Here is a 218,446-nt window from a genome sequence, read left to right on the forward strand (position 1 = left end):
AATTTCCTCAACTGCCCAGTTATGGCCTGGGCAGAGCAATACTTTTTCATCCAGCGTCCAACCCAGGATCAAGTATTTCACTTGCTTCCTTTAATCTCAGACATTTTCAAGGAACATAGGCCAGATGTTTTATAAAATGTTGGCTTGTCTGATGTTTCTTCGTGATTAGACTTGGATACCCTTGGCTAAAACAACCACTTAATTGCCTCATCCTTTTTAATGAACAGAGTCAGAACTGCTGAATGATGAGGGAGGCGTCTAGAAACTAAACACAGATGCGAGTCTAACCCGGGTGTCGAAGCGGGTCCCTCCCTTTTTGTCCGGCAGGGCAGTCCTCGCTAGTCTTGGCGGGGTGGGCAGGGAGGTTGAGGAGGATTTGGAATAACCCTCTTAGTCTCTTAGGCTTGGAATACTGCCTGCCATGGCTGCTGGTGACGAGGGGGCACTGCCACGACGCTCTCACAATGCGGAGCAGAATGGGGAAGCAGGCAGGGGGCACTCAGCTCCATTGCAGCCTGTGGCATCAGGAGGCAAAAGCTTTGTTGGTCAAGTTCCTGGACTTTCCAGACTGGCTGACCTCCTGCAGGGCTGGGTGGGTCTCAGAGCACAGCAGCAGGAGGGCAGGAGGCATGACCTCTGCCACGAAGCAGAGGACCTGCCAAGCTTCGCTAATAGCTCAGAGGGTAAAGAATCTGCCTGCAATGCAGGAGACGTGGGTTCAATCTCAAGGTTGGGAAGATTCCCTGGAGAAGGAATTCGCAACCCACTCCAGTATACTTGCCTGGGAAATCCCATGGACAGAGGAGCCTGGCGGGCTACAGTCTATGGGATGACAAAGTATCAGACAAGACTGAGCAGCTAAGCATGCGCAGAGGACCCTGCCAGACTGCTACTGCCAGCAGCCCCGTCTCCTGACCTCCCGTGGTCTCTCTTCCTCACGTTCTTTCTTCAGCAGCTCCCTTCAGGCCCCACACACCCTCCTTGGGGAATGCCACCCTTTGTCTACCTTCCAGGGAAAGTCTCAGAGCCCAGGTTTGGCCAGAGGTTAATGGAGACGCTCCTCTGCTCAAGTGTGTCAGTTCAAAAGCAGGGAGAAATGGGTCCTAAAGACTTAACTCCAGCATCTCCACCAGCAGGAACTATGGTCTCATCTGTGAGCAAGCACACTTCTCCAAAGCAACTATTACTTTTTAAAAGTAATCGAGTCTGGGGGCTGCACTGTCTTTGTTGCTGCGCACAGGCTCTCTCCAGTTGCAGTGAGTGGGGCTACTCTCTGTTGAGTTGCGTGGGCTTCTCACTGTGGTGGCTTCTGCTGTTGTGGAGCCCGGGCTCTAGGTGCACGGGCTTCAGTAGTCGTGGCACACAGGCATAGTTGCCCGGAGGCATGTGGGATCTTCCAGGACCAGGGATAAAACCCATGTTCCCTGCACTGGCAGGCGTATTCTTAATCACTGGGCCGCCAGGGAAGTCCAAAACTGACTATTAGTATTATTCTTGTAGTAACCAACACTGTCTTGTTTCACATGAGGAGAGCTTGCTCTTGGCCTCTGTTTCTTGGCAAGACTGTGCTAAGGTGCCTCTAATCCACCCTGTTCTGGGCTGATGTCACTAAAGCCACTGCTCGAACTGAAATGGGCTCTGCTATTCCCATCTCAACCTGGCAGGGCTGAGTTCATGGCACTTCTTTCTCATCCCCAGCTCTCTTCCTTAGGAGATGCCATGTGGATCCTGCCACAGTTACATCATCATCATAAGAAATGGTGACTCTGACTCACCTAAAATGTTAAATTATGCCAAGAAGCTCTGCTTACGAAAGGAGAGAAACAATCATTTAAGAATGCACAGCACCGAAATTGTAAAAATTAAAAATGTTTCTACAAGGACCTACTTTACAGCACAGGGAACTATATATAATACCTTTAATACCTTGGGCTTCCCAGGTGGCTTAGATGGTAAAGAATCCACCTGCCACGCACGAGACGCAGCTTCGATTCCTGGGTTGGGAAGATCCCCTGGAGAAGGAAATAGCAACCTACCCTAGTATTCTTGCCTGGGAAATCCCATGGACAGAGAAGTCTGGTGGTCTTACAGTTCATGGGGTGGCAAAAGAGTCAGACATGACTTAGCGACTAAACAATAACAATAACCTGTAATGAAAGAGAATTGAAAAAGTATGTATTTATAACTCAATCACTTTGCTATATACCTGAAACTAACACCACACAGCAAATCAACTACACTTCAAAAATTTTTTTTTTGTTTAAAACATGTAAAAATAAAAATGTTTCAGTGCTAAATAACATAGTGGAATGTGTAATTTGTGGAGCACTTCATGATCTGACAATATGGGATAAATGAAGTGCTTTTTTTAAGATTTTTTTTTAATGTGGACCATTTAAAGTCTTTATTGAATTTGTTACAACATTGCTTTTATGTTTTTGTTTTCCGGCCATGAGGCATGTGGGATCTTAGTGTCCCAACCAGGGATCAAACCTGCAACCCCTGCACTGGAAGGCTGATTCTTAACCACTGGACCACCAGGGAAATCCCTAAAAGAGTGATTATTAAAATACAACCGCATCAGGATTTCCATGTCAAGGAGAGAACTGAGAAGTGACCTCTCTTTTTCTTGAAAGCATCTTACCATGCATAGTCTGTATTACTAGCTGGCCTTCAGTTCCTTTGTTTCTTTTGCATTTCTCTCCATTCCAATTGAATTACCCAGAAAAATATAAATGTGTGCTGGTTTATTTTCTTCTATCTAAATACCACGTTACAACTCAGTACATCTTCCCTTCTCCCAGCCACATGGTTTAATCTGATTTAGGGATGAAGAGAAAATTGATAATGAGCCATAAAATCTGGGTGAGGCTGTGTTCTAGACACCCTCGGTAATAAAAATCCCTTCAATTCTCAATTTTAAAGTGATGCTGCCTAGTCTTTATACAGGGCTTTTTATTGATTTTTGCTCCTGGCAGAAACATGTGGGTTCTTGCTTCTGGAAGGAAGACAAGTCACGTGACTGTGGCCTTTGTCTTTTGGCATCACATGGAGAAAAAGGCAGATTTTGCTTTGAGTTAGGAAATGAGAAAAAGCTGTACACAGAGGTAGAAAGAAACCGGAGGCCTGTTGATTGGCTCTTTCTCTCTCTGAAATCAAAACCTGCTGTAGAAATTTTTAAAAACGTGGTAGAACTGTTGAAACTCTGGAACTACCGGTGAGACAGTTCAGTGTGATCGAAACATTCCTACTCAAGCCCAGATTGGGTGGAGCTAACAGTAGGTAGCAGTAATTGATGACAATTACATAAATCTATGCATGTATTTCTTTACATCTCACTGAGACTGTTCAATTTTCATTATTTTGATAATGGTATTTATTTATGCTTTTTGAATGAGCATCATAAAGGTGCCCAGAGAACTTAGGAGAAGCATGGATGAATGGAGTCAAGTTAGAAGCTTTTAACAGAGAATTAGAAAACAAAGAAGAACTAAACAGAGATGAAGAATCCAACAACTGAAATAAGATAAATACACTAGATGGAATCAATAGGGGATTAGGTGATACAGAAGAATAGATCAACACACTGTAAGTCAGAGTAGTGGAAATCACTGAAGCTGAACAGAAGAAAGAAAAAAGAATCAAAAGAAATGATGAACTTCTCTGGTGGCCCAGTGGTTAAGAATCCGTCTGCCAATGCAGGGAACACGGGTTTGATCCCTGATACAGGAAGATCCCACGTGCCCTCAAGGCAGCTAAACTCACGTGCCACAACTACTGAGCTCCTGTGCTCTAGAGCCTGTGCACCGCTACGAGGAGGAGCCCCCACTCTCCACAGCTAGAGAAAGCCCATGTGCAGCAACAAAGACCCAGCGCACCCCAAAGTAAATTAATTTTTAAAAAGGAAATGAGGACAGTTTAAGAGACTTCTGCTGCTGCTGCTGCTGCTGCTAAGTCGCTTCAGTCGTGTCCAACTCTGTGCGACCCCATAGACGGCAGCCCACCAGGCTCCGCCGTCCCTGGGATTCTCCAGGCAAGAACACTGGAGTGGGTTGCCATTTCCTTCTCCAATGCATGAAAGTGAAAAGTGAAAGTGAAGTCTCTCAGTCGTGTCCGACCCTCCTCGACCCCATGGACTACAGCCTTCCAGGCTCCTCCATCCGTGGGATTTTCCAGGCAAGAGTACTGGAGTGGGGTGCCATTGCCTTCTCTGAAGAGACTTCTGAGGCAATACCAATCATACTAACATTTGTATTATAAGAGTCCCAGAGGGAGAAGGGAGAAAAGGGCAGGAAACATATTTCATCTTCAGACTTCTACAACTAGATTTATCTTGATGACCATTTTGAAGTGCACAGAAATATCAAATCACTATTTTGTACAACAGGAACGAACATAATGTTGCAGATCAATTATATTTCAAAAATTCATAGAAAAAGAGATAAGATTTGTGGTCACCAGAGGTGGGAAGTAGAAGGAGAATTGATGAAGGCAGTCAAAAGGTACAAACTTTCAGTTACAAGATAAGTAAATACTAGGGAGGTAATGAACAACATGATTAATATCATTAACACCGCTGTACGTTATATATGGAAGTTAGATTAAATCCTAAGAGTTCTCATCACAAGGAAAACCTTTGTTTCTAGTTCTTTAATTTTATGTTGATATGAGATGATGGATGTTCACTCAACATTGGGATAATCATTTCATGATGGATATAAGTCAAATCATTATGCATATATATACACATTACATGTGTACAGAGCTATGTGTCAATTACAGTAAATCACAGTAAAACTGGAATTAAAAGAGATTGTGAGACTTCCCTGGGAGTCCAGTGGGTAAAACTCCAATGCAAGGGGCACAGGTTCGACCCCTGATTGAGGAACTAAGATCCTACATGCTGTGTCGTCCAGCCAAATAAAAAAAAAAAAAAGAGAGAGAGAGACTGAATGCAATCTATAACTACCTTTTAAAAGTATTTAAAGTGCTGTTCTCTTGGGGTGTAGAGTTTTAGAAATAATGGTGATGGCCTAATAAGCAACAGATCAAATCAGACCCTACCCCGTGGTTTTTCTCCAGCTTTTATGGAAATCTCATTATGCCTGGAAAAGGGAACATATACACTCCTTGCTGTAAAAGATGCTAATAAAGACCTCAGCCACAAAACAATCAGATACACTGCACTTTCTTTTCCAGTGGGGAGAAATATTTACATTTTCTCCATAATCTTCTGTTTTCTTCTATCACTGGTTTATAACAAAGAGAAGATTTTGCCAATTTGAGCCTAGAAATTGCTCCAATTTCTATATAGAAATGAAAATAGTGTCTGCTTGGTAAATTAGAACCTGGTTCACTATACATATTCATGGGTGTCTTAGTCTGCTGGGGCTGCTGTAACAAAATACCACAGACTTTGTGGCTACAACAACAGCCATTTATTCTCTTCAATTCTGGAGGCTAGAAGTTCAAGGTGTCAGCAAGGTTGCTTGGAGACCTCTCTTTGTTCCATAGAAGACTGCCTTGTCACTGCAGCCTCACACCATTTTTCCTTTGTCTGCACTCTCCTACTATCTCCCCATGAGTTTGTTTCCTCTTCTTTTTTTTTTGATTTTATAAAATTGATTTCTTCAAAAATGAAACGTAAATGGCAGCCACAAAAGCCATGAAAAGCGCAGTCACTTGAACTTTTAATAAACTTTGGGTGAATTCCTTTTCATGAAAATGAAGAATGTGGACTCCCTTAAATTAAAAGGGAAATGACTCCATTCCAATGCTTCTATTCAGTTGTTCTCCCTGTATCTGGCATAATCTGAGCATTCACCTTCAGAAGCTAATATTCTAAACTGGCTGTGTTAAGGTGGTTGTTCAAAGGATTTCTTAAATATATATATTTATAGAACAAAATACAATTATTGGAGAACAATTGCTCTACAATATTGACATGTGGCAGAGCCCAACATAATATTGTTGAGTTTCCTCTTTTGTCATGGACACCAGTCAGACTGGATTAGAGACTACCCATCAGCCTCATTTTAACGCAACTATCTCTTTAAAAACACGGTCACATTCTGAGATAGTGGTAGGGGGAGGTTAGAGTTTCAACATGTGAACTTGAAGAGGACACAGTTCAGCCCACGACAATGGACCAGTCTTCCCAGAACCCAGGGAGGACTGGTGCATCCTTGACAAGATCTGAGACTGGCTGCCTCTGTGCCCTGAACATGTGCTCTTCACCAGCTCTTCTCCACTCATGCACAGCACAGTTGAGTCCTGCCCCAAGGCCACAGAGGCAGAGCCCAGAACAAAGGCCACCTCCAAAGCTGACTTAGCCCCTTTGTAACCACTGCCAATAAGAGCCCCTGTAATCATCACTAGCCAGGTTCTTGAACCCAAATTGGGCAAAAATTCCCCCTCTTGGTAATCAGCCTATAGCACCCCAACCAATCACCTAATGCCAACCTTCCAGCAGGATTTTTCTTCATCTTGAGGCTACACATTTGGCTACTAACCCATGAAAACTGTCAAATCTCCCTGGTCTGTTGGGAGGTTGGAGTGCCCACATTATCTCTGTTCTTTGTTTTTGATAAAGTCACTCCCTTCTGAAATGCTTTGTGTCTGGAAATTCTTACCAACACGTGCTTGGACTGCATCAACAAATACTGCCTACCTACTAAGTCTGAAGGGTTCCAATGCCTAAGAGTTGATCCCTCCTTAAGGAAGCTTGTAATCATGTGAAGATGTCGGGGTGACCTCTATAAACCAAACCAAACCTAAAGAGAGGTCCAAAGAGTTATGGGACTTCAGTGGGGATAGAAGCTTGTGCTTGGTGTCCTCGTCCATTTGGACTGCTATAATAATACCACACGCTGAGTGGCTTATAAACAACAGAAATTTACTTCTCATAACTCTAGAGACTGTGGAGTCCAAATCAAGGCGGTGGCAGATTCAGTGTCTGGTGAGAACCCACTTCCTGGTTCATAGCCGGGGCCTTCTCCCCGTGCCCTCACATGGCAGAAGGGAAAAGCGAGCTCCCTGAGGCCTCTTTTACGAGGACACTAATCCTATTCACAAGGGCTCCACCCTCAAATGTAAATGGGTGCAGTCACTACGGAAAACAGTAATGAAGCATCCTTAAAAAAACTGAAAACAGAGTTGCCATATGATTCAGCAGTCCCATTCCTGGGCATATCCCTGGACAAAACTATAAATCAAAAAGATACATGCGCCCCTATGTTCATAGCACCACTATTCACAGTAGCCAAGACACGGAAGCTACTGCAATGTCCATCAGAGGATGAATGGATAAAGAAGATGTGGCACATATACACAATGGAATACTACTCAGTCATTTAAAAAATGAAGTAATGCTATTTGTAGCAACACGGATGAACGCAGAAATTATCGTACTAAGCAAAGTAAGATACTGGGAAAGAATGAGGACAAGATGAGAAGGGGGTGACAGGGTGAGATGGCTGGATGACACCATTGACTCAATGAATATGAGTTTGAGAAAACACAGGGAGAGAGTGAAGGACGAGGAAGCCTGGCGCGCTGCAGTTCATGGGGTCACAGAGAGTCAGACACAACTTAGCAACTGAATAACAACAACAAAAGTCAGGAAGAGAAAGACAAATAATACCATATGATATCACTTATTTGTGGAATCTAAAATATCATACAAATGAATTTATCTGCAAAACAGAACAGACTGACAGATACAGAGAACAGACTGTGGTTCCAATGGGGAGGCAGAGGGATGGACTGGGAGTTTGGGATTAGCAGATGCAAACTGTTACACATAGGATGGATAAACTACAAAGTCCTATTGTATAGCACAGGGAATTATATTCAATATCCTGTGATAAACCATAATGGAAAAGAATATGAAAAAGATATATATAACTGAGTCACACTGCTGTATAGCAGAAATTAGTATGAATACAACAGTGTAAATCAACTATACTTGAGTAATTAATAAAAAGAACATGGGATCCCCTCTTACCAAGTCCCCTCTCAAAGGCCCCACTTCCTAATACCACCACATCGTGGGTCACTGGAAGAGACCCTGCTGATGGGAAAGATTGAGGGCAGGAGGAGAAGGGGACAATAGAGGATAGGATGGTTGGATGGCATCACCGACTCAATGGACGTAAGTTTGAGCAAACTCTGGGAGATAGTGAAGAACAGGGAAGCCTGGCATGCTGTAGTCCACGGGTCACAAACAGTTGGACACGACTGAGTGACTGAACAATACCACCACCACGCATTTCAATGCCCAGCGAGCTTCACTGACTCCACACTCCGGAGTAATTGTTTCCTCCTCTCCCCAGTAGAGAACTGTAGGCTGGTCACTGGGAAGTTTCTAGACTGGGAAACGTCAAGCCTGGATATATCATACTGATATCATACTGAAAACACATCAAGTGCACAGCAGGATGCTGGTGCCCAGTTGCCAGCCCTCGTTTCCCTTCAGCTCCCAGAAAATTGACTGCTCTCATAGGAGAAGGCTGAAGATGATCAAACAACATGAAAAAAAAATATTAAAGACAAATATTGGAGGTTCACTTGTAAAATAGTCCATCCAGATCACCCTACAGTAAAACCCTGAGTTGACCCATTCTTTCAAATAGCTTTTTCAGTTCTCCACTCCTAAATATGAGAGACAATGAAGACTTTAGAGAACAGAACAATCTCTCACATAAGAGAATAAGAACAAAACAAACAGAATATAAGCAGCTCAGAGGCAATAGAGACAGTTAGAAGGAGAAGAGAATATTTCTTAGAAGCCATCATTAATATCTTTAGGGAGACATGTAAAGATATTACATAGATGAGAAAAGAAAGTTCTATGATAAAAAATGTATCACAGAGTAAGAAACTCCTAGAAAAATAAAAAATTTGCTAGCAGAAAAAATTTTAAAGTTAAAAAGGATATTTGCAAGATAAATTCAAGGAAATATCCCCAAAAGTAGGACAAAAAATGAGAAGATGGAACCTGGGAATTAAAAGCTAGGAAAATTAGAGAACTTGTCCAGAAAGTACAATAACTGAATAAGAAGAGTTTTGAAAGAGAAAAGGAGGGAGGGCACCTGGGAGGGAAGGAAATAGTGAAGGGAATAATTCAAGAAACTTTCCCAAAAATGTAGAACCTGAGATTTCAGACTGAAAGGTCTCATTTTGTGCCTGGAACAATGGGTACAAACTGGCCCACATCAACATTCATATTTGTAAAATTTCAAAGTACTGGGGACAGAGAAAGTTTCAAACATTTCTCAAGAGGAAAGAAAGAAGGTCATAGGTAAGGATCAGGGATAAGAATGGCTTTGAATGTCATAATATTGGAAACTAACAATGGTAGAATGTTTTAAACACTTGGAGGAGAAAATATCTCAACTTGGATATAAAATGGGAATTTTATGCCCAAACTATTAGTCAAGGGTGAAGGTAAAAGTAAAAGATATTTTCAGCCATGCAAAGTCTCCATAGAGGTGTTCTGCCATAAATGTGCACCACCAAACAAGGAAGAGAAAAGCAGGATAGTAAGAAAGCAGAAGTTCCAACCTAAGAATGAATTAAGGAGAAGCTCCAGGACTACAGTGAAGGAAAATCTCTGGATAATATCCATGAACTAGGTGTAGAGATGCTTCCCAGGTGGCTCAGCGGTAAAGAATCCACCTGCCAATGCAGGAGACACAGGTTTGATCCCTGGGTCTGGAGGATCCCCTAGAGAAAGAAGTGGAAACCCACTCAAGTATTCTTCCCTGGGAAATCCAATGGACAGAGGAGCCTGGCGGGCTACAGTCCATGGAGTCAGACATGACTTAGTGACTAAACAGAAGCAGCAAGTGTAGAGAGCAACTGGCCCCCATGAAGGCAATCAAAAAGTTTGGGGGATATCTACAGGAATATGAATTGGTAGGATATCTTATGTATTTGACTATATCTAGAAGAGATATTATTGTGGATCACAATAAACTGTGGAAAATTCTGAAAGAGATGGGAATACCAGAACACCTGATCTGCCTCTTGAGAAATCTGTATGCAGGTCAGGAAGCAACAGTTAGAACTGGACATGGAACAACAGACTGGTTCCAAATAGGAAAAGGAGTCAAGGCTGTATGTTGTCACCCTGCTTATTTAACTTACATGCAGAGTACATCATGAGAAACGCTGGACTGGAAGAAGCACAAGCTGGAATCAAGATTGCCCGGAGAAATATCAATAACCTCAGATATGCAGATGACACCACCCTTATGGCAGAAAGTGAAGAGGAACTAAAGAGCCTCTTGATGAAAGTGAAAGAGGAGAGTGAAAAAGTTGGCTTAAAGCTCAACATTCAGAAAACGAAGATCATGGCATCTGGTCCCATCACTTCATGGGAAATAGATGGGGAAACAGTGTCAGAGTTTATTTTTTTGGGCTCCAAAATCACTGCAGATGGTGACTGCAGCCATGAAATTAAAAGATGCTTACTCCTTGAAGGAAAGTTATGACCAACCTAGATAGCATATTCAAAAGCAGAGACAGTACTTTGCCAACAAAGGTCCGTCTAGTCAGGGCTATGGTTTTTCCTGTGGTCATGTATGGATGTGAGAGTTGGACTGTGAAGAAGGCTGAGTGCCAAAGAATTGATGCTTTTGAACTGTGGTGTTGGAGAAGACTCTTGAGAGTCCCTTGGACTTCAAGGAGATCCAACCAGTTCATTCTGAAGGAGATCAGCCCTGGGATTTCTTTGGAAGGAATGATGCTAAAGCTGAAACTCCAGTACTGTGGCCACCTCATGCGAAGAGTTGACTCATTGGAAAAGACTCTGATGCTGGGAGGGATTGGGGGCAGGAGGAAAAGGGGACGACAGAGAATGAGATGGCTGGATGGCATCACTGACTCGATGGATGTGAGTCTGAGTGAACTCCGGGAGTTGGTGATGGACAGGGAGGCCTGGCGTGCTGCGATTCATGGGGTCGCAAAGAGTCGGACATGACTGAGTGACTGAACTGAACTGAACTGAACTGAGAAGAGATGAATGCAAATGATGTGGGGGAGCCTGGAGATTAGAGAAGAATTCATGATAGATAAATAGAAAACTACAGAATCAGAAAAATAAGATAATTATTCACTCTGGGAAAAATCAAATGTTGTAGAAGAAAATTAAGCAATAATGTATATGGCATGACTTGGCTGTGAACAGAACTGATTTACATAATCAAATTAAACTGAAAATGATATTTAAAAAAAAGCATGAGATGGCTCTGTTAGGACAGCAGGGAAAGAAATATTATTTGATGTGGGAAGTAAAGAAAGAATTCTTCTCTCCATAGTGGGAACAGATAATGCATAAAACAAACAAAAATCAAGAAACAGCAGTATAACTGTGTTATTCAGAAAAGTGGAAAGAAGTATAACAAATAACTGCAAAAGTTGAAATGGGTGCCTATGGGAATTAGGATTTGGGTTTGAGCATTTAGGGATCTGTTGATTTCATAATAAAGCTATAGAACTATTTGATTATTTTAAAAAACTATATAAAATGCTTGCATAAAAAATAAAATGCATGCATACGTTTGATAAATGTAAAACCTAAATTAAAGAAAACCTCCATTTTTCATGAGCTATGATATGTATCCAGTGCTTCAGGAAGGGGGACAAAAAGAAATATATTCTGTCACTTCATGTTCTGTCTGATTCCTTCACTCTTTCCCTTCCTCTCCCCTTTCTCTCCCTCCCCTTCCTTTTTTCCACTTATGTGACTCATTTTCCTCTCTTTTGCCTCCCTCATTCTTTCTCAATTTCTCTTCAACTTTCCCCACTTTTTTCTCCTTTTCTCTCTTTCTGGCATAATATGCAGCCAAAATATCTTTATTATTATTACTTATTATATTTATTGAAGATAATGTTTCCTGTTCTTAGTTCTTAATATGAAAAGCATGCATGGAATGTTCTTTCCTTCCCCCAGCCAAAACAATCTAGGCAGAAAAATGAGTGTAAGTTACTTTTTAACAAGGCAGAGCAATTTTTCATGTAAAGGTGCTCATCGACTTGGGGGAGACGTCGGAGGTCACTGGCTCCAGCCAGTTGCCTGGTGTAGGAGACCCCTCTGTGGTACTTCCATTAAGCACAGGTTACCCAGGCTCTGATTAAACAATGTGAAGTTTCCATCACAAGCCAGAACACTGAGATCCAAACAGCTGTTACGAATAAGAGCCTCTATAAAAACCTAAACTCATGCAGCAGCACTGTGGTGCACGTGTGTGAAGTCACTCAGTCGTGTCTGGCTTTTTGTGACCCTATGGACAGGCTCCTCTGTCCATGGGATTCTTCCGGCAGGAATACTGGAGTGGGTTGTCATTTCCTTCTCCAGTGGATCCTCCCGATCCAGGGATTGAACCTGTGTCTCTTTCATCTCCTGCATTGGCAGGGGGGTTCTTCATCATAGTGCCATCTGGGAAACCCAGAGCTTCTATATGTTGAATAGAAATCTGCCTCCCCCCTTGGATTATTTAAACAAAACAAAACAAACACTACTCCCCATGACAGCTCTTCATGTATCTGCCAGCAGAAAACACATCCCCTTGAGTGGTTTCTGCTCTGGGCTTAATACTTCTCTTTCCTGTTGGTTTCTAGACCCTTCTCCATCGTAGTCATCCCTGTGGGCACCCTCTGAGTTGCAACCTACTCTTTCAATAAGAGGTATCTTAGAACTGAGCATACTTCACCAGGTGTGAGCTCACTGATGGAGACTGCAGGTGCTGCCACCTCCCCTTTTCGGCTCACCATACTTCCGCTGATGCAACCTAAGTTTTCAAGTAGCTGAATATCTGTTTCTTTCAACCCCTGCTGACTTAACCTCGAAGTCATTTAAAAGCTTATGTTTTTTTCTTATGTGTTCCTGAGAGGCTTGCTATCCCATATCCTGTATGTAAACAGATGAGTTTCCCCAGCACTGCTATCTGTTTTACATTTATCCCACTAAGTCTCTTCTTCTGAGTTTTGGCCCCAATTCCCCACCCCCCGCTTTTGAGAATTTCCTTATGATTCACTTGAATGAACATGTTTGGCTCCCAATTACAAATTGCTCACATTAAAATTACTTCATCACTCAATTCCCAAACAAAATTTACATCATCTCAGCTCCAAGACAGATTCTCTTCAAGTCCCTCACTATGCGACCCATGCTGGGTCCCCCGGGTTATTGACAAGGCGGTCCAGGCAAGCCCTACTCTTGGGTCTCTGGTCTATGCACATGATGGGGAGAGGCACCCATGGCCTTCAGTGCCTAAAACCCTGGACCAGTGTCAGAAAACTTGAGCTGTCTCCTGTAATCCATCATCCCCACACCTTCTGGGAAATGAAAATGAGCCGCACACAAGGGGACGAAGCAGATGGTTGGGAGGATTCCATACTGGATGCTGAGCAGGGAACTCCATGAGGCGGAGGCCCTTGCTCCCACTGTCTCGGGACTCCGCGCCAGCTGTCAGCAGCTGGACACCAGAGAGAGAACCACATCATGATGAATACTCCATCTGTCAGGAGCTATCAACCCTGAAAAATGACAATGGCTAACATTTGTGAACTGCTTTGAGTTTTCAACATTCTTCTCCCTTGTAGTAACCCTTGCAGACAGGAAGGCCAGGGAGTCATAACCCAGTCTGACAGATGAGGAAACTGTAAGATTTGAAGAGGCTGGGAGATTTGTCCACACCCACAGCACTTGGGAGGTGGAGGCAAGGTCGAGTGTCCTGCCTTGGGGTCCAGTGTTTTTGGCAACTTTAAGCTGACTGTCAGGTCATCAATTAGTAAGTGCTGAGCTACCACCAGCCCTGAGGCTGATGCTGGCTTAGATGCTGGAGGGATGACACACACGAGTATAACACATGAACTCTGACCTTTGTGAGCTCAAAAAACCCTACAGTACTTTGTTCAGGGACCTGAGGGGGTGGGGCAACCCCTGAGTACAAAAGCCAATGAGAGAAGAGCAAGGCGGAGGATACTTCCGGTGAGGGGCAGGGCTTGGGCTGGTTGGAAAGTCTGGGGCACAAGCGTGAGGGAGATGGGTGTGGGTGGGGAGGGGTGAGAAGGGACTGGCGTCAGTGGGGATCAAGGTGAAGAAAACAGGATGGAGAGAGTGGCAGTCACTAGCGTTGATCAAGTGAAGGAGGAAACAGAAAAGGCTTTATCTTGAAAGCAGGACTCCATCTTGGGCCGGACTGTGGACTTTGAGCTATATGCTCAGTATCTATGGAAACGACATACCAACTGGAAAACCAGCACCGCCACCCCCCCCACCCCAACCAAGGAAGAGCCCCAGGGCTCTCCATCGCCTAAAAGAATGCCCTAATTATCTGTGTCACCGAATAGAATCATACATTCTATTATGCTTATTGGGCTATGACCACAGGACTATTGATAATTGTCCACTGTTAACTACCTAGGCTTAAGGCATATGAATCACGGGTTAACTTCGATTGTCAGGGAATTTGGGGAGGTGGGTTTGTGCATGTACACTTAGGGTATACAAGGTTTTCACAAAAACTGGTCAGGGTCCTTTCCTAAGAGGAGACTCTGCCTTGGGCCTGCCAGAGTAATAAACTGCACTCCACTATCTGCATTGTCCTTCTGAGTGAGTTTGTTTCCTTGAACGCGTGGCTACGGCTACAACATATGGATATATACCTATGTCTGTGCATATATTCTTTTTCAGACTCTTTTCCATTATAGGTTATTACAAGACACTGAATATAGTTCCCTATGCTATACAGTAGGTCTTTATTGGTTACCTATTTTATATATAGTAGTGTGTATCTGTTAATCCCAAACACCTAATTCATTTTTAAAATTAAATTAACTGTGCTACAGTACCCTGGACGAGGGCATGGCATCCCACTCCAGTATTCTTCCCTGGAGAATCCCCACGGACAGAGGAGCCTGGCAAGCCCCATGGGTTGCAAAGAGTCAGACATGACTGAGTGACTGTGCACAGCACACACACAACACGGGGCTTCCCTGGTGGCTCAGATGTAAAGATTCGCCTGCAGTGCAAGAGATCTGGGTTCAGTCACTGGGTCAGGAAGATCCCCTGGAGAAAGGAATGGCAACCCACTCCACTATTCTTTCCTGGAGAATTCCATGGACAGAGGAGCCTGGCAGGCCCCAGTCCATGGGGTCACCAAGAGTTGGACATGACTGAGCGACTAAAACTTTCACACATAACATAAAATACACCATCTTGACTTTTTAATTATTAGTATACATAGTAGTTAGGGAAATCCACAGTATTGTGTGACCCATCTACAGGACTGTTTTATTTTGCAAAACTGAAACTCCCATCAAAAATAACCCTTTACTCCCTTCCCTAGTCCCTGGGAGCCAGCATCTATACCTTCTGTCTCCATGAATGTGACAATCTAGATATGTTATTATTTCATTTGTGGCTTGGTCTACAAATACATATGCTTTATAATTTTTACCTTTAGTCTTCATTTCTTTTTAACCTGGTTCAGGTGAAATATAAATACAAAAAAAAAACCCCACAAACTTGTCCATGGTTCCCAAACCAGTGTTTATTTTGCTCTGTCATTGTAGGCTTTGTAGGAATGTCCTGATGAAAAATACATACTCTCTCAAAACCCAGAATTTACATTTACTCTTTTAAAAAGAAAACATTGTTTAATTATACAGTGAATTGAATCAATTTAGGTCTTGTTCAGCAGAGTTTTTTAAAAAAGTAGTTATTGTACACACAGGAAATGATGTAGGAATTTGGCTTGTGTGGTTTTCTACAAGTTTGTTTGATCAATAACATAAATGCTTTCTGGCTTGTCGTCTTACTGTTTATCTCAAAGTACCCATCTGATCTTAACTGAAATCCAGCAACCACCTCCAGCCACAGGCCTCACTGCCCCTGCCCATAGGAGCTAAGTGTTGGGGGAGGAAGGATATACCCAAGGAAGGGGGCTTCTGAATCAGCCCAGGCCTCTGGGAGAGCCTGTGTCTGATCAGCTTTACGTCACTCTTTTGTCGTTATTCAGTTGCTCAGTCACGTTCGACCCTTTGTGACCCCATGAACTGCAGCATGCCAGCTTTCCCTGTTCTTCACTCTCTCCCGGAGTTTGCTCAAACTCATGTCTATTGAGCTGGTGATGCCATCCAACCATCTTATCCTCTATTGTCCCCTTCTCCTGCCTTCAATCTTTCCCAGTGTGAGGGTCTTTTCCAACGAATCAGCTCTTTTCATCAAAGAGGTGGCCAAGGTATTGGACCTTCAGCATCAGTCCTTCCAATGAATATTCAGGGTTGATTTCCTTTAGGATTGACTGGTTTGATCTCCTTCCTGCCCAAGGGACTCTCCAGAGTCTTCTCCAGCACCACAGTTTGAAACATCAGTTCTTCGTGCTCAGCCTTCTTTTTGGTCTACCTTTCACATCTGCACATGACTACTGGAAAAACCATAGCTTTGACTAGACCTTTATTGGCAAAGTGATCTCTCTGCTTTTTAATATGCTAAGTTTGATGTAGCTTTCCTTCCAAGGAACAAGCACCTTTTAATTTCATGGTGGCAGTCACCATTTGCAGTAATTTTTGGCACTCAAGAAAATAAGATCTGTCACTGTTCCCACTTTTTCCCTATTTGCCATGCAGTGATAGGACCAGATGCCATGATCTCAGTTTTTTAAATGCTGAGTTTTAAACCAGCTTTTTCACTCTTCTCTTTCACTCTCACCAAGAAGCTCTTTAATTCCTCTTCACTTTCTGCCATTGGACTGGTATCATGTATGACTTTTATTTCTTCCTGCACAATTTTCTGTATCCACCCCCCCCAAAAAAGTACATATACTTTGTTAATCAGAAAAATCCAATAATCATCTTTAAAAGATGACTCTGACACTGTAAGGCTGAACTCGGACAAAGTTGTAGATTCATATTATCGAGTCTAGACCTTAATCGGAGAATTCCTATGTGCATGTCCTTCGGCAAAGCGCTAAACTCTTGGTCCCAGTATTGTCACCTGACATAAAGATAATAACCCCTTTTCACAGGGCAGTTTTGAGGACCAGATGGGATGGGACAGTGGCTGTGAGCCCACCAGTTTCATGAGATATTCCTCAGAATCCCTTGAAATAGGGTTCTCTGCTCAAACCAAAAGTGTCCTCTTACTGCAGGACTTATCAGAGCCTTTAAGGTGGTACTGAGCATGGTACCTTCCCAAGTGGGCGGGGGGTAAAGTATTAAGGTTTCTCCCTTTCTAAGTGCACACAGAAAACAAGGCTAGTGCTCCACAGCCGATGCTGAAGGAAATTCTGAGCTAAGGTAGTGAAAAGGCTTTGTTTACAATTTAAATAAAAACAAATGTCAGAAAACTATAAGGCTTATTCCTCTGAGTGTCAAAGAGTAGAAGATGGCTCATGCTACTGGGGTGTGGGGAGGAGACATTCAGTCCTGTCTGTCCCCTTCCTGGGGCGGGGGGAGACCGTGTCCCACCTGCTCCACTTGCCATTGCCACACCAGCCTGCAGCAGAGCCTGATAAATATTTGAGAGCTGGACGCCTAAAGCATGGGTTTCACGTCCTTGTGTTGTAGCCACATGACCAGCGGACCCAAGGCAGAGTCTCCTCTTAGGCAAGGACCCCGACCAATTTTTGTGAAAACCGTATATACCCTAAGTGCATAAACCCACCTCCCCAAATTCCCTGACAATCAAAGTTAACCCGTGGTTCATATGCCTTAAGCCTGGGTAGTTAACAGTGGACAATTATCAATAGTCCTGTGGTCATAGCCCAATAAGCATAATAGAATGTATGATTCTATTCGGTGACACAGATAGTTAGGGTATTGAGGGCCTAGAGGAGCTACTCCACGTTCAAGGTCGGGAGGGGCAGTGGTGAGGAGATACCCCTAGTCCAAGGTAAGGAGCAGCGGCTGTGCTTTGCTGGAGCAGCCGTGAAGAGATACCCCACGTCTAAGGTAAGAGAAACCCAAGTAAGACGGTAGGTGTTGCAAGAGGGCATCAGAGGGAAGACACACTGAAACCATAATCACAGAAAACTAGTCAATCTAATCACACTAGGACCACAGCCTTGTCTAACTCAATGAAACTAAGCCATGCCCTGTGGGGCCACCCAAGACAGGCAGGTCATGGTGGAGAGGTCTGACAGAATGTGGTCCACTGGAGAAGGGAATGGCAAACCACTTCAGTATTCTTGCCTTGAGAACCCCATGAACAGTATGAAAAGGCAAAATGATAGGATACTGAAAGAGGAACTCCCCAGGTCAGTAGGTGCCCAATATGCTATGGCATCACTGACTCGATGGACGTGAGTCTGAGTGAACTCTGGGAGTTGGTGATGGACAGGGAGGCCTGGCGTGCTGCGATTCATGGGGTCGCAAAGAGTCGGACACGACTGAGCGACTGAACTGAACTGAACTTTAGGTGATGGAGAGCCCTGGGGCTCTTCCTTGGGTGGGTGGGGGCTGGTTTTCCAGTTGATATGTCGTTTCCATAGATACTGGGCATATAGCTCAAACTCCACAGTCCGGCCCAAGATGGAGTCCTGCTTTCAAGATAGAGCCTGTTCTGTTTCCTCCTTTAGATATATATATAACTAGATTACTGTGCTGTACACTGAAACTAGCGCAACACTAGAGTAAATCAACTATACTTCAATTAAAAAAAATAAGTAGTAAATTACAGTGAAGATATATGAAAAAAAAAAAACAAACCCATAAATATATGACACGGGACCTTTAAGCTCCCTGGAGAAAGAGGATGATATGAGAAGAGCAGTGGCCTGGGTTTAACTGCTGTGCTCAGACTCACCCAAGTCGTTCCTCCTGCATTCTCTGTGCTCAGCCACACAGGCCTCGTCTGCCCCTCCAGCGTGTCCACTTTGTCTCCATACTGGGGTCTGTGAATCTACTTGTCTCTTGTGCCTAGAACACACTTTCAACCCCAGATCTTTACACAGTTACCAAGTCCAAGCTCGCTCTACTCGCTGCACGATAGCATCCGTGACGGAGGTAAGGCTACTGTCCAAGAAGACGGCAGGCTGATATTTCAAAATAATCTTCTTACCAGAGTTTGGATGCCAGTTTCTTTTATGGATCCGAGATGGAGTGGGGGTAGTGAGGAAACAAAGTAAAAAGGCCATCAATCTTGCCAACAATCTCCTAGAATGGCAAGCTTAGGGCAGGAGGGTGTGTTAATTTCTCCCTTCCTGCCATCCACAAATGGATAGGGTTCTGAACAAAGACACTTTAACAGTCAGGCAGAGGGGCAGGATTCTCTGAGGGAGCCCACTATGTGTGATTACAACAAGAAAAGCAATGGAAAGCAAGTCAAACAGTTCCAACATAGAGTCAGAATTGACTTCTCCCTGCAACAACAATGCTCGTCTGTGCAGCCGTCGCTGTTTTGTCAGGCGCTGGTGTAGGCATTTGGTTGCATGAGTGTGCTGCCTTCACAGGGCTGGTGTTCCACAGAACATAACAATACAGTAATAATCATCAGCAAGCATAAATTAAGTCTATGGGGTAATGAGAAAAAAAAAAAAAAGGCCAAGGGTATGGAGAATCTCCAGGCAGGTCCTGGAGAGTGATTTTAAACAGGAACCTTCGGGTCAGCTCTGCTGAGAGCGTGACATTTGAGAAAAGACTGGAAGGAGGCAAGAGTTCATCATGGAAACATGTGAGTGAACCACTGCACACAGATACAACAGTCAACACAAATCCATCAAGCAGAGACCTGCTGGTGTAAATGGAGGTACACAGACAGCTGGGAATTCAGGCCTAGAGCCCAGGTTAAAAAAAACAAATTCAGACTAAGTAAGTATGGTTACAGGAGCTCAGCTTCACTGGTCATCAGGGAAATGCAAATTAAAACCACAGTTTGGGACTTCACTGATGGTGCAGGGGCTAAGACTCCAAGCTCCCAATGCAGGGGGCCTGGGTTCGATCCCTGGTCTTATTTTAGAGCCTGCATGCAATTAAGAAATCTGCATGCCACAATGAAGATCCTGCAAGTTAAAACTCAGACCTAGCACAGTCTAAATAAATAATTAAAAAACAAAACACAGTATGTTTGCATAGGTGCCTGCTCAGTTGTGTCCGACTCTTTGCAGCCCCATGGACTATAGCCCACCAGGCTTCTCTGTCCACAGGGGTTCTCCAGGCAAGAATACCAGAGTGGGTTGCCATTTCCTTCTCCAGGGGATCTTCCCAACCCAGGGATTGAACCCACGTGTCTTGCATTGGCAGGCAGATTCTTTACCAACTGAGCCACCAGGGAATCCCAAAACACAGTACGATGCCTCCACAAAAGACAGATGTCACTAACACAGGCACGGATGTGAACCGTCTAAAACCCTCATGCTTTGCTGGAGGATGGCAAACTGGTACAACCACTTTGCAAAGTTCTGGGGAACATCTACTGAAGCTGAACACGGGCCAGCCGATGACCCAGCAACGCCTTCCCAAGGCATATACCCAAGAGAAATACACCCATGTGTTCACCAGGAGACATGCATGTGAATGGGCATGGTGGCACTCTTTAGTCAAAACCTGGAACTTACTCAAATGGCCATCCACAGTAGAAAGGATATTCACACAGTGGAGGCCCTACAGTGGTGAGAATGCATGAACTCCTGCTAAATACCAGCAAAGGGAACAATCTGAAACATACTATTGAAACTAGACATATGGTGAATGACTCCATGTATATGAAGTTCAAGAACCGGCAGGATCATCTATAGTGATGGAATACGGGATGGTAGTGACCGGTGTTCGGGGGATTAGGGACCAGGAGGGCCAGAGAGGAACTTCTGAGGGAGTGTCTGTTCTGCTTTTGACTCAGGTGTTGGCTCCTATTCAGTTTGTGAAGAATGTACAAACTGGATTATGTTTCGTCCATTTTTCCTTAGGTACGTTAAACTTTTAAGTTTTTTTTTTTTTTGGTTGGGAGAAAAAAAGAATCTCTTGGGCAGGGGTGGGGGGAAACAAAGTCAGGCCGGAGGGTGAAGGTTTGAGATTCATCTAGCCTGAAGACATGAGGAATCCCTTGAGGGTTGCCAGGCTGTGATTCTTGGCTCTCAGACCTTCTCTCCCCCTGGACTGAGATCCTGAAGGAAGGGGCTAGGTCTAACTCATGTTTGTAAAAACATTCAGGATATGCTGCAAGAAGGTTACACAACAGATGTCTGTTGAATGAATAACTGAGTGGATGGAAGGAATCTCTGCAGACAAAGAGGCTCCAGAGTAGAAGACTGCTGTGGATGTTGCATCTGAGAGCCCAGCACTATGACCTTCAGTTTCCGCATTGCTGGGTTTCTCCATATGAAAACAGGATGGTAACGCCCCACCTCCACCCTAGAGAGTTGCTGGGACAATCAAATGAAATCATTCAAAAAAGTGGGAAGCACTTGAGCACCTTGATGGACCTCACTGGCCTCCGCATCCATAGATGCAGCTACTTCAGTTTATCCCACTCTCCAGGGAAATCAGTTTCATAATACTGTCTGGGTGGGGAGATCCCTATTATAAATGCCTTCTTGGGGCTTCCCTTGTGGTCCAGTGGCTAAAACTATGAGCTGCCCATGTAGGGTGCCTGGGGGTTCGATCCCTGGTCAGGGAACTAGATCCTGAATGCAGCAACTAAGAGATCCCACAGGTCGCAATGAAGATCGAAGATCTTGCATGCTGCAACCAAGACTTGGTGCAGCCAAAAAAAAAAAAAGAGCAACCAGAACTCTCATCTTCTGCTAAAAAAAATAAATAAAGGCCTTCTGTGATTGAATGGAAGCAAGCTGTGTTGTGGACCATGCTGATTTCAGCTGACAAGAAGTTATCTGAGCTAAGAGCTGCCTATGAAGGACTCTCACCCACTAGAAATCTTGGCTCACAGGTCATTCCTATACTTAACGATTGAAAGCTCTTTGCTGTTTGGGTGGCTTTATTCATAACAAAGATTAGAAACAACCCAAAAGCCCATCAAAAGGAGAATGGATAAACAAATCATGCTCTGTGCATAACATGGAAAGTTACTCAGCCAAAAAGAAGAAACAAAGAATGAACTACTGCTCCAGGCAACAATAAAGACTACTCTTATCACTGGAAGAAGTGAAATAAATCAGAAACAAACAAGGGAAAGGCACCTCCTCTTGCCTGAAGCTGAGTTTAAAAGGCTAAACTTCATTCTCCCTGCAATTTTATAGCTTAATGGTTCTATATCCATTTGTGGGTCTCACTTGCAGAGAACTCCATGTCTGTGTCATCAATTGCCAATGGTAAAGGAAGGCTCAGCCAAGAGCCTGGGCTGCACTGGCGTCCCCATTCTTCCCTTTCCCTATGGCCAGGGCACAGCAGTGTAGGAGTGTTAAGAAAAATGCTTTGTATCCTCCTACACGCTGGGCTGGAAGAAACACAGGCAATCAAGATTGCCAGGAGAAATATCAATAACCTCAGATACGCAGATGACACCACCCTTATGGCAGAAAGTGAAGAGGAACTCAAAAGCCTCTTGATGAAAGTGAAAGAGGAGAGTGAAAAAGTTGGCTTAAAGCTCAACATTCAGAAAACGAAGATCATGGCATCTGGTCCCATCACTTCATGGGAAATAGATGGGGAAACAGTGGAAACAGTGTCAGAATTTATTTTTCTGGGCTCCAAAATCACTGCAGATGGTGACTGCAGCCATGAAATTAAAAGACGCTTACTCCTTGGAAGGAAAGTTATGACCAACCTAGATAGCATATTCAAAAGCAGAGACATTACTTTGCCAACAAAGGTCCATTTAGTCAAGGCTATGGTTTTTCCAGTGGTCATGTATGGATGTGAGAGTTGGACTGTGAAGAAAGCTGAGCGCCGAAGAATTGATGCTTTTGAACTGTGGTGTTGGAGAAGACTTCTGAGAGTCCCTTGGACTGCAAGGAGATCCAACCAGTTCATCCTAAAGGAGATCAGTCCTGGGTGTTCATTGGAAATCACTGATGCTAAAGCTGAAACTCCAGTACTTTGGCCACCTCATGCGAAGAGTTGACTCATTGGAAAAGACCCTGATGCTGGGAGGGACTGGGGGCAGAAGCAGAAGGGGACGACAGAGGATGAGATGGCTGGATGGCATCACCGATTCGATGGACATGAGTTTGAGTGAACTCTGGGAGTTGGTGATGGACAGGGAGGCCTGGTGTACTTCGATTCATGGGGTCACAAAGAATCAGACACAACTGAATGACTGAACTGAACACTGTTGGTAGGATTGTTAAATTGGTGCAACCACTATGGAGAACAGTAAGGTCCTTAAAACACTAAAAATAGAGTTACCATATCATCCAGCAATCCTACTTCTGGGCATATGTCCAGTAAAAAACAAAAACTCTAATTCAAAAAGATACATTCTCCCCAGTATTCATAGCAGCAGTATTTATAATAGCCAAGACACTGAAATGTCTATCAACAGATGAATGGATAAAGACGACACAGTGTTATATGTGTGTGTGTATGTGTGTGTGTGTGTATATATATATACATATACACACATATGCGTGTGATGGAATATTACTCAGTCATAAAAAAGAATGAAATAATGCCATTTGCAGCAACATAGATGAGCCTAGAGATTATTATTGGAGAAGGCAATGGCACCCCACTCCAATACTCTTGCCTGGAAAGTCCCATGAATGGAGGAGCCTGGTGGGCTGCAGTCCATGGGGTCGCTAAGAGTCGGACACGACTGAGCGACTTCACTTTCACTTTTCACTTTCACGCATTGGAGAAGGAAATGGCAACCCACTCCAGTGTTCTTGCCTAGAGAATCCCAGGGACGGGGGAGCCTGGTGGGCTACCGTCTATGAGGTCACATGGAGTCGGACACGACTGAAGCGACTTAGCAGCAGCAGCAGCAGAGATTATTATACTAAGTGAAGTCAGAAAGAGAAAGACAAATACCATATGATGTCATTTACGTGTGGAATATAAAATATGATACAAATGGACTTATTTTTGAAGTAGAAATAGATTCACAGGCAGAGAAAACAAATTTATGGTTGTCAAAGGGAAAGGGAGTAGGGAAGGGATAAATCGGGAATTTGGGACTAGCAAATACATACTATATATATAAAATAGATAAACAACAAGGATCTATTGTATAGCACAGGGAACTATATTCAGTATCTTATAATGTATAATGGAAATGATTCTAAAAGAATATATATATGTATAAATGAATCATTTTGCTGTACACCTGAAACAGTGTAAATAAACTATACTTCAGTAAAAATAAAAAATGCTTTATTTCACATAAAGTAGGACATCACCAGGGTCTCACCAATCACTGCATTTATTGCTAATACATACATTCTCTGCAATAAGATGCTCGGAGATGACACTTTAAGCACATTTCCTGCTATTTTAAAATGATGTTCCTAGGAACACTGGTGACTTGATTGGTGACTGAAACACTCTTTTTCATCAGAGGCAGTTAGGGGAGTGGTTGGGGGCACAGACTCTACAGTCACACTGCCTGGAGTAGAATCAAGCTCTGGCACTTGCAGGCTGCTTGACTTTGGACAAATCACCTATTTCCTCTGTCTCTATAAAATGGGAATAATAGCAGTGCCTGGGCTTCCCTGGTGTCTTACTGGTAAAGAATCTGCCTGCAATGCAAGTGATGCTGGTTTGATCCCTGCAGAGGGGAAGATTCCCTGGAGAAGGAAATGGCAACCCACTGGAAATGGCAATCCAGTATTCTTGCCTGGAAAATTCCATGGAGAGAGGAACCTGGTGGGCTACATCCATGGGATTGCAAGCATCGGACATGACTCAGTGGCTAAACCACCAGCAACAGCAGTGCCTACCTGACAGGGTTGTCATCAAGGTTAAATGAGTTAATATGTGAAAAGCACTTGGAATTGCCTGGCACAGGGAACATATGATGAAATGTTTTTCTCTCACTTCTTTCCCTTTCGCCTCCTCCTCTTTCTCCCCATCCTCTCCCCTCCTCCCTCTTCCTTATCCTCCAATTATAATTATCATCACCATTACGATATAATTACTGCTTTTTCCAGTAAAACAGAGCCTCGGAGCCCTACACTGTAGCTCCCTCCCGGGGTCACTAACAGTGACTAAGACTTCTGTGACTCAGCTGTGGTTTGGTGGCTGCGTGGGATGGGGGGTAGAGCTGAGCCCTGGCAGACTGTTCTCAGGTACGAGGTCAGACCCTCCAGTGCTAAGGCTGAATTTGTAACCAATAAACGGGCATATGTTCATGAATGTGACCTTCAGCGCTCTGTCTCTGGGGTGGGAGGGCATACATACAAACTGACCATGGACCATGGTTCAGATTGTTTTTAGAATTTCTCTGATGCTTCTCCCATCACCATCTCAACCTGAATGAAGGTAATCACCCCTTCAACATTTTGGTGAGAGCGCCTGTTTTTACACATTAAACATAGCTATGCTGAGGTCTACAGGTGTGTGGTCAGACGCTCAGTTGTGTCCCACTCTTTGTGACTCCATGGACTGTAGCCTGCCAGGCTCCTCTGTCCATGGGATTCTCCAGGCAAGAATACTAGAGTGGGTTGCCATTTCCTCCCGCAGGGGACCTTCCCAACCCAGGGACCAAGCCTGTGTCTCTTATGTCTCCTAGGTTCTTTACCGCTAGTGTCACAGTTATTTGTGTCCAAGCCTGCCTCTCAGCCTGGGTTGCCACCCCCTAAGGACAGCAGCCTCCTCTCACTCACCCCTGTAGCCTCACCCTTGTACAATGTCAGTGCTCCAGAAATCCTGGCTTCCTTGATGAATTGCATTGAACCTGACTTTGGGAAGTTCCTTCAGCACCCTCAGAGTCCTCTTCTGAATCTCCCTGGTGTGGGCAGTCTGTGTCCTTTACGGGTAGATATGGCTCTAAGAAAACACAGAAAGCAGTAATTCTACCCCAAGTTTGGTGAATGAACAGAGCAATGCCAATCCTGTCATATAAATAAATTTACAAGGCTGGGTTCCTTGCGCAGCTCTTAAGCCAGGTCTAGCTGCCATTTCGTTAGAAGCTTTCCAAAAAGTATCTCGAGCAGAGCCTTCAGAACAGAAGGGCGGAGTCCCAAGATCAAGACTCCTTTGGACGCAGCAGGCATTCCTGTGTGAAGCTGTAATGCTGAGATTGGCCACTAGAGGGAGGATGCGTTCTAGGCCCCAGGGGAGCCTCGCAGTTGCTCCAAGAACTTTATAAAGCCTTGCGGCCAGTGCAGCTGCAGTTCACGGCTCAGTCAGTACTAGCGGAGCCGCTGGTGCCTCCACAGAACATCTCGAGCGCTGCCCGAGGCTGAACGAGGCCAGACACCAAGACAGGGACTCCCACTTGGTCACAAGGTTGAGTCTTGCCTCCTGATCTGATCCTCCTGGAGAAGTGACCCCCGAGACCCTGGGCACCGTGCAGTCTCTATGACTCCGTCTGGATTCGGCTGGCTGTGGGGACAAGCTCTGAGGGGCTGCCTGGGTCTCGGGGTGGGGACAGTGGCCAGCTCTCCAGCCACCATGGCAAATGCCAGGAACTGAGGGGACAGGTTCTGCAGCTTCACTGGGGGCACTCAGGTGAGTCTGGGCACTGACTGTCCTAGCACCTGGGCATGGCTTCTTAAAGGCAGCCGGAGGACACAGGGCACAGGTTTGGGCATCGCGTGGAGGTGCAGGTCCTGGGAGGGGAGGTTGTAACTGTCAGCCTGGGGGATCTGCCAGGTTTTCATCCATCTGTCTGGGCTGGTGAGTGTGGGTATTTGGGAGCCAGAGAAAGTGATCGCTTTAGTGGCAACTCTACCTGAGTTGTGTCAGAGCTCCAGAGCCTCTTCAGGGAGCAGATGGTACAGGTGACAGTCTCTCCACATGTGTGGTGAATGTGTGTGCATGTGTGTGCCTGTGGGTGTGCCCAGCGGTGGAACATAGGAAGGCAGAGCTTATTTATAAACCATCTGCACCTCTCTAGTTCTGAGTGATGCTTCAGATGAACTGAGTACAGTTAGAGGAGGAAAGGGCTCAAAACCTCCTTAGCAATTCTCTCTCCAGAGAGGACCTTGTTCACAGTGGTCCCTATCTGATTTTGAGGAGTTACGAGCCCTGTAGTGTTAAATGCTGGAATCCAGCAAGGATGGGGCCACCCCTCTGCAGGAAGAATTGAGTCCTGCTGCTGCCTGGAGGGGGGCTTTGAGAATTAAGGTGCGGCTCTCAGGTCTTGTCTGCATTCACCATTGCTTTCGCAAAGGGGTCCAAATGGCATTGTTTCTGGGACTACTAGGTGGGAGGGAGGTCAAGGGAACCCGTGGACCCCTGTACCAGGCTGTGTGGCAGGATCAGAAGATGCTGGGGGGCTGTGGGTGGTCACCAGGCTCCACCACCATCTTCCTACCTGCCCCATCCATACAGCCCTCCCACATGCCCTGTTCCACATGAGACTCACAGAGACCGGGTGGTTGGGAGGTGTGTCCTCCCTATCGCAAAGGCAGAGGCTGGATGTGTTAGCTGACGGACCAAGCTCCCCGGGGATAAGATGTGGCGCCAGCTTGGGACCCATGCCCTCTGAGCCCCCACTCCCCACAGGTTACTTTGGTGTCTACTCCCTGCCCAGGTTTCCATGGCACTGGCCCCCTCCCTTCCAGCTCTCTTAGCTCCAGGGTCCCCACCTGGCCCTCTTCCCTGCATCACCGTGGGACTGAAAGGTGGCCACCGAAAGGGACCGACACATGCATCCTGGCCAGAGAAGCCTCGTGCGGAGCCAGTGCCCTGGGTGGGGTTAAATGCTGGAACTCCTCCTCTCTGACAGTCTTCGGTTCCTGCTCCTCTGGGCTTCACTTGGCTTATCTTTAGAATGGGAACAACGGACCAGTGCCACCTGCCCCCTTGCAGTGCCCCTGGGAGGTGGGGAGCTCCTGATGGCGTACGATCTGTACAGTGTGGGACGAACACACACACATGCTCCAGGGGTGGGGGGTGGAGGCATTGCTCTATCATCACCACACTTGGCAGTCAGTTGCTCAGACTTGGCCCAAAGGCTATACAACCAATGACTGGAAGGTCTAAATTCCTGCCCCCCATTCCCCAAGAAAGAAAAACAGCCCCAAATAAAACCTGGGGCAGACAGAAAGCTCTTAGGTTTCATTCTCCAGTAACAAACATTAGCAGAGTCGGCTGAGCACTTCTCATCTCAGTGCGCACTCACATCTGGCCCCTCTCCCTCTCCCCCGCCCCCAGGCTGCAGCTCCACCAGCTGAGGGGTGTGGAGAGGGGGCTGGGAGGGGCCGCCCGACAGACACATTCCAGATAAGGGGCCCCGCCTTCCAGCTCTGGTCCAGGAGCTGATGGGCAGATAGAGAAGGCGGAAAGGCAGATGGGGAAACTGGAGCAACCCCAGCTCTGCACCTCCTCCCCTGGCACTCGGTGCCCCCACAGGCTCTGGGTGGCAGCTGCTGTTGCCTTTGGCAGAAAGAGGGTTCCCCCTCCCAGAGGAGACACTGGCCTCCTGCTTCGTCGCTCCCCAGGACTGAGGCCAGAGGGTGGGGTGCCGCACAGAGCGCTCGTGAAATGAAGGCGTGTCCTCTATAGCTTAGCAGCAGTGGAGCCGCCTGGGGCCCCACCTCGAGGCCCTCCCTGGGTGGAGGACTTGGACGGATGGCCGGCATTAGAGACTCGAAAACTGGACATAATTGCAGCCCAGGAGAAGCTGGGTGCAGGGCTCCAGGAACCCCAGGGGGCAGAGAGGAGAGATGCTGGCAGGGCTGTGGGCCCCCCTCCACCCCTTCCTCCCAGAGGCTGGAGGAAAGGCCCGCAGGGTCTAGGAACACCCTGAGTGGGCCTGTGCATACAGGCATATGTGTGTACACGTGTGCAAGGCATGTGGCTTCTCATCACTGGAGGTCAAAAGCAGACACCCCATCGTCCCTCCAGGGCCAGTGGAAAGACAGGTGGATGGCCACTGTAGGCTCTGCCCTCTTAGCCCTCCTCCTATGACCCCGAGGTCATAGGTCCCTGAAAAGAAAGGTCAGGTCACGAAAATAGGGGATTTGTGTTTGCTGCGTCTGGCAGAGGGATCCAGCCAGCCTCTTCCTTCACTGTCCCCGTTTACTGGAATGGGGGTTGCCTCTTCCCTTCAGTCAGTGGCTGGTGTCCCCTTCCGGCCACCTGCCAGGCCCTACCCCCTCTCCCAGCTGGCTCTCTGGTCCGCAGGGTCGAGTTGGCTCCATGCTGGGCCAAGGACCCCCCCATCGTCCCAGGGCATTTATCTTCCAAAGAATTCACTGTTTAAAAGTGGATTTTTTTTTTTTGCTTCAATATCCACATAGCTATGGGCTTTCCTGGTGGCTCAGTGGTAAAGAATCTGCCTGCAGTGCAGGAGACCTGGGTTTGATCCCTGGGTTGGGAAGATCCCCTGGAGAAGGGCATGGCTGCCTGCTCTGGTATTCTTGCCTGGAGAATTCCATGGACAGGTAAACCTAGTGGGCTACAGTCCATGGGGCTGCAAACAGCTGGACCCAACTTGGTGACTAAACAACAACGACCTACAGAAAGAGCACCAGAACCGAAAGTCGACGCAAACGAATGACTGGAAATGAGCTGAAAGCAGAGGCATTTGTGAAATCACTGAGCGTCTATGCAGGAAAAGGATATCCAGTATTCTATGTAAATAAACACTTTGTGATCCAGCCCCACAAATGAATTCTTCTGATTATACAAAGAACGCAAACATATCGTAGAAAACTCCCAAAATACAGAGAACAAAACTAAACGCAAATCCCCACAAGCCCCACCAGATTCCTGCAACACATCTCCCCCGGAGAAACCCAGAGCATCTCCGCATATAATCTCCCGTCGTGCACTCTGGAATGTATAGATATTGCAAAATGGGATCGTGTGGTGCTTGCTTGTGTAAACGGGGCTGGGTCATTTCAAATAGCGTGGCACTTCCCCGTGTCGAGGGGGCATTCCTGGAGTTCCACGGGGTCGACTCAAAGCCCCAGCCACCCAGGAGACCACCCGGACACCAGAGCCCTCTCCTGGTCTAGGGCTGCCCAGGCCTTGGTGTCTAGGGGACCCCACCTGCTCCCCAGGCTCCCACGGGGGCCAAACCTGCCTGTGGCCCTCTGAATCCAGCTCCTTTGACCATGCCATCCCAGCCAAGTTTGGGAACAGTTCTGGCTTTAGCTGTGTTGGTTGGTGGTCTCTGTACTCTGTTTCATGCCTAGCTTCCCCCCATTTCCAACACAGAGCAGAAACCCCAGTCTCCCTGCCATGCCCAGGACTCCAGAAGCTTGGAGAGGATTCTGTTTGGGTCAGGAGGTTTGGCTCCTCCTGGCCCCACTTGGCACGGCTCTCGGTGCCATGGATCCCACCAGCTCAGGGATCCAGCCCCACCAGAGCTATGAGAGGGAGAGGATAGATCCCATGGTCTAGATGCCTGGTCAGAAAGGTCAGGACTGTGACCGCTCCAAGCCAAGGAAGTTGAGGAGGGGATTCGGATCCTGGTGGCTGATGCCTGCCGATGAGGAAGGGTCCCTGTGTTCAGGCTCAGGGTCATCACGGTGATGCCTTGCTCTACAGATTCATTTCCATCTCCAACTACAGCTTATTCTCTCTCCCCTATATCTGCCCTCTCCTCTCCTGCTGCAGGACGTGATGGAGAACAAAGCCATGTACCTGCACGCCACCGTGAGCGACCGTGACTCCAGCTCCATCTTTGAGGAGCCCTTTGATGGCAGGAGCTTGTCCAAGCTGAACCTGTGTGAAGATGGTGAGTGCCGTGGGCTCGGTCTTGGCTGTGAGGTCAGCCCTGCCCGCCCCCACCCTCCCACCCCACCCCACACCGCCGCCTAATACTGCATAGGTCGAACTTCATGCTCGGAAAGGTCTTTCCTCATTCATGTGTCTCAACACACCTATGTGACCACAAAATGAGACCCATTTCACAGATGAGCTAGTGGACTCTGAGAAAAGCATTAGGCGTCACACAGCTCGGGCTTCCCTGGTGGCCCAGTGTTAAAGAACCCTCCTACCAATGTAGGAGACCCGAGTTTGATCCCTGGGCCAGGAAGATCCCCTGGAGAAGGGATTGGCAACTCACTCCAGTATTCTTGCCTGGAGAGTCCCCATGGTCAGAGGAGCCTGGTGGGCTACAGTCCCCAGGGTCACAAAGAGTCTGACGTGACTGAGCAACTAAATGACAACAATCACGCAGCCCATCGGTCACAGAGCAGCCCCAGCACTGAGTCTCCTCACTCCTAGCCCAGTCCTTTTGCCTCTCTGCCATCCTCTCCTCTTCAGTGAGGCTGGGGTCATGCAAAAGGCAACTGAACCAAGAAGCTCAGACCCTTTCAGGTGACAGATCTTAAATTCGCTTCCCAGGGCTTTTGCAAGGAGGGCTGCATCTCTCCAGGGTGCTCATCCTCCCCCGAGACTAAGGCCCAGGTCCTGGTGCAGAAAGGGACCCCCTCTCAGTGCACTGCGCTGCATCTCTGGGGGCTAAAACCCTGGAGCAAATGGATGCAGTCTCCTCCTGAGGAGCTCAGAGCATCTTGCCAACAGCTGACTCCTCTGCATCCAACACAGAGCTCCACACTGCTGCTGCTACTGCTGCTAAGTCGCTTCAGTCGTGTCCGACCCTGTGCAACCCCATAGACAGCAGCCAACCAGGCTTCCCCGTCCCTGGGATTCTCCAGGCAAGAACACTGGAGTGGGCTGCCATTTCCTTCTCCAATGCATGAAAGTGAAAAGTGAAAGTGAAGTTGCTCCACACTGAATAGGTGCTTAATAAATGCTTGTTGCCTGCATGAACACACTCCTCTTTGCAGTTAGTATAGGAGAAGAGAGCTTCATCCTCACTTCAAAGATGAACTGAAGGAAACTCACGTGAGAGTTTTGTGAAGCTTTGTGATCAATAAGATGGAGATTGGCTATCTTAGTTAGGCTTCTCCAGGGAAACAGAACCAGTATGATGTCTACACTTATGAAGAGACCGATTATGAGGAATTGACTCACCTGGCTATGGAGGATGGGAAGTCCCATGATCTTCCCTCTGTAGGCTAGAGACCCAGGAAAGCCAGTGGTGTAGTTTAGTCTGAGTCAGAAGGCCTGAAATCAGAGAAACCAATGGTGTCAGTCACAATCTGAGGGCCAGAGAGGATGAGATGCTATGTCCCAGCTCCAGCAAGCAGACGGAAAGTAAAAAGCAAATCCTGCCATCTTTTGTTGTATTCAGACCCTCCCACCCACACTGGGGAGAACAGTCTGTTCTGATTCCACCAATTCAAAAGCTAATCTCATCCAGAAACACCCTCAGAGACACCCAGAATGTTTAATCTGGGTACCCCACAGCCAACCAAGTTGACATAAAATCAACCATTCCAGATGCCTTCATTCAAACTTTCTCTCAAGCACTATGTTTCACTGTGCTCCACTCTGCCAGCTGCCTTTGTCTTGAAATTCCTCAAAATTAGAAATGACTCCTCATTCAGCCCCATCTTTCCTCCCACCAGGTGCTGAGAGCAGGGAGGGAAGATGGGTGGCTCAGGCAGGACTGGGGATTGTCTCAGCAGGGAGAGGGGAGAGGAGATCTGGGCTCCTTTCCAGGTGGTGCTAGTGGTAAAGAATCCATTTGCCAATGCAGGAGACATAAGACACTCCGGTTTGATCCCTTGGTCGGGAAGATCCCCTGGAGGAGGGCATGGCAACCCACCCCTGTATTCTTGCCTGGAGAATCCCAAGGACAGAGGAGCCTGGTGGGCTACAGTCCATGGGGTCTCAAAGAGTTGGGCACAACTGAAGTGACTTAGCACGCACACACCTGCCCTAGTAAACTTCCCACCATCAGAACTGTTTCTCTGGATTCCAGTTAACAGACACATTTTGAGGACCCACAATGTGTCAAGCTATGGGTTAGATGCCAGAGATGCTCCAGAGAGAAATTAAACCATTCTTGCCTTCCAAGGGCTTCTGATCCCAGTGGAAGCGACTGGCAGGGAGACAGTTACCCACCATGTAAAGGAGGTAAAAATATGTAAAGGAGGTAAAGTCAAGAAGGATGAACACCTTCTGGTAAAGGCCTTAAAGACTGAATATCATTTTATAAGAGAAGAGGTAGATGGGAAAAATATTACCAGCTGAGCTGCACTGAGATGGGCCAGTGTTTCTCTCAAGTTAATGACTCCTGGGAAGAGATGAAGGACCCTGGGGTGTTGATTCACTAGTCAGTGCTCAGCTGTTCCCCATCATCACATCCACAAAGGTCAAGGTGGCTTTTATATCCTTCAACTGCCCTCTCTCCCCACCAGCCCATCAATAGGCCTGGTTTGGCAAGAAAGAACTGGGGTACAGCTCAGAGGGGTAATTGTAGGACCGTGAGGGCCAGTATTGGGCACCAGTGGGGAAAGTCATGGCAAGGAGACCCTGGGGTGGGAAGAGGCCTGGGGGGCTGCTGTTGGGTCATCATTTCTCCTTCTCTTGACCTCTTTGTACCCCCCCTTTACCGAACCTGGGATTTAAAAGGCCATTTGGGGCTTCCTTGATACCTCAGATGGTGAAGAATCTGCCTGCATTGTGGGAGACCCAGGTTCAATTGCTGGACTGGGAAGATCCCCTGGAGAAGGAAATGGCAACCGGCTCCAGTTGCCTGGAATATTCCACAGAGGAGCCTGGCGGGCTACAGTCCATGGGGTTGCAAAGAGTTGGACACGACTGAGTGACTGAGCACATGGATGAACAAAGACAGGGATCCTTGGAATCTAAAGGAGGCAGAACAAATCAGTTCTAAACCTGATTTGCACATTGTCTGGCTCTCCTGCACACTCATTCCTTACCAGACATGGGGTGGGGGCGTGAGGACTGGAGTACTGAGATGAAACAGCCACCTAAAAGCTCCTGGGTTTCTTGGATTTCCCGTTCCCTGTCATTTCTAAGAGGAAAATGGTGAGCTCTGACTTGGGGAAATTCAAGCCAGATTTGTTCTTTTTCCCCAGAACTTGGCTTCTTTGTCCCTCATCTCTGGAGAGGGAGGAAGGGGTGGGGCTGACAGGGGCAGAGAGAGGTGGACAGAGGTGAGGACCAGCCCGCCCCCCCAGGCTTTGAGTAAATGAAAGCAGAGTTGCTGGGACTCCAAGTCCCTCCCTGTATTTTCCCCCTGAAAACAGGGAGGTGGGAAGAGAGGCAGTGCCTCCACTGGGCCCCAGGCATCTTAGGATCAGCGGAAGCAAAGCTGAAAAACTGCAGCCTAGATATTGAGGTAGTGTGTGTGTCTCTGCGACCCCATGGACTGTAGCCCGCCAGGGTCTCCTGGCCATGGGGATGTTCCAGGCAAGAATACTGGAGTGGGTTGCCATGTCCTCCTCCAGGAGATCTTCCCAACCCAGGGATTGAACCCCCGTCTTCTGTGTAGGACTCGGGCTTTAACGCAGGAGGGACTTTAAAGTGTTAGGCTGTACATGCCTTATTTTCAGGCACTGGAAACCCCTCCCCCCTCTCCTCCTTTACCTTTTTGTCCATCTGTCTTTTCCTCCTACCCTGCCTCCACCCCTTTCCTTCTGTTCACAGGCCAGGTGAGAAGGAAGCTGAGGGGCTATTCAGGCTGCAGCTCCCCATCCCCGCCATGACCCTCTCTGGCGTGGTGCCTCCCACATCCTTCCAGGCTCTCTCCCTTTCACCCTCAGCTCCAGGGTGACACCTTTGGGACCTCTCCATCCTCTACACCCCTTGGCCGGGCCCCCTCTTAGGACCCCACCTGCCTCCTCCCTGTGTCTGAGCCCCACTGTGGACAGGAACGCGCCCAGGGCAGGGGCCTCATCACCTCTGGGTCTCCAGTGGGGAACCTCACCTGTGTGGTTGGAATTCATGGGCAGGCTCACGGCAGAACGTGACCTCCAAGGTCTTCCAGCCAAACCCTCTCTGACCTTGGTGCCCACTGACGCCTCCCACGGAGGAGAAACCCAAAGAGAGGCTGTCTGGGCCTCGACCCCTCCTCCCCCAGCTCCCTCTGTGCCTGCCCCCTCCTCGCTTACCTCCATGGTCCAGCCTTTCTCTTCCCGCCTGAACCCCTGAAGCCTCTCCTGTCTGGCGCCAGTAGGCGGAGGGCTGGGCGTGGGTGATGTTTGGCAGGGCCTGGCTCCTCCACGGCCCTCTCCAAGGGCCAATGAGAGGTGTTAGTGTCAGAAAAATATTGCAGTCATGCTCACCCCGCGGCCTCGGGCCCTCCACCACGCTCCGAGCATCATCCACCGGCTGCAAATGGGCGGCCCGCGGAGGTAATGAGTTACACATGCGACGCCTGCAGCCAGGCCGCTTGCTGAATGTAGGGTCCGAACTCCCTGTTCCTGCGTCCCTGCCCCATAAAATTACATTATTCTCCTCGGGGAACCCCCACGTCTACTTTCTCAGCCATCAACCCTCCTCAGTTCATACGGCGTAGCTGAGGGCTGGCAGGCAGCCGCCCAAGGGTGGGAGTGGATTTCCAGGGAGGCCCCCAGCTATCTTGGTCCCGCCCCCTCCACAGGTTGGAGAATCCGGCACCCAGGCCGGAGAGCAGAGATGTTAACTCGTGCGGTGCCGCGGTGCGCTCAGCTCCGTGCGCGCTGACTCCCGCTGTGCTCACTGGGGCTGGTGGGCAGGTGCGATCCTTGGTGTCTCTGGCCCCTTTCTTTCCACAAGAGGGAGGGACAGCCAGGGAAGGTGCCAAGAGCCTGGAGAGTGAACTTCGCCCAGCCTAGGATCTGTGCAGTGTGTCTTCCGTTGCCCCTCCACGTCCACCCCCTGCCACTCAGCTATCTGCCTTGTGGGGAGCCACCGCAGCATGGAAGATGGGAGATTGGTGTGTTTATTTCCCAGATCCTGTCCTATGGGGTCACCTTGGGCTGCTGTGTCCTTCCGCCTGAGTTCACAGCTCCTTGTAACCACACTCTCCACGTGGCTTTCTGCTTCCAGGCTCCAGAAAGTGCAGCCCTGGTGGGTTCTGAGAGCCCAGGACATAAGCCTGAGGACACCACTCTGGCTCTTGTGGGCGTCTCACACCCTTGGCTACACCTTTGCACATATTCCCTTTTTAAAATCCTGTGACATTCTCTGAATTGAGCGGGCTGTCTGCCTCACTGGGGTCCTGACACCCTCATCCTCAGTGTTCCCATCTGCAAAATGGGAATAATGTTACTCAGCTCTTGGGACCTTGGAGGAATCAGGTTATATAACCTGAATGAAGCACTTCGGACCTAGTACACCCTCAGTACACAGATACTTCACCTCCTTGCCCTTTGGGGAGTCCCCTGAACACCTTGGGGAAGTGGAGAAGGATGGGGGAGACAGAGAGGTCAGGAGCAGCGGCTGTCACCCAGGGTCTCCCAGGAAGCACCCATGCCACTTCTCAGAGACCCCCGGCCCAAACAGTGTTTTAAGGTTGTCTCCTCCCTTTTCTTAAAGAAAGCAGCGTTTGGGTAGTGGGCTTCCCCATGAAGCCTAGATACTCAAGGAAACCGAGCAATTTCTTTCAGTCCTATTCTCCAAATAGTAGAATCTGTAAGGAATATTCTGGGTCCCCAGGGCAGCTGGTTCTGTGGCAAGTCCGTGTCTGTCCACTCCCCACCTCCGTCAAAGTCACTAGGTCCCTGAGGTTGCCTACCAGAAGAGTTAGGGGTGTGTTTCATGGTCGCTGGTGGAAGCTGGCTTTGCTTCAGACCCACGGCCTTGCTCGCCCTGGGTACCTGGGGGCACGTATAACATCTCTAACATCCATAGTAGTCTGCCTCATCCATTACAGGATGGCCTTGCAGGGCGGCAAGAAGCACTGGCCCTGGAGTCCCAGGGACTGGGCTCCATGTCAGGCTCTGACACTTGCAGCCTGTGTAATCCTGATCAGGGGCTTCCCATGTATCTCAGGAGTAAAGAATTCACCTCCCAAGGCGGGAGATGCAGGAGACGTGTGTTCGATCCCTAGGACAGGAAGATCCCCTGGAGGAGGACATGGCAACTCACTGTAGTATTCTTGCCTGGAGAATTCCATAGACAGGAGCCTGGTGGGCTACAGTCCATGGGGTCGCAAAGAGTTGGACACGACTGAGCACGCAGCATGCAACCCTGTTTGAGTTCTTAGCTCCCTCTCCTCTGTACAATGGAATAATAATGGCTCAAGACTCAGGGTTCTTGCCAAGCGACATGAGTTATTCCACATTTAGTCCTTGCAGTGCCTGGTGTATGCTGAGTGCTCCTAACCATTAGATCTTAGGTCGAGTGTTGTCGCAGCCTTTCTGTCTGCCTGGGTCCACCCTGGGGCCCACCCAAGGCGCTCCAGTTCCTCCTCATGCTCTATTTTCAGTCTTCAGGACAGAGAGCTTCCTCTCTTCCTCTTTCTAGGTTTATCTGGGGTTGATTCCTGGTGTCAGATAACAAGCAGTGTGATGGATGCCTCCTGGCTTTTCTCCATGTCTTTCCCGGACCATCGACCTGGCCTTCCTGGCCCCTGTCAGCCTGTCCATCCACAGTCATGCTGAACTGTGGGTACGTTCCCTCTGGCTGGCACTGCATGCCTTGGACTCATCCAAATGTCCCAGCACCCAGCGCTGTGTGTTGCCCATAGAAGGTATCTTTACTTGCTGAATGGCCATCCACATCCTTGTTCACCAAGCGCAGAAGCACCAGAATAAAGGAGGGCTGAGAGAGTTGAGTTTAAGACATAAGGAACTGGGACTTAAATCATCCAGAGAGGACAGGGTTTTATAGTGCTGCTGATGCAAACAGAAGTGAAAGATCTTGGGTCCTGCCTTCAAGGGGCTCAAAGTCCCCAGAAGAATTCGCCTGCCAAGACGGGAAACGCATTGACTGCTGAAAGACCCTGCCTTACAGTGTGATTCATTCTCTAATGGCAGTGCAGTTAGAGAGGAGAATTTCACAGTCTACCTGGGGGAGAGAGGAAGTTCTCCTGTGACATAGGAGTATGGAGGTGTGGACAGGAGCAGTTTTGGAAAGGCAGTGGGGTTCATGGTTAGTAGGTCCTGGTGAGATCAGGGAAGCCTGAGGGGATGGAGAGCACCGGGAAGACGGGAGGGGCAGCTCTCACTTGGGATGTGTGAAGTCGGGATTAAGAAAGGGCCTCGCTTATTGGTAGAGCCAATCAGCGTCTAGTGTGAGCCACATGAGCGATTCTAAATTTTCTAGTAGCCACACAAAAAGATACATCTGAAAAAAATTTAAATACAGGAACATATTTAATTTAATCCAATATATTCAAAATAGTTGGTTGGGCTTCTCAGGTGGTGTTAGTGGTAAAGAACCTGCCTGCCAATGCAGGACATGTAAGAGACATGGGTTCAATCCCTGGGTTGGGAAGATGTCCCGGAGGAAGGCATGGCAACCCACTCCAGTATTCTTGCCTGAAGAATCCCATGGACAGAGGAGCCTAGTGGGTTAGGTCCATAGGACTGCAAAGAGTCAGACATGACTGAAACAACTTAGCACGCAGCACACATTCAAAATATTATCATTTTGATTTGTAATCAGTGTAAAAGTGATGGAGATATTTGTATCTTCTTACTCAGGCTGAGCCTTCAAAATCCAGTGTGCATTTTTGCATTCCGAGCCTGTCTTATCTTTGGCCACATTTCAAGTGGGTCAGAAAAGATGTGACATCAGAAGAGAAAGAGTCAGAAGTGGAGGTTGAGAGACAGCAACAGTGATTGCAGAGAGGGGTAGGGGAGCAGTGTGCTTTAGCAATGAGGAAAAAGTGTACAGTCGTGTGATGTGGAAGCTGGGGCTTTTAGGAAGAAGAGAGAGAAGGTTCTGGAAGTAACAATGAGGAGCAAAGAAAAACACCCCCTGCACCTTTAGGTTGGTTGCATGAGCATAGGAAACAGAAATCTACACTTAAGAGAAGCAGGTTTCAGTTGAAACAAGGAAAAAAAAAAAAAAATCTTCCAAGCAGAGGTTGGGGGAATCAGGAATTTTTCAGATGACTGGCTGTGAGGTCTGGGGCCACAGTGGGAAGTTTTCAGCAGACTGGGAGGGAGATGTTAAGGAGGATAAACAGGGCTGCCTGGGGACTACAGTGGGTGATGGGGAGCCCTGGGGCTTCATGGAGCTGGTAGAAGCCAGGACCAAGGCTGGGATGCTGGTCTTGTGGCAGAGCTGCTGGCAAAGCTGAATGTTGGTGATGGGGGTCTTGGCAGGAGTGCAGAGTCCTAGAACTCCAGCACCCCCTCCCTGGTGTGTGGGCCGAGGGAGGGAGGGGTCTTGTCCTGGAGCACCAGGAGCCCTGGAGATCATTTTGGCCTTTGTGGAGGCAGGGAGATCGGGGGAGGCCAGGGCAGGTGATGGGAGGATGGCAGGGGTCCAGTAGAAGTGATGATGCAGTGTGATATGTGCAAACTACCCCAGTGCAATGGCTCCCCCTGATGGAGCTCGTGGCACAGGCAGGCACTGTGCCTGGGGCTTCAATACACCGTCTGCATTAAACCTCAGGTTGTATTATTAGTCCCAGTTTGTCAATGAAAAGATGACGTCTTAGATGAAGTTAATTGCCCTAAGTCACCCAGCTAGTCAGAGGCAGAGCCTGGATTCCAGTCCACAGCTGCCTGATCCTTAAAATCCTGCCCCTCAGCACAGCTCACCTGGTTCACTGCAGTTCCAGGACTCAGAGACCCTGTGCATTTAAGAACCAGGCTGCTTGTGGTGAAGGGCTCTGAGCGGATTCTTGGGAGTTTCAGAGGTGGAGCTGTCCTGGGTTATGACATAGCTAGGGCAGGGCCGTGGGAATAAATGGCTGTGATGCAGGAGACAGATGGGATGAATTATTCTAAAAGGTGCCGCTGGCAAGAAATAGATATAAACCCAAATAGGTTTGGACAAGAGCATAAGGACGGAGTCTTAAGTGGCTTTGGCGGGAAGCCTGGGACAGTAACCTCTATGGATATTAGGTCAGAAAAATGCCCCTCCCTCCCTCTTCACTACACCATCTCCTGGGGCTTCTGGAGTCCAACCTGCCCATGCAGAGTTCAGCAGGAGGATTGGGAAGACATAAATCCAGCCATGATGAGGGGGCCCAAAGAGGTAGGGTTGGCAGGGACCCTGCCCTGCAGACACATATGCTGGCTAACCTAAGATCCAGCCACAGAGCTGGTGGGGACCTGTGATGGTCCCAGCCTTCTGCATGGCGTCCTGAAGCCCACCTGCTCCCTGATGCCTTCCCACTTCCAGTTATCTGGCTTGAGGTTGAGTTCAAGTCAGGATAACCAAGATGTTCACAGCGGGCAGAAGAAACCCTGTCTTTAGGAAATCTTGTTAAAAGAGTCTATCACACAGAGTGAAATAAGTCAGAAAGACAAATATCGTATATTAACCCATATATGTGAAATCCAGAAAAATGGTAAAGTTGAATTTATTTGCAGGGCAGGAATAGAGACACAGACGTAGAGAATGGACTTATGGACCCAACAGGGGAAGGAGAGGGTGGGAGAAATTGAGATAGTAGCATTGACATTAATATATACACTTGGAATTCTCCAGGCAAGAATGCTGGAGTGGGTTGCCATTCCCTTCTCCAGGGGATCTTCCCGACCCAGGAATCAAACCTAGGTCTCCCATCTGCAGGCAAATTTTTTACTGTCTGAGCCACCAGGGAAGCCCCTAATACGTATGCTATCATGTGTAAAATAGATAGCTAGTGGGAACCTGCTGTATAGCACAGGGAGCTCAGCTCGATGCTCTATGATGTCCTAGAGCAGTGGGATGGGGGTGGGTGGGAGGGAGACTCAACAGGGAGGGGATATATGTATATATACATATAACTGATGCACTTTGTTGTACAGCAGAAACAAACCCAACATTGTAAAGCAATTGTATTCCAATTAAAAATAAGAGAGAGAGGCAGCTCCAGGGACGGAGCTGGCTCTAATCTCGGAGATGCAACAGTGAGTGGTAGCGTGAAGCAAGATATTAATTTCTCTTCCTGGGAATTGAACCTGGGTAGCCTGGATGGAAACCAGGAATTCTAGCCATCAGATTAGCAAGGACTAGAGGCTAGAAGCTGTTTTTCCTGGATCTTTGCCACCAGTGAAAAATGCATTTATCCTGGAGGCAGAAACTGTAACCTGCCTGCCTGCTAAGTTGCTCAGTCGTGTCTGACTCTTTACCACCCTGTGGACTGTGGCCCACCAGGCTCCTCTGTCCATGGGATTCTCCAGGCAAGAATATTGGAGTAGGTTGCCAGCCTCCTCCAGGGAATCTTCCCCACCCAGGAATCGAACCCACCTCTCTTACATCGCCTGCATTGGCAGGCAGGTTCTTTACCACTGGCACCACCTGAGAAGCTCTAGAAACTGTAAATGCAGGTATGAAGTTTATTATTAGAGACATAGCACACCAGCAAGTGGGAGAGAACATAGGACAATGGCTTGTTTAGTTAAGAGGCAGAAGCAAGGCAGAGATGCACTCGGAGAGAGAAAGGGTGTGGGGGTCCCCCTGGTGAGAAGGAGCCCAGTAAGGAGGCAGTTAAGTCATTTATACAGGGCAATTCTTCCGGGTCTTTGTCTTCCTTCAGGCCGATTATCTGGCTTCTTTTTCCACACCTGACCTAGCCTAGGACACTCCCTGGGTGCACACATACCCCTCGGGCAAGATGCATCTCGAAGTGAAGGCTTCTAAGAGGAGTCATTATGACCTGGTGTTATCCCTTGACTTTTGACCCACAAGGAGCCTTTCTGCACAAGTATAATGTCTCCCTTCTTCCAAAAGAGGAGGGAGCAAAAAATCCTTTAATCCTTTACTCACTCAGGGTTTTGCCCCTCTTTGTCCCTGCCACAACTATTACTTTGACTTTTGCCATGACTGTCACCTCAACGTGTTTACAAGAGACAAAGCCTGGCTATCTACCCTGTTTCTGTTGTTACTTCCATTTCGGAGGGCAAACAGGAGGCTGATTGTAAATGCCTTAACTGGAGCCCACCCATCTCAAGAAATGCTGACAGTTGTTAAGTATCCAGCCTGAAGATCACTTCTTCCTTCCCCATGAAATGCAAACAGGAGGCCAGTTGTAAATGTCTAACCTGGAGCCCATCTATTTCCTACATCAGCTCGGGTCTCCTCTCCTGGCACTCAGTGCAGGTTAGTTTCCATCATCCGTGGTCACCTTGGGGAGCACAGGGAATCCAACCAGTGGAGGAGGGAGTTGGAAGATAGACAGTGCCAGGGACAGGGGGCAGAGGGCAGCAGTCAGGTCGTGAGGTGCAGACTGAAGAGAATACTGAGCGTAAGGGGAGACAGGGCAAGCTTCCTGTCTGCAGCTTGCAGGAACCCTTTGGTTTCCACTTGCCCTGCTCTCCTCATATGTTGATTCATTCAGCACTCTTCACTTTTTTTATTTTTCAAACTTCTATTTTGCATTGGGGTATAGCGGGTGGCTCAGTGATGAAGCATCTGCCTGACAATGCAGAAGATGCACGTTCAATCCCTGGGTCTGGAAGATCCCTTGGAGGAGACCATGGCAACCCACTCCAGTATTCTTGCCTGGAAAATTCCATGGATGGAGGAGCCTGGTGGGCTACAGACCATAGGATTGCAGAGTCAGACATAACTAAATGATTGAGCATGAAATAGTCAGTTTTTAACAAACAACGTTGTGACAGTTTCAAATGAACGAGGAAGAACATATCCATTCTCCCCGAAACTCCCCTCCCATCCAGGCTGCCACATCAGGCTGAGCAGAGTTCCCTGGAGCACTGTTCACCGTGAACAGCATCTCTGAAAATGATCTTATAGTTTGTCTACAAGTAACAGTGAGCTTGATCTTGTCCCTTTGCCAGATAAGTTCTATCTTGGCATCTTAGTTCTCTGGCCCTTTTCTGACCTCAGTGTACTCTGCCAGATGTACGAATTCACTCCTTCCTTCTGGAGCTGGAAGGATGAAGTCCTTCCTGATGTCCAAACCTGGATGAAAGATGATGTCCCAACCCTAAGGGCGGCTATTAAAATGTAAATGTGACATCTGAAGTATTCTAAGCATTTCCAGGACATCCAAGGGGAGCTGCCTTTTGTGTGTAGGTTTATGGGGCTGGGGATGGGGGCCTCTGAAGGATGCTGACAGACTAAAGGTGAAAAGGACACTGTCACGCCAGGGGGTGGAAGAAAAACCAGCCTTCCAGGAACCTCAGCTTATAGGGTATGTCCTTTCCCTGCCCTCTGTGAATGGCCTTCCTGCTAAAGGCATTTTGTTTTGTGATCAGGAATATAAAAATGGTTGTTCTGGTTAAGTTTTCAAAGCCCAAAGTTATTTCTGGATAGTTTAGACCCTAGGGGGCTTCCTTGGTGTTTCAGATGGTAAAGAATCTGCCTGCAATGCAGGAGACCTAGGTTCAATCCCTGGTTTGGGAAGATCCCCCGGAGAAGGGAATGGCAACCCATTCCAGTATTCTTACCTGGAGAATTCCATGGACAGAGGAGCCTGGCAGGCTACAGTCCATGGGGTCGCAGAAGAGTTGGACACAACTGAGTGACTGAACAACAACAATTAAAAATACAGTGAAAAATAAAAGAAACAGCACAATACCTGGATACAAAGATGAATTGTGTGCAGAGAGGAAGCTGTTTCTTATCCCAAGGCCCCAAGATGTCAAAGTATCAAACACAGAAACTAGAAGACACATTTTTAATTTAATTTTGTTTGTTTTTAAGTTGGATGTGTTGGGTCTTAGTTGTGGCACATGCCCCTTGGCATGTGAACTGTTAGTTCCCCTACCAGGGATCGAACCCACATCCCTGCATTGGAAGGTGAAGTCTTAAGCACTCGACCACCAGGGAAGTCCCTGAATACATGGTTATTGCAAAAGCCTAAACAATGGCTTGGAGGGCCCAGTGTATCTGTGTTCGTTTACTAGACTCTCTTATCTATGCACAGCCAACAAATGTTGATTGAGTATCTACTACATGCCAGGACCTGGGGGATCCAGAGATGAATCAGGGATCTCACAGACCCTGCCGTCTCGGAGCTGACTTAGGACAAATCTGTGTTTTCATTCATTGATTGATGAGTGTGATTCTGTTCCCATTATTGGCTATCTGATCATTGGCCATCTGCCAGTGAAGCTCTATACATGACAACCATTGGTTCCAGCCCTTACCAGGGGGCAAAGGTTCAGTGGGTCTGAGGACAGTCATCTTTGCTCAGACCCAATAAACTTCCTTCAGTGGCCCAGTCTCTACTGCTTCCTGTGCGGAGGCCAGAGCGGGGATGCTTCGAGCCTGGAGGCCTCAGAGATGGTTCCAGTTCAGTTCCATACAGGTGATATGGGCTGTGGCCTTAGGCTTCCTGTCTTTAAAACCAGATCCCCAAGCACCTACATGTCCATCGACAGAGGGATGGATAAAGAAGCTGTGGAACATGTATATAATGGAATATTCAATTCAGTTCAGTTCAGTTCAGTCGCTCAGTCGTGTCCGACTCTTTGCGACCCCATGAATCGCAGCACGCCAGGCCTCCCTGTCTATCACCAACTCCCGGAGTTCACTCAGACTCAAGTCCATTGAGTGAGTGATGCCATCCACCCATCTCATCCTCTGTTGTCCCCTTCTCCTCCTGCCCCCAATCCCTCCCAGTATCAGGGTCTTTTCCAATGAGTCAGCTCTCGCATGAGGTGGCCAAAGTACTGGAGTTTCAGCTTTAGCATCAGTGATTCCAATGAACATCCAAGACTGATCTCCTTTAGATTGGACTGGTTGGATCTCCTTGTGGTCCAAGGGACTCTCAAGGGTCTTCTCCAAGACCACAGTTCAAAAGCATCAATTCTTCAGCCCTCAGCTTTCTTCACAGTCCAACTCTCACATCCATACATGACCACTGGAAAAACCATAGCCTTGACTAGATGGACCTTTGTTGGCAAAGTAATGTCTCTGCTTTTGAATATGCTATCTAGGTTGGTCATAACTTTCCTTCCAAGGAGTAATCGTCTTTTGATTTCATGGCTGCAGTCACCATCTGCAGTGATTTTGGAGCCCCCCAAAATAGTCTGACACTGTTTCCACTGTTTCCCCATCTATTTCCCATGAAGTGATGGGACCAGATGCCATGATCTTAGTTTTCTGAATATTACTCAGCCATAAAACATTATACGTCTGAGTCAATTCTAGTGAGAGGGATGAACCTATATCTTGTTATACAGAGTCAAGTCAGAAACAGAAAAACAAGCATCGTATATTAACAAGCATCGTATATTAACACATCGTATGTATGGAACGCAGAAAAATGGTACAGATGAACCTATTTGCAGGGAAGGAACGGAAGCGCAGAGGCAGATAACAGACTTGTGGACACAGTGGGGAAGAGGAGGGTGGGATGAACAGAGAGAGTGGCATTAAAATGAATGCATTACCATATGTAAAACAGATAGCTAGTGTGGGAAGTTGCTACCTAACAGAGGGAGCTCAACTCAGTGCTCTGTGATGACCTGGGGGTGGGAAGGAGGTTCAAGGGGGAGGGGACATATGTATACATAGAGCTGAAACTAACACAACATAGTAAAGAAGTTGTCTTCCAATTAAAATGAAACAGAACACCCCCCTCCCCACCCCACCAGATACTTATATGGCCCTTCCAACTCAACTTTCCAACTCAACTGGTGGCAAGAGTTGGGGCAGTGAGACGGGTCGGGGTGGGATATTTAAGGTAACCATTCCTGCCCCGAGGACTCACCGATTCTTCAGACCAAGGCAGACCAGGGCAGGGGCTGGATGTTGCTCCAGCAGCCAGGAAAGAGTAATGATTTAAGTGTGGAAATAGCTGAGCCCTGGCCTCCACGTTGCAAATACATCATCAGATGATTTATTTCCTCTGATGAGATGCCAGGAGAGGAATTGGGAATCTTTTTCAGAGGGATTCCAGGGTCACTCCACTGGAGGAGCGTTTCTGGCCCCACTTTAGACCGAACCCTGAGCCCACTGTTGTTATATATATATACACATATAAGTTTATTTATTTATTTTCGGCTGTGCTGAGCCTTCTGGGGCTACTCATTGCAGTGGCTTCTCTTGTTGCAGAGCAGGGACTCCAGGTGCTTGGGCTTCAGTAGTTACAGCTCCCAGGCTCTACAGCACAGGCTCAGCGGCTGTGGTGCACAGGCTTGGTTGCTCTGTGGCTTGTGGGATCTTCCTGGATTGTGGATTGAACCCATGTCTCTGCATTGGCTGGTGGATTCTTTACCACTGAGCCACCAGGGAGCCCCAACCCTCACCTTCACTCCCTTTGTTGTTTTGGGTCTCTCTGCATTGACACAGCCTTCCTTCCAATCCACGTACTGCCCATGTTGGATAAGAGTACAGGCATCTCCCCTGAGCCCCAGGACCTCATTCTTTTCCTAGCCCCTCCCCTCCTCCTGGGTTGCGGTGACCAGCCAGCTTACCTTGACTGCCCTCTGTCCCCTCCCACCTGGCTTTCTCTCCCAGTCCCTCAGCCCTGGTTGCAAAATTATATGCACATCAGCCAGTCTCTTCCCACTGCTGCAAAATAAGCACACAAGCCCCTGATTGTTCTCAAAAATTTTCATGCAGAGTAACTTGAGAAACAGATAGGGCCGGAGAAAAATAACAAATATTGCAAGGAAGTTACAAAATACCTCTACGAGTACTTGAAGAAACTGTCCTAGGTCATCATAACATCTAAATTGAATTAGCTCCACCCTCCCTCCCTCTCCCTTTCTTAGAAATGGGATCCCATCTGATCACACGGAATACTGTATTTTCCTTTGTCTCTCGCCCTCACAGGGCTGTCTGCCTCGAAGACTCAGGTGTGAGGGCCAGTGGGCCAGTTGGTGCTGGGTGCTCACCCGGACCCCACTGGTGGTGTGGGACCCTCCCGGACTCAGGTCCGATGAAACTGCTCTGTCAGGTCCTCGCCTCACACTCTCCTTTATTGAGGGAAAGTAAACAGAGGTCCCCGTGAAAGCCAGAAAGCCGTGGCGGTTTCAAAGACAGAGGTCATTTGGGGCTCTCTATTACAATGAACAATGTGGGTGATGAGTAACCAAGTGAGTATGATGAAATCAGCCTTGGGTGGGTTTAACAAGATCCTTTGATGAAATGAGTGCCAAGGTCCCTCCCAGCCATAAAAACCTTATCTCCACCTGCTGTGTAGGAGCTGTGGGACCACAGAGAACAAAAAAGAAACAGGCTGTTTGTTGTGTGTTCCTGTGCTCTGCTGCTTTAGTCGGGTCTGACTCTGCGCCCCATGGACTGCAGCCCTCCAGGCTCCTCTGTCCGTGGGATTCTCCAGGCAAGAATGCTGGAGTGGGTTGCTGTGCCCTCCTCCAGGGGATCTTCCTGACCCAGGGATTGAACCTGTATCTCCTGCATTGTAGGCAGGTTCTTTACCCACTGAGCCACCTGTCTGTTGTTGCTGAAACTCAAGTAGGTGTCAGTTGAATCATTTCATTCTGTTTTATTTTATTTTTTTAATATTATTTAGACTCAGATTCTTTGGGAAGAAGTTAATACCCACTTTTTTTCTGTTTTTTTTTTTTTTTAATTTAAATATATATTAAAAAATTTACAGTGTTATGTTGGTTTCTGCCATACAGTAATGCAAATAATACCCACTTTTGGTCAAATGCAATTTGTGAGTATTTTTTCAAATGGGAGGCAAATAAATTCAAAATAACTCCCCAAATGCCTTGAAATTATAGTTAAGAAATTGAAAAATCAAGGACTTCCCTTGTGATCCAGTGGTTAAGACTTTGCCTTCCAATGCAGGGGGCATGCATTCAATCCATGATTGGGGGAACTAAGATCCCATATGCCCCATGACCAAAAAGCCAAAACATAAAACACAAAAAATATTGTTAACAAATTCAGTCAAGACTTAAAAAAATGGTCCACAGCAAACAAAATCTTACAAGAAAAAAAAAAAAAAGATACTGAACAATCAGTTTTGCAAAGAAAGGCTAAATTGATGCAGGGGCTGCCTCAGCGTGCTTTCTCAGGCTCTCCCAGCCAGTATGAACAGAGGCAGGCTTTGAACCAGCCTGCTCAGAGCCCCATACCCATGTTTGTATGCCTGAGAGTGTCAGGAACCCTCACCTGCCTAATACAATACATCCTCCAGGAAACAAAGGCCCTGTGGTTCCGGGGCTCCCATTGACATCGGGAGACCATCTCCAGACTCTTCCTCAGCTCAACTGTTTGGGGCTGAGTACTTTTCAGATAAATTTTCCTTTTCTGTTCTTTAACCTTTGCTCCTAATCACCTCCCTGCCCTAAGCAGACAGTATTTTAACAAAAGCTCTTTAGGGTGTCCTCTTGTTCCCATGATTAAAAGGAATGCTTTACAATTTTAACCTCAGGGAATAATAAATAGTTTTAGGCAACCCCCTTTTGTGTGTATCCTGTTAAAGAGAAATCAAAGTTTTAAAATGAAGCTCTGATAATAGTGAGACTTCATTGATATTCCAAAAATATGTCTTCATGTTGTTTTGATAATGACAAATGCCTTACTTCAGAACTGGGTACCTGTTGCCATAGATATGGGATTTCATCATTGAATTGGAATTAAGACATCCAGGGGAACAGCTCAGGCTTCTAGATATCTAAGAAGAGCCATGCCTGATGATGCTACTCAGGCAGGATTAAGTGTCAATTCAGTTCCAATGAATTTCTCCCACAATTCACCTCTATAAGCACTAAGTAGCAATTCCAAATCATGGGTGAATAAGGAAAGCCAAGATTTTATTTTTGGGGACCAAAATTTTGCTCAAAAAATATGTTTTGCAGCCAACAGAAATGTGTCAACTATTTGCATACAGTAACTTTGAGAACCAGTCTTTGCACCAAAAATAAATGGATTACACATGTCTTTGTTCTTGCAAAGAAACTTATTGCGATGGTTCTGCTGTGTGCTGATTGATGGATAGGGAGATGAGTGAGTCTCAGGACACCTTTGGAAGACAAAAATGGAAATCAACAATTGTGAATAATGAGATTAGTACCAAAGGTAAGGGCAAGGTTCTGATATGGTTATTTCAGTGGCACTTAACTTCAACATTCTACCTTCTGGATTATTATCTTGAACATACAAAAAAGTTTTGTTTTGCTTCTCAATAAGAGAAGTCTTCTGTGAAGTACATCAAAATTCTTCCCCCCACAACTTTCATTGAACTGTGATTTAATTACTTTTACTAACATCAGTGACTCTCAGAATATGACTATATGCAAGACAGCAGTATTCAAAGTGATCTATGGGTGTGAATTTGCTGTTTTAATAATTAGATATGTCCACTGAGTCGGTGATGCCATCCAACCATCTCATCCTCTGTCATCCCCTTCTCTTGCCCTCAATCTTTCCCAGGTTCAGAGTCTTTTCAAATGAGTCAGCTCTTCACATCAGGTGGCCAAAGTACTGGAGTTTCAGCTTCAACATTAGTCCTTCCAATGAACACCCAGGACTGATCTCCTTTAGGATGGACTTCTTGGATCTCCTTGCAGTCCAAGGGACTCTCAAGACTCTTCTCCAACACCACAGTTCAAAAGCATCAATTCTTCGGCACTCAGCTTTCTTTATAGTCCAACTCTCACATCCATACATGACCACTGGAAAAACCATGGCCTTGGCTAGATGGACCTTTGTTGGCAAAGTAATGTCTCTGCTTTTGAATATGCTGTCTAGGTTGGTTATAACTTTCCTTCCAAGGAGTAAGTGTCTTTTAATTTCATGGCTGCAATCACCATCTGCAGTGATTTTGGAGCCCAGAAAAATAAAGTCAGCCACTGTTTCCACTGTTTCCTCATCTATTTGCTATGAAGTGATGGGACCAGATGCCATGATCTTAGTTTTCTGAACGTTGAGCTTTAAGCCAACTTTTTCACTCTCTTCTTTCACTTTCGTCAAGAGGCTCTTTAGTTCTTCTTCACTTTCTGCCATAAGGGTGGTGTCACCTGCATATCTGAGGTTATTGATATTTCTCCATTAGTAATAGTGTAATAGGAAGACACTAATTTTTCCACTTATGAAGATGATAGAAAACTCCCTTCTTACATAAATTTCAGTTTAAAAAAAGTGGAATGAGGGCTTCCCTGGTGGTCCAGTAGTTAAGAATCCATCTTGCGATGCAAAGGTCACTGGTTCGACCCCTAATCGGAAAGATCCCACATGCCCAGGGCAGCTAAGCCCAGGAGTCACAGCTACTGAAGCCAGGGCATCTAGAGCCTGTGCTCCAAAACAAGAAAAGCCACTGCAGTGAGAATCCCACACACCACAACAGAGTCGCTCCCATCTGCTGCAACTAGAGAAAGCCCCCATGCAGCAACAGAGACTCACAACAGCCAATAAATAAATTTTTTAAAATGGGGCTTCCCTGGTGACTCACATGGTAAACAATCTGCCTGTAATTCGGGAGACCCAAGTTTGATCCCTGCATTGGGAAGATCCCCTGAAGAAGGGAATGGCAACTCACTCCAGTGTTCTTTCGTAGAGAATCCCCATGGACAGAGGAGCCTGGAGAGCTACAGTGCATGGGGTCTCAAAGAGTCAGACACGACTGAGTGACTAACACACACACACACAATAGAGAAAGAAAATAATAGCCCAGGAATACTCAGCTCTGGCAAAATGGTGCAGGCTTCATGTGGATGTGGTGTGTAGAGTCTGAGAAACCATCCACTGACTGCTTCCAGCCAGCCATCAGGAAGCATGACTCCCCACTGAGATAAACAACTCTCCCAGCCTGGCATGCAGAACCCATTCTGCACATCACTTGGTACTTATTTTTGAGTTGTTGTTTGCTGTTTTGAAGCCACAGTCTTCTCTAAGGCTCTTGAGCCTCCTTCTCTTGGCTCTTTGATCTCCTGAGATGACACCCTCCTTTCTGAAGGCCATCGAGAGGTGAAAAACTTTTCCCTTGATTCTCCTAGACCTTGGAAGAGCTTTTGCTTTGTTTTGGAGGTGCCCTTCTCTCTCTAGATCTGGTTTTGTGTGTGACCAAACAACTATGTTTAATAACTAACAGCTTTGTCTGGTACGTTCCTCAGAACTGTTCTCATATGGAGGAAGAAAGTTTTCAGTTTTCTTCTTAAAGTCAAATGCTCAGTCACTCAGTCATGTCCAACTCTTTGTGACCCCATGGACCATAGCCCACAAGGCTCCACTGTCCATGGGATTCTCCAGGCAAGAATACTGGAGTGGGTTGTCATTTCCTGCTCCCGGGGATCTTCTGACCCAGGCATCGAACCCTCTTCTCCTGTGTCATCTGCCTTGGCTGGTAGATTCTTTGCCACTGAGCCACCTGGGAAGCCCCTATTCTTAAAGATGCTTACTCCTTGGAAGGAAAGTTATGACCAACCTAGATAGCATATCAAAAGCAGAGACATTACTTTGCCAACAAAGGTCCGTCTAGTCAGGGCTATGGTTTTTCCTGTGGTCATGTATGGATGTGAGAGTTGGACTGTGAAGAAGGCTGAGCACCAAAGAATTGATGCTTTTGAACTGTGGTGTTGGAGAAGAGTCTTGAGAGTCCCTTGGACTGCAAGGAGATCCAACCAGTCCATTCTGAAGATCAGCCCTGAGATTTCTTTGGAAGGAATGATGCTAAAGCTGAAACTCCAGTACTTTGGCTACCTGACTCATTGGAAAAGACTCTGATGCTGGGAGGGATTGGGGGCAGGAGGAGAAGGGGACGACAGAGGATGAGATGGCTGGATGGCATCACCGACTCGATGGACATGAGTCTGGGTGAACTCCAGGAGCTGGTGATGGACAGGGAGGCCTGTCATGCTACGATTCATGGGGTCGCAAAAAGTCGGACAGGACTGATCAACTGATCTGATCTGATCTGATAAACCTACATCTTAAAGTCATAGTTTTCAAATTTACAAATAAGATGATCAAGCTAGAGAAAAAGAGAAAATTTCAGCCATCTATGAAGGCCTGGGCTTCAAAGCCTTGAGTTACTGCTCCTCCAGCAGACCCTGGGATGAGCTGCTGACACAAAGAATCATTGCCTCTGCAGTACCACACTTGGCTTGTGCCTTATCACCCCACTATACTACTTTATTCCACCTCTGCAATAGTTATCTGTTTATACATCTTCTTCCCCTCAGATGTGAGCATCTGAAAGGCAGTGATTGTATCTTCATCTCTCATTCAGCACATTTTCTGAATGCCTGCTATATGCCTGTGCTGGTTTAGGAACTGAAAAGTTGGACATAAATGATGCTGACAAAAATCCTTCCCTCAAGCAGCTGCTGTCTTTGTGTTTCCCACTGTCTATCATAGTGTATTAGTTATCTACTGCTGCAGAACAAATTACCCCAAACCTTAGCAGCTTAAAGCAATAAAAATTTCTTGTCTCACTCTGTTTCTGAGAAAGCCATGGGGGTGAAAGGACATCTAAGATTTTTTTTTTTCAGATCCAAAATGTTGCTCAGAAATATGTGTATATACATATTTATAATCCCATATATTTAATTTATATATGTATAATCCTATCTGGCAGAAGTCTGGGAGCAACTTAGCTGGGTTGCCCTGGCTCTGGGTTTCTCATGAGACTGCTGTCGAGATCTCAGCCAGAGTGTAGTCATCTGATGTCTTGATTTGGCTGGAGAAACTGCTTCCAGACTCACTCACGTGGCTGTTGGCTGAAGGCCTCAGTTCCTTAGTATGTAGCCTCTCCATAGTGTATTCATGACATAGAGGCTGGCTTCCCCCCAAATGAATATTCCAAGAGAGATAAAGAGCAAGCAAGGAGGGAACAGCAGTGTCTTTTGTCTCATCTCAGGAGTGACATGCTATCACTTATGCCATATTCTATTGGTCACACAAACCAATCCTGGTGGAGTGCAGAAAGAGACTATGCAAGGGGGTGGCATCCTCTGGAAGCCATCCAAAGATGGCTTCCACAGCAGGACAGTGGATGCTTAATAAAAGTCTGTTAGAGTTTTTACTGTTCATGGGTTTTCTCGAGGCAAGAATACTGGAGTGGTTTGCCATTCCCTCCTCCAGTGAACCACGTTTTGTCAGATGCAAAGAGATGACTCATTGGAAAAGACCCTGATGCTGAGAAAGATTGAGGGCAGGAGGAAAAGGGAGCAATGGAGGATGACATGGTTGGATGGCATCACTGACTCAGTGGACATGAATTTGAGCAGACTAGCTTGGTTGGTAAAGAATCCACCTGCAATGCAGGAGACCCTGGTTTGATTCCTGGGCCGGGAAGATCTACTGGAGAAGGGATAGGCTACCTACTCCAGCATTCTTGGGCTTCCCCTGTGGCTCAGCTGGTAAAGAATCTGCCTGCACTGTGGGAGACCTGGGTTCAATCCCTGAGTTGGGAAGATCCCCTGGAGAAGGGAAAGGCTACCCACTCCAGTATTCTGGCCTGGAGAATTCGATGGACTATACTCCATGGGGTCACAAAGAGTCAGACACAACTGAGCAATGTTCATTTTTCTTTTTCTGGGAGATAGTGAAGGACAGGGAAGCCTGGCATGCTGCAGTCCATGGCATCGCAGAGTTGGACACGACTTAGCGACTGAACAACAACAGAGATTTTATCTCAACAATCCATAAGTCAAAACCTTTACTTTTTTTTAGTAGACTAATTTTTAGAGCAGTTTTAGGTTTACAGTAAAATTAAGTGGAAACTACAGAGAGTTCCCACATGCCCCCTGCCCCACACATGCACAGCCCCCCTTACAATCAACATCCCCACTAGGGAGGTACACCTGTCACAACTGATGAGCCTGCATTGACATCATTATCATCCAAAGTCCATGGCTTACATTAGGGTTCCCTCTTGCTGCTCTGCGTTCTGTGGGTTTAGACAAATGTGCAATGTTTTAGACAAATGTGCAATGATCTGCATCCATCATTATAGTATCACACAGAATGGTTTTACTGTCCTAGAAGTCCTCTGTGCTCTACCTATCCATCCCTCCTCACTCCCAACCTTTGGCGTCCACTGATCTTATTATTGTCCTCATAGTTTTGCCTTTTCCAGAATGCCATACAGTTGGAATGATACAGTAAGTAGCCTTTTCAGATTGGCATCTTTTACTTACTAATATGGGCTTTCCAGATGGTGCTAGCAGCAAAGAACCAGTCTGCCAGTGTAGGAGACATAAGAGATGTGGGGGTTGATCCCTGGGTCAGAAAGATCCCTTGGAGGAGGGCATGGCAACCCACTCTAGTATTCTTGCCTGGAGAATTGCATGGACAGAGGAGCCTGGCAGGTTACAGTCCATGTGGTTGCAAAGAGTTGGACACGACTGAAATGACCTTGCACACATGCACACATTTACTAATAGGCACGTAAGTTTCCTCCATATCTTTTCATAGCTTGATGGCTCATTTCTTTTACTTTTTTAAAAAGTCAAATAAATGAATATATTACTGACTGCATGGTTTCGGAGCGTTTTCAATTTTCCAGTAAACTTAATACTTTGAATGGTTTACTCAGTTAACATGCTGCTGCCATACTACATTAAAAATTAATAAATGTGTTTTGGGCAGATTTAGTAACTCGTCTTTACCCTATATTGTCTCCTGTCTTTCCCTTATAATCATATTCACTAGCCATCTTGCCAGAATCATTCAGTGGAGTTCTGCTTGTCTAACCATTGGTGGACAATCTCCATCTGAAACCCTTGTTCTGTTTAGAACAGATTTTGTATAATGTACAGAGTAATAGTTTGCTAAAAGGACTGAGCTCTCAGAGGAAGTTCTGTGTCATGTGTGTGTTTGTGGATAAAGGGACCTGTCACCAGTGGCACTTATTAGACAGAAGCCTCAGGTAGAGGAGAAGGGAGCTACTCATTTTTTTTTTTCTTAATTAAAAACAGTTTTTTGACCAGGCTATGCACCATGCAGGATCTTAATTCCCTGACTAGACATCAAACCTGTGCCCCCTGCAGTGGAAGTGTGGAGTCTTAACCACTGGACCAACAGGGAATTCTCTCCTCTTTTTTTTGATGGGAAAAAATTAGAACTGTATCATTGCAGTTTGACCCACTCTTACAATGAGCTAGAAACAAACATGCAACAACAAAACAAGATGCAAGTCTTCTTGGCTGTGTGATTTTTTCTCCCCTTATTTTGCCAACACTGAAAGTCAGCACAGACTTGACAATCAAGGGATGATGTTCTTATTAGTGGGAGTAAAAGAAAAGAAGCTTTGCCCTCGTAACTCATTGGTTTAGGAAAATGTTTTCATCCCTAGAGGAAGGAAGAGGTCCTGATTATTTTGTTTTCCTTCTCAAGCTGAAAAATTTCAAACTGAATGGCAATTAGCACTAACCCATCCCTTTATAAATCATGAAGTAGCCTCACTAGTCAATCCATGACTCTGTATTGTTGCCCTTAATCCTTTACTGTATTAATGCTCAACTTACTCAATAGACTTCCTCAAGCTCAGGCAGGAGAAGGCAATGGCACCCTACTCCAGTACTCTTACCTGGAAAATCCCATGGATGGAGGAGCCTGGTAGGCTGCAGTCCATGGGGTCGCACAGAGTCGGACACGACTGAAGCAACTTAGCAGCAAGCTCAGGCAAGGTATAATGTAGTGTTGTGCCTTAGTAAAAAAAGTTATGTGCAAAAAAAATTATATCAACATCTTTTTGAGAGAATAGATTCTTTTTATAATGAACATATAATTGTCCAGTGAAACTGGAACGGTTAACAGAATTTGGTTAAACTTAATTAAACCTTCAAGAGAAATAGGAAGGGGTCAAACAAAGCCAACGAATGGAGAAGCCCAAGATGAATTTGGGATAAACATAAAGATAATGGCGTTTCAGCCTGGGTATCTTCTGGTCCCTCCTGATAGCTAGGCTGGCATCCTTATCATCGTCTCAAGAGGAAGCAGGGCTTAGAGCAGGAGAGCTGATACTAATATTTAGGGACTTCCCTGGTGGTTCAGTGGTTAAGACTGTGCCTTCCAATGCAAGGGCTATGGGTTCGATCCCTGGTCACGGAGCTAAGATCCCACATGCTTTGGGACCAAGAAACCAAAACATAAACAACAGAAGCAATATTGCAACAAGTTCAATAAAGGCTTTAAATTTTTTTTAAAAAAATAGTTGTGCAATACATGATGCTATGCCTATGTTCCTGAGGGAAATAAACTCAGGTTTCTGAGGGAAATAAACTTTTCTCTACTGAGTTGCAACTGGCCAGCCAGCTGTTCTCATGAGAAACAAACAAAAACAACAAAATGCTACAAGAAGCTGGCATATTTAGGAGCAAAACAGGTTATAGATAATACTGTGGGGGAAGAGATAGAAGGTTCTGGAAAAGAAGATTTAGCGTACATTAGAAAAATGTATTTTGCGCAAGACTTAGTGGAAAATCAGGTTAACTCTTCAAAATTTGCTAACACTTGAGGGTTGACGAGAATGGTAATTGAATTTGTATTTCTCGACAACTTGTTCCAAGTTGTACCCGATGTTTTATGGAAGTATTGTGTAAGAGTTCTACTTAGCTGTTTTAGCAACAGTATTTTCAATAAAATAGAATAAATGTGTGGGAAAATTTTCTTCACTGAACAATACCTCTGGTGAGCTATGGCAATGCTACCTGATAGGTAGTAAGGAGCCCCCGAAGCACCTCCCTGGTGAACCCCAAGGTACCAAGGATCACAAACATCTCAGCATCTTTTTTTTTTAATTAAATAAAAATTGGATATCTTTTGGCTGTGCCTCATAGCATGTGGGATCCTAGTTCCCTGATCAAGGATTGAATCTGTGTCCCCTGCCTTGGAAGCATGGAGTCTTTACCACTGGACTGCTAGCAAGTCCTATCACAGCATCTCTACAAATGTTTTTTGAATACCAATTATTTCAACATCTGTTGTCAGCCTTTTTGGGCTCCCACATCTGCCTCCCTGTGCAATGAACAGTTCTCCAGTTGGCAATACTCTCCCTTGCAGGGGGTGGGGATTGAACATAATATGGGCATGTTATGAAAAAAAAAAAAAAAAGCCCTCCATCATTTCTTATCTGCCATGCTGGGAGTCAGGGCAGGATGGCATCTCTTCCTCTCCACTGTCAGTCAACCGAGGAGGTGGAGATGGGTGAGCTTGCTGGCCTCTGTAGCAGTCGTCTTAAGGAGGGTTGAAGAAGAATTCTCGTGGAAAGATGACCTGGAATCAGGACCTGGCATCCTCACCCCAGGGTCTATCCCTTACATTTGACAACCTTTATTAACTGAAGGGGTTGAATTAGACAATCCATGGGGTCCATTGTGCTCAGACACTCAGTCGTGACCGACTCTTTGAAGCTCCATGGACTGTGGCCAGCCAGACTCCTCTGTCCATGGGATATTTCAGGCAAGAATACCAGAATGGGGTGCCATTTCCTCCCCCAGGGGATCTTCCCGACCCAAGGATCAAACCTGCGTCTTTTGCATCTCCTGACTTAGCAGGTGTCTTCTTTACCACTAGTGCCACCTGGGAAGCCCCAAGGTCCATTAGAACTCTGGTATTTTGCTGTTCCATTTTGACCAGAACCTGGTGAGCCTTGAATAGTTTCACAGGAAGAAGTTCTGTACTATGTTTTCCTGTAAATCTAAACCCAAGGTTGTAAACTGGTGGTCAGCCCTGACGTATAAATGTGTTTTGTTTACACTCCCTAGTGGTTTTTCCTTTCCTTTGTCTTTTTTCCCCCCTAATTAGTTGTCAACACATAAAAAAGGGAGATTTCTCTAAATAATCTCTGGCTTGTCTTAAAATTTTTGGACCTGTCAACACCTGGCCCTCGTTCTGACATAGCAACTGCTTCCAGATGGGGCATGCACTGCTGGGTTCCCCAGGCCCACCTGGCCCACCTCCCTTCCCTGGAGTTTGCAACCTCTTTTTAAAATGCTCTCCATCTTCTCCTGATCACGGGGGACAATAACGTTTGTAAAGGGCAGCCTATCCTAGCTTTCTCTGCTACTTGCACTGGCTCCAGGAGGGTGGGTTTGTATGGCCATGTGAGCTGTTGGGATGCCTTCTGGCTCGTTCATGAGCAGAGGTTGGGAGGAGAGAGAGAAGCTGAAAAGCTTATCACAGTTCTGAGATGCTCCCTACCATTCCACCTGCATTACAGATGTGCAGAAGGTGTGTGTGGTGACGGGAGGTGGGGGTGGGGAGTGCTGCCACATGAACATCCACATGCATCAGGGAGCGATGAGACAAAAAGAGCAAAGCGGCTTTGGGAATTCTCAAATGTCTTTTCCCCTCTTCTTCCTACCCTTCTTGTTAGGTCCATGCCACAAAGGACGAGCAGGTGGCTGCTGTACCCAGCTGGGCTCCCTGTCAGCCCTGAAGCATGCAGTCCTCGGGCTCTACCTGCTGGTCTTTCTGATTCTCGTGGGCATCTTCATCTTAGCAGGTAAGAGCATCCTTTGCCACCCTGGCCTTTAAGGAAGTGAGCAAGAGGTGAGAGCGGATGGGAAATGGGGAGTGGGAGCCTCTGCTGTTCATTCCCACAGTCAGGAGTCCAAACACTGCCCTTGTTACCATGGAAACCACAAAGGAATAAGCTGGCTGGTCTTTCTGACCAGGCAAGATCCCGAGCAGCATTGCTTATGTCATGTTGGGTGAGTTGGATGTGAGGGTGAGAAATCTCCAAGTCCCAGAGCAGAGACCTAGCCACTCTTAAGAGGCTTCTGCCTTGTCCTGACTCATCGTGTTGACATTGTGCATTACCCTGGGCCTCCCCGGAGCTCTGTGCTGTGGTTTGTACTGAGTAGGCTGGTTCCCCTGTCCTGGGATATGATGGAAATAGTTACAAGACACTTCATTGCTGAGGTTAATCAGGGTTGTGGTCAACTTGCTGCCCCTCTGTGATTCCTGGGGGTGGGATGAATTTGCCCCAGGTCAGCCGGGCTCTTCTCCCCAGTTTCTGCTTATAGAATAGGCTGGTGATGGTCTGGATTTTGGTCCACCTTCTCTAACCAGGAAGAAGCAGAGCTCATGGACTCAGGAAGGGATCAGGTGGAGGATCTCATACTTTGAGCATCCCAGCTCACACACAGGTCATCCCACTGTGATGGAGATGATGGGACACAGGCACGGAGGCCATGGTGGTCTCTCCTGACTCCCACCCAGAGGGAGGGATGCTCAATTCCCACCTATCTCTATGGAGATATGAAAGGCTTGACAAAGTGAGGCCAAGGCATCAGCTCATTTCGGCATCATTCATCCTACGTGAGTGCCTACTTTGTGTCAGACTCCATGCTAGGATCGGAGACACTGATAAATAAGACCCAGGGGCTCCCCTCCAGGAGGTCCCAGTCTAGGGGACAAGGCAGGAGCACAGAGGCAGAGTCCTGTCTCAGGGCAGAATGCAACAGGGACTATGATGGTGCCTGTGACATTGACACACAAGTGCTATGGTGATCCAGTGGATATGCAGACAGAGGAAGTGAGGGTGTTGCATGGAGATCCTGGTGGCGAGTGTGTGGGGGGTTAGTCAAAGAAAGTCTTCTGACAACGCAGAGCTGACTTGGAGTGCCGGGTGGAGTCCTTGACTTAATTCTTAATTCCTGCCCTTACCTCTGGGGCAGGAAAAGGGAGATTAAACCCTTGCAGATGACCCCTCAGGAGCGACCCCTGGTCTTGTGTCACCTTCTGTCAATGAGTCTAATCACTTGGACCCTGTGCTGGGATATTCAGTGCTGCCTTTGCCCTCAGATTTCCACACTTGGAGCAGAGGGTATCACTAGGGGTGGTATCTGTCTCATCAACCATCAACTTTGACCTGGGGGGAGCAGCCAAGACCAACAATGAAAGAAACTTATGATTCATCCCAGGGACCAAGAGATGATGTCCAGCCAAAGGGTTTTCTTTTTTTTTTTGCACATGTTCTTGGGCTGCTCAGTGAGAGATTGGGATCTGGGTTTTGTGGGCTTGGCAGCCATGACCATAACAAATTTCCAGAATTTTTGGAAAGTGTTTCAGCGCAGCAGGAAAGCTGAGCTATGGTGTTACAGCTACTCGGCTGAGTGAGAATTTTTAGGTGATGGAAGAGGGTCTAGAGGTGAGAGCCAGGCTGGTGGGGACCCTGGGGCAGGTCCCTGGAAGGCCTAGGAGGCCTGGAAGGGCATCACCTCTTGGGCAGCAAAGGGTTGCTGGGGAATGAAGTTTCCCTTCTGGTGTCTGACAGGCTGCCAGGTGGGAAAGGGTGGGCATAGTTCTGTGTGGTCTCAGAGGGTAGAACTAAGTGAATGGGTGGATTTCGTAACGAGACAAATTCCCATTCAAAACAGAGGAGGGTTTCTAACCAGACAGGCTACCCAGCTCAACACGAGAGTTGTTTTTTTTTTTTTTCTCCTGTCTTGAAGTTGAATGGGATTTACGATGACCATTCTGGAAGTTTCGGAAAGGAAAGTGGTGCATGGCTTCCTAATCTCATGGAAAGTTTGCCTTGCTTCCTTAGTTATTCCGTGTGAAAACCTGGGGAGGATTTTGATCATCATAATTACCTTTGAACCCGAAGTTCATGAATACCAGATTGCCTGTGGGGGATGAAGATTTAGGGGGTGGATTGGAACCAATCTGATGAAGCAGAGTGTTGGGCTTTATCTCTTGGCTCTGTAGCCTGGCCACTGTCACCTCCCCAGGTTCTTGTCTGGAGAATCATGTGGGCCTCTGGATGGGTTTCCCAGGTGACTCAGTGGTAAAGAATTTGCCTGCCAAGCAGGAGACTCACGTTTAATGCCTGGGTGGGGAAGATCCCCTGGAGAAGGAAATGGCAACCTCTTGCCTGGGAAAGTCCATGGACAGTCCATGGGGTCGAAAAAGAGTTGGATACAACAACTAAACAATGACAACAGCCAATAAAGGACTACCGACCCCAGCTACCTGTCCCTTGGAGAGGGGACTTAGGAATGTGATGGATAAGCCTGTGGTTCTTCAAAGGGGCTCTGCCTGAGCTTAGGTAGGAAGTTTCTTCCGATTGCCCTGATTGGAGACCTCCAGGGATGCTCCGTTTAAATCCCAAGGTGATGGGAGATTTATGGTTCAGAGTAAACCAGAGCTAGCCTGGCCTTCTGGTAGATGTCCTGCTGGGGCTGCTCCCTCTTTTGGGACAGAACATGTTCTCCAGTGCCCTGCAGAGGTCACCTGGCACAGGATGGGCCATGGACTGAATTGTGTCCCTTCCAAAATGTATGTATGAAGCTCTAACCCCCAGTGTGATGGTATTTGGACAGTCGGGCTCTAGGGAGCTAATTAAATTATGAGGATGGGGCTCTCATGATGAGATTGGTGACCATATAGGAAAAGAGGAGAGAAACACAGAAAGAGAAAGACAGAGATCTCTGCTAAGTGGGGACAGGAGACAGGGCCCTGTGAAGCCAGTAACAGAGCCCTCATCAACAACCAAATCTGCCTGTGCTTTTTTTTTTTTTGGCTGCCCTGGGTCTTTGTTGCTGAATGAGGTCTTTCCGTAGTTGCTGCGTGTGGGCTTCTCCTTGCATTGCAGAGCATGGGCTTCTCCTTGCATTGCAGAGCGTGGACTTCTCCTTGCATTGCAGAGCGTGGGCTTCTCCATGCATTGCAGAGCGTGGGCTTCTCCATGCATTGCAGAGCATGGGCTTCTCCTTGCATTGCAGAGCGTGGGCTTCTCTTTGCGTTGCAGAGCATGGACTTTAAGGACACACAGGCTCAGCAGCTGCAGACTGTGGGCTCTAGACCATGGGCTCAGTGGTTGTAGTGTACGAGCTTAGCTGCTCTGTAGCATGGAATCTTCCCAGACCAGGTAAAACTGGTGTCCCCTGCATTGGCAGTGAAATTCTTAACCACTGGGCCACCAAGGAAATCCTGCCTACACTTTGATCTTGGACTTCCCGGGCTCTACAACTGTGACAAATGAATGTCTGCTGTTTAAACCACTGGCTTGTTATTTTGTTATGGCAACCCTAGCTAACTAAGACAAGAGGAGTTCTGTTTGAACCAGTCTTAGGCTTCAAAACCTCCTCATTGACACAAAGCTTATACATCTGACAACTGGATGATAAAATCATCCACTGCAGTAAGTGCCATGTCTGAATACCTGGTGGATAATATCTCATTGTAGAACAAATGCTTGTTCTTACTTCAATATTACAAAATTAAAACCTCGTTACATAAATTATTACTCTTTTTTTAAAGGTTTTTCCAATGTGGACCATTTTCAAAGTCTTCACTGAATTTGTTACAATATTATTCTGTTTCATGCTTTGATTTTTTGGCCATGAGGCATGTGGGATCTTAGTTGCCCTACCAGGGATCGAACCTGCACCCCTTGCATTGGAAGGCAAAGTCTTAATCACTGGACTGCCTGGGAAGTCCCTATAAAGTAGTACTCTTATTAAACTTCTCATGGGCTTCTCTCAATTTCTTGGTTTATCCAAGTATTAAAAATTAAAGGCAAATACTGTACCAGTGTTTATGCAACATCTCAGCATCCCCTCTCAGAAGGTTAATCCAGCCATTACCCCAAATTTGTTCTCAATTGAGCTTTCTACCCAATCTACCTAACTATCCGTCCCCCCACCAGCATCCTCTTGGGAGCTTTCCTCTGATTCTCCCACGTCATCACTAGGTTCTATACCCATGGGATTCCATCATTTCCCAAGGAACCAGCCATTCTTCCCAAATTCCTCTAAGTCTTTCTATGTCTTCAACTATGTGTATGTCTTCAACTCATTTTATTACCTGGACTGCTGGTTCCCCTATTATGTTTCCATTCTGTTCTGGGTTCATGTTTTAGACAGTACAGACTGTCAGGCTTTAGGTTCATGAACGAGAGAATTGAGATTAGATGGTCATGTGGTCAGAAAGTCCTCCATTTAGCACTTTAGGGAAGATGTCCCCTGTGATGGAGTTCAAGGGTTAGAGGAGGTTCACCCTTATCCATGACTGTTGTGAGACAGCACTGTGATGATAAACGGTGGTCATCAGGACCTATGTCTTCTTCTCCTTGTCTGTCACAGCTCCACTGAGAAATCTGAATTCCCATCACGGCAATGATACAGCAGAAAGGGGAACATCTGGGGATCTAGTCTGGTGGAAAGAGGGAGCGTTACAGCAATGCAGACTGCAGAGCTGTACCAGCAAGAGCTCCTGGTGAAATATGGGCTCCTCTCATGCCTTAACTTAATCCTTCCTTAACAGCAGCAGTCAGTTATTGCCATCAACAGCCTCAGGAAGTGCTTAACTTGCACGTGAGTGCTTAGTGAGTGCAGAGTAAGCCCTGGTGTCTTAGTCTGTTCAGGCTGCCATGACAAACTACCACAGACCAGATGGTTTAAAACGCAAGCATTATGGCGGGCTGTGGGGGATAGGCAGGGAAGGAGAAGGCGAGAAGAAGTATGAGAGAGTGGCACTGAAACATACGCATTCCCATGTGTAAAACTATTAGGTTGGTGCAAAAGTAATTTCGGTTTTGCATTGTTGAACTTTGCCACTTGATATTGGAACACATTCTTAAATAAATGTGGTTCTGTTATTCAAAAAAGAAGAAGAAAACAAATTAAACCCAAAGTAAGGAGTAAAATTAAAAAAAAAAAAAAAAACATTAATTTCTCACTGTCCTGGAGGCTAGGTAGTTTGAGTTCAACGTGCTGGCGCATTCTGTCTGATGAGGGCTCACTTCTGGTTAAAAGATGGCTGTCTTCTTGCTGTGTCCTCATGTGGAGGAAAGAGCAAGGAATTTCTCCGGGGTCTCTTTTATAAAGGCACTAATCCCATCCAGAGGACCCCACCCTCATGACTTAATTATCTCCCCAAGGCCCCACCTCCTTGATGGTAATACCTTCACTTTGGGGGTTAGGATTTCAACATATGAATTTGGGAGGAACACAAACATTTGTCTATAGCTGGGGAATAAAAGATACAATTTTTGCTCTGGGAGGGTTTAAAAACACAACACACATATGCATTAAAACAGTATGATGTAGTAGCTCACGCTCCATGCCAAATTCTGCAAAGGAGAGCCTGGTTCTGGAGAGCTAGAGGGTTGGGGCAGTGTCAGCTTGAGAGAGCTGAACACCAGCTGACCCAAATGTTGTTTAAACTGAGCACTCCTTTTCTTTTTAACTTTTTATATTGGAGTATAGCCAATTAACAGGGCTTCCTTGGTGGCCCAGGGTAAAGAATCTGCCTGTCAATGCTGGAGACATGGGTTTGATCCCTGGGTTGGGAAGATCCCCTGCAGAAGGCAATGGCAACCCACTCAAGTATCCTTGCCTGGGAAATCCCGTGGGCAGAGGAACCTAGCAGGCTACAGTCCTTAGTGACTAAACAACAATAATAGCCAACTAACAATGTTGTGATAGTTTCAGGTGGACAGCAAAGGGACTCAGCCATACATACACATGTATCCTTTCTCCCTTGAACTCCTCTCCCATCCATGCTGCCACATAACATTGAGCAGAGTTCCCTTTGCTATAACAGTATAGGACCTTGCTGGTTATCCATTTTAATACAGCAATGTGTACATGTACACCCCAAACTCCCTAACTATCCCTTCCTTACACCCTTCCCACCCAACCACTGCAACCATAAGTTCCTTCTCAAAGTCTGTGTGTTTCTGTTTTATAAATAAGCTCATTTGTATCATTTCTCTTTAGATTGTACATATAAAGGCATCATATTTCTTCTTCTTTATCTGACTTACTTCAATCAGTATGACAGTCTCTAGGTTCATCCATGCTACTGTAAATGGCATTATTTCATTCTTTTTTTAAAAAATGTTTCATTTATTTATTTGACTGTGCTGGGTCTTTGTTGCTGCACAGACTTTTTCTCTAGTGATGGAGATTAGTGACTACTCTCTAACTGTGGTGCCCAGGCTTCTCAATACAGTGGCTTCTCTTGTTGCAGAGCAGGAGGGGCTCTAGGGCATGAGGGCTTCAGTAGTTGTGGCTCACGGGCTCTAGAACACAGGGTTAATAGTTGTGATGTTGGCATGTGGAATCTTCCTGGACCAGGGATCTAACCCATATCCCCTGCATTGGCAGGTGGATTTTTTACCACTGAGCCACCTGGGAATCCCTATTTCATTCTTTTTTTAATGGCTGAGTGATATTCCATTGTATATTTGTGCCATGTCTTCTCTATAGATTCCTCTGTCAATGGAAATTTAGGCAACTTGTCCATGACTTGGCTGCAATGAACATTGGGTTGCATCTCTTTTTAGATCACTTTGTTTCAAGCAAGTCTGTCCCTGAGTTTGCAATCAGAGAACAGTGTGCTCAGAGCCCATATCCCTTTATACCACAGATGACTGATACCATCATGCATCTTGGAATTTAAAGCGCGATGCCCTCAACCTTCCCTGGGACACTGGCAGAAATAGCATGCACAGTGCCATCCTGTGCATCCTGTGAGGCTGCCCTTCAGGACCGTGTTTGTTCTGTCACGTAATGTCCATGAAGAGGGCCTGTAGAGAGAGGTTTCCTGTCTTAGTCTCAGAAGGAGAAGTACTTATCCTGAGGAATGAGTTTGTTTTCATCCAAAGGAGGCTGTGGATCTTAAAGTAATTAAAATCACTTTCAGGGAGGTAGTTAATGCAAACTGAGAGCTGCTATCATCCCCTCGTAGGATGTGTGAATTTGTAGGCAATTAAAATGGGAACCTGGAGACCTTCATGGTCCACCCACAGCAAGTGTATTGACTTCCTGCAAAGTGTTTTTTCTGCTGGTCTCATTTTTGCCTTCATTTAGCGTCTCCAACTTTTTCTTCCTTTACATTGTTCTCATCTCCTGTTATTTAAGAGTATTTCATGTATCCTCATAAACTGCCTTAATCCTTTTTTGGAACAAAGTAGGGTGTTAGGCCCAGTTTGGTCTTTTAAAGATAATTCTGGGGACTTCCCTGGTGGTCCAGTGGTTAATACTCTATATTTCCAACGCAGAGGGTTCAGGTCTGATCCCTGGTTGGGGAGCTAAGATCTCACATGTGGCGAGGTGCTGCCAAAAGGAAAAAGCAATGATCTTACCTACTATATTCAGTGCTGCAAGTGCGTGTTGTCTTAAATATGTGAATGAGCGAATGAATGACAGAGACAAGGCAACTTGGAGGGGATCTTATTTGTGCAAAAAAAGATGGTTTTTCTGTTTTAGCCAAGTATCTAAAGGACATGGTAAATATGGAGTTACTGTCCAAGACCATGGCTCATGGAAGACGTAGATATATAGGTATGTTATATTCAGATACACACTTCATGGTATCTACTGTATTGGCATCACAGCCTTCAGGGAGAATATTAGGATAGACAGGGTCATGCAGTACTTTATTCTGGTTAATGCCATGGACTCTGAAGCCAGCATGTCTGGGTTTGAATCTCCCATTCTCTGTTATCAGCTATGTTGCCCAAGGGACCTGAACTTTTTCTACCTGACTTTCTTCATTTGAAAATTAGAGAAATAATTATACCTGCCTCATTGGGTTGTTCAGTTCAGTCGCTCAGTCGTGTCTAACGCTTTGCGACCCCATGGAGTGCAGCATGCCAGGCTTCCCTGTCTATCACCAACTCCCAGAGCTTGCTCAAACTTGTGTCCATCGAATCAGTGATGCCATCCAACCATCTCACCCTCTATCGTCCCCTTCTTCTCCTGCCCTCAATCTCTCCCAGCATCAGGGTCTTTTCCAATGACTCAGTTCTTCACATCAGGTGGCCAGAGTACTGGAGTTTCAAACTCAGCATCAGCCCTTCCAGTGAATATTCAGGACTGACTTCCTTTAGGTTGGACTGGTTGGATCTCCTTGCAGTCCAAGGGACTCTCAAGAGCCTTCTCCAACACCACAGTTGAGAAGCATCAGTTCTTCAGCGCTCAGCTTTCTTTATAGTCCAGCTCTCACATCCATACATGACTACTGGAAAAACCATAGCTAGATAGTTTTGACTAGATGGACCTTTGTTGGCAAAATAATGTCTCTGCTTTTTAATATGCTGTTTAGGTTGGTCATAGCTTTTCTTCCAAGGAGCAAGCGTCTTTTAATTTCATGGCTGCAGTCACCATCTGCCATGATTTTGGAGCCCCAAAAATAAAGTCTATCACTGTTTCCATTGTTTCCGCCTCTGTTTGCCATGAAGTGATGGGACCAGTTGCCATGATCTTAGTTTTTTGAATGTTGATTTTTAAGCCAACTTTTTCACTCTCCTCTTTCACTTTCATCAAGAGGCTCTGTAGTTCTTTCTTGCTTTCTGCCATGAGGGTGGTGTCATCTGCATATCTGAGGTTATTGATATTTCTCCTGGCAATCTTGATTCCAGCTTGGGCTTCATCCAGTTTGGCATTTCGCATGATGTACTCTGCATATAAGTTAAATAAGCAGGGTGACAATATACAGCTTTGATGTACTCCTTTTCCTATTTGGAACCAGTCTGTTGTTCCATGTCCAGTTCTAACTGTTGTTTCTTGACCTGCATACAGTTTTCTCAGGAGGCAAGTAAGGTGGTCTGGTATTCCCATCTCTTGAAGAATTTTCCACAGTTTGTTGTGATCAGACAGTCAAAGGCTTTGGTGTAGTCAATAAAGCAGAAATAGATGTTTTTCTTAAACTCTCTTGTTTTTCTGTGATTCAACAGATGTAGCAATTTAATCTCTGATTCCTCTGCCTTTTCTAAATCCAACTTGAACATCTGGAAGTTCATAGTTCATGTACTGTTGAAGCCTGGCTTGGAGAATTTTGAGCATTACTTTGCTAGCGTGTGAGATGAGTGCAGTTGTGTGGTAGTTTGAACATTCTTTGGCGTTGCCTTTCTTTGGGATTGGAATGGGTTGTTAGAGTTAAATAAGCTAATATATATCTAAAGCATTTAGAAAAGTGCCTGGCACACATTAAACATGATAAAAGTAGGGGGAAGGGTGTGGGATGAATTGGGAGATTGGGACTCATACATATACACTATTGATACTATGCGTGAAATCAATAACTAGTGAGAACCGACTGTATAGCTCAAGGAACTCTACTCAGTGCTTTGTGGTGACCTAACTGGGAAGGAAATCCAAAAAGAGGGGATATATGTATACGTATAGCTGATCCACTTTGCTGTGCAATAGAAACTAACACAACATTGCAAAGCAACTATACTCCAATAAAAAGAAAAACGCAATAAAAGTAGTAGCTATTATAATTGTTATTATAGTAATACTACCCTTGGTGGCTCAGATGGTAAAGAATCTGCCTGCAATGCAGGAGACACAGGAGATGCAGATTCGATACCTGGGTCAGGAAGATCCCCTGGAGAAGGGAATAGTAACTTCCCTTCTCTACTCCAGTATTCTTGCCTGGAGAATCCCATGGACAGAGGAGCCTGGTGGGTTAGTCTATGGGGTGGCAAAGAGTCAGGGATGACTGAGCGACTAATACACAAACAAAACACAGTATTACCGCTGCTGCTGCTGCTGCTGCTAAGTCGCTTCAGAGTCCGACTCTGTGTGACTCTGTGCGACCCCATAGACGGCAGCCCACCAGGCTCCCCCGTCCCTCAGATTCTCCAGGCAAGAACACTGGAGTGGGTTGCCATTTCCTTCTCCACTATCAGTATTATTACTCTTGCCTTTTCTTGCAGTCAGTTAAGCTTGATAATATAAACTGAGAGTCAGAAAAACTTGGGTTTAGCCCCATTTCCTCCACTAACACCCTGTAATCGTGGAAAAAATCACTTTGCCATCTGAACCTTTGTACACTCATTTACAAAATAAGCAGGTTGGACTAGATCAATATTTCTCAAACTTTGACCATTACCTGCATTAACAAATACATTTCACATGACAAGTAGTTCACACAGATATTCATAACTGAAATAATCTTAAATGTGTGATGAATACCGATGATTTTTTATTCTATTCTGTTCACTTAGCAAAAAATGGTCACAATCCATATGTTTCTTTTCTGATCCACAAATGGGGTACAAACCTAAATCTGAAAAACAGTTGGCTAAAGGAGAGTTCTGCTGGTCTATGTGTCTTTCAAACATTCTATGACAAGAGTTATATTCTTTTCGGTATAAGGGCTTCCCTGATGCCTCAAAGTAAAGAATCCACCTGTAAGGCAAGAGATGCAGGAGATGTGGGTTCGATCCCCAGGTCAGTGAGATAGCCTGGAAGAGGATATGGCAGCCCACTCCAGTATTCTTGCCTGGGAAATCCCATGGACAGAGGAACCTGGCAGGTTACAGCCCATGGGGTCGCAAAGAGTCGGACGCGACTGAGCACTTCAGTATATGGATTTTGAGAGAAAATTTCTGAGTTCAAGTCCAGACTGTGTCTCTGAATGTATCTATAATCTTAAGGCAAATCATTTAACCTCTCAAATCCTCAGTTTCCTCTTCTATCAAATAGGATAACAATGGTACCTCCCCGCTAGGACTGTTGTGAAGATGAAATTAATTCATGCATGAAAACTCTTAGTGCCTGGCACATAGAAAGTGATCAATAAACATTAGATATGATTTTGGTTTTACTATCATCATCATCATCATTATTGGAATAAGCAGAGAGATTTTGCTGTCAGAATAGCAAAGGATTAGAAACCTCTTCATTTTGCCTGTTCACCCAGTGCCTTTGTGTATAAACAGAGGGAACTAGGCATGCCCAGTGCCGTGGGAGGCGATGTGCTCAGAGCCCACACAGTTTCAATAAACTCACTGGGGTAGGAAGCCTGGAGACCCTGAGGGACCCTGGACTTGCAAAGGCAACGATGGGGTCAGGATGCTGAGAAACAGAACAGTGTCTCCAGCAGTGCGGGTGAGCCAGCTCTGCAGTGCCACTTGGGAGCTGAGCCTTGGAAGGGGTCTCAGGGGGATGCCGTGAACACCCTCCCTCCCAGGGCAGGAACCTCCCCCCTGACTTCCAGACAGAGGAGGCAGTGTGCTCTTCAGAACAGCCATGGACAAAGCCACCACAGCTCCTGCTCTTATGGACAGGAGCCACAGTCCTAGTCACCCTCGACTGTCCCATACTCGCTGTTTCTCATTTCTCTGGCAGGAACAATTCACAATGAGGCTCTTCCCTCACCCTCATGATTATTCTTCCGTGAGTTGAAAACACCAGGCTCAGCAAGCCTCATTCCTTCAACAGTCATTCATGATACCTGGTTTGCAGACCTCTGTGAGATTCCCCGGTCTTGCACATTATAAGTTACAGCTTGTGTGCCTGCTGCTCCCCTTCTAGGCCTTCCCAGGTGGTGCTAGTGGTAAAGAACCTGCCTGCCAATGCAGGAGACATAAGAGACATGGATTTGATCCCTGGCTTGGGAAGATCCCCTGGAGAAGGGAATGGCAACTCACTTCAGTATTTTTGCCTGGAGAATCCCATGGACAGAGGAGCCTGGTGGGCTACAGTCCATGGGGTTGCAAAGAGTCGGACATGACTGAAGTGACTTAACATCATCTTGAGCATCCCCTTCTAGTACAAAAGAAAGCTCCTTCACGATAAGGCACTGTGCCTTGATTGTCTTTGCATTCCCAGGGCCTAGTGTAATACCCTGCACACAGAGTAGGTGCTCATTTAATGTGTGGCCTAAACTGAACACCTCAATATAATGGCCATCCTTCCAACATGTGTGCATGCCCAGTTGTTCAGTCGTGTCTGACTCTTTGAGACCCCATGGACTGTAGCCTGCCAGGCTCCTCTGTCCATGGGATTTTGGATTCTTATTTCCTTCTCCAGGGATTGAACCCGTGTCTCTTGTGTCTCCTGCACTGGCAGGTGGATTCTTTACCACTAATGCCACCCGGGAATACCACAGGTTTTAGTGATAAACAGAATTAGACACAGGACTGCTGGTGTGGTCTGGCCAGGACAGGGTGTGCTGGGCTGTGATCAATTTTGGTTTTGTTTTGGCCGTACCACATGGCATGTGGGATCTTAGTTCCTTGACCAGGGATCGAACCTGTGCCCCTTGTGGAAGCTCGGATTCCTAACCCCTGGACTGCCAGGGAATTCCCAGATCACCTTTGATCTGGACCCTCTGTGTATGCTGATGTAGCCTAAATTTGCATGAACCTTCCTGGCAGTGACTCACTGTAACACATGACACCACCTCCAAGTGATGGAGTGCTGGGCAGTCATGAATAATCAGGTCCTCTGCCCACCCACCCCAAGCCCAGATTTCTCTAAAAATAAACACTGCCTCCTGAGGGCTCCTCCATCCCACATCAGTTCAACTGGCTTTTGGTGGCTTTGTTGTTGCCTTTATTTAAATGCAGATCTTGTTAGTGATCCCAGTTCAATGTCATCACGCTGCTTTCTGCCAAGTGTTGGAGCCTGTTGGATGAGTTTGAATCCGGAGTCAGACTTCTGTCACTGAGCTTTGCCTTGCAGCAGTGTGTCATCAGTCATTTCTGGGCCAGCATCCCAAGCTGCTCCCCTCCCTGCAGCCTGCCGCCACGTGGATGGCTCCCAGGAAGACAGGACCCAAGGCATGCCAGCCCAGGCGCATGAGCTGCTGTCCCGTGAGGTGAGGCAGGGAACACTTCACAGACCCCCACCGACCTTCAGCCTTAAACCTAAACCTTCCCCTCCTGAGAGACCACCTTTCTCCTGCATCACACCTTGGGCTTCCCACCTTCTCAAGACGTCAGGGCTCCCCTGGAAGTACTCCAGCCTCACCTTAGCTCCAGGGCAGAAGGGTAAAAAGGGGGAAGAGATTTGACATCCTACAGCTCCACACAAGATTCCACTGGATGGGGGAACTTTATGTCTCTCTGACTCTGATGGAGGCTAACCATCCCTGAGATGAGAAAAGTGGGCCCCTGGGAAGGTCACCTACAAATCTGACAATATGCTCTCTCGATCTTTAGTCAAATTGTTATAATAATTGGATGGGACAGGGAAGAGGACCTGTCTCAGCTACATCCCCTAGAATCCTTCTTTTAGATGAAGTGCCAAATCTAGCCACTGCCTGTTTTTGTCAATAAAGTTTTATTTGCACACAGTTACACCCATTAATTTGTGTCTTGTCTACAGATGCTTTTGTGCTACCAGGACAGAGTTGAATGGTTATTTCAGAGACCAGGGGTTTCCCCGATGGCTCAGCAGGAGACACAGGTTCAATATGTGGGTTGGAAAGATCCCCTGGAGAAGGAAATGACAACCCACTCCAGTCTTCTTGTCTGGGAAATCCCATGGACAGAGGAGCCTGGTGGGCTACGGTCCAGGGGGTCACAACAGTCAGACACGACTGAGCACAGCAACAACAGAGACTAGATTGCCTGCAGAGCTAAAGATAATTACTCCCTGGCCCTTTACAAAAGTTTGCCAACCCCTCGCGGGGCTTGTCCTGACCACTAGCAAACCTTTCATCGTTCGCTTCTGGGTTGTGCTTCATGGTTTTCAAAGAATTTTCGCATATGAAATGTCATCTAATCCTTCAAACAATTGAAGGACTCCAGAAAACAGTTCTCAGTATCTGGATGAGGAACCAAGCTCAGGGCAGTTGCCTGTGGACCCCCACCAGGCAGCAGGAACCTGGACCAGGACAGCAGACATGGGTGAATCTGGGACTGCTCTCACCCCAGATGCCAGCTTGTGGCACCACCTACTGCTCAGCATCCAAGTGCACAGGGGCTAGAGGTGGACTGCCATGGTACCGATCTTGGCTTTGCCATGTACTGTGTGACCTTGGGCAGGTTATTCAAGCTTCCTGAGTCTTAGTGTCCTCCCCTATAGAGTGGCAGTGGTACCACTCTCACTTAACAGTGCTGTGGTGAGGCTTATGTTAATCCATCCATATATTCTGCTTACACTAGCCTATGGCATGTAGTTATGAGTAAATATCATCAGTTCTGTTAAATGATTGTGATCAAGAATAATGCCCATCAACTGGGGAATTCCCTGGTGATCCAGTGTTTAAGACTTGCTCAGTCATTGCCCAGGGCCCAGGTTTAATCCCTAGTCTGGGAACTAAGTTCCCACAGCCACAGGGTATGGCCAAAAACCAACCAACCAACCAAAAAAAAAAAAACAAAAAAACCCTTCCCATCAACTGTACCACAATCCAGCCCTCATTTCACATGGTTCTGGAAAAGACTCCTAAGAGTCCCTTAAGACATCAAGGAGATCAAACCAGTCAATCCTAAAGGAAATCACCCCTGAATATTCATTGGATGGACTGAAACTCCAGTATTTTGGTCATCTGATGAGAACAGCTGACTCAATGGAAGAGTCCTTGATGCTGGGAAAGATTGAAGGCAGAAGGAGAAGAGGGCGTCAGAGGATGAGATGACTGGATGACATCACTGGTGCAATGGACATGAACTTGGGCAAACTTCAGGAGATAGTGAAGGACAGAGAGGCCTGGCGTGCTGCAGTCCATGGGGTCCCAAAGAGTCGGACATGACTGGGCGACTGAACAACAGTAATACAGAAAGTGTTGAGAGAGACTTGTGAATTGTTTTGATTTCTCTCCCAGAAGCCAGTATTGGAGGAAACTTTAGAGGCACTGTAACACAGCAGCCAGGTCTTGCTAAGAAAAGAGCTTTCTTATTTAAGCAAATAAGCCTGCTTGAGTAAGGCTATTGCTTCCTTCTGCAGCTTTTAACCCCCTCTTCATGGCTCAGTATTTGTACCTGTGAAGTCTACCTTTCCGTCTGCTTTCTGGTTCTATCTTCTGCTGTGCGTGCCCTGAGCTATCACGTAGATCTCATCACTAATTGATGACTAGGAGAGTGGTCTGGAATTGAAGCTGAGCAACTAGCTCTTGTTCTCTGCACTTTTGGAGAAAAGTTATAAACTCTGGGAATTTTTTGCAATGATTCTAGGCATTATGCCTCATCTGCCCCTGCCCAGGGGCTTGGAGCCCTCTGGCATCAAATCCAAAACAACAAATGCTTCTTCAGTGCCAACAGCGTGCCTGAGCACTGTGTTAGACACAGCAAGATGTCAAGAGGAATGAGGAGAGGCCCTGGCCATAAAGATCGTACCAACTGGAAGAGCAGATGTGCACAGATAAACTGTAAAACACAGCATAGAGCAAAGAGCAAAAGTTTTGGAACCAGGCAAACCTGAGTTCAAATATCAGTTGATCATTTTTGAGTTGTGATCTGGGAAAATTATTTAAACCTCATTTTAAAAAAACATTACATTGGGGATAATAATGATCACTTGACTGCAGGCATGGAATTAAAAGACACTTGCTCCTTGGAAGAAAAGCTATGACCAACCTAAACAGCCTATTAAAAAGCAGAGACATTACTGCCAACAAAGGTCCATATAGTCAAAGCCATGGTTTTTCCAGTAGTCATGTATGGATGTATATGGATGTGAAAGTTGGAACTTAAAGAAGGCTGAACACAGAAGAATTGATGCTTTTGAACTGTGGTGTTGGAGAAGACTCTTAAGAGTCTCTAGGACTGCAAGGAGATCAAACCAGTATATCCTAAAGGTAATCAGCCCTGAATATTCATTGGAAGGACTGATGCTGAAGCTGAAATTCCAATACTTTGGCCACCTGATGTGAAGAACTGACTCATTGGAAAAGACCCTGATGCTGGGAAAGATTGAAGGCAGGAGGAGAAGGGGATGACAGAGGATGAGACGGCTGGAGGGCATCACTGACTCAATGAGTTTGAGCAAGCTCCAGGAGATGGTGAAGGACAAGGAAGCCTGGTGCACTGCAGTCCATGGGGTTGCAAAGAGTCCTTTGAGACTGAGCGACTAAATAACAACCAGTGTTATGAGGAATCAGTGAAATAACACATAAAGTGTCTTGCACGATTGATCCTGGTTTAGGGGCTCCCTTCTATTGTCTCTAAGAAATCCCTCAGAGCTGGGAAACTGAGTTTTTTGGCTCCAGCTGTCCTTCCAGCTGAGCAGCCCAGCATGGTCTGATGGCTGGCAGGCATCTCTGTGCTCCTTTGTGAGATCTTTTTGAGAGCAAACCAAAGGATGCAAGGAATTGGGGCAGTGTGTGTGCTCAGTCACTCAGCCGTGTATGACTCTCTGAGACTCCATGGACTGTTGCCCACCAGGCTCCTCTGTCCATGGGATTTCCTAGGCAAGAATACTGGAGTGGGTTGCCGTTTCTTCCTCCAAGCGATCTTCCCAACCCAAGGATCGAACCCCCATCTCCTGCACTGGCGGGAGGGTTCTTGCCCACTGAACCACCTGGGAAGCCTGTAATTAGGGCAGAGGGTGGGGTATGGCCCCTTTGTGTGTTCTCGGCTCGCCCTGCTTGGGTGGTCTCATTCCGCAGTCTCCCCTCCTCGGGAAATCCCTTAAGAGAGGCAGGTTGGGCTCTGCTCCAGCTTAGGGCACATGGGTAGCCTCTCCCAGTGATCCCTCACCACACTCCTCTCTGATGAGAGCATCACTCAGGGCTCAGCTGTCATTCTGGGGGCTACCTGGAGGCAGCTCTCCTTTTTCAAGATCTCCTCTCTATGTGGGGTCTTTGGAATCTCCACCCCGACTTAGCACCTGCATGAACATGGAGGAGGGCAGCGAAGGTGTCTGAAGTGACTTCTAGGAGGCGATGGTGCCAGTGCCGAGGGCGGAGAAGTCGGGAATCCTTCAGAGTCCTGGCCATGCTGAGTCACCCTGGGAGGGATTCCTTCTACAAAGTGCTTTGTTTCTCTTTTTTGCTGTTGTCAATGACAACAGGGTCTGGCCAGTTGTCCTTGGACTAACAGACTAATGTTTCAGCATATTATCTGCCAGGGTTTTGGAAAAAACACATCTTCCTGGGAGGAGTGGGGGGGTGGGAAAGGCGTCTCTGGTTTTACCAATTAACACCTGTCTCCTGCCCATTAGCCGCCCTGGAGCCTGAATAAACAAGCAGATTGCCTCGGGGAAATCAATGCCCTTTCAGGATCTATAAAAAGCAGTGAGTGCCCTTTGGCTCCGAAATCTACTGCTTGACTCAGTGCAATGATTTCAAAGGAAAACAGCAGGTGTCCAGAAGTCCTAGTATGTTATTCAGCATCACTCAAAACAGGAGAAACCTTGAATGTCCAACCTAAAGGGATTGTTTCGCTAAACGACTGTAAATCAACATAAAGGAATAGTACACAGCCATTCCAAATGATAACTATGAAGCAACACAGAGAAGTGTTTATGAAATCGTGTGTCAAGGGAGAAAAGACTGCCCAGTTGCGTGTGTAGGCTGCAGTGCGATTGGGCAAGTAGATGTGTGCATGAAAGGAGAAAGGGTGGAAGGGAACTTGGAAGAACGAAAACAACTGTGGTAGAGCGAGGCTTATTGGTACACATTCTTCTTTCCCAATTTCCTCTAATGTTGTTGGTGATTTAATAAAACCACCCTTTAAAAAAGCCACAGGAATCCTGTAACCCGGGGAACACAACACCCAGCTCCCAGCGTAGTTTTGACAGCCCTGGATTCATCAACACGCTCTTTTATTGTTGTTTAGTTGCTAAGTTGTATCTGATCTTTTGCGACCCCATGGACTGTAGCCCACCAGTCTCCTCTGTCCATGAGATTTCCCAGGCAAAAACACTGGAGTGGGTTGCCATTTCCTTCTCCAGGGGATCTTCCTGGACCAGGGATCTGGAGTCTCGTGCATTGGCAGGCACACTCTTTACTGCTGAGCCACCTGGGATGATTAGGACAGAAGAAAATTGTCTGCACAGGCCAGAGAGAGAAGCTGTGGCTCTGGGTGGGTTAGTTTGCATCGGGTTGGGCTCTTACTATCACCTCTAAGGACTGGCTAGCCCAGGGAAGGGCAGTCTCTTCCCAGCCAGGAAGAGATGTCAGAACATTGAAATATACAGAAAATTAAACACATAGACAAGACACAGCCTCCCATGGGGAAGAGGAAGGACCTGGCTTCCTTGGTCTCAGCTCACATGCACCAGTGCAGTGTCCCCAGGGATGGGGGGCACCACTAGTGGGGGGCACTCACGTTCTAGGCTGGGCTCTGTCTTCAGTCTCTCCTGGGCAAGTCAGCAGCCCCCCTTGGAGGACAGGTCTCCACACCATGGTCCAGCCTTTGGCTCTTGGTCTTAACACTACCACTAGCTGTATGGCCAGGGGTGGGAGGCCTTGCCCTGGGGAGCCTGGAAACCTGATCCTTTGGTTCATCAGTGATTATCAGCTGTTGGCTACCTAAACACCTATTCTACTCTTGAGGCTCTTTAGAGGTTATATCAGGGTCTCCAGGTTGATCATGTCTGGACTAGACCTTTGACATATTACCAGCTCGGAAAAGTTCCCCCCATGACTGTACCCGCTTTGTATCCACTTACCCCATCTTTCCCCTCACTCTTGTATTAAGGCTGCTGGTTTCTGTCACTCACCACTAAACCATGACCTGTTAGGGCCACATGTGAATACCTTTGAATCAAGCACACTAGATTTTGAAGTTACACAGACTTGGACTCTAGTCCCAATCTGCTCTTTTTCACTCTGTCACTTCTGGCAAATTACTTAACTTTGAGCTGCAGTTTGCTTCTTAGTGAGTGGTGATCCTAATGCCATCCTCCGAGCAATGTGGTGACCCTTGGATTGAGGCAGTGTATTGAAGCACCCACCATTTCTCTTGGGAGGAGTCCCAGTACACCATACATTATGGTAATTCTTGGCATGGCCCACATTATAAGCTATTTAGGCCATACTAACCTATTTTTTTTTTCTCTTAGACCTGAGTGCTCAAATAGGTATTTTGTAAGAGATCTAAAGTGTAGAGTGAAAAAGTTGGCTTCAGCTCAACTTTCAGAAAACTAAGATCATGACATCTGGTCCCATCACTTCATGGGAAATAGATGGGGAAACAGTGGAAACAGTGTCAGACTTCATTTTTTTGGGCTCCAAAATCACTGCAGATGGTGACTGCAGCCATGAAACTAAAAGATGCTTACTCCTTGGAAGGAAAGTTATGACCAACCTAGATAGCATATTCAAAAGCAGAGACATTACTTTGCCAACAACGGTTCGTCTAGTCAAGGCTATGGTTTTTCCAGTGGTCATATATGGATGTGAGAGTTGGACTGTGAAGAAGGCTGAGTGCCAAAGAATTGATGCTTTTGAACTGTGGTGTTGGAGAAGACTCTTGAGAGTCCCTTGGACTGCAAGGAGATCCAACCAGTCCATTCTGAAGGAGATCAGCCCTGGGATTTCTTTGGAGGGAACGATGCTGAAGCTGAAACTCCAGTACTTTGGCCACCTCATGCGAGGAGGTAACTCATTGGAAAAGACTCTGATGCTGGGACGGATTGGGGGCAGGAGGAGAAGGGGATGATAGAGGATGAGATGGCTGGATGGCATTACTGACTTGATGGACATGAGTCTGAGTGAACTCCGGGAATTGGTGATGGACAGGGAGGCCTGGCGTGCTGCGATTCATGTGGTCGCAGAGTTGGACACGACTGAGCGACTGAACTGAAGAGATCTAAGTGGGGTTGATTGAGTGGGTGTATCCAGGGTATCTCTTATATTCCAGGGAAAGAGTCGGCATCAGTGTTTTGGGCATTGCTGAGATGGATGAAGTTATCACCACTTTGAGACCCAGGCTCCTGGCTTGGAGCCCCTGCCCTGCCCCCATACTTTAGAGAGCACCCCCCCCATCCCTCTGCTGACCACATCCCTTCCCACAAGGCGAGGAATCCTGGGGACCAAGAGAACGTGACCGCCTGGAGCCCTTGACTTGTCCCCCCTGGTTTCTGCACCAGGGACCTGGCACTGAGAAATTTCCTGCCCTGAAGGCCCAGATCTCTTCCAGGACTTTTGGACCATTTGCTGAGGGCACATCACATTGCTGGCCAGAGAGTGGCAAAGCCTGAGCTGTTTGCAGGTGTTGAGGGGATGGGAGGGTGGAATCAGGATGTTGGGGTGTCCCCAGGCATGGGCGTGAGGCAACACTGTGGTACAGGACCTCTTGGGGGTGGGAGGGTGAGCGTCCCCTCACTAGACGGGGGCCTGAACCAGGTTCCGGGAAGGCGTACATGTTCTCTGGCTTTTGTCAAAGCCCAGGCGTGGGTCAGTTAATGGCTACGAACGTGCTGGTGTCACTGCCTCAGACCCCAAGGCTGCATCCACTTGGCAGTGGCCGTGTGCTAAGCCCAGCCACTTCCTGGGGGCTCTGGACCTCCGCTGGCCGCAGGGACTCTGCCCAGAGACAGTGGGAGCGGGATGCGGGGGGCGGGTAATGCTCTCAGCCCAGGCCTCGCAGGGAGGAAGGGTGCTCAGAGAGCCACATGTACTCCCTGGGCCTTCCAGGTCTCTGCTGGGGACCCTGTTGATGCCCTCAGACTTGCGCAGGAGCAGCCTGCTGGCCCAGCTCTTGTTCTTTCAATGGCAGCTCTGCTCCCGTTAGCTGGGGCAGTGTCCACCCCGCCACCGCCCCCCGTCCCTCTGCAGGAGCCGTGCCTGTGCCCACGAGCCGTCTTCACCAGGCCGCCTGCCGTGGAGGGTGCAGACCCAAAGCACTGCCAGGCTTCAGGCAGGGTGGCTCCCCTCTGGCTCCAGTCCCTGCGAGCGTAATAATTGGTTTATCCCACGACGAGCTCTTTAATGGGCTGTGGTCAACGCGGAAGGGGGTGGATGATTTATCGGTTACGCTGCCCTCTTCTCGCCTTCTTTGCTCTCTGAGCTTTCACGTGGCAACTACGGCCTGATGCCCAGCTACCCAGTTTGTGGTGCCCGAAGCCCCCGCCTCCCCACACGGCAGCTGCCACCCTCACCACCACAGCCGCCACCACGTCACCATCACGCTCTATTTTACATCTGCCATTTCACTTGGTGAGGTGAAAATTGTCCCCATTTACAGATGAGAAAACCGAGGCTCATGAGACTGCTGGTTCCCACAGGTGGCTAAGTGTCCATTAAGTGTATTATTTATTTATGTATTTATTTTTTACTGTGATGCGCAGTGGGGGGGGGGGGGGGGGCGGGGAGGCCTTAGTTCCCTGACCAGGGATCGAACCCACGTTCCCTGCATTGGAAGGCGGAGTCTTAACCACTGGACCACTGGGGAAGTACCTTCATTAAGTTTAATTGGCACCTGTGGTAGGAGTCAGAGCTGGGCTCAGCCCGGGGTTTTCCAACTAAGAGCTCGTTCTACATGCCCGTGCGGTTTCCACCTGGCCCCCAGTGAGGGAAGGAAGCTCAGCTTGGAAGCAGAGTTCCGTCCACAGCTCAGGTCTCCCTGAATTCAACATTGCATCTCCATGGCTCACAGCCTCTGGGTAAGAAGTAGATAGAGAAACTGAGGCATCTGGTTTGAAGGGCAAGGAGGATGGTTTTCCACGAAGAAGGCTATTTCCAAGTCAATCCACAGTTCCATCCATTTGAAACTTGTTCCCATAGCCTGGCCATGCAGGGTTGTTTTTTTTTTTTTTTTTAATAACATCTGCTTTTCTAGCACACATTATACAAACAGATCCACAGAACGGGTTGTAACGTATCATAAATGACAGTAAAAAGCATGAACTCTCGAGGATGAATTTTAAAATTTTCTTGATAACACAGGGGGTGATGGAGACATTCTCGTTCCTTTCTGCAGCCCACTGCTTTTGATTTAACTAGGCGTTTGGACTGGAATAGTTGTTTTCCGCTCCCCCCCCTCTCAATCTTGGAAAATGTCTCACAGCTGTAGCCGCCTGCTCTCAGCTGTTTGTTTTTCTTCCTTGGAGAGGGACTTGGGAAGGTTACCCACCAAACCCCAGGGGAAAAGGCAGTTTGAAGGCGCACCAACCCCGAACACGTGGGGCCTAGGCTGCACTCTGTCTCCCAATGAGCAAAAAAGCTGTCGAGGGGTCCTGACCGCCCGCAGAGTGGGGCTGGCTGCAGGCCCCTCCTCCTTTACATTTAACGGCAGAGAAGGTGGGGGAAGGGGAGAAGGTTCCAGCCCACGGGCCCCAGGCCAGGCCCTGAAACTTCAGTTGTAAAAGCTGAGCTGGGGCTGCATCAGTGGCTCCCAGTCGGCCCATTTATCATCTGGCCTTGGGTGGGACTGACCAGAGCCTGAGTAATGTTTGCCTGGGGCGCGTGTGTGGACCAGCGGGACACGCCCCTCAACCCCACCCTCACCCCAGGGGACGGGTCCCCAGACCCATCTGAGGCTTCTTCCATCTTCCTGCCCCCATCCCACCCCAGCTCCTCTCTTTAATTCCCCTTAAGCATTTTTTAAAAATTGTGGTACAATAGACCTAAAGTAAAACTTAGCATCTCAACCATTTTAAAGTGTACGGTTCAGTGGCATTAAGTACATCCACATTGTTGTACAACCATCTCTACCATCCATCTCCAGATTTCTTCTCAAACTGAAACTCTGTAGCCTTGAAACATCAACTATCCATTTCCCCTAGCCCCTGCCCCTGGCTCCCACCCTTCTGCTTTCTGCCTCAACAGATTTCTCTATTCTAGGGACCTCATATATGTGAGATCTACAGTATTTGTCCTGTTGTGACTGGCTGATTTCACTTAGCACAGTTAATAGCCTCAAGTTTCATCCATTTTATAGCATGTGATAGGACTGCCTTCCTTTTTAAAAGGCTGAGTAATATTCCTTTGTGTGTGTCTACATATTTTGATGCTGGGAAAGATTGAAGGCAGTAGAAGGGAGCAACAGAGGATGAGATGGTTGGGTGGCATCACTGATTCAATGGATGTGAGTTTGAGCAAGCTCCAGGAGATAGGGGAGGGCAGGAAAGCCTGGTGTGTTGCAGTCCATAGGGTTGCATAGAGTCAGACACGACTTAGCAACTGAACAACAAATATTGCTTTGTGTGTGTCTGTATATACCTTGCTTTCTGTTTATCCATTCACCTATCAGTGGATAGTTGCTGCTGCTGCTAAGTCTTTTCAGTCGCGTCCAACTCTGTGCGACCCCATAGACGGCAGCCCAACATGCTCTCCTGTCCCTGGGATTTTCCAGGCAAGAACACTGGAGTGGGTTGCCATTTCCTTCTCCAATGCATGAAAGTGAAAAGTGAAAGTGAAGTCGCTCAGTCGTGTCCGACTCTTAGTGACGCCATGGACTGCAGCCTACCAGGCTCCTCCATCCGTGGGATTTTCCAGGCAAGAATACTGGAGTGGGGTGGATACTTGAGTTACTTCCAACTTTTGGCTGCTGTAAGTAAAGAGTATGGGTGTGCAAATAACCATTCAAATTTGTTTTCAGTTCTGTTGGGGGTATCCCCCAAAGTAGAAATGGCTTACCCTTTGGGTTTTTGTACTTGAAATTTCCACAAGACAGTCTGACCACCTGAGACCTCTGTTTGCTGGGAGAGACAGCAGAGGTTGAAGGAAATCTGAGAAGAAAACCAAAAGCCATGGAGATAATAAACTTTCATTCTCCTACATCTCTCAGCACAATGATGTCACTGAAATAGAAATGGGACAGGGTTGTTATTAGAAATGCAGACTGCCAGGGCTCAGTGTATGTAAGTCTCTCAGTCATGTCTGCCTCTTTGTGACCCCACAAACTGTAGCCCACCAGGCTCCTCTGTCCATGGGATTCTCCAGGCAAGAATACAGGATGGGTTGCCATGCCCTCCTCCAAGGGATCTTGAACGCAGGTCTCCTGCGAAGCAGGCGGATTCTTTACTATCTGAGCCACCAGGGAAGCCAGGGTTCATCCCATCCCTAAATCGGAATATCTCCAGGCTATCATCTCAGAGTGACGTGTGCGTCTGATTTGCAGCAAGTCTTAGAGCCATTGGCTGTGGACATTCCACTTACCCGGCTGAAGATGGTTAAAAGGACCTCGTGAGATCCTCTGTGGTCCTGAGCACACTTGGAGTGTGGATAACTGCCAGTCTGCCACACCGGGTGTACTGATTGCCAGATCCTTAGCCATAGCAGCCTGAACCCTCCCTGGTTGGGTTGTCTGCAACAGTCAGTTCAGGCTGCCATAACAAAATACCGCAGATCGGGTAGGTTAAACAAGAAAAATTTATCGTCTCATGGCTCTGGAGACTGGAAGTCCAGGGTTAAGGTGATGGCAGGGTTGGTTTCTCTTGAGTCCTCTCTCGGCTTGTAGACCGCTCCCCTCTTGCTGCCTTTTGAAAATTTTTAATTAAATTTTTTAAATTAGTGAATTAATCTTGACTGCCTTCACTTCTGCGTGGACTTTTCTCTAGTTGCTGTGAGCAGGGTGTGGGCGGGGCGCTTTATCCTCTAGTTGCCGTTTGAACGCTTCTCATTGTGGTGGCTTCTCTTGGTGCAGAGCACAGGCTCTAAGGTGTGTGGGCTTCAGTAGCTGGGGCTCCCAGGCTCTGGAGCACAGGCTCAATAGCTGTGGAGCTTAATTACTGAGCTTAGTTGTTCCTCACTATGTGTGATCCTCCCGGACCAGGAATCAAACCTGCATCTCCTGCATTGTCAGGCAGATTTTTTTTCCCACTGAACCGCCAGGGAAACCCGCTGCCTTTTGACCAGGTCTTTTGCCCCTGGTATCTTTCTTCTTAGGAGGACACAAGTCAAATTGGATCCAGGTTCCACCCTCATGGCCTCATTTGAGCTTACCCCTTTACAAACCTTACCTCCAAATACAGTTAACATTCTAAGGTACTGGGAGTTAGGACTTCAACACATGAATTTGGGGGGCACAGATTGGGCCTATAGCACAATCCTTCCCTCCTTTATTCAATAGATGATTATTTTATTTTATCTCTTTTTTTTTTTAAGGGAAACACATGAAGTATTTATTAGGAGGGAAAAATAGTACAATACATGTTATTAGACACATGGGCAGACTCAGAAAGAGAGAGTGGTATCCTTGTGGTGGTTTGAGTCACTTTTATGGGTCATTTCTTCCGGGTTTCCTCTGGCTGATCGCTTTAAGTTGTCTGGTTCAGAGTCCGTATTTGGTACCTCAGTATCCTCCCATGTGTGTGTGCTCATCAACAGATGATTATTTTAAAAAATTTTACTTTGCTCAAACATAACAATACCATCAGAAAATAGGATAAAAATGACTCATAATTCTACCACAAAAAAATCAATTATTTTTAAGCATCCCAGTTTTGATCCTTAGATATGTGTGTGTAGATGCTTAATTTTAAAGCAGGTGCATTCCCCACATTGTTGCATGATAGACCTCACAACTGTCATTTTTAGGTCATCATCAAAGTCCACCTAGTGGATATACAACTAGGTAATTATTTCCTAAATGGATCAGTCACAACTTTCCCCAGTTTTTCACTCCTACAAATAAGAATACGATGAATTTCTTTGTGCTATTCCATTTCTCTTCTTTTGGACTCTTCCTCAGGGTAAATTCCCAAGTGTGAGATTATTGGACAAAGGATGTGAACATTTTTGTGGCTCTTGATACATTTTGCCAAATTGTTTTCCAAAAGTATTTGACACTGTCATCAGCAGCGTATAAACACACAAGATTTCACCCGATTCTCGCCAGCATGATGTAGCACTGTCCCACTATTTTTAGAGAATTTTCATTTTATTTAACATTTCTTTGATAATGAATCATCTCATAAAGTGTTTTTATACATTTGATTATTAACTGTATCATCTCTTAAGAAACTGCCTCTTTAAGGCTTTTTCCAGCTTACCTATGTGACTAAATAAGTATCTACTACATGCTCATGGGGGACTAAGGCAGTTTAAGGCTTAGTTCTTAACTTCCAGAAGCCTAAAATCAGAAATCACACTTATTTAATCATTGCTGATTTCTTTGTACTCAGTCCACTGCTTTGCACATTTTGTGTGTTCAATAAAAATTTTGTTGCATGTAGTTTAATCCCAGATAATATGTTTATTTTTTTGCAGTTCAGAGATCTGTATTCCATTCAAAGAAATGCAGGCTCTGAATCCAAAAGGAGTCTGAATCCCAGAGAGATAGCCTGGACCTGATAATCTTACATGCATAAGCGTGGGGTCCTGTGCTCCAGCATAGGGAAGGTGTGCTTGACAGTAATTTTAAAGATTCAGGGTTTGAGGTTGGCAGAATGAATAACTGTGCGATACAGCTGCTCATCAAAAGCTATTGCAATCAAGGCCATATTAATAGAGGTGCAATGTGTAGAATAAGGGAGGTGACAGTCCCATCTAGACAGCTCCTCAGTGTTTGCCCTTTTTTTTTTCTCTTTTCAGTTTTTTATTTTGAAAATCATTTTAAACCTACATTGTATTATGAGTGTCTATGTACCCTTCATCGGAGAAGGCAATGGCACCCGACTCCAGCACTCTTGCCTGGAAAATCCCATGGATGGAGGAGCCTGGTGGGCCACAGTCCATGGGGTCGCTAAGAGTCGGACAAGACTCAGCGACTTAACTTTCACTTCTCACTTTCATGCATTGGAGAAGGAAATGGCAACCCACTCCAGTGTTCTTGCCTGGAGAATCCCAGGGACGGGGGAGCCTGGTGGGCTGCTGTCTGTGGGGTCGCACAGAGTCGGACACGACTGAAGCACTTAGCAGCAGCAGCAGCATGTACCCTTCATCTTGGTCCATCAATTGTTAACATTTTGCTGCTTTTCATTCTCTCCCCCATCCTCTCTCATTGTTATTACTATTTTTTTTAATTGTAGAACCATTTGAAAGTTGTAAACTTCACCCCTAAATACTTCTGTATGAATTTCCAAGAACAAGGAAGTTTCCTTATATCACCACTTAGAGTTTTTACATTTAGAAATTTAGTATAGGAACAGTACAATCATAAATATATAGTCCATAATTAACTTTCTTCAATTGTTCCAGTAGCTGAAGCTCCAACACTTTGGTCACTTGACGTGAAGGGCCGACTCATTGGAAAAGACCCTGATGCTGGGAAAGATTGAGAGCAGGAGGAGAAGGGGGCAACAGAGAATGAGATGGTTGGATGGCATCACTGAATTAATGGACATGAGTTTGAGCAAACTCTGGGAGATGGTGAAGAACAGGGAAGCCTGGCATGCTGCAGTCTATGGGGTCTCAGAGAGTTGGACACCACTTAGCGACTGAACAACATCCTTTATAGCAATTTTTAAACCTACTACAGGATCCAAGCTTCTGCTGAAACTCAGCATCTTTTCACCAGGTGCTGAATTACAAACTCAGAGAGAAAGTTTTGGGTGAAGTAGAGAAGAGTAGCTTTTCTTGCTTTGCCAGGCAAAGGGGGCCATAGTGTGCTAATGCCCTCAAGACAGTGTGACCCACCCAGGGGCGGGCAGGGAGGAGGTTTATAAGTGCTCAAGGAGCAGAGCGTGATCAGCTCATAGACAGTTCTCGGACTGGTTGGCATCAAGGTGAAGTTTCAGGCATCATCCACCCTCTGGTTTCAACTAGTCTAGGGTCCATGCTCCTGTGGTCAGCAGTTTTCATCTGGAGGGGGCGGTCTGCTTCCCGTAAAAACAGCTCAGGAATGTGTGTCAGACCTTTATATCTTTCAGGGAGCTGGGTGTTTGGTGACTCTGTTATGTGGCAGATTTATAGTCTAGATTATTACTAGTTCCTTGCCCCGACAGCTATTCTTTGTTTAAACATCTTCCCTTTTCCAATCATTAACTCTCGAATCAGCATTTTACTTCAGAAGATGAGGACGCAGGGGCTTGTACAGTTTCAAATCCAGGACTACTCATTCAGTTACCATGTTCCTTTAGACTTTCTTTTCTCTAAAATAACTCCTAGCCGTTGATTGTTTTTCATGACAAGGATATTTTTGAAGAACACTGGTCTGTTGCTTAGCATAATATCTCTGTTTGAGTTTGTTTCTTTCTCTGTGATTAGATATCAGTTAAACATTCATGGCAGGACCATTTCATAAACCTTCCTCAGTGAATCCCACTGGGGGAGTATTATGTCATTTTATTCCTTTATTGATGATGTTAACTTCGATCACTTGGTTGAGGGCTTCATTTACTGTAAAGGTACCTTTTATTTCTTTTCTAATTCAAAGTCATGGAGACTCTTTGGTACTGTCTAGATATACTGTAGATATACCACAGTCTCTCACTTAATAATTTCATCATCCATTGATAATTCTTGCCTGAATCAGTTATCACAAATCTGGTCATAAAATGGTGTTTTCCCAGCCCACCCCAGTGGAGGTAGCCCACACTAGAGTGGAGGTAGACCCTAGAGTGCTGAGACTGGCTTCAGTTATGTGCATCTTTCCTCAGTTATGAATTGGGATGTCAATAGCTCAATGTTCGCCATAGCAAGAATATTTATTAATACACCTCAGAAGTTGGCAAGCGCTACAAAGTGGGATTTTTGCTTTTCCCTCGGAGAACTGGTTGTTAAACATTTACTGCAGGATGCAGATAAGCTGAGACACATTCAAAGGAGAATGGTTTTGGTGGTGAGGGACTTTGAAACCTTAAGGAAAGGGAATCTGTAAAACTATTATATTAATTTAAAACAATAATAAAAGGAGGGACTTCCCTGGTCTTCCAATGTAGGGGGTATGGGTTCCATCCCTGGTCAGGGAACTAAGATCCCACATGGCATGTGGCCAAAAAAACCAACAGAAGCTATACTGTAACAAATTCAATCAAGACTAAAAATTGTCCACATCAAAAAAAAAAAAAAAATCTTAAAAACAAAAGGAAAGGGAATCTGTCTTCAAATATTAAAATGATGACCTTGTGGGGAATCTTTGTTATTGAGGAGAGAACCCATTAACACCCCAGACACTGTGCATTCCCACCACTCACTCACCTTCCCGAGCAGAGCTGAGGGGCGTGGCACCAGAGGGCGGAGGTGGGTGGGGGAGGGGAAGCTTCTCACTCTGATCTTGGAGAAAACAGTGTGGGTGCAGGTCTGCGAGGTGCAGAGGACGCAGAGCTCATGGCTCTCCTATCCTTGGTGGATAGGGTAAAAAGTGGGTACAGAAAAGTGGGTACAGAGTTCCTTCTAAGGATGAGGGATAAAGCAGGCTTGGGTGTCAAAGAACATGAAGACAGTTTTGAATAGCAGCTAAGGGGACTTCTTCCAGCCTACCAACCCACACAAGCAGATCGATGCCAGGTATATTCCAACAGCACAAGGATGGGCCAAGTCAGCACAGTTCTTCTTTTCTGAGGTCCAAGAGGTTAAAGCAAGGGAAGGAGGGTGATGCAGCTGCCCGGGGTTTGTCACTGATGAGTACAAAGTAGGAGAACTCCCTAGAGGCCCCAGGCATTTGAAAGTAGTTCTGACTCCCGGTGCAGCCAGGAATCAGGCATCGCCGGAGGAGGTCGAGTTACCAGGATCAATCTGCCTATTGACAGTGGCAGGTCCCCTCTTGATGGGAAGCTGACAAGCTTGGTGGTGCTGGTGGTAGGAGACAGGGGAGTCAGTGTCCGATTTCTCTGGAAAGCATCCAGTGATTACCAGGTCCCAAGGGAAGCAGTAGGGAAGGGTCATCACCCTTTTCATCCCACAGGGCCCCAGTGGGTAAAGAACCGTGGGTTCAGAGTGCCAGTGAGTCACCAACAGGAGGAAGATGAGGGATAAAAGATGTGTGGGACTGGATGTTACTGGCTGATGGTGGAGAAAACATTTCTTTTCACTTCCCTCAGTTCTTTATTTAATGTAAATGAGGCTTCCATGCTGGTGAAAAGTATAAGATCAGGTAAGGCACATAACAATGTTTTGTAAATGTCAAGCTCTATACAACTCTTCAAAGTACCATTATGACTGTTAATGTCAACTAATTTGATAATCAGGAAGAGAAGGCACCTAGAGTAAAGGGTTACCTGAATACCAATAGTGTGAATTTGAATAGGACTTCTCCATAGATCTGGGGTTTTCTTTCCACATGTTTGATTTCCTCAAATGAGGAAAACATCTACATAAAACACATACCAGAGTGCCTGGCCAGTAGTAAGTGCTCAATTAGAGTTTACCCTTATCTTCAATCTCACAACCACCTTCTGAGATAGATGTTGTTAATTCTATTTTTAGAGGAAACACTCAGAACAATGACTTCTCTTGTCTAAGAACAGAAAGTGAAATCGTGGACAGGATTCAAACCCAGGCCTTTGCACTCTTAAGTTTGATATTCCTTCCAATGACTTCTCTTGTCTAAGAACAGCAAGTGAAATTGTGGACAGGATTCAAACCCAGGCCTTTGCACTCTTAAGTTTGATATTCCTTCCTTTCTAATCTATGTGTGAGGATCCATCCAATTTTCAGAGTCTATGAAATCCTCAATCTAATTCCTTTATATAATCTGCACTTCATACTAAGATGTCAGTTTTTGAAGAACTGTATACATGAGGTGCATGCAGTGTTCTTTTTAAAATTATAATATGTTAAAAGTCATCATTAAAATTGTTCGCTTTTGTAGAAAAGACTCTGAACCCACATAATCCCACATCCTGATTGGTGATTGTCACTGGCACAATTTTCATATGACTCTTTCACAATACTAAATATTTTTGCAATACTAAAGATATCCAATCTCATCATGCAGGATACTCTGGGGACCAATTAATATTTCAAAATAATTCATACTCGTGGAGTAAGTGTTTTTAATTGGAAAAAATCTGCCTCTTTGGGTAAAATGCTTTTCCATTATTATCAGTGGTGATTCACATGGATGGATGGGTGGGTGGGTGGATGGGTGTTTGACCAAAAAAAGATGCACAACATGTGAGAGCTATGAGTTGTTTTATTTGGGGGCAAAATGAGGACTGCAGCCTGGGGAACAGCAACTCAGATAGCTCTGAGGGACTGCTCCAAAGAAGCAGTGGGGGAAGGTCAGTATATAAGATTTTGATGAAGGGAGAGTTTAAAATAATCAAGTCCTTACTTTCGAAAAGGTTTTCTGCGAGTCACGAGGAGCTGATATCACCATGAGGGATTTAGTGCTTTTCTAGATATGAGGTGATGCAAGGATTGGGATCATGAAACCAATTCCTAAAAATATCTATCTGAAGACCTGTGCCACCAGCTTCCTTAGAGCACAGAGTGCTTCACTCTCCACCCTGAATTCCCTTCAGGGCATGTTGAAGGTTGGCAGCTGCAGCAGCAAAGGGTTCAATCTCTGCAGGGGCAGATGGCAAATGCCCTTGGCAACCACCAGTTTATAGTTGACAGGTGGATGGATGGATGGGTGGGTTGATAACTTATTCTGGTTTCCTGGACAGTGGTGTGGTACCGTATCAATAGAAAGAGATAGGAACTGGGTCTTATGATATGTGAGCCCTAGCCCTGATTCTGCCACCAACTATTAGATGACCTGGGATATTTTCATATCACCTTTATCAGCCTTCGTTTCCTCTTCTGAAATTGAGAAGTACATGATTCTTAAGGTCACTTTTAGCTCAAAGCATCCATGATCTAACTGTACCAGGGGTCTGAATTCTAAAGAACAAAGATACGAGATATCTGACACGTTGGCTGCAAATGTCATGCTCTGAAAAAGGAAACCCAATAAGTGCTGAGATTCCTGGCAAGTCTGGCCCAGATTCCTCACGTGCTTCTTTGTGAGAATAACTTCCAACCTCCTTAAAATACTCTGACAGGCTCAAGAAGCAAAGAAAGATGGATCTGAGGAAACCTGCCAATGGGAAGAGTTCACATCACTCCAACCAAAAGCCGTGTGGAAACCCTAGGGGACTGATCCTGAGCTGTTTGAAAACAAGCACTGATGGAACAGATTGTCCAGAAAGATAGAAACACAGAAACATCCTCGCTGCCTTCACTGATTTTAGATGATAGCCTCATGTGACTGTTGCTGGGGAGGCAGGCTGGAGAGATGGAGGGGAGCATCAGGAGGGCTCCACTGGAGTCTGGGGATGATCCATGCATGGGATACAGAAGAAAGTCATATAGTCTTTTGCATTATTATCAGTGATAATTCACATGGATGGGTGGGTGGATGGATGGATGGATGGGTGGGTGGGCTGACAGATGGATGGATAGGTGGATGGATGGATGGTGGATGGGTGGTTGGATGGATGGATGGGTGGATGGATGGATGGATGGGTGGATGGGTGGGTGGGTTGATGGATGGGTGGGTGGATGGATGGATGGGTGAATGGGTTAAATCTGGATTTGCCATTCACTAGTAGTGTTTTTTTGAACAAGCCACTCAATCTCTCTAAGCTTCATCTGCAGAACTGGGCATATAAACATGTCATGTATTCTTTTCTGAAATGGCCAGGTGGATGTGGCCCTGAGAGGAGACAGGTTCAGGCCGAGTTTCTTGTACTCACAGATACCAGAGACAGGAGGCATGCAGGCCACACAGAACCTTATGGGGAAGGGGGGTCAGAAGGCAGAAAACAGGAGTGAGGGGAACAGTCAGGCCCCAGCCTTTATTGGGGTTTCTTTGAGAAAGACAAGGCAGTTCTAGCTAGTTTGAATAATTTTGGTGGACTGTGGGCTATAGACGTGTTCTCTAGTTGCCTTGGGACCCAGCCTTGGGAAGATTGAGGCAGAGAAATGTTTTTTGGGGGCAGAGAAAAGAAGTGTGGCTCCAGATTGGATAGAAAAGGGATGCTCCCAGCAGGGCCCTTTGCATCTCTGAAAATTGGCCAGCTTCAGGAGGAGCAGTCTCTCCCCAGCCAGAAAAGTTTCTTAAGATGTCAGAATATCCTAATATACAGAAAATAATTATATATACAGGCATACCTCAGAGATCATGTGGGTCTGGGTCCAGACCACCACAATAAAGTGAATATTTCAATAAAGTGCATCACAGGAATTGTTTGTTTTCCCGTGTGTATAAAAGTTATGTTTACACTATCCTGTAGTGTATTAAGTATGCAATGGCATTGTGTCTAAAAAAAACAATGTACGTACCTTAATTTAAAAATACTTCATTGCTAAAAAATGCTAGGACCTCCTTGGTGGTCCTGTGGTTAGGATTCTGTGCACTTCCACTGCAAGGGGAGTGAGTTCAATCCCTGGTCAGGAAACTTAGATCTCACAATATGCATGGTGTGGGCAAAATAATAAAATAAAAAAATGCTAACCATCATCTAAGCCTTCAGAGAGTCATAATCTTTTTGCTGGCAGGACAGGGGAAGGAGGGAGGAGAATTGAAATATGGCAAGAATCACCAAAAAGTGATGCAGAGACACAAAATGAGCAAATGTTGGGAAAATGACACTTGCTTGATGAAGGGTTACCACAAACCTTGAGTTTGTACCAAGCACAGTATCTGCAAAGTGCAGTAAAGCAAGGTGTGATAAAACAAGGCATATACACGCACATACAATGCAGGACACATCTCATCTGAGAAGCTAGATATTTGAATGGTGATCTCAAAGGATCTCAAAAGTTAAAATACATGTCAACACCCAAATTAAAAGATTGAAAATATTAATTTATTTTTGGCTGTGCTGGGTCTTCGTTGCAGTGCGGGCTTTCTTTAGTTGCAGCGAGCAGGGGCTACTCTCTACTTGCAATCCATGGCTTTCTTATTGCGGTGGCTTCTATCGTTGCAGACCACGGGCTCTAGGCACGAGGGCTCAGCAGTTGCAGCTTCCGGGTTCTAGAGCTCAGACTTGGAAGTTGTGGCCCATGGGCTTAGTTACTCCTCAGTATATGGGGTCTTCCTGGACAAGGGTTCGAACCCATTTCCTCTGCATGGGCAGGTGGATTCTTATCCACTGGACCACTTGGGAAGCCCAGGTTTTTATTTCTTTATAGCTATGTTCCACTAATAAGTCTTTGAGGGCCACTTTCTAGAAATAACTGCAATAAAGAGGCTTGGAAATCAACACCCGCTTTTACTGTCCACCCCAACTTCTTTCCAGTTAATCTCTAGTAAAGGGCCTCACTTATATGGGTTAAATTGCATCCCCTCAACATTCAAGTGTTGAAGTCCTAACCCCCAGTACCCCAGACTATGATTGTATTTGGAGACAGGCCTTTTAAAGAGGTGATTAGAGTCAGATGAGGTCACCAGGTTGGGCCCTAAATCAATATGATTAGTGTCTTTATAAGGAAAGGAGATTAGGACACAGACATGCACAGAGGGAAGGCCACGAAAGACACAGGAGGAATGAAGCTACAAGCCAAAGAGAAAGGCCTCCAGCAGAAATCAGACCTGCTGACACCTTGATCTTGGACTTACAGCCTCCAGAACTATGAGACAACTAGTTTTTAATTTCTGTGGTTTAAGCCATGCAGTCTGTGCTATTTTGTTATGGTAGCCCCAGCAAAGTAATATACCACTTATTTGTTTTTTAAAAAATACATTTTAAAAAGAAGGCAAATATAAGGACAGATAAAGGGAGTGTTAGGAAGTTTGGAATGGACAGGTACACACTGCTATATTTAAAATAGAACCAACAAAGACCTACTGTACAGCACAGAGAGCCCTGCTCAAAGTTATGTAGCAGCCTGGATGGGAGGGAAATCTGGGGGAGAATGGATACGTGTATATGTATGGCTGAGTCCCTTTGCTGGACACCTAAAACTGTCACAACATTGTTAATTGGCTATATTCCAATATAAAATAAAAAGCTTTTTAAAAGACCCATAAAAGGAAGAAAGGAAACAATAATAACAAAAAGCATACCCATATATAGAATGGTTTTTAGATCTGCTTTTCTCAGGATGGGGCTTCCCGTGTGGCGCTAGTGGTAAAGAACCCGCATGCCAGTGCAAGAGACGCAGGAGATGTGGGTCCGATCTCTGGGTGGGGAAGATCCCCCTGAAGAAAGGAATGACTACCCACTCCAGTATTCTTGCCTGGAGAATTCCATGGACAGAGGAGCCTGGCAGAGTACAGTCCATGCGGTCGCATAGAGTCGGACACGACTGAGTGACTGAGGACACACGCGTGCACCCCATCAAAATGCTGCATTTCCTGACATTGCTCGTAATGATTTCAGATACTCTGGCCTCTGAAGTGAGGGTCCTGGGAACAGCCTCCTCAAGAAGAGCCTTTTTCATCATAATTTGTCTTGGATCCCATTTCCACGGTCATCAAGACTGAATTATGAGAGACTCCGTTGGCTTGGACCACCAAAGGGAATGCCTGTGCCAGGAGCACAGAGCACCCAGCACACCTCTGGGGAAAGTAACCAACATATCGGTGGAGTTTTTCTTCCTCTGAGGTTGTGCCAGGCCATCCTAATGTGGATATCCATGGCTGTCTGCTGGCCGGCAGTCAGCCTCTTCTCCGTGCATCCTCCAGTTCAGAGTCTGTGCTCCTCCATGGGCCAGAGACAGGTCTATGCATAAAGGCTGGGCATCTGGGTTGCACTGTTTCAGAGATGCCATCTGCATCCTTCATGCTTGTTTCTTGGATCCTGCCTGAAGGACCTAAAACTGGCCACTGGGCTTACTTACTTAGGGAGCCCTCTAGTCCCAGAACTGACAAAGGCCTCTGCACACAGGCATTCAGGACAGCACACCCATGTGGGTAAAGCATGTGGCCCTGGGAGCCACTGGTTGATGAGTCTTCTGGTGAACAGAGCATCAGAAAGCTCAGGCCACCTGGGCAAAGACGGAGCTTCTGGTGGTTTCCTTCTCAAAGGGCCTCCTGCTACTCTGCGCTGTGGCTGCAAACTCCTGGCTCTCTTCTGTGTGAGTGCAGGGGATGGTGGGCTGCAGACAAATAAGCCAGTCTCCAGCCTGTAGATGATGATCCAGGACATCCTGCTGAGTGAGCTCGGAGCGGGGACATGTGATATTGGGTAGGCCAGAAAGTTTTCCAGGTTTTTCCAAAACAGCTTACTGAAAAATCTGAATCAGATTTTCGGCCAATCCAGTACTTAAAAAAAAAAGTTAATAAGCTCACCCCAAATGTACCAGGGTGGCTCAGATGGTAAAGAATCTGCCTGCAATGCAGGAGACTTAAGTTCGATCCTTGGGTTGGGAAGGTCCCCTGGAGAAGGGGCCTCTGGGCTACCCAGTCCCATATTCTTCCCTGGAGAATCCCATGGACAGAGGAGCCTGGCGGGCTGCAGTCCATGGGGTCACAAAGAGTCAGGCATGACTGAGCAACTAACACTAACACTTTCAAACTTACCAATCTGCTGCTTTCCTCTTTGGGTCCTTATACATGTCCTCTAATACCTCACCTGCCCCGTCTGCTTCATTTCCCCTGCCTCTGCCCTTCATTTGCAAAACACACATTCAAAAATAAAATAATCCAAAATTTCCAGAGAGTGAGAGCAGGGCAGTAAGCCCCAAGCATGGGGCCCTTTTGCATGTGGGGCCTTGTCACACACCACAAGGCTGGCCCTGGTTTTCTCCTACCTCTTGGAAACTGGGGAGCCCTAGTGAAAATGTGCATCACTTTAAGTGCTAAAGATCTACCGATAACCTTTTATGCAATTTGGAATGAGCATTATGGTCCAGTTTTAAATGAATTTTCTATTAAAGTCACATGTATCTAGATCTCAGGAAATCCAGCCGGGTGTTACGGACCTCCTGAAAGAAAGCCTCCTTTCTTGTCTCTTTCTTGGTGCTTAAATTGAGGTGCCTGACTTGCAGTTTCATTTCAGCCCCATCCTTTCCCAACTCTTCCCTCAATGTGTGCGTGCTCAGTTGTGTCCGACTATTTGCGACCCCAGGGACCCACCAGGCTCCTCTGTCCATGGGATTCTCTAGGCAAGAATACTGGAGTGGGTTACCATTTCCTTCTCCCGGGGATTTTCCCGACCCAGGGATCGAACCTTCATCTCCTTTGTCTCCTGCATTGGCAGGCAGATTCTTTTACCATTGAGACAATGTGACGCTCTGTGAATTCTGACACCCACCTTCCTCACATCAGCATCATGAGCCTAAATGAGGACAAGGCCAGGATGGCTGCATGGGACAGTGGAACAGCCAGGCAGGTCCAGCTCCTACTCACAGATGGTCACTGCGTCGCTTGAGTTTCAATTTTTGATCTGTGATATGGTGATACCATCTGCCTGTAGGCTTGGAAGGACCACACAGTTCTATGGCCCCTGACTGCATTCTAGAATCTGCTCCCTTCCTCCACCGGCCTTCTCCATCAGACTAGGATGCCAGTTCTCCATGCCCCGCACCCCCTGACACCCAAACCACTAACAAGTCCCTCTCACTTCTAAGGCTGATGCAGGACTTCTGCTCAGGTGGCCTGGAAAAAAGGGGGAGAGATACTTTCTGTTGTTTGTTTTGTGTAAGGGTGGGGCCAGCAGGGCCTTCATAAACCAAGCATCTTGAGCTTCCTTTCACTCTTTCCTACCTTCTCAAGCTCCTTCATCTGAACACAGGCAGAATTCCTACTTCACAAGTGTGCTGGGAAGATGAAACGAAGTCACTCCTAACAAGAGACTAAAGCTGTGTTTGGCATATTTTTGTTCAATCGCTAAGTTGTATCCAACTCTTTGTGACCCCACAGTCTACAGCACTGTCCTTCACCATCTTCTGGAATTTGCTCAAACTCATGTCCGTTGAGTCGGTGATGCCATCCAACAATCTCTTCCTCTGTTGCCCCCTTCTCCTCTTGCCCTCCGTCTTTCCCAGCATCAGGGTCTTTTCCAAGGAGTCGGCTCTTTGCATCAGGTGGCCAAAGTATTAGAGCTTCAGCTTCAGCGTGTGGTAGGTGCTTAAGAAATGTCATCTCCTAGCCTGCTCCCCCAAGTAGACTTTGGAGTTCAGTATGGGGCTGACCACCCCTGCAGCAGGTATGGAGGACAGAAGACTGGATAATGGGACAGATGACCCCAATCCATCCTTATTTATGCTCAGGCATCTCTGGCCTTCTCTGAGCCTCTTTTTTACCCTTTGAGGATATTAGGAATACTTGCAGCACTGCCTACCTCCCAAGATGAATTATATTTTAAATTAAGGGAGATAATGAGTGTGAAACTTTGTACAAAGATAAAGGGTTATTAACACAAGTGCTCAAGGCTTAGGTCGCCAAACCTCAAACAGAACACTTTGCTTTTCTTCCTCCAGCTCACAGGCACCTCCCCTGCTCTGCTGGCACGGTGGGTGTGTCTGATGTGTTTGGGGAACACAGCCTCTCTGGTCAGTCTGGAGCATCTTGACTTCACCAGCATATGATCATTTTTTAATGAACATAAAAGATGATTATGAAACAGGGAGCCAGCTCAGGGCTGGGGTCTGGGTGGGAAGACTGCAGGAAATGTGTTTGTGTGACTCACCTAGCCCAGGGTGTGGCCTGACAGATATTCATCCATCAATCAAATATTATTACAAAGTGTACATGAACACATTCATTAGGATTCAGCAATTAGTACTGAATCAGAATCTGAATTAGAATCCATGATTCCTGCCAAGCAGCCTAACTCCCACCTGGGTTTATGATGGGGAACTCACTACCTTTAAAGCTTATTCCCTATTTGTGCGTCTCTGTTAAAAAGTGTATTCTAGGGACTTCCCTGGTGGTGAAGACTCCATGTTTGCACTGCAGGAGGTGTAGTTTAGATCCGTAGCTGGGAAAAAATAAGATCCTGCATGCCACGTGATGTGGCCAAAAATAAATAAATAAATAAGTAATAAAATAAATGAAAAGTTTATTCTGTGCTTTCCACCCTTTCAGTTCAGTTCAGTCGCTCAGTCGTGTCTCACTCTTTGTGACCCCACGGACTGCAACATGCCAGGCCTCCCTGTCCATCACCAACTCCCGGAGTTTACACGTCCATTGAGTCGGTGATGCCATCCAACCATCTCATCCTCTGTTGTCCCCTTCTCCTCTTTCCCTCAGTCTTTTCCAGCATCAGGGTCTTTTCCAATGAATCAGTTCTTTGAATCAGGTGGCCAAAGTATTGGAATTTCAGCTTCAGCATCAGTCCTTCCAATGAATATTCAGGATTGATGGTGTCACAATGGGAGCTCTGAACCCCAATGACCTGAATCTAAAGTCAGTCTCCTCTGTCTACCAACTATGTGACCTTGTGAGTTACTCGACCTCTGTGTGCCTCAGTTTCCTCATTTGGAATATGAAGATCATAACAACACTTATAGGCTTATTATGGAATTAAATGCATTAATATGGGAAGTACTTAGAACATGTCTGGCACAGAGTGAGGACTTGGGAAATGCCAGTAATTATTGTTACTCTACAATTTATCTTCCCCTTTGTGAAAGTATGAAAGCTAAAGAATAGTTAGAGCAATTAAAAGTAAATACAGCAGGCAGAGAGATAAATGAACTGTTTGCATAAACATGAATTAAGAGAGTCACACTCAAGGAAGAATTGTTCCCTGTTGAGGACAGCAAACATCTGGAAGGGATTAAGTGGGGGTAAGAGGGGGTGGGGTAGTGTGAGCTGAGAACACACTGTGACTGCTGGAAGGAGAGAATTCATTTCTGGGGTGGGTAAGTGATCCCAAAAGAGGGAGGCTGCTCTGGGCTTCTACAGCACGACTGGATGCCCAAAGAGTATTTACTCTTTCAAATAATTTCGTTCTGATTAGACTGAGTACCTAAAATACCCATATCATTCATTTGAGCTAATTCATTAAATTAAAAAACCCAGAAATCAAATTGTAAAGATAGGTAGGTAATGCATTGCCTTGAGAAAGTCACTTCTAAAATGCAAATATACTAACATAAAATAACAGGCTACCATTTTGTATCTGGAGAAGGCAATGGCAACCGACTCCAGTACTCTTGCCTGGGAAATCCTATGGGCGGAGGAGCCTGGTGGGCTGCAGTCCATGGGGTCTGGAAGAGTTGGACACGACTGACCGACTTCACTTTCACTTTTCACTTTCATGCACTGGAGACGGCAATGGCAACCCACTCCAGTGTTCTTGCCTGGAGAATCCCAGGGACGGGGGAGCCTGGTGGGCTGCCGTCTATGGGGTCGCACAGAGTCGGACACGACTGAAGCGACTTAGAAGTCACTTCATGGGATTTTCCAGGCAAGAGTACTGGAGTGGGGTGCCATTGCCTTCTCCGATCTGTGACATTAACCATATGAAAATTGTAATACTCAGTGCATTGAGGTTTTATTGAAACTGGCACATTTAAAAATCTATAATGTACATGTGTGTGCTAAGTCACTTCAGTCATGTCCGACTCTTTGTGACCCCATGGACTGTAGCCTACGAGGCTCCTCTGTCCGTAAGATTTTCCAGGCAAGAACACTGGAGTGGGTTGCCATTTCCTCCTCCAGGCGATCTTCCCAACCCAGGGATCGAACCTGAGTCTCTTATGTCTCCGGTATTGGCAGCTGGGTTCTTTACCACTAGCACCACCTGGAAAGCCTATAATGTAATTACAAATAGGTATAACTTATGGGAAGTGATTTGGCTAGAATTTTTTTCTTTTCTTTTTGTGATTTGGTTGGAATTTTTAAGAGTTATAAAAATGTCTATAACTGTGGCTCTACTAATCCAGCTTCTAGGAATTTATTGGCAGGAAAAAATTCAAGAGAAGGAGGGACCTTTCTGCACTTGTTTTCGATGATTGAGAGTGGGTAAACTACCAGGCATCTCCCTGATGGGCTCTTAGGCAGCCATCAGAAGGATAATTATAAAGGACAGATGGGGAAAGTGTGAAATAATCATTCACAAATTTAAAAAGCACAGGAATTGAATTGTAAAGACTGGGTATGCATTTGGATGGAACTAGAAGAAAATGGAAAGGAAACCAGTGTTCTTTGTTGGAGGTTGTGAGATGGTGGAAGAATTTTTTCTTTCTTTCCTTTCAGTTTATGTTAAAATTGGTTGTGCAATGAAAAATGATCAAAGACTCAGATGGACTCTCTAGGAAGGGGTAGCTGATTGTCAGCCTTCACCATATGGGCAAGTTTCAGTCCAGTTTTCTGAGAGAGACAGGGTCTCAGATCTGAAAGCTGGGGGCTGATGGGCAAGGCGGGTGGCCTCCCAGGGCACAGGGACCACCTGCAGAGGGAGGGAGGGAGGTGCTGGTGGGAGCTGGCGGAGAGTGGCTTTAAGGGAAACTGCCTCCTTCACGGGGTTGCCTCTGACAGGCCTGAGCTAATGAGCATTAAAATCAAGTACTTGCACTGTTCCTCTTAGTCATTCGCAATCCCAACGTTAAAACCAGAATCGACAAACCTAGTGTTTACTCCTTCTGATGAGCTGCGGTGTTTCTGAATCTCAGAGCATCCAGAGCACAGACTGACACTAGAATATCAGGCTTTCTGGTTTCCAACCGCCCTGTCTCAAATACTTGTCAATCAGTCTGGTCGAATATCAGACAAACACAATCAGGCCCTGGCCTGCGATGACTTCTTAGGCAGACAGTTCCTGTGGTTGCTTGGGTTGTGATTGCATCATGGATTCATTTCCCCAGAACCTTTACTTCTATTGACAACTCTTTTTAAAAAAGATTTCTTTATTTGGCTGCGTAAGGCGTTATTTGCAGCAGGCGGAATATTTCATTGTGGCGCACGGGCTTTCTAGTTGTGGCTCGGGCTTAGTTGCTCTTCAGCATGTGGGATCTCAGTTCCCTGACCAGGGGTCGAACTCATGTCACTTGAATTGAAAAGTGGATTCTTAACCACTGGACCTTTCCAGGGAAATCCCTTGACGACTCTTTGACTAACTTTTCAGAGTAGTGAGGCATGAAGGGAACCGCTGGACCAGGAGTCAGGAAGCATGCCGTTAGGCAGATCATAAATATGCTCATGGTTTCAGTCTCTTTATCTGTAAAATGGGGAAACTTTTTACCAAAGACTGCCTAGACTCAAAATCAATGATGCAAGTCTGAAAAACTCAGTTTGGGCCATAGTAGAGAGTCTTCTGCCCAGAATGAAGTTGAAGACCCCTCTTCCAAACTTCGCCCAGTCTTTATACACCGTGGAAAGAAACAAATTTAGATCAAGCCCCACCCTGTAAGGGGATGTTGACACCCTGTTATGTGCAGAAGAGGTTAGCCAGGCGGTATGGACACTCAGAAGCTAGTCAGGAGACAGCTGATGAAGGAACTGCTGACTTTAACCAGAAGCATTGTTACATAGCCAGGATGTGATCACTGTCTTTGAGATTCTGAAGAGCTGTCTTGTGGGAAAAGTAAAATTCACTTGCTTTCTGTGACCTCAGAGGGCAAAATCAGTGGTTAGAGAGTACAGGGAGGCAAATTTCAAGTCTGAACAGAATACAGAACATTCCAGCACTTAGAACTAACTGAAAGTGGAGAGAATGGCTTTGAGCAGAGGTTGGGCATATGCTTTTCTTGGAGATTAAAGTGCTGAGTGAACACTTTAATTTTGTTGACTATTGTCATTTTTTTGTTTCTGGGTGTGCCATGTGGGATGCAGGATCTTAGTTCCCAGACCAGGGGTCGAACCCTGCCCCCTGCAGTGGTAGCACTGGATTGCCAGGGAAGTCTCAAGGGAGAATTTGAAGTGGGGCTCAAATGCTCCTCTAATGCTGTGAGCCTCTGAATGTAATCTGAGATGACTTACATCCTCCAGGGCAGCCACCATAAATGCTGTGCACTGGCAGAAGCATCAGCTCCAGCACCCACAAAACCACCTTCCTCAGTCCCAGCTTGAGGTTCAGGAAAGAGCTAGTGTATATGGATCCCCTCATCACTTGAACAAGCTGTGTACCAGATTCCCCAGCTCTCTCCATCCCAAGATTTCCAAGGCAGAATTCCCTCTGTGCCTCCTTCGCCTCCACCTCCTACTCTGCCCCACCCCCACTACTAGTTTCCATCTTTCTGGTGTGTAGATCAGAGAGGGAGACAAAGGTGTGGACAGTGCACAGCAAACAGACCAGCATTCCTAGACATCCCAGGATGTACCAGGGTTTGCTGTGTCCCTAAGTGCTCCATGAGCATGCAGGAGACACCCGATGCTAGATGATAATGACTCAGAGGCACGCCCCTCCCCTTCATATTGTGAACTAGCTGCTTATAATCAAGAAAAGGAAACCTCTTTTTCAAGAGAAAAGGGTGGAAGACCATTGAGGTGGTTGTCTGAGGAGGGAAATGCACATGTGCTAATTCACTCAGTTGTGTCTGACTCTTTGCAACCTCATGGACTGTAGCCTGCCCGGCTCCTCTGTTCATGGGCCCAGGCAAGAATACTGAGTGGGTTGCCATGCCCTCCTCCAGGGGATATTCTCCACCCAGGGATCAAACCTGAGTCTCTTATGTCTCCTGCACTGGCATACGGGTTCTTTACCACTAGCGCCATCTGGGAAGCCCCAGAGAAGGGAAGGTATGGTAAAAAGCATCTCCTCTAGCCTAAAGGGAATGGGATCCCGAACTGGGGAGTGGGAATTACCAGCGCTGCCCAGAGCCTGGCTGAGTCTGCTGCTGGCATGGTCCCTTTAGGCAGTTCCAGAGCAGACTTGGAGGGCAGCATCTGGGTTCCAGAGCAAGCAAGCCCTCTGGGTTGGAATCCTGTCTCCATGTCTTACTTGCTGTGCTGTCTGAGGCAAAAGTAACAGCTTTAGCCGTAAAGAGGGGTAAAAAAGGGTCCTTTGCTGCTCTTTAGTTGCTCAGTCGTGTCCGACTCTTTGCAACCCCATGGACTGTGTAGCCTGCCAGTCTCCTCTGTCCATGAGATTTCCCAGGCAAGAATACTGGAACGAATTGCCATTTCCTTCTCCAGGGGATAAGGGTACCTCCCTTCTAAAGTGGAGAGGATGACACACAATATTGGAGGGTAAGCCTCGTGGAACTGCTGATGCCTGATCCTTTCCAAAATACAAAAAAAAAAAAAAAAGAGAGAGACCGGTTCCTACGGATCAACCTCATCCATAGATAAGTCTGTGCGTGAATGCGTGCGTGCATGCATAAAGGCTAAGTCGATTCAGTCCTGTTGGACTCTTTGTGATCCCATGGACTGTAGCCCGCCAGGTTCCTCTGTCCATGGAATTCTCCAGGCTAGAATACTGTAGTGGGTCGCCAGGCCCTTCTCCTGGGGATCTTCCCAACTCAGGGATGGAACCTGCATCTTTTATGTCTCCTGAATTGGCAGGCGGGTTCTTTACCTTTCGCCACCTGGGAAGCCCATAGATGAGTCCAGGGGTTCCCAAACTCAACCGCATCTTATAACTACCCTGGGCTCTTTTTTAAATTCCAAAGCCCGGGTCACCTCCCAGACCCATCCGATCACAATTTCTACAGGTGGGATCCCTGGCCAGGTGATTCTCACGGGCAGACGTGTTTGGGGACCACACTGGCTGAACACCGTTTAGGGGATGTGTTAAGGCGCTCAGCCTTAGCCACTTCTCCTTTTCTTTCCTCTCGTTGAGCGTCTCCTGCCGGGGCGGGGGTTGGCGGAGGATCTCCGCAGCCGTCTCATCTCTCCACCTCCTCCTTCTCCTCCATCTCCGCAGTGTCCAGGCCCCGGAGCTCCCCGGACGACCTGAAGGCGCTGACTCGGAACGTGAACCGGCTGAACGAGAGCTTCCGGGACTTGCAGCTGCGGCTGCTGCAGGCCCCGCTGCAAGGGGAGCTGAGCGAGCAGGTGTGGAAGGCGCACGACGCGCTGCAGAACCAGTCGGACTCGCTGCTGGCGCTGGCGGGCGCGGTGCAGCGCCTGGAGGGGGCGCTGTGGGGGCTACAGGCCCAGGCGGCGCAGAGCGAGCAGGCGGTGGTCTTGCTGCGGGAGCGCGCGGCCCAGCAGAGCGACGCGGCGCAGCTGGAGCTCTACCAGCTGCAGGTGGACAGCAACCGCAGCCAGCTGCTGCTGCGGCGCCACGCCGGCCTGCTGGACGGGCTGGCGCGCCGGGTGGGCGCCCTGAGCGACGAGCTGGCGGACGTGGGCGGCGCGCTGCGCGGCCTCAACCTCAGCCTATCCTACGACGTGGCCCTGCAGGGCACGCGGCTGCGAGACCTGCGCGTGCTGGTGAGCAACGCCAGCGAGGACGCGCGCCGCTTGCGCCTGGCGCACCGGGGCTTGGAGCTGCAGCTCAAGCAGGAGCTGGCCGTGCTCAACGGTGTCACCGAGGACCTACGCCTCAAGGATTGGGAGCACTCCATCGCGCTGCGCAACATTACCCTGGCCAAAGGTATTCCCCTTTCCGCCACGCACCGGGCCCTCGGGGACTGCGAGGGCCCTTACCGCTCAGCACTTCTTCCCACATGATGCACACGACTCCCCTAGGCCTGGGAGTCCCACTCCCTCCCCAAGCCCACACCTCCTTTATTAAGTCTCGCCCTCAAAGACCCTGGAGTGTCCCATCCAAACGGATTATGTGCATTTCCAGGCCTGCACAGGATAAAGGTCCTCCCTGCCACCCCGCTCCTCCCCCAAGACAGCACACACTCTGTTCACACCCCGAGCCATGAGAATGGCCAAGGGTGGCTCCCGGGGCCCTGGGTGGTCAGAGCCTTGGATGTACCAGCCAGAGCCTCCAAGAGTTTGGGGTTGGGGAGGAAAGCAGGGCTCAAACTGGGGGTAGGGGTGCTCCCCCAGTGTCCTGGTGCTTCCATTGTGTTGGGTTGCATCCCCGACATCTACAAGGCCTGCACTTGGCCAGCTTCAAGACCAAAGAGAGAGCCTGGAGTCAGCAACAGGAACATGGATGGTTCACCGGAAAGGGGAGCTGACAAGTCTGAAGCAAGGTTCTGCAGCGACTCCCCACTGTGTGTGGCAGACATCTGGCAGGTCCTGGCCGTGGTCTTTGCTCCTGGGGGAAGGGGAGATTGCCAGTTATAGGGGGATTTGATGTGGGGTGGGCTCATTGGTTACCAGGGAAACCAGCATAGGGGCATGCCCCTCACCTCCCCTTTGATAAACTGTCACTAGCTAGGGCCCAAGGCAAGTATGTAGGAAGGTCAATGATGTGAGTAGGTGTGGGTGAAGCAGGCATTGGTCAGGTGGGGGATGGACAGAGAGCAAGAGAACAGCCATCTTGGGTGGCCTGACCATACACAGGTGGAGCTACAAAAAGTGGGAGAATTCCAAATTTGAACCTGCTCTTCCAGGCTGTTATAAAGCCATAGTTCATCCAGGTAGAAGAACATATTTTATTTTCTTTAACAGTGTGTTAGCTTCAGTTTTCACTCTTACATATAATGGCAAAAATGTGCAGGCCTCCATTTGGCCTATTGCTCCAGGTCCACCAACATCAGCATCTTTACAGCCAACCTCCCTCTCTTGCAAACCTGACTGACTGCACCCCTACTCACCTCTCCCCAATTCCTTCCCACTGGTGTCCACCCTGCACATCATTGTCAGAGGCACAGTTAGTGAAATGTACTTTCCCTGCACGACCCGCTGCTCAGAACCTGCCATGACTGCCCCGGAGTCTGTCAGGTGCACCAAAAGTCCTTAGGCTGACAGTGGACAATGATAATACCACTTTGAACACCAGCTCTGTTGGGTACCAGGCCAAGTGTAACTCATAGAATGTCTTTTAAAAACAATCATGAGATTCAGGAAACTGCTCACAGTGGCAATCTGGGAGGTGATGGGCCAGGATTCGAACCCCAGCTTTTCTGATTGCAGAGACGATGTGCTGTCCATTGCATCCCTGTCCCCAGCCTATCTTTCCTACCTTCTCCTCCACCTGGTCCCCTGTACCAGGGTTCACTCTGCAGGGGCCAGTCGAGCAATGTCAATGCATAAAGTGACTTTGGTGTCAGGGGAATAGTAAGGGTTATGACAGGTCTGGCCCGTTTTGGCCTCGACATAGACAAGGTCTTCCCATTTTTTCCAGAGAAACCAGAAACATGGAATGTTCTAGAAATTTTTTAATTGTTTAACTCCGTGGGCCAAATACTACATATCTGTGGTTCCTGTATGGTCCGCAGACAGCCAGCTTGCACCCTCTGCCCTGTGTGAAGCATCCAGTCCAGTGGGACATGTCTTGTCCCTGCCCTGGAGACACACCCCTCCTTGCCCACTCCCTTGGCTTTCATCCAGCCATTCCTCCCACTGCAAAGCCCTCTTCTTCTTCCTCCTCATCCAGACCCCACTGCTCCTTCCCATCTCACTCAGACCCACCTCCTCCAGGACCCCACTGGCCTCTCTAGTTCACTGAAGTCTCCCTCCTCTGAGATTCTGTATTTATCAGAGCAGAAAGTAGTCATGATGAAGACTTCTACTTATAATACTTTCCAAGTCCGGTTTATAATAATAAAACATCATTTGGTTTTAAAGTGGGTCCCCATCACCAGCTGTGAGCTTCTTTGAAGGCAGGGTTCACTGGAGAGCCAATAGGATTTCTGCAGAGAAGCAGCTGAGGCTCCAGGAGGAAGTACCTGGCTTACTCCAGGCCACACAATTAGAAATGATCCAACCTAGGGCTTTTGTTTTCAACAGCTTTAGTAAGGTATAATTTGCATGGCTTTCCTAGTGGCTCGCTCAGATGGTAGAGAATCTGCCTGCAATGCAGGAGACCTGGGTTTGATCCCTAGGTTGGGAAGATCCCCTGGAGAAGGAAATGGCAACCCACTTCAGTATTCTTGTCTGGAGAATCCCATGGAGAGCCCATGTCATCAGATGACTGGTTTTCTTTCTTGGGTGACTTTGGGTTTCACGTTTCAGAAATCAAAGAACAGGAGGCAGTGTGTCTTCTTCCAAATCCACACACCTGGGGTCTCAGCTTCTTGTTTCCTTGACCTCCCCAGTCTGCATGCTAAGTTGTTTTCAGTTGTATCCAACTCTTTGCGACCCCATGGACTGTAGCCTGCCAGGCTCCTATGTCCATGGGATTTTCCAGGCAAGAATACTGGAGTGGGTTACCGTGTCCTCCTCCAGGGATCTTCCCGACCTAGGGATCGAACCCACGTTGGGTTATGCCTCCTGCATTGGCAGGCAGGTTCTTTACCACTAGCACCACGTGGGAAGCACCACCCCAATCTGGTCAGTACTTAGTAATAGCAGCGACGCTGAATCATAACCTACAGTGAACCTACAGGTGAACAGACATTTTGTCAACTTTAATTTTCTACATGGACATTAACGATTGCTAATCCTCACATCCTACAAAAATGGTGTTACTGAACCCATTTTATCTTTTTTTTTTTTTTGGCCATGCCACGTGGCATGTGAGATCTTAGTTCCCCAAACAGGGATTGAACCTGAGCCCCCTGCAGTGGAAGCACAGAGTCCTAACCACTAGACTCCCAGGGAAGTCCCTGAACCCATTTTATAGTTGAGAAACTGATGAATTTCCCAATGTTTATTACAATTGGCAAGTAACAAAGTGACAAAGCCAAGGTTCAAAGTGGGTCTTTCTGGCTCAAAAAAAGCATGTTTTTGTCACTAAGTATGGTACTTTCCAGGGCGGAGAGAGACTGGCTAGGAGCCATGAAGACAGAAGAGAGAGTGGTCCCTCAGGTCTATCCCTATATTGGGAGGTAGTCACTCCTGTTGGGCTTTCCCGCGGCTCAGATGGTAAAGATTCTGCCTCCGATGCAGGAGACCCAGGTTCTATCCCTGGGTCAGGAAGATCCCCTGAAGAAGGGAATGGCAATCCACTCTAGTATTCTTGCCTGGAGAATCCCATGGACAGAGAAGCCTGGCAGGCTACAGTCCATGGGGTTCCAAAGAGTCGGGCACAACTGAGCGAGTAACACTTTCAAGGGAACACTTTTCCACCAGGCACTCCCCCTCCCTTCCTCTTCCGGTCCACAGATGATGTCCCCGTGCTTCTTGCTGGTGCAGCCTCCTTGGCCTTATCGAGCATTTCACATTCTTAGTTTCTGAGTCCACTCTCCTTTTGGCTCAAGCTAAAACAGCTCCAGATCACCCATTCGCCATGGTTCTTCCAGTGGAATCCTCCAAGCGGTCTTTCTTTGGTTCTGAAACTAAGTTCCACCCTTGCTTCCTTTATACCGAAATTTCCTCTGAGTTCTGCCCAGGACTGCCTTGTAGTCTTCAAGCTTCACATCTTTTTAAAATTCGTATTTATTTATTTACTTTGGGCTGTGCTGGGTCTTCGTTGCTGCACCGGGCTTTGTCCAGTTGTGGTGCATGGACTTACTGTGGTGACTTCTCTAGTTTCGGAGCACGGGCTCTAGAGCACGGCTCAGTAGTTGCAGCATGAGGGCTTAGTTGCCCCGTGGCATGTGGAATCTCCCTGGACCAGGGATCAAACCCCCTGAATTGGTAGGAGGATTCTTTACTGCTGAGCCACAGGGGACATCCCAAGCTCTGCATTCTTGATGGGCTGCTGGCTCTTCAGAGATGAGCACCATTCGGCCCCTGCCTCTCCCAGGACCTCCACTGTGCTGTGTCTCCCTGTCCCTCCTCCCTCTCTCATGGTTGCTGGGGAAGTTGCTGGGGACCCAAATGGTGTGATTAAAGAGAGTTCCCTTTGGCATAGCGGAATATAATTACCATGTAACTGCAACAACACAAAACTCTACCCTGGCTTTTGGATAAGGGATTTTTAGCAGATAAGCTTTGCTGAATTTGTATATTGTGGTCTGAGTGGCTTTTGTTGACTAGTTTTGTTCAGTTCCACTCAGTCTTTCAACACACACACCGCACACCCTCCCACTCTTCCTTTTCCTGGCTCAGAATCCACAAATGCTCCACTGTGTATATTTTTATATATATGAACTTGTTTATGTTATTCTTGAGCATGACCCCAAATGGTTGCATTCTCTCACTTTGTTCCACAGTTTTCTACGGGTTTTGCCTCTGGCTTGTCTTTTGTGTACATTCACCGTGGTGCTCTCTGTTTCCTGCTTTGCGTTCTCAGCACTGATCAGGTCTGTTGAAATCTCTCTGCGGTGCTGAAAGAAGCAGAGAACCTAGATGATCAGGCAGGCGAGGTGTTCCAGGAGAAGGAAAGCTAACCAGAGAGGGGAGGCTCCCAGGAGGGGTAGTGTGTGAGCAGGGGCCTGACGGCAAGACTCTGCAGCCACGTGTTCAGCTGCAGTAGGCTCTGTTCGCTACATGGATGTTCGTAGACTCCCAGAAGGTTAGAGTGACAGATGGGCTCTGAAATCAACTAGCCCATCCCTCGTTTTGTAGTTAAGGCCCTGGAAGCTCAGAGCAGAGAAATGACCTGCTGACATCAAATCCCCAGCCAGTGGCCCTGCTGGGCTAGAAAATTCATCTCTCAATTCATGAAAGCAAGTTGGCAAAGCATACTTATCTGTGGGCTGCTTTTTCAAGGAAAAAAATAGACCATCTAGTAGAGAGTCCCATTCAACAAATATTCATATGTAGGGACTGTGTCTCCACCTCCCCTCACAGCGAGTGGCAGGGGGCTCTATTGTTTCACCTTCCACATCCAACTCTGCTGGGAGGGGAATGGAGTGTGCAGATAATATTTGAATGAGCTTTCTTTTTTTTTTTAAGAATTTATTTATTTTTGGCTACCCTGAGTCTTCTGTAGGCTCTTCGTTGCTGTGTGCAGTCTTTCTCTAGTCGCAGTGGGTGAGTTTCTCATGTGGCTTCTCTTGTTTGGAGCACAGGTTCTAGGGTGCAGGGGCTTCAGTAGTTGTGACACACGGGCTTAGCTGCCCTGTGACATGTGGGATCTTTGTTCCCAGACCAGGGATTGAATGCATGTCCCCTGCGTTGGCAGGCGGATTCTTAACCACTGGACCACCAGGGAAGTCCCGTGAATGAGCTTTAAGCTTCTCCTCGTTCACACTGTCACTGTCTCATCGTCTCTGTTTCATTGGAACAGGTCAGAGCATAGGTGAGGTGAGGTCCTGCTGGGACAGGAGGGGAATGCATGCTGCGGAAGTCATTGGTTGCACCCAGCCTTGCCCACTGACCCTTTGCCTGAGGCTCTGGGGAAAGCTGGCTTTGCAGGCTGGCCACAGCCTGGTGCATATACTTGGGGCCCCAGAGAGGGTGCACGAAATGAGGCTCGAGAGCTCACGACAGTGTAAATGTCAGTGTAAACGTCAGTGACGAGAATCCGGAGCCCCAGTGACATCAGGGAAGTGGAAGCAGAGCCATTACTTTCGGGACCCCACCTCCAGCAGCCGGCCTAGGATTAGCATACTTCTGCTGGAGTGTTTACATTACAGTCTCGGGTCACTGTTTCGCTGGCTTCAGGCCTGCCGCATCAGCTATCAGTGAACATTTGTTCTTGGCAGGTCATTGTCTAGATTCCAGCACCCACGGGTCCCCCACTGCATCTCTCATTCCAGGATCCGGGAAGGGAGAATGAATTGTCTTTCCCTTCCCGCTGGCTGATCCTCAGAAGAATCCTGGTGTTTCTGCCCAGTGTGCGTGCGTGCTCAGTCGCTCAGTTGTGTCCGACTCTTCGTGACCCCGTGAACTGTCACCTGCCAGTCTTCTCTGTCCATGGGGTTGTCCAGGCAAGAATACTGGAGTGGGTAGCCGTATCCTCCTCCATGGGATCTTCCCGACCCAGGGATCGAACCCAGGTCTCCCACCTTGCAGGCGGATTCTTTACCATCTGTGCCACCAGGGGAAGGCCTTCTCCCCAGTCCCCAGATCCTTTGTTCTGAGCTGGAGATGCTTCCAGCTGAAGCGGCTCAGGGCAGTCGGGTGAGTGCAGAATTGCGCTGGGGGGTGGGCTAGACCGGTGGACAGGCAGGGACCTAGGCATGGGACTGCTCTGCTCCCACTTCCCCTGTCCTCTGTGGCAGGAGCTGGGAGAAGAATGTTGACACCAGGCCAGAAGCACAGTGAGGGACTCTGGTCTGTTCCTATGATTGAGGAGAAGTGGATTCTGCTCCTCCTGTCCCAGCTTACCTCTTTTCCGACCTGCTCCAGTGATAGAAAAGATGAGATGGCGTAGATGGTGAGAATCTTAAAACTCATCCGAATGTTACTCAAAGAAAATGAAAAAATGCATTTGCAGGAACATGAATGGGCCTAGAGATGATCATACTAAGTAAATCAGACAGAGAAAGACAAATATCATATGATGTCACTTACATGTGGAATCTGAAGTATGATACGGATCAACATGTCTATGAAACAGAAACAGACTCAGAGATACAGAGGACAGACTTGTGGTTGCCCGGGGGAGGGGGAGGCAGGGAGGGATGGATTGGGAGTTTGGGATTAGCAGATGAGAAGTATTAGGTATAGAATGGATAAACAGCATGGGCCTACTCTGTAGCACAGGAACTATATTCAGTATCCTGTGGTAAACTGTAATGGAAAGTATGAAATATATCAGTTCAGGTCAGTCACTAAGTTGTGTCCGACTGTTTGTGACCCCATGAACTGCAGCACGCCAGGCTTCCCTGTCCTTCACTATCTTCCAGAGCTTGCTCAAATTTATGTCCATTGAGTCAGTGATGCCATCCAACCATCTCTCCCTCTGTCGTCCCCATCTCCTCCTGCCTTCAGTCTTTCCCAGCATCAGGGTCTTTTCCAATGAGTCAGTTCTTCGCATCAGGTGGCCAAAGTGTTGGAGTTTCAACTTCAGCATCTGTCCTTTGAATGAACTCCATTCATCTGTCCAGTGAATATTCAGGACTGATTTCCTTTAGGATGGACTGGTTTGATCTCCTTGCGGTCCAAGGGACTCTCAAGAGTCTTCTCCAACACCACAGTTCAAAAGCATTGATTCTCTGATGCTCAGCTTTCTTTACAGTCCAACTCTCACACCCGTATATGACTACTGAAAACCTAACTCAGGATCTGACTACTCAGGACCTGACTTGATGTCATGTTCTCCGGAAGCCAGGCTGACAGTCTGGAGCTTGCTTGGACTCCTCCCTTTCCTCTGCCCCAACCCCCTTCACGGCTCTCATCCAGGTGATTCCCGAGGCTTGTCTCTCCCTCCTTCCTCACTGCCTCCCTCATCGGGGTCCTCCCGGCCTCCCTTCCTGGCTCCAGCTTCTCTCTCTTACCCACTGTTGCTGTCTGATTGATCCTGTCAGTGTTCAGCCTTCTTTATAGTCCAACTCTCACATCCATACATGACCACTGGAAAAACCATAGTTTTGACTAGACAGACTTTGTCGGCATATTGTAAATATAAAAATATTATAGATATATAACTGAGTCACTTTGCTAAATAGAAGAAACTAGCACAGCATTATAAATCAACTATACTACAATAAAATTAAAAACAATCCTCATGCAGGGACCACTGGGATGGCTTACACCATATAGCAGCTTCCATGACTCCCCAGAAGTCATTCCTTGAATCTCACTCATGTGCTGGATGCTATGTGGGGCCCAGGGCCATGGAGAGCGGGGCTCTAGCCCCACAGGTAGGCCTCTTCTCCTTGGGGACCACAGTCTGAGAGGAGTGACAGTGACAGGCACGTGGATACAGAGTGGCCTGTCCAGTCTTGGATGCTTCCCTGGGGAATCTGTGCACAGTGATGCTCGTGGCTCCTCCCAGCTCTGAGATGTGGGGGTTCCGCCCTGGTGCCCTCTGAGATCAGAGGGGTGAGTGTGAAGGTGAGCTTCAGAGCTGAGAGCGATGGGCCTCTGAGAAGGGAAAGGACTTGGCTAGTATTTGGGGACACCATGAGGAGAAAGCTTTGGCTGAGGTGGAGGAGAGTTTGTATCGAGAAGCATCAGACTGTGAGTTTGCAGAAGGGGTCAGGTTGGGAATGATTTGCAGGAGTCTCCAACAGAGAGGGCTGCTCGTCGTAGTGTGAGGGGCTTCCGAGGGCTCTGAGTTCACCTGATTTTGATGGGATCAATTGGACAGCAACAGTGGGTCATTGAGAGAAGCTGGAGCCAGAAAGGGCTCCACCCCTATGAAGGAGACAGGAAGGAAGGAGAGAGAGACAAGCCTCGGGAATCACCTGGATGAGAGCCGTGAAGGGGGTGGGGCAGAGGAAAGGGAGGAGTCCAAGCAAGCTCCAGATTGTCAGCCTGGCTTCCTGAGAACATGACATCAAGTCAGGTCCTGAGTAGTCAGATCCTGAGTTAGGTTTTCAGTAGTCATGTACGGGTGTGAGAGTTGGACTGTAAAGAAGGCTGAGCATCGAAGAATTGATGCTTTTGAACTGTGGTGTTGGAGAAGACTCTTGAGAGTCCCTTGGACAGCAGGGAGATCAAACCAGTCCACCCTAAAGGAGATCAGTCCTGGGTGTTCATTGGAAGGACTGATGCTGAAACTGAAACTCCAATACTTTGGTCACCTAATGCAAAGAGCTGACTCATTGGAGGAGACCTTGATGCTGAGAAAGATTGAGGGCAGGAGGAGAAGGAAGTAACGGGATGAGACGGTGGGATGGCATCACTGACTCAGTAGACATGAACTTGGGCACACTCTGGGAGCTGGTTAGGGACAGGGAGGCCTGGTGTGCTGCAGTCCATGGGGTCGCAAAGAATCAGGCATGACTTAGCGACTGAACAGGAACAAATAGATCTCAAGAATGCATCACCAGCAGTCAGCGCTGATTTGAAGAAGTGCTTGGTCCTCAGAGCTCCAGACAGCCTGGCCCCTTGAGACCCAGACTGGCCACATTCCAGGCTCCTCTGAGTCAGCCTGGCTAGTACCACCCGAGGACACGACTAAGCCCTGGAAATCAGCACCTGCCTTTACTAGCCACCCTTGCTTCTTCCCAGTTAATCTCTAGTAAAGGTCTTCACTAACCACTTGCTGTTGTTGTTTAGTCTCTCAGTCATGTCTGGCTCGTCACGACTTCATGGAGTATAGCCCACCAGGCTCCTCTGTCCATGAGATTCCCCAAGCAAGAATACTGGAGTGGATTGCCATTTCCTTCTCCAGGGGATCTTCCCAACCCAGACATTGGCAGGCAGATTCTCTACCACTGAGCCTCCAGGGAAGCCCACACTAAGCACTTAGTTGTATCTTAAAAACTCTATCCAGGTGTAGGATATTTTTAGAATCTGGCTCTTATTGAACTGGCAGGGGGGTTTCAGATGGGGCTATTCTAATAGCCATCCTCAGTAATCTCAGCATAGTTCTGATGAAGCATTTTGAAGAGTAGGGTACAAGTGGTCAGGACATTCTTGCCACTCACAGGTTCTCAAGCCCGTTTATATCCACCATGTCACTGAGTTCCCTTACTCCTCACTGCAAATACCTGAGGAAGGAATTTCTACTTAGATTTTACAGACCCAGAATTTGAACCCAAGATCTCCATCCTCAAATCCCACCTTCCGAGTGATGTCTGTCTCCTTGATGCCTCTCCATCAGAGTTAGTCCAAGAGATAGCATCCTGTTTTTGCCAGAACTGCTGCTGGGAAGGTCCATGTGTTGGGTCACACCCACCTTGGAGTGAATAGAAGAAATGGAGGACGTGGTCTCTAGCATCAGTGACCTGGTTGAGCCCAGGGTGCTGAGTTTCCTAGGGCAGGAAGGAGGGCAGGAAGGAGCAGGGAAGAGTGAGAAGGGGTGGAGTGGTCTGGGGGCAGGAGAGGGTGACAGCCCTGTGACTGTGATGACAGAGATTCAGGAACTGCTGTCAGCAACCTTTGCTGCAGCCTTGACCTGGCCGGGGGATTGCTGGCGTGGGCATTATAAAGCTCACTTGCTTCTTCCCGCTCTCTTTCTCTGCAGTATAATCTTAGGCATGTTCCCGACAGGTGTGGTGTCTCGGTCCTATTGTCTGGAAGCTGAGGTCCCCATGGCCAGTCTTACTTTGTTTTTCTTCCTATAAAAGAGGAGTGAAAGTGGATCAGTCGTGTCCGCCTCTTAGCGACCCCTTGGACTGTACAGTCCATAGGTTTCTCCAGGCCAGAATACTGGAGTAGATAGTAGTAGTAGCCGCTCCCTTCTCCAGGGGATCTTCCTAACCCAGGGATCGAACCCAGGTCTCCCACATTGCAGGCGGATTCTTTACCGGCCAAGCCACCAGGGAAGCCCTGGTGAAGAGAGGAAGATGATTACAAACCGCGGTCCTCCTCACATGATCCATGCCTTGTTTAATGATTTGTGCACTTTTCAATTGTTGATTCCTTTTTTCCTCTGTTCTCAATGCATTGGATTCTTAAACCGCTGTCAACTTTGGTTAGGGTCTGAGGACAGTGCCAACTTTGGGAATGTATCAGTACATCTTGATCTTGGCCGCCTGGCTGTTTTGTGTGTCTTAACACCCTCTGATCTCATATACTCGTTCATTCGGCAAGTATTTATTGAGCAAGCATGACTGCTAGGGGGCGAGTATACATGTTTCGGTTTCCTAGGGCTGCATGGCAGAGCAGCACAACTTGGGTGGCTTTTTGTTGTTTACTCAGTTATGTCCAACTCTTTGCGACCCCATGGACTGTAGCCCACCAGGCTCCTCTGTCCATGGGATTTCCCAGGCAAGAATACTGGAGTGGGTTGCCATTTCCTCCTCCAGGGGATCTTCTTGATCCAGGGATTGAACCCAAGTCTCCTGCATTGGCAGGAGGGTTCTTTACCACTGAGCCACCAGGGAAGCCCCTGGGTGACTTGAAACAACAGAAATCGATTCTCTCACTGTTCCGCAGGCTGGAAGTCTGAGATCCAGGTGTGCACAGGACCATCCTCCCTCTAAAAGCTCTGGGGGAGGATCTTTCTTGGCCTCTTTCTCTACTTCTGATGTTGCTGGCTATCCGTGGTGTTCCTTGGCCTGTAGATGCATCATTCCAACCTCAGCCTCCATGGTCACCTGGCCTTCTGCCCGTTTGTCTGTCTGTCAGGACACCAGAAATTGGGTTAGGATCCACCCTACTCCAATCTGACCTCATTTTAATTAATTACAGCAGCCAAGACTCTCTTTTCAAAGAAAGTTGTATTCTGAGGTCCCGGGTGGACCTGAAATTGGCAGGGACAGTTTGACCCAGCGCAGTACAGCTGGGGCATTTTCCTTGGTCCTCTTTTTTGTCTCACTGAGCAGCCAGAATGGAGAGTTTAGAATCTGGGTCTTCACAGCCAGTACAGGGATGCCAAGGGTGTGGTCCTGTCTCAGGGAGCTGGCCATTTTCTTGGGAAAAAGAGAACATGTACACTTGTGACTACAGGACATGGCAGTGTGGGATAAGCATCAGATTGTATCAAGGACATGTGTTCAAACAGGCCCTGCCCACATGTGGCAGGAATGATGGATCAGAGAAGGCTTGGCCACGAGAGTGGCAATGAGCAGCCTTGGTGGGGCAGGTAGTGATAGGAGATTGATGGGGAGGGCCCCCTGGCTCACCAGCCTGGGAATAGCAGGCTGCAGGGCATGAAGGGACAGGTCTCTTCTGGGAATGATGTGACGTCTCGCATGATGAGCGAGGCTGGGTTGATGGGGCCAGACAGCCCTGAGCTGATCCACGGCTCCCTCACTCATTAGCTGGCTATGTGGTCATCTGAACCCAGAATGTGTGGACTGAGTCGGATCACACAGGCTAGAATCCCTGCCATGCTGGAGCCTCACCGTGGAAGGAGGCCCCACCAGGGAGCATTTAGAAACCCCTTCTTCCATCCAGGTGCTCAAGCTAGAAATCTGAACCTGATCCTGGCTGCCTCCTCTGCTTTCACCAAGGTCTGTCTCTTCTACTTCTTAACAGCCACTGACATCCCTCCTCATGGCTACTTCCCTAATTCAGGGCTCCCCTACCTCTCAGCTGGGTGCAACCTCCTCCTTAGCCTCCCTGCCTTTATTTCCCCCTGTTCCCATCCCTTTTCCAACACCACAGCCCGAGCACTCTTCCTTGTGTGCAGATCTGACCACACTTGTATTTCAGGTCCCTCCTGTGGCTTCTGGTGCCCTCGGGGTCAAGTTCAACACTTGCACCAGGCCTCAGAGACCCTCTACTTTCTCATCCTTCTTACCCCATCATGTGTCCCCCTGGCTTCCAATCCTACCAACTCTCACAGATCTTTAAGCTCTTATGGGGATTGTTCTCTCTGCCTGAAACTTTCCCCTTTCACTGTGTCTTAGATAGTTAAGGCTGTTATAACAATACCATGGGTTTCCCTGGTGGTTCAGTGATAAAGAATCCAGCTGCCAATTCAGGAGACTTGGGTTTGATCCCTGAGTCGGGAAGATCCCCTGGAGAAGGAAACGGCAACCCACTCCAGTATTCTTGCCTGGGAAATCCCATGGAGACCAGGATTGGGTTCAGATGCAAGCCTTCATCCTGGCAATGGCTGCCTTCTTGCCACATCCTCCTATAGCAGAGAAAGCATGCTTGCCAGTACAAGTGTGAGGAAGGGAGGGAGAGAGACTGCTCTCAGAGGTCTCTTCTTATAAGGGCACTAATCCCATTATGGGGGCCCCACCCCCACCCTCATGACTTCATCTAACCTTAATCACCTCCCAAAAGGCCCCAACTCCAAATACCATCACATAGGAGGGTAGGGCTTCAACACATACCTTTGATGTTGGGATGAGGGAGCCACAGACATTCAGTCCATAACACACTCCCACTCCTCCCTTGACTTAGCCACTTCTGTTCCTCCTTGCAATTTCACTGTGGATGTTACTTCTTCCAGGAAGGTTTCCCCGATTTCTGCCTCCCCCACCCACAACACACACACATACAAAGGTGGACTAAGTAGAGCCCCATGTGCCTCCAAAGCATATTTTTGACACTTCCTTTCTGTAGGAGTGAGGGGTTTTTTTCTTTTTAATATTTATTTGGCTGCATCGGGTCTTAGTTGCAGCACACGGAATCTTTCACTGTGGCCTGTGGGCTCCGTAGTTGTGGCCTGAGGGCTTAGCTGCTCTGCATCATGTGGAACCTTAGTTCCCTGACCAGGAATCAAACCCGTGTGGCTGCATCACAAGACAGATTCTTAACAGCTGACCCACCAGGGAAGCTCCGCAGAGGGGGTTTTTGTTTCCTCGGCAGGCGACCTGCTCCAGAAAGCCGTCCTCTAACCTGAGTGCCATTTGTCACCCTTTCAGGACCACCGGGCCCCAAAGGTGATCCGGGGGATGCAGGGAAAGAAGGCGAGCCTGGAATCCCTGGACTACCTGGACTTCGAGGTAATGGAGGCCCCGGGAGGGACCTGGACATACCAGGAAGGGAAGGGGCTCTCCCATCCATCCCTGACTTTCTGTTTTATTGTTGATGTCGGTGATGGGGCTCTCAGGACAGTCCCCAATTGACTCAGCTTCAGACGCCCTGTTCTGTTAAAAGACTAAGAGGTTGTTGGTGTAACGTGGTGTGTTTTAGTCTCTCAGTCGTGTCCGGCTCTTTGTGACCATGTGGACTGTAGCTGTCAAGCTCCTCTGTCCATGGGATTTCCCAGGTAAGAATACTGAAGTGGGTTGCCATGCCCTCCTCCAGGAGCTCTTCCCCATCCAGGGATCAAACCCAGGCTTCCATGTAGCAAGCGGATTCTTTACCATCTGAGTCACCAGGAAAGCCCTGCTGTTAATATAAGTCAGTTAGAAAAATATATAAGTTCTTTCTGATTTGGAAAGCTTAAAACATTTTTTAAGTAGTGTAACACTAAGATGGAGCAAATCCTTTTCCATAGAAAGTACCAGGATCTGAAGGACAAGAGTGCATAGGAGTCTTACAGCTCCCTGAACCCCAGGTCAGGGCCCCTGAGACCAGGATCATCGGAAGGAATCAAGGGCGTCCTCTGATCCAGAGCAACCCTTCAAGTATGCCACACCCCCTCGGCATTTCCTGGGTCCCCAGCACTTGACCCCTTGCTTCTGCGGAAACCACCCCAGTCAGTAGACACCCGTCCTCTCCTGCCCTCTGCTACCTGCCCTAGTGACAGCCTGGAAGGTCCAGTAGCTGACAGGGAGGGTACTTTGGGACCTTCTGGAAAGAATGTGTTCTCCTTAGATGCCTTGTCTCAGGAGTTCCTGTTCCATTGCCTTATCAAACTTTGCGTCCCAGCCTGTCAATTCTGGAGCCTCTGCTGTGAACAGCATTTTTCTAGGAGAGTGTAGAGTCTTCTTGGGGCTTCCCAGGGGGCAGGAGACGAAGGAGACATGAGTTTGATTTCCTGGATTGGGAAGATCCCCAGGGGGAGGGCACAGCAACCCTCTCTGGTATTCTTGCCTGGAGAATCCCATGGACAAGAGAAGCCTGGAAGGCTATGGTCCATAGGTCGAAAAGAGTCAAACATAACTGAAATGACTGAGCATGCACACACTTAGAGTCTTCTAAGTCAGCAGTCCCCAACCTTCTCGGCACCAGGGACCGATTTCATGGGAGACAGTTTTTCCTTGAACGGTGAGGTGGGGAGATAGTTTCAGGATGAGTCAAGTGCTTTAAATTTACTGTGCACTTTTTTTCTATTATTATTACTTCAGCTCCACCTCAGATCATCAGGCATTAGATCCTGGAAGTTGGGGACCCCTATTCTAAGTGATGTAAGAAAAGAGGAGGCTTATCAGGGGAAAGGTATCTGCTTATTTATGTCAGGAATCACACCTCCAAACCCTCTCCTTCCTAAATCTCTAAGGAGGCTGCAAACAGGGGAGGAGGCAGAGGCTGGTGGAGGCGGAGCTCACAGCCTGGCCTTCACTCCTGGCCTCCGCCTCTCAGCGCAGCTCCCTAAACTCAGAAGTTAAGGATCCCCAAGGGCTTCCAGAGCAGTCTTTTTCTTCCTCAGTCAGTGATGGGATGGGGGACCCCTGGGCATATCGTGCATGAGATTCAGAATTCCATGACAGCAGGGCTGTTGGCCTACAGGAATGTTATGTTAGGGGGCGGAGGGGAAAGGAATCAAGCCCTTTTCTGAGGTCTTTCCACCCTCTTGGGACCCTGGTCATTTGGTGTTTGCTGTAGAGAAATCATAAGTGAAAGGCAGATTTCTTCATGTCTTGGAAAAAGGTCAAAGAAAACGAACTAACATTCAAAGCAGGAAAGAACAATTAATTAGTTAATCAGAGTGCCCTGCTTTGCAGAGATAACTTTGGGCTTAGGTCAGGCCTCCAGGGGTGGAGGCCTCACTGGGTAAAAGCAATTGTTGACTTCTGGTCTCTATGGTGACCTGCAGCTGGTGTCACGGGCCTTGGGGCCAGGAGCCCTGGGGCCTGATAGATCAACAGCCTGTCTCACCCCAATTATTGAGCTTTTGGACTTCCTCCCTCCTTGTCAGCCTGCCATCCCCTTCTCTACACTTCCCTGTGTTTGTTGCAGGGAAGGGACCTTTCTATTTTTTTTTTCTATGGAATAAGGAGTGATTTCCTCTTCTTCCTACCCTAAGTACCAATAAGCCCTTTTCATCCAGCATGAGATGAAGCCAACCCATTAGGGCTAAGATCCTGTCTCCAACAGTGTCTGCTGTGTGACCTTAGGCAGGTTGCCTCACCTCTCTGGGCCTCAGTTTTCTCATTGGTAATACAGGTGGAATAACACCTCAGATTATGGGCAGAATTAAATAAGATACTTAATAAAAAGCATTCAGGAAAGTGCCTGGCACATTCAAAAGGCTCAAGATTTTTTTGCAAATCTAAATCTCCAGCATAGGTAAAGCTAAAGAGAGCTCGCCCAAATGAGTTTGGCACCTCCGACATTGCTCACAATAGACTCGGACCTTTCTTGGGGAGGGATCCAGACTCATTGGGTTAAAGGTGCTGACGGGGAGAGTTTGTGTTGGCCTTTTGAGGTCTGTTTTTGCAGCATCTTTAACTGAAAAAAATCAAGAAGCAGAGGCAACAGGAAGATGCATGGTTGAGCCAGACAGTGGTCACTGAGGGCCCTTCCAGTTCTGAGTCTGAGGCCCCAAAACTTTCTTGTCTCCCCTAGGTCTGCCAGGGGAGAGAGGGACCCCAGGACTGCCCGGCCCCAAGGGTGATGAAGGGAAGCTGGGAGCTACTGGGCCAATGGGCATGCGTGGCTTCAAAGGTAACACTGCATCTCAGAGCATGCTTGCTTACCACCCGCCCCTGAACACCAACTTGGGCACTGGACTATGGACTGGGCTCAAATTCTGGTTCTGCCACTGACCCGCTGAGTGACCTTGAGCAAGTCACTGAATCTCCTTAAGCATCTGCTTCTTTTCTTCCTTTTGGCCATGCCACGTGACATGCGAGATCTTACTTCCTGGATGAGGGATGGAACCCATGCCCCCTGCAGTGGAAGCATGGAGTCCTAACCACTGAACCACCAGGGAATTCCCATTAATCATCAGTTTCTGCATCCCCAAACTAGAAATCCTCATGATGCCATATTTCACAGGGCTCTCATGAGGGTTACATGGAATGCATATGAGTGAAAACGCAGTAAATTCTAAAGCACTATAGAAATGCAAGGGCGTGTTCCTGTGCTTGCAGTTCAGTGACGTAATGAGAGGAAACCGGGCCAGGAGAACAGAGACTGCAAACCCAGGCTAGCCCCTGCCCCCAGGACGGCCAGATTCCTTACAGTTTGTCATATTCTTTTGGTCCCCCAAATAGTTAAAACTTTAAACAGTTCTCAGATTTCCACTGTCAATAGTGTTTCTTCTGACTTGTTTTCCTTCATGTTAATAGTCACCTTGTTCATTTTCAGGGGAGCCCATCTTTGCATGTTCATTTCGAGTCTCCAAACCTCCTAGCACCATTGCAGAAGAAGAAATCTGACACTCTTTCCCTGGCCTTTGCCTCCTCCCTTGTTCTCACCCCACATCAAGGATGACCTGTTGATCTTGGATCACTGGGAATTTTTTATTTTACTTTCTGCCTGGTGATTAAACAGACTGAGGTTTTCCTTCCTCTTATATCCACATTTTTAAAAATTGATTTTTAAAACACATTACAAAAGCAGCGCATGCTTACTAAAAACAATTCAACAATACAGAAATGCATAAAGTCTAAAGTACACAGTGAGTGCCCTCCTTCGTGGTCTCTTAGGTGCTTACTCTTCAGAGTAACTACTGCAAACACTTTGGAGCACATCCTGCCAGACTTTTTTCCAAAAGCACATTCATATTTACATATATGGTTGCCTTTGTTGTTGTTGTTGTTGTTTTTTTTCCAAAACTTGGATCACACAAGGCATCTTCCCCTGGAACTTGCTGGCTTCCTTTTTTTCATGAGAGAATTTGCCATAAGCTTTTGATTTGTAGTTGTCTTTCTGGAGGCACTTGGATGGAATCCCCTGGTCTTTTTAATGTCCCCTTGAGTGGTGTCAGGACCTTTCAACTTCTTTGTAGAGTGAGATGTTAGCTGAGAAAAGAGCTTTGTTCTTTTAACTATATCCTAGGAAGGAAATGCCACAATTCCCTGGAAACTCCCTCGTGTTGTATAATCTCCCTCACCAAAAAATCTGCCCGATGTAGAACCTATGTTTCTCCTTGTAACTGAAGACCCTCCCTGCTTCCTTTTCTTCCTGCATGCTTATTAGAGCAACCTTGGATTTAAGCTTCTAAAATTTTGGCTATTTAGTAGGAATATCTTTTCTTTGTCTGCTCCCTATGGGATACCATGCACTCCTTTAAGTCCGTGCTGCGATGGTCCTCTGTGTTTTAATTAAGAGGGAAGGAAATGTCTCGGCTTGGTGCCCACCCACCCTGCTCCCAAGGAGGACTGGACAGACAGCATAACTGACTCAAGCTCTTACCCTTCCTGCCATACATGCCCTGCAGGTCTGCGGGCTCCTGCCTCAGCATTTCTCTGGTTTGGGGTTAATGTCTCCTGCAGATAAGACTTTGTTCACCATGCGGATTTATTTCCATTTCTAATGTGGGTTTTCCTCCTCTGTTCTAGGTGATCGAGGCCCAAAAGGGGAGAAAGGAGAGAAAGGAGACAGAACAGTGGATGCCAGTAAGGAAATTCTGTTGGGGTCACTGGATTCTGGGTCAGCACGGGTGTGGCTGTTGCCCCAAGCAGCCCCACAAGTTTTGGGGTCTGGAACATGGAGCCATTGGCCCTGACTCCAGTGTCAAAGAAGCTACCTACCTGCTCTAGGGCTCAGTTAGTCCAGCAAGAGAGAATTATACCCCAGGGGCACAGGCTATGTTTCCAGTGGTTGTATAAGGGTCTGGAGGCAGACTGCCCAGGCTTCTTTCTGGTTGCCTCACTACGTAATGTGTGCCTCAGTTTTCTCATCTATAGAATGGGAATTAAAAGTGTTCTTACATCATAGAGTCATTGTGAGAATTAAATGAGTCAATCCATGTAACTGGTGGTTAGGACACATGGTTAGGACTCAGTATTAATTATTAGTATCCTATGTAATACACCAATTCAGACAGACTTTCTCAAATCATCAGAGATGCTTGCTAAAATTCAGTTACTGACTTCATTAAAGAGCTTGACCTACCTGGGTGGTTATATGGGGAAAGGTGTTGAGGCTAAGCAGAAACCTGTTTGTTTTTTCCCTCTGCCACTAACTGAGCAGTGATGCTGGAGATTTCATTTGGCAGACCACTGAGTCCAGAAATGGATGTCTGTCCAACCAGGGTCCTTCCTACAGTGTTTACGAGGGAAGTCAGCTTATCTAGTTCTAACACTCTTTTCCAGGGCTTATTTCCATTATGAAGGGCTCCATGTAGAAACTTGGAGAGACTGCCAGAGAATAGCGAGCCTCCAAGCCAAGTTTCAACGAATAGAGTTTTCTAGCCAAGTTAAAAAAATGGTACCAGCACATAGTATTCTGGGGGCTCTGAAATCTACCATCTGGGTAAAGGCTCAAGCTGTTTACCCTCTTCTAAGGCATATGGGCTCTGGTGTGGGCTCTCCAGGAATCCAGGGCCTGGGGAAATGGACAGACACCACTGTAGATGCACACTTCGGACCCAGTGTGAGGGTTTCCTGAAGGCTGATCCTTGGTTTCAGTGGATCCTTAAAGTGACACTTCCATCCAAGCTATGCAGGGCCAAGAGACCTTGCTCTTGAACAGTACCTTCTCCAAAGTCCCTGAACCTTTATCTTGCCTCCTACTTCCTCTGCCCTTTCCTTTCCTAGGACAGTGGTTAAGGATCCAATAGGAGAAATGTACGTGATAGCTTTTTGTCTCTCTAAAGCGATGGGTGTACCTGAGGACAGGTATGCCCATATCTACAGGGACTCCATACGCTCATCTTCCATTGCTGTGTCGTGCCAAGTTGCTTCAGTCATGTCTGAATCTTTGCAACCCCGTGGACCATAGCCCACCAGGGTCCTCTGTCCATTGGATTCTCCAGGCAAGAATACTGGACTGGGCTGCTGTGTCCTTCTCCACACCTTACCTTGGATGCTGTAATCCACAGCAAACTATATACTTTCTAACATTATCTAGAGTCCCTTTCACGGAGAAGGCAATGGCACCCCACTCCAGTACTGTTGCTTGGAAAATCCCATGGATGGAGGAGCCTGGTAGGCTGTAGTCCATGGGGTCGCTAAGAGTCAGATACGACTGAGCGACTTCACTTTCACTTTTCACTTTCATGCATTGGAGAAGGAAATGGCAACCCGCTCCAGTGTTCTTGCCTGGAGAATCTCAGGGATGGGGGAGCCTGATGGGCTGCCGTCTATGGGGTCGCGCAGAGTTGGACACGACTGAAGTGACTTAGCAGCAGCAGCAGAGTCCCTTTCAAGGACAGCCAAGGGCTTGACTGGGAATGTCTCAGCTAGAAGAGATATGCTGGACCATGCAGGAGCCAAAAAAAAAAAAAAAATGAAGGCAAAGGAAGGGAATCTGGATGTGATCTAGGATGTCAGTGATATATCTGAGTCACATTTCTTTGAGAGCTGGGCAAACTACTTTGTCTCTTGAACACTGCCTTGTACAGCTCTTTGCTGACTGTTGACTTTTGGTAAACAGTGCCAAAGCAGCTGAGAAGGACCCTGACATTCCCCTGTGAAATGGAGAAGTCCTGATGGGGTGGTGGGAAAGGAGGGACAGTGGAAAGATGACCTCTGAGAGGGATAGCAGAGACACCGCCCACCCAGTGCGTACCCACGGGTGCTTGTCAGACTCTTTAGCAGCTTCTCCAGCTGACTCAAGAGCAGGGCGTGGGCTGCGCTGGGCAAGCCTGGAAGAGCTGTGCGCTGTCAGTCACCATGCAGCCCATGGGGATGTTTTCATCTGTTTGCCTTGCCTCGGTGGGCCCAGCTGGGTGGGCTTTGCAGTGGGATTGGGCCCTGAAGCTGGGGGCACAATGTATAGGGGAATGGGTGTGGGAGAGAGCTGAATCGCAGAGGTTGGGGGCTCCCCCAGGCATGGGCAGGGAGCCTGGGGGAAGGGCATCTAATCCACGTGGCCCTGGAGCCTCTCTTCTGCACCCAGAGGCTGGCCAGCCCCTTCTCAGGCACTGCTGGTGTTCGTTTTTGCCCTGAAGGGGCTGTACCCTCCCTGGAGCCCAGAGCTCAGATAGCTGCCCCCGACAGGACCCCAAAATGTCTCCATTGGTGATGGAGCAGGAAAGTGGGGTGGCTTTGCAGGTTCAACCCCATCGACAGGGGACTGTACACACAGCATGCAAGGCATGAAAGACACACATAAGCATTGCAGACCCACCAGGCTGAACGGCCTTGTCTACTTCCCATTCTCAGAGGCCTGGAGTGGGGAGTAGAGGCTCTCAGGGCAAGGAGCAGCAGCTGGACAGAACACCCAGGCCTCGGCCTTCCCTGATTCTGGAATGAGAGGAAGGCCTCTGGTCTTTTTTTTGGCCACACTGGGTCTTCGTTGCTGCACATGGACTTTTTCTAGTTGCTGCAAGTGAGGGCTACTCTCTAGTGTGGTGCTCAGGCTTCTCTTGTTGCAGAGCATGGGCTCTAGAGCGCATGGGCTTCTGTCATTGTGGCTCCCGGGTTGCAGAGCACAGGCTCAATAGTTGTGCACAAGCTTGGTTGCTCCTTAGCACGTGGGATCTTCCTGGATCAGGGGTGGAACCTGAATCTCCTGCATTGGCATGCGGATTCTTTCCCACTGAGCCAGCAGGGAAGCGTCCCCGCCTCTGCACCTTTTTTTGGTGCGCCTCAAAGCTTGTGGGATCTTAGGTCCCTGACACAAGGATTGAACTCACGCCCTTGGCAGTGAAAGTATGGAGTCCTAACCACTGGACCGCCAGGGAATTCCCAGGCCCCTGGTCTTGAAGACGAGGAGTGGGCTCCTTAAACAACTTCGAGATGCCCCCACCTGGAGATAGAGGTGACAGGGCCTGAGGCTGAAGGAGGGCGATTGAAGCTCTTCGGGGCTGAGACCTGGGTCTTCCCACGGCCTCCACCCACCAGCCTGCCTCTGCTGATGCCAAACCCACACTGTAGTCAGACTCCTGGTTATGTTTCCACAGACCTCTGGTCCCAGAGGCATTCACTGGATCGCTGGGACTGAGGTTCTGAGGAGGGGCCAGGAGATCATCTTACAGAAAAGTGAGGAAAGTCTGATCCACGCTGAGTGCCTACTTCTGGAGGGGGGTTCTTAGTCATTCCTCCAGCCCAGGGCAGCCCCGCCATGAGTTCCCAGGGGTGAAAGAAAAAGTTCTCAGCCCAGGGCTCCACCTTCCTTAAAAAAGGATGTGGTAGAGGAGGAACCCTCCTCGAGGAACCCAGCTTGCCCCTGAGGCCTGGAACCTTTACCAAACACCTCCTATCCTGGTGGCACAGTGGTAAAGAATCTGCCTGCAATGTAGGATCCCCAGGTTCAATCCCTGGGAAGGGAAGATCCCCTGGAGTAGGAAATGGCTCCAGTATTCTTGCCTGGGAAATCCCATGGACAGAGGAGCCTGGTGGGCCTCAGTCCATGGGATCCCAATAATCCAAGATGACTTAGCAACGAAACCTCCACCACCACCTCCCACCTTTAACAGCAAAAAGCTAAAACTCCAGCAGGTGGGGGTGTTACTACATTAAAAGGATTGATGAGAAAAAACATAGACCCCTCCTCAGGTCAGAATCAGAATTTGAAGGTTTTCCTTTGAAGAAGGCATTATAGCAAAGACTTCTCAGGACCCATTTTTTAAGTCAATATTAAATTATTTTTCAGAACAAGATCTTGTAATTATTGATCCTTGTTTTGGCCTGGAGTCATAGGGTTTTAGAGTCTTAGGATTTTAGAGTCATAGGGGTTAGATGGTGTTTCAAACCATCTTCTCTTCCACTCCAGACAGCTGGACAGAATTCCCACAGTCTCCCAGCTAGGTCATGGCCAAAGTGAGGCTAAATAGAATGCAGAGCTTCTGATTTCTGCTTGATGAGAGGTAAAGGTGTTTTGTTGTTGTTGTTTGTTTGTTTGAGGCAAGGCTGGTACCATGTTTGGCTTTTGAGAGTTTGGCCAAGAACAAAAAAGTTAGATTTGCACATCTTAAGACAGGAAGACATTTGTTTTACCCTCATCGATGGTCCATTTGCAAGAAAAATAAATAGTACTTTTGCAGCCAGGGAGTAAGTAAAGGATCTGTGTTGTTTAAGCCCCACAGTGTGGATTTCAAGCAGGATGTAAATTCAGATTGTTTAAAAATGTTTCCTCAATTAGGATTCACATGGGGAAAAGCATGCAGGAGGGGCCAGGGTGAATTCCAAGCCAGAGCTTAGCTATAGCTATCAGTAGCATCTCAGAAAAACTGAAAAATGGTTAACAGCTTGTGTGTGTTTTCAGTATGTAAGGAAGTAGGTTTCTGTGTGTTTGGCAGGGTGGGGAGCCAGTGGACACCCTGCTAAGTCACTTCAGTCGTGTCCAACTCTGTGCGACCCCATAGACGGCAGCCCACCAGGCTCCACTGTCCCTGGGATTCTCCAGGCAAGAACACTGGAGTGGGTTGCCATTTCCTTCTCCAATAGTGGACACCCTAGCATGCAGTATATAAGCTCAAAATAAGTTATTAGGATGGTGGTTTCTAGACAGTTCTTTTCCATCGCTGCTGAGATGTCTCTGTCTCTACTTTAACCAATTCTCAATGTTTTGTTTTGTTTTGTTTTGTTTTCTGGCTATGCCTCACGGTATGTGGAATCTTAGTTCCCCGGCCAGGGTTTGAACCCATGCCTCTTGCCGTGGAAACTCAGAGTCTTAACCACTGGACCGCCAGAGAATTCCCTCTATCTCTCTTTTAGGACCTGTGTGTGTGTGTGTGTGTGTGTGTGCATGCGTGCTCAGTCGCTTCAGTTGGATCTGACTCTTTAAGATGCTATGGACTGTAGCCCTCCAGGCTCCTCCATCCATGGGATCCTCCAGGCAAGAATACTGCAGTGCGTTGCCATGCCTTCCTCCAGGGGATCTTTCTGACCCAAGTCTCTTTTGTCTTCTGCCTTGCAAGTGGGTTCTTTACCACTATCACCACCTGGAAAGTCCCTCTTTCAGAATATAGGATGCAAAGACCATCCACTGGAGTCTATGAATTGCCTTCCATCTATCCCTGTCTCTGGAGATGCCAGGGAACCTGTCTGGGATAGTGTAGCGCCAGAAGCTAGCAGTCTTTCAGACCTGAGGGACTGAATTTGTTGCAATAATGCTTCTTTCAGACCAGACTTTTTATGTACACTTATATCTATTAGTCCAACTGTGTGCACATTTTATTCCTGGTGCAACTTTACTACCTCAGCAACAGCATGATTTGAAAGTAAACCACACTTCCAAGTTAAAGTAGGCACTCACTCAGGACTGCTAACCAACTAGCCCACATTTCACTTAACTCTCCAGTCCTATCCAGGAGGCATAAATCATGTGCCTGTTAGAGAGATAAGAAAGCTGAGGAAGAGGATAAGGAGCCCGCCCCGACCCAGCGGCATTCATCCGGGGCAGAGTCAAGACCCAGGACGGGTCTGGAGTCCACTAGCAGCCCATCTTGGATTCTGTTTGATTCTCGGATTCATTCTCTCTGGCCTTTGACCTGGGGGTCAGCATGGGGTCCTTGTGGGCCTCTCTCCTTAGTGGGTTTAATATGAAATTGCTAATTTCTTTCTTACCAATGCTCATTGTTTAAAATTTATTTTTATAATTGAAGTTTAGTTGATATAAAATGTCATATGTTATAGATGTATAATATAGTGATTCATAATGTTTAAACATTATACTCCATTTATAGTTATCACAAAATATTGGCTCTGTTCCCAAGCTGTACAAAGCATCCCTATGTCATACCTAATAGTTTGTACCTCTTTATCCCCTCCCCTTGTCTCGCCCCTCCCCTCTTCCCTCTCCCCACTGGCAACCACTTGTTTGTTCTCTGTGTCATTGAGACTGCTTCTCTTTTGTTATACTCACCAGTTGTATTTTTTACTTATTTTTTTAGTTTTTTAAAAAAGTTCTCGATGTGGCTCGTTTTTAAAGTCTTTACTGAATTTGTTGCAATAATGCTTCTGTTTTATGTTTTGGTGTTTTGGCTCCAAGGCATGTGGGTCTTAGCTTCCAACCAGGGATCAAATCTGCACCCGCTGCATTGGAAGGTGAAGTCTTAACCACTGGACAGCCAGGGAGATCCCTAGTTGTACTTTTTTAGAGTCTCAGTTACTTTTAAGAGACTTTTCCCCATCTCAGAGTTTGTTCTTTATTTCACCAAGCCCTCACTGTCTCACCTGCTTGGGGGCTTCTGGGATCGGCCACACTAAAGTCTTCATGCCTGGGATGGGGGCTCTGCCTCTGACAGCAACACTTCCCCCCTCACGGGCTTTTCCTGTTCTTCCTAACTGATTGTGTTCAGTTTCTGCCTTTGTTCATCCTTTCTCTTTATCCTCACATAGTGTCCCTGACAGAGGCAAACACCACAGAATGGTGGAAATGGAAAAGTGTTTTTTAAATGTTTCTTCCCTTCCCTTTATTTTTGGTGATTGAGAACACACGGAGATACAAAACTCACTCAGAAAAATTGTCTCGCGGCAAAGCAATGGTTTTTCCAGTAGTCATGTTCAGATGTGAGAGCTGGATCATAAAGAAGGCTGAGTGTCGAAGACCGGATACTTTCAAACTGTGGTGCTGGAAAAGACTGTTCAAGGGAACAGTCAGTCTCTTGAACAGCAAGTCTTGAGAGTCCCTTGAACAGCAAGGAGATCAAACCAGTCAATCCTAAAAGAAATCAACCCTGAATATTCATTGGAAGGACTGATGCTGAAGTTGAAGCTCCAATACTTTAGCCACCTGATGCGGAAAGCTGACTCACTGGAAAAGATCCTGATGCTGGGAAAGATTGAGGGCAGAAGGAGAAGGGGAGACAGAGGATGAAATGGTTGGACATGAGTTTGAGCAAATTTTGGGAGATGGTGAAGGACAGGGAAGAGTGGGGTGCTGCAGTCCCCGGGGTCACAAAGAGTTGGACATGACTGAGCAACTGAACAAGAAATACCGCTTCGGGTGCTGGCTGGAGCAGAGTAGGAGACACTTGAGAGAGAAATGAGCACAAGGACGGAAGATAAGGAGTGCTGGGAACCTGGTAAGAACTGAGCAGACACAGGCGAGGCCTGTCCTGAGGGTCAGTAACCCAGCCAGCACAGCACAGAGCCAGCTTGGAAGGGAGTCAAGAGGGCAAGGGATTCGTCTCACTTCTGTCACAGAGAAAAGGTAGACGTGTGGAAGGAAAGAAACGCTTAGGGAAGAGAATGTCGGTTATTCACTTACTTAGCGAACATTTGCTGGGCCTTCGCTGGAGACCGGGCCCTGGCTGAGGGCCCCATGAGGAAGGCCTGTCCTCACCTTGAGGAGCTCAGAGGCCGGCAGTTGAGAGGGACACGCAACATTCCTCAGAGAGCATGGTGGGGCCTGTAGGAGACGAACGTACAAAGGGGGTCACTGGATGATGTGTCTCTGATCCAAGTCTTGAAGACCAAGTTGGTGTCCATCTGGGGCCTGGAGAAGGTGAAAGAATTCCAGGTAGAGAACCTCACGTAAAACAGCAGAGCACTGTCTGATTAACCCAAAACGTTCGGTGCAGCAACCTTGGCAGGAATCGAAAACTGAGGCCAGGAAGGCGTCTGGGGATCCGTGGACAGGAGGTCAGGCTTGGTCTCTGGGCAGCCAGGATGAGCGGCAAGCAGCGTGTGAAGTGGCAGCAGTGGGAGGTGAACAGCCAGGTGGAGGCCCAGCTAGAGGCAGGACCCAGGCCGGGACATGAGCCCCAGCCGTCCACAGTGGCCCTCGGCACCTCAGCCGGAGCTGGCGCCCGGCAGGCTGGCTGTGCCCCCGACGAAAGGTCCACTTTGGGCCCAGGCTTCCCTGCTGCCTCTGCTCTGCTCTCACTGAGCTACTTCCCTTAGAGAAAATCCTGTTTTTCAGAATCCCCGATTTCCTGAGAAGGAGAGGGGACAGGCGGGCTGCAGAGCAGCAATCCTGAGATCTGAGCGCCCTTCTGACCCAGCCATGTGGCCTTGAGGTCACCCTCTGAACCTCTCCAACCGCAAGTTCCTCTTTTCTCCTCTGCTCTGTGCACGATCTGGCCCTGTCGGCATTCCGCTTTGCCAAGAGCCTGTATTAAGCTTTCCGAAAACAAATCCAGTGACTTTTCCTGAAAGCTTCCAGCGACCCCTTCCAGGAGAACTTCAGATTGCTCCATGCAGAAAGCCGGTCAGTTCCGATGAATCTGAGCCGCCCTTGGTTTGATGGCTTTGAATAGATCCAAGAAGCCTAGGAAAAACACGAAGCTGGGCTCCTTTAAGAAGCCAGGGGGTGAAGTGGGGGAGTGTGGTGGGAATAGGGGGGCTGCCTGAGAGCCTCTGATGTTCCCAGCCGAGAAAACAGAGGGAAGAGCTGAAGCTTGGGCCCTGGGGCAACGCAGCCCCCTTGGAGAATCTGAGATCTCACAGAGAATCAGGATGCTGGGAGGTCACTAACAGGCCCACTAGGATTTGTGTTCTGGGTTTCCCAGGTGGCGCAGTGGTAAGGAATCCATTTGCCAGTGGAGGAGATACCTGGGTCACGGAGATCCCCTGCAGAAGGAAATGACAACTCTCTCCAGTGTTCTTGCCTGGAGAATCCCATGGACAGAGGAGCCTGTCAGCTATGGTCCATGGGGTCACACAACAGTTGGAGATGACGTAGCCGCTGAGCACACAGTATCTGTGTTTATTGCATGAACCATATTCAGCTGACACCCATCCTCCTGGGGGCCTGGAGGACCACAGCATCCCCCTGTCCTTGGCAAACAGCTGGTGGTTTCTGGGATCTGCCCTGAAGAAAACTTTTAGTAATACAAACCTCAGACCGAAGGTGAGTGAGGCATTTTCTACAAAAACAGTGCCTTGGAACCACTGAAGAATTGAAGTTTTAGTCTTTGATGTGGGTTTTGTTTGAAGAAAGCTTTAAGTTGAGACATACATTAAAACCAGGAATGGTTAACGTGTTTATTGAGAAAGCAACTCAACCAAGTCAGGAATTGTTCGTAATCCCCGTGACCCTGTACTCAGTCATTTTAGGTTGGGTGGTAAAGATGCTGGAGGCAATAGCTTAAGCCAGGGAGGTCCCACCACTGTTGTCTTTTTGATGTAACTGGATCGGAGTTAGCTGCCACTGCGTTCGTTTCAAGGCTGCACTTCCCCTCGTGTCCTTTGACCATGGAAAACTGCCTCAGGGATGTACTTGGAACCAATTGTTCAGATGGGCTTATTTCCCCTGGTGCTGAATTTCAGCCGCTCTTCCAAAGAGTGCTGCTGTGGAATTCTGAGGGAACAAAGAGGTAGGCAGAGCCTGTGGACACATCCCAGGAGGTCCTGTGGATGCTGTGGTCGGGGAAGGATGGCTGGTTGATTCACTGACTTAGAGGCTGGGCGAGTCCCTTGCCCCAGTGCCTCTGTTCCCACCAGGATCCTGGGGGCTTATATGGCGAAGCGAAGGGAAGCGAAGCGAAGTCGCTCAGTTGTGTCCGACTCTTTGCGACCCCATGAATCACAGCATGCCAGGCCTCCCTGTCCATCACCAACTCCCGGAATTCATTCAAACTCACGTCCATCGAGTCGGTGATGCCATCCAGCCATCTCATCCTCTGTCATCCCCTTTTCTTCCTGCCCCCAATCCCTCCCAGCATCAGAGTCTTTTCCAATGAGTCAACTCTTCGCATGAGGTGGCCACAGTACTGGAGTTTCAGCTTTAGCATCATTCCTTCCAAAGAAATCCCAGGGCTGATCTCCTTCAGAATGGACTGGTTGGATCTCCTTGCAGTCCAAGGGACTCTAAAGAGTCTTCTCCAACACCACAGTTCAAAAGCATCAATTCTTCAGCGCTCAGCTTTCTTTATAGTCCAACTCTCACATCCATACATGACCACTGGAAAAACCATAGCCTTGACTAGACAGACCTTTGTTGCCAAAGTACTGTCTCTGCTTTTGAATATGCTATCTAGGTTGGTCATAACTTTCCTTCCAAGGAGTAAGCGTCTTTTAATTTCATGGCTGCAGTCACCATCTGCAGTGATTTTGGAGCCCAGAAAAATAAAGTCTGACACTGTTTCCACTGTTTCCCCATCTATTTCCCATGAAGTGATGGGACCAGATGCCATGATCTTCGTTTTCTGAATGTTGAGCTTTAAGCCAACTTTTTCACTCTCCTCTTTCACTTTCATCAAGAGGCTTTTGAGTTCCTCTTCACTTTCTGCCATAAGGGTGGTGTCATCTGCATATCTGAGGTTCTTGATATTTCTCCCGGCAATCTTGATTCCAGCTTGTGCTTCTTCCAGCCCAGCATTTCTCATATGTTAGAAGAACTCTTTACGGTGTATGCCATTGTCCCATTTAACAGATAGGGAAACTGTTCTGAGAGGTTAAATTACTTGCCTAAGGTAGAGCTAGAAAGTGGTGGACCCAGTGCACAGGCAGGATTCAATGATTTAGAGGGACTTCCCTGGTGGTCTAGTGGTTAAGACTCGATGCTCCCAATGCAGGGGGCATGAGTTTGATCCCTGGTCAAAGAACTAAGATTCTGCATGGTGCAGCGAAAACCAAACAAAACAAAAAAGAAAAAAGAGAGCAAGAGAGAAATGAAGATTTTGGGGACTTCCTAGGTGGCCTAGTGGTCAAGACCGTGAGCTTCCAATGCAGGAGGAACGTGGGTTTGTTCCTGATTGGGGAACTGAGATCCCACTTGCTGCACACCCAAAAATAAAAGAAAACTAAAAACAAAGAGCAAGGATTTAGAATACACAGATGGGGAAGCAAGCATTCCAGCCAAGCGTCTCAGACCTTGAACTTGAAAGAGAGCAGAATGGAGAGAGGAAACAGGGAAGGGTGGGGACAGTATGAACGAAGCCAGAGGGTGTGGAAGAGCCTTTTTAGGAAAGGCCAACAGTCTTTTTTCTTTTCTTTTTTTTTTTTTTTAAATTAGACTATTTATTTTGTATTTGGGTATAGCCAGTTAACAGACAGTGTTGTGATGGTTTCTGATGAACAGCAAAAGGATTCGGCTGATACATACACATGTATCATGTATATGTGTACATGTATCTGTTCTCCCCCCAAGGGCTTCCCTGGTGGCTCAGAGGTAAACAATCTGCCTGCAGTGCAGGAGCTGCAGGAGACCTGGGTTCAATCCCTGAGTCAGGAAGTTCCCCTGGAAAAGGGAATGGCAACCCACTTCAGTGTTCTTGCCTGGAGAATCCCATGAATGGAGGAGCCTGGCTACAGTCCATGGGGTCGCAGAGTCGGACTTGATGGAAATGACTTAGCATGAGCACATTCTCCGTCAGACTCCTCTCCCATCCAGGCTGGAAAGGCCAGTAGCATTGGTCATGAACCCTGCAGGTAAGGCAATGGTACGTGAAGGGTTTAGAGGAATGCCGTGTGAACATCAGCACCTCCTCACTGTTACCTATGTAACAGAGTAGGGTTTTGGGATCATGGCCTTTCTCCTGGCTCTACAGCTTTTCTTGCTAGTTCTAAAGGCCTGTTGACCCTCTCTGACCCCTCACTGCCCTTTGAGAAGCCCAGGAACAAATGCAAAGCAAAGGACTCCGCTCTCTGCCCAAGCCGCCCAGTAAATTCCGACAAATCCAGTTCCCAGCAGAGCTTCTGTTAGCAACATCCTCCCGCAGTGATGGGAGTGAACCCCTGCTTCAGGACTGGGCAGGGAAAGCACTTCATTTATTATTTGATCAGACACATTTTTATTGAATACCTGCTAGGAGCCAGCCAGCCATGACTAACATTGTTGTTCTTGTTCAGGCGTGCAGCCGAATCTGAGTCTTTGCGACCCCATGGACTATAGCCCGCCAGGCTCCCCTGTCCATGGGATTTCCCAGACAAGAATACTGGAGTGGGTTGCTATTTCCTTCTTCGGGGGATCTTCTCGACTCAGGGATTGAACCTGCATCTCCTGCATTGTAGGTGGATTCTTTGACTGCTGAGCCACTGCTGAAGCCCCACAGGGCATTAGAGAAACAAAATCAGCCAAGACAAACTCCTGGTTTCTAAAGATATGCAGTAGAGTTGAGGGGGCCAATGGGTGAGTCAACAGTTAAGAAAAAATAATCCAGCATAAAAAGGACAGTGATAATTGGGAGGTACTTCTGCTATTCTTTCTGCCCAGTAAGTAAACCCCTCCCTCAATCAAAGACACAGTACAGTGACCTGTGGGACTGCTGGACTGGAGACCACGTGTGGTCACTTTATCACATGACCTTGAGGAAGTCACTTTCCTTCAGAGTCTCAGTTTCCTCATCTGTATAATGGGTATCATACCCACCACCCTGGAGGAGGACTGCTAAGATCAAATGAGACCTAAGAAAAATGCTTTGAGGAGGCATAAAGCACCATATTTAGAGTCAGTTAGGGTTCAATTCCTGGGTCCGGAAGATCCCCTGACCTTCCTGGGCATGGCATGGGCCTGGCAACTCACTCCAGTATTCTTGCCTGGAGAATCCCCATGGACAGAGGAGCCTGGCCAGCTACGGTCTATAGGGTCGCACAGTTGGACACGACTGAAGCAACTTAGCATGCACGCCCACACCATTAGGAAATAGCATTTTATAAAGTGCACCCACAGGCCAGACCACAGTTTAAAAGCAATGCCCTCCAGCAGAGCCTGGCTGGAAATTCCTTAGGCTTGTGGAATGACTCCTGTCCTTCGCATACGGACCACATTTACCGTGGATGTCAGGGGAAAGGGCAGTGCCCTGTCTGGACAGCACAGAGCCCTCATGCTGCAGGCCAGCTGGGGGGCACGGAGAGTTCTTTCTTCACAGGGAAGAAAAGTTCAGCCTCCTTAAAGGGCAGCCGGTCTCGATTATCCCTGGGGCTCCGCTCTGCAGCTGCAGAGCATCAGAGCCTATTTTCCCAGCCCCACGTGTTTATTTCTGTTCCCCACAACCTCCTGTCTTTTGACTTGTTTTGCTTTGGCAGGGTCTGGAAGGCAAGATAAACACACCTAAAGGAGCTGTGAGATTTCAAGATTATGCCGGGTTTCCCCTCCTCTTGTCTCTTGAGAAGCAAAGTTCCCTGGACTTTTGGGCCCTTCTGATGCATATCCCAGCAGGGTCTGGGGTACTTAGAGATTGGTTCTGTTCCAGGAGCCCCTCATCCATTCATTCATCCAGTCACTCACTCACTCAGTACCATTTGTTGATGGCAGCATGTCAGGTTTCTGCCTGCAAGTGAGGCTACGAGTGGGAACCACAAGAATGTTGAATGCCTGTCTTCTCCAGAGCTGACTATGGTGGGGGCATGGGAGCTGGCTGAGCGAACGGTGCTAGGCGATTTCTCATGTGTGGGGGCCATGGGTCAGGGAGGCCCTCCTGGAGGAGGTGGCATTGATGTGCCTTACAGCAGGGGCCCCCAGCCTCCAGGATCTAATGCCTGATGACCTGAGGCGGAGCCGATGTAATAATAATGGAAATAAAGCACACAATAAATGCACTTGAATCATCCTGAGACCATCCCCTCCCTCCTCCCAGTCTGTGGAAAAATTGTCATCCACGAAACGGGTCCCTGGTGCAAGTGCATGGCAACCCTCTCCAGTATTCTTGCCTGGAGAATCCCCATGGACAGAAGAGCCTGGTGGGCTGTAATCCACTGGGTCGCAAAGAGTCAGACATGACTGAAGCGACATAGCACGCACGCCTGCACCATTAGGAAATAGCATTTTATAAGGCGCACCCACAGACCAGCCTACAGTTTAGAAGTGATGCCCTGCAGCAGAGCCTGGCTGGAAAAAGGTTAGGGACCACTGCACAAGACCCAGCTACTGTGAAGTTGTGTAGCCCAGGCTTTATCCTAGATCTGTCCCCTACAGCAGTGCTTTTAGCCCTGGCTGGACATTTACAACACCTACCATCTGTTCAGAAATTTCCCTTCCCCACTTTCCCACTGGTTGATCTTTTTTTAAAAAAACTTTTTATTTTATACAGAGGTATAGCTGATTAGCAATGTTATGATAGTTTCAGGTGGACAGCAAAGGGACTCAGCCAACCATATACATGTATCCATTCTCCCCCAAACTCCCCTCCCATCCAGGCTGCCACATGACATTGAGCAGAGTTCCCTGTGCTAGACAGCAGGTCCTTGATGGTTATCCATTTTAAATAGAGCACCTCCTGGTTGATTTTGAAGCACTCAGGTGATTCTTAGAGACATCCTATGGCCAGGAACTGCTGATGTCCCAGGCTCTTTCTCTTACTCCTAAAGACACGCTTTCCTGCAGCTCTAGAGGACTGCTGGGAGACAGATGAAAGGCACTTTTCGTGTGGAGAGGGAAATACTTGTCTTCAGTGTTCAGCCGGCTCTGTGGTTTGAAAATGAAGGGCCTTTGCTCTCCTCCCCGGCTCTACTTCGGAGCAGCTATGTGACCCTAGGCAAGTTATTTGACTCTTCTGGGCCCATTTCTCCTCTGTTCAGTGAAGGTCATAATGACTAACTCATGGAGCCGTTGAGAAGAGTAAATGAGCAAAGCCGTGGTTAAAGCACTCTGCCCCAGGCCTGACATGCCGCCCCAGGCCTGACATGCGACCCCATGCAGGCACTAGGTGTCCATGAGTTCCCTTCGTCATCCATCCTTGACTTGAAATCTCTCCCTGGCAGAATCCACCTTTGTTGTCGCTGAGTTTGGGGTGGTTCTAAGCCAGGTGCAGACAAGCCCCATAGGCATTGGGTAGTTCTAAAGGGTACCCTAGCTCTCAAAACCAGTTCCAAGATGATAGCTACTAGTTGTTAAACTGTCCTCCCAGGCCCACGGAGAGGCAGAATAATGCAGCCACTCCCTCGGCTGTGCTCCCACCAGACGCTAGAGAAAGATAGTCGGCATCTTGCCCCCTCAATTATAACCCTGAAACCCAAAGTAAATAGAGTAAAGTAAGGTAGGGAATAATTGGATGAAAAAAACCCTGGAGCCATCCAGAGATGCCAGCACCCCGTGAGTGAAACCAGATGCAGGTTTTAAAATCCTGGAATGGATTCCCCAGAGATACTGTCAAGTTCCCTTCCATTCCCAGAGGCAGAATGAGCAGCTGTCAGGCCTGATACAGAGTGGAGAGGAATGCTGTATATGCAGTGGGAGAGGGGGGCGGGTTCAAGGCCAACATTGACATTCAATGCCAAGGCCAGGGCACCTGGGGTAGACCCAGCCTGCTTTGTCTAGGACCTTGCTTTTCCTACCTATATGTCTACAAGGCAAAGAGAGCAAGGATTTGTTTTGAAAACAGAATCCCTACATACTAGATTTGTGCTGGGAGCCCCCGAGTGGCCTCAGCCCTGGCTCACATTCCTAGACCTTTCCGGAGCAGTCTTGCCTAACGAATCACATCCAGCTTGCATTAGTGAGTAGAAACTTGCTGACAGCAGGAGCCAGTCTTCTGCCTACGCCCCTGTCCCCCTCCCCTCCCAGGCTAAGAAGCCAGGAACTGAGCCCTGGGGAGAGCAGAGGAAGTTAGGAGGAGATTAATCCAATTGGAGGGCTGAGCCTGCCCCACCTCCCCCCCACTCCCCAAGCAGCAGGCTTGCTTTGCAACAAGAGTCTCAAGAGTATATCTTGGGGACTTCCCCAGCAGTACAGTGGTTAAGACTCCATGCTCTCAATGCAGGGGGCACAGGTTCGATTTCTGGTTAGGGACTAAGATTTTCCATGCTTCACTGCATGGCTTTTTTTTTTTTTTTTAAAAAGGGATACATCCCTGATGGGGCCACTGGTACCCAAGCCATCTCCATAAGTCATGAAGATGTCTCAGAGCTGACCACAGGTTGCTGGGCAAAGTGCAGGCTGGTGGGTGGGGCTCACAGTGATGGGTGTCCATGACGGGCCAAGTCCTTGACATGCGTACTTGCTCCCAACCATCACCATTTCCCCCAATGTAAGGAGAGGTAAGTAGAGAGCGGTCCCATCGCGTCTTTAGTGGAGCCAGAATTGAAACCCTGTTTCTAAGTCCAGAATCAGCCTCATGCCACTCTCCCCTGCTGCCTCCCCACAGGGATCACCATGCTTCCCTCCATCTGAGTTCCCCACCCAACTCAACACCCAAGAGGCGAGTAGCTAACCAGCCCTTCGATGGGTGCATGGGATCACAGGTGCTGTCTATGGGCATTTTTGGTAATAAGGACCAGAGACTCACTGGGTCACTTCAAGTAATGCGGGTATATGGTAAGGACACCCAGGAAGACTTCAGAAGACTAGGGTTTGTAAGACTGTAGGCTTGCAGAGCTTGGAACAAGGTCTTTAGAATCCAAGACAATTCTGGTGGCCTCAGGACCAGGGTTCATGTCTTCACTCTAGTGTCTCATGTCCAACATGGCTTATTCATTCCACCTTCCTTGCTTCTTTATGCTTCTGCTCAGCTCTCTGTTACCCCTTCTAGGTTTCTGCATTATTTGTGGTGATTTGTTGTTGTTGGTCAGTTGCTAAATCTTGTCTGACTCTTTTCGACCCCATGGACTGCAGTGTGCCAGGCTCCCCTGTCCTTCACTGTCTCCTGGAGTTTACTCAAATTCAGGTCATTGAGTCAGTGATGCCGTTCAACCATCTCATCCTCTGCCACCCACTTCTCCTCCTGACCTCAGTCTTTCCCACCATCAGGTTTTTTTCCAATGAGTTGGCTCTTTGCATCAGGTGGCCAAAGTATTGGAGCTTCAGCTTCAGCACCAGTCCTTCCAATGAATATTTAGAGTGGATTTCCTTTAGGATTGACCGATTTGATCTCCTTGTGATGGTTAGAAAAGCCCAAAGACACTGTGGCGATTACCTAGAAGAAGCTGCATGTGTCAAACAGTGGTGACATCTGTAACCCACAACTAAGTGTAAAGAAGTTGTTGCTAGAGGTATCGCCAGAAAATGCAAAGGCTTCTTCATCCATATATCATATTTTGTTCTTCTTCATAGTCTGGCCTCATCTGTGCCTGAGGGGCCACCCTGTTTAACTGAGGGGCTAAGAGCATACTTGAGGTCTTGCTGCAGGAGGGTAGATGAGAGCCTCATTGTCAATCCCAGGAGTGGCCTGGGTAGTGGGCAGGGTCAGCAGAGCAGGTCAGAGAATGAGGAGGTGGGTTCCATGGTCTGGTCCTGCAGCTAGGCAGAAAGCTCCCAGCAGGGCTTAGAACTATTGAAGCGCTGGAAAACTTGCTGGTGAAATGATTGAACCCTTTGATCTGGGAGAGAGCAAGGAGCCTACCCAGCCAGAAAGGGCCAGTCTCCTGCTCTGGGTTTCCTATTTCAGCTTCCTCTCCTGTGGTTACCCAGCCAGACAAAAAGTGATGCTGTTGTTTGAGGTTGTGATGGAAGGGACTCTTCTCTGTCTGCTGCCTTGTATAAAAAGGCAGATCCTGGACTTTTCTGGTGATGTAGTGGATAGGAATCTACCTGCCAGTGCAGGGGGCACAGGTTCAATCCCTGGTCTGGGAAGATTTCACATACTGAGGAGCAACTAAGCCCATGCACCAGAGCTACTGAAGCCTGTGCACCTAGAGCCTGTGCTCTGCAACAAGAGAAGCCGCTGCAATGAGAGACCTGGACACCACAGTGAAGAGCAGTCCCCACTCACCACAGTTAGAGAAAGCCTATGCAGAGCAACAAAGACTCAGAAAAAAGCAGAGGAGAATCTGTGACCCCAAATCTGGAGCTGTAGGGGAAACAGAGCAGTGGAGTGTCCCTGCTATGAGTGGTAACCAGGAAAAACTCTGCCCAGGACTTAGTGGCCAAGGGCTTGGGACAGGCTGTCAAGTTAGCAACTCCCCATTCATCCTCCAGGTGTTCAATGAGGAGCGGTGCTCGGTGTTTCTCTTGAGCTCAGGTCTCCCAGAGCAGAGGTGGAGTGTGGGCAGAACTCTTCCTGCAGATAGCAGGGTGGGGAACCCAGTGGTGGTCCCTACTCTCCACCTGCAAACCGTGGGCACATGTCCAGGTAGATTCCAGTCTGCAGAGTAGAGTGAACAAGAGAACAGATGTCATATCCTCTTCACTCAGGGGGTTCCCTTTGTGAATCAAACTCAGATATCCACATGGGAACTGCTTGGGCACGGTGGGTTCTTCAGGGTTGCGTGCCAACATTTTGCTCAGGAAGGACTTCCTGGGGCTTCACTGCGGTGGAAGGTGAAGAAGGAAGTGGAGACCTGTTGGTCAAGGGCAGCTGTTAAGGGAAGTAACATGAAGTTGTGAAAGCGTGAGGACCTTTGTCCCCACCTGAGCCATCCCCTCTGTCTACTGGGTTAGGAGTGTCTGAGTTTTATTTTTTTAAGATTTTCTTTTTATGAGGACCATTTTTAATGTCTTTAGTGAACTTGTTACAATACTGCTTCTGTTTTATGTTTTGGTTTTTTGGCCCTGAGCCATGTGGGATCTTCCCTCCCCAACCAGGGATCAAACCCAAACCCCCTACCTTGAAAGGCCAAGTCTTAACCACTGGACCGCCAGGGAAGTCCCAGTGCCTGGGTTCTGAACAATCTGAACCACTGCCTTCCACCTCCCTCTACTGTCCTGTACAGAGAGAGGCATCTCCTTGACCCCAAACAGCCAGGCACACTCCATGGGGACCACTCTGGGTGGATGTCTAAGGAATTAACTCGCTGGACTTACAGGAAGTATAACGGGGCATGTGGGGTGGGGGGCATTGGGCACAGGCTGACGCAGCCTCCTGGACACCGCCTCTCATTCTGTGGGGCTGACACAGCTGTGGGGTGAGCGCATTTCCCAGTGGTGGTGGTTTGCTTGGTGGGAAAGCGTTGCTCTAGGGCAGAAACTGCTGGGAAAAGGCAGAGTTTACACCCTCTGCCCACAGAAACCCAAACCTCTTAGCAAGTCGTGACGTTCGTCTCAGGCTGGAGAGGAAGTCAGCGTTGGCTTCACTGGGGGGTTCCCCAGGCGGATTCCCGGAGGTGGCATGACAGCTCGGCCTGGGTACGGCCGGCCTCTGGCCGCCCCTGTAGCTCTTAGGGCAAAGCAGGCCAGGCTTACTGTTCGTGGGACTGCCCCTTTAGACTGTCTGAGTCCCTCATTGGGGCAGTTAGCATCATAATCAGATCAAATCTCAGCTTATGGTTTTCCTCAGGGTGGTAGCCACAGGGATGTGCTCCTGTTAGGGGGAAGAAAGGATTAAAAAATTATAGCTTAGAGACCTCCCTGGCAGTCCTGTTCTTAAGATTTCACCTTCCAATGCAGGGGGTGTGGATTTGATTCCTGGTTGGGAAGCTAAGCTCCCATATACCTCAAGTCCAAAGAACCAGAACAGAAAATGGAAGCAATATTGTAACAAATTCAATAAAGACTTAAAAAATGGTCCACATCAAAAAAAAAAAAAAAATCATAGCTTAGTGCTATGTTCCATAAGATGGCGCTAGATCAAAATTTGCCTCATTGATTTTTTGGGGACCTGCAGTGTCTGCTGACCCCGTGGGCAAGGGACTGCGTTCAGCCTCCATTGTAGGGAGAAGTCCTGGATCTGGGGGACCTGGGAACAAGTGACAAGGGACAGGCTTCAGTGCTTGATGAATCAACTCGTGTCTGGTGTCTGGGTGTGTGTGGGTTGGGGGACACACACATCCCTGAGACTGATGGGGGCTGTGACCTTGCTTGGCGTGTGGGGAGCATGGGGCAGAAACAGTCTTGAACTTGATGTTCTGAGCCCCATAATTATGGTTACCGTATGCTTCCAATGTTTTGAAGTTGTCCTGTTTCCAAATATTCTTTTGCCACTTCCATATACATTGAAGCCTCCTGGGAACTCTAACATTTCAGCATCCAAGTGACACTTTCCAGATTTCCTTCAGCACTCACTATAATCACATGTCAGACCACATCCTTATTTTCTCATGTAGAATGTATGGTCATCGAACCAACAGCTTGAGTTCTGGGTCCAGAGCCCTGGGGTCGTCCTACCGAAAGAAGAAGTCAGTGTGGGGAGTGAGTAGAAGAGACGAAGGTGTAATAAGGAGGGTGTTGGAAACATTGGTAGCCATGATGCTGACTCTCCATTCAGGCTCCCAACAAAGTCACTGTCTGTGTCCACTAGACAGGACCTGCCCTCCGGGGTACATGCTATCTGAGTGTATTCATTTGTGCCTGCTTTCACTGGGCCCAGCCTGGGCACGTCTAAGTACCAGGCCCTGTATCAGGCTATGTGACCTGGCCTCAGAATTCTCCCAGTGTCCTAAAGAGTCAACAGGCAACTGTTACACGAAGTGATAAGATATGTCCGCAGCAGGGGTCTTGGATGGGAATGGGTGACCACAGGAGGCTTTTTTTGGGAGATGTGACATCCAAGCTTGAGATTTAAAGGACGTGAAAATGTTAGGCCAGAGTACAGAGCAGCTTTTTTCCTAAGATACAGGGGTCCGTGTTCTCCCTCAGCTCTTTCAGATCCCCACTCAAGGTCTTCCTTGTCTCCCCATCTGAAATGGCACCCCCTCAAGCTCCATTCCCTTCCTTGTCTTCTTGTCTATGATGGCACCTTCTACTCATCCCCTTCTCTGTCTCCAAGATGGTGCCTCCATGCTCCATTCTCTTCCTTGTCTCCCCATCCAAGATGGTGCCACCTGACCCTCCATTCCCTTCCCTGTCTCCCCGTCTAAGACGGTGGCCCCCACCCTCCACTCCTTTCCTTGTGTCCCCAGCCACACTGGCGCCCTCCATGCTCCATTCCCTTCCTGTGTTTCTGTTCTTGTCTCTGCACCATCACTACGTGGCCATAGTTATATTTGAATTTGTTTCCCAGCTCTGTGACTAGTCTCCTCCGCTACAATATAGTCCATGAGGGCAGAGACTTTGTTCACGGATCTATCCATCGCTCCTACAACAGGACCAGGCTCCTAACACATGGTCAGTCACTTATTTGGCAAGATGAAGAAGTGAGTACAGTGAGCGAGGCTGGCCAGAGCGGAGGATAAGGGGGCATCTCTGAACGTCAGCTGGGCTGCCTGTACCACACCACACTTCTTCCTGTTATTTGGACCTTGAACTCGGTCTCGCCTGCTCTGGGATGCACAGCCTCCTCCTGCCACTCTCCCTTTACTGATGACCCCACACGGAGACTGCCGTTGGCAGCCTCCTGGCCTGGCGTGGCCCACGGCCCACAGTGACAGGGTGCTGACAGAGGCGAGGCAGGTCTGGGAGAAATCAAGACTGACATTTCAGCCTCAGCCAACACGCCAGGGCCAGACGCCCAGCCCGGGCCAGGCTGTGTTTGCGACTGCTGGCTCCAGGTTGGCTTGTCATGACGGCTCCCGGGTGGTGTCTCTGTTTCAGACCTGGCCTCTGAGTCCCGCTGTGCTCATTGTTTTCCATCTGGAGGAGTCTCTGCTCTCTTGCTCATTCTCAGCCTCTTCTGATAACCTGGCTGGAGCTTATAAACTCATGTGCAAAGAATAGTCAGGGATGACGGATGCATGAGTGCTCAGTTGCTCAGTCATGTCCGACTCTTGGTGACCTGTATGAACTATAGCCCACCAGGCTCCTCTGTCCATGGGACTTTCCAGGCAAGAATACTGGAGTGGTTTGCCATTCCCTTCTCCAGAGGATCTTCCTGACCCAGGGATCGAACCCGCATCTCTTTCATCTCTTGCACTGGCAGGAGATTCTTTACCAGCTGAGCCACCAGGAGACACCCCAGCAGTCCTCCTTATTGGTATTTACCCAAATGAATTGAAAACTTATGTCTATACAGAAACCCGAACATGAATGTTTGTAGCAGCCTTATTCATAATTCCTTCCAAGATGCCCTTCATTGGGTGAATGATAGTTAAACCATAGTACATCCAGACAATGGAACATTATTTGGTGCTAGAAAGAAATGAGCTATCCAGCCATGGAAAAAGGAGCCTTAAATGCACATTACTACATGAAAGAAGCCAATCTGAAAAGGCTACATACTGTATGATCCCAACTGTATGGCATTATAGGAAAGGCAAAGCTATGGAGACAGGAAAAAGATCAGTGTTTGCCAGGGGCTAAGGGGTGGGGGTTGGGATGAAGGGATGGAGCACAGAGGAGTTTTTAGGTAGTGAAACCATTCTGTAGGATACTATGTTGGTAAATACAGATGACACCACCATTATGACAGAAAGTGAAGAGGAACTAAAAAGCCTCTTGATGAAAGTGAAAGAGGAGAGTGAAAAAGTTGGCTTAAAGCTCAACATTCAGAAAACGAAGATCATGGCCTCCGGTCCCATCACTTCATGGGAAATAGATGGGGAAACAGTGGAAACAGTGTCAGACTTTATTTTTTTGGGCTCCAAAATCACTGCAGATGGTGACTGCAGCCATGAAATTAAAAGACGCTTACTCCTTGGAAGGAAAGTTATGACCAACCTAGATAGCATATTCAAAAGCAGAGACATTACTTTGCCAACGAAGGTTCGTCTAGTCAAGGCTATGGTTTTTCCTGTGGTCATGTATGGATGTGAGAGTTGGACTGTGAAGAAGGCTGAGTGCCAAAGAATTGATGCTTTTGAGCTGTGGTGTTGGAGAAGAGTCTTGAGAGTCCCTTGGACTGCAAGGAGATCCAACCAGTCCATTCTGAAGGAGATCAGCCCTGGGATTTCTTTGGAAGGAGTGATGCTAAAGCTGAAACTCCAGTACTGTGGCCACCTCATGTGAAGAGTTGACTCATTGGAAAAGACTCTGATGCTGCGAGGGATTGGGGGCAGGAGGAGAAGGGGATGACAGAGGATGAGATGGCTGGATGGCATCACTGACTCGATGGACGTGAGTCTGGGTGAACTCCAGGAGTTGGTGATAGACAGGGAGGCCTGGTGTGCTGCATTTCATGGGGTCGCAGAGTCGGACACGACTGAGTGACTGAACTGAACTGATGTTGGTGAATACATATTATACATTTGTCCAGACCATAGAATGGACAATACCAAGAGTGAACCCTGGTGTAAACTCTTCACTCTGGGTGGTTACGACATGTCTCTGTGTGTTCATAGATTATAAAAAATGTACCATTCTGGAGGCAGGTGTTGATAGTTGGGGAGGAAGCTATCCATGTTGGAGGTGGGGGGTGTCTCTACCCTCTTTCTTTTTTAAGTTTTTCCTTTTTTCATTTCATAGGATATCTAGCATCACCAAATGTAAAGGGAAAAGCCAGTTCTCACATTTTTATTTAGTGCTATAATTACTAAATTTGGATTTCACCTTGATCTTGAATAAAGTGATTAAATAATGATCAGCAATTAGCAAGAATTTATGCAATCCATGCAGAAATTTGTATTAGATTTCTATTGTAGCTGTAAAAAAAAAAAAATTATAGAATGCTTCATGAATTCACATGTCATCCTTGCTAGTCTTCCCTGTATCGTTCCAGTTTCAGCGCATGCACTGCCAAAGCCAGCACTGCTCCTGCTTTTCAGTTTTGCTATGAACCTAAAACTACTCTGAAAAAAAAAAAGTATTAAAAAAGGTGGAGAGAAGGGCAGGGGTGACACCATGGTTTCTGCTGGCTGCCTGCTTGGCCTTCACTGGAGCCCCAGCGTCCTCCCCACGCCGGGTGGTGATGAGGAGCCGGGGAGGGTTCCTGGGGGGCACTGCTGTGTCCAGGCTCGGGGGAGTGACCATGACCCTGCGTTGCTCCTGGCAGGTGGCGTGGAGGCGGTGATGGTGCGGCTGGTGAACGGCTCGGGCCTGCACCAGGGCCGCGTGGAGGTGTACCACGAGCGGCGCTGGGGCACCGTGTGCGACGACGGCTGGGACAAGAAGGACGGGGACGTGGTGTGCCGCATGCTGGGTTTCCCCGGCGCGGAGGACGTGCACCGAACCGCTCAGTTCGGACAAGGTAGGGCGCCCACCAGAGGAGGACGTGGGGCAAGGGACCCGAGTCCTAGGCCTGCCCTCCCATCCGGGGTTCCCTCGACGGCAGTCCTGCCGAGTGCCACCCGGCCTCCACCTGGGTCCTTCCCACCCTGGGGGGCCCGCAGCCTCCAGCCATCCGTCTCCAGACAGTTCTGACCGTTAGAACATTCCTTCCTTCCCTCGAATTGGACCCCCTTTCTCTTTTTGTCTCCTGCTGGCCTCCACTGTTGTGGACTGAGTGTCTGTGTCCCCCTACCCCATTCCTCCCCAGCCAAATCCATATGGGCTTCCCTGGTGGCTCAGTGGTGGAGAATCCGCCAGCAATGCAGGAGACACAGGTTCCATCCCTGGGTCAGAAAGATCCCCTGGAGAAGGAAATGGCAGCCCACTCCAGTATTCTTGTCTGGAGAATCCCATGGACAGAGGAGCCTGGTGGGCTCTAGTCCATGGGGCTGCAAAGAGTCAGACACGACTGCGTGACTGAACAACAACCTATTCATATGTCGAAATCCTGACCCCCAATGTGATGGTATTAGGAGGTGGGGCCTTTGAGGGGGTGTCCAGGTCACAAGTGGAGCTCTCATAATGGAACCTTAGTAAAGAAACCTAAGGGTGCTCTGCCCGCTTCCGTGAGGACACACAGGAGCCTCCTAGTCTGAAGGGGGCTCTGCCTAGAACCTCAGAATCCGAGCACACAGGCACTCTGACCTTGGACTCGCATCCCCCGGATCTGTGAGAAATAAACATCTCTTGTTTACAAGCCGCCCAGTCTGGGCCCATGAAGACAATCGCGCTCACTGAAGCGCTCTTGTGAAATCTGTTGTGACAGCTGGTGGAGAGCAGCCGATTGACCCCAGCACCCTGGCCTCTGGACTGAAAGGCCCAGTGCGCAGGGAGTTCAAAGGGTCCAGCTCCACAGACGACAGCCCACCGGGGGCGAGTGCTTCCCCCCACCTGAAGCTGTGCCCTGGGTCTCAGCCTGTTTTCTGCAAGGAAAGCTGCCATCTTTGTTTGCAGGCGAAACAGAAGTGGGCAATCAGTCCTCACTTTCCCATTTTCGGCTCTGATGAGGACTTCTCCCTAATATGTGGAAGCAAGACGTTTTAGGGGGAAAAGTCATACATTCTTTTAGAAAAGCCGCACTAGGCCACTTGACTGTCATAGGAAGGGTTAGCCTAAAACTCTTCCATCCTCCCTTGATTTAAAAAAAAATGTTTTCTTTAATTATGAAAGTCTGATAACACTTTTACAGAAGACTTGGAAAATACAGAACCAGGTTATATATAGTTCTACTTTATTTTTTAAAGTAGATAAATTAAGATGTTTAGTTGGAGTTTCAATATCAACCTCTCAAAAATGAATAGAACAAATATTCAGAGAAGTAGAAGGATATGATAGATCTGAAAAGCACTGTGAAACCAATTCAACATAATTAACATTTATACAATTTTCACACAAAAGTAAGATACAAATTCGAGTTCCCATAGAATAAAAACTAGGAGACACTGGAACATATCTGGTTTCCCTTATTGCTCAGACGGTAAGGAATCTGCCTGCAATGCAGGAGATCCTTCCTTGATGTTTGTATCCTACGGCATGAGGGGAAGCCCTACAATTGTCACTCAAGCCTTTTTAAAATTAATTTTTACCAGAGTGTAGTGGCTTTACAATGTTGTATCGATTTCTGCTGCTGCTGCTGCTAAGTCGCTTCAGTCATGTCCAACGCTATGCAGTCCCATAGACGGCAGCCCACTAGGCTCCCCCGTCCCTGGGATTCTCCAGGCAAGAACACTGGAGTGGGTTGCCATTTCCTTCTCCAATGCATGAAAGTGAAAAGTGAAAGTGAAGTTGCTCAGTCGTGTTCAACTCTTCGCGACTCCATGGACTGTAGCCTACCAGGCTCCTCCATCCATGGGATTTCCTAGGCAAGAGTACTGGAGTGGGGTGCCATTGCTTTTTCCAATACATATACATATATCCCCTCTTTTTTGGATTTCCTTCCCATTTAGGTCACCACAGAGCATTGAGTAGAGTTCCCTATGCTATGCAGTAGGTTCTCATTAATTATCTATTTTATGTATAGTATCAATAGTCATATATATGTCACTCATGCTAAGTCACTTCAGTCTTGTCCAACTTTTTGAGACCTACAGACTGTAGCCCACCAGTCCAGGACAATCCTCTGTTCATGAGATTCTCCAGGTAGGAACACTAGAGCAGATTGCCATGCTCTCCTCCAGGGGATTTTCCTGATCCAGGGATCGAACCTGCAAGTCTTACATCTCCTGCATTGTCAGGCAGGTTCTTTACCACTGGTGCCACATGGGAAGCCCTTATATATGTCAGTCATAATCTCCCAATTCCTCCTACCCACTCCTCTTTCCTTCTTGGTATTCATACGTTTGTTCATTACATCTGTATCTTTATTTCTGCTTTCAATAGGATCATCTATACAATTCTTCTAGATTCCACATATATAAAAATATTGTATATTAATGCCACTGGAGTCTTTAAATCAGGCGGTGGAAATCCAGACTCGATTCTATATTTGCATCAGATTTGCACCATTAAATATGAATATGAAGTGGCTCAGTTGTGTCTGACTCTTTGCAACCCCATTGACTGTAGCCTGCCAGGCTCCTCTGTCCATGGGATTTTCCAGGCAAGAATACTGGAGTGGGTTGCCATTTCCTTCTCCAGGGGATCTTCCCGACCCAGGGTTTGAACCTGGGTCTGCCGTGCTGCAGGCAGACTCTTTACTGTCTGAGCCACCAGGGAAGCCCTAAAGGTGAACTGTGGCCCGACCTCCCCATCATTGTCCAGTAACTTAGGTCATGTGATATTTGAGACCTGGGCAGGTAGGCAGGCCAGGTGTTACTCACAGGTCCACAGAGGGAAATGGGGCCTCCTGTCCCAGCTGCACTTCCTTCTTCCCAGAGCAGCTTCTGGCTCCTTCCATGGGCAGGCACTAGGCTCAGCGCAGGGATGTGGAGTTGTCTCTGACAACATAGTCTCTGACCTCAGCATGTTCAGTTTAGGGGGAGGCGTATATGTTCACAGATTCTAAACAGCATGCAAAGGGCTCGCCTGCCCTGCCAACTGTGGGGCGGGGCGGGGCGGGGGATGCCCACCTCTCCTGGCAGAGGGCAGGTTGCGCCTCAGGTCCAGATGCCCCTCTGACCACAGATTCCCTTCAGAGAGGTGCCCAGACTCCTGACCCCAGTCGGCTCACCCTCAGCCTCACGGAGTCCCCCAGGCTCCCAGCCTCAGCCCCACCTTCCATAGTCTCTGTTTCTCTTACAGATGTGCTTTCTGTCCTTCCAGGCAGGACTGCAGACCTGTCCCTCCCCTTCCCCTCACCCACTCCCCTGTCCCTCCTCTGTTGAGTCCCTGGGTCCTACAGATTCTACCCGTGTCGACCTCTTGGGCCCTTGACTCCGTCCCCTCCTCTTTGTTCTCACCGTTCTTGCCTTAGGCACTCAGGCTGGGTAGAGCAGTGGCTCGGAGCTCAGGCTGTAGGTCAGAGCCTAGCTAGCATCCCATATCTGCCACTTACTGGTTGGTGTCCTGGAGCAGACTTCCTCACCTCCCCAGGCTTCAGCCCTCCCACTTTTGCAGGAGGATGGCAAATGAAAAATGAGATCGTGTATGGCAAGCAATAGCACAGCGCAGGCCCAGGTGCAGTCATTGGCTGCTTGTTGGGAGGAGGTGGGGCACCCTCCTGGAGCTCTTTCCCGGACGCCCTGCTCCCCACCTCCTCTTCCAGGCCTTCCTCTTCCTGCCTACCAGGGCTCTCTCTAAAACGGTCTCCTGCTTGTCACTCCCCTGCCCAACGCCCAGTGGGTGTTTACTGCTCTCAGGATCAAGTCTGGTTTCTCAGCTTAGTGCAGCAAGGTCTGTCCTAAAGTGCCTCACTCCTCAGCGGAGCATCCTTCAGCCACATGCACCCAGATGTGAGCTCTGAGCTCATACAGCTGTTTTCGATCTCTGTGTCCTATCGCCTGCTCTTCCTCAGGTTTGCAATACCTTTCCCTCCTCTTCACCTAGTTAATTCCTTTTCAGTTTATTTGCTGTTGTTCAGTCGCAAAGTCGTGTCTGACTCTTTGCAACCCCAAGGACAGCATTCCAGGCTTCCTTGTCCTTCACTATCTCCTGGAGTTTGCTCAAATACATGTCCAATGAGCCGATGATGCCATTCAACCATCTCATCCTCTGTCATCCCCTTCTCCTCCTGCCTTCAAGCTTGCCCAGTCAGAGTCTTTTCCAGTGAGTGATAGGTACTGCATAAAGTGGCTCCAATACTTTGGCCACCTGATGGGAAGAACTGACTCATTAGAAAGACCCTGATGCTGGGAAAGATTGAAGGCAGGAGGAGAAGGGGACGACAGGATGAGATGGTTGAATGGCATCACTGATTCGATGGACATGAGTTTGAGCAAACTCCGGGAGTTGGTGATGGACAGGGAAGCCTGGCTTGCTGCAGTCCATGGGGTCGCAAAGAGTCGGACACAACTGAGCAACTAAACTGAACTGAAAGTGGGAGGGAGGAAGGAGGAACCGGAGGAGAGTGCGAGGAGAGAAGGAAGGAAGAAACTTTTGTGCCTGCAGAATCTGCATCCTCCCCGAGCCATACAAGAAACTGCCGAGCCTGGCATGCTCTTGGTGGTTTGGCACCATAAAACTTTTCCTGGCCAGGGCTCAATAATTAAATGATCAGTGTCCCTGGGAAAAAAAACAAGGAAAGACCCAAGTGAGAAAGACTTGGAGATGATTTTTTTTTTTTAAATTTTAAATTGGTCCAAGAGCTGTTGGAGAGGGAGGGAGTGCAGTTGGAGAAGATGGAAGTGATGGCTGGATCAGGGTCCAGAAAGAGATGGAGGGCGTGAGACCAGGGCAGCACCCAGGGAACTGGTCCTGGACCCACTGAGAAAATCGGTGAAACATGCAGACAGACAAAGGAGGTGAGGATGGGTACAAATGCAGGTGGATTTGTAGGTGGGGGTGGATGGATGGATTGAGAATGTCCATTCTAATTATATTATTATTAGCATTTTTGCTCTTTTTTTTCTTAAGATCAAATTTAAACACAGGGAGGTAGCTTAGTGCAAGGGTCAGCAAATATTAAAGGGCCAGCCAGAAGTAAATATTTTAGGCTTTGTGGGCTAGATGGTCCGTCTCACAACTATTCATCTCTGCAGTCGTAGCACCAAGGTAACTACAGACGAAAGTAACTGCAGTCTACGAGGTAGATGTTCCAATAAAACTTTATTTACAAATGCAAGAAGTGGGCTGAATTTGGTTTGCCACCTCTTAGTGATCCATAAAGTGCACTGTATATGTGCTTCTGTAAGGAACAGGGACTAGACTGGCTGGACATCAGAGGTCACTATCTCCTCCTCCCTTAATAGTTGTGAGACAGGTCTGCTAACCTTTCTGGGGCCTCAGTTTTTCTTTCTCTTAAATATCTATTTGATAGCTGTCCTGCCTGCCTCTGTGTGGGGCTCTGATGGCAGCCCTTAGGGGTCAGTGTAACTCATTCCTTCTATTAATATTACTCTAAATAAACATGAAGCAGCTCAAATGTTAGTTCCATGAAGCAGAGATTTTTTGTTTTTTCTTGTTTTGTTTTTGTACTATTTTTAAAGGTGACTTTCCCTTTACACTTAAAACAGAATATTGGCTATAGTCCCCGTGTTGTACTATACATCTTTGTAGCCTATCTGACCCCCAGTTGTTTGTACCTCCCAGTTCCCCATCCACGTGTTGCCCCTTCCCCTTCACTACACTACTACTACGAAGTCGCTTCAGTGGTGTCCGACTCTGTGCGACCCCATGGACTGCAGCCTACCAGGCTCCTCCATCCATGGGATTCTTCAGGCAAGAACACTGGAGTGGGTTGCCCCTTCCCCTTCACTGGTACCCACTCATTTGTTTTCTGTACATATGCATTTTGTGGTATAGTCGTTAGTTTGTGGTGTTATCTTAGATTCCTCCTATACATGATATCATAAAGTATTTGACTTTTCTGACTTATTTTGCTTAGAGTAATGCCCTCCAAGTTCATTCATGTTGCTGCAAATAGCAAAGTTTTGTTCTTTCTGTGGCTGAGTAGTATCCCATTGTATATCTAATATATACCGCATCTTCTTGATCCACTCCTCTGTTGATGAACACTTCGGTTGCTCTCCTATCTTGGCAACTGTATAATTACAGTGCTGCTGTGAACATTGGGGTGCATGTATCTTCTTGGATTAGTTTTTGTTTCTTGTGGATATGTACCTGGAAATGAGATTGCTAAATCATATGGTAATTCTGTTTTTCGTTTTTTGAGAAACCTCCATTCTATTCTCCACCAATTTATATTCTTAGCAGCAGTGGGTTTTTTTAAAAAATCACTTTCTGTTCACTCATGTAGCCCAAACACCCAGAATAGCACTGAGCGTGGAGTAGATGCTTAAATATTTCTTGAATGAATGAATGATGAGAATAAAATAAAATCTCTGCTTAGTCATCCCAACCATCCCCTCACATTCCAACAGCCCCTAAGGCTCCAAGTGTCAGAAGACCTGGCCTCTGGTCCCAGTTTTGCCTCCATAAGATAAAACCTCATCGTATAGCTTCAGTTTTCTGACTCTAAAGTGGGGGAACAGAGAACCCCCTTCCTGCTTCCTAATGGGGCTTGTTATGGAGTTCACAGAGAGAACCAGCATGGAGGAGCAGACCTAATCTAGAGCAGGGCTCTCAGACTCGAAGGCATGCTGACTGGTGGAGATGCTGTTAAGATACAGTGTGTTAGTCGCTTCAATTGCGTCCGACTCTTTGTGACTGTAGCCCACCAGGCTCTTCTGTCCATGGGATTCTCCAGGCAAGAATACTAGAGTGGGTTTGCGTGCCCTCCTCCAGGGGATCTTCCCAATGCAGGAATCAAACCCAGGTTCAGGTTCCACTGGGCGCAAGACTCTGCCATTGCTGATGAGCTCCTGGGTGATACTGACCTCCTGGTGCTCAGGCCACACAATGAGTGTCAGGTGTTAGCTCTCATGGATGTCAACTGACACAATGATTGGTACCTGGATTCATGAGAGTTCTAGCCTCTCTGACACGCGGGGAGCAGAGATGATCTGCGAGTTCATTGGCCCCTTTAGTGATGTCCCAATAACTGCAGATATGAGCATTGCTGATTTAACAACCCTGTCCTCATTTTCGGAGAAGGCAATGGCACCCCACCCCAGTACTCTTGCTAGGAAAATCTCATGGACAGAGGAGCCTGGTGGGCTGCAGTCCATGGGGTCGCGAAGAGTCAGACACAACTGAGTGACTTCACTTTCACTTTTCACTTTCATGCATTGGAGAAGGAAATGGCAACCCACTCCAGTGTTCTTGCCTGGAGAATCCCAGGGACAGAGGAGCCTGGTGGGCTGCCGTCTCTGGGGTCGCACAGAGTTGGACACGACTGAAGCGACTTAGCAGCAGCAGCAGCAGTCCTCATTTTATTAGCTCTTCCATGACTGAACATTAGCTAGAACTCCCTAGCCAAACCCCAACTAGAGTTTGGAGTTCCGTGATCCTGTGTACGCATTAGGACTGGTAACCTTGGGCCTGTTTTGTATTTGTCAGTCTCCTTCATTTGCTGCTTTATTTGTTTTGGGTGTGACTAATCCCACGGAGCTCTTGGGTCTGCAACCTTTTCCTGGGTAATTTGTAAACTGATGTGTTTTCCAGGAGACATTTAATCTGAGAATTTTTGCTCAGCCTCAAAGGGCTTATTGTGTAAGAGGCACACTGTATCCGGCCAGGGAAGAGGCTGTGATGAACAAATAACATTAACAAGGACAGCAGAAAGAGATCTCTCCTCCCAGCTCTGTCCCCTAGTTCACTGCTCGGCAATCCCTTGAGCAGATACCGAATATCTCAGCATAACAAAAATATGTCCAAACCACTAAGTCCTTGCAATCAATTTGTTGTTGTTCAGTCGCTCAGTCATGCCCGACTCTTTGTCACCCCATGGACTGCAGCATGCCAGGCTTCCCTGTCCTTCACCATCTCCTGGAGCTTGCTCAAACTCATGTCCATGGAGTCAGTGATGCTATCTAACCATCTCATCCTCAGCCGCCCGCTTCTCCTCCTGTTGTCAATCTTCCCCTGCATCAGAGTCTTTTCCAAAGAGTTGGCTCTTTGTATCGGTGGCCAAAATATTGGAGCTTCTTACTGGGCAGCAAAATGGTTTAGTTGTTCCCTGGATGCTCTTTCCCGTGCAGTCCAAGGGTGAGTGACAGGTTTTAAGGATTTTCATACTCAAAGAGTCGGACATGATTTAACAACTAAACAACAACAACACTCGACAATTCCTCTAAAAGGAGAGGTTGTCTAGCTGCCGAGTGACGGGACAAGGAGGCATGGTGCTAGGATCAGATGCTAGGATCCCTGAACTGCCTTTCATGTAGGGTTTTGGTGCATTTCAAAGCCCTTTAAAATATAGGAACTATTACTTCATTTGGGCTTCCTTTGTGGTTCAGCAGTGAAGAATCTGCCTGTGAAGGCAAGAGACTCGGGTTCAATCCCTCGGTCAGGAAGATCCCCTGGAGAAGGAAATGGCAACCTACTCCAGTATTCTTGCCTGGGCAATCCCATGAATAGAGGAGCCTGGTGGGCTACAGTCCATGAGGTTGCAAAGAGTTGGATACTACATAGCGACTAAACGACAATTACCTCGTTTAACCTGCCCAGATTGACATGGTAATATTGGAACGCAGTTTCTGACCTTCAACCCCATGATTTTTGGTACCAGCTCTTGAACGTAACAAGTAAGTTTACCCAGTAGGTTCTCAGTTTACTTAGCTTCAGCACCAAAAGTCTCACGTCCTGGGAATCCCCTCCCACTTTTACAACTGAAATGGTCCTCCTGGATGGGCTGAGACTTGAGATTTGTCCTACTTGTTGTAAAGCCCTATTTCTGCTGTACCAGAGAAGGCGATGGCACGCCACTCCAGTACTCTTCCTGGAAAATCCCATGGACGGAGGAGCCTGGTAGGCTGCAGTCCATGGGGTCACTAAGGGTCGGACACGACTGAGCGACTTCCCTTTCACTTTTCACTTTCATGCATTGGAGAAGGAAATGGCAACCCACTCCAGTGTTGTTGCCTGGAGAATCCCAGGGACAGGGGAGCCTGGTGGGCTGCCGTCTATGGGGTGGCACAGAGTCGGACACGACCGAAGTGACTTAGCAGCAGCAGTAGCAGTGCTTCTCAAACTTCAATGCAGGACCACTTGGTTCAAATGTAGATTCTGGTTCAGTAGGTCCTGGGCAGGGCATGAGGCTGTGTATTTTTAACAAACTCTGATGCTACTGATCTAGGATCACACTTTGAGTAGTGAAGCTCTAACCTAATGACTCCATGGGCGATGGGAGCCCTGAAGCTCAGGCAGCATTCCAGAGGGCTCCCGAGTGAGCTCCCACCATTAAAGATGTGGCTTGGCCATCAGCCCAGAGAACCCACCAGAACATGGTTGATGGCCCTACCAGTTCATCAGTGGGGGCTCCAGGTGACTTCTCCCCTCCCCGCTGACCTCTCTGACCCCAGACAAGCCCTCTCCACTCCCTTGAAGCCTCACCCAGCTGACCTATTCCCTTGACGTTCATTGAAGACCTCAGTGCCAGGTCTGTGTGTCTTGAGACTCGGGTATAATCCTGGGAAAACCAACTAAAGGCTCCCTGTATGGGCACCTTCAGACCATCAGGTTGGTCCTCCTAAGAGCTGAGTGAACAGGGCAGGGTGAACAGGTGGGCAAAACTCAGCTGGATTGTCTTAGGGACCTTGTATTTTGGGAACTGGCCTAGTTTGTTACTGAACTGTAACCTAGCTTATGCTTACTGATGCTTCCGCCTGTCATAACATATATGTCTGGTGATATTGTTAATTTCTGAGATCTGCTGTCATTCCAAGGACCACTGTTTGACACTCATTGTGTGAGACTATCAGCTTTAAATTTCAAAATACTGGAGGTGATGTTGACACTGAGATATTTGGTTATGGGGTGCTGGATCTGTCTGAGTTAGATCTTTCTGACATTGTCCCTCTGATTATGTCTTGTCTGAATATTCAGCAGCAAAGGCTGCAAGATACATCTCAACAGAGGGGACTTCCCTTGTGGTCTAGTGGCTAAGACTCTGTGCTTCCACTGCAGGGGGCACAGGTTTGACCCCTGGTCAGGGAACTAAGAGCCCACAGGTTATGTGGCATGGCCAAAATCTCAAAAGCTATTAAGCATCTTGTATAAAGTGTGGGCCTGAGAGGCAGCAAGACTTGGGCTTGAGTTCAGACTCTGCCACTTACAAGCTGAGCAACCTTGCACCAATTGCTTTCTGAACCTTAGTTTTTCCATCTAGAAAAAGGGTTATTCATGCCCATCTCACAGCACCACGGTGAGAATGGACGAAGATCATATGTTTAAGAAGCCCGACACATAGGAGCTGCTCAGTGAATACCAGCATGGTTATTGTTTAGTCGATAATTTGTGTCTGACTCTTTGTGACCCCATGGATTGTAGCCGACCAGACTCCTCTATCCATGGGATTCTTCAGGCAAGACTACTGGGGTGGGTTGCTATTTCCTCCTCTAGGGAATCTTCCTGACCCAGGGATTGAACCCACGACTCGTACATCTCCTGCATTGGCAGGTGGGTTCTTTATCACTGAGCCACCAGGGAAACCCATCCTCACTGTCCATTATTTTTATTCTGCTTTCAAGAAACTGAGCCTAGAGAAGACGTGTTGGTCTTGGTGGAGTGGAGAAGGCAGGGGGAACCACTCAGTTAGAGAATTGACAGCAGATCTCGGGACAGACAGCGTGCTCCCGTCTGTCCTGCACTCCTGCATCTTTGCTAAGACATCGTGTCCACTTGTCTCCACAGGCACAGGGAGAATTTGGATGGACGATGTCGCCTGCAAGGGCACCGAGGAGAGCATCTTCCGCTGCAGCTTCTCCAAGTGGGGGGTGACAAACTGCGGGCACGCTGAGGATGCTGGCGTGACGTGCAAGAGACACTAACAGTGGGCACAGCCCGAGGTCCGGGCCCAGCTGCTGAGCCTCCTTCCTGCATTCCTGGGGTGGGGGCAATGCTCGGGGATCCCCTGGCCACGCCTCTGCCCTCCATGCCCAGCCCAGCACCCCCAGACCTCTGTAATTCCCATCCCAGGACCACGGTGACCTGTCACCCTCCTCCTCTTGGACATCTATTCCAAAGCACAACTCTGGGATCCACTGCCTGTCTCTCCCTTCCACCACGGTTCCTGCATGGAGCCCTGGTCGACTGGATCGCCTTTTTCCAGAGTCTTCTAAACACCGTGCCCTCAAGGCTACCTGTCCATGTTCTCTGTGGTCTGTGAGTTACAGATGGATCCTGGCGACCAATGCAGCAGTGAAGATGGGTAGGAGGCATCCCAGGTCGATTACTCTGCAGATCATTCCCAAACCTCAGGCCAAGAGTTTTGACCAGCAAGAGACGATACTGAGTGATTCACCTTCCCCTCTTTCCTCTGCCTCTGCACAGCGTTTGTTAGTTTGGGAAAGTGACATAGAGGAGGGGCGGCTCTAGGAGTGAGAGGGAGATGCCAGCCTTCTGCAGGAACCAGTCTGGATTCCAAGAAGGCAAGTGAAAGGAACATTTACTGAGTGACTGCCATGTGTGCTACATAATATCTTGGGTGCTCAATTCATGTATCACTTTGCAGCACTCCTGCAAGTCATGCTGGCTTGGGTACCACTTGACCTCCAGGTAGCACTCGACTGACCCATTCACCTAGCCTATCAGTCAGATGGAGAATGAGACCATTGTTTCGACCTGAACTTTCATTATGTCTTTGCTTAGACTCAAGCAAGAAGCTGGGGTGCAGCACAAGTTGACTAAAAGATTACATACTCCAAATCCCATAGGGTATAAGTTCAAGGTTGGATGTGACTGGCTTCCAAGGCAGCCATCCACATAGGAGGATGGATTTAGAGGGTGACATGGGAGCTATCTGGGCTAAACCAAGGCCAACCCTCAGTCATCTGGCAATCAGGATTAAAGCCACGTTGCCTGTGTCTCAGAGCTATCTGGAGGCGATGATACAGAACCTTCCAGGCCTCTTTGGGTGTCATCCTGTGGTCAAGAAAGCACATGTCCTGATGGAGCCTATAAGACTGGAAGGAAATGCGGATTCCCTACTACATCTAGGGGAAGAAGAGGCTGTGGGCCTCTGGGAGCCCTCAGTCTGCACCCCTTTCCTAGTGATGGGGAGATCAGAGTCTGCTTTTGACATGAGGAGCAGGTCATGCTGGGCATTTCTGTGTTCTAGGCCTGGGGAGCTTCATGGTAGCAAGTGAGCATAGGCCCAGAGACCTTGGGGGAGTCACAAACTCAGACACGCCTCAGATCACAGTCACCTGTCCTACGTGGTGGGCATCGCCTGCCTGGGGAACGCGAGGGCTGGGACCCTCTGGGGATGAGACCAGCAAAGCTCCTGGCTGACAACTAAACCAGTACATGCTATTGGTTGTTCTTTGCTTATAATATGCTTATTATCTGCTATGTTTACATAACATGCATGTACTCATGCATCTTTTCCCAGAGCCAATACATGTATGCATATATGAACACGGCACTCTTTACTACATAGCTCAGTACATCGCAAAGTTTGCATTTTAAAAAAAGAAAATACTCAAGGTGGAAGAATGTCACATTAAGTGAAATAAATCCCTAAGTTTGTTCTGACAAAGAATCCAGTTATCCCAATGAAGACCCATGTAACTTTCTTACCTAGTCTTTTCATTCGGGAAAACATAAGTCTTGCTTTACATCAATGAAAAACCATGGTGATATGTGTTTGAACTTTAAAAGCAATGTCTACTAGTTTACATTCCTACTTAAAGGGACGTGGAAATAGCCATGATCCTGTATTTCAGGGACTAAGGGAAATTAGGCCAGGCCTAAAATACATTAGACCTTTTGTAAGAATTTCAATAAAGCTGAAAATATGATGCTAACAAGTTTCCCTCACATTTTTTCTCATGAAAACCCAGTGAGCATGGGAAGGAGGCGGGCAAAAATTGGATAGGTCTGATCATTTTTCAGCAGGAATTGGTAGAATGGACAGCTTATGAGAAGCTGCCTTAATACTTCCAGAGGACGATAAACATAGTCTAGACCAAGAACTTGATGGCATATGAAGTCTTAAGTTACCTATTAGGTAACCTAAGGAAAGGGTCTCAAGCAAAAGAATGATAATCAAGACCCAGGTTATAAGAGAATTGCTTTTGTATTCCTAAAGGAAAGTCCACCTGTCAATTTCTCACTTCTCCAGAGCTGTTGGCACAGACAGTAAAGAACCTCCCTGTAATGCAGGAGATCCAAGTTCGATCCCTGGGACAGGAAGATCCCCTGGAGTAGGAACTGGCAACCCACTCCAGTATTCTTGCCTGGAGAATTCCATGGACAGAGGAGCCGAGTGGGGTCACAGAGAGTCAAACACAACTGAATTCTTACTTGGGGATGTGCTTTCATCCAGAGTTCCATTAACACAGAAGACCACCCAAGGTCTGAACCCCCCAGTGAGAAGCAGGAGCCCCCAGGCCCAGGACCCGGGCAGTGTGTGGGGTGACCTGGGTCATTGGGTAGTCCCGGTCACATGCTCATAGCTGCACCTCCAGGAGAACCTCATGGCCCCAGGCTGGCCGTGGGCCCTAATAATTTGCCAAAGGAGATCAAAAAGTAGACTTTCTGGAAACACACCAGAGGCATGGTTTCCTCCTCTAAAAAGCCAGGTGATACCCACCCCCAAAGAACTGTGGCTCCCACTCTATGTTCAGGCTACGTGGAGAAGGGAACTTCTCCCCTCGAATGTCTACAAGGCCCCAGGTTTCCCTGGTCTCAAATACCCGAGAACCCATGGTGCCTGCATGGGTTGTAGTCAAGCCGACAGCTGTGGTGGGTTTGAGTCACAAAAGAAGTTACGGCACTCTCCACCACAGTCACCTGGGGGCTTCTTCAGCCTCATTGTTTCCTGACGGTTATTCTGACATTTCTATGAGATGTCAGCTGTGTGAAGCACCTGTCTTTCTCTTCTTGGAACAGCTCTCCCTTCAGCCCTCCACGGAACACCTTTCCCATCCCTTCTTTTCTCTGCTCCTCCACCTTTCGATTCTGGGAGCTGAGTTGAGTTCTGACTGAGGGGAGCTTTGTCACTGAATCCTCTTCACCAGCTCATCCCCCAGTGAGAACAGGCTAAGGAGCTTTCCAGGAGGACTCTTAGTCCCCTAGGGTAGTGGTCTCCAATCTTTTCAGCACCAGGGATCAGTTTTGTGGAAGGGATCAATTTTTCCACAGACTGGGTGGTTGGGGGGAGGAGGTTTCAGGAGGATTCTAGTGCATGACCTTTATTGCGCACTTTATTTGTATTATTATTATCTTGTGATATATAATGAAATATATACAGCTCACCATCATGCAGAATCAGTGGGAGCCCTGAGCTTGTTTGCCTGCAACTGGATGATCTCATCTGGGGGTGAGGCAGTGGCAGCCGCTCCCTATTGCTAACACCACCACCTCAGCGCCACCTCAGATTGTCAAGCATTCGATTCTCACAAGGAACATGCAACCCATATCCCCCCCTTGCATAGTTCACAGTACACTTTGAGCGCCTATGAGAATCTGACGCCTCTGCTGAGCTAATAGGAGGTGGAGCTCAGGCGGTAACCGGAGCAATGGGGACCCGCTGTAAAAACAGATGAAGCTTCACTCGCTCACCCACCGCTCACCTCCAGCTGTGCGGCCTGGTTCCTGGCAGCCACCCGCCAGTATCCGTCCATGGCCTGGGGGACTGGGGACCCCTGCCCTACATGGGGACCTCCCACCCTAGCTGGAGGGAACTTGAACAATTCCCAGCTCACTATGAGCTCTGCTCTCAGTGCTTTCCTCAGAAATTGTTCTACCCAGCCTCCCAGGGTTCACACAGATTCAGCAGACAACATGAGGGAACCCTGTGCACTTTTCTGGAACTTTCTTTACGTGGCTCCCTAGTCTCAGATGCTGTGCCCAGCAAATTCCAGCCACCTTGGCCTTCTCAACCTCCAATTTCTGTCTCCTCACCTCATCAAGTTTCAGCAGAGAGCCTAGGCCAGTGCAGGCTGACCTCATGGGCTGTCTTTTTCTCAAGGAGCACAGACTTGTGCTGCTGTTGCTGCTGCTAAGTTGCTTCAGTCGTATCCGACTCTGTGCGACCCCATAGACGGCAGCCCACCAGGCTCCCCCGTCCCTGGGATTCTCCAGGCAAGAACACTGGAGTGGGTTGCCATTTCCTTCTCCAATGCATGAAAGTGAAAAGTGAAAGTGAAATCGCTCAGTCGTGTCCGACTCTTAGCAACTCCATGGACTGCAGCCTACCAGGCTCCTCCATCCATGGGATTTTCCGGGCAACAGTACTGGAGTAGGGTGCCTGAGGTCTAAAGTCTAAAGATACTTTGTCAAGTATTTTGACTCCCTAAGTCGTGTCTGGCTCTTTTCAATCTCATGAACTGTAGCCGGGCAGGCTCCTCTGTCCATATGATTTCTCAGGCTAGAATACTGGAGTGAGTTTCCATTTCCTTCTCCAGGAGATCTTCCCAACCCAGGAATTGAACCCAGGTCTCCTGCAGTGCAGGCAGATTCTTTACCACCAGTGCCACCTGGATCCAAGTCTTATTTTCACAACTTATTAGATGAACTTCCAGCTTCAGGACCATCACCTATAACTCAGAGTATCCTACATGCCTTATGTCACAAATATTTTTCGAGAATATATTAAAAGGGTTTAAAAAATCTAAAGGGTTATGCAAATTGTTTTTGTTCAGTCGCTAAGTTGTGTCTGACTCTTTGCAGCCCCGTGGACTGTAGTACTGCAGGCTTCCCTGTCCTCCACTATCTCCCAGAGTTTGCTCAAATTCATGTTCATTGAGATGCTATCCAACCATCTCATCCTCTGTCTCCTCCTTCTCCTTTTGCCTTCAGTCTTCCCCAGCATCAGAGTCTTCTCCAATGAGTTGGCTCTTTGCATTAGGTGGAAAGTTTTGGAGCTTCATCTTCAGCCTCAATCATTCCAATGAATACTCAGGGTTCATTTCCTTTAGGATTGACTGGTTTGATCTCCTTGAAGTCCAAGGGACTAATATTTATATAATAACATGGAAGACTTTGACCTTTGGTTTACTGGAAAGATGGTCATTATAATTTAAAATTTTAAGAATTGATCGAGACAAGACGAATACCTTAATAAATAAATTCTGGGACCAAAATAAGTGTAGTTCATTATAGTACCATATTGTCAGGGTATCCGCCACAGATTTATCTGCATTGTCAAGGAAACACAGAATTTGGGTTTTTTAAAAATTCACTCTATGGGAGTCTGCTCATGAGACAGAAGGGCCTCTAGGTCCAATTCTTTTCTGGAAGGGCAGACAATGAAGTGTCTGTGATGTGAACAGCTTCAAAATACATTTTGCAGCCCATTTCTCCAGCTTTACTGAGTAACAGGCCAGAGTGTACAGGAACTTGAAGGGCAGAACAGACAGGAGAAATGGGAATAAAAACTTTCTGTAGTTCCCGCCACTCTAGAAAGCCCACTGTTAGCTCTCTGGTGACATCTGCAGGCCAACAAGAGAATGACACGTTTGAAAGCCTTCCAGGAAGAATACACCCTCTAGGGTCAAATCGGAGAAGGCAATGGCACCCCACTCCAGTACTCTTGCCGGGAAAATCTCATGGACGGAGGAGCCTGGTGGGCTGCAGTCCATGAGGTCGCTAAGAGTCGGACATGACTGAGCGACTTCACTTTCACTTTTCACTTTCCTGCATTGGAGAAGGAAATGGCAACCCACTCCAGTGTTCTTGCCTGGAGAATCCCAGGGACAGAGGAGCCTGGTAGGAGGCTGTCCATGTGGTCACACAGAGTCGGTCATGACTGAAGCGACTTAGCAGCAGCAGCAGCGGGGTCAAATCAACCAGATTATTCTAAAGCCGACTCTAACGTGCATAGGAATCACCTGGGGATTTGGTTTAAACTCAGATTCTCATTTAGTAGGTCTGGTTTGGACCCAAGATTCTGAAGGTCTATTTCCTGGGTGATGCCCAAGGCTGCCTGACCACCTCACCTGTCAGGCAGCATTGAATGTCAGAGTTGGGAAAGGTATCAAAAGTCATCTGTTCAACCTCCTAATTTGACAGGTGAGGAGGCATGAGAGCAAGGGGAGAAGGCAGGCACCCCCACAAATATAAGTAATGTAGGATGTTTCATTTCTCTCAGTCTGCCTTCCATGTCTATAATAATAAACTACATGAGCTCAGAAAGGTTTTCCAGCTCTTATGCTTAGTGATGACATTACTTGCTCAAGGCCACAGGTCTAGTCTTTGCCTCTTCTGACGAGCTCAAGAGATCAGGTTGGATGGCAGAGGCCCCTGAAGGTTAATCCAATTACCAAGTGCCTTGGGCATAAAGATGGCTGTTTTGTATAATTGAATGATTTTTTTTTTTCTTTCCTGTTTCTCCTTGACTTCCTTGTGCTCCTGGCTGGGAAAGTAACTAGTTCTAGATGAAGTAGAAGATGTTCCTGGTTTCCAAATGAAAGTGATATTTTCCAGATGGTAAGAGACCAGTCCAGATTGCAGAAGGGGAGTCCAGGGTCAGAAATCACAGAAATTCTACTGTCATCTCTAGCTGCAGTTACAAAGAAAGGGCACCTCCCAAAACAGTCGCTTCGGCACATCGCCCACCAGGTTACAGCAGGGCTACCTCACCCTGAGCCTCCTGTTCCCCAGTGCACCCACCTCTCCAGATTCTGTGGACCCCCTTCCCTCCCCCACCCAATGTCACAGTTGCTCCCTGTAGCTGTGCTGTGGGGAAAAACAAACAGGACTGTAGATTTTTAATTCAAGGACATTTGGAGACAAATCCAGCTAACTCTGAACGACATTAGGTGTCCTTGGTCCAAGTTTTGGAGTGAATTACCTTAAAAAAAAACAAACAGCTGATGCTGCATTTTACAATTCAAGGCCTTGGAGTGAATTACCCCCAAACCACGATTAATTGGCAGAATATGAAAATAAGCGCTGACTCATGGAATTCATTAACATTACCATTTAAAGTAATAGTTCAGCTATATGAAATTAGAAATGCAAGAAGTGGACACTTGTGTGTATGATCTGGCATGGAGTAGTGGAAAATTCCCTGAGTTGGGAAACAGAAGATAGGGGATTTATTTCTGAATCTGCCACTTACTAGATGTATGTCCTTGGGCGAGCTATGTAGCCTCTTTGGGACCCAAATTCTTACATTTGTAAGATGAAAGGACTGTGTTAGATGGTCTCTGAGTTCCCTTCCAGCTCTGATTTTTTTCGACCTCAAAACCTGTATGCTTGTTTGCTTGCTAAGTCGCTTCAGTTGTGTCCGACTCTTTGCAACACTATGGCTTTGCAACCCTAGCCCGCCAGGCTCCTCTGTCCATGGGATTCTCCAGGCAAGAATACTTGAATGAGTTGCCATGCCCTCCTCCAGGGCATCTTCCTGACCCAGAGATTGAACCCACATCTCTTACATCTCCTGCACTGCAGTCGGATTCTTTACTACTGAGCCACAGAGGAAGCCCCCAAGCCTGTAAAGGTTTTAGAAATTCTACGAAGAAGAATGCTAGTAAGGGCTCTCTTACACCTTAATGTCACACACACAACTGTCTCTCCTGCTCAGGAACTGTATACAGTCATCCCTCGGTATCCATAGGGAATTAGTTCTAGGATCTCCCATGGAGACCAAAATCCAAGAATGCTCAAGTAGGTTATATTAAATGGCGTAGTATTTGTATGTAACCTACACACATCCTCCCAGATATTATAAATCATCTCTAGGTTACCTATAACACCTAATCCAATGTAAATGCTATGTAAATACAGTTGACCCTTGAACATCTTGGGGGTTAGGGATGCCAACCCTCCTTGAACTAAAAAATTAGAAGTGAACTTGACAGTGAGCCCTCCATATTTGAAGTTCCACTTCTGGAAATTTAACCAACCTTGGGTTGTGTAGTACTGTAGTATATATTGAAAAAAATTGGTGTGTAAGTGGATCTGCACGGTTCAAAGCCGTGTTGTTCAAGGGTCAACAGTAGTCGCTGGTTTGGGCAGATTCAAGTTTTGCCTTTTGAAATGTTCTGGATTTGGGGGGAATATTTTTCACACATGGTTGATTGAACTGCAGACTCCAGAAATTCAAAGGCCCACAGATGCAGGTCAACTGTACACAGCTAGTTGTTTGTCATCTAGGACCTTGATCATATTCAGTTGTGTTTCCTTACCGTGTAGTAGGACCTCATAAATGTTGAGTAAAATGTTTAATGAAAGGAGTCAAGTCTTAAGTTAGAACTTTAAAATCCTGGCAAGGCTTAAGAACATAATTTTCTTGGTCATACTTCCAGTTACTGTCCCACGTGACTCCTCTTTAAAGCCAAATGTTACGAGATGACAGCTGACTCCATTTCCTCTCTTCCTCCTGACACCTACCCCTTGAGGGACACTGAAAGAGTTCAAAGCTCACCAATGATTTCTGTGTTCGAGTGACATTGTGAAATGTGCTCACTTGGTCTTGGCACTGGTTCCTGGGACAGAGTTCCTAAAACCCTTGTAATTTCCCTGTGATGAGGATAAGAGGGGAGCTTAGAGACGAACTGGGAGAAGGCAATGGCAACCCACTCCAGTACTCTTGCCTGGACAATCCCATGGACAGAGGACCCTGGTAGGCTGCAGTCCATGGGGTCGCTAAGAGTCGGACACGACTGAGCGACTTCACTTTCACTTTTCACTTTTGTGCATTGGAGAAGGAAATGGCAACCTACTCCAGTGTTCTTGCCTGGAGAATCCCAGGGACAAGGGAGTCTGGTGGGCTGCCGTCTATGGGGTCGCACAGAGTCAGATACTACTGAAGCGACTTAGCAGCAGCAGCAGCAGGAGAGACGAACTGAGAGAGTAGCACTGACATACATATGCTATTATGTGTAAAACGGGGAGCTAGTGGGATGCTGCTGTATAGCACCGGGAGCCCAGTTTGGTGCTCTGCAATGATCTGAAGGGGTGGGATGCGGGGGTGGGAGGAAGGTTCAAGAGGGAGGGGATATATGTATACCTATAGCTGATTCACTTTGTTGTACATCAGAAACTATTACAATATTGAAAAGCAATTATACTCCAATTTAAAAAAAAAGGATAATTTGCTTGAATAACCATGCTTCCTTAAGCCAGCCAGTTATTTGTGGCCAATCAGTGCTGACCATCATCTTGGATGATCATCATCAATAAAAATAAACCCTTACATGTGCATAGTATAAGCTAAATGAAGGCAGCTTTACGTGTTATCTGATTTGGCTTTTGTCATTGCTCTGTGAGGTGGTTACGGCTGTTACAATTATGAGTGTGTAGTTGGAGCCATAGAGGCACAGCCAGTTTAGGTACATTGCCTGAAGTCACATCGCTGGTGCTAGCATCTGAATTTTTGTGCCTCCTTCCCAGATTCGTATGTTGAATCCATAATGCATAATTAACTTAGTGGTATGAAAAGGCAATAGATGTGTCTGGCAAATAGAATCTAAGGTAAGAGGCAATTGTAGTGATCCGGGAGAGAGAACAGGGTTGTGGAGAAAGGAAATAGCTTTAGACATGGACAATGAGGGCCCTCCCTGGTGTCCAGTGGCTAAAACTCTGCGTTCCCAATGCAGGGGGTCTGGGTTGGATCCCTGGTTAGGGAACTAGATCCCACATATTGCAATTAAAGATCCCACATGCTGCAAAAAGACCCAGAGCAACAAAATAATTTTTTTTTTTTTTACAAATAGAAAAGGATGGTGAGGACCAAATTCTAGATATATTAAGAAGAATTGATAGGAGTTGACTGGCTCGAGGTAGAAGGTGCAGAAGAGGTTTCTGAAAGCATCAACAGAAAAACATCAGAGAAGGAGCAATTCTTTCAATATGGAGGGAGTGGATGGAGGTGGGAGGAACACACAGATTCAGTTTGAGTCGAAAATATGAGCTAAAAATGGGGTATATAGGTTTCCCACAAACACTTGTAATACAATTCGCCCACTTAAAGTGTACAATTCAATGGTTCTTATTCTCTTCACAACATTGTGAAGCCATCACCACAATCAATTTTGTAATATGTTCATTGGTCCCAAAAGAAAGCCCATACATTTTAGCAGTCACCCATCTTTCTTCTATTTCACCAGACTTAGGCTACCGCTAACCTACTTTCTCTATAAATCTGTCTATTCTAGACATTTTGTAAAAATGGAATCATGTAATGTGTGGTCTCTTGTGACTGGCTTCTTTCACTTAGCATAATGTTTTCAAGGTTTATCCACGTTGTGGCATGTGCGTTTCATTTCTTTTAAATTGCTGAATAATATGCCATTGTGTGCATAGACCACTGAGCTACGTATGCTCAGTCATGTCCGGATTCTTTGCAACACCATGGACTGTAGCCTGCCAGGCTCCTCTGTCCGTGGGATTCTTCAGGCAAGAATACTGGAGTGGGTTGCCATTTCCTCCTCTAGGGGATCTTCCCAACCCAGGGATCAAACCTGAGTCTCTTGTGTCTCTTGCATTGGCAGCTGGATTCTTTACCACTGCACCACTTGGAAGACTACAAGTGATACCTACTCATCAACTGATGAGTGTCTGTTGTTTCTACATTTTGATTCTTAGAAATAACGCTGCTATGAATATTTGCACAAGAGCTTTTGGGTGGGCGTAAGTTTTCATTTCTCTTGGGTTTATGTGCGGGAGTGGAATTGCTGGGCCATAAGATAACTCTATGATTAAACTTTTGAGGATGTGCCAAACTGTTTTCCAACGCAGGATTTCTACCAGCCGTGTATGAGATTTCCAGTTTCTCAATCTCCTTACCAATGTGTCGCTGGGGCTGATGAAAACTTCTGGTGGCCTACCTCTCCCAGGAAGATACCATATCCCTTTAGTAAGAGTTGGAAGGAGAAGGAGCCCTGTGTCCTTGACTTCACCTTCCTAGAATAGAGTTTCTGTCGCACTGATCTGGAAGTGGGGAGGAAATGGATGAGTCATGGTTCAAATGCTACAGACCCTCACTGTTCTTACCAAATTTTACTATGTTTTCTTAAATAAGTATTTCTTTATGTTCTGTATACCCTAAGGACAATTTCCAGAGACTTTAAATGTTAGGATTTAAAGAATAATTTTCACTAGTTATGCTTGTTTTGCTGGAGGCTGCAGAGCATTTTTCACTGTCATCCTGGAAGAGGAAACCTAAATGTGTGTAATTTAGAGCTGCCTAAGACTGTGGTAATTTACATGCAACATGGAAAACTGTTACACAGGGAACATGTGCTCTATGAAATTGACTTTGAGAAACACTGATGTAGGCTAATCAAGCTCTGCAATAAATGGGAAATTAGATGAATTTGAAAGGGATAATATTTAATTATTAATGGAAAATATATTGACCGCACCCCGTTCAACAGTGGGATATTTTTATTTTTAACAATTTAATTATTTGTTGTATTTGGTTGCGCTGGGTCTTTGTTGCTGTGCAGGCTTCTCTCTAGCTATGGCGAGCAGGGGCTACTCTTTGTTGCAACGTTCAGGCTTCTCGTTGCAGTGGTTTCTCTTGTTGTGGAGCATGAGCTCTAGGGTGCATGGGCTCAGTAGTCGCAGTTCCCTGACTCCAGAGCACAGGCTCAATAGTTGTGGGGCACAGGCTTATTGCTCCAAGGCATATGGGATCTTCCCAGACCAGGGATCAAACCCCTGTCTCCCGAATTGGCAAGCAAATTCTTTACTGCTAAGCCACCAGGGAAGCCCCAGAATATTTTGATTTTTACTCTCAAAAGGAAAATCATATTTATCTCCTTCCATAAATTATGTATAGCCAAAACACTCCAGTACCTAATACCCTTACAGGCAAAGACATTCTAGAAGTTTCAGTAAACCACCAGATCCTATGCCTCTGAGTTTCACGGATCAGTTAATTTCCAAAAAATATCGGGAGGCTGTTTTTAATATTTGCCACATAAGGACATCTTTGAAAAACCATTTACACAAACCATTAACATTTCAGATCTGAGAGGGCATTTGAACATCCATAAAAAGAAGAATGTCATAATCAAGATTATGAAGGAAAATCTTTTAAATAGAATGCATTTAGCCTTCTAAAATGTCATTTATTCCCCCTTTTTAGTCTTTTAATGGTGGTCCTGTGGAGACATTGTTCCAGACTGATTAGAAATTTGGCATTTTGGAACCACCAAAATTTGTAAGCTGAACAAAGAAAAATGGCAAATTTAATGGGCTCCCTTCTTTTTGCAAGGCAGTGCTACCCCAATCCTACATTTGGACCTAGACTTAATTCCTATCCATATGGAAAAATCAAAATAAACTGAGTGAATAGTGTTTTTTTACCAAAATATTTAATAAACAGTTTTCTAAATACATAGCTATTAGATATTTACATCTTTTCTATTCAAGTACTTGTCAAAGAAACTTGGAAAAGGAGAAGAATTAAAAGACAATAGTATGTATTAACATATGTAAAATAGATAGCCAGTGGGAATTTTCTGTAGACTCAGGGAACTCAAAGGGGCTCTGAAACAACCTAGAGGGGTGGGAAGGGCAGGGAGTTGGGAGGGAGGTTCAAGAGGGAGGGGACATTAGTATACCTATGGCTGACTCATGTTGAGGTTTGGCAGAAGCCAACACAATACTGTAAAGCAATTTTCCTTTAATTAGAAATAAATACATTAAAAAAAGATAACAGTATGTACATTGACATCAGCCATAATTGGAGATTAAGTGTTCTGGATACTGTAATTATTGAATGGGGAAGTAAGAGGGGGTATGAGATGTCAGATTTACACAATTTTCAGAAATAGAGCTATTTTGTAAAACAAGGAACACTTACGTTCATTATTGTAAGGGTTAAATCCCAGGGTGCTTTTCTGTTAGCATAATATATCTCTGAAACATTCTCCTGCCCTTGAAGCACAGTACAGCTGCTCTGGGCTCGATCCAATTTAGGCTAATATCTCTGTAATTTTTTATACGGCTAATAAAGTCTTTGGAACCTTCTTACTGTGATTAAACACTAACTAAGGCCTTGCCAAAGACACTTAGCAAAGAACTGGCATTGTAGGTTTCCAGTAACAGAATGACCACGGGCAGTCAAAGCAATGATCAGAATCAAATCCTCTGGAAATTATGTCACATTTGAAAATAAGCAGTTGGCATTCATTTCTGGCACCGTGGATTTTGTGGTCGATGCATCCCCTGCGCAGTGTGTGCTGGAGGTGAACAGAATATGTCACTGGTGCCTCCTTTTCCATTTTGAATTCCATATTGCTTCCCCAGAGAATCACGAGAATTATTTCTCTCTCCTTTTTTCCTTTTCATAAGAGGTATCAGGTAATCCACTCATCCCACAAATTATTTGGAAGATGAGGAAAAGCTCGGGCAAAGCAAAATAACTTCCAAACCAAATAATGTGTCTTTTTGTCTCTTCTTCAGAGTATGAAATGTTTTGAAATAAATAACAATTCTGGAAAAAAATCTCCTCCCTGGACTTTAGGGTTGGGGAACAGAGCTTAGCTTCCTTTAGACCCAAGGAACTCTGGCTTGATGACATCCTATGCTTTATAGATCAGAATGGTCCTTTCCTAAAGCTTTCTTTCTGTCTGAGCAGACCTACCTGCCTTAAAAGTCAGTACATTCAGGGTTTGCTTAGCTAAAGGGTTTCTGTTGTAGATTACTGTTGACCAGTTGCCTCATCCGGGAATCTGGATTCTAGATTAAGCTTTGGTGACTGGTCCATAGGAAGGTTCATAAGCAAGAAGGGGTTCTAACGTGAGAGAATCAGAAAATCTGGATCACAGATGTGTGTTGAAATGCAGGTTCAGGATCTAAAACTGAGATGATGCGGTGGTTGTCAGGGAATATACAAGGCAAAGTCGGGGAAAGAAGAGAAATCAAAAGTGTCTAGGAAAAACTCATCCAATGTGTCCTGGACTGACCCATCTTGTCACAAAGCAAGCCCAAGAGAGGACACTGTTCTTCCACAAATGTTTCCTAAGGAGTAATGATGGTTAGACCTGAACCAGGGATACAAAGATCAGGGAGAGACTTTCAGAACTGAAAAATGAGAAAGTAGGCACATGTACTTTCTTTCACTTCCTCCTCTAGGTCAGAATACCAGAGTGGGTAGCTGTTTCATTCTCCAGGGGATCTTCCCAACCCAGGGATCGAACTCAAGTCTCCCATATTGCAGGCAGATGCTTTACCAGTGGAGCCACCAGGGAAGCCCAAGAATACTGGAGTGGGTAGCCTATCCCTTCTACAGTGGATCTTCTTGACCCAGGAATCGAACTGGGGTCTCCTGCATTGCAGGTGGATTCTTTACCAGCTGGGCTACCAGGAAAGCTGGGGGGAGAAGGCTATGGAATTTCCCGAAAGTTTAGGACCTGGTGGCATTCACAACTTTTGAGAGGGAGGGGAGTTGTGAAGGTGTGGCTAACATTGGAAAATTGGTTGCAAGTCTGTTTAAGGAACAATTAGACCTAGAAACAGTGACCAAACCAAAAGAAACGTTCATCCCTAGCACCCAGATTGTGGTATTGAAATATCCTTCTTTAAAAAGAAAAACTTAGGGTCTTTTTTGAAGAAATGGCTGATACCAAGTCGGTGGCAAGAAATGTACAAGATGAATCTAAAACATTTTGTCATATTAATTGAAAACGAAACTGGGAAAAACCATTAAGGTCATGTAAACAGGAATCAGGAGTCGAAAAGACTGTTGTTTGTTGTTGTTTAGATGCTAAGTTGTATCTGACTGTTGTGCAACCCCATGGATTGCTGCCCACCAGGCCTCTGTTCATGGGATTTCCCAGGCAAGAATACTGGAATGGGTTGCCATTTCCTTTCCCAGGGGATCTTCCCAATCCAGGGATCAAACCCGAGTTTCCTGCATTGACAGGCGGATTCTTTACCACTGAGCCACCAGGAATATATTTAACAAAAAACATGAAAACCATAAGGCATTGCTGGGAAGACCTAAAATAATGGAGAGGTATACTTTGTTTATAACATGAAGACTCAATATTACTAAGAAGTCAAATTGCTCTATGGATTCAACACAATAGAATTAAATACCAACACTTTTTTTTGTTTATACTGCTAAGATAATTCTGAAATTTATGTGAAAAATCAAAGCACCTAGTATAGTCAAAACAATATTGAAAACAAAAAATACAGTTGGAAGATTTCTACTACTTGATTCAGAGACTCGCTATAGTATGCTAATCAAGCCAATATGATTTTGTCATAAGGACAAGCAAACAGATCAAAAGAACATATTAGAAAGTTCAAAAATATAACCATATATATACTGTCAATTGATATTCAACAAAATCACGAAGGGAAAAATCTTTTCAATGAACAGTGCAGGAAGAACTGGAGACGTATATGGTGGGGGTTCGGGTGGGATGGGGGATGAACTTTGACCCCATCTCCTGCAATACCCAAAAGTTGAAATGACTATAAACCCAAATTAAAAGCTAAAATTGCACTGTGGTGACCTAGAGGGCTGCAACTGGAGGGGAGTGGGGGTAGGGTGAGAGGCAAGCTCAAGAGAGAGGGGATATATGTGTACTTAGAGCTGATTCATGTTGCTGTGCGGCAGAAACCAACACGACACTGTAAAGCAATTATTCTCCAACTAAAATTTTAAAAAAGCTTTGAGAGAATTTGTAATGATATTTCTATTTTTAATGCACTAAAGCTAAAGATTTTTATTTCACAAACTAACATTCCAGGACTAGCTTTCTAAGAACTCTGTACCTGTATATTATAACAACCTATACACTGCAGGAGTTTTTAACCATCCAGAATTGAGATATCACTAAATTACGGAATTTTACTACTAGAGAATCTATACTATCATTCGATCTTAGATGACTTGTGTTAGATAACATATCTAAGTGCTTAGTATTGGGAAACTATTAGGAGATAAATTTTAAGTTATAGATTTAGAGTGGCCTTGATAATTTATTTAGTACCCTGATCTGGAGTAAATTCTAAGATATCTAGCATAGGCCCAGAGAAATATTCAAAAGAACTGACAATGGGAAAATAAAACTGAAGAAGTGAAGGAAAAAAAAAAAAAAAACCCAACAAACCTAAAACTATAAAGCTTCTAGAAGAAAACTTAGGATTTCCCTGGTGGTCCAGTGTTGAGAATCCACCTGGCAATACGGGAGGCACAGGTTTGCTCCCTGCTCTCAGAAGGTCCCACATGCCTCAAGGCCACGAAGCCCACGTGTCACAACTACCGAAGCCGGTGCTTTGTAATAGGAGAAGCCACTGCAATGGGAAGCCTGTGCATGCAACTGGAGAAAGCCTGCATGCAGCAGCAAAGACCCCGTGCAGTGAAAATTAATAACATTATTTTTTAAAAAAGAAAGGACATAAAAAGCACTAACCATGAAACATTGCTAACTTTGACTTCATAAAAGGTTCAAAAATCTGTTCATCAAAAGATGTCAAGAAAATCAAAAGACAAGTCAAAGACTCGGAGAAAATATTTACATTACATACAACAAATGAAATATTTGTGTGTCGAGTATATAAATAACTTGTACAACTCAGTAATAAAAAGACAACCAACCCAACTGAAAAAAGGACTAACCATTTCAACAGACACTTTGGAAAAGAAGTAATATGATCACCAGGCATATGAAAGGATGCTCAACATTATTAGTCCTCAGAGAAATAGAAATTAAAAGCACAGTAAAATACCACTTTGCACTAGAAATAAGCATACATTGTGAGTGGGAGTGTAAAATTGGAAAAATGGTTTGGCAGTTCCTTATAGAGTTAAATATACACATGCCCCATGACCTAGAAATTCCAGTTTAAATATTTATCCAAGACTAATGAAAACATATAGCCACAAAAAGACTTGTGCAAGAATATTTATAGCAGTTGTATTCACAAAATAGCCCCAAATTAGAAACAGCTCTAATATCCATCAGCAGAAGAAAACAAGAACAAATTGTGACATATTAATTCATTAAAAAATAAAAAAGTACATATTGTATGGCTTTTTTTATATGAACTTCAAGGATGAATAAAACTAATTAGACGATGGAAATCAGAACAATTGTTACCTATGAGTAGTGGAGATTAATTTTGACTGCAGTGTTTATTACCTAGATGTACTCATTTGTGTATTGTGTGTGAAATAAGTGAAAATTTTCAGCTGTGTATATAAAACCTATGCATTTCACTGTAGGTGAATTTTTTTTTTATTTTTTTTTTGGCCACATTCCATGGCATGCAGGATCTGAGTTCCCTCAACAGGGATCGAACCCATGCCCCTGCAACTGAAGCACAGAATCCTAACCACTAGACCACCAGGGAAGTCCCATGTATGTGAATTTTGATTCAACAGACATTAAAATAAATATATTGTCCAAAGTAGTCTTTTTTGAAAAAGGAACTTGCAGAAGATGCAAACAAAAACAAAACTAAAACCATGTCTTCAGTCTTGATCTGGCCTGAAATTTATAACTCTATTCTATTGGATTTTTAGGTCTAAACCACAAGGTGAACTCAAGGTGCTGTCCATTCAGCATAGTGGATGCCTCTCCTGGCTTCCTTGCCTCCCAGCTCCCTGCCTGTCCCCCACCTCAGAGGAGCAATATCCCAGCAAGTCCTTTTGGCTTTTTTCTCCTTTGACCAGGTTCCGATAGTCTTCTTGAGGGACTAACTTCCTTTTGTTTTGGTGATAGGCCTCTAAAGGCCTCACAATTTCTACAGATTGAAGTGTTAATTGCTCAATCATGTCTGACTCTGTGGGATCCCAGGGACTGTAGCCTGCCAAGTTTCTCTGTCCATGGGATTTCCCAGGCAAGAATACTGGAGTGGGTTGCCATTTCCTTCTCCAGGGGATCTTCCCTACCAGGGATCAAACCCGGGTCTCCTACTCTGCAGGCAGATTCTTTATAACTGAGCCACCTAGAAAGCCCACATATGAATATGTGATTTTTTTCAATTTTTTTTAACCTGGCCTAGGATCACTTGTTCAATGAATACCTGAATGAATTGATCCACTTCTGAAATTTACATGAGCAGTTCTTAGAGTGAAACCCCTATTACCACTCTCAGGGGAAAGCCTCATCAAAGACCACTTAAGTTCAGGCCTACAATCTAAATAAATAAACAAGTGAGTAAATAAAAGCTCTTTCCCTCTCTCCCTCCATCCAGCAGTCATTTTAATAAGCTACATACCTAGCTTAGGACTGTTCTCTGGTTCAGGATTTGTGCTGAAAATATTAATAGGTACATGAAGGCCTATAGGTATTGAGGTCTTGGGGGCCTTTTCCATCTAGCTCTTCACCCGTAGAGCAACCATTAAAAAAAAACAACGATGTATCATGTTGCTGGAAAAGTGATTTCTGGTTAAGGGCAGCCTGGTGGTAACAAGCTCTGGGCTTGTTTTTATGGCTCTGTTTCATGAGATTTAATATATGGTACGTGTGTACAGCCCGACCAGCTTCTCCATTTAACTAGATCCCCAGAGGAAAGGGCCTGAACCTATGATTTTCTTACGTCTTGAGAACATCTGGTTTTTTCTCTTAGTCTATTTAGTATATGCTGTTGCCTTAGTGGCAGGATAATTTCCAACAGCATGCCGTAAGCAGGATTTGCATTTCATCTCAACTCTCTATGCATTCCACATAGGTATTGGGTAGTTGAAGTGTAAACCACCAAAACCTCTTTCCTGTTTCCCACTGTATTGATTCACCCTAAGAGGCTGAGAATCAAAATGTTTTCTGGCTGAATTCGAAAGCAAAGAACATGGGAGAGCAAAAACAACAGCAGGGTGCCGAAATTGTGGCCAGATGTCAGAACCAGCTCAGAAGTCTTACACAATCACTGAGGATGGAATACTCATCTTTGTTAGGCATTAAGTAGGCGTCTTCCCTGAGGGAAGGTTCGAATTCCCTGTTCCATCTTCCCAGTGTCCTGGACCACAATGGAGGAAGGAACTCATCAATTACAGACCACTCAGATCCCAGCACATGTTTCCAAAGCACTTCTTGTTTTTCAGGCCCCATATTCCCAGAACAAGCAAAATTTCATTTCTTGTTGGGTGGTAGGAAAAGTCAGAGCTGCAAGTGGAAATCTTTAGCCATTGAGGATGAGTAAAGGCTGGTGGAGTTTAGTCTTCCTAACAGGCAGTTGTGTGGAGGGCTTCCCAGCTCCTACTCTGCTCCAAGCTTGCGCTGCACTCCCGACCCCAGATCCCCAGTGTTAGGAAGCTGCTCCAGACAAAAATATTACCTCTTAGAGTTCACCCATATTCCTGTTCTTATTTTCGGTCTCTCTCTTTTTTAAAAAAAAATTATTTATTTATTTTTGGCTGCAAAAATAAGTATTTTATTCTGAGTTGCAACATGTGCTTCTTGCTAGTCATGACCTGTGGGCTCTGTAGTTGCTACGCGCAGGCTTAGTTGCTCCACAGCTTGTGGGATATTAATTCCTGGATAAAGGGTCAAACCCACATCCCCTGCATTGAAAGGCAGATTCTTAACCACTGATCCACCAGGAAAGTCCCTGTTTTTTCTTTTCTATCCTTAAATGTTTCCAGCTCGTGATCACCATCCATCTGAACTGACACACCCTTTTGCTGTCCTTTGAGGGAGCGGGGAGAGACCAGAGTATGAAGCCAAAAGTAATTAAACTGTAATAAGACGTCATGTTTGCCCAGTAGTTTAGCTTTTTCCTACTTCCACAGGTGCATCCATGAGGCAGATGATAAAAAATTAGACCAAAAGTGGTTTCTCCATGACATTCAGTGGGAAGGGTCATGGTCAGAAACATTGTCTAAGAGGCAGCAGGCTTCGGCAGGTGTTCGGCCTGTTGTGGAATGAAGAGTATGAGTGAGGTGACGAGGGGATAACCCGTCCTTTGCCTCTTCCAGCTTCTGGTGATTGTCAGCATTCCTTGGTTTGTGGCCACAGGCCACCTCTTTAAGTCAGTATCCTCAAATCTCTCTCTGCTCCCTCTTCACACTGCCTTCTCCCCTGTGTGTCTGTGTCAGTCTCCTCTGCTTCCTCTTCTAAAGATCCATGTGGCTGCATTTAGATCCCACTGGATAATCCAGGATGATATCCTCATTTCAACATCCTTTAACTTAATCCAATCTGCAAAGACCCTATTTCCAAAAGAGCTAATATTTACAGATTCCAGAGATTTAGAACCCCATGTCTTTGGGGGCCAGTCCCTTGGACAGCCAGATCAAACCAGTTAATCCTAAAGGAAACCAACCCTGAGTGTTCACTGGAAGGACTAATGCTGAAGCTGAAACTGCAATACTTTGGCCACCTGATGCAAAGAGCTGACACGTTGGAAAAGACCCTGATGCTGGGAAAGATTGAAGGCAGGAGGAGAAGGGGACAACAGAGGATGAGATGGTTGGATGGCATCACTGACTCAATGGACATGAGTTTGAGCAAACTCTGGGAGATGGTGAAGGAAGGAAATCTGGCATGCTACAGTCCATGGGGTCGCAAAGATTCACACATGATTTAGCAACGGAACAACAACAACATTCAGCCTGTTACAATGTCTTTTGCCCATTTTCAGACTGGATTGATTTCTCAACTGCTGAATTTTAGGAGTTCTTTATGTAATAGTCTAGAATTAAATCCTTTTTGGACATGTGGTTCACAAACATTTTCTTCAGTTCTGTAGCTTGTTGCTACATCTTCACAGCATCTTGTGCAGAATTAAAGTTTTGTAATGAGGTTCAATTTATTGATTTTTCTTTTTTAAAAAGTTACTTTTTTACTTATTTGACTGTGCTGTTTCTTAGCTGCAGCACATGGGATCTTTAGTTACAGCATGCAAGCTCTTTGTTGCGGCACAAGGGAATCTAATTCTCTGACCAGGGACCGAACCCTGGCCCCCTGCATTGGGAGCACAGAGTCTTAGCTACTGCAGCACCAGAGAAGTCCCAAGTTTTCTTTTTACAGAGCATACCTTTAATGTCGAGTCTATAAACTCTTTACCTAGCCCTTTGTTCTGAAATTTTTCTTTAAGTATCACCAGTGTATTTCTAAATTTTTTATAGTTTTGCTTTATACTTTTTTTCCCTAAAAGTTTTATTTTTCTTGTTGTTTAGTCTCTGTGTCTGACTCTTTGCAACCCCAAGGACTGTAGCCCTCCAGGTTCCTCTGTCCATGGGATGTCTCAGGCAAGAATACTGGAGTGGGTTGCCATTTCCTCCTCCAGGGGGAATTGATTCCCAATCCAGGAATCAAACCCTCATCTCCCACATTTCAGGGGGATTCTTTACTACTGAGCCACCAGAGAATTATATGCTTTACATTTTGTATTTTTTTTTTTTCTGTAAGTTTTATGTTTAGTATTTTACATTTAAGTCCATATTTTCCTGGCTGTTTGCCAGGATGGGTTTTATTACACAGTTGTGAAGATTTCTTGGATACTGTGGTGGACTGTGTTACTGTTTGTGTTATGTATCTTCCCTTTATGAGCTTTCTATATCTGTTCCCATTGCCAGGCAGGAAACTAGGAATGTCATGTTCAAGAATATCCACTGTAACTCTGATCCAGGGGTCAAGAGACCACCACTGTCACTGCAGACATCTTTCAACGGCTACAGAGTGAGTGACCAGGTACCAGAACACAGCTGCTGAAACCTCAGACTCCACAACTCTGCTTGCCATGTGATGTAGGTGAAAGGATGTGAAAGGGATTCCATCTCACTTCTGCGTTTCAAATCGCACCCAGTTCATCTCATTGACAATTTCCAATTTACCAGCAGAGCCCCTCACTGTGTCCAACAGGCTCCAACACATGGGAGTTTTAGGGGGATGCAAACATTCAGTCCCTAACAGCCAGCAAACACTGATTCAGGGGCCATGGCTAAGACATTTAAGTTGCCAGCTCAGACCGGATTCCCAGACAAATTGGCATTCTGTGTCACTGAAGGAAAGATAAATTCTCTGTGCAACAGTGTTTATCCATCTTGTCATTCTCTCGGGTATTCACTGAACATTTCTGAGCACTCATCTACGCAGGCAGGAGAGGGCTATGGAGCTGACATTCTAGTGGAGGAAGACAGAAGTAGAAAGAAAATTCCATTGTACTGGGGTACGTGTTGGGATAGGGAGAATTGGAAGGCATTCTGGGATCATAGAGGAGAAATCACATAGACTGGGGCCATTAGAGTGTGTCCTGGGGCAGGCAGCACTTAAGCTGAGAGCTGATGGATGAGTAGATGCTGAGCCAGTCAGAAAGGGCGGGAGGGCTTTCCTGGCAGAGGGGGACTCATGTGCACGTGGTGGAGACATGAGAAAACACGTGTGTTCCAGGAACTACCTTAACTCAGTATAAGGGGAGACCAGATTCAGAGCTAGAGGAACCCAAGCTAGAGACACTCAGTCAGATGCTAAGGGGAGGTATTTTTCACTCTGAACTTAATGAGGAACGCTGAAGGATTGCAAACAGGGGAGTGCCATGACCAGATTTACACTTCAGGAAGATTAATGAGGCAGCAAAGTGGAAATCAGGGATTCCTAGGTGGCACAGTGGTAAAGCAACAGATGCTGGAGATGCAGGTTTGATCCCTGGGTCAGGGAAGATCCCCTGGAGGAGAAAATGGCAACCCACTCCTATATTCTTGCCTGGAGAATCCCATGGACAGAGGAACTTGGTGGACTACAGTCCACAAGGTCGAAAAGAGTTGGTTACGACTAAATTGACTTAACATGCACACAGTGTGAAATTCAACGGGAAGAAAGGAGTGACAGGAAGAAGGGGGGCAAATTAGGAGTCATCAATAGAGACAAGTGAGAGTTTATAGTCCCAGGTGGAACGGGGAGGAGGACAGAGATTTAAGAGATCCATGAGGAAGAGTTGTCAGAACTTGGATGGATAAAGGAGAAGAGAAGCTCCGGGCTCAGGCCTTGGGGACAGATGGAGGAGCCACTCACTAAAACTGGGACGCAGAAGAGCAGCACCAAGATGGGGCGTGGGGTGGGGGCCTCAAGTGCCCTTAGCTGTGGACCCAGTGGCTTTAGGATGCCAGTACAGCACCCTAGGGACATGTTGACTGGTTGGATACACAGATAGAAGAAGAACAAATTTTGAAATTTTCTTTTCTTTTCTTCCTCTCCCCTAAACGTTCTCATCATTCTTCTAGCCAATCAGCAGTATCCATATGGCCTCAAAGAAAATTGAAATGCAATAGCAGTAGAAAAGAGGGGGAAAAAATTAATATCCCTCCCCCCACCTTTAAACTAGGCTCAAAAGGGGAGGCGATGAAAGGAGCAGTTTAAGTTTATGCCATAAAAAGATGAGGATGCAAATGTTCCTTTGCGCATAACCAACCAAGAATCAAATACAGAGTTTGGGTCTCTTTTGCCTAAGCCAGGGAATCCAGGCCACTTACACTCTGGGAGAAATTACCGATTCAGGTTGGAAACTGTTTCCTATGACGACTGACTGGGGTGCAAGATTTTGAGATTAATGATTACATTTTACAGGCAATAACATTAAGCTTGTGAAGTTCAGATGTTTCTTCTGATAATCTCTGGAGGTACTTTTATAGTTACAAGATGGGGAACAGGATGGTTATAAGTCTTTACCCAGGGACCTTCATTCCTGTGACTATTTTCTGCTTCATCTTACACCTGTGTCAATATCCTCATCTCCCTAGGGTTTCTTTGCACAGGCAGTGCTTAATTAAGGCGCTGTCAGGCTCTGGCTTTATTAGCCATAAGAACAGAAAACAGAGACTTGTAAAATTGTAGAACTTAATAAAAAGCATAGCAAATTATAGGCATTTTTAAAAAGATGATGAGGTGTGTATTATGCCTCCGCAAAAAATATCAGAATGAGAATAGAGGGAAGGTACTTCCCAGGTGGCTTAAATGATAAGGAATCCACTTGCAAATGCAGGAGATGCAGTTCGATCCCTGGGTTGGGAAGATCCCCTGAAAGAGGAAATGGCAAAGCACTGCAGTATTCTTGTCTGGAACATCCCAGAGGAGCCTGGTGGGGTACAGTCCATGGGGTTGTAAAGAATGGGACGTGGCTGAGCAACTGAAAACACACACAGAAAGTGACCATTTCTGCTTAGGAGAGGGTGGCCAAAAATGGGAGGGCCCTGAAGGTGGAGACGTGTGTGTGTGTGTGTGTGTGTGTGTAAGATGGAAGAGGTTTTGAACATGTTTGTTAAAGAGGAACTCTAAGCTTGAGTTCAAATCCTGACTCTACCGTCTACTGGCTCTGTGACTTTAGGCAAATTACTTAACCTCTCTGTGCCATTTGGGTTTCCTCATTTGCAAAAAATGGGCTTTACAACTATAGTTACCTACATTATAGTCTCCTTTGTATTGTGTTGTGTGTGTGTTTCTTTCTTTGGACACTTCCCTACCCTTCCCTCATCCCCCTCTGCCTAAGCTCCTCCTGAGCAGGAGGGGGCTCTGTGACTTAATCATCTTTGTGTCTCTTTCAGTGATTGCTATAGTATATCTTCTGCAGTGGGCATTCGATACACATCCGGCACATAGTAGGTGCTCTCTGGGCTTTCCTGGTGGCTCAGACAGTAAAGAATCTGCCTGCAATGCAGGAGACTTCCGTTCGATTCCTGGGAGGGGAACATCTACCGGAGAAGGGGAAGATGCTATCTAAATATTTGTTGAATAAATGAACACATTCCTTTGTAGCTCAGCTGGAAAAGAATCTGCCTGCAATGCGGGAGACCTGGGTTGGTAAGATAACCCTGGAGACGGGAAAGGCTACCCACTCCAGTATTCTAGCCTGGAAAATTCCATGGACCGTATACTCAGTCCATGGGGTCGCAAAGAGTCGGACACGACTGAGCGACTTGCATTTTCACTTGAAATGAAGGTAGTAATTACAAGAGGTAGCAAAATTTCTGAGTATCGATGTTTCTTCTCAGTCAAAAACGATTGCTAATCAAGACAAGTGCATTTTTAGTTACAGTGTTTCAAGGCCAAATTTGTAGTAAAAAAGACAAAAGAACCATCACACATTCTGGGCACAGCGTTCGTAACTGGGAAAGGATTTCAGCCTAAATACAGGCATACATTTTCTTTTTAAATGGAGTTGTCCCTCTGAAGGGCTGACAGTGGCTGTAAAAGTCAGTTCGTTTCTACCTTTTATTTGGCTTCAAAGCATCCCTATTGGGTAGTAAGGGAGAAGGAAATGGCAACCCACTCCAGTATTCTTGCCAGGAGAATCCCAGGGACAGAGGAGCCTGGCGGGCTGCTGTCTATGGGGTAGCACAGAGTTGGACACGACTGAAGCGATTTAGCAGCAGCAGCAGCAGCAGTGGGTAGTAAGGTGGGATCGATAAACAGAGGGGAAAGGCTGAAAAGAACAGGAACGGCGAATCCGGCTTGGTGTGTCCTTTGCGCCGCCCCGTAGTTCGCGATCGACGTAGGGGCGGTGCGTGCGCTATTTTGAAAGCCCGGCGGGTTCCCATCGGAACAACGGTTGCGGTTGCCGAGTCCGTGTGTTGGCAGGTCGGACCCCACCCCCTCACCCCAGAGGGGCGCGGAGTGTTGGGGGCTGCTCGGGACCAGTTTTCAAGACAGCCTTTCCCTGGACATCTCGTCGTCCCACCTCGTGGCTCTGGTAAGGAGAGAGATTTTAGGGAACCTGCCGCGAGTGGGCCTGGCCGGGTGTCCCGCGCCCCTCGAGCCGCGGCCTCTTTGCTTTTTTGACAACTTGGGGCCTGGAAGGAAGGTGGAAGACGTTGGGAATATGCATTAAACTGGGAATTACCTTAGGAAGCATCTTGGCGACCCGTGTGCGCATCAGACTTACGGGGTACGGTGGGGATTCGAAGAAAGAAATCGCTCTTTTCTCAAATCAGAGCTCGGCACTACTTTTTATGGAAGCCCGCCAGGGTTCTCTGTCCGTCGGATTCTTCAGGCAAGAATACTGGAGTGGGTTGCCGTTTTCCCCTCCAGGGGATCTTCCCGACCCAGGAATCGAACCTCCTGCATTGGCAGGCAGATTCTTTACCATTAATGCCACATGGGACGCCCAGGTGCTGTTTATTAAGGGATATTAAGTGGCTCTATGCAGCATTTAAGCAAATGTTCTCTCTTCCTCCCGGTTTTTTATGGACAATCCAAACGAGCTTACAGACAGGTAGTAACAGTTTGCTTTACAGTAAATCTAATACAAAACCAAACCTTTTTTCAAAATAATAGTTAATTTTTTAATAAAAAGGATTTTAAAAGAAATGTTACAGAAGGAAAAAAAACCCTGTATTAACTTGCTTGTGTATACAGTATGTACATTGTATTTTCATAGATAATTTTAAACTAATAGTTTATTGAGATGTAATTAACATATCATGAAATTCACTCTTTTGAAAGTGTACAGTTAAGTGGTTTTTGGAATAGAGTTGTGCCGGGGTCCAGCCCCTGTGGATCCAGGGAATTCGAAGCGGGGACGGCATCTGCGAGGATCAGGAAACAACTGCTTAATTAAACGTTAATTAAGGATATAAACAGTAATAGAATAAGGACAGCTCAGTGAGGAAATTCAGTGGAGAAAAGAGGCTGAATAATTCAGCCAGAAGGTGAGAGAAAGAACGACATGGGGAGACCAAGTTTCGGTGAACAAGGCCCGCACTTTATTTTCCAAAGTAGTTTTTATACTTTAAGTTATGCATAGAGGATAATGGGGGAAGGGGGTAGAGTCATGCAGTAAGCCAGGCTTTCTTCCTGCAAACTTATCATATGCAAAAGTTTAGGTGATTTGCATCATCTTCTGGCCCAGAGGCCTGTTAACATTTTAAGACCCTTTCTTCAGAAAACTTATTTTTCTCTAAAGGCGACTAGTCAGGCGCCACCCTCCAAAAGCATTAAAGTTGCATTCCTATAGGGCAAAGGTGTGGTGGGCTACAACAAGAAAAAGAATTAACTCAAGGGTCCAAGGTTACAAACATTAAAACTACTACTTACACCAATCATATTAATCAATACACTGCCAGGAACACAGCAGGTAAGGGATATGGAAACTTAGCAGCAAACATTGGCCCAACAAGTGAAAAACCCTTCACCAATACAATTTCTAATCAATCTTTTAACTACTCAAAGGAATCTGTGTTTAGACAGTTTAGAACATCTCTTGCCTCTCACAGTTGGGAGGCTCTGAACAATCACATGTGGCCGGAAAAACCTCTTCAGGCAGGCTAGAGGATTTCCAAAGGAGTTTGTAGGTTGAAACACTGTCACACCCAGGAACTTTATTAACTGGAGCTGTAAGTTAACTCTCTTTTTAGAGAGAGGTAGTGGGGGACAGGCCCCCCGCCCCCCGTAAAGTCAGAGGTGTAGGTGAGAGCACAAAGCAGAAAGTAGGCAGACTCTGGTTTTGGGGGTAGATGCTCGAGAATTTCCAGGGGGACTCCTGAGGCTCGATCCCGCCTTTGCGTATGCCGAGCCTCCTTCCTCATGACCTTTGCCATGGGCGGAGTTCCTCCTCACGCTGGGTCCTGGCAGTGATAGACTTCCAGTTGAGCTATTCCAGATCCTGAAAGATGATGCTGTGAAAAGTGCTGCACTCAATATGCAATATGCACTCAGTATGCAATATGCCGGCTCCTGGCAGAGTTGAATATATTAAACCACTACCTAATTTTAGAACATTTTCATCACCCCAGAAAAGATGGCATACACCCACTAGCAGTCACTCCACATTCTCTCTTCCCTTCAGCCCACAACAACTACGCATTTATTTTGTCTGTGGATTTGCCTGTTCTGGATATTGTGTGGAAAAACAATCATATATGTGGCCTCTTGTGTCTGCTTTCTTTCACTTGGCATAAGGTTTTTAAGATTCTTTCATGTTGTAGTATACATGAGTACTTCACTCCTTTTAATGACTAAATAATATTCCCTATGTAAAATATATACTCTGTTGAATAATATTTTATTGTGCGTAGTATCGGAGAAGGCAATGGCACCCCACTCCAGTACTCTTGCCTGGAAAATCCCATGGATGGAGGAGCCTGGTAGGCTGCAGTTCATGGGGTTGCTAAGAGTAGGACAGGACTGAGCGACTTCCCTTTCACTTTTCACTTTCATGCATTGGAGAAGGAAATGGCAACCCACTCCAGTGTTCTTGCCTGGAGAATCCCAGGGACAGGGGAGCCTGGTGGGCTGCCGTCTCTGGGGTCACACAGAGTCGGACATGACTGAAGCGATTTAGCAGCAGCGGCAGCAGCAGCAGTGCGTAGTATATGCCATATTTTCTTTATCCATTCATCATCTGATAGCTTTTTCTGTTTCCTTTTTTTGGCTATTAGGAATAATACTGCTTACAAAGCCAAGCTCTTAAAAGCATATAAAAGATCTGTTAATAACTACTCCTGGGAAGTGTGGGAGGGTACTAGGTGATTTTTTTTTTTTTTTTTAACCAAGTGCATATATTATTTTAAAAATAAAATAAAAATCCACAGTCATTAATAGCATGACCTTGGGTATGTAATTTTACTTATCTTTAATTTTAGTTTATCTTTCTCCCTCTCTGGGTTTCAGTTTTCTCATTGTAAATACAACTGGACTAAATATTTGTCATGGTCTTTTTCAGTTCTCAAATTTTTTGTAAATAAGTGATAATATTATAGGAATTTTTTCTTCATGAATGAAAGATGTATTCTTTATAACTGCAGTGTACCTTTCTATTCATTTTTATCATAGGACTTTAAGCAATTATTACAATGGAAGAAACCAATAATTTCAAGACACCAAGCAGATTATCTGAAAAAAGGAAATCTGGTAATCTATAAAACCTTTCTTCATTGTTACTGATATCAGAAATGTCTTCATAGTATTATAGTTAAATCCTTTCATTGTTATCTGTCACACAAGAACAGTTTTAGTATAAATCATCTTTATAATGTTGATCTCAAGAAATAAGACTTCTTTTATAGGTCAGAGTTTGGTCATCTGTGATCTAATTTTATTGACATTCTAGCAGATTTGTAGGTTCTCCTAGGTGAAGAAGCAACTTAACTTGAACCTCAAAGGAACCACTTTATCTTTCCCCCTCTATGTATGGGAAGGGTATTTTCCAAGGCAATTCAGTAGACAGGGTAATCTGTCACTTCAATTTGACAAGCCCTTTGGGCTTCATTTTGTTGTGCTGCAGCCTGGAAAGTGTTTCTAAGCAGTAAGTTAGGGCAGTGATAGGACTCATCTCATTAGTTTCTCTCCTCTCAGAGTTCATAGTCCTGCCCTGCCGATTGTCAAGTATGTGAAAACCATTATATTTTGTCAAATTTTCTAGTTGTTCATGGCAAAAGGGCAATCCAAGAGCAGTTAATTGTTCATGAGCAAAAGTAGGACTGCTCTATCTCATTTCTTTTAATAACCTTATACTACTCTGTAATATAGATATGCTATAATTATGACTCTAATGATCACTTAGGCTTTTCTTTTTCTTTTTTTTTGTAGCTACAAAAGCAGATCCCACTATTGGCATGCATGCACGCATTCACGTGTGTATATGGTATCTTTGGCTACATGCCGTAGCGCAGGCATTAGCAAACTTTTTGTAAATGGCAGATAGTAAATGGTTTAGGCTTTGTGGGTCACATAGGAACCCTTTTGCCATCGTCTTCTTCCTTTCTTCTTTCTTCCTTGCCTGCCTCCCTCCCTTCCTTCCTTCTTTCCTTGATTTTTGCCTAAATTAGTCATTACTGTGATTGCCGAAAAATGATATTAATAACTTTTTTTCTTTGTGGTGCTTTGTATGTGTCTCTGTCTCCTGAAGTCCTGTTTACTATCTCCAGAAGGCTCAGCTCCTGGAGAAGCTGAAGGTGTGTTTAGAAGGGAATGTTCCAGGAAGAGTTAGAGGTTTGGAGTCCAGACTGATATTATCAAGTACACTGAATCTGTCTCTGTTTCCCCTGTTCTGGCTCCAGAGAAATAAGACAGTCACTGGTGAGACAGCTGCCATTCTGTGTAGTTTCTTTCTTTTTTTTTTAATTTAATTTTATTTTTAAACTTTACATAATTGTATTAGTTTTGCCAAATATCAAAATGAATCCATCACAGGTATACATGTGCTCCCCATGCTGAACCCTCCTCCCTCCTCCCTCCCCATACCATCCCTCTGGGTCGTCCCAGTGCACTAGCCCCAAGCATCCAGTATCGTGCATTGAACCTGGACTGGCATCTCGTTTCATACATGATATTTTACATGTTTCAATGCCATTCTCCCAAATCTTCCCACCCTCTCCCTCTCCCACAGAGTCCCTAAGACTGTTCCATACATCAGTGTCTCTTTTGCTGTGTAGTTTCTATACCTTGAATTCTCTCATCTCCAGGATCTTGTCCCTAATTGTCTTTGTTCTAAGGCCTCCTCGGTTTTTTTCTTTTCTGGACATGGAATCTAGTTCTTCTGTTTTGAAACCAGATTTGAATTCTTGACTCTGTAACCCTGGCTTCTTTAGCAAGTTGCTCTCTGGAATCAATTCCATGATAAGAGTTGTGCATAAATGCCTTGATGAGGGTGTGTAATTGAGAGGAGTGTAGCTGGTATGACACTGTCTTTTCTACTTTGAATCTGCTCTTAAGGGTGATCTTGGTATTGGCTTGATTCGAAGTCATCCTCAGGTTCTGATCTTTTCTGGAGTCAGTTCTAGCTCTTTGATTCTGAAACCAAATCTGGATTCTAGGCTCTTCAGTGTTATTAAAGGCAAGTCTTCATTTGGTAGCGTGATCTGGATAAGGGTTTTGGTTAAAAGTGTTGATGAGGGTTTTCCGTTGACCTGTGAATTTGATATAGCTTCTGTCTGTACTTTGTTGCCATGGTGTTAGAGTTGTCTTGGGCCATGTTGGAAGAGAGTCATGAAGTCTAAGGATTCAACCAAGAGACCTTCTTTATCTGTTTTTTTAACAACGCTTTTAAAATGTAAAAATCAATTCTTAGCTTATGGGTCATATAAAAACAGGCTGTTTTGCTGACCCCTGTTTAAGTGTTCCTGTAGAATAGAGCTCCAAAAGTAGACTTGGTCAAAGGTATCCATTGAAAGTTGGGACACATAATGTCAAATTGCTCTGCAAGACTTTGCCAGTTAATTCCCTTAACAGTGATTTATTGAGAACGTTAGGATGCATCTGTGGAGCTCTTTTCAAATACTAATTTTATTTTTTATTTCTCTTTCTGACATTTAGCATTATGTTTAACTCCATGTATAAATATTCCTGCCTCTCCATTTATGCAGAAGCTTGGCTTTGGTACTGGGGTAAATGTCTACCTTATGCAAAGGTGAGTATAAGATTTCACGTTAACATTTTTACATGGAACCATAGTTCCACTGTACGTGGAGACAAAAAGGAATGTGAACATGCAAATATTTAGACCTGGGGTATGTTCATATTTTTGCCAGAGCTCTACCTGGTACATCTTTCTCCTAGCTTCCTCTTAATGGGTTATTAAAGGAGAGGTAATTTGTAATTTTTCCTTGGCTTGTGTAGGAGGGGAAAAGGACACAGAAAAGGGATTCCTGTGTGATAATAACACAGGATTCTCAATAAGAAAACTTCAAAGAGGATACCAGTGTTGGGAGATATCAGTGACTATTAATCCCTTCTATCTGGAGAGTTGCCTTCTCAGGATATTGTCTTCTAAAGACGTAAATATTTTTATTTATGTCATCATTAAGTGAGAAGGGCGGATACCTGATTCTAAAGTAGGAAAATTGTATTAAAAGAAAAATGGAATACTAGAATAGATGCTTATAGCTAATAATATTACATATGGCAACAAACACATTATTACAAAGTTGTTTCTTTTATTCATTATTCTTTACCTAGTTTCATGTTTATTAAGTGGCAAACAGTTATGTACTGTTTAGTGCTCCCTGAGAATTAGCCTGATTAGTCCAAGGCAGCATATCATTAGCTTTTCTAGGTTTACGTTGTTTCAAAGAAATACTTCCTCAAGTAAAAAGCTGGTGAATCGAGGCTAGTATAGCAGTTATATGTAAGTGGGTCTCCTTGAAGTGTCTTTGCAGCTTAAACACCCCCTTTTGTGTGTTAGTCTGCTGTTAGTTTTTTGAACTTCCATTTTTTAATGTCTAAAACTCTGGCTTTAAGTTATTTTGAAAGAAAAAACTTATCACAATTTCGTGGCTAGTCTCATTTTTTCTTCCTTAAAAAAGTTTTTTTAGAATGTGAAGTGTGTTGTTAGCAAAGTTATACTGTATGTGACTTAATTAGAAAACTTCATTGGAAATAGCAGTTCCCGCCTGACCCTCCCAGTCCTCAATGTGGCTCTGTTAGCTTGGGATTTTCCTTTATAGTAGCCTCAGTTCAGTTCAGTTCAGTTCAGACGCTCAGTCGTGTCCGACTCTTTGCGACCCCATGAATCGCAGCACACCAGGCCTCCCTGTCCATCACCAACTCCCGGAGTTCACTCAGACTCATGTCCATCGAGTCAGTGATGCCATCCAGCCATCTCATCCTCTGTCATCCCCTTCTCCTCCTGTCCCCAATCCCTCCCAGCATCAGAGTCTTTTCCAATGAGTCAACTCTTCGCATGAGTGGCCACAGTACTGGAGTTTCAGCTTTAGCATCATTCCTTCCAAAGAAATCCCAGGGCTGATCTCCTTCAGAATGGACTGGTTGTATCTCCTTGCAGTCCAAGGGACTCTCAAGAGTCTTCTCCAATACCACAGTTCAAAAGCATCTATTCTTTGGCGCTCAGGCTTCTTCGCTAGATTTCCTTCGCCTCTCTGGTGAATTGGATCCTCTATTTTTCTTGTTTCATGTCTTAGTATTTCTTGGTTTCCATCTCATTCTGGTTGAAGACATTTGTTAGTGCCCCATGAAAAACAGAAGATACATTTTTGAGAATTTACTTTTCTAAAAATGTTTTCATTTTATGCTTGTACTTGAGTGGCCTTTTTTGTTTTTCTGGGTTAGAATTCTCATTCAGAAGTATGTTCTCCCCAGAATTTTGAGAACATTGTTCACTGCTGCTGTTGAGAATTCTGAAGCCCCTCTGACTGCTGAGTCTTTGTGTTTCTGTTCTATGTTGTCTCCTCCTCCTGCTGTCTTATAACCTTATATGGTCTTTTGTTTGTCACCGCTGTTCTGCATTTCACAGTGACATGCATGGGTATGGCCTCTTGGAGCCTGAAAATTCCTATTAAATTTTTGAGAGGTTATTTTTAAAAATTACTTTGTTGATCATGTTCACCCCTTTTTATCTGTCCTCTGTCTTGGATGTGGGATTTACTGGCTTAATCTTTGATCTACCTTTATTTTATTTTATTTTTGGTCTGTTTTTCTATTTTCTCTTTTGTTCTATTAATATTTTCTGGGAAATCTTCCCAACTTCATTTTCTGATACTTCTATTTAGTTTTTCATTTTTGTCTATCTTGTTTTTAAAAATTATCTGAAAGTTTTCCTCTTTAAAAAAAATATAAATTTATTTATGTTAATTGGAGGCTTATTACTTTACAATATTGTAGTGGTTTTGCCATACATGGACATGAATCTGCCACAGGTGTACATGTGTTCCCCATCCTGAACCCTCCTCCCACCTCCCTCCCCATCCCATCCCTCAGGGTCATCCCAGTGCACCAGCCCCGAGCACCCTGTCTCATGCATTGAACCTGGACTGGTGATCTGTTTCACATATGATAATATACATGTTTCAATGCCATTCTCCCAAATCATCCCACTCTCGCCCTCTCCCACAGAGTCCAAAAGACTGTTCTATACATCTGTGTCTATTTTGCCGTCTCGCATATAGGGTTATTGTTACAATCTTTCTAAATTCCGTGTATATATATATATATATATGTGTGTGTGTGTGTGTTAGTACTCTTGCCTGGAAAATCCCATGGACGGAGGAGCCTGGTAGGTACCAGTCCATGGGGTCGCTGAGGGTCGGACACGACTGAGTGACTTCACTTTGACTTTTCACTTTCATGCCTTGGAGAAGGAAATGGCAACCCACTCCAGTGTTCTTGCCAGGGACGGGGGAGCCTGGTGGGCTCCCATCTATGGGGTCACACAGAGTCAGACACAACTGAAGTGACTTAGCAGCAGTAGCAGTAGTATACTGTATTAGTGTTTTTCTTTCTGGCTTACTTCACTCTGTATAATAGGCTCCAGTTTCATCCATCTCATTAGAACTGATTCAAATGTATTCTTTTTAATGGCTGAGTAATATTCCATTGTATATATGTACCACAGCTTTGTTATCCATTCGTCTGCTGATAGACATCTAGGTTGCTTCTATGTCCTGGCTATTATAAACAGTGCTGTGATGAACATTGGGGTACACACATCTCTTTCAATTCTAGTTTCTTTGGTGTGTATGCCCAGCAGTGGGATTGCTGGGTCATATGGCAGTTCTATTTCCAGTTTTTTAAGGAATCTCCACACTGTTCTCCATAGTGGCTGTACTAGTGTGCATTCCCACCAACAGTGTAAGAGGGTTCCCTTTTCTCCACACCCTCTCCAGCATTTATTGCTTGTAGACTTTTGGATCACAGCCATTCTGACTGGCGTGAAATGGTACCTCATTGTGGTTTTGATTTGTATTTCTCTGATAATTTACTCCTTGGAAGGAAAGTTATGACCAACCTAGATAGCAATTCAAAAGCAGAGACATTACTTTGTCAACAAAGGTCCGTCTAGTCAAGGCTATGGTTTTTCCATTAGTCATGTATGGATGTGAGAGTTGGACTGTGAAGAAAGCTGAGCGCCAAAGAATTGATGCTTTTGAACTGTGGTGCTGGAGAAGACTCTTGAGAGTCCCTTGGACTGCAAGGAGATCCAACCAGTCCATTCTGAAGGAGATCAGTCCTGGGTGTTCTTTGGAAGGAATGATGCTGAAGCTGAAACTCCAGTACTTTGGCCACCTGATGCGAAGAGGTGACTCATTGGAAAAGACTCTGATGCTGGGAGGGATTGGGGACAGGAGGAAAAAGGGACGACAGAGGATGAGATGGCTGGATGGCATCACCGACTCGATGGACGTGAGTTTGAGTGAACTCTGGGAGTTGGTGATGGACAGGGAGGCCTGGCGTGCTGCAGTTCATGGAGTCGCAAAGAGTTGGACACAACTGAGCAACTGAACTGAACTGAACTGAACTGATAATGAGTGATGTTGAGCATCTTTTCATGTGTTTGTTAGCCATCTGTATGTCTTCTTTGGAGAAATGTCTGTTTAGGTCTTTGGCCCATTTTTTGATTGGGTCGTTTATTTTTCTGGAATTGAGCTGCAGGAGTTGCTTGTATATTTTTGAGATTAATTGTCAGTTGCTTCATTTGCTATTATTTTCTCCCATTCTAAAGGCTGTCTTTTCACCTTGCTTATATTTTCCTTTGTTGTGCAAAAGCTTTTAGGTTTAATTAGGTCCCATTTGTTTATTTTTGCTTTTATTTCCAATATTCTGGGAGGTGGTCATAGAGGATCCTGCTGTGATATATGTCGGAGAGTGTTTTGCCTGTGTTCTCCTCTAGGAGTTTTATAGTTTCTGGTCCTATGTTTAGATCTTTAATCCATTTTGAGTTTATTTTTGTGTATGGTGTTAGAAAGTGTTCTAGTTTCATTCTTTTACAAGTGGTTGACCGGTTTTCCCAGCACCACTTGTTAAAGAGATGGTCTTTTCTCCATTGTATATTCTTGCCTCCTTTGTCAAAGATAAGGTGTCCATAGGTGCATGGATATATCTCTGGGCTTTCTGTTTTGTTCCATTGATCTATATTTCTGTCTTTGTGCCAGTGCCATACTGTCTTGATGACTGTAGCTTTGTACTAGAGCCTGAAGTCAGGCAGGTTGATTCCTCCAGTTCTATTCTTCTTTGTCAAGATTGCTTTGGCTATTCGAGGTTTTTTGTATTTCCATACAAATTGTGAAATTACTTGTTCTAGTTATGTGAAAATACCATTGGTAGCTTGATAAAGATTGCAATGAATCTATAGATTGCTTTGGGTAATTTTCACTATATTGATTATTTCAATCCATGAACATGGTATATTTCTCCATCTATTTGTATACTCTTTGATTTCTTTCATCAGTGTTTTATAGTTTTCTATATATAGGTCTTTTGTTTCTTGAGGTAGATATATTCCTAAGTATTTTAATGGAATTGTTTCCTTAATTTCTTTCTGTTTTCTCATTGTTAGTGTATAGGAATGCAAAAGATTTCTGTGTGTTAATTTTATATCCTGCAACTTTACTATATTCACTGATTAGCTCTAGTAATTTTCTGGTGGAGTCTTTAGGGTTTTCTATGTAGAGGATCATGTCATCTGCAAACAGTGAGTTTTACTTCTTCTTTTCCAATTTGGACTCCTTTTATTTCTTTTTCTGCTCTGATTGCTGTGGCCAAAACGTCCAAAACCATGTTGAATAGTAGTGGTGAGAGTGGGCACCCTTTCTTGTTCCTGACTTTAGGGGAAATGCTTTCAATTTTTCACCATTGAGGATAATGTTTGCTGTGGGTTTGTCAAATATAGCTTCTATTATGTTAAGGTATGTTCCTTCTATTCCTGCTTTCTGGAGGGCTTTTTTGTTTAATCATAAATGGATGTTGAATTTTGTCAAAGGCTTTCTCTGCATCTATTGAGATAATCATATGGTTTTTTATCTTTCAATTTGTTAATGTGGTATATTACATTGATTGATTTGCAGATATTGAAGAATCCTTGCATCCCTGGAATAAAGCCCACTTGGTCATGATGTATGATCTTTTTAATATGTTGTTGGATTCTGTTTGCTGGAATTTTGTTAAGGATTTTTGCATCTATGTTCATCAGTGATATTGGCCTGTAGTTTTCTTTTGTGGCATCTTTGTCAGGTTTTGGTATTAGGGAGATGGTGGCCTCATAGAATGAGTTTGGAAGTTTACCTTCCTCTGCAATTTTCTGGAAGAGTTTGAGTAGGATAGGTGTTAGCTCTTCTCTAAATTTTTGGTAGAATTCAGCTGTGAAGCCATCTGGTCCTGGGCTTTTGTTTGCTGGACGATTTCTGATTACAGTTTCAATTTCCATGCTTGTGATGGGTCTGTTAAGATTTTCCAACAGAAAATCTTGGAAAGTTGTACTTTTCTAAGAATTTGTCCATTTCTTCCAAATTGTTCATTTTATTGGCATATAATGCTGATAGTAGTCTCTTATGATCCTTTGTATTTCTGTGTTGTCTGTTGTGATCTCTCCATTTTCATTTCTAATTTTATTGATTTGATTTTTCTCCCTTTGTTTCTTGATGAGTCTGGCTAATGGTTTGTCAATTTTATTTATCCTCTCAAAGAACCAGCTTTTGGCTTTGTTGATTTTTGCTGTGGTCCCTTTTGTTTCTTTTGCATTTATTTCTGCCCTAATTTTTAAGATTTCTTTCCTTCTACTAACCCTGGGGTTCTTCATTTCTTCCTTTTCTAGTTGCTTTAGGTGTAGAGTTAGGTTATTTATTTGACTTTTTTCTTGTTTCTTGAGGTAAGCCTATATTGCTATGAACCTTCCCCTTAGCACTGCTTTTACAGTGTCCTGTAGGTTTGGGGTTGTTGTGTTTTCATTTTCATTCGTTTCTATGCATATTTTGATTTATTCCGTGATTTGTTGGTTATTCAGCAGTGTGTTGTTCAGCCTCCATATATTGGAATTTTTAATAGTTTTTCTCCTGTAATTGAGATCTAATCTTATTGCATTGTGGTCAGAAAAGATGCTTGGAATGATTTCAATTTTTTTTGAATTTACCAAGGCTAGATTTATGGCCCAGGATGTGATCTATCCTGGAGAAGGTTCCATGTGCACTTGAGAAAAAGGTGAAATTCATTGTTTTGGGGTGAAATGTCCTATAGATATCAGTTAGGTCTAACTGGTCTATTTTATCATTTAAAGTTCGTGTGTCCTTGTTAATTTTGTTTAGTTGATCTATCCGTATGTGTGAGTGGGGTATTAAAGTCTCCCACTATTATTGTGTTATTGTTAATTTCCCCTTTCATACTTGTTAGCATTTGCCTTACATATTGTGGTGCTCCTATGCTGAGTGCATATATAATTGTTATATGTTCTTCTTGGATTGATCCTTTGATCATTATGTAGTGTCCTTCTTTGTCTCTTTTCTCAGCCTTTATTTTAAAGTCTATTTTATCTGATATGAGTATTGCTACTCCTGCTTTCTTTTGGTCTCTATTTGCGTGGAATATCTTTTTCCAGCTCTTCACTTTCAGTCTGTATGTGTCCCTTATTTTGAGGAGGGTCTCTTGTTGACAACATATGTAGGGGTCTTGTTTTTGTATCTATTCAGCCAGTCATTGTCTTTTGGTTGGGGCATTCAACCCATTTACGCTTAAGGTAATTATTGATAAGTATGATCCCGTTGCCATTTACTTTGTTGTTTTGAGTTCGAGTTTATCCACCCTTTCTGTGTTTCCTGTCTAGAGAAGATCCTTTAGCATTTGTTGGAGAGCTGGTTTGGTGGTGCTGAATTCTCTCAGCTTTTGCTTGTCTGTAAAGCTTTTGATTTCTGCTTCATATTTGAATGAGATCCTTGCTGGGTACAGTAATCTGGGTTGTAGGTTTTTCTCTTTCATCACTTTAAGTATGTCCTGCCATTCCCTTCTGTCATGAAGAGTTTCTGTTGAAAGATCAGCTGTTATCCTTATGGGAATCCCCTTGTGTGTTGTTTGTTGTTTTTCCCTTGCTACTTTTAATATTTGTTCTTTGTGTTTGATCTTTGTTAATTTGATTAATATGTGTCTTGGGGTGTTTCGCCTTGGGTTTATCCTCTTTGGGACACTCTGTTTTCAACTATTATTTCCACAAGTATTTTCTCATGGTCTTTCTTTTTGTCTTCTTCTTCTGGGACTCCTATGATTTGAGTGTTGGGGCGTTTAACGTTGTCCCAGAGGTCTCTGAGGCTGTCCTCATTTCTTTTAATTCTTTTTTCCTCTCTGCTCCATTTATTTCTACCATTCTATCTTCTACCTCACTTATCCTATCTTCTGCCTCCATTATACTACTGTTGGTTCCCTCCACAGTGTTTTTGATCTCATTTATTGCATTATTCATTATATACTGACTCTTTTTTATTTCTTCTAGGTCCTTGTTAAACATTTCTTGCATCTTCTCAATCCTTGTCTCCAGGCTATTTTTCTGTAACTCCATTTTGTTTTCAAGATTTTGGATCATTTTCACTATCATTATTTGGAATTCTTTATCAGGTAGATTCCCTATCTCTTCTTTGGTTTGGTTGGCATTTGTCATGTTCCTTTACCTGCTGAGTATTTCTCTGCCTTTTCATCTTGCTTATATTGCTGTGTGGTTCCTCTTTATTGTGGAGGTTCCTTGCTGTGGATGCGGTTGGATGGGTGGCTTGTCAGGGTTTCTTGGTTAGGGAAGCTTGTGTCGGTGTTCTGGTGGGTGGAGCTGGATTTCTTTTCTCTGGAGTGCAATGAAGTGTCCAGTAGTGAGTTTTGAGATGTCTGTGGGTTTGGTGTGACTTTGGGCAGCCTGTATATTGAAGCTCAGGGCTATGTTCCAGTGTTGCTGGAGAATTTGCATGGTATGTCTTGCTCTGGAGCTTGTTGGCTCTTGGGTGGTGCTTGGTTTCAGTAAAGGTATGGAGGATTTTGATGAACTCTTATCGATTAATGTTCCCTGGAGTCAGGAGTTCTCTGGTGTTCTCAGGTTTTGTACTTAAGCCTCCTGCCTCTGGTTTCAGTTTTATTCTTACAGTAGCTTCAAGACTTCTCCATCTGTCACTTCCAAAGTGGTTCCCTCTTTTTATTTTAGCTTCTGTTTGCTGGTCTCTTCAGTGTCTAATTTCCACCCTGACACAAGGGGGCGATGCTGGTCACGTTTTTAGGCTCACTTGTTCAGTAGTGCTGTGGGGAGGGAGAACACTGCAAAGCAGTATCACTGGCGTGTGTGGGGAGTTCTGGCAGTGTTTCAGCCGCACTGGGTTTGCCCCCGCTCACGGCGTGTATGCTTTCACGGTCTACACTTCTCAGGCTCTAGGTTGCTCTGCCGGGAACTGTCTTGGGCTGGCCCTGGGTTGTATGCATCTCCCAGGTCTTAGCCGCTCAGGTTCAGGTTTTCGGGTACTCCACAAAGGCGCAGATCGTTTGGGCCTGCGTTTTGTGCCCGTCCCAGGTCCGAGCAGCTCAGGTGACCAGGTGCTTGGTGAGCGCAGTCACCCCCAAGTGGGGAGGGGGTGTGTCTTATTGCCTCCCCCGTCCAAGCTGCTCGGTTTTCTGGGTGTACAACTGGCGTGCCTTCTTAGGTGTGCCGTGTATCTCTTCAGGGAAGCTGATCTCTGGCTGTGACTCTCTGAGCAGATGTCAACTGTCCAGAATCCCAAGAAGTCTTGGTTAGCAACGAAGCCTGCTTGCAGTTTGGTAGAGGATGCCTCTCTGGGGCCGTGATTGCCCGCTTCCAGCTCTGGCTGCCCTCGCCTGCCTGTCTCCCGTGGGGGATGGGCTGGTCCATAGCTGGCTAGGTCTGCTCAGTCTTTTGTTCTGTGAGCGGGCCTGGCAGTGTCTTAGGTTAGGGCTTTTCACGGGATAGTTCTCTCTCTTTTTTGTCTCTCTCTCTCTCTCTCTCTGGCCACAGTCTGGGTTGCTGTCTCACGTTAGTTCCCTTAGATTGCCCTCAGGGCATTCAGGCCCGGTCCTTACCCTAAACAATGCAGTCTGCGGCTCCCTGTCCAATCCCTGCTTGCTAGTGGTGGATGTGAGCGTCTGGGCTGCTTCTCTGCTGGGAGTTGCCGTTAGGCATGTAATCTGTGGGTTTTAATTATTTATTTATTTTTCCTCCTGGTTATGTTGCCCTCTGAGATTCCAAGACTCGCCAAGGACCCGCTGGTGAGAGTGTTTCCTTGTGTTTGGAAAGTTCTCTCTTTTTTTAAGACTCCCTTCCTGGGACAGATCTCCGTCCCTACCTCTTTTGTCTCTCTTTTTATCTTTTATATTTTGTCCTACCTCCTTTCGAAGACAGTGGGCTGGCTGCCTTTCTGGGTGCCTGATGTCCTCCGCCAGCATTCAGAAGTTGTTTTGTGGAATCTGCTCAGCATTCAGATGTTCTTCCGATGAATTTGTGGGGGATAAAGTGGTCTTCCTGTCCTATTCCTCCACCATCTTAGGACCACCTCTCAAGTTTTCCTTTTTAAGATGGCATCCCATGTCTTGTGGGGATGCTAGACATGTATATCTTGAACCTGGATGTTGATAACACAGGTGTGTTCAAGTGTGAAAACTCACTGAGCACTTCAGGCACATTTGGTCATGAATTGCTTTGTTGCTACATAGACCGCAGGTTCTCAACTGTGTCAGTCTACCTCAGGCTAAATACCTTCTGCTTTTTCCCTTTCAAAGTCAGTCTTCAGTCTTCAACTGAAGTTTTATTTCAGTGGTACCTGAGAGGGATCAAATTTATATGTGTATGTTCATTTTAATTCAGAGTATATATTATTTACTGTTAAATTTGCATTGCTGGATTAAACCCAACATAGTTGTGATGTATTATTATTTTTTAATAAACTGATAGAATTATTTTGCTATTGTTTAGAATTTTTGCATCTGTAAGTGAAGTTGGTTTGTGATTTTTCTTTTTCTGTTGTCCTGTATGATTTTTGTCCCTTTTCATTCTATTCCCTGGAATGGTTTGTATGAAATGGAATGATATGTTTCTTTACAGTTTAGTAAACTCAACTCTAAAATTATCTATGTTTTGTATTTCTTGTGGGAAGATTTTTAAACTCTTGATTATGTTTCTTCTTTTATCAGTTTTCTTAACTTTTTTAAAGAATTTGTCCATTTTACCTTTTTATTGGCTTAAAAGTTCTAGTATTCACTTGGATATTTTTAAAATCTCTGTTGTATATGTCCCCATTTTTGTTGGCAGTATTGTTTGTGTCTCCTTTTGTTTTTTCCTTGTGCAGTCTCAACAGAAATTTGCCCGTTGTATTAGCATTTTCTGTGAACCATCTTTTGCCTTGGCAACATTTTATTCAGATTTCATAATAATATCCTTCTCATTCTGTAACCTATAGGTTAGGATAGGATGTAGGTAGGTTAGGGCATATGGAAAAGGTGAAGATGGACTCGCTCACTGAGTTATAAATAATCCAGAGCTATGGGTACCCCTTGAGACTTGAAAAATACATTTTTATATTAAAAGAACATGGAAGAGGTTATTCCCAAATGCTATTGTTATCTAAAACTGGAGGTTTAAGAATAGTTTAAGTAAACTTATGCATGATAGATGTATATGAACTGAGAAACCTAGTGATCCTTTGAATACATGTGTTCTGATGTTAAAAAAAGGTCCTGCAGTCACAGAGCTGTGCCCATGAGCTAGTACAGAGCTGAACATGATTTCTTGGTTCCATCTCGTTTTATGTTCTTATGGTTGAACTTTGCAATCTTTAACTTTTGAGGCTCTTTGGCTTGTGCCCAAATGCTGCCTACATTTTGTTCTTTGTAATTGGCCATACTCATAAATGCCTACCTTACGGGGTGAACAAACCTTTCCCTGACTTCATGTCACCTGTTTGTTTATTTAGGCCTCAAAACAGGTATACCTTAAATGTTCTTCAACAGCTGCATCTTCCTAGAAAATAGACAATTTACATTTTTTTTCCTATTAGTATGTTTATTATTTTCTCCCTAAACATATGTATATAGTGAGAAGTATATAGGATGAATTGTTTTGTCCATTAGAGGCATAATATTTGTTGGTAAAAAACAGTCTGTTATTTGCATGATTACACACGAGCCAAATGTATTTTGTACATTTCTTCTTTAAATTGTTTCTTAGAAATTAATGTTTATTACTTTAACATTCTATAATTTATATCTGGTACATATAGTTAAATGCTTTTTAAGTAGTTGGTAGTGACATGATTGAGTGAAAAAATTAGAAAATACTATAGAAATTTTGAAGTTTAAAATCTATAACATTTTGTCTTTTTCCTTCTAGTTTTCTCTTTTTAACCCTTCCTTTCCAAAGATATCAGACTTCTCTTGTAATCAGTAGATTTATCAGCTGTACGTACACAGTTATAAAGGATATATAACAGAAATGTTGATAGTCTAAAATATTTACAAATTAAAAAAAGAAAACTAAAATACTCTCAAAGTCTTTTTCAAAATGTGGAAGTTCCTATTAGTCATTTGAACTGTATTATGGTTATTAATCTTTCTGTACATTTTTGGTTACTTATTTTTTAAGATCTCCAAGAGGTTTGTCTCATTCTCCTTGGGCTGTGAAAAAGATTAATCCTAGATGTAATGATGATTATCAGAGTATGTATCAAAAGAGACTAACTGATGAAGCTAAGATTTTGAAAACACTCAATCATCCAAACATTATAGGTAAGTTCACATATTACTTAATAACAGTATCTAGTATAGTATCTTGTTTATCTGAAATGGTTTACATAAAATCTTAACTGCTTTCACTAATAATAAGTGAAGAAAGGCGTGATGGAGTTTGGCAAGAATCCAATTAATGTGAACATTGTGAAATAAAAATTAGTGGGACTTCCCTGGCGATCCAGTGATTAGGACTCTGTGCTTCAACTGCTGGGGAGCATGGGTTTGATTCCTGGTAAGGGACCTAAGATCCTATAAGCCACCTGGCTTGGCCAGAAAAAAAAACATAGTGTATATTTTTAGATGCAGCAAATTTGGAAAACTCAGCAGTGGCCACAGGATTGGAAAGGTCAGTTTCCATTCCAATCCCAAAGAAAGGCAATGCCAAAGAATGCTCAAACTACCGCACAATTGCACTCATCTCACATGCTAGTGAAGTAATGCTCAAAATTCTCCAAGCCAGGCTTCAGCAATATGTGAACCATGAACTTCCAGATGTTCAAACTGGATTTAGAAAAGGCTGAGGAACCAGAGATCAAATTGCCAACATCTGTTGGATCATTGAAAAAGCAAGAGAATTCCAGAAAAACATCTATTTCTGCTTTATTGACTATACCAAAGCCTTTGACTGTGTAGATTGCAACAAATTGTGGAAAATTCTTGAAGAGATGGGAATACTAGACCACCTGACCTACCTCCTGCGAAATCTGTAAGCAGGTCAAGAAGCAACAGTTAGAACTGGACATGGAACAACAGACTGGTTCCAAATTGGGAAAGGAGTATGTCAAAGCTGTATATTGTCACCCTGCTTATTTAACTTATATGCAGGGTACATCATGAGAAATGCTGGGCTGGATGAAGCACAAGCTAGAATCAAGATTGCTGGGAGAAATATCAATAACCTCAGATATGCAGAAGACACCACCCTTATGGCAGAAAGCAAAGAAGAATTAAAGAGCCTCTTGATGAAAGAGGAGAGTGAAAAAGTTGGCTTAAAACTCAACATTCAGAAAACTAAGATCATGGCATCCAGTCCCATCAGTTCAGTTCAGTCCAGTCACTCAGTCAAGTCCGACTCTTTGCGACTCCATGAATTGCAGTGCGCCAGGCTTCCCTGTCCATCACCAACTCCCGGAGTTCACCCAAACTCATGTCCATCGAGTCGGTTATGCTATCCAGCCATCTCATCCTCTGTCGTCCCCTTCTCCTCCTGCCCCCAATCCCTCCCAGCATCAGAGTCTTTTCCAATGAGTCAACTCTTCGCATCAGGTGGCCAAAGTACTGGAGTTTCAGCTTTAGCATCATTCCTTCCAAAGAACACCCAGGGCTGATCTCCTTCAGAATGGACTGGTTGGATCTCCTTGCAGTCCAAGGGACTCTCAAGAGTCTTCTCCAACACCATAGTTCAAAAGCATCAATTCTTTGGCTCTCAGCTTTCTTCACAGTTCAACTCTCACATCCATACATGACCGCTGGAAAAACCATAGCCTTGACTAGACGGACCTTTGTCGGCAAAGTAACGTCCTCTGCTTTTGAATATGCTATCTAGGTTGGTCATAACTTTCCTTCCAAGGAGTATGCATCTTTTAATTTCATGGCTGCAATCACCATCTGCAGTGATTTTGGAGCCCCCATAAAGAAAGTCTGACACTGTTTCCACTGTTTCCCCATCTATTTCCCATGAAGTGATGGGACCAGATGCCATGATCTTCGTTTTCTGAATGTTGAGCTTTAAGCCAACTTTTTCACTCTCCTCTTTCACTTTCATCAAGAGGCTTCTTAGTTCCTCTTCACTTTCTGCCATAAGGGTGGTGTCATCTGCATATCTGAGGTTATTGATATTTCTCCCATCAGTCTTGATTCCAGCTTGTGCTTCTTCCAGCCCAGCATTTCTCATGATGTACTCCAGTACCATCAGTTCATGGCAAATAGATGGGGAAACAGTGACAGACTTTATTTTTTGGGGCTCCAAAATCACTGCAGATAGTGACTGCAGCCATGAAATTAAAAGACGCCTGCTCCTTGGAAGAAAAGTTATGGTCAACCTATACAGCATATTAAAAAGTAGAGACATTACTTTGCCAACGAGGTCCGTCTAGTCAAAGTTATGGTTTTTCCAGTAGTCATGTATGTGAGAGTTGGACCATAAAGAAAGCTGAGTGCCGAAGAATTGATGCTTTTGAACTGTGGTGTTGGAGAAGACTCTTGAGAGTCCCTTGGACTGCAAGGAGATCCAACCAGTCCATCCTAAAGGAAATCAGTCCTGAATATTCATTGGAAGGACTGATGTTGAAGCTGAAACTCTAATACTTTGGCTACCTGATGTGAAGAACTGACTCATTTGAAAAGACCCTGATGCTGGGAAAGATTGAAGGTGGGAGGAGAAAGGGATAACAGAGGATGAGATGGTTGGATAACATCACTGACTCAATGGACATGAGTTTGAGTAAACTCTGGGAGTTGGTGATGGACAGGGAGGCCTGGCTTGCTACAGTCCATGGGGTCTCAAAGAATCTGACACTACTGAGCAACTGAACTGAAGTATATATTTAAAACTTCATAGGAATAGATACAGTCATTATGCTATTGGTACCATGGAGAATTCAGGAATGTAAAGTCTTCATTTGTGTAATCTCCTTTTTTCATTTTTAATGTAAGTAAGTCTGGTGAAACCATTATATTTAGGAAGGCATAGAGTATAAAACGGAGAAGGCTTTGGCAGCCGACTCCAGTACTCTTGCCTGGAAAATCCCATGGACAGAGGAGCCTGGTGGGCTGCAGTCCATGGGGTCGCTAAGAGTCAGACACGACTGAGCAACTTCACTTTCACTTTTCATTTCCATGCATTGGAGAAGGAAATGGCAACCCACTCCAGTGTTCTTGCCTGGAGAATCCCAGGGACAGGGGAGCCTGGTGGGCTGCCGTCTATGGGGTCGCACAGAGTTGGACACGACTGAAACGACTTGGCAGCAGCAGCAGCAGAGTATAAAAACATTTCAATTTGTGATACTGTTGGCCAACACTTGAAGACATTTAAAATTAGATCTACTAAATAAGTTTTGTAAGCACTAGCTGTTTCATTTTGTGTTTGACAGTGTTGATCCAGATCTGTTTTCAGTCACATTATTGTAAAAGAATGAAATACTTTTGTTCTTCCCTACTCCAGTAAGAAAATGACGTATTTTCTTTAAGGTTACCGTGCTTTCACTAAAGCTAGCGATGGCAGTCTGTGTCTTGCTATGGAGTATGGAGGTGAAAAGTCTCTGAATGACTTAATAGAAGAACGAAATAAAGATAGCCGAGATCCTTTTCCAGCAGCCATAATTTTAAAAGTTGCTTTGAACATGGCAAGAGGGTTAAAGGTAACTATGCTATTATGTTTTGAATGAGTTTTGTGGAACCTAAAAAAATAAATACTTTATTTACAATGTTGTGTTTAATTTCTGCTGTACAGCAAAGTGACTCAATTATACATATATCTCCTTTTTCATATTCTTTTCCATTGGGGTTTATCACAGGATGTTAAATATAATCCCCTGTTCTTTACAGTAGGACGTTGTTGTATATCCATCCTATATATGGTAGTTTGCATTTGTAACCCCAAACTCCCAATCTTTCCCTTTCTCACCCAGCCTCCCCCTTGACAACCACAAGTCTGTTCTCTATAACTGTGAGTCTGTTTCTGCTTTGTAAATAAGTTCATTTGTGTATTTTATATTCCACATATAAGTGACATCATATGGTATTTGTCTTCTGACTTAGTATGACTAAGTCCATTCATGTTGTTGGAAATGACATTGTTTCATTATTTTTAATGGCTGAGTAATACTCCATTGTGTGTGTGTGTGTGTGTGTGTGTGTGTGTGTGTGTGTGTGTGTGTGTGTGTCTATGTCTGTGTCTGTTCATCTACTGATGAACAGATACTAATATACCTAGTTACAAGGTGAATTTTTTTTTCCCAAGAGAGGGAGTTGCCTTAAATCTTTATAGAATCTTTCATATTGAAGAATGTACTGTTTTGATCAACAAAGTATTGTTAGAGGCCTTCACACCTTCACATGGCCTGAAATAATCCAAGTCAGGAAGTTTTGCTTATAGAGATTGCATGTTAGATTTAGTTAATTGGACTGTTGTTTAGTCATTATTCCTGGGGGTGTATTCTAACCCTCTGTTGCTGTAAACAAGCCTTTCAAAGATTTCTTTGTGGGATGTTATTAGACATTGTGAATATACATCTATAGTCAAATGAAAAAAATCCTCTCAGGGTTATACAAATAAACTATTGTATCTTTGAATTAGACATACTGTTAGAGATAAAAATTCTGTATCCTGAATAACTTAAGTAATCATGGCTCCAGAAAATTGTTGGATGACTCAGAAAAACAGATTATGTAATGTAGTGATGTCAAGAATTGCATGTTGAGTTCAAATAAAATTGATTCATGAAATGTAAAACTGGAAAAAGGCACTATTTCTAAATATATATTTTAATATTTTATAGAAAAACATTTTAAATAGGTTGGATAAGCTAATAATTTGAATCATTTAATTATTTTAATTGTGTATATATAATGGAATTAATAAATTACATTATAAATATATTTGAGCATATTCAATTTATGGTTAACAATATTTAAGCACAGTAAGTGTTCCAAGTTCAATACCAAGAATTGTTTCTGCATCTTTTGCAGGCCCAGGTCATAGAGTGTAGATGCCTAAATGCTGATGAATGAAAAAATAACTTTTGTAGGACGTTTTTGATTATGGATGAATATTATCACTTGTCATTTCTAAGAAAGGGTTAAAATATAGCCTTAGATTACATTACTGCTTCCTCTTTTCCTTGTGAAGTATGTGTAGCGTTATCTCAACAATTTGTTTGAGATAACTGTGTCATTGTGAAGTTTAAAAAATTATTTCTAAAATAATTGTCCATTTTATAAAATTGTAGTATATTTTGAAATCTGCAGTATCATCTTTGATGTATAAGTATGTAAGGTTGGTTGGAAAATTAAAAGTTGGCTTATCTATACATAGACATCAATTTCCAAAGAATCTTTCAGATTTCTGGTCAGTATGGTAGACTAAGAGATAGCGTGGGATGGTTCCTTCTCTAGCATCAAATAGTTTGAAATGATAGACACAAGTCTGCATGTTAGGCAGGGAGTTCAGGTTGTTGTTTTGTTTGAAAGTTATATACTTTTTTATTAGTTTCTATTTTTTCTCAGATATTTTAAATTTTTCACTATTTTAGTATCTGCACCAAGATAAGAAACTGCTCCATGGAGATATAAAGTCTTCAAATGTTGTTATTAAAGGCGATTTTGAAACAATTAAAATCTGTGATGTAGGAGTCTCTCTTCCATTGGATGAAAATATGACTGGTAAGCAGAATTCTAATTTTTAAATGGTTTCTGTACAGTTTTTAAGTTTCTATTACATATTTAAAAATAACAAGTTCACATTCTTCAAAAATCAAAAACTATTAATAAAAAGTGTATAATAAAAAATATCCCTTCCTTTCTATCTGTTCTACTCAGCCTCCAGCCCCTTCCCTTGCTACATACACAATATAAATTATTGGTTTCTCATTAGTATATATTTTAATTGAAGAAACGTGGAGAAGTGTCTCTAACCTGCTTTGGGATTTTTAAGTAGTAAAAGATCTGGGAGTAGAAAATACAATTTTTATAAGGTTTTATAAAGAAATTGATTTAGCATCAGCATAATGACAAGATTTGGGAAACTGCTAGAAGAAAGTGGAATGGGAGCAGGAAAGAGGATTTCTAATAAGGCCAGTCTTCTGCGTTTTGCCCCTTGGCCCAGCCTACCTCATTCTTCTCTTTTATTGTGAATACTAACCATTCTCTTCTCAGGGAATTTAAATATGTTCTTTCTTCTTCTTCTTTTTTTATTTTTTACTACATTCTTTTTTAAAATATTCTTTTGTATTATGGTTTATCTAAGGATATTGAATACAGTTCTCTGCTGTACAATAGGACCTTGTTGTTTATCCATTCTATATATAAAATGTTATGTGGCTAACCCCAATGTCCCACTCCATCCCTTCCCCAACCCCCTCCCCCTTGGCAACCACTAGTGTCTTCTATACCAATGATTCTCTTTCATAGGTAGGTACATTTGCCTCATATTTTAGATTCCATATATAAGCGTTATCATGGTATTTGTCTTTTTCTCTTACTTCACTCAGCTTGATAATCTCTAGTTGCGTCCATGTTGCTACAGATGGCATTATTTCTTTCTGTTTTGTGACTGAGTAGTATTCCATTGCATATATGTACCATGTCTTCTTATCCATTCGTCTCTCAGTGGTCATTTAGGTTATTTCCATATCATGGCTTTTGTGAACAGTGCTGCTGTGAGCATGGTGGTGTATGTGTCTCTTTGAATTCTATTTTGGTCTGGATATATGCCCAGGACTGGGATTACGGGATCATATTTTTAGTTTTCCTGAGAAACCCCCATACTGTTTTCCACAGTGACTATACCATCTTACATTCCCACCAAAAGTGTAGGAGGGTTCCCTTTTTTCCACGTCCTCTCTGGCATCTGTTATTTGTAGGCATTTTAATAATGGCCACCCTGAACCCGTGTGAAGGTGGAACCTCATTGTAGCTTTGATTTTCATTTCTCTAATAGTGCTGTCCATCATCTTTCCATGTGCCTGTTGGCCACTTGTATTGATTTGGAGAAATGTCGGTCTGTTTAGGTCTTCTGATCATTTTTCTATTGGGTTTGTTTTTGTTATTGTTGAGTTGTATGAGCTGTGTGTGTGTTTTGGAAATCAATCCCTTGAGTTGCATTGTTTGCAAATATTTTCTTCCATCCTGTGGGTTGTCTTTCATTTTGCTTATGATTTTTGCTGTGGAAAGCTTGTAATTTTGATTAGGTCCCATTTGTTTATTTTTATTTTTATCACCTTGGGAGACTGACCTAAGAAAACATAGATATGATTTATGTCAGAGAACGTTTTGCCTATGATCTAAGAGTTTTATGGTGTCTTATGTTAAGTCTTTAAGGCATTTTGAGTTTTGTGGTTGGTGAGGGGGTGTGTTCTAATTTCATTGATTTACATAGAGCTGTACAACTTTCTTAGCACTGTACAACTTTCTTAGCACTGCTTGCTAGAGAAACTGTAGGGAATTTAAGATATGTTCTTGATGAGGAACAGAGCCAAAATCCAGAAGCCTCAAAGAAAACCACTGCTTTCAACATATTATTTAATAAATAACATTTAAGTTTGCCTCTTTATATAAATATAAGGGGGGTGTGTGTGTGTTAGTCGCTCAGTCATGTCCGACTCTTTGCGACCCCATGGACCATAGCCTGACAGTCTCCTCTGTCCATGGGATTCTCCAGGCAAGAATACTAGAGTGGATTGCTGTTCCCGTCTCCAAAATATAAGGTATAGGGGAGGCTAATACTGTTTAGAACTTACGTACATCTTAATTTCCAGTTAAAGTGTATAAGTTGAATTGAAGGGAAACACCAAGATAAACAGATTGACTTCCTAATAATGTCTGTAATCAATAAAGGTAGAACTGGATGAACCCTTAGGCCAAATAACTGGTACGAGGTTATAACTTCAGCAAATAAAAGGAGAAATTGTCAAAAAGAATAAAAATAAGATTTTAGCATAATTGTCTCAATCATTAATAGATCTAATAGACAAACTAAGATGTAGCAGATCTGAGTAAATAGTAAGTTCATTTTCTATGCATTAGAATATTTATTAAAATTGACTAGTTAGGTTACAAAAGAAAACCTCAAGTTACAAAAGTAGGAATAGGCTAAAGGCTAACAAAGGTCCATCTAGTCAAGGCTATGGTTTTTCCTGTGGTCATGTATGGATGTGAGAGTTGGACTGTGAAGAAGGCTGAGCACCGAAGAATTGATGCTTTTGAACTGTGGTGGGAGAAGAGTCTTGAGAGTTCCTTGGACTGCAAGGAGATCCAACCAGTCCATTCTGAAGGAGATCAGCCCTGGGATTTCTTTGGAAGGACTGATGCTAAAGCTGAAACTCCAGTACTTTGGCCACTTCATGCAAAGAGCTGACTCATTGGAAAAGACTCTGATGCGGGGAGGGATTGGGGGCAAGAGGAGAAGGGGCCGACAGAGGATGAGATGGCTGGATGGCATTACTGACTCGATGGACGTGAGTCTGAGTGAACTCCGGGAGTTGGTGATGGACAGGGAAGCCTGGCGTGCTGCGATTCATGGGGTCGCAAAGAGTTGGACACTACTGAGGGACTGAACTGAACTAACATTCATTATCTTCAGAGCTATAAATATATAAATTCATGTACAGTTGGAAATAAAAACTCAGTTTTTTCAGGCATTTAAAATATTTGTAAATAGTTCTTAGCTGAGAAGTAGTGAGATTCCAGTTACATACTATTTAGAGAATAATGAGAATGTAAGAGCAAATCAAAACCTATTTGATATGGTCCAAAAGCATTCAAAGGAAAACACTGTCATTATTTAACCTTTATGAAATTGAGTTTTCAGCTGAAATTAGAAAAAAAAAAATGAAACCATAAAAGAAAAAAGCAGAAATGAATTAAAGATCTAAAAGTTTTGCAATATCCCAGTATGATCTATGTTATTTTAGAACATGTCAAAGAGAATGTAGAGATTATCCTTGAGGATACATGTTCAAACACAGCCAGGAAAATCCTGTGAAAAAGTGTTGAGTAGGAATTTTCTTGACGAGGTATTAAGTATTATGAAACTGTAGTAATTAAAGCAGTGACACTAATGCCGAACTAGACAGAAAATTTCAACATAAGAGTCAAAAGATAATTCCCAAATGTATGAAATTTGTTATATGATAAAGGTGACATTTTTGTATTAGTGGAAAAGAGGTAGTTGAATTAGTAAATGATGGTATCGGTTTATTTTAGAGAAAGTTGTTTTCTGTTCTCACACTCTAATCTCTGTAGATTGAAGATTTTTTAAAAAGTAACAGAAAAAATTGTTGGTAAAGATAATGTTGGGCTTAAGGAGGACACGAGAGGTAGAAACCACTTTTTAAAAGAAGTCATGACTACTAAAAAAGTCATTGAAAACTTTCCCCATTCTAGTATGAACAAGAGTATAGGCCAACATACTCTCATGCACTGCATAGAAGTCGTAATTTATCATTCAGGTTAAGATCAGTTTTGCTATGGTAACATAAACCCTCAAAAATCTCACTACCTTAAAACAGGCAAGGCTTATTTTTCAAGCTGCATGTCCACTAGGCCTGTGTTCCACTCCATGTCATTCTCACATTAGGACCTGACATGCTAGGATGTCTGTTGTATGGAATAATGCCGTCATTGTGCCCATCATTGTGTGGATGGTGAAAAAGCTCTAGAGCTGCACTGTCCACTGCAGTTTTTTGGTTGTTTAGTCACTCAGTCGTGTCCAGCTCTTTGTGACCCTATGGACTGTAGCCTGCCAGGCTCCTCTCTCCATGGGATTTTCCTGGTGAGAATACTGGAGTGGGTTACCATTTCCTTCTCCAGGGGATCTTCCTGAACCAGGAATTGAACCCACGTCTCCTGCACTGCTTTACTACTGAGGTACCAGGAAGCCTGTCTACTACAGTAGCCACTAGCTGTGTATGGCTATTTAAATTAATTAATATATTAAAAATTCTTTAAATTCATTTTCTCAGCCACCTTAGCCACATTTCAAGTGTTCAGTAGCTATGTGTGGTTAGTGACTACCATACTGAGATAAAGAACATTTTTATCATCACCAAAGTTCTGTTGTACAGTGCCACCCTAGAGTCTTGCCCTGACAATTAAATGCTCCAGTTCAGAAGTGACACAAGTCACTTCTTTCACAAGTCACTGCCCTGAACTAGTCAAATGGTTTCACCCCAAAACACGACAGGCCAGAAAGTGTGGTCCTTCTGTGTGTCTAGAAGGCAGTCCTTCTGTGTACGCAGATGGTGAGGAATAGCAATAGTAATTACCAGTGTGTAGCCTTTTCAGAGGGCAGTTTAGATATATGTATATTTAAAAACAACCCTTAAAAATGTTTATGCCCTTCAGTCCTGTCATTCCATTCCCAGGAATACATTCCAAAAAAATAATTGGGCAGTATGGGTATTTTTTACATTAATCTGTTACATTAATTTCTGCAAAAGTCAAAAGCTAGGACTAGGATTACAGACGGAGAAGGCAATGGCACCCCACTCCAGTACTCTTGCCTGGAAGATCCCATGGACGGAGGAGCCTGGTAGGCTGTAGTCCATGGGGTTGCTAAGAGTCGGACACGACTGAGCGACTTCCCTTTCACGTTTCACTTTCATGCATTGGAGAAGGAAATGGCACCCCACTCCAGTGTTCTTGCATGGAAAATCCCAGGGATGGCGGAGCCTGGTGGGCTGCTGTCTATGGGGTCGCACAGAGTTGGACACGACTGAAGCGACTTAGAGAGAGAGAGAGAGAGGCTTATAGAAGAGTTGTAACAGAAGAATCAAAAGCCATGCAAGCTTGAAAATAACGCATACTAAAAACAGCAACAGTCCCAGTAAAAATGCTAACACCTTAGATTTTCACTGCCAGGCAGCATCAGGCCTGTACAGCCATGGACCCTGTGTTTGTGCTTCCTTGAAGGTAAATGTGATGGCATTTACTGTCAATAAATAAAAAGTTAAATTAAAAATTTGATTTGGCTTTCTTAATAAAGTATGATATCACTTATATGTGGAATCTTCCCCAGTGACTCAGTTGTAAAGAATCCGCCTGCCAATGCAGGAGACACAAAAGACACAAGTTCAATCCCTGGGTTGGGAATATCCCCTGAAGAAGGAAACGGCAACCCATTCCAGTATTCTTGCCTGTAGATTAGCGGCCTACAGTCCATGGGGTCAGAGAGTCGACAGGACTGAGCAACTGAGCACACACTTGTGAAATCTAAAAAATGAACAAGTGACTGTCACAAAAAAGAAACAGATATGGAGAACAAACTGGTGATTACTAGTGGGGAGAGGGAAGTAACAAGAAAAGGATAGGGAATTAAGAGATACACACTGCTGCTGCTGCTAAGTCGCAAGGATACACTGCTATTGTTGTTCAGTCGATAAGTCGTGTCCGACTCTGCTCCCCCATGGACCGCAGCACACCAGGCTCCTCTGTCCTTCACTGTCTCCTGGAGTTTGCTCAAATTCATGTCCATTGAGTCGGTGGCGCTATCTGTCCATCTCATCCCCTGCTGTCCCCTTGTCCTTTTGCCTTCAATCTTTTCCTGATGAAAAGTCCGTATGTTAATGATGGTAATTTCTGGGTTGATTATGTACCAAATATTTTTAATACTAAGTATAGTCAGGCACTGTGCTAGGAACGATATACAGGAAAAAAGGACACAATCCTTACCCTTTAAAGATTCCTAATCTAGATGGAAGGTCCCTCAGCAGCCACCTTGGTTATCTGATGACTGTTGCCGGTATGGCAGTGCTTAAGTTCAGGTAACCCTTATTTTACTTAATAATGTTGCCAAAGTGGATAGTGATGCTGGCAATTCAGATGTGCCAAAGAAAAGCCATGAAGTGCTTCCTTTAAGTGAAAAGGTGAAAGCTCTAGACTTAATAAGGAAAGAAAAAAAAAATTGGATGCTGAGTTTGCTGAGATCTACTGCAACTTCTATTTGTGAAATTTTGAAGTAGAAAAAATATTCACACTAGTTTTGCTATTACACCTCAAACCTTAAAAGTTATGGCCATAGTGTGTGGTAAGTGCATGGTTAAGAAGAAGGCACACATTTACACAGTAAGATAATTTTGAGAGTGACTACATTCTCATAACTTTTATGATAGTATATTGTAATTGTTCTATTTTATTATGTTATCTTTGTTGTTACTCTTATAGTGCCTAATTTATAAATTAAACTTTATTAAAGATGTGCATGTATAGGGGAAAAAAAAATATATATATATATGGTTTGATACTGTCCTTAGTTTCAGGCATCCACTGGGGATCCAGGAATGTATCCCCCAGGGATAAATGAGAGGAAGGGGGCTGCTACACCAAAAAGGATAAAATAATTGAAGAATAAGTCAAACCAAAAGTCTGACCTTTTTATTGAACACCATAAAACTTCATTGAGAGCATTAAGATGTTAAGTGAGAGATCATGATTATGGATTGACAATACTGTTAAGATGTTAATTCTTCCCAGATTGATCTAGTGATTCAATCTAATCCCGGGTTCAGCTAGAAAGCTGACCTTCTCATGAAAATTGAGGTGTTGCCTCTTAACATTTAAATGGAAACACAAGTGGACCTGTGTCGTTCCTGGGCAGAGAAGCTTTAAGGGCCTCTGTGTAATTCCACCTGTCCGTTCTTCCCTGATGTAACAATCCTAGATTCAGGGAAGTGGTCGGCTTTCAGCTGAAAGACAGTGTAGTTTGAAAAAGGAAAAAATGGAGGCACAGATTTGGTGATCTGCTAGTGATCTGCCCAGGGTCACAGAGCTTGCACAGGTCTTTGAACCCGGGTGAGGCAGTCTGGCTCAAGTCTGTCTACGTTTATACCCCTTTCTAAGAGAATTGCTTTGGAACAAAGGTTCGTCTAGTCAAGGCTATGGTTTTTCCTGTGGTCATGTATGGATGTGAGAGTTGGACTGTGAAGAAGGCTGAGCACCGAAGAATGGATGCTTTTGAACTGTGGTGTTGGAGAAGACTCTTGAGAGTCCCTTGGACTGCAAGGAGATCCAACCAGTCCATTCTGAAGGAGATCAGCCCTGGGATTTCTTTGGAAGGAATGATGCTAAAGCTGAAACTCCAGTACTTTGGCCACCTCATGCGAAGAGTTGACTCGTTGGAAAAGACTCTGATGCTGGGAGGGATTGGAGGCAAGAGGAGAAAGGGACGACAGAGGATGAGATGGTTGGATGGCATCACTGACTCGATGGACGTGAGTCTCAGTGAACTCTGGGAGTTGGTGATGGATAGGGAGGCCTGGCGTGCTGCGATTCATGGGGCCAAAAAGAGTCGGACACGACTGAGCGACTGATCTGATCTGAAGAGAATTGTTTCTCTACACCCTTGCCTACGGACTAGCTTTTTGAATACTTAACAATCTGATAGAGAATACCTGTTTTTATGAGGTTGAATGTATTTTCATGTTTACTGGCTATATTTATTAACCTTTAAACTACCTGTTAAATAACTTGCCCATTTTTCTTTGGGTCGTTTGCCTTTCTTAGTGGTTTCTGGTGCTTGCCCTTTTGATCAGTTTGCATCTCTTACTTGTTTCAGTGACTGACCCTGAGGCCTGTTACATTGGCACTGAGCCTTGGAAACCTAAAGAAGCTCTGGAGGAGGATGGTATTATTACTGACAAGGCAGACATATTTGCCTTTGGTCTTACTCTGTGGGAAATGATGACTTTATCTATTCCACACATTAATCTTCCAGATGATGATGATGATGATGAAGGTATAACTACTTATTTTTAACATAAATCCCAATCTCTCAGTTTGAACTTAAGAATAATTTATAAATTGGGGCTTCCCTGGTAGCCCAGATGGTAAAGAATCTGCCTGCAATGTGGGAGACCTGGGTTCTTCCCCTCCAGGGAAGATCCTCTGGGATCTTCTTAAACTTTAAGAAGGGAATGGCTACCCACTCCAGTGTTTTAACCTGGAGAATTCCATGAACAGAGGAGCCTGGTGGGCTACAGTTCTTGGGGTTGCAGGGTCAGACACTGGTTTAATCTCATACAAATGAGATGTAGATTGAGAACAGGGAGATAAATTGAGAAAATCCAGAGGAGCAAGAAATTACCTTAAAAACTCCTCTTGCCTGAGAAAATGATTGGAAAGGTACCCTAGTAAGGGGATTGGGGTGGCTAACCTTTAAATCCCTGACAATAATTGATCTACACCATGGCAGGACAGTTGAAGAGACTGCCTGTGTAAAATGAAAAGCATATTGGATGATGAATTCTTATTTCAGAACAGTGAGTTTGAGCAGTTGCTAAACTTTTCCATGATTTAAATTTTTAATTTAAATTTTAAGTTAATTGATTTTAATTGTTTCTAACTCCTTCATGAGCAGATAAAACTTTTGATGAAAGTGATTTTGATGATGACGCATACTACGCAGCTTTGGGAACTAGGCCACCTGTTAATATGGAGGAACTGGATGAAACATACCAGAAAGTAATTGAGCTCTTCTCCGTATGCACTAATGAAGATCCTAAAGACCGTCCTTCTGCTGCGTGCATTGTTGAGGCTTTAGAAGTGGATATCCTGTGATCAACTCGTACCCATGACTGCTGGAGCCTCAAGTATGGCTCATGTATATAGCTGTTCTGTTTACCATGATACATTTATGTAGTTATTATGATGATCCATAATTATTAGATGGAAGTGGCCTATTTTAGGACCACAGATAGCACCTTATTAACATTTGAACAACTGTTTCTATTATAAAGGTAGTTCATGTATGCTTATGTTAATAAACATTAGAAATTGTAAAGGGTTTTCTATAAAGTTTAAGAAACTACTAAAAAATTTGAAGTTGTTTATATAGATTTAAAATAGTGCTATAAAAACTTACGTCTAACAATTTGGGCAGAGTGAGTTTTATTCATGATCTTTCTCAGATGTTCTCTCTTAATGGATCTACTGAAATGAGCACTTTGTGTATTACAGAATAAGTCTACATTTCCTTACCTCTTAAAACCTTTTGCTGGCCTTTCTTGGTTGATGTGCTTATTAAATAGGGTCACTGAGACCAGAGACCTGGGATATGGCTCACAAGAGGAGTTCCCTGGGTACATCCAAACATTTTTGGTTAAGGCTTGTCTTGTTCCAGAGCTTTGGTTTTTGCTTTAATTTGTTGAATGAATATTCTGTACTGGTATCTTTAATATTTTTATTTACTGATTTATATCTTAAGCATATCACAGTATTGGTGTAAATAAAACTCTAATAGGACAACATGGAATAAAGGACATGTCAGTTACCTGAAGGTGTATTATCCTATTTTGTACTCCATTGTATTGAGTCTTGTCATTAAACTTATTGAGTGTGAGTGTTGTCATTAAACTTATTGAGTGAAAGCAAGTTTTTCCCTCTTTCTTGGCCTTATTTTGTTAATCTGTAAAATGAGAGTGATTTGAATCCTTATTTTCTATCTGTGAGCCACATCTCCCTGGGATTTTTCAAGTACTGAATTGTGCTTGTGAATCTACTGATACATCTAGGGTAAAAATTACTGTGATGTAGGGGATCTTAGATTAAGAACCACTGCACTCTGGGCTTTAAACAATTCTGGAATTCAACAGAAGGTTCCTTTTAGTATGAGATTGTACCAAGCAATACTATACAGATCATTAATGGCTTATCTTCTGTAAAAAGATCATTAAAGTGTCAAGAAAGTGAATGGAAAACTACATATAAAAAGCATGCTGCTGAAGTTGTGCTTATGTTATAGTCTCAAATGCTACATGAGAAAAGGCCGAAAAATTGGTGAGCTAAGAATCTAGGAAAAACTAAGATTCCTTTCCAATACCAAATAAATGAGCAGAAATTTTAAAACAAAACCTATCATAGAAAATAGAAGACATAATAGGGTCAACAATGCCAAAAGTTGGGTCTTTATCAGGTCTCATCTAGAGAGCAAAAAAGACATGTCAAGACAGAAACATCACTGCAGATCCTATGCATACCCAATCTCATTCATAAATGTGAAAAATCCCAAACAAACCCAAACTGATAATATAAAAAGGAAAAACTTCATCAAGACCAAGTTGGATCTATTTCAGGAAGGCTAGCCATGAAATTAAAAGATGCTTACTCTTTGGAAGAAAAGTTATGACCAACCTAGATAGCATATTGAAAATCAGACATTACTTTGCCAACAAAGGTCCGTCTAGTCAAGGCTGTGATTTTTCCAGTGGTCATGTATGGACGTGAGAGTTGGACTGTGAAGAAAGCTGAGTGCTGAAGAATTGATGCTTTTGAACTGTGGTGTTGGAGAAGACTCTTGAGAGTCCCTTGGACTGCAAGGAGGTCCAACCAGTCCATTCTGAAGATCAGCCCTGGCATTTCTTTGGAAGGAATGATGCTAAAGCTGAAACTCCAGTACTTTGGCCACCTGATGCGAAGAGTTGACTCATTGGAAAAGACTCTGATGCTGGGAGGGATTGGGGGCAGGAGGAGAAGGGGACGACAGAGGATGAGATGGCTGGAGGGCATCACTGACTCGATGGACGTGAGTCTGAGTGAACTCCGGGAGTTGGTGATGGACAGGGAGGCCTGGCGTGCTGCATTTCATGGGGTCGCAAAGAGTCGGACACGACTGAGCGACTGAACTGAACTGAGGTTGGTTTAACATTTAAACAACCATATTAATATAAGAAAAAGCAAAGGATGGAATTTTGATAAAGTTCAGAATCTTCAAGATGTTGAAAGGAGTCTGAGAAACCTGGGGACAGAAAGGAACTTCCTTAATATAAGAAAAGGGCCCATATCTAACAAAATCTATAGTAAACATCATTTTACACTAACTTTGGCCACCTCATGTGAAGAGTTGACTCATTGGAAAAGACTCTGATGCTGGGAGGGATTGGGGACAGGAGGAGAAGGGGACGACAAAGGATGAGATGGCTGGATGGCATCACTGACTCGATGGACATGAGTCTGAGTGAACTCCAGGAGTTGGTGATGGACAGGGAGGCCTGGCGTGCTGCGATTCATGGGGTCGAAAAGAGTCGGACACGACTAAGCAACTGATCTGATCTGATAGATTGGAAGTGAGCATTCCACTGAAAGTCATATGTTGATAACTAATCCCCAATGTGTTTGTATCTGGAAGTGGGGCCTTTGGAAGGTAACTGCAAGAGGGTGAAGCCCTCACAAATGGGATTGGTGCCCCTATAAAAGAGATGTGAAATAAAATTTGTATTGTATGGCAAGACAAAAACAAAACAGAATGTTCTCTGCTCTTCGGCTTCTCTCCGTTCCCCTATGCACTATGTACCTGGCATTATGCATTGACCAAACCTCCCCATCAGCAGAAATACCTGCCAAGACATAAAGATGGCTAACAGGCACATGAAAAGGTGCTCAACATCCCTAATTAGAGAAACTCAAAACTACAATAAGGTATCATCTCATGCAGTTCAGAATGGCTGCTGCTGCTAAGTCGCCTCAGTCGTGTCCGACTCTGTGCGACCCCATAGACAGCAGCCCACCAGGCCCCACCGTCCCTGGGATTCTCCAGGCAAGAACACTGGAGTGGGTTGCCATTTCCTCCTCCAGTGCATGAAATTGAAAAGTGAAAGTGAAGTCGCTCAGTCGCATCCGACTCTTAGCGACCCCATGGACTGCAGCCTACCAGGCTCTTCCATCCATGGGATTTTCCAGGCAAGAGTACTGGAGTGGGTTGCCATTGCCTTCTCCGTCAGAATGGCTATCATCAAAAATCTACAAATAATGCTCAATAATTACATAAATGCATAAATAATACATAATGCATAAGTAATAAATGCATCAATAATCTACAAATAAATAGAGA

The 218,446-nt window shown here is 45.8% G+C and overlaps 2 protein-coding genes and 1 pseudogene across 2 annotated transcripts; 2 read left to right on the forward strand and 1 right to left on the reverse strand.

The window, feature by feature from the left end:
- The first annotated feature begins 26,262 nt into the window (after nt 1-26,262).
- SCARA5 (scavenger receptor class A member 5) lies at nt 26,263-159,438 on the forward strand. The gene is made up of 9 exons (NM_001102499.1): nt 26,263-26,574; nt 30,637-30,757; nt 58,199-58,327; nt 102,984-103,658; nt 117,340-117,420; nt 120,152-120,250; nt 122,092-122,148; nt 146,202-146,396; nt 157,325-159,438. Exons 2-9 carry the CDS (start codon nt 30,643-30,645, stop codon nt 157,459-157,461), a joined length of 1,488 nt encoding a protein of 495 aa, NP_001095969.1. The 5' UTR covers nt 26,263-26,574; nt 30,637-30,642; the 3' UTR covers nt 157,462-159,438.
- Nucleotides 145,865-145,958, reverse strand: LOC112447908 (uncharacterized; annotated as a pseudogene).
- A 23,590-nt stretch (nt 159,439-183,028) lies between the features above and the next one.
- On the forward strand, nt 183,029-215,991 carry PBK (PDZ binding kinase). The gene is made up of 8 exons (NM_001102178.1): nt 183,029-183,178; nt 186,259-186,336; nt 188,740-188,833; nt 200,762-200,904; nt 204,097-204,266; nt 206,160-206,289; nt 214,178-214,357; nt 214,979-215,991. Exons 2-8 carry the CDS (start codon nt 186,279-186,281, stop codon nt 215,176-215,178), a joined length of 975 nt encoding a protein of 324 aa, NP_001095648.1. The 5' UTR covers nt 183,029-183,178; nt 186,259-186,278; the 3' UTR covers nt 215,179-215,991.
- The last annotated feature ends 2,455 nt before the right edge of the window (nt 215,992-218,446 follow it).

Source organism: Bos taurus, chromosome 8 (genome assembly GCF_002263795.3).
Source record: "Bos taurus isolate L1 Dominette 01449 registration number 42190680 breed Hereford chromosome 8, ARS-UCD2.0, whole genome shotgun sequence".
NCBI lineage: Eukaryota > Metazoa > Chordata > Mammalia > Artiodactyla > Bovidae > Bos > Bos taurus.

What these genes read in the sequence shown, in the direction of transcription:
- SCARA5 (NM_001102499.1), top strand. Translation starts at nt 30,643, where the DNA reads ATGGAGAACAAAGCCATGTACCTGCACGCCACCGTGAGCGACCGTGAC. An exon ending in GGGCATCTTCATCTTAGCAG is followed by an intron (nt 58,328 to 102,983) that starts GTAAGAGCATCC and finishes CCATCTCCGCAG; the next exon opens with TGTCCAGGCCCCGGAGCTCC. An exon ending in TGGACTACCTGGACTTCGAG is followed by an intron (nt 117,421 to 120,151) that starts GTAATGGAGGCC and finishes TGTCTCCCCTAG; the next exon opens with GTCTGCCAGGGGAGAGAGGG.
- PBK (NM_001102178.1), top strand. Translation starts at nt 186,279, where the DNA reads ATGGAAGAAACCAATAATTTCAAGACACCAAGCAGATTATCTGAAAAA. An exon ending in AATGTCTACCTTATGCAAAG is followed by an intron (nt 188,834 to 200,761) that starts GTGAGTATAAGA and finishes TTATTTTTTAAG; the next exon opens with ATCTCCAAGAGGTTTGTCTC. An exon ending in ATTGGATGAAAATATGACTG is followed by an intron (nt 206,290 to 214,177) that starts GTAAGCAGAATT and finishes TACTTGTTTCAG; the next exon opens with TGACTGACCCTGAGGCCTGT.